This window comes from Pteronotus mesoamericanus, unplaced genomic scaffold (genome assembly GCF_021234165.1).
Source record: "Pteronotus mesoamericanus isolate MK-2021 breed Mesoamerican mustached bat unplaced genomic scaffold, CSHL_Meso_final contig_438, whole genome shotgun sequence".
NCBI classification, from domain to species: Eukaryota; Metazoa; Chordata; class Mammalia; order Chiroptera; family Mormoopidae; genus Pteronotus; species Pteronotus mesoamericanus.
Genome location: NW_026555165.1, coordinates 803,510 through 1,083,123, shown reverse-complemented (window position 1 = coordinate 1,083,123; position 279,614 = coordinate 803,510). Strand labels below are relative to the sequence as shown.

At 54.4% G+C, this 279,614-nt stretch overlaps 7 protein-coding genes and 1 non-coding gene across 10 annotated transcripts; 4 read left to right on the top strand and 4 right to left on the bottom strand.

Annotated features, from left to right (window-relative positions):
- Window positions 1-52,795: 52,795 nt before the first annotated feature.
- On the bottom strand, window positions 52,796-52,868 carry TRNAR-UCG (transfer RNA arginine (anticodon UCG)). The gene has a single exon. It is a non-coding gene; the product is annotated as a tRNA-Arg (tRNA).
- A 239-nt stretch (window positions 52,869-53,107) lies between these two features.
- On the top strand, window positions 53,108-68,537 carry POLG (DNA polymerase gamma, catalytic subunit). Its single transcript, XM_054577584.1, has 23 exons — window positions 53,108-53,276; window positions 53,956-54,734; window positions 57,467-57,662; window positions 58,472-58,636; window positions 58,735-58,881; window positions 58,999-59,078; window positions 60,313-60,495; window positions 60,598-60,752; window positions 60,866-60,992; window positions 61,729-61,965; window positions 62,457-62,568; window positions 62,754-62,840; window positions 63,139-63,246; window positions 63,679-63,839; window positions 64,431-64,484; window positions 64,576-64,693; window positions 65,009-65,144; window positions 65,258-65,504; window positions 66,032-66,154; window positions 66,276-66,444; window positions 66,565-66,773; window positions 67,651-67,811; window positions 68,319-68,537. The coding sequence occupies exons 2-23, from the start codon at window positions 54,115-54,117 to the stop codon at window positions 68,393-68,395; spliced, it is 3,672 nt and encodes a 1,223-aa protein (XP_054433559.1). The 5' UTR covers window positions 53,108-53,276; window positions 53,956-54,114; the 3' UTR covers window positions 68,396-68,537.
- A 98-nt stretch (window positions 68,538-68,635) lies between these two features.
- Window positions 68,636-106,937, bottom strand: FANCI (FA complementation group I). The gene is made up of 38 exons (XM_054577585.1): window positions 106,882-106,937; window positions 103,768-103,870; window positions 102,604-102,676; window positions 102,226-102,356; window positions 101,629-101,785; window positions 101,492-101,549; window positions 100,749-100,790; window positions 100,285-100,408; window positions 99,761-99,846; window positions 98,127-98,253; window positions 95,934-96,023; window positions 95,125-95,261; window positions 92,175-92,355; window positions 91,692-91,779; window positions 90,186-90,316; window positions 89,780-89,850; window positions 88,435-88,549; window positions 86,832-86,954; window positions 86,629-86,697; window positions 85,022-85,123; window positions 83,918-84,100; window positions 83,719-83,840; window positions 83,020-83,184; window positions 82,180-82,359; window positions 80,623-80,789; window positions 80,207-80,283; window positions 79,197-79,313; window positions 77,113-77,164; window positions 76,257-76,384; window positions 76,089-76,157; window positions 75,814-75,904; window positions 75,360-75,547; window positions 74,347-74,400; window positions 74,204-74,263; window positions 71,153-71,218; window positions 69,846-69,941; window positions 69,478-69,588; window positions 68,636-68,716 (listed from the first exon to the last, which is right to left on the bottom strand). Exons 2-38 carry the CDS (start codon window positions 103,849-103,851, stop codon window positions 68,636-68,638), a joined length of 3,996 nt encoding a protein of 1,331 aa, XP_054433560.1. The 5' UTR covers window positions 103,852-103,870; window positions 106,882-106,937.
- A 5,366-nt stretch (window positions 106,938-112,303) lies between these two features.
- RLBP1 (retinaldehyde binding protein 1) lies at window positions 112,304-117,873 on the top strand. The gene is made up of 7 exons (XM_054577561.1): window positions 112,304-112,315; window positions 112,558-112,686; window positions 113,812-114,016; window positions 115,462-115,640; window positions 116,346-116,504; window positions 117,310-117,420; window positions 117,715-117,873. The coding sequence occupies exons 1-7, from the start codon at window positions 112,304-112,306 to the stop codon at window positions 117,871-117,873; spliced, it is 954 nt and encodes a 317-aa protein (XP_054433536.1).
- Window positions 117,874-122,190: 4,317 nt separating this feature from the next.
- On the bottom strand, window positions 122,191-184,473 carry ABHD2 (abhydrolase domain containing 2, acylglycerol lipase). Its single transcript, XM_054577583.1, has 11 exons — window positions 184,373-184,473; window positions 169,823-169,923; window positions 166,547-166,746; window positions 144,607-144,782; window positions 142,969-143,136; window positions 138,413-138,596; window positions 135,762-135,854; window positions 133,134-133,244; window positions 131,072-131,141; window positions 129,899-129,983; window positions 122,191-128,020 (listed from the first exon to the last, which is right to left on the bottom strand). The coding sequence occupies exons 3-11, from the start codon at window positions 166,738-166,740 to the stop codon at window positions 127,824-127,826; spliced, it is 1,278 nt and encodes a 425-aa protein (XP_054433558.1). The 5' UTR covers window positions 166,741-166,746; window positions 169,823-169,923; window positions 184,373-184,473; the 3' UTR covers window positions 122,191-127,823.
- Window positions 184,474-212,291: 27,818 nt separating this feature from the next.
- MFGE8 (milk fat globule EGF and factor V/VIII domain containing) lies at window positions 212,292-224,389 on the top strand. The gene is made up of 10 exons (XM_054577581.1): window positions 212,292-212,472; window positions 214,095-214,242; window positions 216,765-216,890; window positions 217,247-217,378; window positions 218,959-219,140; window positions 219,530-219,685; window positions 220,316-220,460; window positions 222,274-222,458; window positions 223,428-223,583; window positions 223,702-224,389. The coding sequence occupies exons 2-10, from the start codon at window positions 214,170-214,172 to the stop codon at window positions 223,837-223,839; spliced, it is 1,293 nt and encodes a 430-aa protein (XP_054433556.1). The 5' UTR covers window positions 212,292-212,472; window positions 214,095-214,169; the 3' UTR covers window positions 223,840-224,389.
- A 5,965-nt stretch (window positions 224,390-230,354) lies between these two features.
- HAPLN3 (hyaluronan and proteoglycan link protein 3) lies at window positions 230,355-235,409 on the top strand. The gene is made up of 4 exons (XM_054577582.1): window positions 230,355-230,495; window positions 232,258-232,626; window positions 234,126-234,428; window positions 235,123-235,409. The coding sequence occupies exons 1-4, from the start codon at window positions 230,378-230,380 to the stop codon at window positions 235,407-235,409; spliced, it is 1,077 nt and encodes a 358-aa protein (XP_054433557.1). The 5' UTR covers window positions 230,355-230,377.
- Window positions 235,410-236,809: 1,400 nt separating this feature from the next.
- On the bottom strand, window positions 236,810-279,362 carry ACAN (aggrecan). 3 transcript variants are annotated; one of them, XM_054577578.1, is made up of 18 exons: window positions 279,000-279,362; window positions 260,884-260,960; window positions 258,318-258,701; window positions 257,206-257,380; window positions 256,556-256,683; window positions 255,892-256,185; window positions 254,263-254,655; window positions 253,366-253,540; window positions 252,771-252,898; window positions 251,437-251,730; window positions 250,434-250,649; window positions 246,870-249,887; window positions 245,904-246,017; window positions 239,766-239,924; window positions 239,297-239,379; window positions 238,333-238,477; window positions 237,604-237,786; window positions 236,810-237,213 (listed from the first exon to the last, which is right to left on the bottom strand). In XM_054577578.1, the coding sequence occupies exons 2-18, from the start codon at window positions 260,951-260,953 to the stop codon at window positions 237,155-237,157; spliced, it is 6,018 nt and encodes a 2,005-aa protein (XP_054433553.1). In that variant the 5' UTR covers window positions 260,954-260,960; window positions 279,000-279,362; the 3' UTR covers window positions 236,810-237,154. The 3 variants fall into 3 exon arrangements, with proteins under 3 accessions (XP_054433553.1, XP_054433552.1, XP_054433554.1); XM_054577577.1 differs by lacking the exon at window positions 245,904-246,017 and adding an exon at window positions 242,675-242,788; XM_054577579.1 differs by lacking the exon at window positions 245,904-246,017.
- Window positions 279,363-279,614: the final 252 nt, after the last annotated feature.

Genomic DNA, 279,614 nt, shown 5'->3' with positions numbered 1-279,614 from the left:
TATAGGTGCACGCGCACGCCATTCAGACGCAAATACCCCCTCCCTCCGCCACACCCACCCTTTCACAAGGACACGTTTTTTGCAGGCGCCAAGTTTGCAGACCACTCGCCGTGGACCAATACACGCAGGCCTCCCGCACTCGGCCACACATCGCAGACGCGAGCACACGCAGGCACACGACCCTTCGAAGGGGTCCCCAACACCCCAATCAGGTACAGCTCCAGTGTCCGACCGACGGCTGGGGGAGCAAGCTAAGAAGGCTGCCGCCGACGGCTAGTAAGTCTCCCCACCTGGGCCTCCTGTTTCCTGCCGGTAAAAGGAGGGCCTTGGACTAAATGTTTTAGAAACTCTTAGGAATCAGGAGGAGCCGAGGGTCGGGCGTACCCACACGCCCCGCGCAGTGCACGCCACGATCTCGAGCGTTCCCGTGACAGCGAGGCTCCGCTCCGCTCCCGCTGCAGGGGACGACGCCGTCCCGCCCCCTTCGGTAGCCGAGCGCAGCTGTGGCTCTGTCGGTCTGCCTCCTCCGGTTTAGGACAGGACGGGGGAGTCAGGTGTGGACCTGAGCCACCGAGTCCCCCACTGCGGCGTCCCAACTCCAGAGCGGCCTCTAACAGGCTCCTCCCAGGCCCAGGGCTCCCTCTGCCGGCGGATCTGGAACACGCGCCAGGGGCGTCCAGGGGAGCGACGAAGGCACGTGACCCTCAGACCTGACCCGAAGGGTCCGTGCAGCACCGCGTACACCGCGGTACTCGGCTCCGATGCAGAGGGCTCAGGGAACCGCTGGCCAGGCTGGAACAGAAGCTTATGAGAGTAAACCGGGCAGAGGCAGTGCGGGAACAGCAGGACGCGACCTCGCCGTTTCTCTTCCCTTTCCGTCCCTGGGAGCAGCCCTCTCTCCCAGCGCCCTGCAGACTGGCCAGTGGGGACGCGCGTGTGGCGCGGGCCAGCCGGCGCCAATCAGCCTCAGCGTTTCCATCTGTGAGATCTAGAACCTTCCCCACCCCACACAGAAAAGGCAGGGATCCCCGAGTCCCCAGAAGACCACCCTTGGGGCCCCTGGGTGAGCAGAGGCCACAACGTTTGTCCCTGGAGGGTGGCGCCAAGGCCAGGGCTGACAATGGGGCGGAGTCCCCAGTCGCAGGGGGCTGAGGAGAGTGCAACCACCACCCGCCAGCTTTGGGGTCCCAGACGTGCTACCTGGTGGCGAGTGTCATGGGGGCACAGCTGGGACCTGGCGGACCAAAGGCCACGGTTGTAAGAGGGGAACGCATGTGCAGATTGAGTTGTTCCATGGGTGGAGGGGTTTCCGAAGACGAGACAGGGTAGGGCAGATCCCTCCCCGCCCTCCAACGGGCCCCAGGTACCTGCAACGTGAAAACCCAGGGGCCTCTCGTGCTCCTGAGGTGGGACGGGAGAGGCGGGTCTGCTGAAGCCTACTTTCGAGGTCCCACGACAGCCTCCAGGGGCCGTCCACGCTCCCTGGTCGGCACTGCGCCCTTGTGTGGCTCCCTCCCCAGCGCCAGCCCCAGCCCTGCAGGACTCCCAGCTGCGAGCTCTCCTTTCCGGGTGAATGGAAGCTGAACCCTACAAGCTGCCCCACACTCCTGTCCTAGGGACAGAAAAACTCCTGTGGGGCCACCCATCTGGAAAAACCGAGATCAAAAGGCGGGGGCAGGGAGGAGGAGGAAGAGATCAGGGACCTAACCAGGGGCTCAAACCCTCCACTGGCAGCTCTAGCCCCCGGGCCTTGCCCAGCAAATCCCCAGCACTTCCCCGCGGGGGAGCCAACCAGCCCGGAGCTGCCGGCCCTGCTTCCTGTCTCTCTGCTCCTCTCTGGTCTTTTGGGGAAGTCAAGTTGGGACGGAACCAAGGGCGGGGCTGAGAAGAGTGGGAATAGGGACGACAGCCAGGAGGGGACCAAAGCCCTTCCTGGTGCCGCCGAGCTCCAGCGGGGCCTCAGTGGGGTCCGGGCGGCCCAGACGCTCTCTGCTCCTGTCCCTCGGGCCCCGCCACGCTCTGAGATCCACAGAGGCCTGTGGACGCACAGGCCCCTGGGCCACACAGGCATTCAACACAGACGAGAGCAGCCAATTCAACTTCCAGGATTTCCTCCAAGTCAAAGAAAGCGTCAGGAGGCGACGCTGAGCCTCTAGGGGACCCCGTGGTGGGGAGTGGGCGCCCGAGGAGAAGGGGTTTGTCGGGCACCCTGCGGGTCTGAGGGGAACACCTCTACCCGGCCTCGCTGGAGGCGCCCGGGGCCCTCCCAGCACCGCTGGGCCTGGCAACCTCGTCTCCTGGCGGCGAGGAAGGCTCCGGGCTGACTCCACTGCCACAAGGCGAACCCATGGGGGCTGGAGGTGGCCCAGGAGCCGGGACGCAGAAAGGCTTGGGTTCTCCCAGCACAGCCGCTGCATCCGAATCTGATGCGTAGCCCGAAAGGCCGGCGACGCCGAATTTCGAGCCGTCCCTAGTTGGACGCGTTTCTCCCCAAAGTCGCTCTTCCTGTTCCCGAGTCCGACCGAATGCACACGGCCCACCTCCTCAATCACTGCCCTTTAATCGCCCAGAAAACATGGGATCTTGGGTTCGTCCTAGAATATTCCCAAAAAGAGCAGTTGTGTTTGGGCGAGCTCCAGTGGGGCTTAGCTTGTTTTCTCCGGAGGGGTGGCGCTGTCGATGTCGCAGAAGGAACTCCGCGGGCCTGGCGCCAGCACGGGGCTGGGGGCGGGGTGGGGGGCGACGAGGGCAGCGGGGGTGTGTGACTGGGGACTCTGTGCCACCAGCGTTTCTGCGGAAACCCAAAGCCCGACGTTCCCACAGCCCCCCTGCAGCGGTCCCGGGTTCTCGCACTCAGACTGCACACCTCCCGAGGAGAACCCTGTCCCCCCCAACCCCGCACCAGTCCTCCTTCCCAACGGAGCCGCGCACACCCCAGCTGCCAGCATTACGGCAGGACCCCAAAGGTCCTACCCACCCAGTCGCTGGCAAAAGACTAGAGAGACTGGGTTTTCAGAGGCTGCCTGCCTTCAGTGTGAAGGGAAGAGGCTAGAAAACCCCAATATGCAGAGGTTTCCCAAACACTCCAGACTCCTGAGCCCCACACCACGACCACCGCCAGGACCCGTGCAAGGGGCAGGCGACAGAGCCGGGTTTTCGCCGTGGCTCGGGGCTGCCGTTGGTTAAGACGCAGACCGCGCTCAGGAGGGCTGCGTGAAAACAAAGCCATCGGAACGTGCGCGATCGGCGGAATCCCCACACTTAGCAAGCACTTTCATTTTCAGAACTGCCTGCGGCCCTCCCTGCGCAGGCCTGGGGAACCCACGGCATCTCCCCGGGAGCAGAGCCCTGGGATGGGCGCCCGGGTACTGCTGCTGGAAGGGATGGACGCGTGGCGGGCGCGAGCGAGCCCGCGGGGCGCCACCGGCTCGAAGCTCAGTGGCATGACCTCGTGGGTATCTGCAAATGTGCATCTCTATACCCTCCCCTTTATCCCCGTAGCTGCGTTGGGAAAGTGCCGTTCAGCCCAGTCAGGGCCCAGAGGAGCTGCTTTTTACTGCCCCAGAGGGTTTGCAAGTTGAGTTGCCCAATCCTTATACCCTTTGTCCTGCGTGCCTCTGTGTGAAGAGTCAGGCCCGGGCGAGGGGCGGGGGCGGGGAGGGGCACCCAACTGGAAGAAGAAGGTGGACCAGGACAGGGTGGGGCTGAGGTGGAGGGTGCAGCCGGGTAGGAGGGGCCCACCCCATCAAGGGTGGCAGGTGCTGGGGGCCAGCATTTCCAATACTTTGTCCCACGTTTGGGGGACCTATGGGGCTGTGTGCAAGCGTGTCCACAGGTCCCTGTGGTCGGGACACAGGACAAGGCTCCACGAAGACCGGGCACTCCACTTGCTGACTTTTCCTGCCAATGGGAGAGGCGTGGGCTATTGACCCAGCGGCCTCCTCCTCTCTGTGTATTGTCACGGTCCAATCACGCACTTACCTAAGAAAAGCGAGTCTGTTTTCGCCTGGAGGAGCCTCGCATTGCGAGTGTGCGCGTGACTAAATGGTGGGGAAAATTCTGCAGCCGTGGCTGTGCAGATGGGTTGAGGAGAGACACTTTCAGAAAAGGGCCAATTTCCCCTTCACAATGAGCGCTAAGTACCTGATAAATGCGCCTGGTGTTTATTCATGAGCAGGTACTTTGGGGATGGCGATTAGAACGGCGGCCTGCGCCGCCTCGCCAAGGTACTTAAAGCTGGGCAGGTGCAGCCCTGCGCGCAGCCCGGGCGCACAAAGCCTGTGGCGGCAGCGGCGTGGGGAGGGGCGTGAACGCGGCTGTGCCCGGCTGAGGGCGCGCGACTCCCAGGCACCGTGGCCCTTTGTTCGTCCTCTGAAGCCAAGGCCACTTCACCGAGGGGCGTCCCGGGAAAACCTCCCCTCTAATTACCGAGAATCCCCCTTGCTTCCTCCTCTCGGAGGCCAGCCGGGCAACTCTTGGGCTGGCAGGTGCCCAGGACTCAGCGTGAGACCAGGCGTTTGCGCAAAAGCTGCCTGTGGGCTTGGCTGTGAGCTCTCCGGCTGGGTAGCTAACTCCTCAACCAGGCAAGGAAGAGAAACAGAACCCGAGCCTGGGAACCGCGCGGGCCCGCGGCTCGGGGCTGCCCCCGCCGCCCAGGCGCCACCTCTGGCAGTGCGGGTAACCTCGGGCTTTCAGGTTTTGTTTCAACGCCAAGGAGAGAAAATTAGGGTCTGTCGCTTTCCACAGCTTCCTGGGGCCGAGGTCGTGGGACAAACCGAATCTCGCCCTCAGAGTGGCTCCAGAATCCCTAGGGACCCCCAGCTTTTGCCCACAATCTTCGGGGCATTGGCTGGGCACGCGGAGAGAGCTGCTGTGGAGGGAGTGCAGCTCGCCAGCTGCGGGGCCCGGGAGGGGAGGCCCGGAGGCACCCAGTGCAGGGTCCTCTGCGCCTAAGGCCGTGGAGCGGCGGAGGGTTTCCAGGGGGCCCAGCCCCGGAACCTTTGTACCAGCGTGGACACTCTGGGCCTGATTTTGGGGGCCTGCTCAGGTTGTCTGTTGCTCTTTTTCTATCATTTCAAAAAACAAGCCAAGATCATTTCAGTCTGCAGAATGAGAGAGAAGAAATCGGTATTTCAAACAAGCTGGACTCCCTTTGAGGAGACAATTCTTTGAGGATGGCAGTGAACAAGGGGCAGGGACCTGCCCTGACCCACCAGGAGGCAGGGTTTTTCTCATTTCCACCAGGAAGACCCAAGGGTCTCCTCCTCCATGCGGACTGACCAGCAAGTTGTAGGTATTTGCACTCACAGATTTCCTTGGAACCTTGGGGTTAAGGCAAATGGTGGGAATGATAATCCCGATGCTGGGGTGAGAGCGCAAACCCAACGCGGTGCCCTGGGGGGCAGAGGGAGGCGGGCAAAGCCGGTGCAGCGCCCGCGGCCCCACTGCGCCCCCGGCCATCAGCTGGGTGGGGCCCGAGGCAGGGCATGTGAGAAGAAAGTCAGCCCCTGGCATCCTCTGCCAGACCCCGAGTTAGGGTGCGGATCAAGGGTGGCATGAGCCCCCAGGTCACATAGAGTCTGAGTCCACTGCTCCAAAAAGACAGGGGCGGCTGCAGAACCATGTGGGTAGCCACCAAGGGCCCCCAGATGCCAGGTGCTGCCTTCTCCCACGCCCCCATTGTTGCCAACGCAGGGCAAACAGCCACACAGCATGACGGCCTTGGGTAAATGTCATCAGACGGTCAAAGAGCACAGGACAGGGCCTCGCCAGTCTCTGCACCCTAAATGCACAAAGTCGGGTCTGCCCGGAACTGAACTGAGTGCAGAGGGCTGGCAGCCCCACCTGGAGCGCCAGAGGTAGGCAGGAAGTGAAAGTTACTTGGGACCGGGTGGGGTAAGGGAAACTAAAGACGACACATCCCAAAGCAGTCTTTAACTCTTCCATCTCCAAGACCTTCGAGGCAGACCAGGAGAAGGACCATCGCTGCAAACGCCCACGACTGATTTTCTTGGCATTGCAAATGTAGGTGAATCATAAAAAATACCACGAATAGGATTCCCGGGGAAGCAGATAAACCCGGTGTGATCTTGGCCCTGGAGTCTTCAGGTGGGCTTCCCCAGCTCAAAGACTTACTTTCTAAGGAAGCCCTCCGGGCCAATGCATTTTGGGCCGCAGCGTGGTCATCCGTCCGGCTTCTGACTTGTGCCTCCCCGTCGGGCAGGCCAGTGGGTTTGGCTGTGAGGCACGCGGGCCGCCCGGGCACCCCGAGTCCTGCCTCAGACCCTCCCGGTGCAGCATTGCTTCACCGCTCCGGAGCCTCGTCCGATTCCGGACTGAGTTCAGGCAGAACCCTCACTGGGTTTCCGTGCCTCCAGCTAGGATATCACACGTGCCCCTGTTTCTGTGGTTTGGCGATGGAATCTCACCTCCTGGAAAAGCGTGGACTATCTGTCCCACTAACGGGGCGCCCTCGTCCTCACCAGTCCAGCGACTGTGGTAAAGTGAGTGCTACGGAAGTTCAGGTTCTGACCTCAGGGCGCTGGGCTGGGAGACAGACTCCCTGACCTGACCCGGCTTGGGCTGGCCACTCGCAGCGCCCGCGGGGAGTCCCTCGAGGACATGACAAAGACAGCCGTCCGCGCAGCCTGGCGGGCACTCTGTGAGGCCCACCCTCGCTGCCATCTATGGCGGAAGGACTGAGGCTTCTCCGACCACGACCCTTAAAGAGTCTCCCGTAAGGGAAGCAGTTCTCTACCCCAGGAGCTTGACATGTGGCCCCACGTGGCAGTAAGTGGGCTGAGCTCTGCCAGGAGACTGTGGTTCTGATGTCCACTCTGACAATGGCCTTGGGAGAAAGTCCCTGCCCACCACGTGTCCTCATCTACCACAGGACGGCTGCAAAAGAAGGCTCCGCTCTCTCTAACCTGGGGCTCCAAGGAGTGTGAGGGGGGGCAAGGCAAGGAAACCCCCGCAGGCTTCTGAGGACACGGGGCGGGGGCGGGGGAGGCGCTCGGGGCACTTGGGTCCACCCCTAGCCAAGCACGCACTTCTCTCGGAAACATCCTCTGACGAGCAGTTTGGGAGTGGGGTTGGGAGCACAGACCCTGCAGCCGGGCTGCCTGGATTCAAGCCTGACCCAGATCTGCCATGCACGAGCTCTGGGGCCTTGGGCCACTTCACTCAGTCTCTCTGTGCCTTTAGGTCATTATCTCTGAAACAGAGATTAGTAACCGCTACTCCTCTCACAGGGCCCTGGGGAGGACCCACTGAGCTAACACAGGCGCAGCCCTGGGACGAAGTCTGACACAGGCGAGCTGTTCCCAGGAGCTGCCCAGAGCGCTGGGTGCCACCTCACCCCTTCCCAGTCCCCTTGGTTCCCTCCACCAGCAGTCACCGATCCTGTCCCTGACCCACAGCCAGGATTCGGCCTCCCTTGGGTCCCCGCACCCTGGGAGCGGGGCAAGGAGGGCAGAAGGCCTGCGTCCTGCCTGCTGGATGGGCACGTTGCCTGGGGAACCTCTCGGGCTTAGTCCCTTCCCTACTTTCCAGCATGGAAGCAAGTTGAGACAGCCTCTCTCCCTCTCTCTCCCCTCAAGTTCACCCACAGACAGAGTCACCTGTGTGACAACACATGCTCTTGGTTCCAGGGATGTGACAGTGACCGAGACCCAGGTGACCCATCCTCCTTCCCAGGAGGGACCCTGTTCAAAGGCCGTGAGGGCTCTAGCGCACAGAACTATTAACTTTTTTTCCCCATTCTCTCTCCACACAAATGTCACACACAAATGTCAGCTCCCCCAGAGCAGGGGTTTTCTGTTTGTCTCCGTACTGTATCCCCCTTGCCTGGAAAAGCAACGCCTGGCACAGAACAAGCAGTTCCGTAAATATCTGTATCTCAGTAAATAACCATTAACTCGCTGAAAGGAGGAAGACGTGTCCACTCACCAGGTCGGCTTCCGCAGCAGGGCCTACTCTTTATTTTTCTCACCAGGAGGTGGTGGTCAGATTTTATAGCTAAGGGGAAAAAAAGAAAAAGAAAGAAACATGCCTCTGATTTCTCTCCTGCACAGTCTTCTGTTGAGCCTCTAAATCTCTCAATTCTCTACACAGTCCTTCTTCCAACCCCCAGCTGCACCCCACATACACCTCTAAGAGGTCAGGCTCCAGGGTGGACACAATGTGAAGAGCTTCTATTTAATTCATCGCCTTCAAAGACACTGGGGATTGAGGTTGCATCCTAGTCCTGGGGGTTTGGCTTATCTACCCACAGACCGGGGCTGCTGTTCTCCCACAATCCGGGCACCTCCCCATACGCTTGGGGAGAGAATGTGGAGACCAACTGTGTCAGTTTTTCTTTTCCGAGGGGGAGGGGTGTTGTTTTTTGAAAATGCAAAGTGACAGTAACATTGTCATTAAAGGTGGTTACTGTTAAAATAATAACAGTGGCTTTCACTCATGGATCCACGTACAATGTCGCAGGCACTGGGCCAAGCACAACATCTTATTTTATCCTCACAATGAGCCCATGAGCTTGATTTACAAGCCCATTTAACAGACGAGGGCATGGAGATGTGGCAAATGTCATGTGATGTGGAAGGGTGGGAAAACGGGGTCTGAGCACGAGACTCCAAAGGCTGGGCTCTTCACCCCGCCCCCCACCTCCTTCTGTCTCTGGGAAGCAAGAGAGACCCTGGGAAATGTGATTTGGGAGCCTTGTCAGCGACTAGCTTAGGAACAGGGGCAGAAGGCGCATACTCTAGCCAAGCACAGGGGTCTAACCCAGCTTGCCTAAGTTCAAAGCCCAAAGTGCCAAGTGACCCTGAAGGCACTTGAGTTAACCCCTCCACCCCCATTTCCACTTCTGTAAAAGGGGGCGAAAAACAAGCTCTACCTCCTTTGCTTAGGAGGGCTAAATGAGTTCATAGGTATTAATAATTCTTCCCTCTCAGGCTATCATGAAGTCGTATTTACACTGCCCTGTGCTGCCTTAAATAGCCTCGTTCTCCTCATCTAGGAGTTGGGAACCTTGGCTGTTGGGATGAAAAATAGTGGGTTGTCCAAGATATCACAATAAGCCACGGAGAATCTTCCCACAAGGGAGGGAGCATTCTTTGCAGATGGTTTTGCAGAAAGAAAAAAACAACAACACATTTCGGTTTCCCTTTTTAAAAAGGTGTAAACGTCTTCCCAGGCTCCTCTGACATCAGTGTGTCAGTGATGAATCATCCCCAGCAGCAAGGCAAGCAGTAGGTAGGTCACAGTCTCCATTTTTAGTCAACTTCCCGGTGGCCCCGCTGGGGCCCTGCGGGAGGGCCCAGGGCTTGAGGCCGCGCCTAAAAGCTCAGCCCCTCCAGGCCCTCGAAGACACCGTGGGATGAAGAAGGAGCCTTGGAGAGGCTGAGGGACTCCCTTCTGGCATTTCTTTTTAAAATTTTAAAGCCACGTGCAGACTTTTCCTTTCTTTTTAACAGAGTGCATGAAACCAGCCTTTTTCCTGCTGGTTCTTGCTTGTGAATGAGACCTTGTGTAGACTGGAACATCCCTGGGAGATGTTAGCTCAGTTGGAGCCAATGTTAAAAAAAAAAAAAAAAAAAAAAAAAGGAAAAGAGGAAAAAAAACCCTACCTCAATTCTCAATGTTTTTTAAATGTATCGGTGTAATTTTTTTTTTTATTAACTTATCTAGAACCTACTTCATTTATTATCTACTGAGCATTGGCCAGTGCAGCTGAACGTGTTATGAGAGGGAGAGAGGTGGGGGGAATCTGGGCAGACTTCCTGGAGGAGGAAACACTTGCTAAAATATGGCCACGTGGCGATGGGAAGGAGCGCGTTCTGTAAGGCAGAAACTTGATCGCTAGTGAAGCCCCAGAAATGAGAAATGTGGGGGCGAGGCAGAAAAGGAGAGGGGAAGGGACCCAGAAGGGGAGCAGGGCAGCTTCAGGGGAAAAGGCCGTCTCCCCCTTTTGCATCTGCTACTTGTAATTTGCTGTGAATTTAGAAACCAGATACCGTGGGTGTGAGAACTGTGTAGAAAGGACGAGCCGCACGAAAGACCTCCGGGTGACAGGCGGGAATGGGGGGCAAGGTCGGGGCCACTCAGGAGCCCTTTGTGCCCCGGTCGGCCTGGCGGGGTGCTTGCTGGCTGGGGAAGGGCCCAGCCAACACCGGTCCCCCCCAGAATCCAGGAGCCAGGCCCGCCGGAACTGCAAGAGGCCCTAGGCACAGAAACAAGGACCCCTTCGGGCCCCCGCCCTGCCATTAAATCACGGAGCACGCCCCTGGCCTCAGCTGCCACCCTGTGTCCCGGGACCTTCACTGCGGTGCTGGGGATGGCGGCTGGGAGGGACGCCCACAGCTCAGGCCCCGGAGCGCCGAGCCTCACACGCGCCTCCGCCTCTCTCAGCGCCCGGGGCTAGATTCTCACCTCGGGCCCCTCTGCGCAGCCCTGAGCGGAGGTGCGGAAGAGCCACAACTGACAGCGGAGAAGTGGAGACGGAGGGGCTCACCGACGGGGGCCGGGGGAGCTGGACGCCCGCGGAGAAGGCCGGCCCCGCGCGCTCCTCCCCGGGCCCGGAGCAGCAGCGCGCCCCCCGCAGGCCCGGCGCGGCCGCCGGCCTCCCGCCGCGGCGCGGCCCACCGCCCTCCGCCCCGCTCCCCGGGCGCTCCGGGCGCGGTGGGGGGCGGGGCGCGGAGCGCGCGGCGGGCCAGCACCGGGTTCTTACCTCAGCGCCAGCGTCCGTCCGGCCAAGCTCGGCTTGCTGCAGCGACTACGAGGCCGCGGAGGCTCCCACGGGCTCGGATCGCGCCGACCTCCACTCGAGCCCCCAGACCCTTCGGTGGCCCCGAGAGGGGCTCCGGGAGCAGGGACAGGCGCCGCGCGGGCGGGAGGCGGCGGCTCCTGCGAGGCGCGGTGGGGTGGGGGCGTCTGCCGGGCCCCGCCCGGAGGGGACTCAGGAGCGATTATCTCGAAGAACAAAGGCGACCGGGCAAGGCCTGGCGCCCCCCTACCCGCCCCCCCGGGCCTGGCCCTGAACTTGAACTTGTACTTGACACTTTGTCCCGAAGGTGGCGACGGAACCCCTCTGCGCTACGACAGAGCGCACCGTCCTGCGCGGGCATCCTTTGCGCGGGGAACCGGGCATCCTCAGGGACCCCCGGGGCGCCCCAGACTGCCTTGAGCTCCGAGATTCTGGGGTCCCCGCGGCCCCTCGAAGAATCGGGGCGACGTGGCCGCTGCGTCTGCGCGCTCAGCCCCCACCCCACCTTGGGCCCGGGGCTGCGCGGGGCCGGCCGGATTCTCTTCACGTCGCGTCGGCGGCTGCTATTGAGTCGCTAATTGAACGTTAATGGCAGGTGCGGATGAGGTCACCGGCGCTGGCTTTTCTCACACATTTTTCATGCAAATTTGCGAAACTCTAAACAAATTTAAATAAAAAGCTCTTTGTGCCCCTCAGCCCTCTCTCTCTCTCCGGGGTCCGGGGGCCCGAGCGCTCTGCCAGGAGGAGCGCGGCCCGCGGGGGGAGCCGGGCGCCCCGGACAGCGCCGCCTGCCGGCCGGGGGTGCAAACCCCGCCGCGCCGCCCGGGGCCAGACGCCTGGGGGCTCCCGTGGGGCGAGGGTGAGGGACCTTCCGCAGAGGTCACGGGGCAGGGGGAGGCAGAGTGGGCAGTGGCCGAGGGCCTGGCGCCTGGACAGGCCTGCCCTGACTGCACCCACCCCCCACCCCGCAGGCCTACGCTCTTCTTAGGTTAAACAGGACTAGAGCCCAGTTACGCATACGGATGCCAGAGAGTTAAACCGTGGTTTAGGACACGAACAAGAGGCCTGGCACCAGAAAGTGGTGATTATTAATCTGGCGTCCACAGGCCTCGTGAGAACCAGTGCTGTGATTTTGCACATAATGAAAAAACGCGTTGGGGCTTTCAGGAGATTTAGGACGCCCCGCATCCCGCACCGGTCACACAGGTGAGAGCTGGAGCCCAGCTCCAGGCTTCTCCGCTGTGTGGCTTTGCCAGCGGCTAGGCCTCTCTGATCCTAGGGTTCCTAGTCTGTGCAACGGGACTAGGGTTTAGGAGGTCACTGTGAGGAGTAAATGGAGGTGGCGGAGGGGTTTGGGGGCTGCCTCACAGGCCGGAACCTCCAGGGGTCCCCTCGGAGGGCAGCACGCCTGTGACTGCCGCCCTCAAGGCCAGCCAGCGACCTGCATCCCCTCACCCGAAGAACCCGCGCCCGGGTCAGGGAGGCATACGTTCCAAAGCCTTGGGGGCGTCTTCCTTGACCCTTGTGACCCAGGCCGGGGTCCCCACCACATCCACAGGCCATGAACTGTCTTTGCCGGTGGCTGAGTCCCACTTCCTTCACCCACGTCTTCCCGTGAGAACTGACCAAGGACTTGGATGGCTTTGCAAAGGAACTTTATTTGTTGGGGGCTGGGGAGAGAGAGGCAGCGGGTTCACAGGATTGGAACTTGCCCTAGCCCTCCCTCAGTGCCATCGTTTGGGAGGGGGACACACAGGCAGGATGAGGCCGCTGCTCCCCCACTTCCGCATCAGCCTGCCCTGCGCCCCATCCGTCGGGCCAGCCTGTGGGAATCCCTGGGGCAGGGGTGTCCTCACCTTCTGCCAGGCCCCTTCAGGCCAGGGGCCCCAAAGAAGGAGCAGAGTCTGCGGGGACAACGACCAGCAGCTGGGGGCCTGGGAGGCCGCAGCCCCCATTGGACCCTCGGGCCCTGCCCGCTCCCCCGCCCCCCAGGTGGAGGCCCAGGCCTGCCCCAGGACCGCCCGCTCTCCAGGGTTCACTCAGGCTTGTCTTGACCAGCTGGGCTGCAGGGCTGCATCCTTGTCTCCAGGCCACCACCCCTGGGAAGCCCGACTGGACACCCCTGCTGCCCCTAGACAACCCTGGAAGACAGGCCACACTAACCAGACAAAGGCCCCGATCAGTAAGAGGCTCCACCACCCTCCCCTACTGCCCAGCCCAGCTGGGCGCACTGCCGGCGCACATGGCATTAGGTGCGTGGAGGGTGGGGGGCCCCGGCACGGGGCTGTTTGGGGGAGCCTTGTAAAGAGGGGTTGGTGGGGAGGGGTGGCCGCTGCGGGGACCTTTAAGTGGCCAGAGCCATGCAGGACCTCTTTGGGGTTAGGAGTACAGACCCTAAAGAGACTTGGTTTTGAACTTCAGTTCTGGCCCTTGCAAGCTGTGTGGCCAGGCACCTGTAATGGAATACTTCCGGGCCTCAGTTTCCTCATCTGCAAAATGGGTGTAGCAACGGTGCCCACAGCCCATGAAGTTACAAAGCAGCCCTCGGCATGTGGTGGTTCTCAGTGCTTCCCCCTCCTCTCTCCGTAAGCCCTACAGCTGATTTGGGGTGATGACAGTGGCTCCCACCCAGGCGCCAGGAGCCCCCCACAGACATCCCAGGCCCCACCGGGTGGCTCCTGGATCCAGACGGACAGCGTGCCTCTTCCCCGACTCCTCCCAGGCCACCGGGGCCCCATGGAGAGTCCCGAGCTGCAGTCTGGCCTCCTGCCCCTTTATCTTTGGGGGTGAGGCGGCAGGGCAGACAACCCGCCCCACTGGCGCGACGCAGTCTGACGCTGTCTGTCTCTCAGGACACACGCTGCTGACGGGGGCAGGGCCTTTCCCAGTGACCGCCCGCTCCTCCCTGCCCAAGCCCACAGGCCTCAGCACAGCCACACCTCGTGCACGGGGCTGCGCGGGGTGGGGGCTCACCAACCAACGTGCAACCTGAGTGGGGCAAGGCACCCCCGAAACAGGGGCTGCTGTAGGCGGAGTTCAATGTTGACGCAATGTCTCAGTGAAACAGGGGAGCCCTCCCGGGCCCTCCCTGCTGAGCAACTCAGACAACCAAATACTATTCTTCAGCACCAGTAAAACTGGAATCCTGATGCCACCAGTCGCAAGGCCCAGGGATACCGAGCCTTTTAAAAATTAACAGCAGCCGCCATGGTGCTGAGGTGTGATTATCGGGTGGAACGGGGCCTGCGGCAGAGTTTCTGGGGTGTTTTCCCTGCGATACCCCCACTGTCCTCTCAGCGCGCCCACCCCAAGGTGGTCCGTGGGAGTCAAACCTATTAAATAGCTTCTTTAAATTTTTCTTTAAAATTTTTTTTAAACGTTCGTATTGAATGTATTAAGGTAATACTGGCTCACAAAATGATGTAGGCTTCAGGCGCACAACTCTATAATTCATCATCTGTATATTGTATTGCGGGTTCACCACCCCAAGTCAAGCCTCCTTGGTCAAGCCTCTTTAAATTTTTGTTTTTAAAGATTTTATTTATTTACTTATAAAGTGAAGGGAAGGGAGGGAGAGAGAGGGAGAGAAACGCCAATGTGTGGTTGCCTCTTGCACGCATCCCGACCGGGGACCTCTCCCGCAACCCAGGCCTGTGCCCTGACGGAGAATCGAACCAGTGACCTTTTGGTTTGCAGGCCGGCGCTCAATCCACTGAGCCACACCTGCCAGGGCTAATTTTTCAGTAAAATATTTCAGGAGCATAGAAAGAAACAGAACAACAGCCGCATTCCCCTGAGCCTTCCCGCACGTATTTCTGGAAACTCTTCAAATACAAATCTACTCAGGATGGACTTCTAAACCCACCCAAGTACGATTGCACTCTACTGCCTGCTCCGCAGCGTGTGCCATCCACCCAACAGCACACACTGGCCCGCCTCGCCCAGCAGCGTAGAGAGCGAGCCACTGCACCCCTTTGTACAGCTGCGTAGTACTCCACGGTCTGAACGGACTACGGGTTCGCGTCCGTTTCCTTCCCTTCTGGACAAGGAACGCTCTGCCGCGCATCCCTGCACCTCTGTCCTTGGCAACTTTTACGTCTATAACCAGAGAGCAAGTGCCCCGGTAGTGCAATGTGTGACCAAGTGTACGCACATTTGACATGTGCATGCTGCCACATTCCAGAAGATATTGTACAATTTACCGTCTCCAACCACCAGCGTTCGAGCGCCTTAGAAAGGACACGTGATGGCGGAGAAAGGTGCCAGGTGGTCACGCGGGTGAGACTCAGCCTCGGGAGCAGCAGGGGGTGAGGGCGCACGGGCCTGGCCTGGCCCTGAGGGCAGCACCCAGTGGCTCCCCCATCCAGGCCCTCAGCGGCTGCTGGCCCCCGGGGCCCCGGTCAGAGGGGCGCTGGGAGGCGGAGGGCTGGCCGGCCCGGCCGGCGTCCCGCCTGAATGGTTTCCTGCGGCCATTGTCTCTGCCCTGCCTGGTCTCCTTGGGGGGAGTTTGTTTAGGGGCCTTTGGAGAGGGGGTTGGGCCGGCGGAGGAGGAGGGTGTGCCGTCCTCCCCAGGGGAACTCAGGAGTGTGGAGAGAGAGAGAGAAAGAGAGAGGGAGAGAGAGAAGGCGGGGCGGGGGGACCCATCCCTGGGTGAGAGGGGACGTCAGGACCCCCTGACTAATGAATAGTGCGTTTGCCCTTGAACCTCACTGGGCTTCACCATTCTCAGGCACAGAACAAGAGCCGAGACACGCCTGGGCCCAGCTGCACGGGACTGCGGCGGTCCATCTCAGACGCTTTGACAGGCCAGGCCTTTTCCCTGCATAGCTCAGACCTGCCTCCCGGCTCCCCTGGCAACAGCGTGGCCTGGCTCCCAGGTCCAGGCTGAGAGCAGGCCAGGCGGAGGGAGGACGAGGAGCACCGAGGGAGGGCAGCTGGGGAGAGGGCGTCCTTAACTCCTCCAAGGCTGGAGCCCCGGGCGTCGGCGACCTCCAGGGCGCACCGCGGACCGTGGACCTGGAGAGACGCGTGGTGTGACAAGGGAGAAACGGTGGCCAAAGGCAAAGGCCCCCACGGGGTGGGTGGCGGCGGTTTCCCTGGGGCCCCTGCTGGGTACTGGACAGACGGGAACAGCAGCAGAGCATGCTCTGCCCTCGGCCCAGACGTGCCACCTCCGTCCCAGCCCCGGCAGTGGGAGCCACAGGGCAGCACCTCCTGCACCTCCACCCCCCTCAGCTTTCCGCCCCCTGAAGGCCTGGACTGTCCTGGGGAGGCAGGTAGGGCTCTGTACTCCCAGCCTGTGACCTTGGAAAGGAGGCTGTCCCATCACACTCAGCAGGACCAGGACGAGCTAAAGAGAGCTGGTGTGTGAACAGGAGCTTCGCCCCCTGGGGAGGAAGGTGTCCTATAAATCTCATTCAGGTATTATTAGGGCTGGAAGTAGGCGGTTCTGCTCCCTGGGGCGGGAGAGCAGAGAGCTGGGGGGCGGGGAGAGGTCGCCTGGGAACCTCCCCAGCAGAGCAGGCAGGAGGCGGGGCAACAGCCTTGGGGCTGGGGCCTGCGGAGCCTCTGGGTTCAGCTGGGACAGGGAGGTAGGGTCAGAGACCATATAGCTTCAAGTTATTTTACCCATATTGTTTCTATGCCTTACTGCACACTTAGGGGACAGATGCGCTTATCCTCTTTGTAGAAATAGGGCAACAGGGGCTCAGAGAGGTTAAGGGCCGGCCTAAGGCCACGCCAGCCACGCGAGGACCTGAGCCCATGTCCACTGCGCTGGGAGAGGGGTCGGCACTGAGAAGCAGCATTTTCCCCCAAGGGCTGCTTCTCAGGGTCTGGCGCTTGAGTCCAAAGGCCCTGGCTCCCGGGGGTGGGACCAGGCTAGTCCCGAGGACAACACTGCAAATGCCCGGGGGCCAAGAGAGCCACCAGGGCACACCCGAGCCAGGTGCGTGGTTCCAGATCAGAGGCTGGGAGCGAACTCCGCGGAGACCTGTGCTCTCCGGGCAGGTCATGTCCCAGCCTCGATGCACCTGGCAGCTCAGCAACGAGGCGTTTCCCCGTCTGCAGCCTCTGGTGGAAGGGGCCTCCCTGCCTCCCAGGGCAGCCCGGGCAAAGCTGGGCGGGCTTCCCGTGAGCTGGGGGCGGGGCTTACTGGCAGGTGTGGGGGGGTGGGGTCGGGGAGAGGGGAAGCAGGGAGAGCTTCCAGATTATAAAATGTCAGAGCTCAAAGGGACCCTAGAGGCCAGCAGCTGTCCCATCCAAGGCCCCCAGAAGGGAGGGAGGGGGCTTGGGCCGGGACGCTCATCAGGAAAGGAGCCAGAGTCCCAGCCTCTGACTTCCCGCGAGGGGGGCTGGGTCTCCTAGGCCCCTGTCGCTTTGCCAGGCCACTGTGGGCCCTCCAAGGCTGGGACTTCACCCAACAAGGCAAAGAGGGGGACCAGGCAAGAGAAGCCACATCGGCAGCACACTCTACCTGTGGAGGGCTGGCCAGGCGCCTGCGCGGGGAGCAGGGCTGCCTGCGGCCGAAGCCTCCCCGGAGGCTGGACCCCGGGCACGCTGCCCCCAGCACCGCACACAGCCTGCGCACATAGGAGCCAGGACCTGCTCTGGGCGACGAGGAAACAGAGGCGTGAGCAGGCGGGTCAGAATCCGCACCCACAACAATGCGTTCGTTCGGGGAGAGGGGACAGGATGAGGAGGGTGAGCGCCCCTGGCAGAGCGGAAGCCGCCCCAGAGGCAGCACCGCCTGCTGGCGGGCGGCAGCCAGGCCGGGCGGGCGCTGGAAAGGGCCTCCGCTCACTGCCCTGAGCTGCTGGGTCCTCTGCCAGGTGGGCGCCCCCCGCCGGGCAGGCGACAGGGCCTGCTCAGAACGCAAAGGAAACCCCGGTCCCGCGACCTGCAGCGCTGGCAGGAGCTGCCCTCGGGGGAGGGCTGTGTGCTTGCTGATGAACAGGCCCGCCATGGGGCAGACAGACACAAAGACAAATGAACGTATTTCGGCCCAGCTGTGCCCCTCTCCCAGGCTGCCATTCCGTGTGGCCGGGGCCCAGGGGTGAACGCAGTCGGCATGTCTCTGGGGTCCTTCTCCCCCAAGTCACAGCTGCACGAGCTGACTCGGGGAAGCTCAACCCCTCCACACCTGCCCGACCGGAGGAGGAGGAGGAAGAGCAGCCCCCCCATGCTTCCCGCGTGCTCGGCGCTCCCCACCGCCGTCCCGCAGGCACGGGTGGGCCTTCCCACGCACAAAGGAGGGCCCACAGCCTCCAAACACCAGGGCTTGTGCAAAGCACCGGCCTCAGCCTCCCATCTCCCTGGGCCCTCCCGGCAGGGCAGGGAGGCGAACTGCCCAGCACACTCGGGCGTTCTAGAAAAAATCCCCCCAGCGGCCAGCATTTTCCCAGCTGCAGTGGTTGGGGGTGGGGGTAGGGATACCTAAGACTCATGCCGACTTCTTTTAACTGGGACAGGGAGCCTGAGGAGTTAGGGTTGGGGCGAGGGTGTGAGCAGCTACCAAACAATGAGACCTCAGCCACCGGAAGGGGCTGCGGAGCCGCAGCCTCGGGGTCACTCTCCCCCTGAGGAACAAAGAGCCGGGGACGAGGGCCTGGCCCCATCCCCACGCTGGGCGCCACCCACGCTGAGCAGGGTCCGGCCTCAGGACGGGAGCACGCTTGGAATGCGATGCCCTGGCTTTGCGCGCTGCTCTGTCAGCGAAGTGCGACTCCCCAGGTCCCCTGTCACCGCCTAAAGCCTCTGCCGGCCCGCCCCCCAGCACCTCGCTCGGATCGCAGATTAAGGAGCTCAGGGCCACAGCTGAGCAGCCAAAGCCCCAGAGGGAGGCGTGGCCAGGGGAGAGCAGTGGGCAGCTGTCCCCCTCGCCCCTGCTGTGGGCGCCTGCTCTCTGTCCCTGCCCTGAGCTCTAACTTCAGACCCTTCTCCTCACTGAGCTCCAGACTCCCCTCCAGGTACACGGCTGGAGTGAGGCACAGCCAGGGACAGGGACAGGGTTAGGCCCCTACGTGGGAGTGGGGTGATGGAGGGAGGGGGGGGTGGCCAGGGAGGAAGGAGCCAGGTGCTGGGTGCTGTGGGGGAGGCGCTGAGGGAAGGCAGGCCCAGGGCCTCCCCGTCTGCACTGAGCATCCTGACGGTACTATCCGGGGTCCCTGGGTATCCTTCACACCAGAGATGGCGGAGGCGGACCAGGAAGGGACAAGAGAAGGAACCGGGGCATTCGGAGCTACCCTAAGGCCCCGGTGTTTCCTGAGCCAAAGGCACCTAGGACCTAAACACAGGACTCAAGCTTGCCTCCTGTCCACGCGGAGCCGCCCGACCTGTAAGAACCAGACAGGACAGGACGGATCCGCCCAGGAGAAGGACCCAATGGGGAGGGACGAAAGGTTTGGCTCAGGGCTTTGGGGCACTGAGTGTCCCCGGCTTGGCCTCTGAATTCCCCAGAAGCTGTGAGGACAGGGCCGGGGCAGTGGGGCTGAGCGGGGGAGTCCAGGGGGGCCTGGGAGCTAGACCCCCGGGGCCACGGCCACCAAACCCTGAGACCCTGGCGCCTGAACAGGAGGGGCTACGCCCCGTGCCCCTCGCACCCCTCCCCACTGCCCGGGGTTGCTGTTGGGGGGCTGTGGGGGGCCGGGAACTCTGAGGACCCAGCCAGAACGTGGTCGGGAGGCCCCTTCTGAGCACCGCCCCCCGTGCCAGGGCCTGGGGAGGGCGACCAGGGGCCGGCCAGCAGCTGCTCCCTCGCTCCGGCTTCTCCTTTGCTGCGACTGCCAAGCTCCCTTCTGCCGGGCCGGGCCTGGCTGCCGCCACCACGGGGCAGGGGCGGGGGGGCCCTCGGGTGCTGAGGGGCTTCTGTGAGGGCCTGGGAAGAGGGGCTCTGTCCTCTCTGGAAAACGGGGCCACACTCCAGTGCCAACAGAGGTGACATCCTTCCTACGACCCTGCCCGCGCCCAGACCGCCCTGGTCCTGTCCCTGTCACGGCTCAGTGGGTCCTAACACAGGTGCGCCACATCCACACCACCAGCCTTTCTGAGCGAGAAGGAACCAAGAGATTCCCGTAGTTCAACGCACTCATTTCATGGGGGGGAGACTGAGGTTCGGGCGTGGCCAGCCCGGGGTCACACGGCGAGCCCGTGGCAAGGACACGCGTTGTGTCCTGTCTCCCGGACCCTTTTCCCGGGCAGGGAGGGCCTCTGGAAGGGCCTACGAGGGGGCTTCTCTGTCAGATCCCAAACAAGATCCTGGCGGCGGGGGTCTGGGGCCGCGGGAGGCCGTAATGCGATAAGCAGACTGGCCATCTGGCTCGGGGACAGGGAGAGCCCAGACTGGCCGCTTCTGCTGCCCAGTCCCGGGGGCCCTGGGCTGAGAGACAGACGGCCAGATGGACAGGCGCTGGCCTGGGCCTGCGCAGAAACCAGGGAGTCCCCTGTCACCCGCGCTGACCAACCTGGAGACACGGCGGGGTAGGAGCAGAGGGACACAGGGAGGGAAGCCAAGCCCCCCAAAGGGCAGAGACAGGAAAGCAGGGTGGGGGCGCTGAGACTCCCTCCCAGGCTCCGAGCCAGCTCCCCAGGTAGGCCCTGCCCGGCTCACCCCAGCGCCACAAACAGGCCCCCGCCCGCGGAAAGGCAAACACACCCCCGAGCCGGCACCTTCTCAGACGTGCATGCAAAACTAATTAACACACGAGCAGCCGGCCAGCTCCACACCCTCCGGTCCACGCAGACAAGGCGAGCCCTTGTCCGGGGACGCGCACAAAGCTTTGTGGCTCATGTAGGCATCTGTCTCTGTCTGGTCTGGTCCTCCTGCCTGCGCTGGGGTTTTTCCCAGCCCCTCGGACAATGCTGGGAACAGGCCTGCCGATCCCTTATTCAAATCACACCCCGGACAATGAGCTCATTGTGCAGCCACAGAAAAGGGGATGCTGGGGGTGGGGGGGGGCGAGTAACGGGGCATCGGGAGCGGAGAAGGGTGGGGGGTGACGAAAATGGGGACCCAGGAAAGTGTTTACTAACACAGCGCTGCAGCTGCCTCGGCCCCCTCCCCCGCCCCCGGTGGCTGGGAGAAGCCCCGGACCCCGAGGTGGCTGGGACGAGCCCTGGGCAGGCAGCTTCGACTCCGGCTCAAACCTCCCTCCCGCCGCCCTCCCCCGCGGCCACCCGCCTCTCGCTGTCCCTGCATGGCCAGGGCCAGACACAGCTTTTCTAGGCTGGCCTGGGGTTCCGTTGTTCTGACCTCAGGCGCAGCAGCGCAACGTGGCGACCGCAGGGGAGACGGGGTAGGGGAGAGCGGGGTGGGCCCTGCCATCTTGGCCATTGTCTTCCAACGTTTCATTTTCTCCTCCTTCCCAGCTCATAAATTAGAGCGGAGACGGTGAGCTGCGAAGGGACAGGCTCCCCACGGACGGCGGGCGGGCGAGTCTGTGAGCTCGCCGCAGATGGGGCGCCTTCAGCTGCGGCTGCTCCCGCCACACCTGGTTAGACCCTCACGATGAACGTTGGGGGAAAAAAGCCTATATATACTATACATATATAAACATATATGTGCACACACACACAGGGGTGGGTCAGCGTAGGCTTACAGTTGTTCGTATGGAAAAGGACACAATTAATAAATAATAATACAAGACTAAACTCCGTGTTTCACGTATCCGCCACCGTAAGCCTCCGTCGGCCCACCCCTGGGTGTCCAGAAATCTCCCGAGTCCCCGAGGAGGGCGGGACAGTGGGCTCTGGCAGCCCCCGCGGCCTGGGTGCGCCTGGACAGGCGGCCGCAAACGGACACACACAGTCTGACACTGACGCGCGGACGCAAAAAGAAACGCACACCCCGAGGCAGCCCCAGCCCTACACGCACTCACACACTCACAATGGGTAATGAAAGCAGGATACGAGCCCTTCCGTCAAAGCCCCGCCGAGGGTCCCCCCCCGCCCCCCCACCCCGCACCGGCACTGGGGTGGCGGAGAGGTTGCCGAGAGGCTGCGCCCCGCTCCCCTGCCCGCCTCCCCCCAGGCTCCGACTCCCTGGTGGGAAGGGAAACGCCACCTCAGGCCTCCGGGGACACAAAAGTTGGCAACTGGTCTCAGTGTTTGCTCAGGATTGTACAAACTGCCCCCGGAGGAAGTTGTGTTTTGTTGTTGTTGTTGTTGTTATTGTTTGTTTTTCAATATGGAAAGAAAGGGCGTTTAAAAGTCATCTTAATTGTCCTGTGTTTCTGACCTGTGCTGCGGGGCTGGGCCCCCTCGCGGTGCCCTCTGCAGGTGGAGGTGGGCCTCTCCCGCAGATCAGGTAACTTTGAGGCGCATATGTGGGATGAAGAGGAACACAAGTGACTGAAATCCCAGAGACCTTTCCAAACTGTGCTTCTGCAGAGAGAGAAGGCGCCGCTGTGTCTCTGCCCAGAGCGGCACCGTATCAGGTGGAACTGCCTGAAATGACCCGCATTTGACCGCTTGGGGCCCACAGCAAAGACCTTCCACGAGGGGCCCCCTGACAGGCAGCTGGCTGGCTCCAAGAGCCACCGGTGGGTATTTTCCCTTTTTAAAATTTCTTTTTCCCCAAATGGAGTTTGGTTTTTTTTTCCTGAAGCAGAAAAACACAACAACAATCCAAGACCCCAACCTACACGACCACATCGTGCGCAGCTGGGAGCAGCGCTGGAGTGAGCTGTGACTCACACACACACTCACACAGACACGCCTGCGGCCTGGGTCACGCAGGGCCTGCCGTTCCCTGTCCCCTGACTGAAGCGTGTCCTGGAGGGGACTTCCTGGCGGGCATGGGAGGTCACACGGGTTGGAGCGCCCACTCTGTCCCGGAGGAAACACCACCGCATGGCTGGGGGACCGCGGCCTGAGCCGCCTGCCAACTGGCCTCCGAGTTTAGCCCAGGCTGGTCCCTGGGCAGGCGACATTCGTCCAGACCAACTCGAGGACAGCCACGCCCGCGAGGCCAGAGGGGCGCCAGGCCACTGGCGGAGGGGAGGCTCGCTCCCTGGGAGCATGGGGCTGTCCCTTTGACCCATTGCTCACTGTCACCAAATGCAGAGTGCCCTGCATCTTCCCGGGAGACCACTCTCCCGCCGCCGGGGGTGTCCCGCGGAAGGAGTGGAGGGGGTCCTAGGAGGAGCGCCCAGCACTGTGACCCACCCCGGCTCCTCGGGGGTCCGCAGAGGGCAGCCCCGCTCACACAGGCTCGCTTTGCCCACCCACGGCAGGCGTCTCCTTGGTGCCAAGGAGCCAGGACCCCCTTTAAATATCAGGAACCCCCTTGCGGCGGCAGGAAGGAGCTGGTTCCTCCCACATCTTTGACAGGCACTGGGGCCCCTCGAACAGCCCGGGTTTGAACTGCACACGTCTACTTCTACGCGGGTTTCCCCCCCAATAAATACGGACAGTACTACACATGTATTTTCCCCTCCTTAGGGTTTTCTGAATAACATCTTCTCTCTCGCTGGCTGCCCTGGAAGAGCACAGTGTGTAACACAGAGAACATACAAAACGTGTTTGTCGACTGCTTACGTCACCAGTAAGACTTCCAGTCAACAGCCCGCTCTTCGTAGTTTAGTTTTCAGGGAGTCAAATTTTACAGGTGGGGTTGTGGCCGCATGGTGCCCCTAATCCCCACGTTGTCTCAAGGGTCAACTGTACTTTAACTACAAACACTATGCGACTTCTAGAGTTTTGTCCTTCTAAACACACACACACACACACCCCCCGACCTCGACGGGAACACCCCCACAGTAGTAACAGTAAAAGGGACGAACCTCACATGGCCTTCCTGCTCGTACCTGAGTCCCTCCCGATGACATTTACTGCCCGACCGTGTGCGAGACGTTCCCCCCGCATCTCACACGCGTGTCTCCGTCGTTACTGCGATGCGGATTCCTGAGACCAAAGTTGCTTTTTAAAGGAAGGACGGGCAATCAGATGCCACCGTTCTGTATGAGAGCAAATGGAATGTGGGAAATTCGAGTTTTAGCCTCAGCCGGACGGCAGCTGGAGGTCGCCCTGGGCCAAGCACAACACGGCCTCTGACCCTGCTCCTTTGGGTCCAGGCCAGGGAGAGCGGCAGGGAGGCAGGAGGTCGCAGGCCGGTGAGAACTATCATAAACCAGTGGCTGCTCACCTTGCAGCCCCCTCCGCAGGCCGGCCCTCCTGTCCCTAACAGGGTGGATGAAACAACATATAGCACGAGCTTAAAGCGCTGGGCAAGGGACTGTGCTTTTCTTCTATGGCCCCAAGGCCTTACCCGGAGCCCGACACTTATTGACCAATAAGTGTCGAATGAGGAAACGAACGCAGCAACAAAAGCGCGGTCTGGTGCAGAAAGACTTCCGGTTCCTAGCTCTGTGGCTCCCTGGCTCCCTGGGGTAGGCTCCCGGCACAGCCCTGGAGGTGCGGAAGGCCAGGCCAAGGGCCGTCAGAGGTGAGAAGCACGGGGCAGCGGGGGGAGTCCCGGCCCGGCTCAGGGTGGCCTGGCAGTCCCCCGTCCCGCGTCACACCCGGCTGGCACGTGGTGACGCGGCCAGTTCCCTCAGCCTGCTGTTCTGGGCCTCTGCCGCCCAACCTGCTCCCCTGCGCCCAGAGCTCTGGCCCTGTCCCGCAGGACCCCGCCCTGCCGTTCCACCCCCGCCTCTGCGCCTCTGTTCAGGGAGCCCTGTTTGGGTGCAGGCAGCCTTCTCTGACAGGCACACTCCAAACAGTTCCCTCCTCTCTCAACTCATGATTTTGCTGGGAGCTGCTCCAGGTTCTCCTGGGTTCTCTCGGTGCCTGGGAGCTCACGCAGGACCAGGGGGCGGCACAACGTATCGCCGAGGGACTGGCGGGGAGCTGGGGCCAGTCCCTTGCTGGCCGCCTTCCCTGCGCCTTCGCAGGTTACAGATGTGCGGCCCACCCGCGAGACGGTCACCCATGGCGGGCCCCCAGCTCCCCCCTCCCCCCAACTCCAGAGCAGCAGATGGGGCCACACACGGACACGGCCTGAGTGCCACAAGGTCAGTAGTACTGTCCCCAAACCTACAGGTGAGAAAACTGGCTCAGAGGGAGAAGTGAAATAGTGGGCCCGAGGGGTCGGAACTCTGCCCTGGGTGGGCAGACCCCCCTCCACCACTGAGCAGCAGGAGAGAGCAGACTAGAAGCAACTAACGATGGCCTCCAGGAAGCTGCAGGCCCAAAGGGAAGGGCGTTGCCCCCGCAACACTCCCCAGGCAATGTCCGCCCCCCCCCCCCCAGGCACTGACTGCAGGCCTGAGCCCCCACACTGGGCGGTGAGGAGTGTCTAACATTTCCCGCTTAAGGACCATAACTGGAGAGAGGATGCAAATCCCTGACCCTCCTCCAGGGGGGACATCACACCGCAGAAGCAGGGGCCTGGCCTTGCCTGGGCGGGTGCCACCCCGTGGCTCCAAGGGCAGAGGGGCAGGCTTGGGCCAGCCCCATGTCACGGCCTGAGGCACAGGCCGGCTGTGGATCCTGCTGACGGGAGGAGAGAGCCAGGGCTGGGTGGGGTGCTTCTCGCCCCTCCCAGCACCTCGCCTCAGCCCCTCCTCCCCCCGAATCCCCCAGGCAGATCACCAGCCCAAAGCAAGAGACTGCGGAGCCGTCCCCTAGCAACCCGCCCGAGCTCCGGCTGCTCTCCGGCTGCTCTCCAAAGCCCAGGCCCACCATGGGGACAGGGCCCCCAGGGGCCTGGGCGTCCCCTACCCCAGGGCTCAGCTTCTGAGAGGCACCCCAGGTCCCACTGGCACCAGGCTGAGCAAAGGAGAGCAGACCCCAGATTACCTTCACCGCTCTTTCTGCCACACACCCCCCAGACGTGGGCCTGGAAGGAGATCAGCAGGCAAAGCCTAGCCTGGCACTTGGCACAGCCTGCGTGCCCCACACAGGGCGCCTGTCGCCATTATCCTGACTTGCTGTGGCGTCCTGGCTGCCCACCCCTCACCTCCCGGGCTCCTGTGACAGGCCTGCTTTTCACAAGCTCCAGGCTCGCTGGACGTGGTTGGCCCCAAACCCCGCCAGGCTCCCCAGGCAGGAGCGGGAGTTCCTGAGCGTGAGAGCAGGAGGAAGTCAAACCCCACCTGCGGCCAGGACCCTCCGAAGGGAGAGGGCCCCCTGCTCTCCAACAGCAGGGTGAGCCCAGCGCCTCCCCAGAAAACCTCTCTGAGGACCCAGGGCCTGGCAGGGAGCCAGGGCAGGAGGCCGCTCCAAGGCGATGCTGGCTCAGAGCCAAGGCGCATCCCAGAAGCTTCAGCTGGCAGAGAACAGCGGAGGCGGGGGCGGGGGGGCGGCGCTGCCGCGAGAAGTGCGACCAGGAGCCCTCGGGCCACAGGAAACCTGCTTCAGGCGGGTTTGGCATGAGCTGGGGTGCACAGCTGCTTCTTGGCGCCCCGTGCTTTCTGCACATCTGGGAGAGACGAAATCACCCTGGGGAGAGGGTGGTGGGGGGAACGTTCCGCCCCCCGGGGACAAGCCTCCTGTCATCTACATCTGCGCCCATACACACTCCCCGGGCCGCCGCGAAACCTCCATCCAAAGGCTCTTCTGGGCTTACCCACTGGCTCTCTCCCCACAGCCCTTGCAGCCGAAAACCAGGATGCTGCCTACAGATTCAGGCCTTTCACCTGCCTTAAGGGGCTGTACCAGGTACCCCGTAAAAACCCCGTGAGGGCTGAGCCTCCCTGGCTGGCTCTCCCACGGTCCTCTGTGCACAGAGCCCCCACAGCCAGAGGCCTCCCAGGGGTAGACTGAGCACAGGGCTTGGAAAAGGTCTGGCTTCTCTGGTCTGGACCAATGAAAATAGGAACGGCATGCACCACTTAGAATTTTTAGAAGCCACATTAAAAAGTAAGAAACAGCCCTGGCCGGGTAGCTAAGTTGGTTAGAGCTCCGTCCCCACACACCCAGGCTGTGGGTTTGATCCCCAGTCAGGGCGCACGCAAGAGTCAGCCGATGAACGCACAGATGAGTAGAACAACGAATCAATGTCTCTCTTTCTCTCTCTTAAAATCAGTTTTAAAAAGTGAGAAACAGATAAAACTAATTTTAGTAACGTACTTTATTTAACCCAATGTTATCACCGCAGCATGTCGTGCTGACCACATCTCACGAGAACAACAGCGGTCAGCAAACTGGACAGCACAGCTCTGGGCTCCGGCAACCTCCCCCATTTTCGGGTGTGGGTGTGTGGCTCCAGGACCTGAGGCGAGGGCACCAGGGTAGAAAGGGAAGCCCCAAAATCCACTCCAACAGCTGGGCCCATTAGTCTTTCCTCTCAGCCTCCCAATAAACGCTCACGGCCTACGAAAGAGATCGTCATTCCCCAATACGTCAAATGCAGGGGGCCCGCAGCATCATCCCGTTGGAAACAGGCAACCTGGAGGGGAGTAGAAATGGATATGTCTGACATCACAAGCTGGGGAACAAAGGCCACCAGAAAGGAACGGGAGGCAAGTCTGGCCGAGGACCCCCGTGCGTGCCACCCCTCTCGGGACCACCTGGCTCCCAGGGGTTACAAACACCCACACCCCAGCCCCGGGCCCGCGGACTTTTCTGCCACGTCTCCCTGGAGGAGCTACCCACAAAAGCTCCTCTCTGCTTTGGGAGGCAAGAACAAGTCGTGCATTTACCCGGTGCTCCCAGTCTCCTCACTCCGAGTCGCCATGCCAACACACAGTCATAATTACCGAGGAGCGCGCCAATAGTGGCCGCATTGACAAAGACACTATATCAGGGCCTGTGAGCTGAGCAAGGTCAGCTCCTCGCGGCCCCCCAGCTTCCTGCCCACTTCCTTTATTCCACTCGGGTCCCTCTCTTTCCCTTCATTCTTTCTGTCCCACCCAGATGGTCCCTGATTATAGTCTCTCTGCAAAGCTCGGTGTATAAAACACTTTTATAGCAATTAGGAGACAGGTTCTCCTTTGACTCCCGATTTCAACTTGTGGGAAAAGTCGCTTTAACGTCCAGGCCTCAGTTATTTTGCCGTGAGTGGGGAGAATATTCGGAACACTGGCCATTCAGCAAGTGGGCGCCTAGTGCATTCAGGGACTGAAAATGTGTCTGGTTGAGTCTAAGGTCTTCTTTATGATCAACGCCAGAGGTAGCAGGCACTCAGAGAAACAAAAGGAGGTTCAGATCAGAGAGGGAGCTGGGTCTAATACCCTGAGAACAGCGGGGCTTCTATCTTCCCCCCAAGAAGGGCGCAAATCGCAGAGAAGGGGCCGGGTGCAGCTGAATGGCGGGCTCTACCAGATTATACAAAGATGAGTGGGATGGATGAGAACTCCGGACTGAGTGACAAGCAGCCCGAGGCCCCCGGCGAGAACGAGGACATGCACCCATTTAAAAGGAGAGGTCAGCAAAGGGAGGCGGACAGCCGTCCCTGAGCCCTGCACAAGAGCACCCCGATTTCAGGACGCCCAGTGCACCAACGTCTGAACTTACAAAGGAGATAAATTGGAGGCTGATGATTAGCATCACAAAATGATTATTCCCTTTGTAAAAGGCTTCACTGCAGGACTGCTTTAAATAGTGCATTTAAACCATGATCTGATTTGCTAAATTCGATTTATACACATCCACCGCCTAAGCTGGCGTGCGGCTGAATTTACATGTCTTTCCTTGGCACGGAGGAGGGGAGAGGCCAGCCATTATTTGGGGCCTTTAATCCTTGTAGACAGTAACTAATCTGGGGAGCTGAACCCTATTTTCCCTCCACAGCTGGGGCTCTCACTGTAAACCGGCTCGGCCCTCCGCCGTGCCTGCCGGGGCCGAGCCAGCCCGAGGGTGACGGGCAGGGTTTGGCCAGGATCTGGTTGTAGGAGCCTTTCTGCCACCAGGGGCTTCTCCTCAGGAAGCCGACCTGCCCCCCACACCCAGGGCGACAGCGTTCCGCTGTCCACTGTCAGAGGACCTGGCCCGCGGCTAAATGCGTCCAGTCCCTCCAACGATCATGCTAGAAGCTCCAAGGCCACCTTTTGGGAACCAGAGGAATGTACTAACCTGTGTACGTTCGGGGCGTCTGCTGAGCCACGTTCTGCGACTTGTACTTAAGCCACGGGAACCAGACCTGGGCAGGGACGGAAAGGCGGCCTCTCCAAAGGACAAAAGAGCAGGGGTGCCAGGTGCCATGGCGACTGTGCCCGTGCCCTCAGGACACCCGCCTTCGTTCCCACAGAGGGACTCAAAGGTCTCACTCACAACGTGGTTCCTCGCGAGAGCATGAGCCCTCCCCTGAGGGCCACCGAGGGGACAGGGCAGTGAGGAGCCAGACCACGGCCAAAGGGCAGGATTCCTGGGCTCAAAGATGCCACATTCAAATCGCAGACCCGAGGTACCAAATATTTAGACACACACCGTGCGCCCAGCCCAGCCCAGCACTAGGAATAGGGGCGCAGAACAGAACAAGACGACACGTGGGTCTGAGGGGTTTTCTGAGAGGACGGAAAGGTCACTAAACACATCTCAACTGTCTCCCCACTCGTAAGAGGATGGGACTGGGGACCCCGGGTGCCTCTGGCCCTTGTTCTGCCCGCTGACGTTATGATCTGGGGGGCAGCCCGTGACCCCTCTGGGCTGGCTCCTCACCTGTGACCACACAGGTGACCTACGCAATCCCCAAGCTGTACGCCTTCATAAATCTTACGGAGGAAGAAATATTCGCGTTTCTCAAGGTCCTGATGACCTCCCTTTTTTGAACAAGGTTATAAACCGTCATATTTTCTTCTTTATCTTGGCTGCCAGGAGGCTCAGAACCACCGTACTATTAAACCCTAACATCTATTTTAGGCCAGACGTTTAGGCCAGGAGGTTGTGGGGGCAGGGGACAGGCTGTGTGGGTTTGGGGTTTGGCACTGGACAGGTACGATCACAAAGGTGTGGTGAGCCCCTGGTGTGTTCATGGGAGGAGTGTCCTGCTGGGTTAAGAAGTCAGGCTTTGGGGCCAACAGCCCTGAATCCACTACCTGCCGCAATTACAAAGAGGGACTCAGCCTCCCTGACAGACTGAGGCCCGGATGTGAAATGCTCAGCACCAGGCCAGGCACAAAGCGCGACTCAGTAAACACAAAGGCCCATTCCTGGAGTTTCTTAGTCACTCCGTACAAACGCCCGTGCGTGGGACCTGCCTCAGGGCACAGGGGGGTCCACTGGGGCGGTCAGAACAAGAGCGACTGCGCCGCAATTACTCACCCAGGTGGAAGGGGGTCGCAGAGGAGCCGCTGCTCTGACCCGGGGTCCCAGGCCTGCAGGGGTCGAGCGCCAAGAAGTCACTCCGCTCCTGTGTCAGCCCCGCCCTCTAGCTTCCTCCCCACAGACGGAGCCCAGAGCCCGGAGGCCGGGAGGGGTGAATGGAGCCTCCAGGCGCGTTCTCAGCCCTAACCACACGGGCGCTGCCAGGCCTCGGCCTGTCCTGTCGGCGGGCCCTCCGCGCCTTGGCCACTGACCACACCAACCCCGGACGGGCGTCCTCGGCTTGTTCGCCCCTCGGGCTTCGCAGTTTCATGAAAAAGCGGGCGACAGCCACGCGCCTGACAATGCTCCGACGCAACCAAAGGGCAGAAGGGCCGGTGGTTCCAAACTGCTGAGGGCGGAGGGCGCGGGATGGAGTGGCGCCCCCTTAAGGCCGCAGCGAGGCCGACTCTGTCCTTTGCGAGCCGGGCTCGGGCTTCCGTCGCCGCAGCTGCCGGCGGAGAGCGCGCGGCCTGGAGCGCACGCAGCGACCCGAGGGCGACAGCAGCCACGACGGACGGTCCGGGCGGGAAGGGGGACAACGAGCTGGCTGCGGCTTCCCGGGGTCACCAATACCTGAGGGCCCGCCGAAGCGGGCGGGCGCTCTCCGTGCGCGCTGCGCTCCTGGGGGCCGCGGGGTGCGGGTGGCGCCACCGTCCTCGCGCCCACGCAGCCATCTTGCGCCGCGTTCTCAAAATGGCTCCCGGGCCGCGGCGCGCCCTCCGGACCCGGACCCACGCGGGCACCTCGGTTCCGAGGCCGCCACAGCGGGCCGCGCCCCTGCGAGAGCGCACAGAGGCCACTGGGTATGCGGACGCTCGCGCCCCGCGGCGCCCAGACCGGGGCCGGTGACTCCGTTTCTGCAGCCCGCAGAGTGGGCGCGCGCGGCCGAACCCTTCGGGGGCCGTCTGAGCCCCGGCAGGCGGGACTCAGCGCACCACACCCGCGGGACGGGCAAGGCCACCGTGCGCGCCTCAAGCTCTGTGGAGCCTGAGTGGCCCGAGAGCCACGTCGGAGGCCGGAACCTTCAGAGGTGCCGCCTACGTGGCGCCTACTGTGTGCAACCAGCCGTGCTGCGCGCCAGTTCTGCCGAATTGAATCACAAACACAACGAACCAGTAAGTGTATTGTTAGCGCCATTTCGCAGGGAGTAGGGGGTCGGGGTGAGGGTGACATTGGATCCGAGCTAGGGGCGGACGAGGAGGTCGCCCTTCTGGTGACCCAGGGAAACAGCCTCTCCGCCGACTTGGTCCTGGAGTCTCCCAAGCGGCGGGGCGCCGGCCCGGAGCGCGCTCTCGGACACATTCGGGGTGGAGTTGTGGTGCGAGCAGACGGCTGCTGCCCGGCCACTCACCTTTCTCCGGCGTGTCCTCGGGCAAGGGAGCCAGTGCCCGCGGCGGTTCGTGCGAGTTCGTGCCCGGGAAGAGGGCGCTGAGCGCAGGAGTGGCGCGGAGGAGGGAGGCTCAGGCACGGCATTGCTGTAAAACAGAGGGAGACATCAGGCGCCCCCCACCCCCGCCCAGATCCGCTTTCCTTCTGCTCGAAGGTGGTGGTGGGGACACGCGCGTCCTCCAGGTCGCGACCACAACCAGAGACGCGGGAGGGAAGCGCAGTGGGGTTCTGGCTCGGGGCGGGGGGCGGGGTAGTCTCCTAGGCTTCGTCTTTGTACCCGCCCGTGCGCCAGGCATCCATCCCGCTGGAGGCTGCTCTCCGAGCGGACCTTTGCGCCTGAGAGCCGGGGAGCTCCGGAAATGGAGACTCGGAGGTGGGGCACCTGGATGCGCCTGGGGCCCCAGGACCCTGTTCCGCCCTCCTCCTGCGGCAGCGACGCTCGCGAGTCCTGACACTCGGAATTTGCCCGAGCAGGGACCCTAGGCCGTTTTCCGGAAGCAATAACCTAATTTTAGAAGAATCCTGAACCTCGAGCCGACCCTGGCCTCCTGGCGCTGCCCTGTTGGCTGTGCAAGTCAGTCCCTCCCCTGCTCCCTCCAAGCCTCTAAAGACACTCACACACCCTCGTCCCCACCCAGCCACGCTTGGAACTTCATGGGAGTCCCCCGCAAAGGGTGCTCCTTGGAGTCCTGGGTCAGCTCCCAGTTTGGGGATGCGATGGTATGAGCGGCACTGGCCAGTTCTTCGGGGAGACTCGGGACCCCCGCTGGTGCTTTCGCTCTCTCCCGCGAGGGGGCTTAGAAGTTCAGAGGCAGACACTCCAGTGCCCCCCGCGGCCCAGCCTGCAGAAAGAGCTGACATTTCCTCAGGCTCTGTATTTGCACACTCTTTTGATTCTCGCATGACCCTGGAGGGGCAGGTAGTATTCACCCCATTTCACAGGTAGAGAAAGAGAAGACCAGAGAGGGGGTGGGGCTCACGGAGGATACGCAGGGCGGTAATGGCCAAAGCATGGCCCCCAAAACCCAAAGCCCATCTGCCTCTTAGGCATAGGCACCCCTCTCCCTCCCCGCAGCTGCCGCCCTCCTGGAATTTGGGTTGTGGGTTTAGTAACTCAGTCCAGGATCGCGCTGGGTCTTCCACCAGTGCCTCTGTTCAGGAATTGCTACCCGTGGGGCAGAGGAGGGGACCGAGGCAGCCAGCCCTCCTGCTTCCCCCGTGGCCAGCGAGGGGGGGGTTCCTGCAGCCCCCGAACACCCCAGAGGCATCCCTGCCCCCCCCCCAGCCGGGCCCCACAACCTTGGGGAGACGTGGCCAAGCCTCACGCGGGCCCCAGATGCGGTCCTGATTCTTAAAATCCCAGGCTTCACAGTCGAAGAAGTGGGTGACCTGTATTACTCTCAGGATAATTCAAGCAGGAGAAAATGAGATGAAGGGGCAGGGAGGGCATGGTATTTTTACACACAACCCCAAGGGGCACCTGAGGGGGTTCAGGAGCTAAAACGAGGAGCATCTCCAGGAGATGCCCCTCTCCCCGGCTGAGAGAGAGAGGGAGCGAGAGGGAGAGAGAGAGATCTCATCCCAAGTGATAATTAGGCTGGAAGCCCAACTCCCCCAACCTCTAAGCCGAGAGGCGCTTTTTCTTTAAGTGACGTTAATGTGATGTTAATGTGGGTTTTTTTTTTTTCAATGAAACCTCTAGAAGAGACAACCTCCATTTAAAAAACTATGCCCATTGATTGGGCCGGAGGTGAAAGAAATAAAGGAGCAAAATGAATTTTATTAAAAATGGGCTTTTTCAGAACAGAGCCGGGGCCACTGCCCCAACCCCAGGCGGGGGGTGGGCGGGGGGGCAAGAGGAGCTGCAGGTTGAGGTGGGGGGGGTGGGGACAACAGACTGCGAGGCCCCCAGGGACGGGGACACCGAGGGGACCAGGTCTGAAGCGGCGCTTTCCCGAGGGAAGAGGGGACTGGCCTATGGTGTCCACTCACTTTCCAACTCGCAGTCCTTCTCCACCCTAGAAAGACAGAGGAGGCTCGAGTAACGTCACCCGGGGCTCCTGTAGCACACACTCAGGGTTTGACCCGAAACGGAGGAGGGCGGCTGCACTCACAGCACCCCCTCAATTCATGGGGTGCCGGCAATTAGGCTGCAAGCTCACAGTCGGGGGGGGGGGGCGGCGGTGAGGCTGACTGGCGTGGGGCCAGGGAGATGTGCGGACGGAGGCGGAAGGGAGGTTCTAATTAGCACAAAGCCGGCACCTTCCATTAATAGCTCTCCATCAGCTCCCAGGTTCCGCCAAAGGGAGGCGAGGAGGAAGGTGTGAGGCTCACCTGTCCCCCACTCATCACCAGGGACGGGGTGAGAGCAGGGCTGCCCTGGCAGAGGCCCAGCCCAAGTAGCCCCCGCGGCCAGCCAAGGGCGGGCCTGGCTTCCCGACCCCGGGAAAGTGCTGACCCAGGTAACACCCGTCCAGTGTGCCCCTCAGCCCAAACGCTCCCGACGCCAGGACGGCCGCTCGGCCCCGCCTCTGAGGACAGTGCTGCTTTCAAAAAAAAAGTCCTCGCGTACATGCCACGTGGGTGACGCTCTAGCTAGGTCAGACTCATCCACGGTGGGGGCCCTCGCAAGGAGGGCGGATCATGATTCACGGGGGCAGGAGGGAAGTTGGGGGGAGGAAATGCAGTCTCAGGTGCTGGTTCCACGGGTGTAAATGCATTCGTCAGAACCCCGGGAACTGCACACCTAGATTCTGCTTCCGTATGTAGATCAGACCTCAGGTAACACACATAGATGCTGTGGATGTGGCTGTCCATCACACACGTAGGTACTCGCGCGGAGGCCCCGGACCCTGGTGCGTGTCCCCGCGGCCTGCGCTCTCCTCGCTGTGAAGGTTCCCAGCCTGCTCCGGGGTCACCGCGCAGACGGGCCAGAGCAGATGGGGCGGTGGCGCAGCGCGCATCTCCCGAGCCCGCGGCCTGGGCTGGCCGGGCAGGAAGGAGGAAGGTCTGAATGGAATCAATTAGCTGCGGAAAACTTCAGAAAAGAAGTAAGGCCCTTCATAAAAACAAAGCCCACTCCTCAGACCCCGAAGGCAATCCTCGCCCCCATTCCCACGGCCGCTCCTCGGCAAACAAAGAAACTCCTCCTTCCACATCCACACCTCAATATTCATCACGGGCTGACATTCGAGACTGCATTCCAGCCTCGCAGCGTGCCCTCCTGCCTGGGGACCCAGGGCCGTGGCTGAGGGGCTATCCTCTCTCTCTCTCCCTCCTCTCCCTCTCTCTCGACACCTCTTCCCTTCTTCCCACAACAGCCTGTTTCTCTCCCTGTTTCTCACTCCCTCTTTCAAAGTAGCAAATAAGCAAACCCAAAACAACTGCATCAAGGCAAAGACAGCACTCACTCTACTTGGTTCATCTATTTGGACAAGTGCAGTTTAATTTTAATTATGGATGATAATACTTCCTAGTAGCCGAGTAAACGTGCTGGGGTGTATTTGGTGATATTAATGAAGTCTGCCCAGGAGGAGCCCCGACTCGGGCACCCTGTCTGGAGAGCTAGCTGCCTGCCGGAGGAGTGGGGTGAGACCACTGGTCTGTTTTGCCGTTTTTTTGTGTGTGTGAGTGGGGGCTGGGGCGGGCGTGGAGGGTGGTGAACTTAATGGGTTTGAGGATTAGCGAAGGGAAAATTAACCCGATTCTAGAGAAGAGGCAAATATGCAAGCCCATAATCATGTGTGTCGTGTGGACGGTGTGTATTTAAACACCGAGAGCGCACACTTTGTGATAAGGAGGCCCAGGCGCCGCACATGCCACATGCATATTTACACATGAATCTCAAATGTGCAGATCAGCAGAGGCCCAAAGAAAGGAGGCTTCGGGCAATTAAAAATTGAAATAAAAATGGAAAATGTGAGACACAGAGTTCTCTATCTCTTCAAAGTACCTTCCTCCTACTTATCATATGCGTCAAGTGGGCAAACACGGTGAACATTTGGGCCCAGGTCGGGGGTTTCCTTAGCTGGCGACTACTTTGGATGCCCCCTCCAACACACAGTGAACTGTGGAAAATAGGTCTCACTCCGTGCAACGTCATTTTAAATGGGACGGACTTTTTATGGCTCCCCCTCAACCCCCGCGCTGTCCTTAATGTAAACCGATCGTCACATAGGTGGCTGACTGGGTACGGAGGTCATAGAGGAACAAGAACGGGTACGTTACGTACACAAACGTGTAATCATTTGGTCCGAACACACAGGTGTCTGTACACCTGAAGATACATGCTCCAAAGCGTTGACCCTAACAGGATCTACAATCAGGGCAGCTTTAAGTTGTCACACAACGAGTCCCTATTTTTTTTTAATATAAGGAAAGACATGGCACTGTATTTTTTTTCAAAAACTACCACGCAGCTCCATGTCTCGTCTCTCCCTCGTGCGCCCGTACCCAGGGTGGTTTAGGGACAATCCAAGAGACAGACGTAGGTTCCCTTGAGACCACCTGCACGTCCCGCCTCAGGACAGAGCCCAGGGCTTTCCCAGGGTCTAAAAGCCCAGCTCTGGTCCTGCTCCCAGGGCCCGAACGACTCACTCAGCAGCAACTGCTGGTTTCTCTTACTGGGTGATTATAGCAGGAACACAGACCTCTTGACAGTGAAGATGCACCGGGGGCTTGGCGGGGGGCTTATGTCTGGGCACGGCCGCATGTGTGTGTGAGAGGTCGGTAGACCCCCCCCCCCGCCGCCGTACCCCCTGAAGTCCCTTGTAACCACCCTGCCTTCCAGCAGAGGAATGTCTTGGCCAGGGGCTGGGATCCTCAGCCAGAGGCACCTGGCTCCTGCTCCCTCGTCTGGTCCCAATTTCCTTGGGCCCTTCTCCTTAAAGCCCTGGCCTGGCCCCGGCGTGGGAAAGGCCGTTTGGAGCCTTTCACAAATCCAGTATCCCCTTGAACCAAAACCAATTAGCCTGGCCCGAGGTCCTGTCATTGAGGCCTGGGCCCTCTTTTGAAAGCCCTGCGGCTCAATTACGGTGAGGGGCCGGCCAGTGAATGCCTGGACCACTTAGAGCTGCGCTTAAGCCGGACAGGCCGGGAAGGAAGGAGCCCGCGCCGTGGGGGCGGCAGTGGCCGCTCTCAGAGCCGCTGACCAGGGTTTTGTTCCAGCCACAGCCCCCACCCTGGCTCTGCTTTTTAAAACTCTCGGGCCTCCACGTCCCCGCTGTCTGGAGGAGGGATGAAAAGCTGACCCTTGGGAGCCATGGGGCACCCAAACTTGGCCCCCCCAGGAAGAAAGGACAAGCCCCGGTTCTGGCCCCCCGCCCCCCATAGTCTTGCCCTCCCTGCTGAGAGGGAAGGAGCTTGCACGTCCACGGAGTGCCCAGTGTGCTCTCCAGGATGGGTCTGCAGGCCACCAGCCCATCGGAGGGACCAGAAAACAGGCTCCGGGAGAGGAAGGCACTTGCGGACAATCATTGCCCTTGTCTACGGCGGCGGCGAGGCAGTTTTGGGGGACGCTCTGAGGGCTCCTGGAGAGAGCTAGAAGAGGGTGGGAGAGAGACTAAGAGGGACCTTGGCTCCCAGATGGGAAAGATGGAGGGACAAGCTCAGGCCCTGACCTCACGATGCGTCCCCAGGCCTGACCCATGTGGAGCCGACCCCAGGGAGAATGGGCATGAGGTGCCACATCTTCCTCCGGCCCCCCACCCGTGAGCCCACCTCCTCTTCACACCCGCGTCCAGACGGAGTGGAGACTCGCCCTTCGTGATGGGCAGCGCTGCCAGGGCGCCGGCCGTCGCCATGGTGACGCGCATCCCACCCCAGGCCCGCGCTGATTGGTCACTCTTCCCAGGCTGACAGAGAGGGGCAAAAGTCAGGGTGGGATGGGGACAGAGACACCCTGACACAGAGGGGTGCGAGAGATGCCAAAGGGAGGATCGAGGGCAATTAAAATGGCGCCGCGGCCTCCAAGGGGCCGCGCCGTGGGCGCGCATACCCGGGTTGGAGAAATCCGAGTGGTTTTCTGGTCCGCGCCGGGTCGCCTGGGCCTCGGAGAGCGCCTCTCCATCCCTCTGGGGCTGCCCCAGGGCTCAGGGCCGACCCCTCCCTGCTCGTCCCCGAGGCGCCCCGCAGCACGTTGGGGCCAGGCGAGCGCCGCGGATTAGGAGCCCGCAGCCCCGAGGGCGCGGGGCGGGCGCGTTTGGGGCGTGAGCGCGGGGCGGGGCGGCGGCCGCGCCTCTAATCCCTGCGCTGCGTGTGGGAGCGGCCGGATCAGGGAATTAGCGCTGTAACTTCGGATTAGTAACGCTCGCTAAATGAGCGCCTAATTCCAACCCTTCATGCTTTTCAGAGTCGCCGCCGGGCCCTGGGAGGCCTCCTGGCCTCGCTCCCTGCGCGCTCTGGTCCCCTGTCTCGAAGGTCGGAGCGCGGGCGCGGACAGCTCCCCGAGCCGCCGGGACCAGGCCTCTCTGGCTGAGCCGCAGCCCGATTTTCAGCGGGCGCCCCTGGCGCCAGCTTTTCACTCGCTGGGGCGGAGACCTACGTGGCCCAACTGTCTTTCAGGGCTGGGAACCCCCAGACCAGTGAGAAGAAAGCCCGGGGTGCCTCGCTCACCGGGGGTCTGCCGTGGTCCGGCCTGCCCGTGGCTTTCTGGGCGACCTGTGGAGAGTCACTGGGCCTTCCTGAGCTCGCAATTTCTAGATGTCAGATGAAAGGAGCGAAGAACATCTTTGAGATTCCAACTAATTCTGGCCCCCAAACTGTAGCTTCAGTGGCATTGTCAGGCTCCCCCAAACCTGTCTGGATACAGGCTTGGGGAGCGGTGCAAACTTCCCACAGAAGTGAAGTCCAGACACCGCAGGGAGTGGCTAGAGGAGGTTGGGGAGAGGCCTCCCTGGGGAGCAGGAAGAAGGGCTGGGAAGACCCAGGGCCCAGCCAGGCCCTCCGACCCGCAAGCGAGAATAGGTTGATGGGACATCAACTCTGAGCTTCCATGTCCAGAGGGGATTTGAACATGGCTCCGTTCAGGGTGGTCCCTCATATCCCCAGGCCCACACTGGGCGGGCCGGCCTCTCTCCGGGGCCCTTCCTGGTGGTGTGGGGGTGACGTCCAGATGGGGAGCCCCACGTGCCCTGCCCTCGGAAGCCCACCACCCTCCTTTCCAAGCTGGGGGAGGTTGGCATCAGCCGATTTTCGTAGAAAGCGGAAAGAAAACTGCACTCTCCGCAGCTCACACTCCTCCATCCGGGACCCAGATTTAAGGACTCCTCAGATGGTGTGAGGCCCTGGTGGTTTAAAAAAAAAGAAGAAAAAGACCCCTTTGAACTGCGTAGACACAGCTGTGAGGCTTCAAAGCCATGGAGCTCCTAGTAGGACTAGTTCTTGCAAAATAGCAAAGGGAGGGAGGGGGCTGGGAAGGGAGGATGGAAGCCCTGGGCCCCGGCCAACTGGCTGGGAAGGGCGGCAGCAGCTCGAGGTGAGGGGGTGGGAAGAGCTGCTCCGGTTTCCTCCGAAATGAGGTCACGATCTGTGCACAGGCTCCCAGGTGCGCTGGGGAGGGCGGGGCAGCCCAGGGGACAATGCCCACGGCCGGCCTGGCGGACCCTGCACCTCGGCTGTCCTGAGCCTGCCCTTGGCCAGGAAGATGGGGAACGGCCCTTGAAAAATGGGGAGGAGGCGCCCCACGGGATCCAGGGAAGCCTCCTTCTACCTGGGGACTCTGTCTGGGGAGGCCAACTGGAGGCCGCCCCAAGGGCCGCTGACTTTTCCTGCCGGGCCTTTTGTTTTCTTCCCAGGGCAATTTTATTTTCGATCGCGAGCAGACTCACGTGGTTCGAAATTCAAAAGGTGATGCCGTGACAAGTGTCCCTCCGCTACCCACCGCCGCCTGGCATGGCCTGGCCCCCGGGGCAACAGATGCCCCTTCTGCGCTGTTTGAATGGGCGCCTTTTACACATATAACCTGTTTTCAAAAATGAGTGTGGTGAGCAAAGGCCAAAATGGAAAAAAAAAAAAAAAGGAAGGAATGGAAATAGAAATGGAAAAGACTCTTGTCATTACAAAGCGCTGGGCAGGTCCTGGGGAGGGACTGGGAAGGAGGGGCCCTGCCCGTGGCCGGCGGCTCTGCCCTTGGGGGTCAGGCTGCAGGAGCGGCTCCTCCAGGCCCCCGACCTGCTTCCTCATGCACCCGAGGGCAGGGGGCAGGAGACTGTGTCTGGGCGGTGGCTCAGCCCCTTCCCGCTGGCCTGCGCTAGCACCCCCACGCCTGCACACTGAGAAAGCCCCCCCCCCACGAGGTCGGGGGCGCTGAACCCACACTACATCCTTTCTTTTCTGAGGCGAGGCAGGATCCAGGGCTGAGTCTGCAGCCACCCCTGCCCGAGAGGCTAGGCCCTTCTCCGAGCTGACAGGAGCCCCGCTTGGGGACCAGCCGGGGTGTGAGGGAGGAGAGTGACCTGGAGGCAGAGGAGGACCTCGGAGGGGCCCCTGGCGCTGTGTCCGGTAGGGGGCACAGCTCCCCAAGCAGCAAGCAAGGGTGCGCCCCACTCCCCAAGCCCAGATAAGAGGGGCTGGGAGCCAGAGAGGCCGGGTGTGCTGCATTGCGTTGCCATGGAAACGGAATGCAGATTTCCCCCAATTGCTTTTTTATTTGCTAGACATTGTAATACATCTTATGTTGCGACTGGGGGGGGGGGCGAGGGGGAGGGGCTGCCGGGAGCTCGCCTGCACCTAAGCACTCGGGGAAGTTGGGGAGGCGCCGGCAGGCGGGAGCGGCCGGCAGCGGCCGGCCAGGTCTGGTGCAGAGGTGGCCGCCGGGCTGAGCTCGGTCCCTCCCGCCCACCCGCCTGCGCTTGGTTTGTATGCAGGGCAGGGCCGGCCCGTCGGGGAGGGAGTGCCCCGCCCCGGCCCCTAGCCATTGAGCTCACTCCTCGCCAGTTCTGCTCCGCTTCACGCTGCACACAGACCCCCCAACTGCACACAAAGGCAGCTGCCAGAGCCCGTGAAAAGTGATCAAATTATCAAGAACTTGACCTCACTGAGGGGCGAAGCTCCGGCAACCCCCAAGCCGTATGCTAATGACGCTCAGGGCTGACTCGTCGAATAATTCGATAAAGGCCGCATTGTTAGCGGCGGGGCAGCCCCCTGTCCACCCCTTCACTACCCCCACCCCCACCCCCTACCGGCCGCTGTCTCTCTCTCATCGCATTTGCATCCCAAAATCCCCGTCCGAGACTCCGGGAGAGGATTGTTCCAGCCTGATTTATGGGGTGAAGGCGAACGCTGGCGCCTTCCCCGCCAGCGACCCTTCTGCAACCCCACCCCCCTCCGTTCCCCCGGCCCGCTCCACTTTGGGGTTCCCGCTCCGGCGCTGGGGGGTGTGGTGGGAGCGGGGAAGGAGGAGGAGTCGGGGACAGCTGGCAAGTTCCTCCCGGGGACGGAAAGTGTCCCGGAGAGAGAGCCGAGGTCAGGTACCTGGTCCGGGCGCGGCCGATCCGCCGGGCTGGAGTCCGCTGGGCCGGCACTGGGCTCCTCGGAGCTCCTGTGGCTCGTGCGGGCCGGGGCGGCCGGCGGGGCGGGCGCTCGCACGCAGAAGTTGTGAGAGTCATTTCTACTTTCGGTTATCTAGCTTTATGACGGCTCTGTGGCACTCATACAGCTAGATAACCAAAGAGAGAAACGGGCCTCCCTTCGCCACCGCCGCTGCCGCGCCGTGGGCCCCACGTGCCGCTGCCCGCCAGGCGCGGGGACGGGAGCGGGCGCCGCTCCTGGAGCCCCGGGGGCACGCGGAGAGCCAGAGGGGACCGACAGACACACAGACACACTGACTCCCACCACCAAGGCCGGCAGCCCCCGCCCAGGTCCCTCCCTCCCTCCATCGCCCTCCCGGCGCGTTCCTCCCGGCTCCCGGGTCTGTGCGTCTGAGCACCGGCGCCGGCTGCCCGCTCCGACGGCGTCCCGGGGCGCGCGGAGGGCGCCCGCGCGTTGCGCTCCGGCAGCCTCGGGCGCCCCGGCCGCCCCCAGCGCACTGGCCCGCCAGCCCTCCTCTCGCAGGCTAATCGCCCCGCGGGGAAGTGACGTCAGTCCAGAGATCGGCCAATCACAGGCTCCCATTCAAATCCCAGCCCCCTTCCCGCGCTCCGCACCACCCAGCCTTACAATGGCCTCGGCATTCACGGCTTCCCCTCCCGGAGGGCAGGGCAGTGCCCACTCTGCCCTCGAAAGCGTTCGGGCTGCGCGCCCGGGTGCGCCCCGTCTGGCCTTTCCCCCAAACTCCTCTGCCTTCCACTGAGCCCCAGGCAGCCCAGCAGCGACCGCGGACCATCGGAGTTAGGGAGCGCCAGTGACGGGGTTTGGGGACGCTCCTGGTGGGGCGTGGTGGAGGTCTCTCCAGGGCCACCGAGTGCGCACTTGGGAGACCGAGAGCCGAGGATCGGAGCCGTTTCACCTTTACCTTCCCGTTTCCTTTCCCCACGCCCAGCACCTTGCAGTGGACCCAGCCCACGTACGGCGACTTCGAGTGGAGGGAGGACTAAAGTGCCCCAGCGTGCAGGGTCGGCGTCCCGCCCCTAGTCCTCCGCGCGCTGAGGCTCTCGAGCCTTGCTGCGCCGGAACCAGGGCCTGGCGCTCAGCACCCGACAGCTGGGTCCCCCCTTTCTCTCTGAGAGCCGGCTGTGCCTGACCTCTTGGAGGTGTTCTGGGCCCGAACTAGGCTGCTGGGTGAAATTCGCGTTCCCCGGAAAAACGACAGCACAAAGCCAAGCCTTGGCCCTCCTTCTAGGCTGTCAGCCCACACCTGGCCCGCTCACTGCAAGTGGCTCAACAGGGTAGAGGGGCTGCTGGAATGGAACCCCCCCCAGAACGACCCCACTGAGCCTGAGAGCAGCCCTGGGGGCCTCCGGGCAGCCGTCCAGAGCTGAGTGGCCAACGGGCACTCCTTCTTGGGCACCGCAGCCCTCACCCCCTTCCTCCTTGATGCTGCGGCTCCCCTCCGGCCTTGGGCGCTGGGACTCCCCCTCCCCCTCTCATCCCCCCGCCAGCCATGCTGGGGAGCGAAGGATTAAGTAGGAAAAATGCCCTATTTTTGCTCTCAGGGCAAAGAGCTGGGGGGAGATTCGGCAGTGGACAGGCAGTTGGATTCCCAGTTTCAGCGGCCAACGCATAGGTTTTCCGTGCCCAGATTTCCGCTGCTGCGGGGGCTCTAGGAGGCTGGGTGGAGGGACCCAAGAGGGTCCACTGCAGTAGGGCCTGGGGCGCTGAGCTGCCCTGGGCCGGGAAAATCCCTGCAGGGTGGGTTCCAAAGATGAGGGCTGGTTCTGCATGGATTTCATGGTGTTTCTAAATCTCCCTCTCTCCTCTAAAAACGACACCTCTCCATTTTGTTGAGGTCCCAACTTGGTCGAGGGCCTGCTGCCCCAGTGCTTGTCTCAGCTTTGTGGCCTTTCCTTCCTGACCCTAAATCCAAAGCGACCCGCATCCTGCCTCCCCCCAAACCAGCTTGTGCCAGATCAGGCCTGGCATTTACATCTCTCCCTCCAAATCCCACTTTACACACACACACATCCCTCTTTCCAGAAGGCGAACAGAGGCAAGACCCAGCGGCCGCTAGAGAAACAGGGAGAGGCCGGCAGCAGCCCCAGGGAAGGAAGCACCCGAACTTGGGCTCGAGACAGTTAATTCCACGGGATTACCATAATTGGGAGGCGCCCCTGGCTCTCCCTCCTCCTCCAGCTCTGGGAACCGGCACAGTCTCCCCTTCTTGGTGTGTGTGTGGGTGGCCTCCAGAGCCCCAGTCCTTCAGGGCCACCCTGGGTGGGGAGGGTGGGGCTGCGGAGGTGGGGAGGCATGGAGAAGCAGGGTTCACCTGTGGGTGAGGGAGGAGGGACGGGGACCGAGGGGGAAGGGAGAGCAGGAAGGAGCCCCTCGGAGTGTGATTTGAGCAGGATGCGGCACAAAATGGCTCCTCGCGAGGCTCACGGTAAAGGAGCGGCGCGGAGGCCTGCCTGGCAAGCGGAGGGCGGGTGGGGGCTCTGGGGGAAAGGACCGAAAGCCTGGTTTGGATTCAGTTCCGAGGCGGGAGGCCGCGGTCATCAGGGCCGCCTCTCTGCTGCCCTTTTTGGGAAACTGAGTCCCTCGGAGGGGAGTGGGTGAGGCTGGCTGAGGAGGCCCCCATGCCCTGCTTGCGTGGGGCTGCGCGGGAGTCGGCGACCCCTCCGTGTCGGTCACAGAACGGCTCCCGGGAAGGAGGCCACCATGAGACCCGGTCTTGAGAGTGCAGGCTGCGGGAGGGAGGCTGCTGCGCTGGGTCAGGACGGGCTGCAGGCCGGGGGCCGGGCGGCCGGCTTTGGCGCACAGCTCAGACGGAAGTGGCCCAGGTGGTGCTGGCCAGAGGCGCATTGTGTGGGTCGGGCACAGCCAGCTGAGGGTGGCAGGCTGCTGGGCCGGCTGGTTGCAGCCCTAGTCCCTGTCACCCTCTCATGTGCAGGTTGGATGGGGTCTGGCTTCTGAGAGACCTGCCCCACACCAAGCCCCTAGCCCTGGCCGACAGTCCCCGGGTCACGGGAAAGTAGGTGCTGGGCCTGGCTGAGTGCGGGCGCGGCTGAGTGCTGGGCCTGGGCGCGGGGAGCAAGGCACCAACGGTGGCAGCCAGGCCCTGGCCATGGTGCTGAGAGCCACCCGCCCGGGCCCTCTCTCCACCCCGGCTCCACCTCCCCGCCCAAGCTTCCTCCACTTCCTCCCCACAGTCCCTGACCTGAGCTCCAGGGGAGTCAGCAGCTACCAGGGCAAAGGAATGGGCGCTGAGAGAGCCCCAGGGCAGGTGTCTCCTCCAACGAAGGCTTCCTTCCCAGGCGCCTCCACTAAAGGCCAGAGACTGCATTTATCATATTCAAACCTCCGCCGAAGGACAGCCAGGCTCCTGAGCTCTTGAACCTGCATCTACAGAAACGCCTACTCCTGTGCCCTCTGCCCCTTTGGAGCCACGCACCCTCCACCTCCCCTGCCCCCCCCACACACGCTCGGCCCCAACAGCCACCCAGCAGCCGGCCCCGAGGCAGGTGGCAGCTACCGTGCCTGTGCACGCTCACGTGCAGACAAGCTCTCTTGTCCCCATTGGCAACCTCAGCTGCCAGGGTTCCAAGCTGGCTCTGGCCCAAGTTCCTTTTGTCTGCTGCTGGCTGCACAGTTCAGCGCAGGGGCCGGGGCAACCCAGGGGCCTGAGCGCTTCACCCCACTTCAGGACACAGCTGAGTCCCGGGGGGAAGTGGAAGGAGAGGGGGCCATTCCAACATGCGGCCATAGCCCCACGCAGGCGCCGGTCCTGCGGCCAGACTTGCCCTGACCCAAAGGCTCAGAGCCCGAGCTCCAGCCCCGACTGAGCACTCCGCCTGGGGCTCCTGTGCCTTCCCTGAGTCTGTGTGGGCCTTACTTCTCCCCACTGCTCCCTCCTTCCCTGGCTCCGTCCTCAGACCTGAGCTTTGATTAGGCTGATCTCTCTATTGTCTGGCGTCTAGAAGCCCAGCCCTGGACTAGCTCAGATGGCCCAGCTCCCTGCACCCAGGGCCCCCGCGACCTCCACACCCAGCGTGGTGAACCGGTGGCCAGCTGGGCCGCGATGCCCTCTCCAGCGTCCACCCCCGGCCTCCCTGTCCTGGAGCCGAGGCTCAGGCATTCAGCCTGTGGGCCCTGGGAGGCCTAGGCGGGACGGGAGCCCAGAGACGCCCGCCCTGGCATGGTCTGAGCCAAGCAGCACCCCCCACCCTATTTCCAGCAGCTGGCACAGCTACTGGGGACTCCTTCCTTGGAACCTTGAACGACGCCTCATGCCAGTGTCCGCCTAGCCTACCCTCGACTGAATGCCAGACCCTCAAACTCCATCCTTGCCCTCTCTGTCGCTGAGGTGTCCCCTCCTCCAAGACATGGGGAGGGGCTCCAAAAGGGGCTTCCTTTCAGCCCCAGCACCTCCGTTTCTCCCCAGTCACAAGGACTCCATATCTGGACGTGTGTGTGCCTCTGGATGCACACACTCCTCCCATGATCTGACCCCGAGCCTCTCTCGGCTTCGCCTGCCCCAGCCTTCTCCCTGAGAAGCCCCTCACCACAGCCCCAGCCCCCACCGGTGCCCCCTTTCTCCCTGGCTCCCTGGAGCCTGCCCTGGAGGATGTTGCAGAGACGCCCTCAAATAGACCCAAGGGGCCTGCTCTGGGGCATGACGCGCAGAGCCGGACAGGATCTCCCCACAACTTCCCATGACAGAGGCGGAAAAGCGGGCCATACATCTTGTCTAGAGTGGGTGCCGTGCGTTGCGTTATTTCCTAAATTACTTTTTTCAGGAAGCCGCTTTCTGCGTTATTTTGTTGTGGGGAAGGGCATGAGAAGAAAGGGGAGTGAGCGACAGAGGAGAGGCAGCGGGGCGGCCCGGAAACTCCCCGGAACCTCACTTGGGAAACGTGCCCTCCTTTCGGCCAAACCCGTCCGCGGCGCCACAACTTCCCTCTGGCTCCGCGCCTCTTCCCTTTCCTCACACCCAGCGTCCTCACCTCTGGGCGCTGCCCACTGCCCCACGACCCTTGACCTTGGCCTGGGCGATGTGTTGGGGGTGACGGGTCAGGCCCCAGAGGCTGAGTCCCGCCTCCCGCGCTCGGTCCGAGCGCACCCCTCACCCCGGCCGGCGGCGCGGTCGCCCGAGCATCCCGTGCAGCCCAAAGGAGCCGAGCAGGGGCGCCCCAGCCCCCCTCCCAGTCCAGACCAGCTCCCCAAGGCGGCTCCAGCCGGAGCTACAGCGCGCGCGCCCGAGCCCGACTCCCCAGCCTCTCGGAGACGCGGCTGGCAGCGGCACTTACGGACCGGGAAGGGGGCCGGGGGCCCGCGAGGCAGCGGCGGGGGTGGGGCGGCGGCGGGGACAGCTTCTCCGCGGCCCCCGATCTGGAGCGTGCCCGGGCTCGGGCCCGGCTGTGGCCGCTCTCCGGGCTCTCCAGCTCCAGCGGACGCCCAGAGGAGAGCCGCTCGAGGCGGGCGCGGCGGCGGTGGCGCGGGGGCTCCGGGCAGCGCGCGGCTTCTCGGAGCTCTGAGCGGCTCCCAGCGCCGCCTTCTCGGGCGGGCACGGCCCGCAGTGACGTCAGCGCGGCTCCCCCCGCCCCCTCCCCTTGCCACGACCGGTGCGGAATGGAGGGGGCGGAGGCGAGCTGTGGGGGAGCCCGGCCTCGCGCCCGGGCGCTTCCTTCCCCCGCCTCGCTGGCCTCCCAGCCTTTCCCGGGGAGTCACCGCGCCTTGGAGCCCTTCCTTCCCACCCGCGCCGCCAGGCTCATCCGGAGCCACCACCGCCAACCTGAGAGATGGCAGCGAGCGGTGGGTTGGCAGCCTCGCTGGCAGCTCTGAGCTCGGGGATCCGGGCCGCTTTGGGGAGAATGGAGAGGAGCTGGGGTGGGGGGGGGGGGGGCGTCGAATCTCCGGGCTGAAAGGGGGCGTTTTATCTTTGCCCTGTGCAGGTGTTGGTTGGGTTGAGGGTATTAGCGCTGGATTGGCCGATCTCGGGGCCCCCACGTGAGCTTCGAAAGGATATTTTAGCTCGGAGGAAACGTGTCCCGTTCGGAACCAGGATTGCCCTCCAGGCTGGGTCCTGCGTCTCCAAGGCTCGGTGCCACCCGCATCCCCACCCGCCCTGGGCTGTGCTCCTGAGAACTCCGCCCCGGAGCCGCTGTCCAAATGCTGAACTCGGCCTCTTGCGAGAGTGGCTCCGGATGCCCCGCTCCCCGTCGCGCCCCGGCCGGCGGGAGGGTCTGGGACTGAGAGCGCGGAGCCATGGGAAACTTTGGTGCTTCAGAAGGGTGTCGGGCAGCTCCAGGGGAAGAGGCGAGCGCTCGAGCGGAGGTGGGAGCGAGGAAGGCCTGGCAGAACCGCGCGCCTTGTCGGTCGTCTTCCCCGTGCGTCCCCGCAGCCCGCCCTGGGTCCCCGCCGCCTGTGTGTGTTTCTCCCTCCGCCACAGCAGGGGACGTCCCTCCGGCTGAACTTGTCAGCGAGTCTCAACATCCATCACGAGCCAGACAGACGGGCCAAGTTCACGAGCAACGCTGTTAACCCCTTGCAAACGGCGCGCCTCCCACAGGGGAGACTGCCCGGCAGGCGCGCTCTCCGAGTCCAGAGGCGTCGCTTCTCCACAGCAAAAGCCTCTCCTGCGCCCTTTCCCCTACTTCTGTCTTCCCTAAGCAACTTGGGGGGAAAGGGCCAGAAGAGGGAAAGAGGATTTACTTCCTCACCCCCATGCATTTTTCTGGCCACTTTGCGGGGGGGGGGGGGCGGGTGTTCATTTTTATTTGCGCTCTTGTTTGCATACCCTCTCCCGTTTCTTTCTAAATTAGTCTGACCCCAGTGTACTCGACTGCTTTTGTAAGTACCTTCCCCCTTCCCCATTTTGTGATTGTGCTCCTTGTGCGTGGACAAGTGAGAAAAGTTTAGAAAAAAAAATAAGAGAGAAAAATATGAACTGGCCCTACTTTCTACACCCAAAGGCCTGCCTTTAAAAGGAAAATCAAAGAAGAGTCTCATTAGAAGGGTCCAGATTGCTGGTTGTGTGGGGGAGAAGTGAGCAGAGAGAGTGGCGGTGGAGGGGGGGCACCCAGCCTTTCTGAACTGGTTGGGGAGAGAGAAACAAAAACCAGCTCTGGGAAGGGGGTCGGAGAGGGGGTCCAGTCCAGAGAGATCCTGCTGGAGGTGCTCGGAGAGACGCAGTGAGGTGGGGGGGCTACACACACGGGCCGAGAGAGAGAGAGAGAGAGAGAGAGAGAGAGGGCAGGGCCCAGGCCCTCCCTCCCCCTCTCCACCCCCCCCCCCCCACTCTCAGGTCCAGAGCCCAGGAGAAGCCCCCGGCAGCACAGCCCCTGAGCCTGGCCCAGAGTGGAAGCGTGGGGGTGGGGGGTGGGGGTCCCTGTACAAGGCAAACATCCTGCCCTATGGGGAACCCCAGCCACCTCCTGGAGAAGTTTCCCAGCCTCTTCCCGGCCAGGCTGACTTGGGCTGCGCCGTCCCCTCCCCCCATTTCCTATTAAATTCCTGGCGTCTGGGAGCTGGCGGCAGCTAGGGCGACCTACCAACTTTTCCCCTGGGCATTTTCTCACCCCCCAGGGCTTTCTTTTCTCTTCCCTGCGCTCTGTTTGAAAGGAGGCACCCAGGCCCAGGACGTGTTCTGCAGTTTAACGACTTCCAAATTCTTTGTTCAGGTCACCCCGGGACTCCATTGTCCACTATTGAGAGCTCGGGCGGGAGGGAGGGCGCGCGCGCGCGCGCCTCTGTCGGGCAGGCCTGAATCCATTAGGCCACCGCTCTGGCCGCTGCGGCCCATCGAGGCGCTCGCCGAACCCGGTTGTCGAGGCCCCTCCCGCCGTCCCCGCCCCTGCAGCCTGCGGAGGCCGGTGGCCTGACGTGAGGCCGCAGGGCCGCGCGGGGTTCTCTGGGCCTCACGCTATCTGGAGATACTGGGCGTGGGTGCAGGCCGAGCGTGATTCCTGAGACTCGGTGCCAGTCTGCATACTCTCGACCCAGGGTCCTGGGGACCCCCGTTGTTTTCCGCGCGGCCCCGCTAGGCAGCTTTTGAGGAGGCGGAAGCCAGATTCAGGAATGAGACGGGGGAACAACCAACATCACGCCTCCCGCCCCTTCTCCAGGGCCCCAGAGGCCGGCATTTCCCCTTCCTCTTTCTCCTCGGGGGCCCAGATCCCCGCTTCCAGTTTGCTCAGACCTCTCCTGAGTTAAGAGCGTGAAAGGAGGCTGCCCGGTTTGGGGAGGTGGGCTGTGGGAGCCAGGCCCCGGGAGCTCTGTCCTGAGCGCGGCCGGCCTTCCCAGCATGGCTCACTGGCGCGAGAGGACAAGAAGCTCCCTGACCCAAGACGTGCCTTCCAGGTTCCTAGGGAGCCAGGGCGCACGGGGCCCCACTGTGTCCTGTCCCAGGTCCCAAGGAGACAGAGGCCCCCGGGGACTCAGCTCCTCGGTGTCCCCCTGGGGATCGGCGCCAACGCTTCTGCTCCAGTGCCCGGCCTCCAGCGCCCCAGAGCGCATCCCGGAGGCTCAGTCTGGGGTGGGGAGCTGAACGCTCTCTGAGCCCGCAAGGGGCCTGGGAGAGACTGGACGCGGAGGGCCAGGGTGCGGAGACTTGGCGGAACCCAGCGCCGCCCGGGTGACGAGCGGAGGAGGTCAGACCACCGCCCCCTGGTGTCCCGGCGGGAGCTCACGCCCTGACGCGCCGCCACCCCCTTCCTACCGGGTTCCAGACCTAAAGCGGGGGGAGGCCGAAGCCTGCACCCCCTCAGACCTGGCCGGGCTGCGCCAAGGCTCCTGCAGGCCACGGGAGCTCCTGAGGGTCTCCCAAGCTCCTACCCCCACGTCCTCCTCCTTCCGTCCTATCGACGGGACCCGGGTCCTCTCTGGGACGGTCCTGACCTCGTGGATCTGCGGCCCCGGAGCGCGTTTCCCCGCGCTGTCCAACAGCACCCTCTGGCGGGAGTCCCCGGGAGGTGCAGGCGCACCCGGCCGAGGCTGCCGCGGGCGGGGCGGGAAAGACACTGGACCCGCAGGGCCTTGGTGCGGCGGTGGGGCTCTGGAAAGGAGACAGAGATGCCGTATCCGAGCGAGAGCTGGGCCCCTCTTCCTCCTCCTGGCTCTTCTCTGCCTCTCCCCCTGCGCGCGTAGCGCCCGCTCGTGCGCGAGGCCCTCCCCCCGGTTAGGAAACAGGCACGCCCAGTGCGTGAGGCCGCCAGACTCCAGGCCTGAACCGCACCTTCTCTCTGGCTGGAGCCCCCGCTACCCGGTCTCCTCCGGGAAGGTCGCGTGTAGGCCGAGGTGGATGGGGCAGGCTCAGGGCCTTCTTCCTCGGGGCTCTTGCCGCCAGGCAGCTGCGCCCCTTGTCCCCACGCACTTCGCTCTCCCCATTTCAGCAGCTTCCCTTTCAGCCCTGGTCCCTCTCCTACCTGTGGGGTCTCAGAAAATTAAGAAGTTATAATTAGGTCTGAGGATCTCTTGGTGGTGGTGGGGGGGTCCCCTTGGTCAAGCACGAAGGAGGGAGGCTCATGAAAAATGTTCATGGATTCTCAGGTTGCTGACAAATGTTGGAGGGGCAGATGGCAGCGTGACCTGAGACCTTCCGCCAGGAGCGTGGGCCGTAGCAAAGCAATCATAAGGTTGGCTCGCTGTCTCCTCGCTTGTGCTTCTTCGCCTGAGGTGTGGTTAGTGGGCTTGCAGAAGTGCCTGGTGGCTTTGGGTTCTGATCCAGGCCTCGGGCTGGGTGGCTTTTGGATCCGTGAGTCCACCTCGGGCTTGTTATTGGGGCCTTTCTTTTCTTCTCTGTAAAACGGAATCATGGTTGTACCTGTGCACCGTTAGTACCAACGGGGTTATTGAAGGGATTAAATGAGATGGTGCTCTAAAGTGTTTAGCCTGGCGGTAGGGCTTTAGGCAGGATACTTCGCTTCTCTGTGCCTCAGTTTCCTCACCAGGAGAAGGGAATGACTACAGCGCCTCTATCTTAGGGTCAGTGGGAGGGTTAATTTAGTTGACTGTAATAATCTCAGCACAAAGCACAGCATCTAAAGTGCGGGTGGTTATGATGAAGCTTCAGCCAGGCCATGAAATTCAGCATACAGTGAGACACAGGGTCAGTCTTCAGGGGAATTAACAGCAGTGGAAAGGGAGATTAAAAAAAAAAAAATCAGTGCTTGTTACAATTGAGATACATGCTTTGTAAGAAAGTTCCTAATGAACTTTGTCTGTAGCTACCTTGTAAGGAGAGGTGAAACGGGGAGCGGGGAGCAATGTATCTGCTTTCTCAGGCACAACCGGCAGGGACGGGAGTTTCCTGGAAGAACTTGGGGGAGCTCCCAGAAAACGGAGAGAAGGTGGAGCCGCTGGTCTCCGAACCCTGGAAATGGTGCAGCGGAGGCCGGAGGTCTCCCAGCAGGAACCGGTGTCAGCCGGCTTTGTCCTTGCTGAGGATTCTAATCCCAGGGGCAGAGCGCCAGCCTGGCCTGAGGTCGCCGTGTGAGAGGGCGCGCGTCTCGATGGACGTTGCCTGGCACTGGGTTGTTCTCCCCGCGGACCTCAGCAGGCCCAGCGACAGCGTCCCCCGGAAGTGACATCCAGCGAGGCCGAGGGTGCTTAGCTTCTTTGTGCCATAGACACCTTCTTGGAATAATGTCCTTAAATGCGCAAAACCCACAGGAAAGCAAAGAGAATGAAATAGTTACAGAGTAGGTAATACAATATATATTAGCATAAACAATACACGGAAAAATCTGCAACAGTTGTAACGTGCTATGAAAATCTGCACGAATGCTATTGGGTACTGCCGCTAACCTCACCATGGAAGGAAATGTTAAAAGATCGGTAGGAGACAAATAATGAAAACGGTTCCCTCACCCAGGGACTCCCCGATTTACGTCGCGAGTCTTCCCTCTGGGTATTTTGTAAAAATGTCAACGGTACATGGTTAAGTGGGGGGAATAAACTGATTATATAAAATGGTGAATTTTCCGTTAATTTCATCTGTTTGCCGAAAGAAAAGAGAAGCAAGAAAACAGTTGTGTGTTAAATGCGTCTGCGAGAGTAGGGCTCGCTCTCGGCCTCGTGGAGCGGCAAGAGGGCGGGGCCCGGGCGCGAGCCGCCCGCGGGGCGGTGGAGGGGCGCCTGTCCCTCGCTGTCCCCGCAGCCTACTCCTGGCAAACACCGAAGTTTGTGCCCCAGTCAGATCGTGGCGTCCTGGCGCGCACCCGGACCGGGAGGCGGGGCGAGGCCTAAATTTTATCCCTAATCAGTTATCTGTCGGGGTCTGGCGTTGCCTCATCCGCGCGGCTGGGTCTCCGAGCCCCCCTTATTCCCAGGGGCCGCCTCCTGCGTGGTGCTTCACAGTTTGTAAACCACTGGAGCGCGGGCAGCCCAGCTGTTGAGGCACCTGGAGCGGCAGGAGGGTTGGGTGCAGAGACCACGAAGGCTTAAAAGCGCTCCCTGGCAGGTTCCCAGTCTGGAGGGAGCAGGACGCGCTCCAGGAGGGTGGGTGGGGAGCGCCCACCGCCTCACAGTTGCCCGTGGTGAGGCGTAGGCCTCCCGGGTCCGGAGCCGGCGGGACTCCCTTCTTCAGTCGTGAACTACTGCCATTCCTTGGTATCAATTGATATTAAATCGAGATTTCCGCAAGCGGGGCGCTTCCTCTCCACTGTGCCGCCCCCCCCGCGCCGCCAACCCGGGACACGTAGGCGAGCGATTTCACAGGGCCCGGCTGCGCGCGGTGCCCGGGGGCCGTTACCTCCGCAGATCAGGGCGTTCCCTGGATGTAATGCCAGGCGGTGATTGGGCACAATGTCCGGGGCTGTCCGGACGCTTCATTCCTAGCGGGGAATAAACCGAAAAAGTATGAGCCAGCCCCTCCGACCGCGGCAGGACTCGAACCTGCAATCTTCTGATCCGAAGTCAGACGCCTTATCCATTAGGCCACGCGGCCGCCCGATGACTGGTGCTCCACGGATGAGCTAAAAAGTCTCATTACCAACCAAGGCTTGCCTGGGATCAATCCACCTGCTTCTTGAGCAGGGGAGATTGGACCCTACTTCCCGCAGTTTCGCAAGGAGGCCCACCCGGAAGTCCCCCTCGTCCCCCGCGCGCGGACCGGTCCACTTGCGGCCCTGCGATTGGTCGCTCGGGGAGTCTCCCCGCCTGCGTATCGGGTAAGTCTCTGGACCGAGCGCGGCGCAGACGGGAAGTTGCGGCTGCCAGCGGGGCGGACTGGTCGGGTTGGAGGCCACGCGCCACCCCGAGGCTGCGTAGGCCCGGCGGAGGGAGACGCCGCGTCGTTGCCCGGGGTCGGGAGCGGCAGACCCGGAGGCACTAGGCGGACCGAAGTTTCCGGCGGGTTCGGAGCCGGGGAGGCCGGGTCGTGCAGGGGCGGCGCGGCCCCTCCCTCTGCAATCTGGGATCGGGGCCCGGAGCGGGGCGGAGGCTTGTCCCAGGGCGCCTCGCGGCGCCGCCGCCGGGCACCGGCGGGCGGCCGGGCGTGGGTGGGGGCCCCGGGGGACGGCGGCCCGCTCGGCGGGTTCGAATCCGGGCACTGTCACCTCTTGGCGCTAGGCCCCCGGGCCCTGGCGGTCGCGATCGTGGCAGCCACCATTTGCCGAGGGCCAGGCCGCGCGACATAGTCTCCCTTGCCCCCCAAACAGCAGTCCTGTACTACAGAGTCCTTCACCCCACTTTACAGAGGCCTGAAGAGCTTTCCCAAGGTCACGCGGCTCCTAAGAGCCAGGACCGGGATTCAAACCCGCATCGAATCCCGCGTCGTCCTACTCCAGCGTCTGGGCTGGTAACCAGCGCGTGTGCCTTCCCCCTCCCCAAGTTCACTGATGAAACTCCGTGGACCTCGATTTACTCAGCAGGGGCTATTATGTCCCCAGGTTGTTTGAGGCTTAACTGAGAAAAATATACCCCAAAGTGCCTGGCACGTTGCCTGGGACGCAGTAAGTGCTCCAGGAATGATGGCTTCTAATATAGCAGGTGATGCGTATGTAGTAACACGTTATGTCGTCTGTCTTCTTTAGGATTGTGGGTGGAAGGCAGGCATGGTCAGGCTCGTTTCCCTGACAGGAACACAGAGACAAGACGTGTGTCTCTCCACGTCTTTCAGCCGGTAAAAGCAGCCAAGCTGGAGCCCAAAGCCAGGTGTCCTGAATCCCAGCGGGGGGCTCCCGGCACCAACCATGAGCCGCCTGCTTTGGAAGAAAGTGGCCGGCTCCGCCGCCGTCGGGCCAGGGCCGGTTCCAGCTCCGAGGCGCTGGGCCTCCAGCTCCGTCTCCGTCCCCGTCCCCAGCGACGGGCGGCCGCCGCCGCCGCCGCCGCAAGTGCCGTCCTCGGAGGGCGGGCAGCTGCGGCACAACCCATTGCACATCCAGATGCTGTCGAGAGGGCTTCACGAGCAAATCTTCGGGTTCGGCGGGGAGACGCCCGGAGAGGCCGCGGTGCGCCGCAGCATCGAGCATCTGCAGAAGCACGGGCTGTGGGGGCAGCCAGACGCGCCCTTGCCCGACGTGGAGCTGCGCCTGCCGCCCCTCTACGGGGGCGACCTGGACCAGCACTTCCGCCTCCTGGCCCAGAAGCAGAGCCTGCCCTACCTGGAGGCGGCCAACTTGCTGTTGCAGGCCCAGCTGCCCCCCAGGCCCGCGAGCTGGGCCTGGGCGGAGGGCTGGACCCGGTACGGCCCCGCGGGGGAGGCCGAACCCGTGGCCATCCCCGAGGAGCGGGCCCTGGTGTTCGACGTGGAGGTCTGCTTGGCAGAGGGAACGTGCCCCACGCTGGCGGTGGCCATATCCCCCTCGGCCTGGTAAGTGCGGGCTGGGCTCCGGGGGCTTGATCACACGTGGGGGGCCCAGCTGACTCGTCTGCTCCAGTGAACGGTTCCTGAGCTCCCACTGGTGCCCTGTGGGCGCGTTCCCAGCCACTGAGGGTCTGGTGGTTTTGTAAAAGAGGCTTGACTGCGGTGCTGCGGGGTGGGAGATCTAGGCGGTAAAGAAACAGCCAAGCCGACATCAGGCGGTGATCGGGGTTAGGGGGAGAATCACAGTGGACTGTTGTCCTGGAGACTGACCCGGGGACCCTGGCCGAGCACCTCGGTTTGGTGCTAAACAGCTTCCTGACAGGTTAGCCCAAGACGCTGGAACAGCGGTTCTATTTGGGGATGCTGTTGGGTATTTTGGGCAGGAAAAATCTCCCCTCTGGGGGACTGTCCTAGGCAAGACAGGACACTAGCATCCCTGCCGCTCCCTTAAATGCAACACACTCCCCCCGCCCAACGTGTCTACCCCCAGACCCCCAGCAGCATCCCCCTGACCACCCCCCGCTGAGATGCGGCTTCCTTCCCTCAGCCTCCCAGGCAGGCATTTTTGGTCCCCAAAAGGTATATTCAGTTTCCTCCTTTTCTTTTTAAGTAACTTTTTAAGTGCTACCCACGTTTCTGAAACCAGGATGCTGTACTGTCTCTCCCCGTTCTGAGTCTTCATTCCAGGATTAAAATACTTTTTACAGCCTTAGTGCTTTCAGGCCTGGGCAGCCAAAGAGGTGGCAGGTTGTTTTATTCCTATTGGAAGCTACGTCTTTGTAAGGAAAGCTGCGAAATGTTAAATGGGCAGTTGAAAATGGTGAAAAGGTGGCTGAATAGAGAAGGCCGGCCTTGATGGCAGAAAGAGCGATGCCAGCTGCTTCCTCTCTGACTTAGTTCCAGTCCAGGTGCCCAGGGCAGTGCTTCCCACGTTGCCCGATGGCCAGAGACACGGCAGAGCAGGCTGTGGCGGCTGGAAGACAACTAGGGAGCTCGACAAGGAAGCCTCGCTGTTTGTTCTCTTGGTCACCCCTGGACAGTGTAACTGAAGTCCCCTTTTCAGCTCCTCTCCTCACTTGTCACCTCTCTTGCCCTGTTCGGTTCATGCTCCTCTCACGCTCACTCCGTTCCAGCCAGTGGTGCTTGCGGGCACCGCCCTGTGTGCCCGGGGCAGAGGCCTGGCTCACACGGGCACCGTCCTCCCGGGAGCTGCCTGTGGGGTGGGAGGGGGTGCACATGGGGCCACCGCAGCTGCCCCCTTCTAACTGGGCACGTCCCTACCGCATGGCTGTGTCCCATCAGGCACCTGACTGGTCCTGTGTCCAGCAGGAGGAGGGAGCCTTGGGCAGCCTTTGGGGCGGCTTCCCAAAGGCCGCTGGGCAGGGCTCCGGTCTTCAGGCCAGAGGGACGTTCTGCAGGGCGTCACCATTTACCTGAGATTCGCAGGGAAAGTGTAGTATTAATGGCGTTGGTTCTGACTCACCTTGTTTACCAACGGTGTGTGTGTATTGGCTTTCTTCTTTTTTTCCTCTCTTATCACCAATACGTGTATACTCAGACGGCTCTCATGCAGAGCTGCATACCTGGATCTTGTCACCTTTGTGATCGAGGTTTCTGCCATCACTGCAGCCTCAGACAGTTGACATTCTTCAGCCTTTTCCTCCGTCGGGTTGCTAAGGGCTTTCACATGCTAAGTGGGAGGCCAGGGGGTTTCAGCCTGAGTCCCCCCGAGCGTCTCCCCTCCCTTGGAGGGCCAGCTAGATTTTACCAGGTGGAAAACTAGAGACCTCTTTTTGCTAGACAACTCCCCGCCCCCCCGCCAGCCCCACCAGAAAAAAAAAAAAACCCACAAAACTAGTTTTATGTTCATTGAAACTGGTGGCAAGTAACCAACCCCCCCGCCCCCCCAATAAGGGTGGCAGGGAGTGCCTCTGCAGCTGTGGTGGCCGCTCATGTGGCCCCGTCATTCACTGGGATGCTGCCGACCCGCCTTGACCCTGTGGCACACAGTTTCCCACAGCAGCAGTTCCCCACGCGCAGCTTGGTGGAGCGTGAGCGGGCACCAGCCTTTGCTGATCCCTGTTGGGCCCTCAGCAGGCAGCGCACCTGCCCGGTCCCGCCACCCCGGCCGGTGCAGATCTGAGGAGTTTCCTCGGCTCGGGCGCTTTCCCTGGCCTTGCTGCGTGTGGTTGCTCAGAGGCACAGACCCTCCGAGGTGTCTGATCTGCTCTTTGTCCTTTAGAATCTTTCCAGCCATCAGATGACTCATCCGCACATGAGTGCAGCATGTGTCTTTTTTTGTTTCTTTTTTTTTGCCACCTTTAATTAAAAAAAAACAATTTTCACATTGGATTCTATTATAATTGCTTCTCTCACTTACGAGCACTTGGAGCATGAAGCTGTTTGGCATTTATAGACGTGAGGGGTTGGTCATGTTTATAAAGCACCTCATGGCCAAGCACAGACCCGGTGGACACCTGGGCCGAGCCCCGGCTGAGTGCAGGGCGCCCAGTACTGGACCGCTCCGCACCATCTTTATCTGTAGAAGGAAAAGAACTACTCCTGACACATAGCCCCACCTGGCCTCCAGCTCTGTGAGGGTTAGGCGTACCCACTGGGCTCACGGAGGTCCCCAGCCGCTAGCGTGACTTGGCATGCGGTGGTCTGCAGGCAGTGGGTGCTGTGGAGCGGAAGTTTCGTGCCTCTGGGCTGAACCTCCTGTCTCTCGTCTCCCTCAGGTATTCCTGGTGCAGCCGGCGGCTGGTGGAAGAGCGCTACTCTTGGACCAGCCAGCTGTCGCCGGCTGACCTCATTCCCCTGGAGGTCCCTGCCAGTGCCAGCGGCCCCGCCCAGCGCGGCTGGCAGGAGCAGCTAGTGGTGGGGCACAATGTTTCCTTTGACCGAGCCCATATCAGGGAGCAGTACCTGATCCAGGTAAGGACGCTGGGGCCGCCTGCCGGTGCTGGTGCAGCTGGGCTGGGAGCCCTGACCTGAGTGACTAGGTAGGGGAGGCACTGCCCACCAGCCCTGCCCTTGGCCCCTGTGCCCAGCTGTTCTGTCCCCAGGGCCTGCCTGATACAGGGCCTGAGCTCTCTCAGGGCACATGGCCCTTCTCTTGGTGTGGCCTGTAGAGCTCAGCACGGGTTGCGGAGGCTCTGGGCCCCGCAGCCTGGGCCCACCTCCTGTCTCAGCCATGGAGGAGCGCTGTGAGCTCCTGTCATCCCTGAGCCTCAGTTTCCCTGTTCGTAAGGAGAGAGAGAGAGAGAAGAGCAGCGCTCCCGGGGGTTGTGCGGAGGGTCTGACCAGGGCCCACGTCAGGCACCGGGAACTGTGCCTGGTGTACAGCTGGGGCAGCTCTTCGTTTTGCGGAAAGCACTCTGTCGTGGTGGTCTCCAAGTGCCCGGGGACAGAGGCTGCCAGGCAGGCGTGGCCGCAGCCTATAGCTTGTGAATGGCAGTGCTGGGGGCCGAGCCGACAGCTCAGAAGGTCTTGTCCTGGCAACTCCAGGCCCTTCAGAGCGGTTGCTGGATGCTGGGAAGGACTTGTGTGTTGGGACCGAGCCAGGCCTGCACCACCAAGGGTGGCTAGAATTTGGGAGGGAGGGCCCCTCCCCTCCCAGGCCAAGGCACAAGCATGAGCAAGCACAGAGGTGTCCCGCCCCCCGCGTCGGAGCGGTGTGACGGGAAGGGAGGCTGTGCGCCGAGCTGAGCGGGGCTGGCCCCTGAGCGGCAGCCTCTCCGCAGGGCTCCCACATGCGCTTCCTGGACACCATGAGCATGCACATGGCCATCTCGGGGCTGAGCAGCTTCCAGCGCAGCCTGTGGATGGCGGCCAGGCAGGGCAAGCACAAGGCCCGGCCCAACAGCCAGCGAAGCCAGAAGCCCCGGAGCAAAGCCAACAGCCCAGCGGTGAGCGCACGCTGTGGGGGGCGTGGGACCCTCCCTGCGCCTGCCTGTCTGGCCCGAGGCCAAGCTGATCGGCCGGGTCCCTTGCCCCGGCCCCTCAGATCTCATCCTGGGACTGGCTGGACATCAGCAGTGTCAACAACCTAGCAGACGTGCACAGCCTCTACGTGGGGGGCCCCCCGCTAAAGAAGGAACCTCGCGAGCTGTTTGTCAAGGGCAGCATGAGGGACGTCCGGGAGAACTTCCAGGTATGGGGCTGCGGTGGCTCCGGCGGGGCCCGGCGTGGAGCCGCCAGACCTGACCCTGAGCCCGGCGGTGGTGGTGGGATGGCTGCCCGCCCAGCGCCTTCCTGTCGCCTGTGCCAGGACCTGATGCAGTACTGCGCCCAGGACGTGTGGGCCACCTACGAGGTCTTCCAGCAGCAGCTGCCGCTCTTCTTGGAGAGGTGAGGCGGGGCCGGTGTCACCGGGCGGGCCTGGGGCCTTCGCGGCGCGGGCCTTCGCCTTCCGGGGCTGGCTGAGTGGAGCCGCTCTGTGCGGCGTGGCTCCGGCGGGGAGGGCTGAGCGCTGCGCTGCGGCCTCCTGTGCCTGGTCCCAGGTCATTCAGCACCCGCTCCGTACCCAGATCCACAGCCCAGGGCTCCCCTTCCATCCTGGCCGTGTTTGCTGGGGAGTCAGACTTAGGACGTGGTCAGAGTCACAGGTGTCGGCCGGACCCGGCTCCAGTCTTGGTGGTGGTGCCCAGCTCACAGGACCTTGGGCAGGTCATTTGGTGTCCCTGAGCCTCAGTGCTCTTGCTGGTGAAGCACGGAGACACACTTGACCGCCCCCGTCCATATAAACCTCGGGATCGTTTGTTCTGGGAGGTTTTGGGAGAAGTGCCGTTGGTATCGTGAGGGGGATTGCCCTGACTCTCTGACATCTTAATGAGGTTAATTCTTCCTACCCATGAGCAGGGTATAGGCTTCTATTTATTTTTATCTTCTTTAGTTTCTTATAATTTTCTGAGAACAGGTCTTTGACCTCCTTTATTCCTATTTTTTTGTTGTTTGTTTTTAATGTGATAGTAAATGAAATTATTCCCTTAATTTCTCTTAGTTTGTTATTGGCTTCTAAAAATGCAGCCAACTTCTGAATATTTTTGTATCCTGCTACTTCACTGCATTCATTCCTCAGCTCTGAGAGTGTTTGGGTGGGCCCTTCAGGGCTCTCCGCGTACAGTGTCACGCCGCCTGCAGAGAGGCACACATTCGACCTCTTCCACTGTATCCCCACGGCACCATTTCTGTGTTTCGGCACACATGCGCCGGCCATTGTGTCGTGGCCTGCTGTCCGGGTTTGTCGCCGCGAGCAGCAGGCTGTGTCGCAGGCCTGGCGGTGTAGCAGGCTGTCCCGTCTAGGCCGTGACACTGCACCCTGGTGTTGGCACAGTGACAGACCCGTCCCTGTGGTTAAGCAGCACATGACTCGGCTCCCTTTGTGCAGCTAAAGGGATGGAGGCTCCGAGAGGTGCAGCGGCTGCCCCAGGCCCTTTGGGCAGGAGGTGGTAAACCCGGGCTAAACTGCCTGTCTGGCTGCGGAGCTGGGCCATGTGGGGGGCTGGGCTGGGGCTCGGGGAGGCGGCCCGAGCCTTGCCTCCCGCGGTCATAGATGGCAGCAGCCCTGGTGTTTGTCCCCAAGGTGTCCCCACCCAGTGACTCTGGCTGGCATGCTGGAGATGGGGGTCTCCTACCTGCCTGTCAACCAGAACTGGGAGCGTTACCTGGCAGAGGCACAGAGCACCTACGAGGAGCTGCAGCGGGAGATGAAGAAGTCGCTGATGGACCTGGCCAACGACGCCTGCCAGCTGCTGTCCGGCGAGAGGTAGCCAGGCCGCGGGCGGGCAGGATCCAGGCGGGGCCCGGCAGGCGGGGGGCCTGGCTTCTGGCTTGGCTTCAGCTATGCCCTGGTGGACTGGCTGTGCAGGTACAAAGAAGACCCCTGGCTCTGGGACCTGGAGTGGGATGTGCAAGAGTTTAAGCAGAAGAAAGCAAAGAAGGTGAAGAGGAAAGAGCCGGAGGCCGCCAGCAACTTGCCCGTTGAGGCAGCTGAGGCCCCTGGAGATCCCACGGATCAGGAAGGTGGGAGCCACGGGCGGCTGGTAGGGAGACACGGGCCCTGGGAAAGAGTCGCTCCAGCCTCAGAGATTGCGGGCGGGGCGGGCCTTTCTGATTGTCCTGACGACCCTCTGTAGACCCTGGCCCCCCCAGTGAGGAGGAGGAGTCTCAGTGGGCTGTCACGGCCCGTGCTTGCTTGGAGCAGCTGAAGGGGACCACAGAGCTCCTGCCCAAGCGGCCCCAGCACCTGCCCGGACACCCTGGGTGAGCCTGCCCCCCGACACGTTCAGAGCCTGCTTTCACCCTGCCTCTGGAGGCCCCCCACGTTGTGGGCCCCCGCACAAGGGGTGTGTGCCACCCTTCGTGCCTGCTCTCAGCCAGTGCCCTGACCCCGGCCTGCTGGGCTCTTTCTTCCTTAGTGCATTGCACCCCTACTGTGTGCCGGCCCTGTAGCCCCGGGGGGAGCAGGCGGGCAGACCAGCCATCGCTGGCGGTTCTGTCCAGGATGGTGCGGAGGAGGGATCAGTGTGGGGGCGGTGCCTGGCTCTGCCCGGGAACCTGGGGAGGCTTCCTTAAGGAGGTGGCCCTTCACTTGCGCCTCACAGTTCGGTGCCCTGGGCGCCTTGCTGGCCTCACCCTTGCGTCAGCCCATGAGGGACAGAGCTCAGAAGGCCCTGGGGTGTCGCCAGAGCCGTGGCGGCGGGGGCAGGTTGGCTCACTCCCCTGGCTGGCTCCCTGCAGGAACTGGAGCTTGAGAAGGAACCCCACCCCGGGCCCTCCTGCAGGCTGGCTGCTGACGGGTTCAGGGGGACCAGCAAGGGATCTTCTCTTTGGGATTTTTGAGTTATTCTAGGGGACTCCGTGGGGGTCTGGGCCATATTCCAGAGGGAGAGAGGGAACAATGACTGTGGACTGAAGTCGCCAGAAGAAAGCCTTGGGGCCGTGGAGGGCGGTGGAGCACGTCACCACTGTGACACTGTTCTCTCCTGGTGGGGTCCAGGTGGTACCGGAAGCTCTGTCCCCGGCTGGACGACCCTGCGTGGGCCCCAGGCCCCAGCCTCCTCAGCCTGCAGATGCGGGTCACACCGAAACTCATGGCGCTGACCTGGGACGGCTTCCCTCTTCACTTCTCCGAGCGGCACGGCTGGGGATACCTGGTGCCCGGGCGGCGGGACAACCTGCCTGAGGTGCCCGCGGACTCCGCCTCAGCATCGACTGGAGTGACCTGCCCCTACAGGTGAGGCTCAGGCTCAGGGGAGGAAGGGCCGGGCACCTACAGACCCCTTCTGGCTGGGAGGCCAAGCCCAGCGCAGGCTGCTGGGGAGAGCTTGGGTCTGAGAGCGTGGGTTCCAGTTCCTGTGCCACAGCCGCCCCTCCCTGGGGGCTGCGGAGCCCAGTCGGGGGCTCAGGGCGTGGGGCTGGGGCAGGGCGGGGCCTGACTTCCCTCTGCTCTGCTCGCAGAGCCTTTCCTGGGGTGGTGGCAGCTCTGTGGCGTAAGTGGAGCTTAGATTTGAGTCAAACCAGGCCTCGAACCCCAGCCTGCCACCAGGGCGCTGTGTCATTTTCGATTTGTTACTCGCTGTCTAAAAACCAGGAAGAGCGCTGTCCACTTCTGCCTCAGCTGGTTCTGAGGACTAAACCAGGGCACGCGTGGAAGGCGCCCAGCCAGCGGCCCGGCCCGGCGCGGGCGCCCATAACCAGAGGCTGCTGCTGCTGTTCTCTGCCCAGAGCCATCGAGTCCCTGTACAGGAAGCACTGTCTTGAGCAGGGGAAGCAGCAGCCGGAGCCACAGGAGGCGGGCCTGGCCGAGGACTTCCTGCTCGCTGAGGAGTGGCAGATGGTGAGGGCGTCCGTCAGCCTGAGCTCGGGGAGGGCGCTGGTCACTCCTGGGGAAGGGGGCGGGGCCCAGGCCGTGGGGTCCTCATCCCTGCCGGCCTGGGCTGTCTGCGTGTCGCAGGGAGGGGCTGGTGGATTCCGGTGGACCCAGCCTCCTGCTTCACACCCTTGATACCCGGGCCCATCCAGGTGGAAGAGCTGGGCTGCTTAGAGGTGGAGGCTGAGGCCAAGGTGGAGAACTCAGAAGTGGCGGCTCCGGCTCCAGCCCCAGCTCCGGTGAGCGGGGCGCACGCCGGGTTCTCTGGGTGGGTGCTGGGCGGCCGGGCCCTCCCTACGCCCAGGCAGCTGGTCTCCACCAGAGCTCCCGAGGTCCTGGGGGTTGGGGGTGCTGCCCTGCCTCTGGTGGCCCCCCATGTGTTGGACGGCCAAGGAGGAAGCCTGAGACCTGGCGGCTGTCCTGTCAGTTCCCGGCTCAGCAGCTCCGCACGTCAGGCCCCGTTCCCGCCCCCACCCTGCGGCCCTTGCTGAATGCAGGTGCCGGAGCAGGGCCTGATCTGGGTGTGTGGCCCCACAGACTGGAGCTGGTGGCTCCCGAGGCAGCCAGCCTGCCTATCACCATGGCAACGGGCCTTACCACGATGTGGACATCCCCGGCTGCTGGTTCTTCAAGCTGCCTCACAAGGTGTGTGTCCTGGTTCACGCCCTGTCCCATGGGGTCCTCGCTATGCCTGGGGCTCACAGCCAGCCTCCGAGCGCCTTTGCAGGAATGACGGTGGCAGTTGCAGGCAGAGCACGATCCCATCTCTCCGAGCCTGTGTCCGTCTAATGGAAATTGGGGGGAAGGGCACGTGGTGGAATTCAGTGACACACGGCACGGAGGTGCCAGGCACTGAATGTGCTGCGTGATAGGCTCTGTTACCTGGAGGCTGTTCCCGTGAGGGGGGCCGGGCTGGTTTGTGTCGCCCGAGGTCCTGCCTGTCCTGTGGCTGTCAGGGTGGGACTTGCCCCAGGCTGCTCCACTTGTTCTGGGCAGAGCCCAAGTGCACAGGACACCGGTTCCCCAGCCAGGGGCCTGTCACCTGGCTGCAGCCCCTGCCTCCTCTGCCCTCCCCAGGACGGCAACAGCTGCAACGTGGGCAGCCCCTTTGCCAAGGACTTCCTGCCCAAGATGGAGGACGGTACCCTGCAGGCTGGCCCAGGAGGTGCCAGCGGGCCCCGTGCCCTGGAAATCAACAAAATGATTTCTTTCTGGAGGAATGCCCACAAACGTATCAGGTGGGCCCCTGTGGGAGGGCAGAGATGTGCCTGTCTGCCTGGCCGGGTTTCTAGAAGCAACCCCAGGACTGCCGCCCGCTGCCTTGCCCCTGGGGCCCCTCTGCAGCCCGTGCTGCGGCGGCAGCCAGCCAGCTGCAGCCTGGAGGCCGGCTCCTGTGGTCCTGGTGCCTGTGGGCACAGGCAAGCCTCCCGGTCCCGCCTCAGCTTCTGTTTGTGCATCAAGGGTGCTATTGCATGTAGGACCTTGGTGGCCTCACCCCACCCTGAGAGGACCCCTTGGTGTGACTGCTGGGGTCTGGGAGCTGGGTGCTCTAGACTGGAACGGTCTGTGGGTCAGGTGGCGGCGGGGCGCTGCTGTTGGACCCTCGTGGGTGCTCTGGGATGGGGGCAGAGGCTGCCTTTGGCGCCTGGCTGGTTCCCTGGTGGCTGTGCCAGGGCGCACCCTGAGTCAGGTTGGTGGGGAGAGGATGGGGGCTGGGCAAGGAGGGGGGCACAGCAGCCCCCAGAGCTGGGCACTGAGGGCCCCAGTCGGGGAGGGGCTGGAGTCTGCCCCTGTGGCTGTGCTGAGCCTCAGCCCATCTGTCCCCATAGCTCCCAGATGGTGGTGTGGCTGCCCAGGTCGGCTCTGCCCCGTGCTGTGACCAGGTAGGACCTGCCAGGTGGTCATGGGGACAGCAGTGGGGGGTCCTAGCACCAATGCAAGCTGCTGAGGCAGGAGTCCTCTCCGTCCCCACAGGCACGCAGATTATGACGAGGAAGGCCGCTACGGGGCCATCCTGCCGCAGGTGGTGACCGCCGGCACCATCACCCGCCGGGCTGTGGAGCCCACCTGGCTCACTGCCAGCAACGCCCGGGTGCGTGTCCTCTGTACCTCTGGTTCCTGCCCTTCCTCTCTGATGTCTCTAGAAATGGGTTGCAGAGGGCATTCGGTGAGGAACATCAAAGGAACCCAAGATCTGGGTCAGGCAGGACTTGGGTTCAAACCTGGCTTCACTCGGTGGTTTTCAGCAAACACCTGCTGCTGGCGATGGGAGCCCCAGCTGCCCGGGGACAGCGTGGGGACTCTGTTACTTCTCAGCCCCGTTGCTGCTGGGCTGTCGTCCGGGGACTGGACTGGGGTAGGAGGTGTCTGGGGCTCTGGGCAGGGCCTAACCTCACTCTTTCTGCAGCCGGACCGAGTCGGCAGTGAGCTGAAGGCCATGGTGCAGGCCCCGCCCGGCTACGTCCTGGTGGGAGCTGACGTGGACTCGCAGGAGCTGTGGATCGCAGCGGTGCTCGGAGATGCCCACTTTGCCGGCATGCACGGTGAACAGGAGGCCGGGGCTGGCACAGCGGGGCAGCCCGACCCCCGGGCCCTGGGTTGGGCGGTTGGGGGCAGTGTTTCTGAGCCTCTGGTCTCTCTCTTTCCTGCCCCCCAGGCTGCACGGCCTTCGGGTGGATGACCCTGCAGGGCCGGAAGAGCAGGGGCACCGACCTGCACAGTAAGACGGCCACCACAGTGGGCATCAGCCGTGAGCACGCCAAGATCTTCAACTACGGCCGCATCTATGGGGCAGGGCAGCCCTTCGCGGAGCGCCTGCTCATGCAGTTTAACCACCGGCTGACGCGCCAGGAGGCCGCCGAGAAGGCCCAGCAGATGTACGCCGTCACCAAGGGCCTGCGCCGGTGAGGGCCCCTCCCGCCATCAGTGCCCCAGCCCCGGGACCTCAGGCCTGCTTTAAACCCTTTACTGCCCGTCTTCTCTACCTTTCCCGCTCTCTGCACCCTTACCTGGCCCCTCTCCTTGAACCCGTGTATGAGCTCCAGGGTGCTCCGTCCTTGGGTCGTGACACTTGCGTAGGGGATGGCCCTCCCCAGATGTCCTCGCAGGGCTGCCTCTGCTGCTCATTTGGCAGTTCAGTGTCTAAGACTTGAGAGAATAGTAATAGTGACAGCTTTGGAGTTGGAGTCTCTGTCCTCCGTTGGGCTGCCATGGCACGCCCCAGGGCTTGGGCTCCTGCCTGCGCTCCGCCTCTTCCTGGCTGTGGGGCCCCAGCCAGCCCGCCCCTCTGTGCCTGTCCTCCCTCTGAGGGAGAGACGGCGGGGGAGGCAGGGCCTCCGTGGTGGTTGTGGGAGTGGAGTAAGGCAATGGGGGAGCATTGGACCCAGAGGAGGCGCTCACGTGGGACTGATGGTGCTGGCACGGCCCGCAGGTACCGGCTGTCAGACGAGGGCGAGTGGTTGGTGCAGCAGTTGCGCATCCCCGTGGAGAGGACGGAGGATGGCTGCGTCTCCCTGCAGGACTTGCGCAAGATCCAGAGGGAAGCTTCGAAGAAGTGAGGCCCTTCTGTGTGTCCAGGGTGGAAGGGGGGTCCGGGCTGGCCCAGGAGAGCCAGGCGCTTTGTCCTAGCTGAGGTACTGACAGACGAAGCTTGCCGTCTGTTCCCGGGCCCCCAGGTCCCGCAGGAAGAACTGGAAGGTGGTTGCAGAACGCGCGTGGACGGGGGGCACAGAGTCAGAAATGTTCAATAAGCTGGAGAGCATCGCCACATCCGACGAGCCCCGCACCCCAGTGCTGGGCTGCCGCATCAGCCGGGCCCTGGAGCCCTCGGTGGCCCAGGGGGAGGTATCTCGCGCCCTTAGAGCGTGGGGCGGTCTCAGGGCGGGCGGGCGGGCGGGCCTACCCTCCCCCGCGGGGCTGGTGTGTGTGGCGGCCCCCCCACCTATGCCCACCGCCCCTCCCCAGTTCATGACCAGCCGGGTGAACTGGGTGGTGCAGAGCTCTGCGGTGGACTACCTGCACCTCATGCTCGTGGCCATGAGGTGGCTGTTCGAGGAGTTTGCCATTGACGGGCGCTTCTGCATCAGCATCCATGACGAGGTCCGCTACCTGGTGCAGGAGGACGACCGCTACCGCGCTGCCCTGGCCCTGCAGGTGGCCAACCTCCTGACCAGGTGGGCGGCGCCTGCAGCCTCTGGCCTGGCCACACGCTCGGCCACACGCTCGGCCGCGTGCAGGGCTTTGGACCAGGCTGAGCGTGACTTGGGCGTTTTCATCTCCCCCGATGGGACTGTTTCAGCTTTTATTTCTAGCTTAAAAAAATTGAAGTCTGCAGCTGGCCTTCGACTTTGGATAAAGGTTTCTTGGTTTGAAAGTGTCAGAGCCCCAGACTAGATCAGTGAGGCAGTAAGGAGGTACTAGATCAGGGGCCTTGTTCCAAACAGTAGCCCTCAAACTCTGCCCCCAGAAACAGGTCCCCCTTTCTGTTTGACAGGCTTTTCTCATGAAATTGAGATTTTTTTAAATCTGTAAATGTTCCCTTAAGTGCCAAAAGTTTGTTATTCTGAGTACTAATAGAACATGTTGTTAGGGAAGAAATACAAATGTGATTTTTAGAGTGATTTATACATTGGCTTATATTTTCTCAGTAAAATTTAATATATATGGTTGAGTTAACTACTACTACAGATCCATGTTGGTCTGCCACTGAGGCCAGTTTGGGAACCCTGACCTATCCTGATTAATGGGTAAATAATGAGCGTTTACAGTCGTCCATGCTGTCTGCATTGCCCTCTTCATTATATACATCCTGGGGGCTGTGCTTAACCCTAACAGGAAACCCTCCTATACTCAAGTAATCAAGAGATGATGTTTCATCCATAACATGTGCCCAGGGGGAAAGAGGTGTGTTTTGAGTCCGCACCTGCCTTTCAGCATCTCACTGGGGGCTGTGGGACGGGGGCACGGCTGGCTAAGTCCTCCCTCTTGGGGACATGGGTCCTTCCTCTTGGGCGCAGGGCCGTGGCTGAGAGGAGGCCGGGTCTCTTCCAGGTGCATGTTTGCCTACAAGCTGGGCCTGAATGACCTGCCCCAGTCGGTCGCCTTTTTCAGTGCGGTCGACGTTGATCGGTGCCTCAGGAAAGAAGTGACCATGGATTGTAAAACCCCTTCCAACCCGACCGGGATGGAAAGGCGATACAGGATTCCCCAGGGTGAGCGCCACACATCTGTGGTCCTCGGGACAGGGAGGGTGTAAGGTAACAGACAGCAAGGAGGCTGGGCAGCAGGAAGCTCGGGCACCAGAGGATAAGAAACCACTCTTAACATACAGGCGGGCTCTCCCCGTTCACAGTGTGCCCTGGGACATGTACGTGAAGTCACAAAGGGATGTGTTTCTAGAGCATGTTTATAGGAAATGAAGGAATATTTGAAGCTCTGGTTTAAAGATTTATTGCATATAAAAGTCCAAGTGTATTCTTAGGTGGAAAAAACTAGGCTTTGAATGCCAAACAACTGGAAAGCGTGGTTTCTATATAAAGTTTCTAAGGTAAACATTTTTTACAAAAAGAATATGAACCCCCCCCCCATGTAACATGGCAATTATTGTGCCCACCCCTGCTTTGGACCTCAAAGTTACGCTCCTTTCTCATTCATGAGCTCCATGAGCTCCGAGTACCACCCCTGAGAAAGCAGCGTAACCAGTCTGCACTCTCTTTCAGGGGAAGCGCTGGATATTTACCAGATAATTGAACTCACCAAAGGCTCCCTGGGAAAACGAAGCCAGCCTGGGCCGTAGCCCTGCCCGGAGGCCCCGTGTTCGCTCCCGTGGAGCTCCGTCGGCGCCGCGGGCGCCCGCACTCAGGCTCTCAGCTGTGCTTTGCTCAGCAGCAGGCCTGCCAAGAACGGCCGCCTGTGGCTGGAGGTGCAGCTGAATTCAGTGGGTTCAGCACCAAGACGCCAACCTCGGTGCAGGCTGGAGGACAAGGGGTGGTGTTGCTTGTTGAGTGAAAAGAAAGCAGAAGCCCCAAAGTTCACATTAACTCAGGCATTTCATTTCTTTCTTCCTCTTCTTCTTGGCTGGCTCTTTGCTCTGCCCCCCGTGCTCTGGCGCAGCGTCCTAGAAGGGGAGGAGCCGCGCTTTAGTGTGATCAACCTGCTCAGAGGCACTGGAAATAAACGAAATCCCTTTATCTTCTCACGGAAGCCTGTGTGCTCATTTTTCCCTCCCCATCCCCCCTCACTGAGGAAGAGGGGGGCCTCCTAGTAGAGTTAAGGGTGTGGGCGCCTTTCCTTTGGACTTCCGCGGACCTGGGGAGATTCACGGGACAAGGTGACAGAAAAGGAGCATCAAAACATTGGGGTACAGGATGCTCACCTCCAGTGGCCAGGAGGTGAAGGGAGCGGGTGGGGCCAGATGACTCTGGGCTGGAGTGTGACAGTCTGAACAGCGGATGTGCAGCGTTTTTGAGGAGCCAGAGACCAGGATGTTTTATGTAATAAGCCTCCAACATGGGGCTCTGCCTCAGAGACGCGGCAGACCCAGGGCCTGCCGTGTGACCGGCGGCGCTGAGGGAGCGACCGACGCAGGGGACAGGGAGGAGGGGAAGCAAGCTGGGCCCTGAGCCGGATGCTGGGGCTCGTCAGTCCTCCTGCCGCAGTTCACCCACACTTAGACCTTGATTCTGGACCAGTGTACCCCAGCCAGATGCTAGTTTGGGCACCTCAGTGTGGCTGGACATTTATAAACCTTAACTGGTTTTTGGTTTTGTCAGCCTGACCCTTTTAGCTCATTCTCTGCCTGCCTGCTCCCAGACCAGCTGCCGTCAACCTGCTGGGAAGGGCGCTGGGCCTGCAGCGCCGTCAGAAGTAGACACTGACCTCCTCGTCGTCATCCTCCTCTTCCTCCTCCCGGAGAAGCATGTCCAGTATGTTCCCTTTGATCTTGAAGTCCCGAGAGGTGCTGAGCTTCATGTGCTGCATCAGGTTCACCTGGGGGAGGACATAAGTGTGGGCACGGACTCCTGCCACTGCAGGCCCTGCCGCCCAGCCTCACGTTTTTGCTGCCCCTCCAACACCCCCTGAACCTGTTTCTCCATCGGTCCCCCACATGACGCTTGGACTCAGGCCATCAGATCAGAAACAGGAAAGGACTGCAGTCCTTTCCTACTGCAGTCTGGCTGCTTCCGTGTGCCGGGTCCCCTCCCACCTGGGGTACACGAAGCGGTAGAAAATCACAGTATGTTTACCTTGGACTTCTTGGAAAGGAAGATGAGAAACTTCTCATACTGTTCAATGGCAAAGATGAGGTTGGGGATTGGCTTGGTTTCCCGAAGAGCTCTGGCCTATGGGGCAAAGGAGAGAAGCCCCCCGAGTTGTCCTCTAGAGCTGTCAGAACTGCTCCCGGCTCTGTGGAAAGCTGGGCTGTCTTCCAATCCGTGCAGTTTCCCTTAGGCACCAGCAATCTAAATTTCTGGCATGTCAATCTCATCAAAATATTTAAACACCACTGAAGGCTGCACCAAATCCTTCCATTTATAATTCCTAAGTCTGTGTTGTTACCCAGAGGCTGGCTGAGGGAAAGGCATTTTGTAGAAATCTGGTTGCCTCTCTGAGTTGATAATCTTCAAACAAGGAGCCCTGCACTGGCTTCTTTCTAGCCTGCACGTGAATTTTCACTATTGAGATTACATTATCTCCCTCCAGTTTGAATTATACCTTGTAGATTCTTCCAGCCATTTCTTACGCTTACAGATACGCTTCTATGTATTTAAAAAACTCACAAACAAGGACACTTCTTGTCTTTTTTCTTTAAAAAAACACTACCTGGAGACAATTCTGTATCTGAGCATTTAGATTTGTATTTTTCCAGTCTGCATAGTATTCTACAGTTGTCTACGTGAGAGCATCCTGAAAGTGGGCTGATCGCACAGGCGTGTGTCTGGATTCCTGAGACTCAGCACTTGCTGCTGGCTGGCCCCTGGGGAGCTGTGCTCCCGAGTTCCACTTTTGAGTTCCAGAGAGCCCGCTTCTCTACACTCAGCAGCTCTTCCACATACCTGAGGGAGCACTTTCTGCACCCACTAACTTCTCGTCTAAGAGAATCCTTCCCCAATGGGTATCCCAATCTATGTCCATTTTTAAACGAAGAGCTCAAGGTTTTCTGGTGCTCCCTGAATGAAGCATTATGTTTCTTGGCTCAGAGGAAATGAGATGTCCCATCTGAACCTAAAATCCATTAGCTGAGAAGCAGTCACACACACTTGTCCAGCTTCACACACGCATTTGTGTAGCAGCTCCGTTGAGATATAATCCACATACCGTACAATTTACCCCTCTGCATTGTACAATTCTGTGTTTTTAGCATGGATATTTTAGAACATTTTCATGCCTGCAGAGAAAACCTGCACCCCTCTTAGCAAGCCCCTCCCCAGTCTCTGCAGTCGACCCCCGGTCTGGGCAGCCACCAGTCCGCGCAGTTTCTGTGACTGGCTTCTTTCCGCAGCAGGCCCCTCGCCACTCTGTCCTGTGGTGAGCGCGGGCAGTGGCAGCTTACCATGGCCGTGGTGACGGCAGCTTTTTTCTTCCCTCCCATACACTTGGGGCTCCTGCTCTTCTTGTTCTGAAAAAACAGAAACAAATTTTCTTATTTGCGAAGACACTGGCAGCCTGGCAATTACGGCCGGGTGCGGGGACCCTTGGGGGACCAAGTCTGGGGAAGGACCATCCCACAGCGGGTGCTGGAAGGCGGGAGACATCCACGATGCTTACAATCCTCTCATGTCGTCTGCTGCTGTGAGCGTCACAGTCCTACTCTCGGAGCTAGCGCAGAGCTGAGGACAGGCCCAGCCGTCACTGTGCCAGGCTGGCCCAGTGGTGGTGCGGGGCAAAGGCTGGTCGGAATGGGGATTTAGGGTGGGGGCAGGAACCAGTACTTGGGCAGCTGGCTGAGAGGGTTCCTTAAAGGAGAGGAGGCTGGCCAGGCGGTCCCCGGGGCCTGCAGGCTTCCTGCTCAGAAGCCATCGCCAGATGTGTCTTATGAGCCCTGTGGCTGGTTATGTACTTGAGATGGTTAAAGGTCACAGAACACCTCCTGTGTGGCGGACAATCCGAGAATAAAGAGCTCCTGGAGAGAGTAAGAACTGACCAAGGAAACCAGAAGTACAGGACGTGGATGAGGCGTAAGAGTCCAAAGAGCACGGAGGAAGCCACCCAAGCGACAGGCACACAAACACAGGACCCTCCACCTCCAGGGGAGGTGCAGGCTGCCCAGGACCAGGACACACCCTGCACTGTGGGGCAGGTGCCAGTGGGAAAGACGGACAGAAGTCACAGCACTGTGGTCACGTGAGTGGCGTGAGGGGTGGCAGGAGGGTAGGCGGGTCTCTGAAGGAGATGCAAGTGCAACCCTGACTTCTAAGCACGTGCCGGGACTTCACCCCATTAAGTACTTCCCACAAAGTCAGGGGAAGATGTTTGCTTGTGGATCAGCTTGCCTGTCAGTAAGGCTTTAAGTCACATCGAGGTGGGAGAGGGGAGCATGTGCAGAGAATACATAAACCAGTTTTGCTGTAACATAGAAAAAGAACAGCAGTCTAGGAGGGGCCTGCCGATTTGCAGAAGAAAACGCTTGAACAAAAGCCCCAAGCCCTCCCTGTCCGTGTCAGTGAGGACAGCGTATGACTCCAGAGCAGGGGCTGGCAGACTATAGCCAGGGGCCGAGTCCCACCCACTGCTTATTTTAGAAAATAAAGTTTCACTGGAAAACAGCCACGCTCTTTCATGTGAATACTGTTCATGACTGCTCTTATGCAATGAGCACAGACCTGGGCAGTGGTGACAGGGAGCATGTGACCTGTGAAACTTCAAACATTTACTATCTGGCCCTTTGCAGAAAAAGTCTGCCGGCCCCTGTTACAGAGGCAACCCACCTGGGCCCGCGCCGCAGCCCCCGCTCAGCTGGCTCTGTTCTCGGCGCGCGCCGCCCGTCTTCCCTCAGGACTCACACGGGGGCGACCCCTGGTCACACAGGGTGGCGAGGACGACAAGGCGATGTGCGCCAAGCATGCGGGCGGGCCAGGCAGACGTCAGCTGGTCTAACAGACCGGCAGTGGCCTTCCCGCAGCGTTTCCCAAGCTCTACTCTGTGAAACGCTCTAGTCTGCCAAACAACGCTTATCGTGAGAAAAGTTCTTGAACAGGCTTAAAACGACTACTGATCATTTTTATTATTGTCACACCTGTCAGAAACTTTAATGTGCTTAGCGAAATGAGAACAAGCACTTCCCACGGAAGCCTTTCCTCGGGAGGACCGTCTCGGTCTACACGGCACGCGTGGCGAGATGCAACCCTTTGCAGGCATTGTTAGAGCTGGAGACGGGGAACTCAAAAACTAAGTTTAAATGTGAAAATTTATGAGCATGCAAAAGCATACCTGCCAGTATTTGGGTGGGATAAAAGGAGGGACCGGAAGGAACAGCTTGATGAGAAAAGGCTTTAGACAAAATGGATGATACGTTCTTGACCCAGATCACAAAACTGATACAAAAGCAAGGGGAGAGAGATGTCACCTCTCAGCAGACTACAGAGAACGCCTTTAGCTAAGCCAGGTGATGGGCCACTTACGTCACTGGCTCTCAAGGGAGGGGAGGAGGCAGCCTCACACGTGTGGTGAGAGAGGCAGGTGAGTGCCAGAGGGTGCTGAGCCCGCCCGCCAGGCGGAGGCGGAGAGCAGGTGGGGCGGCCCTGTCAGGTCACGGCCCAGCGCTCCGACGCCTGTTCTGGAATGGTGGCTGGGCCTGACCCATTAGCAGACGTTCTCTGATTCTTCCTCAGAAATAGCCCTGCACCACTATAACTGCAGCGAGTAAGTGGCCTGGGGAGACAGACCACCTGGTCCTCTTTCAGAGCTGATTCTGTACCTTAAGGACATCTGGCAATTTCTAGAAATGTTTTGGTTACCACAGCTGGGGGCTCCTACTGGTAGAGAGGCTGTTAAATATCCTGAAGTGCACAGGACAGGCCCCACAACACAAAGTGACCTGGCCCAAACTGTTTTCTCATGCAGAGGCTGAAAAACCCTGCTCTGGGCCAACAGTAAAGGGGACTCAGGGGAGCCAAGAATCTGCTGGTATTTGACACCAGATGACATTCGAAATTCCTCCAAATCCCGAAAGAGCCCATCACGCATCTGACTCAAGGGGCCGCGGCAGCCGAGCTCCCACAGCACCGCCGCCCTCACGCCGCCCGCCCCGGCTGCGGCCCTTCTCCAGGCGCTGGCCGCTACCCGCTCTTGTTCCCCAGCACGCCTGCCCACGTGGGTCAGGGACCCCAGAAACACACCCAGTCGCTGAGTGTGCCCATCCTTCCCTGCTCTAAATGCAGGCACATCACCAAATCAGACTGACCTTTTTTTTTATGTGTGTGACTACAGACTCCTTGCTGCCAAGATGTGAAGCCTGGGCTTAGTCTCAAATGGGCACCTTTGGCTTGCGGCGAGGAGGAAGCTGTACCCACACCCAGCTCAGGGGGCCCAGTAGTGCCCTGGGAGCGTGAGAAGTCCCCTCGTACTTGAAGGTCTACTTTGGTGCTAACTCTGAATCACTCACCTGTACGTAAGAGATGAAAGAGTAGCACAGAGGGGTCAGGTGCGAGCCCGACAGCTTCACCTGCAGTGAAGGAGAAAGAGACTGATGCATCTACAGGAACGGCGTTTCCTCCCCCTTTCCTAAGAAAGGCACACTCTACTCACCAGCTTTTCCATAATTTTTGGAATTCCTCTGGAGCTCCGACACACCTGGAGATGCTAACAGAAGGTTCCTGGATTTAGTGTTGTGTCCTATATACATGTCCCACGAGACTACAGCTAATGGGGTGTGACTCATCACTCTGACTGGGGGACGACAGTCACAGAGAATCCTGGACCCAACGCTTCCTCTTCTCTCCTCAAAGCTCCTAAGCTTCGCTGATAACAGGCAAGGAATGAAGGGTTTCTGTTTTGGATTTGTTCAGCTCACTGCTTTAAAAAGCTTCCATCTAGAAAACATGACTTGCTGTTTTTCCTTTAAAAAATGCCAATAAAGGGGAGGAGGGCTCTGTATTTCCACTGCAGAAGCTGAGCCACCGCACACATAGTGGGGCCAAAGCTGCAGGTCCTCAGAGACAGCTGCGCTGCACTTGCGGGCACTGTGCAGCGGACTACAATCTTTCTTGCATTGTCTAAGCCTCAGTATTTAATACGGATCAATGCCCTCTGCAAGTCTGTCTGCGGAGGACCAAAATACCCAAGTGCAAAAAAAACAGCTTTTTGTTAAAGGATACTAAGAACCATTAACTCAAACTCAACCCAGAGTATGCATCGTATTTTTTAAAAATAAACTTCCTCCCTACCCTAGTACCTGACCTGTAAAGCATGTAACACCTACTTGTTAAAAGCAAGAAAAAAAGAATGCCTCTTCAGTGCCCAGACTGGCCAAAATACTGCAACTGTTTTGTGCAATAGGATATCAGGTTGACTTCTATAGCTACAGGTTAGATTAAGTCCTAGGAGATGCTGGAAGAGGCGCTCCTACTTAAACAGGCACCACATCCGCATAGGCCAAGGAAAATAGGGCCTTTAAAAGCAGGTTTGAAACTAAGCCACGAACAGTTGTTTCCTGGCCTGTGGAGACAGACGCCTGCCCCCTACTAACCAAACCAGGACCTGGCCCAGCCTCCCGACTGGCTGGGGACCCGTGGAGGGTCTGCCCCCTCCCAGGCACTCACATATCGGACGAGGGCCGTGAGAGTGGTGTACATCTTGCAGAGGGCCTTCAGCAAGGTGTCCACGCAGCTGCCCGAAGGCAGGGCTGTCTGCACCAGCTCGTGGAAGGAGGTCAGCAGGGTCCCCAGCTGCATGATGATGGCTTTCTCCATGGGGTGGTTTGGAAGGGCTGCCTGAGAAGAGGCTTCTTCTGAAGGGAAATGAAATTGCCATATTCAAACCCAACCGGCCTTATTTTCTAAAGTGAAGGAGATTTAGAAATCAACCCAACACTGTGAACTAGGGAGCCTGCAGGGAATGAGCCCAAGACCCGCCACACAGAACAATCGACGGCTGCGGTGATAGCCGCAGTCACAGCCGCAGCACCGTATGCTCCCTCCTCCAGCAGAGCATGGGCACGGGCCAGTCGGGGTCCTGGGTGCCTTTCTCTCAGCACGATTCCTGAACCCCACTTACCTGACAATCCTTGGCTCGCATGTCCCTTAAGCTTGGTGATTAGCCAGTCTACTTCTTCTAGAACCTTCTCAGCCTGACTCAGAACCAGCAACTGTGGAAAAAAAACAATGCCTGCCATGACTCACTGCTCCCAGCTGCTGGCACAACACAATGACCATGGCCACATGTGGTGGGGTGCAGGCCTCAGGACAGGAGCCACTGTAACCAACTCTGCCATGAAATAAAATGGAAAGAACGTCAAGGCTGTTTCCCACAGCCCCGGGACGGAGACTCACACAGACTGTAGGGGCTGCTGTCCTCAAATTCACCATTGCGAAGTGGTTTGTTTTCTCCACCTCCATATCCTGAGGGGGGAGAGAGAAACGAGCCGTGAGGGGGGCAGCCTGCTCCCGAACCCTACCCTCAGCCCGGCCGCTGCACTCACTGAAGGCTGGCCACAGTACCTCGTCTATGTCTCCAAGGTGCCCGTGGATATCCTGGGACAAGTCACGCAGCAGGGCGACTGGGCTCTTGCATGAAATATGGAGGCTGAAGAGCAGATTCATCAAGCCCTTACAAAACAAGGCATCCTCTAGAATAGGAAGGAAAGAAAACGAGGTGAGTCACAGTGCAGCCCGCACTTCAGGGCGGCGGTGCCTGACAGAACACGCAGTGTGTCCTGCCCAAGGCGCGGCGCCCCGGCGCGGCCCACTCCCACCCGGCGGCCCATTCACAAACGTGCCCTTGCCTCCATGGGCCCAGGGGAGGAAGACGTTCCCCATTACTCCTCAGCCCTGACCGACCGCTGTGGTACCAGCACCCGGAAACCCACTGCCTGACCGCCCCACCAAGGAAGCTGCTGTCCTGACCCCTAACCTCACATCTAGTTTTGTCTGATTTTGAACATTATCTACATGGAATCCCGTCGGGCTCCTCCTGGACAAACTGCGTCTGTGAGGGCCCTCCAGCTGCGTGCCGGGAAGGCACACTCACTGCCATCGCTGCACCCCGTGTACACGTCACAGTCCCCTTATGCACTCTTCTGCTGACGACTATTTGGGTTTATTAAAACACTGCTGCAGCGAGAATTGCTGGGCCACAAGGACGCATTTCAGTTTGGTGGTTAGTGCCATACAGCGTCCCAGAGTGGATGTGCCAGCTCACAGCCCCACTGGCAGGGAGTGAGCGGTCCAGCTGCTCCGTGCCCCTCCTGACACGCGCCAGTAGCGTTGTGTGGCTGTCTCATTTTGACTATGCTGCTGAATGAGTGAGTGCTCTTTGGTGATGATGACTTTAAATAAAGCCTAAAAGGAAACTCACCCCGGCTGTTTTCCTTGCAAATCTTAGATGTCCAGGATAACATCTGCAGAAACTAGAGACCAGATATTAACAAAACATGCCAAGAGACGGACCTAGAAGAGCTCTAGACCCTTCCAATTCTAACCATCCGCCAAAACACAAGTCTGGGTCTAACACAGCATCTACTAAGAGGAGCATGAAAGTCAGTCCAAAATTAGGAGCATCGCAGATCCCTTCCCTGCACTACAGCACATCGCGCAATTCTCAGACCCTGTGCCCTCAGGAGAGGCCCAATGTCCCAGGTGGGCTCTGGGTTCTTACTCCCGAGCTTCTCTCTCCGCTACAACCACGTCTGGGGCTGCAGTTCCTTTGTTCCTTCCCGCACCCCCCCAGTCTTGAGGCATCTTTAAGTAAGATATTAGGTTTGTAGAGAGGTGTAGGAGAGTAAGATCCTGGCCATAAAGATAGGAGAATTGGCTCTTAGGAGCCAAGAGGCTACAGTAGGTTAGGAGGGAGTAGGGGAAAAAAAGAAAGAGAAAAGAGGCAAAAACTCAGACAGTTCTCTCAGGTGGAAGAGGAGCCTGTGTGGCCAGACGCACAGAGCGTTCTGCTCCAGCAACTCCTTCAACAGGCCTTCAGCCACACAGGCCCCGAAACACTGTGATCCCTCAGTGCCAGGCAACCGGCAAGAATTCATTTTTGATCTCTTGGGGGACAAGTCAATTCACAGCCTAATTCTGAAAGCGCTCTGTGAACTGATATTAAAAAGTGTACAGATTCAGTGTGAAATGTCACCAGAAAGAGGTAGAGCACTCTTCTGTGTGAAGAGGGGTGGGGACGGGGAAAAGAATCCACATTCACATTTGCTTCTGCAGGACGAAAGAAACTCTGGAAGGACATGTGAACTTAAAGCTATTTACTTATTTGGGGGAGGAGCTGAACAGGTGGGTGACAGGAAGGGGATTGGAGGGAGGCCACTTACTGTGAGTCATTTTATAATCTCTGGTTTTTAAATCCTAGGACTTTATGACCTGTTCAAAATTAAATTTAAAAAAAAAAACAAACCCAAGAGACTCCTTGAAATTACTGGGGCTGGGGAGAGACGAATTTTAAAATCATTTTTCCTGTATACATTAGCCTTTCCAAATTCATTTATTTCCGCCCTCAAAGGCCCCCTGCCTGCTTCTCTGTCACTGCACTCCTTTCCTAGTCCTCTGTGCTTTGCAGCGAAAGTGGTGGGAGGACAGAATGAAGCTGAGAGCAGAGCGGGGGGTGAGCTGTCTGCCTCCAGAAGGAAGCGTGGAGCTGGCGAGAGGCCTCCCTGGGGCCGCCTGAACGCAGAGGAAGGACAATCAGGGCCGCTCTCCAGCGCTCACACACCGACACCTCGGGCACCTGCCCTCCCGGGGCAGGGGCCCACCCAGGAGGCCGCATCGCAGGGCTCCAGCGTGTCTCCTTCACAGACTAGGAAGTGAGGTGGGAGAAGCACAGGCCCCGGGTACTCAAGGGTGTTCTCTGTCGCCCCATTGGGAGATCGTTCCCGGGAGCAGCAGACCCACAGAGCGTGGCCCTCCTCGTCTCCCGGGTGTGGGCGCTCACGTGGGCACATGACTGTGCGTCTTTGTGCGCACCCTGCACCCACACACGCACAGCTTATCTCAGGAGAGCCACTGTGCTTTGGGATTGTCACCACAATCTCTGACTTATTCATCCTGTTGAATTTCTCCCAAATCAGCACCAGCTACCCTTGCTGAGAAAGGCAACTGCTGAACGTCAGCTACCACCTTAACATATTTTCAACCTAAAAAAGGCAAACGCCAAGACTGAATGAAAACACAGATTAAGAAGGCTGAAGTGCCAAAGCGAAGGCTTTGTCCTGTAGTGCTTACTGTTGACCCGACAGCAGCTGAACAAAAGCAGCGTTCTTGCCCTGCTGGCTGCGTGTGATTACGTCACGGCAGAAACAGTCTGCAGGAGAAGGTGCATCTCCTAGATCTCACAGTAACTCAGGAGCACAGTTAAATGTGAAATTTAAAATGAGCTAGACTTCAGGATATTCAGACACATTCTTTTCAGACGCAGTGTCCCTCGCCCTCGAGGCGCACCTGGGGGGAGGTGGGCTCCAGCAGCCTGGACAGGCTGCAGAGGATGCCCACGAGGAGGAGGGCCTCTCTGCTGCTGAAGTCTTCCTCCGGGCTGTTGAGCAGATTCAGCAAGGACCTCTGGGAAAGGAAAGCATGCACGTTCACGCTGGCAGATGTGTTCGCACCGGGGAGAAAAAACATCCAGCCAGGGATTCCTCAGGCTGGGATAAAAAGGATTCAAAACTACCAAAATTCCAAGAGGAAAAAAATCTGAAAACAAGCCTGACAGCTAGTTTCCTACCCTGTTTTTGAGCATCAATGTGCTTTCTTAAAAACTACGGACCCCCCGACCCCGTACATCAGGAATGACTGTGCACCCAATTCTGGGCGGGTCACAGCTCCCCAAAGTCCATCCCTTGACCTCAGGCGTACAAGTCTCTCCACCCCAGCGTTCCCTTCACGTCTTCCCTGTTTGCCTCTTCTCCATTCCTCTCTCACCACCTGAAATACTCCACACTTCGTCAATCTCTTCCCCACTACATTGTAAGTGGCAAAAGGTAGGGACTTTGTCTCTTATTCCATGGTATAATTCCCAGCACCCGGAATAGTTCATGGGACGCAGCAGGCACTTCAAAATGATCCTGGTATTATGACAATTAATCTAACGGTTAGCAACTAATAGGCCTCACTGTCTAGTCTTTATGCGAATCTGAGAACCCCAAATTATACCAGGGACACAAAGCAAAGGCACAAACTGTCCCTTTACTGGCCCCTGGCTCTGTGCCAACTCCAACAGTGGCTCCTGCAGGCAGAGCCTGCAGCAGGAAGGGCCGGCAGGACACCACCAGCCCAGCATCCCTTTAAGCGCGGAGCCTTCCATGCTAAGAGCTACCTCCTCTTGCCTGGATGATGACCCAGAAAAAATTCCTGTCCTACTTGTTCACTGTCAGCTGTTCTCACCCGCGAGCCCCGCGGGCAGTGCCCTCACTGGGACCCTCAGGCCAGGCCAGCAGCTGCCGCAGGCCGCTCACCTGAAACTGCCGGATCTGGAATGCTGCCCTCTGGGTGACGCTGGCGTCCGCCTCCTCTCCCTCATTATCCGGGACATCTAGGGAAGGAAAAGAGCTCATCTTCTTTGAAACAGGATTACGCTTTTTTAGCGTTTTAATAGCTAAAATTTTAAAAAGCCAAAAGTCCAGAGACAGATTTAAATATATTCCTAAGAGAAATCCTGCAATTTCTTCATTTTCACCATGTTCCATTTCCCAGTCACTCTCTGTGGTTAAGTGGCACCCAGTAAATGCCAATTCTGAATCCACTAAGTGGCACCTCCCAGCACCAGCAGGACTGTCCTCAGCTGACCTCTGAGAGGTTAATAAATAGAATGAAGAGGTCTGGTTAAGAAAGAGAAACCGAGCCGCAGCCAAGCGAGGAATCCGAGGCCCACCGAGCGCACGCAGGAAGAGGGGCACCCGGGGCTGGAAGAACTGCTGCACGGCGCCGAGGATCCTCTGCACGCCCTCCAGGCACAGCAGCGAGAGGCTCTTCCCTTTCTCCTTCCGCCCGGCCTCTTCCACGCACGTCGGAATGGAAGTGTACCTCCAGACCAGGACCCTGGGCGGGGAAAGGGCTTTCGTTTTTAATCGGCCTCCCCCAGGCGCAACTCACGGACAGTAAAATGCACACCCTACAGACCGACGTGCAGCTCCATGGATTTTAACAAACTTCTAAAGTGTGTAATCATCCCCACACCCAAGATACTTCCATCACCCTGAAAGTTCCCTTACGCTCCTCTGTGGTCAACTCTCTCTCAGTTTTCCAAGCGACCACTGATCTCCTCCATTCCTGTCCCTATGGTTTTACCATTGACAAAGTATCACATGAAATGGTACTTAGTGTGTAGCCTTTCGACCCTGGCTTTGTTAATTAGTGTATGCTTCTGAGATTCACCTGTCCTGCTATGTGTCAGCCGCTTGTCCCATGCCACTCAGCTGCTTGTCCTCTCACCACTTTATCCCCCCATCTGTTGGTGGACAATTTAGGTTGTTCCCAAATTTTGCTATTACAGGTAAAGCGGCTACCAACAACCCCCGATGTGGACATATGCTCTCATTTCTTTTGGATAAATACCAAAGAGCGGGACATGTAGGTCACGTGGTAGGTGTGTGCTTACCTTTTTAGGATACTGCCAAACTCTTTTTCAAAGTGGCTGTACCATTCCACAGTCCCATCACCAGTGTGTAAAAGCTCAAATTCCCCCACATCCAGGACAGCACTTGGGTCTGGTGAGTCTTTTTACTTTTAGGCATTCTAATAGACACTTTGTAACTTCATCATTGTGATTTTAATCTCTAGTGATGCATCAGTGAATTATATCCTCCTTTTCTGTCCTTATGTAACTACCATCTATATATCTTCTTTAGTAAAGTATTCAATATTTTACCCATTTTTAATTTTTTTATTAACAAGCTTGAGAGTTCTTCATGTGCTCTGGTTACCATTTTCTTCACCAGACATGACTTGCAAATATTTGCTCCTAATCTGTGGCTTGTTTTAGAATTTTGATGTTACACCTAAGAAATCTTGACCTAAAATGAGATCAAAAAGATTTTTCTCTACATTTATGTCTCTCATCCATTTCAAGTTAATGTTCTATACATGACCTGAGGGATGGATAAAGGTTTGGGGTCTTTTTTGCATATGGATGCCCACTTGTCTCAAAACCATATGTAGAAAAGACCTTCCTTTCTCCATTAAATCACCTCGGCACCCTTGCCAAATCAAATAACCATATTTGTGTTACTTCTGAACTGCCTATTCTGCTCCATTGATTCTGCTGACACCACACTACCTTAAGTCCAGCAGCTTTATGAGTAAGACCTGAAACCAGGGAGTGCCAGTCCTCTCTGTTCTTTGATTTCAAACTTGTCTCAGGCACTCTCCTTGCTCCTCCCTGCAGGGCCCGCAGCTGGCGGGCAGGCCTCAGAGGGTGAACGTGCCTTACCGAGTCATGTCGCAGAGGTTCTGAAAGATCCTGTCTGCATTTTGGCCGTCAGGGCCACTCACGCGCCCCGTCTCCTTGAGCTGCTGCGCCTTCCGCAGAGCCACACTGACCGCATAGCGCATGAACTCGGTGTTGGACCTCAACACAGACAGGCTCTCTTCATGGCTTTGGGTACTGTCCCTAGAGAGGGAGAGAGATGTTCCCCTACTGCTCCTGGGATATGGAGTTAGGCTTTCTAGGGACTGTTCAGAGCAGCAGCATCTAGCAGCTCTCCATGCTGGATCCCTGGCCAGAGTCAGTGCCGTGCCTGCCTAAATTAAGTTCCCAGACCCCACTTCCCCGTGTGTAGGGGGCAACTTTTACCCCACAACGCCAAACAACTCTCAGATACCAGCACGGTGTCCAAGGAGTCACCTCGGCTCTGACACCCCCTGCCTGGAGAGAGCGTCAGGCCCCACAGGTTCCCGGGTCAGTCCTGATGCCCCCCACTCCCACTCCCACCCCCCACTTCAGACACCAGTTGTAAGCCCAGGTAATACCTCGGTTATGTCCGAGGGGCTTTGAAAGGCTGTCCAGCCACAGATGGGAAGTTCCCCCAACTCTAAAGGCTAATTGTGAGTCCAGGTTGTTATCTGTTCATCTGTCCAACCAACTGTAAATCAGAGGATCCCATCATCTCTTCCTTGGGTTCAATTAAGTTGCTAAAATGGGTCTCATAAAACTCAGAAACACATATATACATGAAGAATTATGAATACAAACCAGATAAGAATGCCAACATGGGTGTGCTAGTGTGTCTTCACTGTGCAGCTGTCTTTAAGCCCTCTGTCTGAGCCTTACCTAAAGAGAGCAGTGAGAAGATCCGACACAAACTTCAGGGACAAAAAACTATCGTTGGTTTTGTTGGCCGTTTTGGTTTTGCCTTTACCAGCTTTTTCATTAAGGATGTCAGAGAGTTTCTTGTAACACATAAATAAGCTCAGGACGTCCTCAAACTTGTTCTTACTGCGTAAAAGGAAAAAGAGACCACCAAGGACAAGCCTCAGAATGCTGCAGTTCACTGTCACACAGTCATGAGGAAATCAGAATGTTTCCGCATTTCAGACACACACCGTGAGTGAATGACCCTTCAGTAACATGAACTCCTGTCATGCCGCTCTGTCTGGGCTATTTTTTTCTCCCTTCCTTAGACCAGTCAATACAGAGCATGAAGTCCAATACCACCCCCAATCAAATGTCTCCATGACAATGAGGAGCTCTTGAGTTCAGGGTCTGGGGGAAGTTTGAATGAATGAAAGCCCAGTGGAGGCACAGCATTCACCAGCCTGTCTGGCGTAGGCTTTAGGGTTCTCTGGCAGAAAGAACAGTGTCTCTGGTCTCAGGCTAGATGTTGATTCAAGAGACAGTGTCATGGTCTATAATCTGTTCGATACCTAGCATGTTGTTAGAATTAAAAACAAACAAACAAACAAAAAACACCCCAATCTCATAAAATGGAGTACTGGGAAAACTATAATTAGAGTCATAGCAATACCTTACCTGAAATTACTGATGGAGAAATTATATTCTATTAGAACCTCACAAATTCCCATCACAAGAGAAGCACAGATGTTATTCTTGATGCCGATACCAGTGCTCTGAGAAAAATCTGCTGATTTATCCTAAAAGACACAAAATGAAAAGCTAACAAGCTATGTAAAACCTCCACTGTTCAACAGACCTGTGACTCAGCAATTACCAGTTCCAAGTCCTCCAGTTCGCTCTTAATCATTCTGGTAGTAATAGACTCCAACATATCTTCTAACTCTTGGTAGAATCCTTCCTCCTCCTCCTCCTCCTCCTCCTCCTCTTGCTGCTGCAGAGGTATCACTCTACTCTTGTACCAGGCCAAGCAGTGCTGAATACAGCACAGCAAATGGTCCTGCAGAAGAAAATGATAATTACACATCCATGAGTGCTCAGGGCTAACCTGTGAAGCTGACGTTAATAAACAACTCTCATTTATAAGTGAAGTTATTCATTAGCACCACAAAGTAAGTCAATACAAATGAACAAAACTGGGAAAAAAAAAATCAAACATACAGAGGCATGGTCTGGCCTCTCCCAAAGGAACTGGCTCCACAAGCAGCTGGCACCTCAGACAGCACCTTCTGATGCGCTATCTCTGATCCAGCACAGACACCATGGAGCCAGGTCTCTCTGGCTTCCGAGTTCCTGAGGCTGTTCTAAAGACGGGGCTTTGTGCTGAAGGAACCTCTGGGAGACACCATAGCATGTCCTGGCAGAGAAGGTCCAAGTATGTAAGGATATGGCAGCTCTGTGACCATGAGTTCAACTCATGGGGTGGTGAAGTTTCAATTTTGTCTCCTCTTCCCTGCCCTTCTGAGGCTAGAGAGCAGCAACAGGAAACCAGCCTGTCCTAGTTCCACTGAAGGGCCAACAGGGTGCCAGTTCTAGCTCAGCCTAAGTCATATACTCCCTCCAGAGAATGAAGCTGGCCCACTGGGTTCCTCCACTCCCGGGGACCCTATTCCCATCCGGGAGTCCATTTATTTAGCGCTATAACCAAAGAGCCGTAAGTGGGAGACCAACTGCTCCTGGGGGCGGGGGGCAAGCGGGATGCCTTTACAGGAAAATGCTGACATAGAACTATCTCACCAGCAGACCCGCGGTGAGGACGGGTCAGAAGAGGAAAGCCGGGAAGACGTAAGAGTAAAAATACACAGCAGCAGGAAGAGGATTTCGGAGAGAAAGTGTCTCTTTCTAAAGATCAACCCTATCAACAGGGTCGAGACGTAATTTAACAGTAAAAATAATGGTTACAGGAGGAATAAAGTCTCACCAGTGGTTCCTGCAGAGAAATCTGATCTCCTTGGGTCAAAATACAAGCTTCCAATTTCAGAGGAGGCAGCACATCAGGCCGTGGCTCATAGAACTGCTTCAGCTGGAGACGGCAAGGGAAACAGACACCGTGTGGCTCATGACTGCTTTTCATTCACCTCTTCATCTTGTCAGGGGGATGGCTCCTTAAATGTGTAACACATTCTAGGACATATTTCCAAATATCCAAAGAATGCAGCGAACTTTGTATCGCTTTGGCTCACCCACACGCTTGCCCTTGCTTTAAGCGTCATACTAATCAAGATCTTCTTTCCTGTCCCGCGTCCACTACCTTTCCCACAAAACTCTGTACACTCTCCCACCAACTCCTGAGCGTGCTAGGCTGCCCGCATTTTCACTACAGCCTGGTAATTAGCATAGAGGCTCTAGAGTCAGAAGGGCTGAGTCCAAAACCTCAGTACTGCCACTTATTAACGCTTTCAATAAAGCCATGCCTTGGTTCCTCACCTGTGACATGAGGGTATTAATATAAACGTGTAAGGCTGCTGAAGGGTTAAACATGTCAACACGTGTGAAGTGCTTCCAACACTACTCGGCAGACAATAGAGCTCAAGGAAAACATTTTTCCTTGACACTGTTGTTCTCCTTTTTGCTTTTGGAGTCTGCAGAATTTTACTGGTCTGCATACTACCTGGGACTGGGCAGCCCTGTTCCATGCCTTCAATCACACTTTTCTATTCTTGTTAGTGTGTGAGTACAGCCAGGCTGGTCATCCAGTTGAAAGATACAACATAGCTAACAGCTTACATATAACCTTAAAAACATTATTGAGTACAAGACCACATATTATACGAGTCTGTTTATATGAAACGTCCACAATAGGCGAATCCAGAGCGACAGAAAGTAGATTAGTGGTTGCTTAGGGCTGGAAAGGTGGAAAAAGGATCAGAAAATTAGGTGACAGCTAATTTCCAAGGTGATGAAATGTTCAAAATTTGATTGTGGTAAAGGCTGCACAACTATGAACAGACTAAAGACCAATGACTTGTATACTTTAGGTGGGTGAAGTGTATGTATGGTATGTGAATTATATTTCAATAATGCTATCTTAAAAATGCAAATAAATGCTTAACGATTAAGTGTTGAGAATAAAGGTCTTATTTACACCAGATACTCTCCAGCTGAATTCTTCCCACCCTGATGGCCTCTGAAATATTTCATAATTTAAAAAACATTTTTAACTGAAAAGGACAGAAAACCACCTATCAGAATCATGTGTGCGTCGCCTAGACTTAACACATGGCACTATTTTGTTGTATTTGCTGCATGTCTCTCTCTAACCCTTGTACAAACAGTTCTTCAAAATATCCTTCTGACTTGGGAGGTCGACTGAGAAGGGAGGGGGAGACTGCCGGACGAGGGCAGTGCGGCCAGCACGCAAGTGGCAGTGGAAATAAACCATCCGGAGGACATCACATGCTGCAGGCGTGAAGTTCACAGTGTGCCGCGCACCACCTGGGAGCGTCTTTATACTGCGAACAGCCTGGAAGATGCCAGTCACCTCTCAATGCCATGTTACTTGTGTTGTTTCCACACGACCCCTTTCACCTGTGACAGCAGAGTCTGCATGATGGAATTAGCCAGCTGAGAGTTTCTTCGAAGGACATCGTAGAACCCCTAAGGGGAATCAAGCAGAATGAATAAACAAGTGTTTGTACGACACCTCTATGATCAGGAGAAACACTCTTAAAACGAGCACGGGTAGCTGGGGGGCGGCTCCGTGCCTCCCGCGCTGCTGCCCTACCCCCTACCTCGTAGAGCAGGAGCCGGACGTCTGCCTGCTGGCCGAGGCACCTCCTCAGGCTATCCATGATCTCAAGGCAGAAGGCCTCGTTGGCAGCAGCACTGTAGCGGCTGTGGACGTCCACGTGGACCTGAAAGAAATGCAGGATCCACCTCACCCAGGCAGCTTCCGCAGAGTGGGCAGGGTGAGGCTCAGGGCTTAGTCAAAGTATAAGACTGGCTCTCCCCAAAGGCCAACCCAGAGGACATTATAATCACCACTGGGCTATGAGGAGCGCAGCCAGTCTATCCTGGTTTGGAAGGAGAGAACTTTCAAGCACTTTAGCAAAACGAACTCCTCCCCAGCCCTAAGGCTTTTCTCAGCAATGTCAGCTGCTTAGGGGAGGCACCCAGGTTATCTCCTGCCTCTGGAACCTGGACATTCATAATGCACTTGATTTTACTTAAAAGGCCGAAAAGCCTTCCTTAACTGCCTTCAGTAGCTAGAAGAATCTAGCTCTTTTTGCTTCCATAGAATCCTGAAAGGGTTGGAGGTAACCAGTGTTTAGCTTGGAAATGAACCTGAAGAGTACACCTCTGTTTCATTTACACAATAAACTCTGCAATTACGGACAAATTGCTAATCCTCACCCCAGGCATTTTAGCAGGGCAGTTAGCACTGACTGAGGTCAAACTTCAGTTCCACCCTTTACAGATCACAGCACCTTGGGCAAGTCGCTTCCTCTCGCTTGGCTTCAGTTTTCTTACCAAAAAAATGAGGACGATGAGAATACACTAATGATACCCAGTGTTCCTAATATTTAAGCTACGCCTTATGCTACAGACAAAAGTTTTATAGAGTTATACTAGAGCAATAAAGGATTCCTGGGGAAACTATTACATTAATGCCTGTTGTGTACAATCGTATAGCACATAATTTAAATTATAAAGACAATTTTATTGTTCCAAAGCCCACATTACCAAATTATTGTAAAAAGTTTTGTTTTCTCAAATTATGGCATTTAATAAATGTTCATGTGCAAAGTAAATAAACTACTAAAGATGGAGTATTATAATAAACATACTTAGCCTCTGAGAATTACTGTGAAGATTAAATAATGAACGTAAAGCACTTAGCATAGTGTCTAGCATGACAAACCACAAATGCAACAAACATACATAATTTAAAATTTACTAGTGGCCACATTTAAAAGGAAACTGATGAAAATAATTTTATGATTTTATTTAATCCAATATATCGAAAATATTATCTCAACATGTATTGAAAATGAAAATTAATGAGACATTTTACATCAATTTCACATTCTGTCTTTAAAATCCAGTGTGTGTTGTACACGCACAGCACTACTCGATTTGGACAGGCTGCAGTTCAACTGTCCAGTTCAAAAGCCGCCCTGAGCTGCTGGCCCCCAAGGCGGAGGGCTGTTCAGCCGGCCGCGGATCTGCCGTCAGTCAGTGTTAACTGACACCCTCGCCATCGCCGCGATCCTGGCTCTGCTTCACGACTGTGTGCACAACCAGAACGGGAGGAAAAGGAACCCGTGTGCAGGCCACCAGCTCCTGCGTTGATGCCACATGATGGACCCGGGGGGAGTGGCGGGGGGTGCTTACCTGGCTGAGGCCGACGGGCTGGCTGCACTGGGAGGATGACAAGCTGCCCAAAACTTTAAAGTTCTGCAGGAGCAGCAGGAACCCAGCCACTGCAGACTTTCGGGCATCGAGCTGCCTGGCTCAGGATCAGACAGGGGAGCAATGAAAAAACTATTAATTTCACAGCAATAGGCTCCAGGGTGAAAAAAATTCAGTCAGTTTTACATGGAGAAGGACCATGTATCATTGTGAGGCAGAGAGCAACAAGAACTGAATTTACACACTCAAAGCAGCAAGCAGCTGTTCACAGCAACTGGCAGGACAGGAGCTCAGCCGACCTCTGCATCATCTACTTAACCTCATGGCGTGAGCCCTGCTCTCTTCCATCCCCACACAGCTACACAGGGAATGAGAACACACGTGCCGAGAGGCTGTACAAGGGGCTGATAACTCCCATGGCAGGGCTGAATCGGAGAGGAAAGTGCTGATTCTCCGTGTCGAGAGAGGTCCTTTCCTTCTTCCCAGAGGACTGCTGCGCTTGCTGTCTTATCAGTCCTGCCTTCAGAAAACTGCGGTGATTCATGCACATCATAGATGCTATGACACGCACCCTCAGCCTGTCAGACATGCCTCTGGGAAGGGAGGAGCGAACAGTGTCAGCTCTTCTCCAGGGATCACAGTAGTAGCTGCCTCCTGACTGTCCCTCTGGACATCCAGGAGTGCAACATGCTGCCAGTGTGAGGTTAATTAGGCATCTTATACTTAAAGTACCAAATGAGTTCCACCTACTTGCCTCCGCATATTCTGTAGGAGATGCTATTACCACCTATACCTTACACACTAAGAAATGAAGGAAGAGCGGTCAGGGGGCACTGACTAAGCCAAGAAACCAGAAGACCGAGACCCCTCAACAATTCATTTAGTCTTCAGTCACTAGACCACAATAATGATGTTTACTAAAATAAATTTTGCAGAATGTTTCCTTTGTAATGGAGGCATTGCCCTCTTCAGAGCTGCAGCCAGCTGGCGCCGGAAGCCTACCTCACAGGCTGCTGCAGAGCGCACAGCAGAGCACTCTGATCACAGGCTCGATTCCGGGCTCTCCCACCAGATGCCACTTGAGTTTTGGAAAGTCACTGTCTCCCCTAAGCCTAAGCTTCCCGATCTGTCAAATGGGATCGGCAGTAATTCTCCCTCCACGGGACTGCTCTGAGGACACACTGGGGGAAAGTGCCGGGCACTCGGCCCTGTCCCATGACAGCGTCCTGCGAGCCCACTGCGGTGATCAGGCTGCACACGGGAGGGCGGAGGACTCCAGTAACAGTAGCCGGCACTACATCCCCAAGGCTCACCAGACACTACATACCTGGCAAACATCGCTTTCCGAAGGACAAGTATCAGGGAGTCTCTCATCGACATGCTCACTTTGAGAAGGGGCTGAAAGAGAAGGCGGCAGGGGGTAAAACCAGAGCAAGCGTCTCTTAGTCTTAGCTCCTCTCTACCCAATCTGGTTATCGTCCAGCTTATCTAAGGCACTTTGGGTCTGTTTTATGTACGTATTTTAGTGTGCATCCCACTTAGTAATGAGGACAACAGTGTGCCTGAAATACCAAATAGGAACTGGCTGTGAATGCCTTTAAGTCTGCTGTCCTTAATACAACACAGTTTTAGAATCAGGAGAAACAGGATTCCTCAGTCATACATATTCATAAAGACACCCCAGACTCTCACTCCACCCCCGCCTGCTGTGACAAGCACCTTGGGTGACCCACCTGCACTGCCTTCAGCAGCCCCTGCACAGTCTGGGGGGGCAGGAAGGATAAGTAGTCGAAGCTTTCGGTGACTTTAGAAGAGCAACTTTGAAGAACTAAGGGTGAGTGCATGGTGATGTCTGAAAGCAGTTCTGAAAGAAAGACTCTAGAATGAGTTGCTTCAAATAACTAAAGATATTTCAAATAAAAAGAAAATTAAAACAGGGAAAGAAATGGTAAAAAGTTTGTTTCATTTCTCAAGTCAAATATACAATATAAATTTCTACTGATCCTATCTATTTTTCTATGGTAACTGTAACCAGGATACTTAACTTTCTCCGGCAATAGTGTAAGACTACAAAAATTAACCTGTCTAAAAGAAAGAAACCCATTATACTGCCAAGATAAGTAGCATACAATGTCTTTATCTTTCCAAGTTAAGTGAATAAAAACTTACGAACTTTGATTATATGTAAGCAAATGTATTACGGTCCTATAAGGAATGTACAAAAGCATAAAACATGGTTTCTCTCCCTTCAAAAATCTTCATTTAGTTGGAAGTAACTATATTTTAAATGAATGAAAGAGGTAAATAACACAACAATAGCACACATCTAATAATCCCAAACAGTTTACTGCTTAGCAAATTACAGAAAGAGAGATCACACAGGAGTTCAAAAAAAGAGATCATGAGTGGGTATGTTTTAGCAAAGCAGAGAGAAGGTGTTGAGCCAGGCTCTGAACGATGGGCCATGTTTAGCTGCTACATGTACGGGAAAAGCGGGAGTAGAGGTGCAGGAATGGGAGGTGGGCGGCGGCAGCATCCGGGGACTTGGAGGGAAGGAGCAGAACTGAAGTTAACACCGATCAAGTGCCGTGACAAAGAGCTGACAGGCTATTGCAGAAGGAATAAGGACTCCTGAGTGATGGTGTGGTGCTGTAGGCATACTCATCGGGCGGCAATACACAGATGGAATTGTTGCAGACGGCAGAGAAAGCCGGGAAGCCGGCGGGGAGCTGTGGCAGGGGTCTTAGCGCAAGGCTGTAAGATGGGAACCAGGCAGTGGGTGCGTGTGAAGGAGCCGGGATAAAAAAGAAGGACGAGGTAACAGTATGAGGGAAAGAACGGGAGGATTTAGACAGCAAGTGTATCTGAGAAGATAAAATGGAATGCCAGCGGCTGGGACTCTGAGAGCCAGGCTTCAGATAACAGAAATAGTGATGATAAACCGGGGAATCTGTTTGAAGGAAGCTGTACTGCATCTGAGATACAAGGGAAAACAAATGCTAAATGGAAATACCAGCAGGAATGAAACCACTGAGCTAAGGCAGGAGGGCCCTGACTAAGTAGTCAGGAATTGCATGTTTTACAAATTCTGGCAGCACATCAGTGTGCCGTGGGACACTGGCTGAAAAACCCACTGCACTGAACTACCGTAGTTAATTTTTCCCCCCATGACCAAAACGTTATGGCACTTAAATGAAACTACTCCTCAGAACTTTAACCGCCCTTTGAAAATTCAATACCTAAGAAATGGCTGATGGGAGAGGACGCTCTGGTAACAACCCTGTTGAGGACTTGCTCCAGAATTTCTTGTCTGATCATCTCATGGATCTAAAAAGAACAGAAGAACCTATAAAATATTCCTCGGTGATTTTCAGCTGGCAGTGCATCAGTGCCTGTTAGGCAGAATGAAGGACAGTTTGGATATGAATAAAACCCGAGTGTTTCTTTCAAAGACAGACATAAGGTGATTATCAGGTGTTAGCAGGACAAACTGCCATGTCTGTGAACCCACAAGAGAGTTCCCATGAAAGTGCTGTTCCATACAAATAAAAGATGAAGAAGTAAGTATTCCACTGGACCGGAACTGCAGTGTGTCACCTACTATCCTACTCTCTGTTCCCAGGACTCAAATGTCCACGTCCTCCAAACCCCGGGCAAGTATCATGCCTACGTGTAATGCGATGTTATAAAATGGGGCGGTAGTGGCCACACTCGTGTCTCACCTTAAAAGTTTCCAGCAGGATACTGGCTCCCAGCTGGCATGCATGCTGGTTTGGTGTTCTGGAAAGACCTGAGCTGGTTTCGATAGCTCTTCCATCCACAATCTTCTTGGGCCCATAGGAATCCATTAAAATGAAGCCAAGTTCAACCAGGCCCTGAGTCACATGATCCCAACTATGAACACTGCAAGAAAACAAAGCTGAGTCAGAAAGAAAAGCTTAGTAACATGTCCCACCCTTGTCCTCATTGCCATGTTACGCGTTTCCCAAACGCACCCTGGATAACCGACACTCTTCACCTGACCCTTTCCTTTCCATGCAGCCTCACGGCACACAGCATCCTTCTCTGCCTCCCTCTCTAAGACCCCCTGGGTCCCGCTAGGACCCGGCAGTTTACGCCGCGCAGAGAGCAACAGTGAGGCCGGCCCTGAGCTGGGATGTGTGAGTGGAGGGTCCCGAGCCCGAGGCTGCGCCGCACTTGGGGACGAGGGCAACACTCGGGGAAGAAGGCTGTGGGAGGCCCCGCGGCTGGAAGGCGAGCCCTTGGCACATCCTCGCTGCCCTCACATCAGTGACAGGCTGCGTTAGGTAGAGGCGGCGCTCTCACACTAACAGGGACCTTCAGGAACTCCAAGGAGAGAACCGATCATCACCTCCACCACCAACAAAATATAGCCTTGAAGCAGAAGCACCAAACTCAATGAGGAGAATTAATATCTGAGGGAACAGGTTAACGGAACACACAGGAGATTTTAAAAGTATAATGAATATCCTCAAAGAAATAATACCACATAGCATGAAACAAAAACAGACTATTAACAAAATAACTGTGAATTCTGGAAACGAAAAACATGGCTGCTGGAGGGAAGAACTAAGAGTGAAATGCACAGAGCTGAAGAACAAATCAATCTGAAGAAAGAGCTATGGGATTTTTACAGAACTTCACATGGAAAGATGAAAGTATGAAAAGCATGAAGGAAGAGAGATATGGCACAGAGATCAAGAAATTCCAACAGCTCATGGGTGAGAACAGAGTTTAGGAAAGACAGGAATCCCTACAGTGAAAGGGCACATCAAGTATCAAGCTGTAATAAATCAGAAATGAACTTACATACACATAAACTATTAAATTTCAGAACATCAAGGATAAAAATAAAGTCTTAGAAGTTTCCATAAAGAAAATAACATAACATACAGTGACACAAAGAATCAGGTAATCACCAGGCTTTCCGGGCTTTTTGCTAGATGCAAAAAGACAAGAGAAAGGATTATAAACTTAGATTTTATAGCTGGTCAACTACTGTTCAGGTGCGATGGCAAAATAAAGACATTTTCAGATATGGAAAGACTGAGAAAGTATACTATCCATAAACCATACCAGAAAGGAAGACTGAAAAAATTACATACCCCCAGCATATTTCCAAGAGAAAAATATGAGATTCAAGAGATTGAGGTAAACAAAGAAACCAGGAAAATGTATTATGAAGTGTTACTTAAGGTAAAGTCCTATATTTACTGTAGTAGAACTTTTATATTAAATAAGAATATGTTGAATGTTAACTAGACTTACTGTGATCATTTTGATACAAACATCAAATCATCTTATCCACCTGAAGCTAATGATATAGGTCAGTTATACCAAAATAAAAAAAATTAGATATATCTTAGAGCTCTGGTTACAAAGTGGAATATGTTTTAAGTCTGTTTGATCCTCTTTCTCCAACAGGTCCTATTATCTTGCAAACATAACAGTGTTCAGGAATATACCGCATTACAGCAGAAATGACCTAATTAACTCTAAGTATTCTACTCATTAACTCCAGTCACTAACAGGCAAATCTAAGTCTAAATACAATAAAATATCGCCAAAATGGGATAAATGGGGTCCAAAAACTCAGTCGCATAAAATGGAGGCTGCACCATTCAGAGGTTCAGCGACCGACCAGCGCAGCCACGAGCAGCTACGCAGCTGGTACTCAGGGGCTCTGGTAATGCGGCCACAGCCCCCGCCCAAGACCCGGGGGGCCGAAGGGGCCCGCCAGTCCAGCCTCGCAGCAGGTGGAGACGGTCCCGGGGCCGGGGCCGGACCGGGACTTTCAGGAGGAGGGCAGCTCTGCAGCAACTTCCTGGCTACCTGAAGTCTGTCCTTTAGCCCAGCGAGGGGAGGATGGGTTGGATGAGCACTGAGGATACAGGTGTAAACCTGAGGGAGACGAGGAGCGACCAGACACAGAGAGGGCCCGGGGCCCGTGGCGGGGCCCGTGGGGGAGCCGCTCAGAAACAACGGGTGCTGCCCTCACGTTAATTCAAGCTAAGTCAGACCTGAAAGGAGATCTACCTTAAATAATGGCTTAAATTATAAAGTTTAAAACTATATTTAATCCATGGACGAAGGAAGCATGGCACATTAAAGACTGTTACAACAGCTAATGCACATTCTAAAATTAAATTAACGGCCAGTAAGGTTATCCTTTCAAGGTGGTTTAAAATGGATTTGTCTAAAACTACTCATCAATTTCCCAAAACTGCTAACTCAACTCCATCCATTAGCCCCAAACCTCAATAGTCGAAATAAATAAAACTTTTAATGCTTTTTACTCACCTAAAAAGCCAAGAAAGAGTTGTGGTATCATGAAAGGAGTGAAGGTGCGATCTAAGGTTTGCACTCTTGCTTTCAAGGTGGCCAAGGCATCAGGCCATGGGTTCAAGGGCCTTTTGATGAGGAAAAGCTTGCTCGCCTGATCTTAAGGGACTAAACCGTGACATGTGATGTCCGCAGTCAGCAGTTTCCCCTGACAGGCCGTAGGTGCAGCACCGCACTCCACTGTCTTCCTTCTTCTTCTCTTTTTCTTACGTTACCTTTTAGCCTCCTATACCCCCTTCCCCACAACACACTGCACTTTCTAAGGCTGAATCTCTCAGGAACCGACTGGGGCACGGTTCATGAACTCACCTGTTTTTTACCACGTCCAAGATCATGGTTGAAACACAAGGTCGATCAGAGACTAGATTCTGAAGAAATTTTGAGCCTTGGAGAAGCTGCATATTCTTAAAGCTTTTAAAAACCAAAGCCTTTAAAAGGTCAAACACCTAATATAATGAAAGAAATAGAAAAATGAAGAAAAAAATGATACCCCGTGCCACAGAATCTTAACACTGTCACTGTTCCTAGTTGCTGCCATACACTCATGTCCCCATTACAACTGGTTCACTAGATGAGTATGATATAAAAATTGTGACTTTCTGTGGCAACTTATGAGTTGAAGACAGGCCTTCCTTCAGAAAGAAAAAGGGTTAAGATCAATACTAGTATTACCCACAAGTAGGGAAAATATGAGAAAAAAGGACAAAGGATTTTATCTTTTCACCCTTGCAGCTACCCTAGCCACATTAATTTCACCTCGATGGGGGACAAGTTCTTGGAAAGCTACAACATAATAAAACTGCTGGTGGACACCCAGCTAAACTTCCTGTTCTTGCTACTTGTACTGTGCAATGTTTCCGCTCTTATTCCCATTGCACCATCTGGCTTACCAGACAACAGGGAGTAGAGGAATGTACCGAGTACCTGAAGAAGTCTTCAAGCAACCCCCCAGACAACAGTGTGGGCCTACCTGTCCTACAGAAGAATCTGCTGCTGGCGGGACTGGGATGGGATTGTTTAGGAAAGGATAGTAAGAAACAAAATACAACAAAACAAATAAGCACGCTCTTATACACCTTGTCAGCCATGGAAGGAACCCAAAAGTCATTAATAAATACCTGTTCCTCAAATCTTTGTATTCTTGTCACAGAGAGCAGGAGAGCAATGCTGAAGGGGGATACAGTACTAAAATCTCCTTGCTGTCCTGCCTAGAACAGATAAACAACAACAATAAAAAAGCCGTTACTTATATCTTGAAAGGGTAACGTAGCCTATTTAAAAAAAAAAAAAAAAGCCCCTAAATGGATCAGAAACCTATTATATCAGAGCTGAAACTATAAAACTTTTGGAAGAAAACATAGCAGAAAATATTCAAGACCTTGAATTAAGCAAAGATTTTCTTACACACAATACCAAAAGCAAACTTTATAGAAGAAAAAAACTGATAAAATAGACATGATCAAAAATCAAAATTTCTTTGTGCTTCAAAAGGTACCTCTAAGAAAATGAAAAGACAAGCTACAGACTGGAAAATATTTGGTAAAAATATTTACCTGTATATTATAAAGGACTTGTACACAGAATATACAAAGAATTCTTTAAATTTAATAATAAGATATACAATCAAAAAAAGAAACGGCTGGTATCAATCCGGAATGGGACAAGAAATGTACAAGGCGAGCCCTGGACTGTTTATGCCACAAAAATGCTCAAAGACTAAAGGGGTCATGTCAGAAAAACACACAAGCAGATGTTAAGGACCGATCGGCCAAACATAGGTCACTTTAAGTAATGCATAATGAGAACAATGAATTTAAAAAGGTTCATGGGTGTATATTGATAATGGAAAAAAAAAGGTGAGGGAAAAGGCTCTTTTCACAGAAGAAAGGCAATCAATAATGCAGAAGAAATGACAGTATTGAAAATTTTAATTTTAATTCTACCATTTTGCAACTCACAGTATAATTACTGCGGTAGGCCAAGAATCATCAGTATATGGGAAGACAGACACCCATGTGTGAAAGGTTGCTGTGAGGAAAAGGTCACATGATCTCATGTTATGATCCTGTGGGTGACTTTGTAATTACCAAGGGAAACATGTATCTTCGCACATGCAGGAAAATGATGGCTGCTGCCTTAACCAAAGGGCTGACTCAGCACCACCAGCAGCACGACAGCCCCTACCAGAGCCTTCCAGCACAATGCAATGGGATAGAGGTTGGCAAACGGCAGTCTCCGGGCCAAATCCAGCCTACTTCTGCACAGTCCATGAGCTCAAACTGGTTTTTACATTTTTAAATTGTTGAGGGAGAGAAACATCCAAGGAATACTTCATGATGCATGAAAATTAAATGAAGTTCAAATTTCAGTGCCCACAGAGTCACTGCCGCACAGCCATGCTCAGGCGCGCGTGTGCCATCTCCGGCTGCTTTCTTGCTCCAGTGGCAGAGCCGAGCGGCCAGACAGAGACTGTACGGCCTGTACAGCCTAAAGTAGCACCTGGCCCTTTCCAGGAAGTTGGCTGAACCCCACATGAGAAAGCACACAACATCACTTATGATGTGGTCTTGCCAGAAATGTTTAACTTGAGTCTAAACGCAAGAAGACAAAACACAAGAAAACAAATCATGGACTATGTGAGACACAAGACAACTGGGCTGGATGCTGCACAAACTTCAAAAGACACTAATGCTTATTCTTAGGAGATGCATGCAGAGGTACTCAGGCGCTGAAAGGTCATGATTCCTCTTGTAAATGGTTCGGAAAAACATAATGTGAGAGAGAGAGAGAGATACGGTAAATGTGGAAAATCTAGGTAAAAGGTACACAGATGTTCATCCCGCTAAAGTATTTCAACTTTTCTGTGGGTTAAAAATTTCAAAACAAAATGTCAGAAGAAAATAGGTGATTAAAAGAGTTCAAAACATTTCTAGCTTTTATTTTAGTCCTTCTCAAATATTTAATGAATGACCTGACTTCCCAAAAACCTCAAAATATACCAGAAATAGGCAATATCTGCAATTCGTAAGTGGGGAAAAAGGTCAGGGCTGAAGTTCACACAACACAATAATGGAGTTAAGATTAAATTTTCAGTTAACATTTATGGCATGGATTTAAAATGGCATGGGCTTAAAAATGTGGGGACATCATATTATTTCCCACTTTCAAAGTCGAATAAGAAACCCTCGAGACCCAGGGTCATTCTGCAATACTTCTCTTCACTTCCTGTCACTAACTGGCATAAAAGAGGCTTGAGTTCAAATATCCCTGCTTCCTAGGGATCCTGGGTCACCTCAGGAGTTTGGTGCTACCTTTAAGTGTTTCAGGAGTTCTCTGCCCAGTTCACAGTCCAGTTTGATGGCAAACACGATGTGTAGAATAACAGTGCCTTCCACGTGACGAAGTTCACCTGATGGCACGGTGACAAGATCCAAGAGCCTGAACGATTCAACAGAAATGTGTGAGCAGGACAGCAGTGCAGATGCTCAGATGAACAAACAGACCAGGCAGGTCCCTCCAAGAAGACAGTGACTACAGATGCCACAGATCTCATTCTCTGCTCCCCTTCACAGCGAAACTTCCAGAAAGAAGTGTCTATAGTTCTTGTTTCCACTTCTTTACCTCTTCCCAGTTAAATCCAATTCAATAAGGCTCCTGTGCCCTTCCAGCCCTCACACTCAATGCCACTGACTATTACTGCAATGGTTACAAATAACCTCTATGCCCCATATTAATGCCTCAGCAAAATTCACACAACTGACCACTTCTTTCTTGTCATACTTTCTTCTCTTAGCTTCTGGGGCATTGTCACTGATCTCATTTCTTTTTTCTTTTGCTGGTTTATCCTCTTTTGAAACAGTGGATGCCTTTGAACTTAGTTTTGGGTTCCTCTGTCATCTTGTCACACTTTCCCTAGGTGACCCCACCTGGTCCCTTCCAGACTCTGTCTCCTGTCCTGACCTCTCCCCGTAACTCCAGACAGCCTGCTCCACACCCCCATGTGGAATGCTAATATACACCTCAGACTTAACATGGGCAAAACAGCTTATTTTCCCCTAAACCTAATTTTCTGTCAGTCTCTCCTAAATATACAAGATCACCTTCTAGTTAGTCGCTCAGTCAAACAACTGAAAGTCATTCTAGCGCAGAAGCAGTAGCCTGCAACGGGAGTAAGAATGTGTATTCTGTAGCCAAACTGCCCAGATTGAAAACCCAGCTCGACTATGCTACGGCAAAATCTTGGGAAATTCCTTAGTTTCTCAGTGCCTTGATTTCCGCATCCAAAAAATAAAGACAAAATAAGGTTGTTGTGAAGTTTAAAGAGCTTAAACAGCACCTGGCACAGATAAAGCACTTACATGCCATGCTGTCTCCTGCCTTTGAACTAACCCTTCCACTAACTTAAAATGTGCTTTCTCCCAACCTGCATGTTGTGGCTCTTATTGTTCAGGCTTTGGTTCAAACAGCACCTCCACAGCGAGGGCTCCCTGGGCCGCCAGTGCAAAGTAGCTGCACTCCCGCCCTCACAGCATCCGCCTGGTTTATCTGCAGGGCACTCCCCGCGCTAATATTTTTCTTGTTACTTATTTCTGATCTCTCCTCGCTGAAACTTCAGCTCCACAACAGCAGGGACCTTGTCTGACTGACTAGCTCCTCATTGCAGACCCAGGAACAAACTGTTCCTGGCACAGAGAAGACACTTAAAAATAAACAGTTTTACAACCGAACAACTTAGAGGACAATTATTGCTCTTTTCCTGGAAAGGTGTACATGAAAGAGTTGGGGAGGACGCACAACTCTTTCCACTTTATTACTGAGCAGCTAGGATTCCTTAAGTTCTGTGTTGGGAGGTGAAGGCAGAGACTAAGAGGCTAGATAACAAGGAAGTAACTAAAATACATGACAAGATGATTTGCAAAAATGATTTTATCTCTATATTACTCACTCATCGCCACTCTGCTCCTCTTTGTGCTGCTTATCTAGCTCATTGAAGAAAGCGATGATTCCTTCCAAAACCCTCTTTCTGCTTCCCTGAAAAAATACGTAACAGGTAAGGTCTCCCCAAAAAGGGCAAGAACAGCAAGTTGCACTTTTTCGCTTAAAAGCTTCTCAGATACGAATTTAAATAAACAAATTACAACCTAGAGTTATGATAAGAATTTACAGAACACTTGCACGTTAAAATTTAGTTTAAAATACATCTTTATGCCAGACTTTAAGGGGCCTATAGCCCACCCTTTGTGAGATCTTTATTCCTTTTACCAAACACACAAAATATGTGGTAGGGAGTACAAGACAAAATGTTATCCTTGTCGGAGCACGACCTTTTACTAGATCGAATCATCAAACGTGAAATGAAAGCAACCACACCCTAGTATGTAAATCAAGAGTACAAATAAGCTGAGTGGCCCGGACTGGTCATTTCACTGGAGTTTAAAAAAAAAAAAACAAAAGACATCTTACTTATACCTTTGAAGAGAGAACCAAAAGCTGATAGACCAAAGGCGGTATTTCTTGAAGATTCAACTTGGAGAACATCTTCAAGACTTTATCTGTCACAACTTCCGCCTCCTCTGCTGTCAGAGGCACATCCCTGTGGAGCAAAGATTCTGAAGGCCAAAGCCACTGTGCCAGAGCCTTGTCTGGGAGACAGCAGAGTGCCGTAACTGCCCCTTTCGAATTTTCTTGAACAGAGAATCTTCAAGAAAACCAATAATCCTACCCAAGCCAAGCCGTCTTTGGGGAAAAAAAAGTAAAATTATACTTTAAGTAAGCAATTAAAGTAAAAAAGAGGTGGGGGGAATGTTGTAACAGAAAAGAGGGACCAGTACTGTTCCTGGGGGGAGAGTGGGCTGTGCTCGCTGCATCTCAGTGTCCAGCAGGGAAGCTCACGGAGCAGGACAGAAGGACAAAGGGAACCGAGATGTGCTTACTTGAACATGGAGGTGAGCTGAATCACATATTGCCGATCCCATCTGGTTAAAGACAGTGACCAAGAATGTGTAAGTTTATCTCATTTTAATCTATTTACATATTGCTTTATAAAATTAGGATGAAAAAAAATTAGGGCCATTTCAAGTTTGATTTGGTACCACTAGGAAACAAGATCAAAGAAATAACACATATAATGTAGTATTTCACTAACCATGGAGTAAAATTTTTCATTTTCGAGGTATGTCTTTATATATTTCATTTTTAATGGGTACAATTTCATGTCTCTATTATTGTATGCTTAAGTTAGTCACAAATTCCTGTGTGGAATATGTTCGTGTATGAAAATTTTATGTTGGACTCTCTTCTTAGGGTAACTCCCATATTTCTGGTTTAAAGATATAAACATCATTTATATATTCCACTCCCTCAAAAAAATATAAAAGCTGCCACAAAAGAGTGATCTCCCAGCCTTGAGGACTGTAGGACTCAAATATGACAGAGACTAAACTGCTGAGTCAAGACAGACCGTCAAATAAATCAAGCTTACATATATAATCTTAGAACAAAGGACGCAGTAGGTGATCTCTCAAAAATTTGACACAGACTACATGGTTTTATACAAGTAGCACATTATAAATGAACTAAGAACTTCAGTGACACGAATTCCTAAAACAAGTGGGAATTCTTTCTTTTGACACTTGCAGTCCTGAGAAGGCTCTACACATTAACAAGAAAGACTCACCTGCCAGAACAGAGGGTGTTAATCAACTGTGTCTTACATTCTTCTCCACTCTGTTCATCTAGAAATGCAAAATACACTGAGAAATAAATTTCATTACGTGAATAGAGACAATGCCACTAAAACTGGAAGAAAATTACCTTTTCCAGAAGCCAGATTTTCCTTTTTGGTAACAAGGGCAGTGAGAACGATGGGTAGTAACTCCAAAGATTTTCCATTCATTAAGCTGCCCTTTTTGATTGCACTAACAAACTCATTGGCTAATTCAACCAATGATGGTCCTGGAAAAGTGTGGGCCTAAAATTCCATGGGATAAAGTAAAAATAGTAAGCAGAAATCTAAATGTTCACTATTTCTTTGCAAGAAATGGAGTTTTTCTTGCTTAACTAATAGAACTAGCAATGAAACCAGAACTGGTCCTATAACAGATTCAGGGTATCCTTCTGCTCTGGTACAACTTGTAATTATAAAGGATTTCAAGGGCCAGAAACCTCCACCAATTCTCCAGTGTTTCCAATACACCAGCTCTTCAAAAAGATACATGGTCCTGACACCAGAAACGTAATGGAAACATCTAGGTGGTTAATGGCCCACTCATCAACTATTTAGTCTTTTAGTAATCCTAATTCATAAATAAGATCTATGCTAGGTTTGGCATATTTGGTTTCTCTTCTTCAACAAATTACACCCCTCCCCCAAATCTACCCAAAAACAAGAGTTTTTATTTTCTGTCTCACCTCCATCATTAGCAGTCCTATGATTTCAGATGCTACTTCTTTCTGCAAATCTCCGGATTCCACCAATTGTATACAACAAATGTATATCTTCAGTCTCCTATGAGCTCCAGCTTCCTCAGAGCATGGGGAACCTTGTTTTAAAAAGGTATACAGAAACAAAAAGGAAAAAGTGTTCAAGACTGAAGGGCAAATAACCAGGACAAGTCAGATGGCTGTGTAGTTTCAAACATAAACAGAATGATGGAAATACTGACGGCTACGATGTTTAGAACAGAAAGTTTTAGAAGTTTTGAAAAAGTAATTTAGGCGGCATGTGCCAAAATTAAACAAATCTACCAACGACCCCAGGGAGATGGCAGGAGCCTCTGTCATGATTACCTCTGAAGAGGGCCCTCAGGAGCGCTCCCACAGCTCTGCCTTTCACCGCCTCATTCTGAAGGAGACTGGCCAGCTGCGATCAAAGAAGCAAAGAACTACAAGTCTCTGGCAACAACTTCTTTACCCCAATGACCTGAACTCCCAATACGAAAAACTCTCATCACTCAGGTTCACATCTTTCACAGGCTCCAGGGATTAGAAATAACTCTTTTAAATAGACCAGGGGAGATCATAACATGATGCTGGGCTGTCAAGACTGAAAGTTACTCATACCACAAACATCTATAGAATACCTAATCGCCACTAGGTATTGAGCTATGTTCCTAGGGCTATACATACACTCAACGAATATTTGGAGTGTGCTCTTTTTCCTAGGCACTAGGGATAAAAGGATGAACAAGATGAACATGGCTATCTGACTCAAAGAGTTTATAGTACAGCAGGAAGGGAAAGGGTGATAGGAAAAAATTCAGAAAAAAATATTTGTAAAGGAAACAAATCAAAGGCTCATATAGACAATAACTGAGGAAAAGGAGACAATTTCAGCCAGATTGGGTTAATCTTAAGGAGGGATTCTTCTCCATGCAGGGATCTGAATAAGCTGAGATTAATTATTATGGAAAAAGTAAATCAGAAGAGTAAGAAAATAAGAAACAATAAATAGTCTATCATATGGTAATTACTGTTCCATTTTATAATCATACAATACTTCCAGTGAAGACATGTTGGTTTTTATTAATAATTTCAAAATATTTTATTGTTTATGAATTCATCTTCTTTAGGGAAAAATGGGAGGGAGGAAGGAAGGAAAGGGAAGGAAAGAAAAAGCACCAATAGGCAAATCTAATCTCTCAATAACTTTATCCTGGATATTATCTTCAAACAGGGCTGTTCTAAGAAACATAAAGGTACACTAATTTGCTCATATACATATAGCTGCATAAATATTAAAGGTTAAATATTTGTATAAATGTACACAAATGCCCTTAAGTTGTCCATTTCTCTTCCTCAATTCTTTACACCTATGAACTGTTAGCCTATACATTCTTGTCTCCTGAGGACAGCAGGGAGTAGATGAAGTGGTAGAGTAATTGTGCCGTGTCCTTTGAATTTGTCATCATTCTTGACATTTGCTTTTAGCAGAACAGGCTTCCCAATACTCACATCATCTTCTTTCAGAGTTTGAAGAAATTCTCGCAGTCTGTCTGCTGTTTTTTCTGCTGCTAAAGACAGAATTTTCTGGTCCATTGTTACACATATCAGGACACTGAAAGACAGAAAGTCAGAGCTGATGAATCTTTCAGAAATAAACAAGATTTTTTTTCCCTTCCCTGCCTATTAAGTATTTCACAGATATTATAGACAACATATACAGTGGGTACTCAATAGGCTAAGGACTATTAAATAGCATGAATAGGTGATTTTTTTTTTATTGATTATGCTACTACAGTTGTCCTGTTTTTTTCCTCCACTTTATTCCCCTTCACCTTGCACCCCCCACCCCCACCAGCATTCCCCCACTCTTAGTTCATGTCCCTGGGTCATACATTTAAGTTCTTTGGCTTCTCCATTTCCTATAGTACTCTTAACCTCCCTGTCTATTTTGTACCATTTATGCTTCTTATGCCCTGTACCTTTCCCCCCATTCTCCCACATCCCACTCCCCTCTGACCTTCATTTCTGATTCTGTTCCTTTTCTACCTGTTTGCTTAGTTTCTTTTGTTTTTTAGGTTCAGATATTGATAGTTGTGACTCTGTTGTCATTTGACTGTTCATAGTTTTTGATTTTCTTCTTTTTCTTAGATAAGTTCCTTTAACATTTCATAAAATAAGGGCTTGGTGATGATGAACTCCCTTAACTTTACCTTATCTGGGAAGCACTTTATCTGCCTTCCATTCTAAATAATAGCTTTGCGGCACAGAGTAATCTTGGAGGTAGGTCCTTGCCTTTCATGACTTTGAAGACTTCTTTCCAGCCTTCTTGCCTGCAAGGTTTCTTCTGAGAAATCAGCGGACAGCTTTATGGGAACTCCTTTGTAGGTAACTGTCTTTTTTTCTCTAGCCACCTTTTAGATTCTCTCATCTTTAATCCTAGGTAATGTAACTATGGATGTGCCTTGGTGTGTCCTTACTTGGGGGTCCAACTTCTTTGGGACTCTCTGACTTTTCTGTACTTCCAGGAAGTCTATTTCCTTCGTGATATAGGGGAAGTTCTCCTGCATTATTTTTTCAAGTAAGTTTTTTCAATTTCTTGCTCTTCCTCTTCTCCTTCTGACACCCTTATAATTCGGATATTGGAACATTTAAAGTCATCCCACAGGTTCTAAGCCTCTCCTCATTTTTTGGAATTCTTATTTCTTCATTCTCTTCTGGTTGAATGTTTATCTCTTCCTTCTGTTCCAAACTGTTGATTTGAGTCCCAGTTTCCTTCCCTTTACTGTTGGTTCCCTGTATATTTTTCCTTATTGCACTTTGTATAGCCTTCACTTCTTCCTTCAGTTTGAGAGCGTACTCAACCATTTCTGTGAGCATCCTGATTACCAGTGTTTTGAACTGTGCATCTGATAGGTTGACTATCTCTTCATTTCTTAGTTCTATTTTTGGACTTTGATCTTTTCTTTCACTGAGCCATATTTCTTTGTCTGAGTACGCCTATTACATTGTAAGGAGCGGAACTTTAGGTATTCGCCAGGGTGGGGCAAACCAGGTTACTGGCTGGTGACACTCTATGTGGGGGAGGGGTCTGAAAGGGAACACCACCACTACCTTGGCTCTCTGTGGGCTTTCAGTCACTGCCCCCATTACCCACAAGAAAATTGGGCCCTTCTAGTGCTGATTCCCAGGTGAGTTGGTTTGTGTATGTTCTAGGACCCTGCAGGTCTCTCCAACAGACTCTCCTATGAGGCTGGGAATTTCTCCCACTGCTGCATCCCCCACAGGTTTTTACAGCCAGAGGTTTTGAGGCTTTATTTCCCTGCATTGGAACCCTGGGTTATGCAGTCTGTCTCACTTCCCAGCTGCTCATGCCTGCAAATGTGGGACCACCTTCTCCACAAGCCTTGTCCTCTCCCTCCGACCCCCGCTGGTCTCTGCCCCTCCTACCAGTCTGGAGGTATGTTTCTTTTTCAACTCCTTGGTTGCTGGGCTTCCATAAAGGTCAATTTTCTGGCGGTTCTGGTTATTTTTTGTTTTTAAATGTGTTGTCCTTCTTTTGGTTGTGTGAGGAGGCGAAGGGCATGTACCCATGCCTCCATCTTGGCCAGAAGTCCCTGCGTAGGTGATTCTTATCCAAACAAAAACATCTTCAGAACTCCCTGGAATTTCCTCATTAGAAACTTTTATTCCAATCAAATGGATTCATAATTTGCTTACACTTTTATCATCTTTTTTTAGCATCTACCCAGAACACTGCCTAGAATAAAGCTGTTATTTAACAGTATAGCAAATACGTAACACATCGTTATAAATATAGACAAGAACATGTTTTATAAACATGATAAAGTAATATTTGATAAGTGAATAAACAAACAGCACTGTAAACGCAAAGGCTAACTAAATGGTATAAAAACAAGGCTAAAGAAATAAATATGTTCAAATCGTCCCTGCGGGGGAAAGTTGGAACTGGAACTTAGAGACTAAATTTAGATAGTCAAGATAAACTGCGGTTTATTATCCACTATTGCGGAAGGAGAGTATCGTCAACAAGAGCATTCATATGGGAATCTGAAAAACATTTGGGGAAAAATGACTGCTGGAGGTAGAGGGTTCAAGGAGGGGAATGGCGAGTAGGAAGGTTAGAAACATAGGCTGGGAATAAACTGGGCACGATTTTAAATGCCAAGTTAAAAAAATTGGATTTTACTCCATAAATAATACAGAGCAATCAAAAACTTGTGGAGCCAAAGAGAACCTGACAAGCTGGAGGCAACGTTTGACGAAAACGGAATCGCCTCACTGTGAAAGGGGAGGATACTAGGAGGTCATGGGGCTATTCTGGCGGTAGCGACAGCTGCCTGAATTAGGGTTAAGGGAAATTTCTCGGGGAGGGGAGGAAGATCTGAACGCGAGAGGCGAAGTGTCACACGCCCCGCGGGAAAGGAACCGCGAAAGCCCGGGAACGCAGCGCGAGACGGCGGCGCACCGCGACACCTCCCAGGCCACAGAAACACCCGACACCACCGCGAACGGGCTCTTCCGCCCTCGCAGACCCGTCCTCCTCCCCACACGGGGCTGAATCCCGCCGCCCCGGCCGCGCGCGAAGCCTGTCTGCCCGGTTACCTTCGCCTCACCGCTGCCGCCAACTTCCAATACTCCCGCGCAACCCACGCCTCCGCACTTCCGTCACCCGAACAGCAGGCCCCGCCCCCGCGGCTCGCTTCCGCCGCCGAGAGCCAGCGGTGGGCTGTACCATTAAGGCAGAGGGGGTGGGGGAGCCGTAGGGCGTCCTCGGACATCCCCACTCACGGTCGCGGGGAGGCGCCGCCTGGGAACTCGAATGCGGGACCAAAGAGCAAGCATGCGCAGTGTGACCTGGGCGAACCCCGCGCTAGTGCCTTGTGGAGGCAGAATCAGGGTGGGGGGAGGAATCAGGTGACGGCGCCACAGGTCTTCACACTGGAAGGGCCTGGAGGGCAGAGGCCGGTGTCCCGCTCCTTGTGCCATCGCAGGTGACAGTGACTCGTTGGATATAAGCTGCATGGGGCGCGGGGCTTTTTGTTGTTCCCTATGAGAAACCCCGGCGCTCAGTGCATGGCTTGGCAAAGCAGTACATGCTCAGTAAGCATTTGGTCAATGAACGACAGCCCGGCAGTGAGTCTCTTGTCTCTTCCTCTCTTCATGAGGATCCTTTCAGATTTTTCAGTCTCCTCGGTAACTCTCAGCAGGTGACCTCAACTTTCCCACCAAATCTGTAATGTCGCCGTCATCAGCACCGATTCTTCAGCTCCCCGGAGCGATGGGACGCAGGTTCAGGTGTGCCAGCCCAGGAGCACTGGGTCCCCTCCTCCCATCTCTCAGCGAGGACCTCACTGTCACTTGACTTGCAAATACTCTGAACAAGCAGGCTGATTGATTTCCTTGTTCTGCTCCTCATCTCTTGAATCTCTGGCAACGGCCAACCCCTACCTGTCCCAGGGCAGACCCTCCCCTGTGGCACCAGCCTGCCTCCCCGAGGAACTGGAGCTTTGGTGAGAGAGGCGGCTGCCAGCCAGCTCTGCAGGTCGCCAGTACCAATCAATTTGCTCATTACCTCTGCATGATTTTAAGGGAGGTGCAAAATGTCCCTGGACCTGGGTTTTCCCTCTCTTGAAGGCCCAGGCCTTCCGCAGGGTCCTCCCTCAAAGACAGTGACCAGACTCTCGGGGACTGCTCCCAGGAAAGCAAGGTGATGTCACCTTCCCTGTGAGCCAGAGACAGGTGTGACTCCCCTGGGCAGTCCCACCTGGGTGGCTCCCACAGTGGGCAGCTGTGTGTGCTGAATGATGCGAGGGCTTTAGAGTGACTGGGTTACCAGCTGTGAGGCTTTAAGCTCAGTTCCCTGGTCTGGAAAAAGGGGATCACCCTCTCTGCCTCATATCTGGAAGGACGAGATGCGTTGACGCTGACAAGGGCCTTGACACAGCACGGAAGGCGGGCAGGCACATTTGGGCACCCTCCTTCCCTGCCTCCGGCCTGGCAGGGAGCGCCTGGGAGCCCACGGTTGTCTGCCAGCATGGCCAGCAGGAGTGTGCGGGCCAAGGAGGGCAGCGTCGCTCCTCACACAGGGGCACTATTGTGCCAGCCAGAGGAGCCAGACGTGAATGTGACTCTCGGGAGCGGGGGCAGGGCAGAGGCAGGAGAAGGGCTGTGAGCAGAAGGCAGTGCCAAAGAAAGCTCTGCTCCCTCTAAAGGGCCATGTGGCCTGTCATCACCCTGAAAAGCTCTGTGCAGCCCACTCTGGTCAGGGCAGTGCCATGACCTCAAAACTGTTCTTGGTGCCCAGGAATGTTCTTTGTGGTGGAGTCTGTCACTCAGCTTTGACAAAGCCTCTTCCGGGGCCTCCACCTTTCCCTCCCGCGGGGCAGCCTGAGCTCTCAAACTTCCGGGCCCCTTGTTATCTCTCTATGAAGTACCTGGGGAAAAAATTCTAATATTCCACCTCTATGAGTTTGCTAAAGCTGTTGTAGCCAAGTACTACAGGCTGAGGGGCTTAAACAACAGAAACTAATTTTCTCACGGTTCTGGAGACTAGAAGTCCGAGATCAAGCGTTGGTGGGGCTGCTTTCGTCTGAGGCCTGTCTCCTAGGCTTGCAGATGGCCGACTCCTTCCTGTGTCTTCACAATGTCTTCCCTCTGTGCCTCTCTGTGCATCTCCTCTTCTTATAAGGACACCCGTCGTATTGGATTAGGGCCACCCCGATGACCTAGATTAAGGTAACGTACCTTAATTACCTTTAAAGACCCTGTCTCCAAATATGGTGACATTCTGAGGTACTAGGGGCTAGGACTTTAATATATAAGCTTGGGGGAGGGGAACACAGTTAAGCCGATAACACCATTTTGCAGGTGTAGCACCTGGGGGCTGCGGGGGTCAACGGCTGTAGGCAGGGCCAGGCCTGGGATCAGGTCAGCAGACCCTCCCTCTCTGTCCTCCTGTCTCTGCTGTCCCCACCCCCGACCCAGCACCTGCTGGCCTGCCCAGAAGAGGAATAGGAGGCTGGGCAGGGGCTGTTCTCAATCTACGTCCCCACCAGTCTCCGAGCTGATGGGAAGGGGGAGGTCAGGCCCAGGCAGGAGGGGCGAGGGCCAGAGCCTCTGGGGCACAGGAATCACACACGGGCCTGTTCAACTGCAGGCGCTGACTCTGCCTGCCTGGGCAGGGCCCCATGCTCAGTGTCTCTAACCAGCTCCCTGACAGTTATGAGGTCCACGGTCTATGGGCTGCAGTTTGAGGAACAGCCAGGTTTAGAGCAGCCCTGTCCATGAGAAATAGAATGGGAGCCACTAAAATTACACTAAACGCGGAAAAATTTACATTTTCTAATAGCCCTGTCCGACCAAGCAGTAGAAAGAAACAAGTGAAATTAATGCTCATATATTTTTAACCCAATACATTCAGAATATTATCATTTCAGAACATTAAGCCATATGAAGATCATTAGTGAAAAATGTTACACTCTTATCTTTGTTCTAAGTCTTCAAAATCTAGTTAAGTAGTTTATATTTACTCTTATAGCATATCTCACTTTGGACTCTCATCAGAAATACTTGATCACAAAATTCACAGTTGAGAAAGTAGAATCACACACCTAAATTGTTCTAAACCTACTTTCCCGGTGCCTCCTGCATGTCTTACCTGGGGGTGTGACTGCCTAGAGCCCCCTGGGATGAGGGAGAGGGCAGGGGGGAGGGGATGGGGCTGGCCCAGGTCCCACCCCGCAAAGCCTGGCTTCCACTTGGCTAAGCAGGAACCCAGAGCAGCCCACACAAAGGAGCGCTTTGAGGCGGCTCCAGCCAGGCCCAGGCCGATCCCCTCTCCCCTCTGGTGCCCTGCTTGCCCCAGTCTGGGCCTCCTGGGAGCCTGATTTAACAGGAAACCTGGGCCTTGAGAAGTTCCTTGTGACACACTAATCCCGGCCTGCTGACTGGGCCACGTCCCCAGTGGAGGCGAACTCCAGGGCTACAGGAGGACACAGGCAGCAGGTGGCCCTGCGGGGGAGCGGCCCACCTGGCAGGTAAAGTTAGCACTGGGGGCCTGGCTGGGCCAGGAAGCCCAGGACTGGGGTGAAGAGTCGGGGGTAGAGGGGGGTCACGTCCCAGGCACCTGTATAACTGAAACCAACTGGCTACTTTCCAGAATGAGCCAGTCCAATCTGATGGCAGCTTTAGCAAGTAAATGTGAATTAAACATGAATGTGAATTTAAATATGAAATTTCAGATGAACAACAAATACTTTTGAAGTATAAGTATGCCCCATGTGTTATTTGGGATATACTTATATTTAAAAAGCATTCATTGTTCATCCGAAATTCACCTGTCATTGTGCATTCCGTATATTTTCTGGCAACTTCAGATAGCAGGGATCAGCCTGGACGTGGAGTGAGGGGTGGGTATGTTTTCATTGGATACAACTCATAAGTCAGGGCTTTTACAAAAAGCAACGTTAATAGACTGGGCCTATTTTAAAAAGCGTTGCTGCACTGACTGTAACTCCCTGTTCCCGGGACGTGGGATCTTGTCTTGCTGACCCGCCTGCCTGCCTGGGGCTGTCTGGCCGCTCTCCCTGCTGGCTGGGCTCCTGAGGTAGTCCTTTCAGTCTCTCCATGCCTGTTCCAGAAAAGCCAGGTGGGCGCACTGCACTACTTCCGTCTCTCTGTCTCCGTGCCGCATGCCTGAGGGTCTACCTGCCAGAGAGATGGCTTACATTTCGTACTTGTTGGCAGGTTACAGCTTTCAAAATGTCCCTGCCCTGGCTGGGGCTGCGGAGTTGAGAGAGGCAGGAAAGGGGAGACCCTCAGATATCCCCTGGGGACCCCCAAGTCCCACTGTCAAATTGGAGTAGTGCTCAGTATGATGTTAAGAAAGGGACGGGGAACTGCGTGTTAGAGCCAAGCACTGTGCCGGGCGCCTCATGGGGATCCTGTGGTCTTCATCACCACTCCGTTTGGTAGGTACGGTTACCATCCCCAAATTGCAGATGAGGAAACTGAGGCTTGGAAAGGTTAAATAACTTGCCTAAGGTCACACAGGTGGTAAATGACAACGCCTGATTCAGACCCAGGTGTCTCTGACCGTAAAGGGTTTTCTGTGATGCCAGCCCTTCCAGGGAGTCTGCCTGGGGACCTCTTGGCTCCAGGTGTCAAAGCAGTCTTGGTGTCAGACAGGTCCTACCTCTACCACTCAGCAACAGGGCCTAGGGGACAGGAATGGCCAATGGTCACAGGCAGGAGCAGGGTGGTCCCTGAAGGCCCTGAGGATGTTAACAACCCTCTGGGTGCGGATGGGAAGTCACAGCTTGGGTTGCTGATCCCTGGCTATTTCTGGCGGTGTGACCTTGGACAAGTTACTTATTCTCCTGGGCCTGTTTCCTCCTATGCGAGATGGGAATAATAACACCAGCCCAGGCTCTGAGATAATAGACTTGAAAATACTTGTGTATTGCGAAGCACAGAGTTACGTAACATAACACATGCCATGTTATGATTATGTAACTAGTCATCACCCCCCCACCCCCGCGCCTGAGATGAAAGCGCTGGGCCAGGACACCCCCCAGGATGGGGAGTGTCTGAGCCCCCTGCCCACTTGGGGCTGGAGGGGAGGCCACAGGTGGAGGATGGAGTGCCTTGTCCTACATCTTAAGAACTGCAGTTTCTGAGTTACTTCTGCATGGATTCCTTCTCAAAGGAGTGTTTCTCAAAAGCGTAAGCCGAGAATCCTCCCCCTTCTTCATAGCCCACTAGGCGGTTGCTTCAGAGCACAGCTTCCCAGGTCCAGGTTGGACCGCTACGGTCAGGTTCGCAGCGTGCACGACCCAGGCATCTGCATTTCCAACAGACGCCCCAGGTGGCTGTGCTGCCCATGAGTCTGGGACCCGTTGTTCCAAGACGGCATCAGAAGTTCCCCCATCCCGCTGTGGCCCTGACTTCCTCTCCCGGCGGGGAGGCCAGGACCGAGGAGGGGCCCGCTCTCTCTGAGGACAAGGACTCGGTCTTCTAGAGCAGCATGTCAGAGGGGGTGAGTACCCCTGTGCCCTGGGGCTGCCCTGCATCCCCCTTCCCTCTCTCCCGCTCTGGCCTGCCCCCAGCTATGGCATTCACCCCTGCCACCTCTCTGTGGCCCTGGACCCCACGCAAAAGGAGGAGGCTTAACAGCCACGCTGGGCAAAGGCACTGGCTTAGGGTCTGAGCAGACCATTTGCTTGGCTTGCTCAGGCTGATGGGAACCTGTTCCGCTTTTTCCTGCCTCCTCTCTGCCAGGCGGGTACATTCCGCGTGGTCCCTGAAGAAGAACAGGGGCTCCGCGCCCGGCTGGAGCTGCTTACCACCAAGGACCACGGGCCTGTCTTTGGCCCGTGCAGCAAGCTGCCCCCCCACACCTTGCAGAAGGTGAGATGGCCTGGGATGCAAGGTCCTCCTGAACTTAATGGACTGGCCCATGTAGGGGCCTTCTTGAGGGCCGGGGCCAGGGCAACACCTGGCTGACCAGACAGCCAGGCCAGCCCAATCTAAGACTATAACGCTGACAGGGACCTGGGGCCCCGACCAGGGACCATCCTACACTCTGATAGTAGGAACGCTGGTCTGCAAGTGGCCCTGGGGAACAGGGGTCCAAATGCTGCCCTCACAGGATAGGCAAGAGGCCTGAGTTCGAGAATGAGACCTACTTCCACCGTGCTGTGTGACCTTGAGCAAACTGCTGTCCCTCCCTGGGTCTTGCCTTCCGAACCCATAGGAAAAGGTTGTTGGACCAACTCAGAAATGATCAGACTGCACTCTGTCGAGATTGGCAGAGCTGAGCTGGGCTCTTGGTTTCCTTCCATCTCTGCTTCCCTGGGCAGCTCAAGGGACAGGTTTTCTGAGCTTCCCCAGGCCTGACCCCCCTGCTCTGCCTTCTCTCCTCATGCTGCCCAATGGGAGCGCTGCTTGAGACATGCTGGGGTCTCCAGCCCCAGCCTGCGGGAGGCGTGTGAGGCTTTGGGGCCGGGCCGGCTGCTGTATGGTGGGTATCTTTGTTTTTTCAAAAGATCAGAAGTAAGCATGGGAGGCAGCGGAGCAAAGTAATGCAAAGTCTAGCCTGAGTAGGACTGTTCATTGAGTCCCTACTCCACTCCTTTCCCTCTGGCTGACTGTGGGCAGGGTATCTTCACTCTGACCCTTGGGCTGCTCGTCCTGAGACGTGGGGAGAAGAATGCCAACCTTACCGTAATGGGCTCGGGCAAAGAAGGAAAAACACAATGTATTTAAAGGACTGGGCAGCGTGCTAACCAAGGGCTCCAGTAAGTGTAGCTGTTATGGTGAGAAATACTCAGAGCTTTGGCTATGGCCTGCAAACGAACCCAGCTGGACCTAATTTTCTCCAATACGGCGGGCCATCTGAGGTGCTGCTGCTGCTGGGGCAGATGCTGCCCTGGGGGGGGAGCAGCGATGGCCCAGCTCTGGCCCTGTGTGCCTGTGTCCTGCTCTGCGTGGCACTTACCTGTGACTCCCTGCTTCCACCTAACTCGGTTCCAGGCCAAGGACGAGCTGAACGAGAGGGAGGAGTCTAGGGAAGAGGCAGTGCGCCAGCTGCAGGAACTGGTGCGGGTGCAGGCGGCCTCGGGGCAGGAGCTGGCCCGCGCTGTGGCTGAGAAGGTACAGGACAGGGACAGCGCCTTCTTCCTACGCTTCATCCGCGCGAGGAAGTTCGACGTGGGCCGCGCCTACGAGCTGCTCAGAGGTGAGGCTGGCGCTGGGGAAGCGGCCCTGGGAAGGCTGCAGGGTGGAGGAGGAGATATGAGGATGGCGTTGACCCTCATGCAGGCAGCCTCCGAGGAGACCGCCCCCCCCCCCCCCCCTCCCTCCTGTTCTCTGTCCTGCACAAGGCTCTGAGCCTTCCTGCACTGACCCGTAAGGCGGGCCTGCGGGATCCTGCTCAGCTCTGACAATGAATGAATGAGCAGGGCTGGACCAGATTCCCAGAACACAGGCCCCTCTCTTCTCTCTCTTAGTCTTAGGGTGCAATGAGTAGAACTGAGTCACCCACACTGGGTGCCCAAGGGGGAAGAGTCCCCGCCCACCCCCCCCAAGCGGGGCTTTGGCTCTGGAGCTCTGCAGGGAAAGCGGGTTTGCGGTGCCTGGCTCCCCACAGGTGCCTGAGCCTCACGCAGAGAGCAGAGCTGAAGATGGCGCCAGCCCTGGGAAGGAGCCCGAGGCCTGGCCCTGCCAGCTGGACAAAGGGAGCCACGTCTCCTCTGGAAATCCAGCCCTTGGCACTGGCAGGGGGGCAGGGGCTGAGCAGGCCCTCTGCAGGCCCCCGAGTGGCCTTTTCTTGCTTCTTCCTTCCTTCCTTCCCCAAATGTCCACTCACTGCCCTGTGTGCCATCTGCTGTTTTAGGCCAAAGGGTGCAGCAGAGAACAAAGCAGGCATGCACTGCCTGCCCTCATGGGCCTTATATCCTAACGGTGGGAATAATACACCAGATAACATAAAAGTATATAGAGTGTTAGTTAGTAGGAGGGGATAACGAGAAAAATAAAGGAGGCGGAGGTAAAGCATTGCAGGGTTGAAGTTTTAGGTGAAGTGGAAGAAAGCCTTGGTACAAAGGGAATTTTTGAAGAGCAACCCAAAGGAAATGAGACGTTGGGGGGATGGGCAGAGCGACGGGACACAGGGGCAGCGGGGCCGAGGCGAGGTCTGGGGGGCCTGGAGCAGGGCAGGAGGCCAGCGGCATCCCCCTGGCAGGCGCTCCCAGCCGCCTCCTCGGCCTGGCCCCCCGGGGTGGTGGTGGAGACAGCTACAGAGAGGCGGGGGCCTGTCCAGGATGGCCAGGCTGGGGCGTGGAGGAGGTACACATGCTGCGCCACCCGGAAGGGCCTCTGTGTCCTGCCTGGGGTTTGGATTTCATTCCCCGCCTCCACACTCAGCTCTCACCCTGTGCCCAACAGAAAAATCTGCGCCTCTGCCCATGGGAGAGAGACAGGCAAGTAACAGTTGTCCTCAGATTCAGGATTACACTGCGCGTGTCGGCAGTTTACAAATGATGTTCCTGCCTAGAATCTTGTTTGATTACCGCGACAGCTTTCCTCGAAAGGTGGCGTCTCCTGCTCGCTCGCACACGGGCGCCTGGGTCCCCCCGCAGGATGGGCTGGCTCCCTGAGGGCCCTTCTGTCCCCCTGTGCCAGGCTACGTGCACTTCCGGCAGCAGCACCCCGAGCTCTTCGACGGCCTGTCCCTGGAGGCGGTCCGCTGCACTGTTGAGGCCGGCTACCCTGGGGTCCTCTCCAGCCGGGACAAGTATGGACGCGTGGTCATGCTGTTCAACATCGAGAACTGGGACTGTGAAGAAATCACCTTTGATGAGGTCTGTGGGAGGGGTGGCAGGCAGCCAGTGCCACCAGGCCCCTTCCGGGCAGGGGAGAATTGCTAGGGTGCGCCAGGGCAGCTGGAAGGCCCAGCGGCTTTGCAGGCAGGGCCCACTGGCCAAAGCACAGCTGCCCCTGGTGTCCTGCCGAGTGGGGGGTGACAGCTGAGGCCGCAGGCTGGGGTCAGCCCTGCCAAATGCTGAAAGCTGAGAGTGACACAGAGAACAGGGGAGACTCTGGGAAGCACAGGCTCCAACCGTCTTAGCAGCCTGACTGTCTTGCATTTATTATGCAGGCAGGGCCACCTGGCAAGCCCTTAAGAGAGCTGTCCCCCATGCGCACAGACACGCTTTTTCTCATAAAAATGGGATCACACCCTACAATAATATACCACGAATGAACATTCTCCTGTATGTTAGTCTTATATACAATTTTTTACTGCTCCACAATAGTCTAGGGCATGACTGTACCGTAATTTCACCAGTCCCTTAATTTGGGACATTATAACGTGCAAGGGGTAAACGCTCTGGCATCTAACCATGGGTGTGACGTTCAAGGGAATTTTCTTGGGTTACCTTCGCAAGGGGAAAACGCCCCGGCTCTCAGCCTGTGGCGAGTTACCTCCGGCAAGACCTGTCCGTCCTCCCCTCAGGCCCTTGATCCTTGTGGGTTGGGCCTAACAGTCTGTCCACTCTGTGCCCAAGATCTTGCAGGCCTACTGTTTCATCCTGGAGAAGCTGCTGGAGAATGAGGAGACTCAAATTAATGGCTTCTGCATCATTGAGAACTTCAAGGGCTTCACCCTGCAGCAGGCTGCTGGGCTGCGGGCTGCCGATCTCAGGAAGATGGTGGACATGCTCCAGGTGGGGCCTCAGGACCCTGCCCGGCAGGAGCCACTCACACGGTGGGACGCTGGGGGGCTGGGCCCCGGGCCCTGAGGATGTGGCCACCTGCTGCCGCAAAGAGCAACGATAGCCGCAGACACTTGCGTGGTCATCAACAGTGCGCCAATATGCACACTGATTGATCAGTTTATCCCTAGAGAGCATTCTCTCGCTGCTTCCCTGTTTCATTTTAAAAACCTAGAAACTGAGGCTCAGAGATCTGCGTGACTTCTCAGGGTCACGAAACCCTGAAGTGGCAGAGAGGCAGAGACCCGAAATCCCATTCCCTTTCCACGTTTATCACGCTGCCTCTCTCTGAATGTGAGTTTGGCCTGAGAAAGGATGTCGCTGACTCCCAATAGCGATCTCCTCTCAGGCCGGAAGTCCTCCCCGAGTGCTCTCCTTAAGTCTGTGCACCCGGGAAAGGGCGGGGGCGGCAGGGGCCACGGGATGGGGTGAGAGGCAATGAGGCACAACGGTGGTGTCCCTGTGGTCCGGAACAGTTTGCAGTCTACTCAGAAGGCAAGTGAGTTGGAAAAACTCAGTCCCCTGAAAACCAAGTGAGGCTGCCGTTTCATTTCTTCACTCCACTGAAGTGCGAGATTTTACGTGTCCACTGGGAGCAGGTCGGGCTGTGTGGCCTCCCGCAGTTTTGAGCCACAGTGAAGCCAGGGCTCCCCAGTGGGTGGCCCGGGGCTGGAACCTTCAGTGGGCCATGGGGAGAGGCAGTGGGGGAGTAGGGGGTCACTGGGGCTGCGGGGTGGGACGCTCTCTGTCACCGCAGGACTCCTTCCCAGCCCGGGTCAAAGCCATCCACTTCATGCATCAGCCGTGGTACTTCACAGCGACCTACAATGTGGTGCGGCCCTTTCTGAAGAGCAAGCTGCTCCAGAGGGTGAGTGCCAGGCGGCGCGGGGATGGTGCTCAGGGGTTGGCTGGTGACAGCGCAAGTGAGCGGGGCCCTGGCAGGAAGGGGTTCGTGAGACAGGAGGGACGAGGGTGGGGGCCGAGGGGACCGCACTGGAGCCCTCCTCAGCCTCTTACTATAGTCCCAAACTGAGTGGATCCTGCAGACAACACGACAAGGACTGTGCAGAAGGATGTCACCAGGCAGAGGGATGGCACACTGCATCTTTGTCCCCCGCCTTGATCCCTCCTGCTCAGCTCTGTCCTTCCTGCCTCCCTGCAGGTCTTTGTCCATGGAGATGACCTCTCCGGCTTCTTCCAGGAAATTGACAAGGACATCCTGCCCACCGACTTCGGGGGTACCCTGCCCAAGTATGACGGCAAGGTCGTTGCTGAGCAGCTCTTTGGCCCCCGGGCCCAAGCCGAGAACACTGCCTTCTGAGGTGGCTTCCTGCCATCTGACACGTGGTTAGTGGCCCTGGGCCTCGCCCTGGCTGTACTGGACCCAGAAGGCTGGGAAAAGGGCTGCCTGGGGTGACAGGTCCCCTGACCCTCCCGCAGCTTGAGTGGGCTGAGGAGGAGGTATCACGCCCCTCCGAAGCTTGGGGCAATAAGGCAGGGGGAATTCACTGCAACAAGAAGTGGGGGCAGTTCCATTCCTACTGACTTTAAAGCTTTGGGATACTGACTTATGTGAGGTTATTTCAAAGATTCTAATTAAGTTTCTTCTTAATGATTTCCTTCGTAATGGAGTTTTGTTACTTCGAGTCTGTGAAGACAGGCAAGGAGGGGACGTAAGTGCAAAGGACCTGGCAGGTACCGGCATCTTGGCATCTTGACATCCAGGAGGCGGGTGAGGACCTTTCCACCTGGAATTCTGGGGGTGAGGCAGGCTTGGCGCCGCCCTGTCCCGCGGCGGCCCGGTCCCCTCAGTCCGGCGCAGTCTGATGCATGTGGCAGGGCCCTGGACCTCCCTCCAGGGTGGCAGCTGTGTCCCCTCCTTCTGTCCGTGGGGTCTCTCCACCAGAAGTGCTCTCCTCAAAACCCGTGCCTCACGGGTGATTTTACGGATGGTGTCTTCTCAGCCTTCTCAGTCCTTAAGTGACACAGTGAAAGGTCTTTTTAATCTCCAGCCTCAGGCACTTTACAGTGACGGATGTCTAGTCTCCAGCTCTGCACAGGGCAACAAATACTGGGCTGGCCAAAAAATTTGTTTTGTTTTTTTCCCGTAAGATGGCTCTAGTAGTGCTTAGTTGTCTTTATTTGAAACACTTTTGTTAGAATGTATTGTGACAGCTGTCATGTTGGCATGCATTTAAAGAAACTTACCAAAATTGGTGAATTTTTGTGCAGTTATTTTAATATTGAAGATGGAAGAAAATAAGCAACACTTATAGCATATTATGCTTTATTATTTCATGAAAGGTAAAAATACAACTGAAATGCAGAAAAAGATCTGTGCAGTGTATGGAGAGGGTACTGTGACCGATCGAACATGTCAAAAGCAGCTTGCCGCGAGGTTTCGTGCCGATTTCTTGCTGGACGATGTTCCACGGTTGTCCGTGTTTGGCTAGTGGTGGAGGGTGGGAGTCGACTGGCCTGGCTGCTTCCACGAAGGTGCCCCAGTATTCATGCCAAGACTTCTCTGCTTTTGCCTGGGGGGTCACCCCACGTTTTGTGGGCATGAAGCACCCTTGGGGCTGCACCCGCCTTTCGGAGCAAGGTCTTCAGCTGTGTTTCCTGGGCCGTGGGCTCAGTTCAGTGCCTTACGTGTTCACTCCTTCAGGAATTTCTCTGGTCTGCTGAGAGTTCTCGTTTCCAGCATGGCCACAGACCTGGACACATCCATGTGGATGTGCACACATACATGCATTCATTTTTTACATTCCTCCTTTCATCTCTAGGGTCTGCGTGTACGCTCATCGCCCAAGTCACTTCCTTCTTTGTCACATTCACAGTCAACGAGCCATAGGCGTAAATGATATTTACAGAGGACTTCAGAGCTGAGAGAGGAATCAGCAAATTTTCGTGTGTGGCTGACCAGTAAGGATTTCTTCAAACTTTAAAAGTTGAGGCTCTGGTTTTCCAAATGGACTCTTACATGGAACTCTAGTATTTAAGCCTAAAAAGAGTGGAGCTATTCTGGTTGAAGGAGGCTCAATAGCCTCATCCCAAGGGATCTCCTAGAACTTCAGGAGCTAAGAAAGTCCAGGGGCTTTCTAGGCCGAAGCTATAGGGCTGGAACCCAGGGAGCGTGTGGACTGTGGGCTGGCACCGCCCTCTGCTGGCCTGGCCTTGGTACTGCCCCTTCCTGCTCAGAGACACGCTGAACAGGAAGCAGGTGGGCAGGCTGGGCCTGACCTTACGGGGGAGGAAGGTGGTGCTGACCCAAGACCGTGAATGTCCAGGTTAAATCTGACGTACTCAGCCTCACAAAATCCCAGCTGCCTACATCTTGGACTCGTACAAGCAGCCACCGTCATCACATTAATGAGAGGAAGAGGGACAATAAAATACTCTGGAAAGCCACCTAATGTGGGAAAGGGGGACAAGACTTGACTTCAATGACAAACATGTGCTGCCCAGAATAGCTCCCTTTCTGGAGACATCTGGGATGAGGCAGGAATTCCGCCGTGTCCAAGTAATGTGAACAGAACGAGAGTTGGGAGGTGGCAGTGACGCATTTCTGCAGCCCCATGCGGCCCTCCGGGGAACACTGTGTTACAGACACAGGCAGTTGGTTAGGGTGTGGGTGGCGGTCTCACTACGGAAATGGGCCACCAGGTTCAGAGCCTCTGCCTGGGCTTGGCTGCTGCTCAGAGCCCCACGGTTCCCCGAAGAGGGGCACCTAGCTCTCAGCTAGCCAGGAAGAGAGCTGAAGATGGAATTACGGGTGAGCTGGGCCATCTTTGATCCACGCCCTGTGACAGGCCTGATTGCTGACGTTGAAGATGCTCAGCAATACTGGGCCTGGAAGATCACAGGCCACCTGGGAACCTCATTGTCCCAAGTATGGTCCCAGGAGGGAGGCGTCTGCCCCACTTGGGAGCTTGCTAGTGATACAGACTCAGTACCCAGAGACAGATATTCATATTGTAATTTTTCCCATCTTACAGGTAAAACACACAAAAACTCAAGGTTAAAATGCTCAGGGTCACAGAACTAGAAAGCAGCCAGGAAGGAACCCTAACCCAGCAACTCTGACTCCAGACCCCTTCAGCTCTGTTAGACTCAGGCTCTGTCTCAATCGCTTATTTCCTTCTGGGGGAAGAGGAGGCGCAGTTAGGAAGGGAATGAGGAACACGGATGTTAGAACGCACTTCCTCCAGGTCAGTTTGGCTAACATCCTCAGATAAAGGCGAAAAATAACTCCAAGAGGAAACCAAACAGTCTTCAGTAGAGATGCCAGGGTAACTCCAAAGGAGGCAGAGTGAGAAACCAAAAGCTCCGGCACAAGTAGCCACCAGGAGAAAGGGGAGCGATTCAGCAGTTCAAGGCCTCAAGGCCTGAAGTATGTTCCCAACCACTCAGAGACAGGTAGAACCTCTGGGGGTGGGGGCGGGGAGATAGCCAAGGGAGAAGTGAGGGGGCTGTCATACCTATGGGTGGGCCATCCAGGTGGGTGTTTGGTCCTTGCCATGGGCAAGCGCTCCCTACAGGGCTACACCTGAGGGGCCTGTTAACAAAAAGTATAATAAAGTACGTATTAGTGGCATCGGGACAGTGAGTGATTGCAGGTAAGTGCCACCAAGGATGAATCCATGGAGAGGCGCAGCTGTGAGCTGACCATGTTGGCAAGCTGCTGGCATTGACTCAACACCGTGGACCCAAGGTGTCTTGCATGTGGTACTTTTTATAGGCAGTATCCTCTGCAAGTTAGTTCTCGAATCAAGAGTCTGGCTGTTTCATGAGGGATCAGAAGTGGGGGAAAGCTACCTCCCAGAGAGGGATGCACTCTGCCATTTGGTATTGGGCATTCTTAGGTCACGTTAACACACGTCGTCTGAAGCCAGCTCACCCCACCCCACCCCACCTAGCTTGTCAAAGGTTTTGCATGGCTGAGGAGGGAAGAAAACTCTTCAGTGCAGGCTCTTGGACAGGGGAGGACGGGTACCGCTCCTGGCTGGGCCAGCGCTTGGCCCTGGGAGACCCTTAGCTTGGGTTCGGACATACACCATGGAGAGGAGAACACTACCATCCCTCAACCAACCCAGTATAACCTCAACGGAGGCAGCGTTCGCCCATCTGTTCAAAGAACGCTATTAGACAAGCATCTGGCTTACCCAGGGCAACCGTCACTTATACTTCACCTTTGTTGTGTCTATGTGGTTCGCTCCGTAGATTAAAAGGTGATTATTCACTTACCTCAGGCTTTCGCTTTCTTGCCTGGAGAGATGGGCTTGTAAAGACCCCCGTGGGCTTGTCATTTCTCTGGTATTTGTTTGCAAGGCTGAGTTAAAATCAATCGTAATGAGAACTTGGTGTTTGGCCCATTTTCTTCAAGCTCATGCTTTAGTGAAGACACAGGAAGAATCCTTTTATCGATTGATTTTTTTTTTAAGAAAGAGAAACATTGTTTTTGTTGTTCCACTTATTGATGCCTCATTGGTTGTTTCTTGTATGTGCCCTGACCGCGATTGAACCGGCAACCCTGGTGTATCGAAATGACGCTCTCATCAACTGAGCTACCTGGACAGGGCCAAGAATCCTTTTAGACAGAAAATTCCCACTATACAAAAAACACACAGCCATGCCACTTTTAGTCTTTAATTTTTTTAAGTAAAGAAATCCCACTGAATCAAAGATAACAAAATTACAGTTTTTTGTTTGTAATGATCTTTGTTTACCACCACACAGAATCAAAATAGGATCAAAAGTAATACGTGAACATAAAGTGATCAAGGACATCATCGTTTAGTATAGTTTCTTAATAAAGGTAAATATCCTCATATTTAGAAAAAATTGCATTGCTAGTTGCAAATCTTAAACGCCTTGGTGCTGGAGGATCCCACATTTCTCCCCCATAATCCAGCAGCACGGAGGCTTTCAGACAAACTCAAAAAATACATTACTTTCAGGGCAGCATTTTAAGTTTCAGAAAATCCAAACAGAACAAAAATTAGGAATGTGAAAGTGATGGTTCTCAAAAATCGGTCTGGAAGCAGATCTGCCAACAGAAGGATGTGGTTGACAGGAGTCTAACCAGGGAGACGCACACTGGCTCCCCTGCCCCTTCCCCTCCCCCCGGCGTTGCTAAGGCGGCTGCAGTGGCAGAAGTCAGAAGCTCAGGTACAGTGACGGTCTTCCTGAGGCAGTGGGAGAGGCCCAGGTCACCTGCGCTGCTGGGGAGAGGTGACAGGGCTCTACATGGACTTGTGCTTTAGGGAAACTGAAGAGGCCAAACCAAACACCAAAGGAAACCTAACTCTATACCCAGGAGCTTGGCCACCCGCACGAACAGCCTGGGGCGCAGGGGTGTCAGCAGTTACTCTAGGGCACGGGGACTGCTCAGTGTGGGTGGGCTGGAAGGAGAGTGCCCACTGAGATGAAGGGTGTGTCTGCAGGCGCTATATGTGGACTGTCCCCAACTTATGGCAATAGATTTCTTGGCTTATGGGGACTGGGTGGGGGAAAAGATAGGCCATAGATTTCATTACTAATTGACAGAAGAATAGAGTTAAAAGGCTTAAGCCACCAGTTATTAATAGAAATTAATGTCTTCCTATTCATTAGAGACACCCACTTACATGCCAGGAAAAACAAACAGCTCAGAAAACAGGGAGGGGGGCCAGCGCTCCCAAAGGTCAGCTGTGTACTGTCTGGAGGTGGAGGACGGCTGGTGAGCTGGCTCTGTGTCCCGCTTCCAGGGATGCTGGGCTGCAGCGTCTGGGGCAGAGGCAGCGGCACAGGCAGGAAGAGGCAGCTTTTGTTTGGGGAGCAGCCCAGTCTCGGGCCACTTCCCGCTCCCTCCCTTAGCCTCAGATGCAGTTTGGCAAAAACACCCTTGCCCCATGAAGAGGGCGTTGCTTCCCTCTGCAAAGACAGCAGAGGAGGGAGTGAACTTTTCCCTTAATGGCTGGGCCTGTTCGTGCCACAGACAGGCCACTTCTCACAGCTTTTTGAAGCATCCAAGGAATCCAAAAGTGGCTTTGAACAACAGAGTGAGGCCAAGAAGGAAGAAAGGTGTCAGAAATGTGGCATTTGGTGGGCTCTGGGGCCCATACCTCTGAGGGGTGGGGGTGCCTAACATAACAAGGAACAGGCCACATGAAGAAATTCTGATTTCGCTTGTGGCTTCACTTCAACCCTCCTCAGCAGAAGAGTTTGAATTCCACCACCATGGTATTACGGTACCAGGGGATATTCAAGTTAAGGCTTTCTGGACAAAGAAAGTGATTCCAGATGTATCGTGAGTGGCTGCTGCAGGAAGATGCTTCTCAGTAACTCTCCTGCCCTGCCTAAGAAACACAGACCCGAGAGTTCTTTTAACGCAGCGCGATGTTTCTGTGATCTTTACTTGAACTCTGAGCCAAAATCGATGCCACAGCAAAAGAAAAGCCTCTCACATCTCAGACATCTGCTCGCCTGGCAAACACAAACAAGAACACACACATTGTCTCCCTGGAGCTGGCAAAATGATCTCAAGTCACACAGTGACAAAGAGCGCTCTCATTCAGATGCCAGGCGCATACGCTCGGCTCCCCAGAGAGTCGACGTTAATGAAGACAGCAGTTTGAGGACGGAGGCCAGGGCTGGGAGGGCTTCTGCCCCGGGAACTCTCAGTGCTCTGCCTGAGTCACACAGAAAGACGGGGTACCTGCCTCGTTCCAGGGGTGCACCTGTCCCGGTCACCGACCCGCCTTGGGATGGCACGGGCATTGAGATGATGATGGAGACTCTCAAGAGAAGCCGAAGACACAGGGCGAGGGCAAGATCAAGGGTCTTCAACAGCAAGGCCTAGTGCAGAAGCGCGCTCTGCTAGTCCCCTCAAGGTGAGCAGGAGCCTGCATGTGCCCGTTTCCACAGGCAATGGCTGTGGAAGGCGGGGCTGGATGTTTGGGGAAATGATGTACAAGTAGATGAAATGGTTTTAGAGACAGTCTAAGATAACTGGGGCTCAGAGGGGTGAAACTATCGCTCCTCCTGTCCAGTGTGAATAAGGGACCATTAGGACGAGAACCCAGGCCTCCTGGGCCTGCTTCCGTAACACCGAGCCAAGAAAGGAGCGCACCCCTTTCAGCAGGTACATCGCCACCTGCGTAGTCTGTCACAGGGACCCCTGTCCGTGTGCAACGCTGCAGAGAGCTTACAAGAATAGAGGGGCTACAAACAACTTTCTGCTCCGTTCTGCTCTGGAATCACTGGTGCAAACTCACAGCAGGAAGTTAAGAGGTTTTCTTCAAGGCTATTAAATTCCCTTCTGACATAAATGCATCAAAGAGACCCAACACCATTTTTCAGAAAAATCCTAGTTTGACTCGGATCAGTTGCTTGTCAGTGTCTTCCAAACAGTTCAGGAGGCAGGGAGCACAACCGGGAGGAGTGTGGGTGCCTTCCTCCCCCTTGGTTTTTATTGTTATTCCTGCAACAGAGCAGTCCAGGTCTATGCAGCTTATATCCTTAATCTGATTTTAAAAGAGAGTATTCAAATGCTCTTTGAAAATTCAGCTCAGTTTTAGCCCAAGTAGGACCTTATTAACAAGAACAGCGCTCACATTACCATCTGAAATGAATGACTTTAGGGGGGAAAAAAGCAAAGGAAGAGGGGGGACAAGTGGCTCTACATGTGAACTGCGCCTCCCTTGTTTATTAGGCAAGCGTGCAGCTGTAAATGCAGTGCCTCTGTGCTCGCATTCAGGGGCCAGCGAGAACTTGCCTGTGCGACAGCCACTGTCACATTCTCATTTCCATGCCTGAGGGCCTGGCGCCTGAACAAAGGGCTCCAGTGGACTCCGTGTGAGCCAAGACTGACCTGAGTGCCATTCAGAGTCGCACACTGAGGAGAGTTCAGCTGGGACACAGCCCTCGCAGTGCGCTGGGGCAAATTCCGGTTGTATGGCAACAAAGGAGATGCCCCCACCCTTGCCTCTCCCCCACGGAGCCACCAGGCCTGCAGTGCAGAGCAGGCTCCAAGTGCTTCTGTCCCCTGCACCTCGGGGTGTGACAACCCCGCTATCCTTTCCTCCTGAACGGAGCTGGGACCTGGCCACTACTTTCTCAGCATGGGTCAAGAGATGCGACCTGAGGCAAACAGAAAGGAGCCTCCTGCTTCCTGGGATGGTCATATAAACACATCAAGTTACCGCTGTGTTTACCTAATTTCAGGGAAAGTCTGAAGACATGGAGGGAGTCATAGGGAACATGACTACGAACCTTCGAGATTACCGCCAACTGTTCGACTGTTCAGTGGAGGGAAAAGTGACAAAGGGGAGGGACTAGCTTCTAAATCGAGGGTTAGATGATAAAGTGCCACTTTGTGCTAAAACAACATGAAAAGGAAAAAGCACTAAAAAAAATAACTACTTGGTGGAAAGTCACAGGATGGATTTGATGTATGTACTCGTATAAACCAAAGCAAAGCTGAGACCACAGAAATCTCGATCTTTTGAGAGAATGGTTGTTTTTCTTGCTATTCGGTAAGATGATCCAGTGATTGTCAGCAAACAGCTTCTTCAGATTACAGGTGTTACTGCCATAGTCGCTTGGGCCAGTGCCTGAACTGTATCTACCTGTGGCTGCGGGGGTCAGCATCCAAGCCCCAGGGACTCCCTCCGCCCCTTAAACATCCACGCAGACCCACTTTTTATATTCCTTTCTGTCCCAGAGCAAAGGAGATGAAGTAGGGAAAAATTTTAAAGTATCCAGGCAATTTTGCTCACAGTTCCAGACAGCCACTGCTGATTTTTCAAAGTGCAGGGTTTTAGACATTCAAGTACCACAGGACTGGAGAAAGAAGTACTTGAAACACTTGCATTTGAGAAGACACCCTTTGGAGAGACCTCTCCAACAGATCACAATAGGCTATTAAATTAAAGATCTGCCTTCAAAACAACACCTCCTTCAGCTGGAAAGATCTTTCTCCACTCAGGTCCAACTTTTGAATTGTTTGGTATCAAAAGCCAGAGTTACAGAGACCTGGGTTAAAAAATAAAGTTACAAATGATGCGTAATAAAACAAAAAGCCAAAAACTTCTTTATATGAAATGAGGAACACACACAAAAAAAAAAAGAGAAAAGAAAGGCAAATAATGACATCTACATGTAGAGACTGGGAAGACAGCTCCCAGGCTCCCCTACAGGGATGTTCTCTCAAACCTCAGCAAGGTGAGTTTGTCATTGAACTTAAGGACTGGTAGCGATCATGGCAATCTACCTGGTCCAGGTCCCCCACTTTACAGGTAAAGAAATTCACGTTCAAAGGGACCTTCCCAGGCTCACGCAGCCAGTGAGAAGCAGCGCCAGGGGCAGCCCCCGCTGCTCGCCCCTGCCCAGGCCCCACACTGTGGTCCCACAGGGGCCGCTGCGTAGGCAGGGCAGACCTTGCTCTTCTGGAGGCTCCCGGGAGCTAGGCCGCACCTCTGACTATGAATTTTAATAAAATTTTAAGACTGAAATGTTTCTAATTTAAAGGCCTTGCGGAACAGTTTCCCAAATTTGCCTGGTGATGAGAATCACCGGGGGCACTTGTCAAAAATTAAAATCCCCAGGCCCCTTCCCAGACCCATTGAATCAGCTTCTCCAGAGGGAGGGAGCTGGGAGGCTGAATTTTTAATAAGCGTCCCAGGTCACTCTCGTCACCAGCAAAGCGCAGGGGAAACTGTCTCAGGAGATAGCGAAGAAGGAACTTGGCTTGTGACTCAAGGGAATTTTTTCTGCCATGTAAGAGGCCCTGGTGCGGCCTGGGAGGCCGGGGTCCCCCAGGCTCCCGAGCTGACCTGCGTCTCCAGCCTGGGCTGAGGCTGGTGAGCTCTTTCCCAAGCTACGTAAGGACACATCCGACCACACAAAATGACAGGCATCCTTCACTGTTCTTGGGGAAAAGCCTTTTGATTGGCAAAGCAAAACGGCTGTTCCAACACATTTTTCATAGGGAAACTAGAAGTAATTGGCTTAAAAGCAATCATGATGCTGCTGAAACTGGACAGACGGTGAGAAGCCTGTCGCCTGTCACCATGGCTAACAATGTAACGGAGAAAACCAGTAACTAAGCACAAAAATAGCCTGGAGCTCCCAGGAGAGCTGCCCACCCCAAGACAGGCGTGCCTGATGGTGGCCCCCGCTGACGGTGTGAGGTCAGATCCAGGTCACGAGGGAGAGGGGAGACCTGAAGCAGCCGTGAGGGACGCGGGCTCCAGAGGAGGGCAGCTGGAGCGCGCCAGAGTCCGGGAGGCCTCACTCCGGGTCGGCCTCCACCTGCTCCGTGTCGGAGCACTGCAACTTGCTGCGCTCCCACTGGCAAATGGCGTTGGCGTACTCCACCACCAGCTTGTCCATCCACGTGAGGGGCTCAGGGAACAGCACGGAGCCCTCAAAGAAGCCCAGGTGGCCCCCGTGCAGAGGCAGCACAAACATGACGTTCTCCCGTTTCTCTGCAGGGGAAAGGCAGCTGCATGAGTCTCTGGGCTCTGCTGGGCTCCTTGGCGGGGGCGCGGAAGATGCAAGCTGGTCGGGTAGCTCTGGACTTCCCCGCAGGTGGAGGCCACCTGCAGGGCATGTGACCCCTACTCTGTCTCGTTCTTCCAAGTGGGCGGGAGATGGGTAGGGCAGGTGCGACATGGGGGTCTAACAGGTGCTGGAATAGCAGCTTGGCTTTGGAGCAGAGCAGGCACCCGCTTGCATATTTGAGAGTGTGGGGTTTGTAAAGATCCCCATGTGGCACCCAGACCAATTGTATCAGAATCTCTGCGAGGTGGGGTGAGAGGGGGACCCAGGCACTGATACTGCTAAAGCTCCCCAAGCAACTCGACTCACAGACAAGAGTTCCCCAGCATTGTGCATCCAAACCCCTGGGACAGCACCTTAAAATGCAGGTTCTGCTTTCGTAGGCCTGGGGAAGGAGCCGAGATTCTGCACTCCTGCTGAGCTCTAGGCAGTGCTGACGCTGCCCGGGGGGAGGGGTGCTGAGGAAGGGTTCACTGCCCAGCATTTACACTGTTATTTACTGGAGAACACGGGCAACTCAATGGAATCAATGGTTTTTCATGACAGACATTAATCTTGTAAGACTGAAACGTAAAGCTGCCAGGAGTGCCAAAAGGCGCCCACACTCTCGCGGCCCACGCTGAGTGGCTATCCTGGGAGTGACTGACGAGGTGCTAGACGGTACGAGTTAGGTGGCTGCACATGCTAGCAAAGGCCATTCCCTGAAAGGGCGGCCAGCACAGTATGGGTGCAGCTGTGGTCCTGGGGGAGTAACTGACAGGGGCCTTTGCTGGCTGCTCCGGGCCTGCGCGTGGCGCTCCCTGGCACACTTGTGGCTCCCAGGGCTCTCTTCTTGCCTGACCCTTTTCACTCTTCTCCTTTCAGTCGCTATTGCACGGATTTCTGTGCGATGGCAGGGGATCTATGGCTGGATGTCGGAAAGAAAGCAAACACAGCTGCCTTCTCCGTCTGCTGCCCACGGGGCTGCGTGGGTGGCTTCTGTACAGGGAGCCCGTGGTGTGACTGAGGGCGGGGGAGTGACAGGAGAGCCTCCATCCCAACACACATGCAGCATGTGCTCTGCATGGTGCACCAGAGCTCTCTGGCAGCCGGGCGTGGGTCCTCTGCCTGCTGTACCATCTATTCTTCTAGCTTGGGGTCGTGAGAGAACCAGAAGTATCCCTCTTCCCTCTGGGGAGCATGGGATATTGAGAGGAAACATCATCATAGAGGATGTGGAGGCAGGAGACGAGGTCCCGGGAATGCCCCCAGGTTTCCTCCTGCTACCCTTTGTCTCGTCTCTTCTTTGGCTCCTGGCTGGTGAGGGTGAGGCCGTGCTGGCCGGAAGCACGATACCACTCCCGTGAGCCACAGTCAGGCTTGTTGAGTTGCTTATATTTTTATCCTCAAAGCACATGGAGAGGCTGACTGTCACGAGGCAGCACAACTGGTTTCTTTCTTTTTCACTCTCTCTCTCTCTCTTTTTCTTTTTCCTTATTTTTTTTTTTTTTTTGCTTTATGGGTCAAGTCTTAAGTGTAAATATCTCTTTAAGCCAAACTCCTTAACTTAAGGGAACTAGAACCCTGAGACAACAATTTCACGGAGCACCAGAGGGCTGTGTCCTTGTCTAGGGATACAAATGACAGGCCTGTCCCCTGTACCAGGACAGAAAGCGAGAAGGCTCTGCCCAGGCCCCACCGCAGCCCCAGAACTATCAGGCCAGTCTGAGTAAGAGCACTGCCAGGAGGTGACAGTACGGTGACAGTGACAGAATAACTGTGGCAGTCGGCTGAGTGGCTGAGGGAGCAGCAGGGGAAATACTTACCTGAAAGAGATTTTGGAATGGTTAGAAGACTTTCATGTACCAGCGGGTCATCGGCTGCGTTAACCAGCATGAGAGGCACGTAAATCTGAACCAAGAAAATAAAAAGAATTAAACGATCATTTCCCTTTGGTAGACCCCGCTGAGTCCAGGCTGAAATTCACTACCAGCTGTTTCTCTGAAGCAGAGGGAAGGGGGCCACTGCTCAGCATGCCGGCCGGGTGGATGAGGGACAGCCCGGATCCCCTGGCAGGGACAGCCCTGCGGGCAGGTACTGGCGGGGGCACGCTGACACTCCTAGACCATCAGGCAGGGGTGGGGTGGGCCGCCGTGCTACGCGGGGGCCTCTGACCTCGGCTCTGGGGTGCTGTCATGGCACGAAGGAGGACACCAAAGCCTGGATGCTGAGGCTAAACTAGGAGGGGCGGCCGACACAACAGATGGCAGAACTGCAGTCCCCACGTACCTGCATTAGCTGGGGTGCGGGCCACACCAGCAGGCGGACACTGACAGGGATGAAGGAATGAAGGGGAAGTTCTGTATCTTAGCAAAACGAGCAATTGTACAAAGAGGGTGAGAGAGACTGGTTGGTGGTGGTTCAGGCAAAAAACATATGGAGGTTATGCTGGCCACAAACTTAATTTAATTCACACAAAGTTCATTATAGCTGCTAGGAACTGCATTAGTATACACCAGTCTCCTTGTCAATAGATGTGTTCCTCCTCATTGGATACAGGAATACACCTACTTTACTGCAATCACCAGATCATGGCTGGACTTTTGAATTCAGTCCTAGGCACCACACTAACAAAATACCCCAATGCCAAAGAAAGGGTCCTGGACGGTGAGAAATCTACATGGATTGCCTGTGAGGAAGCATGACAGGGGCCAGGCACGGTTACACTGTCAAGGGAAGACTAAGGGGGTAAAACAGGTGTTTCAAGGGCTTTTACGCAGACTCTGGGGCAGCTGGGTCCTGCCCTGCACTAAGGGGCAGCTCTGGGATTCACACATGGAGGGCCCAGAGGGGCAGGCTGGGATCAGTAACAAACCCAAGGGAACTGCCGGAGCGGTCGGAGCCACATGCTGGCTGCGCCGCCGGCAGGGAAGTTCAGGAGGGGTGCCGGGGGCCACGGTGGGAGGCTGAGCTCCCTGCCAGCGAGGGCTGCCACTCACCCTGTGCAGGTACCGCATGCAGCTCTCTTCTTCATAGTACTCCTTCAGGGACCTGTAGCCGTGAAACTTCCTGGGCATATGCAAAGGAAAAGGACAGAACATTACTTGTCGTGAGATCGGAGTGCTGGGTGGGTTTTATTCCTGCCGCAGCGCCTGTGCTAACCAGTCACGTTGGTGGAATGCACACCGGCGCCAGAGTTACGGTTAAGAGCACACTGCCTTTGGCATTTGGGCTCAAACCCTGACTCTGTCCCTTACTGGCTTGCATGACCTTAGGCAAAGGGTTTACAGAGTTTCTCACCTGTAAAATGGAGCTAAGGACAGGACCTTCCTTCGTGGCACTGGGAGATTTATGACATCAAAGTGTGTCCCAGCAATGTTATGCTCCCAGAGTAATTACTCATTAAGTTTTATCTATAGTAATTATTGGCAGATGTTACATCTTTCAAGAGGCTATAAAGCCAGATGTCTCTATATACACTAAAAAATTAAAATTCAAAGGCATTTACTAGAACTTTTCAAAAGACTCTGTGCTGGCAGAGTAACCCCAGCTGCTGTGAGCTGAAATGAAGCAGGTGTCAAGCAGGAGAAACGAGGGGCTCAGGTCAGTGATTCTGTCCAGCCACGGGGCAGTGGCCAGAGAGAAACGAGAGTGCACGAAACCTTTACTGCGGTCCTGCCTGAGCTCGGAGGGCCTGGAGCTCCGACACCAGCAGGCCGAGGCTCTCTGAAACCTCATTTCTTCCTGACACAGGTTAGGGCCTCTGGCTTTTCTATTCTGACTGGGGTTTTCAAGAGATCCCTCCTCCCCGGAAGCTGGGGATCTCTTCCGGCACCAGGATGTGAACACATCTCTGCCTGGGAAGGACCCAGAAAGCTCAAGCTAGACAGACTAAGGCTCCCTGCCACCAGGAGGAGGTCACGCGCTGAGATCACCTCCGGGACATCTGTCTTCCTGAAATCAGTCCCCTGCGGTCTCAGGGCCCGGAAAGCCCTCTGATCCTCCAGGCTCACTAGAGACAGCTTATGAAGAGGCTGCCCCAACGGGTGAAGGTCATTCCAAGTGCACCACCCAGCACTATGACAACAAAGAGCTTTAGAGAGAGCTGAGGAACATTCTCTTTGGGGCTTGAAAGAATTCAGAACATGAATGGGAAACTGAAATGTTTGTTGTCTTTTTTTCATTAGACACACATCCATGTCTAAAGTGAGGGTGGGTGAAATTCACTGTCGCCTTTTAACACAGCAGCCTAGTTTCTCAACAGGCGTCTTTCAAGGTTACTTGGTGTAAGAAGGTGACTAAGATCCCATAAGGAAGATGTGCATAGATCCCATACGCTCGGGCCAGTACCTGCCTAGGAAATGAATGAACATTGGCTGGCTTTGGACCAAGCCTAAAGGCATCAAATGATCATTAAATAAAAGGGTGATTTTTAAAAAAGAGAATGATGAGGTCAGAGATCACCTTGACCTTTCCCAGTTAAGGCCTCAGTCGGAAACGACTGGGACAAGGAAAGAGGTCCCTGTCAGGGTCCTGACCCTGGGGGCCTGGTGGGGCCGGGCAGGGAAAAGGTGTTGGGATGTGGGGATGGGTTTGTGAGTTACGCTCAGGGGAGCGTCTTCATGCCCCCAAAGAAAGAGGCTCTGGCCATTTTTCTAGCCACAAAAATGGCCCTCTTGGTCTCTTATTTTTTACTTTTTTGATAGAGACACGGACAGGAACAAGACATAGTTTTCCTTGAGCTCTGCTGCAAACGCAGGTTATGCAGCACCTCAGCCCTGCCCGGCATGGCACACACAGGTGGGCCGAGGTCTGTGGACACCCCAGGCCCCAGTTCGAGCTCAGTCCTGCCACGGAGAGATGCAGGACACGGGGGCACATCCTCTTTCTATTTTCCAACAGAAACTAGAATTTTCATTTTCTGCGAAATCTTTCATTGTTTTTAAACACTGTATTTAGACGTGTATTCAGAGGGAAAAAAAAGCCCGCAGCACTAAAGGGGGCAGAGAGAGGTCCTTATGCTGGGCTGCGCTGGCCTGGGCCTCCCACGCGGATACACACCTCATCACGTTGTCATCAATCTGCATGAGGGACGTGGCCGTGTAGAGGCGACTCAGGTCCGAGTCCTCCAGGCTCCGGGGCTTCTTTACATGGTCTCCAAAAAGAGCTTGTCTAGAATGAGACACAAAAGCAAACGGAGAATAAGATGCAGGTGAGAAACCAAACATGGCATGTTGTACACTTGAAATACCTTCCAATTTTGTCAATGGTACCTCAGAACAGCTGGGAAAAATGTTTCATTAAAAAAATTCTAAGGCAGACAATAAGCACAGTCGAGCCTGCTTCCCTGCCCAGAGGCAAGCTGGGCAGCCTGACAGCGCCTCCCCGGGGACCGAGGAACAGAGGCCTCGGACCTCAGAGGGCCTCCGAGGATGAGCTGGCGCCGCTGGCTTCTGAATGGCTCCAGAGGATGGATGTCAAGACCTTATTTTTCTTCTCAGGGGCGGCTGGACAAACTCAGGACTGGGGTTGAAGCAAGTGACTATTACAAAACCATCACTGCAGGGGAGGAGGTCTCAGGTGGACGGTCGCCACACAGCATGGGGGCCTCATACTCACACTGGTGGTGACGCAGTCCCTGGGGCCGAACCCCGCTCCCTTCACGAGCTGTTTCTGTTGCTTCACAAGGAAGACAGTGTTTAGGCCCCTGAGCATTTGGACAAATCAACAGCTCTGCATGCCTCACCAAAAAACCTCATATATACTCAGTAGAGTAATCATTTCTATTGAGAAAAAGCTCCATCGGGAAGAAGATGCACTTTGGACTCCCATTCCCAGCAGGGATTCAGCCCCCAGGGGGAGGAAGGCCGAGTTTGCTCTGTGGTTTGGTCCTACTGTGGAAAGATCCATATGGAACCGAAATGTTCTGGTTTCCATTCACAACCTTGCCTAAAGAAGAGGAACACATTTCTTTAGCATTTTCCCCAAAAGATTATTAGGAAAATTATATACCTATGGGATAGAATTCACAATTTGAAGTGTCCCTATCACACAGTACTATGTGTCAATTATAGCTCAATAAAACTGGAAAACATTTTAAAGAATAATGTTGATTATAAAGTATTCCTAAAATTTTAGATGTTTGGCTTTCTGTAGTAAACCATAAAACCACAAATACACTTAAAACACATCTAAAGGACGCTCCCACTTTGTTAAGAAAGTCATGGTGGACTTTCTGACTAATCAATAAGTGGCCAGACGGCCTCTGCGGCAAATCTAACGTTCCAGTGGGAGGCGTCACTCACTGTCTGTCCCAGCAGCACGGAAAGGCAGGCACAGGGCATGGACCTGGTGTTAGAGGCCTGGCTTTCCCCCTCCTGGAACCTCCACAAACCCCCAGGCCTGTCCAAACCTCAGCTGAGCTGCAACCAACTCTGGGCCCAGCACCCACTGGTGCTCGAACAGGAGCTGAGTGAGACGGTGTGCAGCCAGCACAGGACACAAGTCCCACTCCGTCCTCCACCACCCAGCGCATGGACTTTGCCGTGTGAGCTCCAACCTTGCCCAGGAGCACGTGAACCCACTCACAGGGAGCCCAATGGGGGTGTGTGGCCACGACAGGAAGCACCACATTTTTAGTAGTTGAAAAAGAGAGAGTAAGAAACTGACCATCCAGTCAGATTGCCTTTCCTAGGGTGGCGTCAAAAACCTAACAATGTATTTCTGAGAGCCCATTAAGTGCCAGGCTCTGGGGGTCAAAAGCTCAAGCCCTCCAGGGCTCTGTAGTTCAGTTCCAGGCACAGCATTCACACCTGGGGCCGGAGGAGCTGGCCTTCCGGAGGAAAGGACCTGAGATGGACCCAGAAGGCTAAGTCGGGTTTGGACAAGCCGAGGTGATAGGAAGGGCATCTTCCAAGAGCACAGTGGTAGCAGCAGCAGGAGGGCGTGGGAGCCGGAGGGGCGGGAGGAGGGGGAGAAGATATTGATGATAATCATGATGAGTCATGGCTAAGATCTGCTGGGAGCTACCGCATGCCAGGCCCTGCTCCAAGCGCTGGCCGGGGGCTGACCCACGGAGCACTCTGAGCAGGAGACAGGCGGGAGGAGCACGGTGATCCGAGGACACCGCGTTCTGCACCGGCAGCTGGACTCCGGTCACACTGCTGCCTGGGCAGAATCCCAGGATCCCCAAATACAAAGCATGGCAAAGAGAAAGGTTCCTAAACAATAGCCAGCCACCCTCAGGATGCCTGACTTTGGGAAAGAATGGTGTTGAAGTAGTTTCTCTTCTTGGATTTTACTGGGAATGATGAAAGTAGAAAACGATCTGGAAAATTTGGGAGCTTGGGACAAACTTGTTTCCTTTTCTTTTTAATTTTTACTTATTGACTTTTAGAGACAGAGAAATTGGTTTGTTGTCACTTACTGATGCATTCATTGGTTGATTATTGTACGTGCCCTGACTGGGGATCGAACCCTCCACCTTGGTCTATAGGGATGATGCTCCAACTGAGAGACCTGGCCAGGGCCAGGAACAAACTTGCTTCTAGTCACAAAGCAGTTGGAAGAGCATCTGCACCACCTCTGCCCCTTTACTTTCCTGGAGAAACAAGAGTCCTTGCTTTTAGGGACTCCGAAATAAGCTGAGAAAGGACAGTCTGTCTCCCGAGGGAGTGGGAGGCAGCATACCTGTGCGAGAGGATGATCTTCTTCATGTTGTCGGCCATGAGGAAGTTGTAAAAGCGCCGGCAATGGTCCCACTGCATGAAGGTCTCCTGGGCCCTGAAAAACCACAGGAGAGTGAAGGGCTGCCTCCTGCGGACGGCGCGGTGGGCAGCGGGCGGCTCTCGCGGCCGAGAAGGGCTCACAGGGAGAGCGCTGGCGCCCTGGGGGGACGGGGCTCAGTGGCACTCACTGCCTGTACAGAAACCTTTGGAGACACCAAAACAGTGCTGCTGAACATGAGACCCCAAGTGAGACGCCTCTCCAGGGACACGGGCTCTGTCGGTGACACTCCCAATGCCTCTCCCAATGCCTCTCCCAGCACCCTGGCCTCCTCTTAGTCACAGAAGCGGCCAGTTCCACACTCTGCTACAACGGAACCCTCTCTGCTTGACCTCATACCCTGTGAGCATGTTTTTCTGGCTCAGTAAACGGAGTGTGTAAGGTGTGAGTGGGTGTGGAGAGGTGCCTTGCAGGGAGGAACCTTAAGGAACTTCGCTCGCTGTGAGCCCACAGGACCCTAACTTCAGAGTTCTGTGCTCTGAGGACAAAGCTGCCTCTCTCTGTCCTCATGGCCAGAAGCTGACGTGACTGCAAGTGACTTCTGAGTATGAAGATCTTTGAGCCTCAAAGAGAGGTGGCGTGGACTATATCTGCAAAATGTATGGTATCTCATAGGTGTTAGTTTCCTCGCCTTTTTTTTTTTTATAAATATCCTTTAAAAAAATTTACAGTATAGGTGACATGCAATATCATATTAATTTCAGGTGTACAACAGTTATTCAACATTTATGTACCTAAGTGACTGCTGCGGTAAGTCTAGTAACCATCTGTCACCATCCAAAGTTAGTACGATTCTACTGACTGCGCTCCCTGTGCTGCGGCTTGTGTTCTATAACTGGACGTCTGTACCTCTATTCCCCCTCTCTTTTTCTGCTCACTCCCCTGCTCTCCTCCCCTCTTGCAAGTCACTGTAGTTGAGGTTCTCAGCTTCGGCAGACTTCTTGGCCTTAGTTCCAGCCCCTTAGTTTGCCAAATGCGCTGGTCACGTGCTCTCGCTAACAGCAGATGGCGCTATCGCAGCAAAAGGAAACAGGGCTGTTGTCATTTAAGATTTTGTACAATGAAAAAAAGGTCCGACACCCTCCTACTTATCAAATCCGGTGCTCTCTGAACACAGAGCCAATGTTCACAGTAATTTCACAGCACTTGGTTTAGGAAACGACTCTAGAGATTCCAATTTTACAGATGACTGAAGGCTTGTTGAAAGCTGGACCGTGTGTCGGGTGAGTGCAGGCCAAGTCCCCAGGCCAGGCCCTGCTCCCATGAGCCCTGGGCAGGCCCTCTGCTCTCCTCTCTGTCACCTAGTGACTGGCCAGGAGGGGACTTTGGTTAACTCTGGTTACATGATGACTACGAACTGGCAGCTGAATATTTCTGGTTGAGCCAGGACAAAGGAACATGTCCCTTGAGTTGCCCTCTGGAGAGCAGAGGGGAGCGAGGGGGAGGGGTACGAACAGGAGGATGAGGGGACTCACCTAGTCCTGCTGTACAAGAACTAGAGAGACCACTGAGAGGCCAAAGCCTGCTAAACGTGGCTAAGTATCAGAAGCCGCTGTGAAATGTGTCCAAATGCAAACTCCTGGCCATACGGTCCCAGACTCATGAACCAGAATCTCCAGGGGTGGGGTGCAGAAAACTGAATTTATTTTTAACACAATCCCCCAAGTAAATCTTAATGAAGTGAGGGAGTCAATCACTATAGTTCACTTGACTGGTCTCTGTGATCCACTGATCTGACCACTTCTTGTTTTCCAGTGAACAATGGTGACGATAATCAACAGTTACTGCCTCCCTTTCTCCTTGGTCACACCCATTAGTGATACTGGAGATACTGCAGTGAAGGGCGAGCGCAGGAAACAGTATGAATGCACGTGAAGAGTCTGGAGAGATGTTCATGTGGTGAGAGAGATTTGGGACAACGCCGACCTCAAAGGCGACTCAGAGCGGACTGCACCCTGTGACTCATCCTGGGGGGTTCAGGTGGCAGGAGACTAAGTGGCAAAAGAGACCTTTCCCCAGTACGTCCTCTCCCTTGTGGTGACGTCTGAGACGCCTAAGGGGGATGAGTATTTGAAAGGGAGGGCAGAGATTAAACGACTTCCACAGACCCCTTCTTGATGCCACCTGAGATCCAACTTTTCTGCAGGTGAGAGGACCCTGGGGTCACGAGGCCCTGCTGCCAGACCCGGTCTGCCCCTCCCCCGTGCGCCTTCACACGCCCGCAGATGTACAGAGTGCATGGGGCACAAATCAAGTCTTTCCACAGAGACTCCTCAGGGAAGCGGCAGCTGGAAGGGAGCACCGGCTTATTCAGCGACTGATCTGATCCCAAAATACAGCTGCATATCCCATGTTTAAGGGGTTGGAGAGAACAAAGGGACAAAGCCATCTATGACATGGAGGCAAATGACCCAGACGTTTCTGCTTGGTCTCTGCTACCTTTCCCGTGGTCTTCACGGAGCAGCGTCTGGTCCATCAGGACATCTCAACAAACAAGTGCTAACTGAACGCCCCGTGGAAGGAAGCAGTGGGAGCACGGGGTGCAGATCACTCACCTCAGCGCGCTGTACCCCTGGCACACGCTGACGCAGCACAGGACCTTCTCTTGGTTTGCTTGAGTCTCCCCCAGGTATTTACACACGATGTTACCACCCAGGCTAAAGCCCACAACGACCAGCTGGGTCAGGGGGTACGTCTTCTTGATGTAGTTTACCATGGCTCCAAATTCCCAGGTGCAGCCTGCGGGCAGAAATGTAAGGCGCGCGGCCATGTCAGGTGTGACAAAGGTGGGAGGAAACGCGAGCTGGAAGGTTACTACATGGCTGCCAAGACAGCAACAGAGAGAGATGTGTGAGTGAGTATGTCTTTGGCCACCTGGAGAGAAGTTCCCAGGTGCCCCCCAGTGTACGAGGGAACGTGGCATCCGTGGTGCCCAAGAAGGAGGGCACCAGGCGTCAAGCACACGTGTAACCCCCCCTCAAAGGGGGGCCGTGAGAAACCTGCTGGGATGCTTGTGGACATCAGCAGAGGCTCAGCGTGTGCATGGACACGTATGTTCGACCACGGATGTCAACAGCAGCGAGAGCGAAGCCCTTCGCACTCTAGCTTCTTAGGCTGTACAAGAGAATAGGCTGCTGCGCCCATGTGTACCGTGATTCGTGGTGTCAAGAAAGGTCCTGGGTGCATGTTATTTACAGGATCTTCTTGTGGGGGAGGGAAGGGAGACACGTTTCAGTCCCGAGGGATGGCCAGGATGCCCTGCAGGATTAGGAGGGTGTTCTCGGTGACCTAAGGATAGGGTGCCAAGGGAGGCAGGCCCGTTCACAAACACACAGAGGACCTGCGGACAGAGAGGGTGCGCAGGCCCGTCTGCTCCGGAGAGCTGCCCTCAGCGGCGCCCCTGGGGAAGCTGGGGAAGTCGGGTGGGGTCTCAGCGGCTCGGTTAGGAGAAGCAGGCCGGTGGCCACACATGGACGAAGGGATTCATTACATCCTGCTAAGGCCCAACCCCAGACTCAACCTAAAATAAAACCTAACAGGGAAAGTTAGGCGCTGCGGCAAGACACACAGACAAGGTAGAACAGAATGAAGAGTTTGGCTTTGTGCCTGTTTTTGAAAATATGGATCTCTAGTCCAGCAATTACACGTTTGGGAACTCTATACTGTAGATGTATGTAAAGATGTACACACGTGTCCAAGAATGTCTACTGAAGCCCTGTCTGGAGCAGCAAAGGACTGGAAATAACCTAAATTTCCACCTGTAGAGGACTAGTTACATTAATGTGAAAGAGAATGACATTGAGTCTGATCAGCTGATGTGAAATGACATGGAGCCACCTTACTGAGGGACAGAAACAAGGGGCGAAGGAGAGACTGACACCATCTCAGGTATGTACTTCGGTTTTAAAGGGACTAAATGGGCACACAGAGCTGACTGAAGCATTGCTAAGAAACTAGCAGACACAGATTTTCTGAGGAGGTGGCTTGGGGAACTCGGGTGGGATGGGGCCATAATTTTACCCTTTGCATTTGGACTTTGGCACCATTTGAATGTTTTTACTACATATATACACTACCTTTTCCAGTAAAAAATCCAGCCAGTTAAAAGATCTAGCAAAAATAAAGAAAAAGATTTAAAAAGGTGTTTGAGTCCCCCTGGATCGGCCTCACCTCTGTTGAAGACACCCCATACCTGTCTCGTGCGACAGCGGTGGTGCGTGCAGCTGGAGATGGGGACGCTACGTGCCTGCTTGAGCAGTGGCACCAAGGGACTTGTTTAAAGTCAAGTAAAATCTTTAATTGTTCACCATTTCCTTGGGATTCTTCTTAATTTTGTTCATTCTCGGCTAATTATTTATTTCTGTATGTTTAGTTCTAACACTGAACAAGCCTCTATTAAACTTCGAGCTCCATACAGCGAAGATGTTCTTGGTCCTGATCACCACTGTATCCCAGGGGCCTGGCGCGTAGTGGGCACTCAGTGGGCATTACCTAAATGCATGGACGGGAGACAGCTGCCTAGGGCCAGGCCTTGTGCTGGGGGCCGGCCCACAGAGGAGGGGGCAGATTGAAACAGATAAATGACTCGCCCAACCTCACACCGTGAGCGAGTGGGAGCACCCGCCTTTGGACCCACGACGGACCCCAACGCCTAAGTCCTTCGCCTTATATCCCAAGCTTAGGAGTAAGTATTATTACAGCAGGGGTTTATATTTTAATAAAATTCTTACTTCTTCACCATCTGCTTCCTTTTAGACCCATCTATCTTTCCTCAGGTTTGAAGTTAATTACTTGAGGCCTAGAGCAGATGTCCAGATGCCACAGGAAGGGGTAAAACTTGGGTTTGCTACACTGTAGCTGATTGTGTTGGTGCTTTGGGAGCATCGCTGTTCAAATCCAAACATGTCGGAACGGGATGAAAGGCCAGCCCTGCCTAATGCCGGGCAAGCTGCTGGGTGTCTTGCAAAGAGCTGTCATCTCTCCCTGGCAAGGGACAGGCAAGGGCATGGTGTCTGCCGGCTCCAGGACCAGCCTTCTGGTATGAGCTGGGTCTTCCGGGGATCTCCACCTGGCGTCAGCCACCAAATGCCCTCAGTGTCTGGGAGCCCCTCCCTGGTTGTTTTATGAGAGCTACAGCAATCTGTGTTTTAACACTAGGAGGATTTTGATGAGGTTCTATGTATTTAATCCTTGTGGGATTAGCACCAGTAACAAGATTTAGGTTTCTAATCTTGCTGCAACTTTTTAAAGCCAAGATGAAATAGGAGATGCTGGCCTGGCCTTAGAGAGATGAGGACTATAGGGGGTGGGGGAGTAGGGGGGTGTGCATCCTGGAAAGGCAGCTGCTGAGAACAGGAAGCCCCTTCTCCCCAAGCTCCCGCACTTCAACAAGGACAAAGCCAAGGCTGCCTTAAGGCCACTATTCCCAATGTGGCTAACATGACTAAGTACGCTCCCGTTCGGGGACCCGGAGACTTAGTGTTCCTTGTGGTTGGAGACTGTGAGTCATCACTGTCTCCCCAACACCAGGTCTGGGCCTAGCATATGGTGCCTGTGTCACCCATGTTTGTGGGGCAAGAAGAAAGTCTCAATCATGTGGAGTGAGGACGTACAAGGACCTCAGACTGTGGCTGCGTTTGGAGAAAGAGCCCTTAAAGGATGCTTAAGTTAACGCGGGGTTGTTAGGGCGGACCCGGGTCCAATAGGACTGGTGTCTTTATAAAAGGAGGCAATTGGGACACAGACACAGAGACAGTTTGGGATGCACAGTGGGACGGACGGCCGTCTACAAGCCAGAGAGAAGCACTGGAAGAAACCAGCCCTGCTGACACCTTGAACCTGGACTTCTAGCCTCCGCAACTGGGAGAAAATAAACGTCTGCATTCTAAGCCACCCAGACTGCGGCACCCCGTTGTGGCAGTCGCAGGGCACTGAAACGGTTTCCTGAGAGTCCGCGTGCTACTCACTAAAATGGCCATGGATAAAATGACAGGCTGTCTGGGACCTGTTCCAAAGTCATCTTTGAAACAGGGATGTGGGAAGGGGATGGTCTGTAGTGAAACAAGACTGGCATAAGCTAAGTAATTGTTGAGGTTGAGTGACGGGTACACAGGGGTTTATCTGGGTTCATTTTAGTATTCTCTCTAATTTTGTATAATTTAAACATTTCTATAATGAAAAGTTTTAAAAAACACCCTGGAGAGGACACAAGGTTATGTGTGAGACCTGTATGCATCGGGGCCCCCACCCCTCGGGGTAGCTAGGACCCTGGGGGACGGTCACGGACTTACACCGGCAGACTCAAGAGTTCTTTAAGGCAGAAATAAAGGAAGACTTCAAGGGAAACCACCACGTTACTGCATAAGAAAAGGAAATGCTAGAAAAATAAACTTTTCCAAGTTAATGTAAACATTACAATTCCTAATAAAAATTGGGGTGCACTGTGCTAGGGTTCACCACAATCAGCTTCTCCTCCCTGGGAAGCACGTCTCCCCTGCCCCGAGGTCAGGGGCCGATCGATGGTGAGCGGTGCGGCCCCTCTCATTTCCAGGTGGAAGCTTACAGCTCTTTCCACTCTCTGGGAGGTGACTGAGATCCAGCTGGTGGCTGCAACATTAGACCGGGTCCCTGTGTGAGGACAGTAATGACGGAGACATAGGGACCCCAAGACAACATAGGATGGATGTGTAGTGTGAGGAAGAAACATATCTTTGCTTCTAAACCACCGAGATTGGTGGGGTGTGTCTAGAGCATAATCTAGTCCATCTTGACTGACACAGAAATTCAAACTCATTCTAAAGTTCAACTGAAAGAAAAAGAGGCGGACTCTGAAGAAGCAATGGGTCAGGGTTAATGCTATCAGAAATTAAGCCACAGCACAAAGTAACAATAAGTAGAAGTTAATAATGACATTCAGTGTAGAAACAGAAGCGGATCTTCCCCTGTGAGCTTAGTTTTTGCCCCTACTAGAGGGGATGGATACAGGGCCGGGCCCCGCCACCCCTCACAGATGGGCGTACACTCTGCACTGAGAAAAGGAAGGCAGAAGTCACAGAGCACTTGCAGTGGGGATAGAAGCAGGGGACTCCACCTGGCCATGCCCCCCACTTACCGTAGGTGAACATGCGTGGCGAAGTGAGCTCGATGTTGGGCAGGGCGCCCAGGTGGTTGAGCACAGCGCACCGGTAGCCATTTTTCTGGGCATAGTCGACAAAGGTCCGGATGTACTGCTTCTCACTGTGATTGGCAATTCCAGGGCAGATGACCATGGTGACGTCATCTACAGGGTGGAGAAAGAGATCCCGGTGTGTCCAACAAACGACAACACAATGAATGGACATGTTACACTTCCCTGACTTAGAAAACAGGAGCAGGAAATTTAACATACATATTTTCCCTCAATTCTCTGGGAAAGAATATCTTTCCAATTTTTAACTTTCCGCCTCCATCCTGGAGAGAAGAGCAGCCCGATTAAATTAAATTTTGTGCTTTCATGGTAGAAGAAATATGAGTATTAGGAACGAGAAAAAACATGTAACTGGGAATGGCAGAGAAATAAATATTTGAAAGATCAGCTACAAGAGTTATAAACACAACGTGAACTCTAACCTATCTTTTATTCGTTCCTTCTGTGACTGTTTATTGGGAACCTGCCGTTCCAGCCTCTGGGGAGCCTTACACTCCAGCAGGCAGACAATAAAGAACTGTGCAGCACATTAGAGTGCGGCAGGCGCCCTCAGGAACTAGAGCAGGAAGGCATGATGGATTTATGGGGAAGGAAACACTCGTCGGGGAAGGCAGGGACTGTGCCTCTGAGGAGGTGGCATTGGAGCTGAGACCTAAATGACAATGAGGCGGCAGCCCTGGGCAAGTCTGTGGATGAACATTCCAGGCAGCGTGAATGTAGTTAAACCATCGTCTCTAGCGACTCAGCACTTCTATGATTTTGAGTAACTAAGAGTTGTAATGTGTTTACTGGAATCTTCCTGCAAATACTGACCGAGCTCCTGGAAGAAAACTAGGTGCCTTTGCATACGACAGAGCTCGGAAGACACGTTCTCTTCTGGTCAGAGCGGCATGTAAGAGGGGCTGCCATCTAGCTCCACTCCCTCCACGCCCTCACTGGGTGGCGCTCTGTGTGTCCATCATGCAGGACGGGCAGGGCGTGGGAGAGGCATTTCTCAGAAACAGGGGTCCCGGACCCCCACCTGAGAAATATGACCTCGGCGGGTCTTTCTGTCCATGGAAACCTACACAGAGGGCACCAGGCACCTTTATTATCTGCTGTTATCCAACAGACAAAACCAGTCTACATGGCATCTCTAAGCTTCGGTTCCTTCGTCAGCAGCACAGGGATAATAAGGCACCGTCCTGGTGAGGAGTAAATGAGATGACAGTATGTATAAAGCACATTGAACAGTCTGGCTTCTGTCACTGTCACCAAACCAGAGGCCTGGTCCTGGGGCGCCTGAGTTCTCCCGCATCCCCTTACACCACGCTCTGTCTTTCACAGGACGGGCTTACGACGGTATTCGACACTGCTCTTAAGCTGTCCCTGGGGCGGGCAGGCACAGGCTGGACCTAATCCTTGTCAGTCACTCCTAAGTGAGGAGTCTCAGCAGGCTCTCCCCAGGCCCTGGGCAGGACGGACAGCAGGAGTCGGCAGCACGTGTGTGTACATGGTGCCCCCTTGCTGACCGGTGCTCCCTTGCTGAGTCGGGGCCCAGTCATACCACCTCAACTCGCTCACCTCCAACACAGTGCTCAGCCAAGGGCTCGAAGAGGTCGAAGGTCGAAGTGGCTCCATCAGACATGGTGATGAACTTCCGGTGCCCATACGGGTGTGGTGACCTCACCCTTCCCATCTTCCCATACAAGGCGGTTTGGATGTGCCCACTCTTCCCCCAGATCAACGGTGGGATGTATCTAAGGAAGAAGGAGACAAGAAGTGAATTTGCTCTACATTCCATGAATAAGGCTGTAAAAAACCTTTGAGCAAAAGTCTTTAAAACTGTTTAAGATTTTTTCTGACACATTCTGTACTGAACATGAACATCCATGACACGACTTACTCCCTTTCCCCATGTATTAATATATCCTGCATCAGATTAGCTTTAGAAATCAACCAGGACATGCTCATATGGACGGGATTTCAAATTCAGGGTGGTTAAGTAATTCCACGTGGGTTACTTCCACAGCGCAGAATAAAAAGAAACTGAGTGATACATTTCAAACACATGCCACAGGACGGGGTTGGCCTCGTTATCCAACGAGCGAACGTCTGTGGAGCAGAAGCGCAGAGCCTGAGCTCACTAAAGGCTCCCTCCTCTGCCTCCCCTAACAAGACAGTCCACGGCTGCAGCGGCTACTCCATTCCCCAAACCAGCTCTGCTACACTGGGATGGGCTGCAAACTCTTCTAAGAGCCTGTGCGTGTGTGTGCCAGGCCTGGGGGGCGGGGGGCGGGGCTGTATGCCCCAGAGAATTTACTGGAAGGGCAGAGCAATGTAAATATTTGCTGCATTACTGAAGGATAAAGGCTGGTCAGTGTAAGCAAGGCATGGCGTCACCCTCACAATTGTCCCTTGTGAAAACATGGAGTGACTGCTCCTTGGTGGAAAGCACGAAAACCACAAACTAATTACTGGGGAAACAAGGTGCTCCAAGTTACAGTTAGGAAATGTTTACAGTTGACAACCACAGTACAAGAGGGTCCCATGTACCGAAACTGCTTTTGGTTTCTTTTCTGCAGCTTTAAGCCCAGCTTGATGGCTGGGCAGGGTTTATATTCGATATAAACTAGAGTCGTGGAATATAAAGCAGTAATGTCACCAATCCTCCATCTCTGTATCACTTCACAGTGGTGAGCATTGTCGTAAAATCAATAGTTCGCCTTACGCTATCGGTCAAGTCATGCCTGTCATTTCTGTCACACTAGATGATCCTAGAAGCCCTTCTTAAATTAAACCAGGTTTGCTTTTTTTTTTTTTTTTTGGTAATTCATTAAATCTACACAAACTTAAGAGATGTGAAGCTATCACCCGAAGCGAGCTAGTTCCCAGAGGAGCTTCGTCTTTGGGGATGGGGAGGAGAGGGAAGAATGTTTTAAGATGTACGGACATGGCGTCACTTGCTAACACCACACAATGGATGCAAATCTGAGTGGAAGCCATGGTGTTTGGGAAGCAGACGCAGGCATCTATAAGAATGGGTGCATTTTAACAACAAAAAGCGAGCTTCTAAAAATCATGTCAATGGGTCAACTGAATACTATACAAGATTTAGATACAGGACATATAGGTTTCAGACTACCGACCTGGATGATACATGGAGCCCAGGGGAAGACTGTAATCCAAGAAACTGAGCTGAAGGCTCCTGGGGGAAGTGCCTGGTGCACGGCTCTGTCCTGGCGCCCAGGCGGCTTGGTGAGTGTAACGACTCTTTTCGAGCGCACTCCTCTTGCCCGCTGTGGGAGCCAGGCCTAAGTACCCAATACAGTGAGCATGTGGGGAGGATGTGCTGCACCAACACAGTGCAGGCCCACTAAGTAAATCTGAAGTTACAAAGATATACTGAGGTCTGTCTGGAAAAAACCCAGCTATTGTAAATATAACGAGAATGGAATATGCGACATCGATGTAGCCTGGCAGCCAAGCAGAGCGGACTGGAATGTGCATGTGTAAACGATGACAACTTCACTGTACTAGTCAGTGGGGAGGTGGCAGTCACCACTGAGTGAGCACATGTATGGTGTGGCCATTGCATGCAAAATGACTGAGCGAGTAGAGCAACGAATCTGCGTCAAATTTTGCGTTAAGCTTGAACATTCTCCCACAGAAACTGTTTGGATGATTCAGAAGGCTGCAGCTCTGGGCAGCTGGTGATTGGCAGCTTCATCACAACAACGCGCCTGCTCATGCATCACGTCTCATGCAGAGTGTTTTGGCGGAACATCAAATCACCCAGGTGACTCAGCTCCTCTACGGCCCAGATTTGGCGCCCTGCGACTTCTGCCTTTTCCCAAAACTAAAATCACCTTTGAAAGGGAAGACACTTCAGACCATCGATGAGATTCAGGAACATACAATGGAGCAGCTGATAGCGACTGGGAGTACTGTGCGAGGCCCCAAGGTGCCTACTTTGAAGGGGACTGAGGTGTCATTGTCCTCTGTACAATGTTTCTTGTATCTTCTTCAATAAATAGCTCTACTTTTCATAGCACATGGCTGGATACTTTCTGGACAGATCTCGTATTTACAGAATAACACGCACCATAACAACAGGAATTTGGCTGTGGCACGACTGGTGTCTGGTCATGGCGTTCTTTCCAGGGCACCCAACCCTGTTCTGAGACTTGGCTGGGATGAAAGTCTCACGGTGTGTGGTGTGTGAGTAGGAGACAGCCTCAGTTCAGTGTCAGGTCAGCTGTGCATGGGGAAGTGTCACAATCTTCAATTTTACGACGATACCACCTACTGATCAAGCATTGTTTTTAATTGGCTTCGTATTAACACAACCCCAGAGTTTACACAATTGAAACTGTGGACAGAATTTTCTGTGGTGGGGTTTTTCCATGTGTTGTTTATGTAACTTAACACAGATCACACACACACACACCCCCACAAATTAAAAAACAGAAAACCAGAATATGTGCTTAGTCACTTGGTTTGGGTCAGAAAGGAAATATGGACCAAAACAATGGAAAATTTTAAAATTTATATAAGCACATAAACAGTTAAGAGATTCGTCTAAAAAAGTACATGGAGGGATATGCTTTACGTACATGCTACTGCGACTGAAAATACAGCTGCCAAGTTCCACCCACTCCTGTCCCCACAATCCATTTGCCCCATCGGGAGCTAGACGCCTCCCGCCCTGCTAGAGTGCAGGCTGGCCGGTGACTTGCTTGGGCTGGCAGACTGCAGTGGGAGGGATGCTGTCAGGCCTGCGCCTGGCCCTTCACAGCCCCGGGGCCTGGTGGCTTCTACTCCTACTTCCTGGCCCTGGCACCACGCAGCCAAGAGGCTGGGGCTTGATGATCCTGTGAGGAGAGGTCACACGGCGTGGGGGTGGGTGTAGAGGTTGTGAATGGAACGGAGAGCCATGTGCATTTCAAATCTTAGAGGACCACTAAATTGCCTCCCTCAACAGATGGACCAACTGACACTCCCACCAATTATGCATGAAAGTACCTCACCCTCACCCTCTTTAATCATCTTTAAGATTATTGTCTTCCTCACCCTCAACAATAATTGGTGATATCAATCTTTTACATTTTGGCCACCTTGACAGGCCAAAAAAAAAAAAGATATTTCATTTCAACTTGTATTTCTTAGGTTTGATAGAATCTATGGTTTAAAAAAAAGGTTTCTTATTTGCATTTCCCTGGTTTATATATTTATTAATCATTAGTATTTCTTATGTGGATTGTCTATTCATGTCCTTTGTCCATTTCTTTATTATTTTTCTTCTTAATTTGTAGATATTGGTTTATCACCTTTATATTGTCTTTATATATTATGTTGCAAAGGTTTTTGCTCAGTCTATCCTATATCTTAATTTTATCTTTTGGTATTATATAACTTTTACATATTGTGTTTAAATTTGTTAGTTTTTCTATTAAAACCTTTGTGTTTTGCATTGTTTTAAAAAGACCTATTCTAACACCCAATTACATATTGCTCAATATTTCCTTCTATTACTCCTACTGTCCTTAAAAATGTATTGCCCTTAAATCCACTTATTTTTGTAAATGATGAGAAGTAAAGATCTAATGCATTTTCTCCTAGCAGTTAGCTAATTGTCCTTCCACCATAAATGGCCCATCCTTTCCCTACTTATTTAAGCTATTACTTTAAATATATACTGAGTTTCCAATGAAATACTTAGATTTGTGTGTATACTCTCTGTTCGGGTTCATTGACCCACCTGGCTGATCTGGCGCCCAGACGACGCTGCTTTCCTCAGGACTGCGCCACGCAGCCCTCTGAGAGTTGACAGCGCAGGCCTCCCCCACTCTTGTTTTTCAATGTTTCTTGGCCGATTTTTGCCATTTCATTTTCCGGATGAACTATAGGAGCGGTCTGATCTACGAAAATCTTGCGATTTTTAATTGGAAACATACAAAGCATATTTATTTTACCTTGGGGAAAACTGACATCTGTACAACCCTGACTTGTCCCATTCAAGAGCATGGTGCATCTCTCCATTATTCAGGTATTTATGTCCTACAGTAAAACTTTATAGCTTGCTACACGTTTCAATGCTCAGTTTTTACTACACTAATTTGCATGTACTTCTACATGAATTTTTTTTTACGCTGTTCTTACAGTTAGCATCCGGGCATGTTTATTCCTGACTCCCTGAAAGCAGAGGTGATGTCGCCCAGTTTACTAACTGTACAGGGTTTTGTCCAATGCTGCACTGTGGCCAGTGGCTAGTACATGCTCGTCACTAAGCTGGACCACAACACAATATAGAGGCCAGACTGTCCTTATCCTCTGAACCTATTTATAACCAACATCTGGATACACTAACAGAACTGCCCCTGGAAAGGCCACAGGGGGAAATCTGGCCCCCTTCCGCCCCACCCCTCCATACACACACAGAGGAGTTCACATGAGCAAAGACAGATGGTTGCTATGGCTCATGCTCATCTTTGTGCTAAATCTGTGGGTGACCACTTTTGCCTATGGGACCCAGGGCACTTGGTGTGGATCAAACACTTTAAAGCTGCTGAATTCAGACTTAGCCAGGATTCCCTGGTTCTCTCGAGTACCTCTGTACCAAGTCAGCACGGGTTGGCGCACAGTAGGATGAGTGAGGAGGCTCAGCCTGAGACTGAGCGTCCCCACTCCCAGCAAGTCCTTGCCTGTGAACCAAATGCCCACCAGCAGGCGCTCCTCGGCATTTCAAGTTTGTTTCAGACAGGACGCTTTGGTTAAAGCAACAGAACCCAACCACGACTAACTTCAGAAGGGACTGCGTTAGAGGGATGCAGAGGCGGTTTTTGTTTTGCATTTTCCTAATGATTAATGATATGGAACACCCTTACTAGGCCATTTTCTTCCACTCTATCTCTGCTACCATCTCTATCTCTAATGTTAATCACAATTTAAAAAATTAATTAGTTGATAAATATGTATGATCAGTCTCTTGTTTGTTTCACAATGTCTATTAGCAGTAGAACTGAATCAGAGTAAAATTGGCAACAGTTGAAAGTGCACGCGGCATAACTTAGTATTGTGTGAAAATTAGCAGAAGAATTCAGTTTTCATAAAAGCACTTAGACTTGCAAAATTTAACCCAGAGAACTGGACTTGGTGGAAATAATGGCCACAACAGAACTTGCTACAGCAAAAGCTATAGTCAGTGATAAGAGGATAGAGGCAAAAAACTGACACCAAGCTTTGCAGTAAAATTTAAATGGAAAACAAACTGGATAAAAACTTCAGTATTGTATTAAAAACTCATCAAGGAATCACATTGGCTCAGTAGCATTTGTTGCAGAAAATGTTTTCTCAAAGGAAACTCCGTGATGGGAGCGAATCCTGAGGAGCAGGTAACGGGTCAGGGGGGAGCAGCGCGGGCCTCAGGGGGAGGCTTGCGGACATGGCGGGGCGCACCCGATCACCTCGGCGCACGATGGGCAGTGTCACGGGCTGAATGTGTACGTTCCCCCATGCTCATGTATCGACACTCCGCCCCCAATGTGATGGTGTTTGGAAGTGGGACCTTTGGGTGGTAATTAGGGCCAGATGAAGTCATGAGGGTGGAGCCCCATGATGGGGTCGGTGCCCTCGTAAGAAGAAGAGAGAGCAGAGCTCTCTCTCCCCACCCTGTGAGGACAAAGCAAGAAAGTGGGTGTCTGCAAGCTTGGAAGAGAGCCCTCAACAGGAATCAAATCTGCTGGCACCTTGATCTTGAACTTTCCAGCCTCCAGCATTGTGAAAAACAAAGAGTTGCTGTGTAAGCCACCAGTCTACAGCATTTTGTCACAGCAGCCCGAGGGAGTCGAAGATTCTCAGCGAGTGAGGACATTTCTGAGCACCCAGACTCCACATCCAGGACCGGGCCGGTCACGTCGTGCTTGTCACTTAGTCGTCCCCAGGACTCCGAGCAGTGGCATCACCCCCACTTTCCAGATGAGAAAAACAAGAGTCTTGACTTGTCTGGTGTCACAAAGCCCAGATTCAAGGAGAGGGCTCTGAGTTCTGCCCAGAACTTTTCTTCCTATGTCACACCAAGACGTCCATCAACTCCCTCAACCAGAAGCTAATCTTTGTACCTCTTTGTTTTTTTCCCTCTGCCTGATCAACTGTCAGAATGTTATATTAAATTCTGTTTCTCCACACTGATAACTAAATTTACTGGGACACCTCTTTGGTGTTGTTCACATATAATAAACACACACAAAAAAACATTTCTTTGATTTTGCATGTTTTTGCACAACTGGAAGCAACTTCTTGCTTTGAGTAACGGTTTTCTGCAGAAGGCCCTTCTGAGAGCCGTCCATGAGGACACCCACATCTGGTTATTCCTTACAACGAGGCCAGAGTGGGAACAAAGCACACTGCATGTGCCCCTGAAGACAGTGCGGCCCAGGAGAGGGGTGACAGAGAGAGCAAGGGGACAGAGGTGCTTCAGGCAAGGTGAGAGGGGTCTGACTGGAGAGCAACTTTTATCCTACTTTATCAAGTGAGCGTAAACTAATCAGGATGAGCACCAGCGGGCGGCGGGGGGGCACATGGGAGCGAAGCTCTGCGGAAGCTCCAGAAGTCAGAAGAGTGAGCTGCAGGCCTGCGTGTGTGTGTACCTGTATGTGTACATGTGTGCGTGTGCGCACACAGGGGAGGTAAGGAAGCAGGGATGGGGCAAAGCCCTTAAGACCTTAGGGGAACATTCTGTAGACACTTATGCTGGATCCTGACCTGTCAGAGCCTCCCCTCCCTGGGCCTTGAACCCTGGACTCTTGCTGCTCCCACCACAGATCCCAGGCAGCCTGACTGGCCTGACGCTGGGGGGCAGGCGCAGGCCTCTTCAGGAGCACACCACACCAGGCTCCCCCTTCTCTGCTAGGATACAGGCCCCTGTGAGCCCCTCCTTTTCAGGAGGCCAGATGCAGGGTAGACGCGGAGTGGACTCTGCACCATGTCACCCCCGCCCTGCCAGGGCGAGACTGAGGCTGGGGAATGGCTTCATCATTAACTTCGGAAACAAACATCTTGGGCCTTTTATCTCAAATGACAAGTGGCACATTCAGCTTCCCAAACACTCATTAACAGGCTCATCAGAAATAGACTGTGAACACGGCATTTCCCCACTGCAGGCGAATACATCTTCGCAGCTGTCACACATTACATTTCACTGTCGTTGCTAGATGTTCTATTCCTGAATTGCAGGCACATTATGCACAGGAAAATTCCAGGCCAGAGACTGTTTTGTTTTTGCCTGAAAAGACCAAAAGTGGCCGTATGACAGAAAGAGCAAACATCTCCTCCTGTAACTGGCTTCTAAATACTGGACAGAGGCTACGAGGGCAAGCTGGCACCTCTGTGACCCATCGTGTGAGCTATAAAGCCCAAATGTTAGAGAGAACAGGCCCACAAGTGAGTTACAATAAAACCACTTGAAAAAAAAAAAAAACCTACACTTTTTTGCTCCAAGGAAAAATAAACTCCATTTTAAAGTTCAGAGGAAACCAGTTGAGACGGCTCAGAATTACATTCACATGTTAAATGTGCCTGGTCTCATCATGTTCCTGCCCCAGAAACAGCGGCAGGGCTGGCCAGGTTCCTGGCACACAGACGGAAGCACAGCCCTCTCTGCCCGTGTGCGCCTCCACCTGGTTTTGACATGATGCGTACGGGGCTTGGAGTGTATGAGGAGGCTCCGGGGTTCCACCCAACAAATGCCATTCCCCGAGGAACTAGTTCTGCCGAGAGCCAGGCAGATGTTAGCTGCTTAACTAGGAGCAGGCCCCGCATCTGCGGGAGCCCCACGGCCGCGGCGCTCGGGCCAGGGCCCCCTCACTCTGCCTGCTGGCCCAGGCTGCCCGCAGGAGACACTGCCGCTGGCCTCTCCTTTCCCGCGGAGAAGTTACAGATTTGGAAAAACCACCAGTGATAACCAAACAGGGCATATGAGGGGGGCCCCAAAAAACTGGGATTATGTCCTGGCAGGTGGGCCCCTTGTAGGGCAGGCTGCCCCCACTAGGTCAGTGTTCTAGGAACCCATCTGGATCAGTGACCAGCTGGCATTGTGGTGAGAGGCTGCGTTTGGCTTCAGTGAATTTTTTTCTTTGAAGACCCTTCCAAAGCACTTGCCCATTTCCTGATTTCCGAGCGCATCTGCCCACACCGCACGGAGTGTTCAGCAGTTTTTGACCAGAAAATGGCATGATCCCCAAGCGCCACCCTCTCTATTCACCTGATCTTGCCCCAAGTGGTGTTTTTTTTGGTTTGTTTTGCCAGATGGAAAAAGTCCTCAAAGGGACACAGTTTGTTGATGTGGAAAAGGTAAAATAAAAAATGACAGAAGCACTGAAAAGCATCAAAATCAGAGTTCAAGAACTGTTTTAAGCAATGGAAAAAATGTCTCAAAAGGTATATTGCATTAAATGGAGAGTACTTTGAAGGTGACTGCAGCTTAAACATGTAAGGATAAATACACAATTTTTTTATACATAAATTCCATTTTTCGGGGTCCCCCGTCATACGCTAAAGCACAGCACACAGAACACCTCTGACGTGTCCTCGTCTTCCCCGCTCACTCCTCCCGAGTCTGGAGAACATGCACACAGATGTCAGTGGCCTGCCCTTCGGCCAACCCAGGGCTGCCTCTTCATCGCTTCTCAGCCCAAGGCCGCCTCAAAAGCCTGTGCTGGGCTGGGGCTGGGGAGGAGGGCAGAGAAGCACTAAAAACTCACATTGTACCTGCTACTGTTCCAGTGGGGGAGCGCCTGAGTCTCTGGCTGTGACGTTCCTGCGTTATCTACACGGAATGCCCTTTACAAACATTTTCATCAGGAGATAACTGTGAGGATTAAGATGCTGACATTCAACATGAGCACATGTCTTGCTTTTCTTTGATGTGAAGAAAAGAATTCACAAAATGGCAAGCAATGAAGTTAGAAAACAGATGGGTTCTTAAACTGTTTAATTAAAAATGTCTCTCTTTTGTCAGTCCATCTATACACAGAGAAAGCCTTACTAATGACCCACACTCAAACCCCGAGGCCACCCCGGTTCCCAGGGAGCTCACCATCACGAGAAGGAGATAAGAGAATTTTACGCTGCTCTTCAGGGCTTAAGAGACTGGGAGAAATGAACTTGTATCAGCACCTGTAAATGTATCTATAAATTACCTATACATTTAACAGCTACACAGTAAACATAACAGAATGCTATATTTGGATTTAAACAAGCAAGGTTCATATGGGAAAATGAAGCAGCTACAACAGCCAATGGAATTATGAAAACAACAGCCATGAGGGGGGACCAGCACCGCCCCGCTGTCCACAGTAGAACCTATTTAAAGAGCAACAAATACGCAAATAGTATCTACCTTCAAGGGTTATCAACAGACCAGAAAGGACTGAGATATGCATAAACACATCCTGAAATTTAGTATGAGTAAAAGATGGCATGTCAATAAATGGGGTAAGGATGGACTGTCCAATAAATGGTGTTGGACAAAGGGTGGCATCTAGAAAAATATTAAATTGGAGCCACACTTCATTCACACCAAGATAAATTTCAGAGGGATCGACGAAACACTTCAAAATAGAAAATGAAACCATACATGTGTTAGAAGAAAGTTTAGATTTCTTTTTTGTAATCCTACAATGAAGGAGGCCTTTCTAAGAAAAACAGAAATCCCAGAAGCCATACAGAAAGGATCCAAAGATTTGACTATGCAAACATTTTTAAGTCTGCATAGCAAATACCACCCCGGGCAAAGTCAAGAGAGTAACTGACAAACTGAGGACAAACATTGGCAACTCGCAGTGCAGAGGGCTGACTTCCCCCTGCACACCGAGGGCCTCCCAAATGATGGAGAGAAAGACCAACTCCATCAGGGAGACAGGCAGGGGCTACCAAAAAGGAAATGGAAATAGTTCTTAAGTGTAAAAGAGAGGAACAGTATCTTTCCTAAGAGACAGGCACACGGTGAGAAGTTTTATCTACCAGATTGGCAAATATTAAAGAGTAGGAGAACTCTTCATGTTGGCCAGGCTTCAGGGACACAGGCACTCATTTGAGGACAGCCTGAGGGCCTTGGGTAATGATACTTCCCATGCACACAACCTCTGACCCAGCAATTCTAGTTTATCCTACACTGACACATGTGCATGTGACATAAATACAAAATTATCTATTGCAGGATGAGGAAGCAAAGGATTAGAAATAAATAAAACCTCCATCTAGGAAACTGGATAAACAAATGATGGTCCATTATGTAACACTAAGCAGCCAAGACGCAAATGGAGGAAGCTCTTCCTATAATCGTATGGAAGAGTCAGTCATATCCCACGAAGAAAAGCAAGGTGCAGGAGAGTGTACAGCATGTGTACTATTATTTGTGCAATACAAGGAAAAGAACTGTGTGTGTGTGTGTGTGTGTATGTGAATAGTTGCTATTTCTGCAATCAAGAAACTGGAAACATTAGTTGAAGGGAACTGGGTGGTGACTGGGGAAGTCTTTTAATGTAAATGTATGACCTGTTTTTGAAACATAAATACAAGCTCCAGAGTTAAGGATGTTTATGATATGCATAACTACTTATAAGGATGATGCTGAAGGAGAAAACAAGGTCACAGGTTCTAATATGACCTTGACTCAGAGCTACAGGGGAAAAATACAATTAAAAAAGTTATTAAAAAAATAAGTGCTAAAAAGTATAAAAAAAGGGAGAGAGCGCGCACTAGGGGGAGGCGCAACTGCCTGAGCCGTGAACAGAAATGTAAGAGGAAGGAAATGCTGCAGCTGCCCTGAGCTCCCCGGGCTCCAAAAGGCGGGGAGAAGCTGCTGTGGATGGTGGGGTCAGCCCGGCTGCGATGGCGGCCCTCCCCCCTGGCGTGACAGCGCAGGGGGCACTTCCTCAGGTAGCCCTCAGTCCCACCCTTGTGCAAACTCCCAGCAGCTTAGGCCCCACATCTGCATTCTTGTCCACACACAAGGAAAGCATCAAGAAATCATAGAGATAAGCAGGTTCTAGAAAGTTCTGTTAAAGCAATGTCCATCTCTCTTCACACATAAAAGACAAATGCAAAAGACAGTAGCTGGTGACAGTGCTTATACTTATTATTAGCAATAAACTATATATGACTTTCAAAACTATGAAGGATGAAATGTTTTATATTCAGAGTCCTCTTTTACTTCATGTCAATTTGAAACAGCTAAACAAAACCTTATTATTTATATAATACGTTATTTCAGTTTATCCTGGGATATAGACTAATAAATCATTTCAACCTAAATGAATGTAAACTCTATTAAGGAAGTCCCAGACACTAAGCCTTTTTCAGGGGTAGTTAGTTACCATAGCTTAAGCTACCCTGTCTTGACCAATATTGTATCAACTTTTTATTCCTAAGACTGCCCTATTTTCCTCTGAGTATCAAACAATGTTTCATTTTTTAAAGTTTCATTGTTACCAAGGCTGTGAACATGATTTGGTGTTTATTATTAGTATTTATCAACTGAAGTCTTACTGATGTGCAAATAGACTTATATGAACTCGGGGCACGTTATATGTTCTATGTCATTTATACAACTATCTAGCTAATATTAATTATGATATAAAATAGCTATAATAATAGCAGTTATGCTTATTAAAGTCTTACATGTGCCCAGCATCCTATAAGTCATTTCACACACTGTCTCCTTTTATCCTCATCCTGAATATATGAAATAAGTGCTCTTATCCCTGTTTTACAAATGAGGACGTAGACTCAGCAAGGTGAAATTACCTGGCCAGCAGGGGACAGAGGTGGCCCCTGAGCCCAGGTGGCCCCCAGGTCCCCTAGGACAGCCCTCACACCTTCTCAATCTGGGGGAAACCGTCATGCAATTTGGCTTTCTCCTCTAGTTTCCTATTTCTTCTCCTTCCTTTCTCAGCTTTTGTCCCTCACTTGTTTCTCTGAGGTGACTTCCTTTTGCACCCTACCACTGAAGTCTTCCTCAAAGACCCCTGACTCTTTCTGGCCCAGCTCAAAGGTCTTTCTTTGGTCAGTCCTCCTCCTTCCTGACTTTCTGTGGTTTCTAGCCCCTTCTTTTTCAAGGCCTTCCTTCTCTGCCTTCCATGGTGCAGCGCGCCGGGCTCCTGGGCCGCCTCCTAACCTTCCTACCGCCCGTCTCTGGCTGGTCGGCTGCCCCGTGCGACCCCCTCCCCAGCCCCCCGCCGCCGTCAGTCCTCAGGTTTCTCTCCCCTGCAGCCTTCCTCCGCCCACCAGCTGCCCATCAGGAATTGGAGCAGTCCGGCCTTGAGTTCACGCGTAAGTTGTTGCCCAGTTTGTCCCTGCCCATGTACCCCTCCCACAGAGTGCCCAGGCTACACAGCTCCCCCGGGGAAGCGGCTTCCCGACTTGACCTCTCTTTCTCTCAATGCCCCTATTCTTCTCTCAACTCCTGGTAACTCTGCGTTCTCTGTGACTCAGCCCTCTCCTCCAAAGCCCAAGGCCATGCCATTATCCACCAGCACCTGCTGGTACACCTTCAACGGTCTCTGGAGTGTGCCCTGTTCTTCCCCTTCCACCTGCTCTCGTGCTCTGGGGATCAAGCCCTAGCTCCACCTTTCTGGGAATCCGCGACTCCCTGTGATCTGGCCTCCTGTTTCTCCCCAAAGACCTGCTGCAATCAGACAGCTCCTGTCACCACGTCATGGCACCGGGAGCTGGCCAGGAAGCAGCGGTGGAAACCAGGCCAGCGATGGGGCCAGGGGCTCATTCGCAAACAAAGCCCAGGGCTCAGGGAGCAAAGGGCAGAGACAGTGGCAGGTCCAAAGCTCACGCAAAGAACAGCACGGGGATGTTTGGGAACGGTGAGGGAGACGGTCCAAGTGGGGTCAAATGAAGATCCCTGGGACTGGGGGGACATGAGCAGAGTGGCTATGGGGTCAGGGCAAAGCAGCAAAGACGAGGAAATGTGCCAAATCAGTGTGGCCTCCGACATCTGGTCACCCAGGTGAGTTGGCTGAAGGCCCACAGGACAAAGCAATAAATTGTGGGTGAAAAGTGTTGGCCTGGAGAGCAAAGACAGGTGTCCCCCAGGAGCGCCTGCTGAACTGACGGCTCTCGCAGGCTCACACTCACAGCGACCTCTGCGCCCCTCATGCGGACCCACCTGTGCACGCAGACTGCCTCCCATGGTCACACAACACCTCAACATCCAAGCCGGACAGCACCATCTCCCGTTCTCCAAACTCCTTCATCGCTTGCCTTAATTACTCATTCTGACACTTAACCATAGGTTCCAACCAAACGACCTACGAACGTCAGCGGGTGCTGACTTTGTGCGAAGAAACGGCCATAGGGCTTTTGTGATCTGGCTGAAAACACCAGTTCAGGGTATTGGCAGGAAGGGAATTTGGTGCTCTGTGCCACAGGAAAGTCAGGTTGGCTGTGGCAATGGTATCAGTCCCCTGTGGAAAGATGGAAAAATACATAACCTGCTGCCTTGCACGGCCCTCTCCCTTCCTAGGAGGCCCACAGGCGGTTCTGGATGAATCACTGGCCTGCTGGTGAGGTTTCCACAAGCCCTGGATTATAGACTCTTTTGATGGCCACCTCAGAAGGTAGCCCATCTGGCTCGATGCCGTGTGCCCATGCTGACCCGGAGCCCTGAGGCTATGATTAGAAGCTGAGCCGGGGAGGGGATTTAGCATGGCTCACAAGCTGCCACCGGGGCTGACTCATTTCCAGGATCACGGTGACCTGGCATGGCAGGTGGCCACCTGGGGCAGATGAAGAGCTCTGAGGAGCACATGGCCCTGGGGAGAGGCAGCCATGTGGGTGGAAACAGGGGTGGCATCTCATCCAGTCTTCGGAGAAATCAATGCATCGAGGTTCACAGCTTTCTGTATCAGTAACAGCTTCCCTTCCTAGAATGTCGTAGAGGCGGCAGATTTCCTTACAAACCCAGGAGAATGCTTTCCTCAGCCCAGTCCCACTTGCCTGGAAGAGGCTCTCCAGGCTGCAGAAAAAGATTGTGCTTCCAAAGTTGGTCGCTTCCCGCATGGCTGCTTCCGGCGAGGACGAGGGATAAACTACAATCAGCCGTCAAGCCTCCACAGCGCTGGATGATGACGTGGCTCTGACGGTTCTGATATCAGACTCATTCACCCTCCAGAATACACTTCTGAAATCAACTCGCTGTCTTAATCAGGCTTTACCGACAGGGTGTACACTGATTCACAGTACAATGCGTACTGCCTACCGTGTGCCACGGAGCAGGTAGAGGAAAAGGGACAGTCTGAGATCAAATTTGGTAACCATGGAATTGACGGGGTCAGTAGGACATGAGAAGATGGCAAAAGCTTGCAACACACGGGCATTTTAGCCTTTCTAGAAAACACAGTCCATTCCTTGCTCCTGGATGCAGGACCAATTTTCAGTCAACTAAATATTGGTAAGGACCACAAAAGTGGACCTGCTCCCAGGACAGTCCTGGAGAGCATAGTAGGTTTCAGTAACATGACAAGTGAAGTGAAGGAGAGCTGGTGGCCCACACCGGACCCGGAGCCCACCTCAGGCAAGCCTGGGAGAGAAGGTGGCTCGGCAGCAGGGGAAGCCACTCTCCTGGTTGTATGTGCCGAGTGTGACAGCGGGTGTGACAGACTCAGTTGTAGCACATGCTTCTTTTGTTTTGTTTTGTTTTTGAAGACATAGTTTTGTTTTGTTTTGTTTTTGAAGACATAGTAGAACCCTGAAGAAAAAACTCAGTAGTGATGAATGGAGAGCAGTAGGTTGGTCCTAAGTTTTTGGAACCTGGAATCCATGGCTTCGAGGAGGGCGTGGCACATGGGAGGTGAACGTCCTTCCATCTCAGCCAAATCAAGGAGTCTTGAATATTTTGGAATCTGAATGTTCTTCAGACTTTTCAGCAACTTCTGTCTGAAGGCAGAGGGTCTCTCACGAGAAGGGATGATCTGTACTAGGTTACAGAAAGTCGGGGGATGTCCCCAGAGATTCCGCTTGGTCATCTTGTCCTGATACCAGAGGCCTCAAAGACAGTGGCACTTTCCTGTCTGGCTTGGACGGCCTCCTGGATAAGTCACCTGCCAGAGTGGAGACAGTGCTGGCGGGCAACACCGGAGAGTCAAATTAAACCTCGCTCCCACCACACACCCGCTCATAAAATCCTCGCCATCTGATGGCAAAAGGCAGTGAGCAATTGAGAAGGTAACCAAGTCATCCCTGGTTGTCTGGGACTTCCTCGGTTTACCACCGAAACGCCCTCATTCTGGGAAGCCTATCAGTCCTGGGAAAACCAGCTGGTTGGTCAGCCTAGTTACAGAGGATGGTAGCCTGGATTTAGCAACTCAATATTTTCACCTTGACAGTTTGGGTTTGGGCTATTTCATCAGAAATACAAGCTATTTGAAGATGAAGTCACTCGAAAAGGTGCTAACCACTGATGCTAACCACCAATCCTTGGTCTCAATAATGACGATTTTTGAGTCTTTCATCTTTTGAGAAACCTCTTACAATTTTGGAAGTTTCCAGGTAAACGTGCTCCGAAGGTCTGGTGCCTTTACAGCACGTGCATCAGAGCGCCACAGGCCCTCTCATCAGTCGTTGATGGCTCACCGCAGCATCTACGGAAATGTTTGCACAGTTCTTAAAGTGGGTAAAATCAGATCAATGGCATTAAGACTCTTGGCAATTACAAGTTTATCCTGCGAAAAGGACAATGCTATAGTGTTCAGCCAAGGAGGAAAAAAATCTAAATCTCATCTGGAATGTCTTTGGGAGCAAGAGGGAATTAAGAGGAATTTAAGTCCAAGATAATGAAATCCTTTTCGACTTTAACTCACTATAAGAAAGCTGTGTTGGCTCCAAATTTCTATGTAGGAGGGGCCTAGGGGCGGCGATCTGCAGAAGGGAGTACGTGAAGCTGCGTTGGCATGGCGTTTTATTTAAGACTGAGAAAACAATGACTGTCCCCAGGCAAGTCCTCGGACTCGCTTCCCCATGGGCGCTGCCACCACAGGAGGCGGCGGGAAGGGCAGGGCGGGGTGCAGAGCACACACACCTGGCCGTACAGGGCGCCATCGGAGACCCGACCCAGCGCTTTCCCGCAGAGCGCTCCCAGGGACTGACTGCATCCATGTCCTTCGTACACTCGGGCAAAAGCAGGGAGTCTTACCCACCTGTGACAAACGCAGTGTTCTCCCAGGCTTCTATTTGGGGTAGGTAAAAGCAAAGTGAGTATTTACTGTCAGGAAGTAAACACACAGGACAGCGATAGAGAAGGAACTGGTACTGTTTGAGAGGAAAACCCAAAGTCAGTTTGCTCGCTCTGCATTATCTGGAATCGTTAGGAAGCACAGTTGTGCAGAAACCAGTTTAAAAAGTGCCTTTGGAACATTGCTGCAATGAAAAAGTTTGAAAAAAACAATCCTTTTATAATACCTCCCAACAACGGAGTTTCAGAGAAGTGGACCTTCAAATGTCCGTTAACCAAGAAAAATGGGGGACTCCTAGCAGGAAACTAACCATGGGAACTAACTGTGATGAGCTCAGCATTTCGGTCGGACTCTTGCTTGGGATCTGTACTCTGGTGAGTGAAGAGAGGCACGGGGAGAACCACCGAGGATGCAGCCATTGCGACCCACGGAAAGGGCAAGGGCAAGGGCGCGGGGCTGCTGCCATTCTCCTAGGAAGGAATGCTCAGCGAGGGCACTGGGGCACAGGAGTCAACTGCTCTTCCTGGCCTGCTGTTGCCAAAGCAGCCTCCCCGCCAGGTTTCAGGCCTCTCTCCGAGGCGCGGAGAACAATCGCACCCAGTTCTTATTAAGACAGGTGGCAGCTAGTTGCCAAAGAAAGCCAGTGTACGTCTCCGGGGAAGAAAGGGCCCCCAGGCGTGGGGCTGTGGCTTGCATCACACTGCTTCCCATCTTTGGACCCCGCAGGGGCTCCCGGGTGTCTCAGTGAGGACACCCCAGCTACCCACCTCTAGGCTTGTGGGGCAGCCAAGCCCTCCACCACGCGCCTCCTAAATGCCTGTGGCTTTAGCTGCACCATTACCCACGCTGGTGGGCCTGGCTTCCCACAGGGAAGGTTTGTGTTTTACCTGAAGGCTTCCAGAAATGGGTGCCTGCTGCCTCCCTGCTTTGCATGGAAACTTCAGCTGGGATAAAGGGAAGGGCAGAGGCTGCAAACTGCTTTTATGCATCTACCTGGGGTTGTCCTGACTTAATATAAGACAAAAAGAAACCAATCCATCTTTTTTCAGAGACAGGGTAGTGACTTCCCAATAAACAAAACTCCATCAGAGCTAAAGGCACCCCGACTCCCTGGAGTGCCCAGCAGCACTGCTTGCATGGGCTGGGGACAGTGTGGTTTCCTTTACCAGGGCACACATGGCATTTGCCAAAACGGGGACTCCCTCACCTCTGTCTATGGTAAATAAGACGCAGACAGAATGGGGTTATACTTAGGATTTGGAAGCTCTAGGGATCCTCTTCTGCCTCATCAAGAGTGTGGCTCTTGCCCTGGCTGGTGTGGCTTGGTGGATTGAACACCAGCTTGCAAACAAAAGGGTCGCCAGTTTGGTTCCCAGTCAGGGCACATGCCTGGGTTACGGACCAGGTGCCCAGTAGGGCTGCGCGAGAGGCCACCACACATCGATGTTTCTCTCCCTCTCTTTCTCCCTCCCTTCCCCAAGGTCAAGGGAAGCTTCTCAGAACTCATGCTATTTAAGATTGCTTACAGGATAAGGAGTATTTTGGGGAGAGAAGGGAAGAGCAGATTTGGGGGTGGCCGGGGGCTACGGGGCTGGCACTTCATGGGCAGAGGCAGAACGCCACAGCCGGCAAGACAGGACAGCTAGGCGGGGGCGACGCTGCAGTGCCCTGGGAGCTGGACTGCTCGAGAAAGCCAGCTGAGGGGGGATGGTGGCAGGTGACTGGGTCAGAGGTGACTCAGGACACTCCTATTAAAAGCCCATGGGAACGGTAGTGACCCAGTGAATACATAGCAAAAGCCCTGAGATATACTGAAGGTCTCTGCATTTTACTACATTTACATGACAGCTCAAAAAAATGAATATGCATTACATTTTTTATGCAGAAAACAATGGAGACTCGTGTTGTCATCTATTGTCTCATAATTCTAAACTGAACTTTTAGCCTGCGAGTTTCACTGAAAGCAAACACTTCTTGAGAACAAAAAAAATGAATCACTAGGTAAATATTGGTCTGTTGCTAAGTGAGCCAAAAACATATCACCCCCACCTAAGCAGAGTTTTCCTCAAGACATTAAAAATTTCATTTCTAATACATGGTCAGACAGATTACCTTAAAACAGATTTAAAAACTGACTTGAATGCTGAAAGGGAAACACCTCCTGTTCTCCTGTTTACAGTGTTCACCTTTCAGCAGCTCCTTTTCCATCCCCTAACAGCAAGAGGAAGTGTCCTGACCCCGCATGAAAGTCATAATAACCGGCTGCTTTCGGGCACAGGGCTGCCGCGGAGCGCCGGCAGCCTGCTGTAAATCACTCAGCTGCGCGTTCTAGCCCAGTGGCTGGTGAAGGCTGCAGACAGGCTTCCTCTAGGGAAAAAACCTTCCAAGTCCCATTAGAAACACTGTTACTCATAAAAGACATGTTTCCTGCCCTCAGCTTCAGACATCCGGGAGGCTGCGACAGAAATGCAAGAACACGGACAGTGGCTTCCGACAGAAGGGTTAAAAGAGCAGCAGGGCCGTTAGGGAGCTGGGAGGCTCCTCCGGCCAGGCCAGGCCGGCTAGGCTCTCGGCTCTCGGCAGGCGGCCCCTACTGCCCTCGCCTCCACCTGGCTTCCCTCCCCCGCCCTCTGAGGACAGTCTCTGCCCGACTCCCCGCACGCACGTGAGAAGAGAACCAAGTCTAGAGTCACAAACTTGGGTTCACATTCCCTCTCCACTCCTCTCAGTATCCCCATCCTTAAAATGAAAAGAAAAATGAATCCAACTTCAAGACTGTTAAGAGGGTTAAAAGGCGTAAATGCCTATGAGGGATACTTAACCAATACAAAATGCAGTCATATGGAACACAGAATAATGTGAAGACATCTTGGTGATATGCTCCATGAACGCAGGATACCAGTATTCCTAAAATTAGCATCTCAATAAAAAAATAGGAGGTCAGTGAAAAGATGGAGGGAAAAACGCATCCTTTGCCCTTTAGTCAGTTGTCACGTTCAAGCCAGAGAGCTTGGGTGTCGGGAATGCGGCTTCTGCGCTCCTGTTTCAACCTGCTCCGAGGGGGCCGGACCGTCAGCCAAAGGGCAGGTCTTGGGAAAACACTGTTTCCGGGGAACCTGCCCCTTCACACCCACCTTACGGCTACGTAGTTGCGGCTGACCTCCCACCTCTGTCACTCAGGCCTCGCCAGGAGGGAGCAGCTGGTTGACGTCAGGGCTGGTGGAATGCTGGAAGGGGTGGGGACAGGGCCGTAAGGGCGAGGAGGCTCTGTGACGCACCCCATACCAGCACGGGGTGGGGCCACCCCTGCAGAGGGCATGTGGCACCAGGCCAGCCCCTTAGGCTCATAGGGACAGTGTGCCACGGAGGGTAAAGGCAAGGGAAACCATTAAACTTAATGTCTCTGGGTTATTTTTTTTTAAAGGAAAACAAGATTAAAAAAAAAAAACACCCTGCCATAATCAGCTTTTCCTTTCCCCTTTGAGCTATTAGTATGGAATCAGAGCTCCTGTGAAGCCAGTCCAGGACTTCCTCTAATTACTCAGGAACCAGTGCGGAGTGGGGACTTACAATCCTCTCTGTATAAACTTACAGGGTTTTTAACACCTTGCTTTCCAAAAGCTCCAAAACTGAGACGGCTGAGTTCCCAGCGGGAACTGGGGGTCCTGCTGCAGGATCCCACTCAGCCTGAAAGCGGGGGCAAATGTTACTTTCCAGACCAGAGAATTATCTCCATTAATTTTTTTTTTTCAATTTAACCTTTATTGTATTTTTTTCATTACCATTTAGTCCCCTAAGCCCCTCTCCATCCAGCACCTACAGTGTAGCTGTAATTCCAGATTGGTCCTGGGAGGAGGCTAGTGTGGCTTCCACTTACTCCTCCCGGACCTGGGCTCCTCCTCCATGAACTTCCGGGTATTCACTCGGCGTCATGTATTGAAAAAACTGCTGGACAGTTTGAAAAGCATGCAGAGTCTGTGCACCCGCTTTGGGAGGAGATCTGCCCCTACAAACACAGCTCTATGAGAACAACATGTCCGTGACTAACAGCTGGCGTGGAGCCCCTGGATCAAAACCCCTCAGGAGGGGCAGTTACCAGGCCACTATGGTGACCTTACGCTGTGATGGCACTCGAGCATCAGGCAACACGACCCAGTTTCACATCTCTCTCAACTTAAGAGTAGCTTTTAGGCCACGGCATCACTGTTACAACTTGAGGAAACTGCACCCGAACGTACAAACACCCAAAGCCCACAGTGGCTCTGTGCCCTTGGCTAACAGCGCAAAAAAATGAATCAGACAGGCAAACGAGGCGAGCAAGAACCCAAGCTCTGAGGCACGTCTGTTGCAAATTTGTCTGCTCCTAGCAGAGTCATTGACTCAGTGTCACCACCCCCAGTAGAGGAGGGGAGAGATGCTATCAGGACAGAGGGAAAAGCTTCTGCTAATACCCACGGAGTATCGGAAACTCCACTGAGCGTGGGTCACCTGCTGAGGGGGCACAGTGCGCACAGACCGCTCCCCGGGCAGCTTCCGCCTGATAGGGCACCCCTGGCAGAATGGAATAAGCTTGAAGAGGCACAGAGTGAAGCAGCAGTGAGGAGAAAGGAGGAAGTCAGACCCAGGAGAACACGGGCCGTGCCATGCATGAGGCTTGGCTGGAGCCCTGAAGGAAGACACCGTTACTCAGAAGAAGAACGTTTAACCACGCATCTCTTGAACAGTCTGTGTGACATGAAAGGCACCCCTCACAGGCAGGGTTTCCTCTCTCAGAAGCTATGCTCACCCGAAACACAGACCTTGACTTCTGCAGGGACACCTGGTTCACTGGGAATGAAGGCGATCTGTTTGAGTGGACCCTCTGAGCTAATGCCAGTCCATTTTTCAACACGAGGGATGAAGAGTACCTGACTCATAAATTTGCATTTTTGCTTTTTATTTTGGGTCAGGATAGTTTTTCTGTCCTAGCAAAAGAACTGTCAACAGAGCGTTTAATCAAGGGCTAGCATATGGACCAAGTTTTCTGTATCGACCTAAAAACAACTAGTGTTTTCTGCAAAGTCCTTGTCCTGAGTGATGATTCCAGGCAACCAAGATCGGATTCTGTCTCCTGCCCTCCAGGATTCAAACACAGACCTCTGTGTAGACTGTGGCTATTTTAACAGCCATGACGCTGTTTTACATGGTAACCTTGACAACACAACGTGAGAAGGTTCTTCTCTGAACACCACCCCAGCCAAACAGCTTGGCAGGCGGGCATACCATGGGCAAGGGCTACTCACTCTTTGGTCAGGAGCGGACAGGACTTGAGCAGAAAGCGGGAGAGCCCGGAGTCCTGGAAGTAGAGGTCAGGCGGGGCCGTGGGGCTCTTCAGATTCAAGCAGCGGACGATCACGTATAGCACGGCGGCCACCGCGGCCAGCTTCACCCCGTCAAACACAGCCGGCAGCTCGGGCGTCTCCAGCATGGCGTTCATCTTGGTCTGGGGAGCAGAGCACGGGTCTAGCTTTTAGAGCTCAGCGGGGAGGGGTGGGGCCCAGATTCTATGAGACAAAGCCAGTGATAACATGTCCTATCCAGATGTGTCCACAGGGCCCACCCAGGTGGACTGCCATCAGCACTTTACAGCCACCAATGGACTGGCAACAATCCAAATCACAAACAGTCCTGAACACTGATAAGCTGGGTAGGGTATTGCTGCTGTATTTAAAGCTAATGAAGGCTGGGGCGGGTGGCGGGTGGCGGCTGGGTGAGGCCTGGCCTGAGCGTCTCTGCTTCTCACCATGAAGGAGCTGTCGGCGCGCCGGTGACCTGGCACAGCGCTCTGCCTGGAGCTGTGTCACTGTGTTATGATGCCATCTTTCAGCAACCTGGCTACTGGCGTCCCCAGTAGGAGAGTGGGACGCCCAAGGACCCCAGCACAGATGACGGCTACGGTGGCCTTTGGTTTAAGAAAAGCCCCCCTCGGAGCCCACAGAAGGCAGGTCCCTGTGCTCGCTCCAGGGCTGGCTTTGATGGGCGCCTTTCTCATTACCACAGGCTCCTCCTGCTGGTGGGCCGTGCCAGCAAAGTGCAGCACGCCTGGCCAATCCTGGACTGGTCATCGCCACCCCGGTGTTCTTGCCAGGATTTTGGCACATGTGCATCCCCTACTCTGCCTCCCAAAGCTCCCAGGGTTACTCCTATGATGACATTCCAGCATCGATGACCAGCACCCACCTCAGCCCTGAGGAGCAGAGTAAGATGGGACTGAGCTCACCTTTGAGATACTGAGCAGGAACTATGGTGAAGGCCTAAGGAATTCTGCAGGTTGCGGATGTGTAACAAAACAATAGCCAGGTTTTACGGGTCCATCCTAAAGACCTGTACTGAGCTTACAACTAGTAATTAGGGCAAGGTCTCTTTTTCATGTCCTGGCCCTGACAAAAAGCTGACAAGTTTTTCTGCATAAACCTATTATCATGGGAGGACAGAGCAATGTTAATTGCATGGAAAAACAAGAGGTTATTCTGTAGTGGAAAGTGTTGCTGCCACCCCCTTTAAAAAAAAAATAAAGTAAATCAATAAGTAAATAAATCTAAGGAACCCTTCTAAGCTAAGCCAGTTGGAAAGTGCTGAGAGCAGGATCCTGCAGAGGACGAGGGACAGAGGTCCAGGCAGAGAGGACGAGTGGGGCTGCGGGCCACCCCTGACGTTCGTGGGCAGCCCCGGGGCCTCTCTGCGGCCCGCGCCCTCAGCAGGCACAGCAGGTGCCTGTGAAGGTCCCTGGGTGCGGCCTGGGACACAGGTGTGACATGGGGTGGCCATGGCCCCCAGGTATGGCTGTACTGCCTGCTGGCTCCTCCCCTCTATTTTTAGAGCAGGATGAGACAAAGCCACTGGTGCCACCTGCTCCTCAGGACATGGGTGTCAAGTTCGGATCCAGCCCAGGACCCAGGGACTCTTGCTCCTGGCGGTTTTGGGTAGTGTGAGCTCGGCCCATTTTTCCCCCAACTAGTCCAAAAATAGGCTAAAAGCGGACCAGGGAGTAAGGAAATTGTGTGCGCCTATCTGGCTTTTCCCAGGCTCTCCTAATATTTTATCTTTTGAGGTAGCTCTACCTCATAAATGAGACACACACACAACACACCTCCCACCACATAAAACCAAAAATCAACAGCAACAAAAGCGACAAAAATTCAGTCTCTTCCTTGCTGCTCAGCAGAAAAACAGAACATCAGCTGTCACCTTAAAAATTAGGGAAACCACAAGCTAACAAAAAAGGAGAAAATGGGACTCTCACAGCCAAGGTAGCTATGGCAACAGCTTCCCCGGGAATGGCTTCAAGTAGCCTCTGCTAAAGACAGTCAGCCCGAGAACTTGGGTGGCCAACAGCGTAGACAGACCCGGCAGGACAAAACACTCTCCCAAAGACACGTCTGGGGCACGACAGAAAGAACTCTCTTGAGACCCAGGGCAGGTCAGAGGGGATGCAGACACCCTTATCTAACTAACGTCACGGGGACTTTGGCAAACACGGGACCTAACCACACTGCGGCTGACCTCTGGCAAAGACTCCCGACTCAGTGGGGAAGCCAACCAAAGATCACAGCTCCTTAACTCACCTTCCACCGTCAGGGCAAGAAAATAATTTTTAAAAATTTATCCAACATAATTTCACATCCAAGCTAGATCTCAAAATATACGTTCAGCTACAACCACCTTTGAACATTTAAGAGCTGACTCTAATTGGTCCTTAAAACTCAACCTCCAGGGACACGTCCCCCTAAAGACTAGCTATTTATAAATCACTAAAACAAGGAATCTTAACTTGGGGTCTGTGGGTCTCCGAAAGCAGGGGTCCCCACCAACGGTCTGTGGCCTATTAAGGACCGGGCCGCACAGCAGGAGGTGAGCTTGAAGGTAATGTTCTTGAATCATCCTGAAACCATCTCCCCCAACCCCAGTCCATGGAAAAACTGTCTTCCATGAAACCGGTCCCTGGGGCCAAGTAGGTTGGGGACCGCTGCTCTAAAGGATCCTAGGGCCCAGGAATGCTATGGAAGTCTGTGTAATGCACCCTTTTCCAGAGACGGAGGGTTTGCAGAGACAATCAGTTCTCCAAGGGGTCATGGCCTAAAAAGTCCACAGCACTGCGTTCAAAGATGCTCCATGGGTTCGACCTGTGGCCCTGGCTGGCCCCTCCCCTCAGCAGAGCCCTGGCACCTGGTGCAGTCAAGCCAACGAGAAACAAACATCACAGATGACACCGTTCATTAACATGGATTTTTAAGTCTAGCAAGGGACGAGCTAAACATAAGGACTAGCAGGAGCTCCACATTTCTGTGACGTGACACTGGTGACACGGAACCGGAACAGGTGCTCTTTCCAGCCCCCGGTGCTGGGAAGAGAACACAGGACAGCAGCGGGTGGCTTTACCAATTTCCCTGTTGGACTACAGCAGACTTAGCAAATAATAATGAATAAATAAAATAGGCCCCTCCCTCCCCGCTTTCACACACTACTGAGGAACAGGAGGGAGGTGGAAGAAGTAAAATAAGCGTCTGGGCAATGCCTACCTGTGTCCTTTGTTCCTCTCTACTGGAAATATTAACTGTCCTTGAAAGGTTGTACAGCTGGGCCGGTCAGCTCAGATCTCTTATTCAGATTTACCTAAAAGCTGAAAAGATTGGTGACAAGAAAGAAGCAGTTTAATGGAAATACAAGCACAGTTTACGTTTCTCTGCATTTCAAGTCCTTAGGGAAAAAGATGATTTCCGTAACTAACATGTGAGCCACACTCATGGCCGTTTGAACCAACCTGCCGGGGGAAGCCTTTGTCAACCCACAGACGAGCGTGGTCTCTCTGATTTCCAGGACAGGTTATCTACTGTGCTCAGAACTCTGGCTACAGCAAACTCACCCTGCTTTTACCCTTTATCTTGTAATATAATCTTCAGAAACGCCCGACAGGTATTTCTCTGTGTACAACAGCACTTAATGAGGCTTTAGGTCAAGACAGCAGTTGGGTGACTCATTCTTTCTCTTACAAACATCCATCAAGGACAGGAAAAATATGAGCTGAGAAAAGTAAAAGGGCACAGACAGGCTCAAAGCACGGTGACAGAAACAGGACGGGACTGCAAGTGATGGCTGGGGAGCTGCACGGCCTGCAGCGTCCGGGTCCAGGCTGGGGCAGGAGGCTGGCTGTGGAGAGGCGCCAGGAGCTGCAAGCGCTCCCCTGAGGTGGGGAGCCAGCGCCGGACCCACTGTGCTTAAGATCCACGGCTTCCACACCAGTGGAGGAAACAAATAAGAGAATGGTTTTTATGTAACACAATCTGTGTGCCAACCTGTTCTTCATACTTTACATACAGTAATGCATCAAACCCTTACGCACCCTATGAGGTAGCTACCATTAGTATCTGCATTTTGCAGGCAAGGAAACTGAGGCATAGGAAACTTGCATAATTTGGCCAAGGTCACACAGCTAGGAGGCAGAGAAGCCAGGACTCACATCTGGCTCCAGAGACCCTCATCTTAACTCAGCTGCGCCACCTGAAAGCGGGGGGGGGGGGGGGTGGAAGGGGGGAGGGAGAGAGGAGCAAGATGGAAAATGGGTGGTGCACAAAACCCAGAAGAGATGCCAGAGGCTGCCCTACATCACGAAGCTGTGGAACAGTTAGGCTTGGGCTCCAGTCCCGCATTCTCCGAGGCCACCACCCCAGAAGGATTTAAACAGAGAATGAGAGCCAGCTGAAGGGGAGGCTCAACCTTTGGAGCAGTCTTGCTCAACTGCAACTTTTTATTATTTCTTTGTATTCTGAGACAGATGAGTCACAGGGGACCAGGGTTTGTTGAAGGGGAGACCAAAGAGCAAAGTCTCCAGCCGCATCAGAAGCCACTGGACCTCCCCAGGGCTTCACCATCGCCTGAAAAACAAGGGACGGGTCCAAAACTGGTAGCCCACGGGATGGCATTGCATTTGGCTGGCATTTTTAAAATTTAAATTTATTAGCTGTCAAGTTATAAATGCTGGAAGATTCTGGGGTGATAAAAATCTGGATTCCTGGCTTCTTTTTGGGGAAATAAAAAAGACCACAATGAATGCAGCTGAGTGCCATTCAGCGGCCCCGATTAGACAGGGCACGCTCTCTCCAGGGACCCGCGGCCCCACTGCTTGCTGTGGGGGTCCTCAACACTGACCCCTGGCCTCTAGCCACCTGTGGGATCTGAATGCTTCCTGCAGGCATCTGAACACACAATTGTGGCAGAAATCTACCTAAGGCCCCTTCTAGCCCTGGATAAGATAGAATGGATTGAGTACTCAAGACATACACTGTCAGTGTATAAATAAAAGACCAAGTTATGGAAAAGGCTCGTGGAAAGGCAGGGTGACAAATGATGTAGTACCTTCTACTCACTGAGATTTACATTGTTTGTTTACAACTAAACTCATTCCACAAATTGTTTGCGATCACTTCAACAAAACACTGCGGAGATATGCAATGAGCAGGGGAAGACTCAGAAACGTGGCAGTCTGCTGACTGCTTCCCCAAACGAAGTCTCTCCTCCTTCCTTGTAATGAAAACCTGGAACACGTGCCTTGTTGGAAAACAAAAACAAAAAAAACGACTCCGGACCCCAGCGTCCTCTGTAGGGCGGTGGGTCCTGAGTCCAGGGGACTGAACTCTGGCCACCTTGGAGGGGCTGGCCCGCCTTCTGGGGAGGCGCCCTCAGGGCAGGGAGTGAGCTGGCCTGCAGCCCGGCCGCAGCCGGGGAGGCAGACAACGGGCTGCAACTCCAACAGTCATCTTGGGCCATGCGGTGACTTTGAGGTTGCTCTCAGAGCCACATTAAAAGGACAGCAGAGCAGAAAGACAGGAGTTTGGGGTCCCTGATGGTGTCTGGAGCCACCATATCAGACCCAGACCATCAGGCTCAGGTTTCCTTTTACGTGAGATAATAAGCCCTTGCATGTTCCAGCTGCTGTTATTTCTAGACACCTTTAGTCTGCAGTTTCTAATGACACAGAAGGAAATACTATATACCCAAGTCTCTGTGGATGCTCCAACTGCTGGGTTATTAGATTATAGGCAACTTTTCCAAAATTCCTAATGACTAAAAATATTTTTGTTATTAGAAAAAAGCTTTAAAATGGCAACTAGAAAAATTTAAAAAATTAAGAAACTCTGAACAAGGAAAATACCTATGTCAACATACACAATTATCTATGCCAGTATGCCTAGAATGCCTCTGAGGTTTCGAATGGCAAGGGAAAGAGGGAAGCCCAATCAGACCCACAGTTCTCCAAAAAGGAAGGAGAGCTAACTTGCGCAGGGGATCTCAGTGAGGTGCAGTAAAGCATCTGGGAAATGCTGGACTCTCAACTCCCTGGAGCCTCGGGCGTGGCGGACTACCCAGAGCACTGGAATGCGGCCCAAAGACACACGCCATGCCCCCAGGGAGGTTAATGAATGCATAGAGTGTGATAATTGCCTGAGGTTATCTGTTAACTTAGGAGGTCACTGGTTTCACTATTAATTTTCTGTAAAAAAAGGGACCCTGTCCTGGGAGGGGTGTGGGTTCTTCACAACCCACCGGCCACCCCAGGGCAGCTGCCTCGCTCGCTCGTGGGATGGAAGTTTCTCTTATCAAAGCTCTTATGAATCTGAATGTGGCTACCTGTCAATTCTTAGGAATCGATCCTGAGTTTAGTTTCGGGGCTTTCTCCCAATGTGTGTACTGTGCTCTAGCCCCAGCAAGCATGACAGATACTCAGGAAGCAGGGCTTTTCAGCTGTGGAATACAAAAAAAATCTGTGAGACTTTATATAAGGGGACCGAGAGTGATGTGACAAGCAGGATCCTCCTACAACTTTTTTTAATAGCAAAATGCAATAGTAAGTTTACTGAACCCTTGAAAATGGCAAGTGTTTAAAACAGAATTCAATTCAGTGAAGGCAATCCTAGGAGAGGTCTGTAACTATGGTCCAAATATCCAGCCTTGATCCATGGCTTGAACCTGAAGTCCAGAGAAGCAGGGCAGTTCTACCCCATGTCTCTAAGGTCACAGCCCTTGATCTTCAGTGGGTTTAAGGAACTGACGACCTACTGTGTGCCCAGCACTAAACTAAGCATTGCATGGGACTGCAATTAGGTAGAATTCTCATTTTAACCGGGGAGAAGTTTCTGTTAAGGCAATATATGTTTGAAACTTGGGGACACAAATAATTGGTCCAGGAAACAATTAACGGCAGGAGGACTTACAGAGCAGCTAGACCTAAAACTGGGCCTTAGGATTTAGAAGTGTGTATAAGTGTGAGAATGTGTATGTGTGTCTGTCAGAGATATGTGTGTATATATATGTATTAAGTGAATAATTAACTGGCAATTTTAGAACAAAACTCTTGAAGTTAATTTTATCTTGCTGCATTTTACTTTATGTTGTTCTGTCTTTCCAAGTTCAACCTGCTGCTACATATTAATATTCTGAATTTTCTCCAGACATAAACTTAGCTTTCATTGCACTCTTTTGTATACCCTTCTCTTTTCCAGGCAGGTGAAATCCAGTGAAAATGAACATCACACAGTCAAGGTAGGGAAGTCGCCCAGAATGGCTGGAGGGCCGGGTACGCGGAAGATGGGAAGACGTACCCCCCCACCCCCACCCCCTTCCTACCCGATCCGTCCTTCCTCACACCGCAGCCCTACACCTCGCCTGCTGCCCTCCCAGTCATTTTATGACTGGGGTTTAGATGCGGTAAATCGTAGTTAAAATTCCATCTGTAGTCTCTACATTAACAAAGAAACCCAAGGTGCTGCCAAACACCCAACAGTAAAGGAGCCTTCAGTGCCGCCCTCGGCCTTGAAGACATGCTGGCCTGGCGCTTCTCCCAGCGCGAGGACCTGGGCTTCTCTTTCCAGGCCATGGGCATTTTTTAAGACGGAGGCACAGGTGCAGGGAGAGACGGCCACTGCGCTGGGACAGGCTCTCATCTAGGTGTTCTCAGACCTGGGTCTCAGCGCCGGCTGTGCTCCTTCCTAGCCAGTGACCTTGCACAAGTCACTTAACCTTTCTGGGCCCTAAAGACCTCATCTGTAAAATGAGAGGGTTAGATTAGAAGTAGATAATACCAAAGGTCTCTTTCAGCTCAAAATTTCTGAGATTCTAGGGATAGAATTGCAGTCCTTGGCAAAAGAGCACAGCAAAGACTCTAAGCTCTGTAACAGAAGACAGCCATTTCCCAGTCTACTTCGGGGACCACTGAACAGCACGACTCATAAGACCTATAACCCTCGGGGCCTTTGTTCTTCCCTCAAGTAAGTTAAACTGTGATATATTTTCAGCTGGACCATTAATGACAATAATTCCATCATCATATTCATTCCACCTGCACGGGCAAGTGATGACTGTAGCCTTGGAATAGTACTGTCCCCTGACAATCCAAAACTTACTGCGAAGAGAGACCTCAAACACAGAAAACTCATTATCTCGTGCAGTGAATACTGTCCCCCTAAAATTCATGTGCACATGGAGCCTGTGAACATGACCATACTTGGAAAGAGAGTCATTGAAGCTGTAATCAATGTAAGGTGGGTTCATGCTGATTAGAGCGGCTCTAATACCACGACCACTGTCCTTATACAGACAGGGAAATTGGACATCGGCAGAGACACACTGAGAAGGAAGATGAACGTGGCGACTGGAGTGATGCGTCTCTAAGCCAAGGAGCCATCAGAAGTTAGGAGACAGGCCCAGAGCTGACTTCCTCTCACAGCCCTCAAGAAGGAACCACCTCGATCGCGGCCCCTGGACTCCGTAGCTAGGAGAGCATGCGCCCACCTCTCATGACTCAGCAGTTTCACACCCCTGTCCTTTAGAGGCTGAGGAAACCTGCCACATCTTTTCACAAGGTCCCCTGTTACTCAGCAAGCTCCACCCAACAGAGACCATAATCAGCTAACAACACACAATGCTCCCAGGCTGCTTGTTAACACGAGTGTTCTGCGCACAAATATTTATTGGCTTGGTTCTTTTGCCTCTGTGATTCAATTGTCAAAACCATCTCTTCCTCTCCTGCCATCAGTAGGTGAGGGAGCCCAGAGATGGAGACATCTTGGGGAAGGGGGCCTCTCTTCCTTGGAACCCAAAGGACCAAACAAACTAATAGGTCGCATGGCAAATACTTCTCAAGAAAACACAAATCAAAACACAAACTCCTAAAGAATTTTTCTCTTCCCCCCTAACCAGTGTGGCTCAGTGGACTGGGAGTCGTCCCGTAAACCCAAAGGTCGCCTGTTCCGTTTTCAGTCAGGGCACATGCCTGGTTTGCGGGCTAGGCCCCCTGGTTGGGGACGTGAGGCCATGAATGGATGTTTCTCCTGCACATCGATGTTTCTCTCCCTCTCTCTAAAATAAATAAATACATAAATACATACATACATACATACTTAAAAAAATAATTTCTCTCTTCTAATTCCAACCTGCTTGAAAATGTGGGTTTTGTTTAGGTTCAGACCCTGGAGTGAGAAAGCCCAGTGTCAAATCCTGGCCTATCAGCCACAGTGCTCATCCTTGGGCAAGCTGCTTAACTCTTCTGGGCCTCGTGTGGACATGTTAGTACACAGAGTATTTTTTAAAAATCCTTGGAATACTAAGGGCCCCAGAATATGAGTGATACTATCAGCACTATTAAACTCCCCCTCATTCTGCCTTAGTAAACGCCCCAATCCAATAATTAGAAATCACGACAAAAGATACTCTTTCCTCACAGACACAGGCCTCACCAGCAACGAAATAACTAGCTGATTCACTGCCCGGGGCCTCCTCTGACGAGTGTAAAATTAATCCCAGGACACACTCTTGGTTGTTGTAACATGGGACTGTGATAGACTTAATAAATCACAGAGTAATAAGCATCTATCATCAAGTTCCATGAACAGTTTTAAGGTGTGTCCTGTGTCAGTGCTACAAAGGGTCCTGGCCATGCACAGTCCAGACCGCCCTCCTGACACCCCCCACCCCCTGCCGTCTCCTGCTCAGGGGCCCCCCTCCCCACAGAAAAGTCGCCCCCTCATCTGCACCTCCATCCTGCAGGTAACTCCACTCCTGCCCACGCCACATGCAAAGCCGGTGAGCCTCACACAGAGCCACTGGCTCACTTTACAGTAGTTCTTCCTCTCCCAGGGACACGTCCCTGAGGCAGGCGTGTGTCCTGGGAGGGGAGGTAGAGCCACCAGGGGAGATTGTTTCATCAGAAATGAGGGAAATGCGTCACCCTAATTGGGAAAGTGATAGCATTTCCCCAAGCTTGTGTAAGCTGGGAGCACTCTCATGGATAATGCAGTGGTTTATAAATGAAGAGGACAGGCCCCCCAAAAGCACGTCAATACCAGTGGGAGGGGGTGTTTTGCAAAACGAAGCTCCCTTTCTGACATTCCCCCACACTCCCTGTGGGTACCAAAGGGATCAGGTTCATTCTAAGCTCTGCTGGGGCTGTGGAAAAAGCACAATACAGGTCATCCATAAAGTAATTAGAACACAATGCAAATCCACGCATACTTAAGTGCAAGATCCTGAAGGACCACCTATAAATACTAGAGGAATTCAAACAAAGGAGGCAGAAGGAAGCAGGAGGTGGTCTCAGGAGGCTGGGGAGCCACGGGAAGACATGGAACAGAAGAGGAGCTGAGAAGGAGGGGGGCGCAGGCATCAGGTGGCCTCACGGGCTGGGCCGCGGCCCCGGAATGCTGGTCAGCTAGGAGACTGGCAGAAGGACAAGAGGGACAGGTTTGGGAGCAGTGGGAGTGACTCACTGTGGAACAAAGCTTCAGGGCTTCACTTACAAGGGGAATCCCAGAGGCCAGCCTGAGAGAGGGAGCCACAAGCGCATGTGAGCTGGGCTGGCCAGCTGCGGGGCTGACGCTGACGTGTGGCCTGGGGTGCAAGCAGGTGTCACCGGACCCATGGGATGCTGGACAGGCACTGCCCGCTTTACCACTGGAACATCACTGCCAGCCCTCGATGGCAGCCAGAGTTTTGTACAACCTGCTGCACTGTGTAGGAACCTTCATTGGGTGGCCCATCCCCTCCCAGCCCTAAAAATCATACCATCTCCCACCTTCGTATTTTGCAAAGACCCTTTGATACCCACAGAACGTGAAAGTCTCATGTCTACATAAAAGCGACGAGTCACGTCCCTTTCATCTCTGTTGGGGATTCTGGTCTATACCCGCCTAATTCCATCCTCATGTGTGAATTCTACACAAGTTTAAATTTATGGCCTTGAGCACCCAGTGGGCACTCTGAAGATATTTATCACTGGAGTCTGTGGGAGAGGCCTAACGCACCACCACGGTGACCCCCTGAGCGGAGCGCTCTCACAGGGAGGTCACTGCGCCCGGCTGAGCGGAGAGGGCCGGGCCTTCACGAGCACCTGCCGCACTGCTATAGACAGTGAGACAAGGCTCAGTGTGGCCTGGGCTGTCCGCAGCTTTGGGGTATTTTAGAGAGTATCTCAAAGCTGAGGCAAATAATAATCCAGCCAAATGAAAGCTTTCCATTCCCTATCGCTTGCAGAAACTACTGCCCAATGCCATATTTCTTTTTCCCTTTTCTTTGTTTGTTCAAAGCACCTCTTACTAGGTTCAAAGAATCATAAATCTACTTCAGCAACGGCTCACAAATAAAGAGAATTCAAAGCAAAAACAAGCTGTATGAGGTGGCAGAAGGAAGAAAAGGTCCCCAAAGTGAAAGTAGACAGGATTTACCAGTTGGCTTCTGGCATTAAGAAAAATACTGAAATGCCCTCGGCAGACTCACGCTTTCTGCTGGCCACTCCAAGACATCCCATGCAACCAAACTGTCTATGGTATATTTCCCATCTGACATGACCTTATATGATCCAGAAAATACAAATTTGATTACAACTAATCCTCGGCTAACCTAGACTGAGATGCCTGTGTTGCTATGACATAGGAATCCTTTTTAACATCCAAGGAAAATGGAGAAATTCTTTCTCAAATACCCGTGGTATCTGAAACAGGTTTGTGGAAATAGGTCAGAACAACTGGTGTCACGAAGATCCCTGCTTCACGGAGACACTTCCTGTGGGCGTGCACTGCTGCCAGGGCGTGAGGCGCTCACCACAGGGTGAATAAACTCACAGGCTTTGGGGAAGGGCAGATCTGGCCTGGACTGCAGCTCTGCCATTTACTAGTTGTGTGACTTTGGGCAAATTTAAGCTCTTTGCACTTCAGTTTCTTTACTTGCTAAGTGAAAATAATGAGTGTCCTGCTATTTTAATAAAAATTACAAACACAGACACTAGGCAGTGGTGTGCTCCCCGGGGAGCGCAAAGGAGGGGTCTGCTTCACCCAGCACAAGGCTGGAGGACCCTGGCCCGGAGCTGACAGCCGGGGTCGGCAGGCCTCCGCAGTCCCGCCCCGGACCTGCCTGTGCGAGGCTGCTGCCAGCCCAGCTGGACCTTCTTTGAGAGGGGACGAGTGGATCGCGCACATACACATTCTCGTCCCCATTCCAGACCATTAGCTTCTCTATCAAGCACCCAGAAAAAAAAATTAAGTTTGTGAACCACAGGTGCAGAGATCCATTAATGTTCTCTGGCTGATGCTAACAGGTTACTATGCTTTTTAAAATGGCAGAGCAGAACTAGATGATAGTAAAAAATTTCTATTTCTGTAACTCTACAGTTTATCAAATGTTTTGACTTAAATATATGACCTCCGCTACTCCTCAAACATATCACGAAATGCACTGGTGTGGACAGTGAAGACCAATCACAGAATTTACTGTTTACAAAGTACATCCTCAGACATTACCTCATTTGCTGCTCACCACAACTCTGTGAGTTATTATGAATGCCGGCAAGGAAATCGAGGCCGCAGAACCCTCCCTGTGCCAGGCCCCGGGGAAGGCTCCAGGAGGCCAGAGGTGAGGCACCTTCCACCGTAGGGGCCCTCACAGGGCTGACTAAACACCACATGTCAACTTCCATTAATGCAACCTTTTTATCAATGTAAGTATGTTCTGTTTAGAAGGCTGCTCTTTATTCTGGGCACTGACCTTCCCTCATTTTGGGTGTTAAAATACCATTTCTTAAACGATGGCAATAATAGCAGATAGGGCTTTCTTTTCTTATGTGAAAAAAAGATTAACATTTGGCAATTCTATGTTGGACTTCCTGATTTGTTATTTACTGCTCTCATTGACATGACTAAGTAAACAACACACAAATAGGGTTGGTACAGTGACTGGACACAAATGGGGCCATTTTTCCAAGCTTCTGTCTCTTTTATACGCCCGAGAGACTGGACCAAGTGTCACTGATAAGACTCCCACCGCCTGTAATGCTACATAACACGGTATCTGCGGTACAGCTGACTGATACCGTGGACGCCCAGCACTGGGCACAGACCAGGTGCTCACGACTCTACATTAGACCGGCTGACTAATATCTTAAAGATTCAATTTGATTTCAAGGTGACTCAATTAGACTCAAAGGTAAGTAAACGTGGATTAAGGCACATTAAAGAGAAAAAAAAGCAAGATCTGGGAGACACAGAAACCATAAGAAAATGCTGGCATCAGTACGGTCATACAAACCCTAAGTGCAGTCATAGGGAATTCAAATGTGAAGAACTCGGAACTCTCTTCTTAGAGTCATTAGTGGCGCAAGCCGAGCAAGGCCACGTCAGGTTCAGACCTAGGAAGTCGTCAAGTGATCTGGAGAACTCGGTAAACACCCCTAGGGAAAGCAACAGAAATTCTACCCCCAAAGGCCGGCTTGGGAAAGATGGTTCCCAGAAGCACAGGTGTAAGAGCCGGTTTTCCTGGAGTGGGAGGAAAGGAAGGGTGGGGCATCCACCAAGGCGTCCCGGGCAGGGAGTCCCACAGTGAAGGGCAGGCTCCAGAGGGCAAGGGCACACAGAGACCACCTGGGTGCAGGTCACAGGAAGAGGCAGAGAGAGGCTGACACGTGTGTCAGGAAGGTCGGAGCATTCTCTGGAGACCAGAGAAAACACAGCAGGCTTTCCCCGGCAATTCCAGCACAGAAGGCCAGGGGAAGGGCCCAAGGTCCAGGGTCCCCCAGTCCCCAGCGTTTCCCACTCTCCCACCACAGGGTGACCTTTAGGAGAAGCCCTCCCCACCTTCCCAGCCTCTTTCCGAGCTCAGAGCTGCAGGATGTAGAGAAGAAAAGTATTTGCCCCCAGATATCCATAAAATGCTGGAGGATCTCCATTGAAACCTGCTGCGCAAATGAGACTGGTTCTTAGCATCCTTAGGAACAATGACGACAACAACAAAAATGGGTATTTAAAAAAGGCAGCCATTATAAAAAGTGATGCAGAAGATCCTTCCATACTGCCAAGAAACATTAAGTGAAGAAAAAGCCGGGTTCCCAATAGTTAGCTACCATGTGTATAAAAGGGAAGGGGTATTCACAATGAATTTGCTAACACATGTAGGAAATGCCCTGGCTGTGTGTGGCACATCTGTAGAGGATGAGAAAATCAGTAACACTGTTGTCTCTAAGGAACAAAAAACTAGGTGGCAGGACTGGGTGGACAGAGACATAGTAACCGTCTAACCTTTTGTGCTTTTCCAATGTTTCCTTTCATGGAAATGTATTACCTATTTAAAATTTACTTTTGAATGAAAAACATTAAACATCTTTAATATGTGAAATACAAACAAAATAGTCTTTATGCAGCAAACCAAACACACTTGTCACTCTGGACAGCTGTGCTCCTGGCACACACCAGACGCTCGGTTTGCTGAACTTAATGGACCTCCACTTAGCGAGAACAAAAGAAAATTAGAAACGAGGCAAAGCCAAGGGCCTCGATGTTCCACTTCTCTAACGAGCTCTTTACCTGTGTGCTGCTTGACTGCAAGAGACCAGAGAATGGGTCCTTGTGCAGCAAGGCCTCCACCTGCCGGGGCCGGGACACAGGCTCCCAGGGCAACAACAGGTCTGGTGGCCCATCCACACCAGCCATTTTGTATACAGAAAAGGTTTAATACCAAAACACGATGCCCTGGAACCAAGACAACAAAAACAAACGTGCAGATAGGAAAATGACTGCATACTGTGCTAGAAGTCAGGATATTGTAAGCAGTAGGTTGTAGCAAGGCTCTGTCACACAGAGCTCCGTTAATACTGGAAGTCTGTCTTTGCTACGGCTTTTCAAAGAGCCAGGCTTTAAGCAGAAAATAAGACAGGCTCTGACCCTGTCTTCCATACGACCAAAGAAATGTTACGTGTTCAGGACAAGGGCAGTGGGGAGCCCTATACTCCTTGTGCGCACTGCCAGAGATACCAGGAGGAAGGTACGAGTAAAGGATTAAAAAATAACAGTAAATGAGAAGGCTTTTCAGCAGGATGTTATGAGAAAAGAGAGCGAGACAGGGAGAAGGGGACCCGTTATTAACACACAAACAATGGAAATAAAGCAACTATTCTAAGATGGCCGAGCTCTAGAAAGCCCTAACCAAAAAAAACCAAAACTCAGAATCAACTCTTAATTAAGTAGGTGCCAATCGATGAACAGTGATAATCTTTGGTTTATTCTAGAAAACATGAAAAAACAAAGGTGACTGGATCCCTGCAAGAAGGAAAGGTGATGGGCATATCTCCTAATTAAAAGGGAGTTGGCTGGCAAACAGAGTGGGCAGTTCCCAAAACTGCGGAGGTGATAAAGGAAATGAAGGTGAAAGCGAAAAGGAGAGAGAGAACTTCCCCAACTCAAACGAGAGGAAGACCGTTGTTCCATGGCGCCTGCCATCTGGTTTATTTCAAGCTCAAGAAATGAACAGGAAAAAAATGCAGAAAAAACAGTGAACAGGCTGGATCACCAGCAAGAGTCAGTCACACGCTTGTGTTTCTGCCGGGCAAGGCCGGCGCTGCTGGGGCTCCCCCGCTCGAATGACTAAGTAACCGGCTTAAATGCATTTGACACATGATCCCTGAACTTCCGAAAAGCACTTAATACAGTGGCTCATGAAATCTTAATCTAAAAATGTTCATCCATTTATAATCAAGCTGTATCACACTGACAACTGGGAAGGAGGGCCGAGCAGAGGGAAGAGATATTTGAAAGAATGCGTGGAAATTGGTATCATCCGGGACTATCACTTTGAGAGATTCCTCTACCCCACTTCTTAAAAGAGAATAAAACAGATCTGTAGTCTAAAAAGAGTGCAATTACAAGGAGAGGGCTAACAGAGAAAAATGAATGCCCTGATTCAATAAAAGACAGAAAAATAAATAAAATGGAACGTGACTTGGAGAACCCCACAGACGTCTGTGCTGCAATAAAATCTGAATATGTTTAATGAATTGTAGGGAGGCAGCCAGGGGGAAAAAATAAGCTCTGACAGAAAATATTGGGGGGTTAGATATAAAGAAAAACTGTATAAAAGGACAATAGGACATCATATTTAACAAATCTATAGAGGTTTTGTGTGCCAAACACCATTCAAGCACTTCAGAGAGAGCACCTCATGCACTCCTCAAAACCACCTGGTAAGAAGCACTATTGTTCCTCTTTTATGAGTGAGCAATCAGAGGCAGGGAGAGGTTAAATAACTTGCCCATGGTTACAGCTAGAAAGAAGCAGGGCTAGGGTTCAAATCCAGACACTATGGCACCAAAACCTATGCTCCTGACCTCTCTGGACTCCCCTAGAATTTAAACACACCAAGACTGAGATAACTAGGCCAGGAGCGAAACACAAGTCATTAACTTGATAGATCCAGGATCAACATATCATCCTTTACTCATGGCTCTGTGAGGACCAGTCAGCCCTGTGACCTCCCCAGGAGCTAGTTTCTTCTGGAATGCCACAGTCCATGCCGCATATGGACTGATCAGCTTTTGGAGTGGTTATTCAAAGGTTAATTCATCCTCAAACAGGCAGCAAGTGGTGTTTAAAGTTCCCTGCCTCTTGACCTTCAGAAGATTATTACGTCCTCTATGTTCAGGCAAATGACAGAGAGTGGTCAAGTGGTACTGCATGGTTTCTCTTTTGGACTTAATGTGGTTGTAACAAAATGGCCCTCAGAAAGCTCTGGACACAGAGCACATTTACTCTGCCAAACCTACAGCTTCCCCAGGCCCCTCTCATGAGCCCGTTCTTGGAACCCCAGCCAAATCTGGTTAACGGAATGTAGGTGAAACTGGCAGGCTGAATGAGGGGAAGTGGAAGACTAAGAGGGACAGTCCACATTTCAAAATAAGGAGTTCCCCAGTGGTTAAATAAACCTTATCTTCTTGGTATAGCCCGTTCTCTTTTCTAACACCCACTCTTGAGAGTTGAGACTACATAATCCATTATGGGTGAATGCAACATCCACTTCCAAACTAAGGTACCATAAGTATCCTCAAACTAGGCATTAAAGGTCACCCAGAATGTGCCTGTGAGTGGAGAAAGGCCTTACAGGTGGGTCATGCAGCCCTCCCCCGGGAGTCCTTTCTAAGCATCCTTGAAAGGTGGCTGTAATCTGGCCTCTGCCCAAACAAGGTCGAGGAGCTGGACAGCTCTCCTTGTGGGGAACAGGAAGGGCCTAGAACAGTGCCTGGAGCAAAGAGCTCAGTAAGTGCGCCTCCAAGTAGGTCAAAAGCTGCCTTCCTACAACTTCAACTCCTCGGTCCTGGAGCCCAGAAATGCAGAGGACCCTCGGATATGCGGGGCTATCATCAGGCCCCATGGCCCTCTTCTTCCAGGTGCGGATCCCAGACCGCCACTACCAAGCCTGGGCCAGCAGACCTCCTGCCCAGAGGTCCCAAGAGTGCGCACAGACGGAGGGATGACCGGCAGATTGGCCACAGTCCCACAGATCCCCAACCTGGGTACCTGGGGCAGGAGGGGACAAAGGACTTTCAGGAACTCGTATTCCGAACGCTGCGGTTCAGGCTGCCCCCTCCCCGCCACTTTGCAAATCAGCCCTCCGGACCCCCGACAGCACCAGGTGACAGGCCCCGAGGATCCCCGGGCGCGAGCGATGGGCCGAGCCACGATGAGGACCGAGGGGTTCAGGGGCTTGGCCCGACGGATCCGGGGCACGATCCCGGCTTAGTGGAGCTCGCTCGGCCGTGGCTTTACCTGTGCGTGGTGGACTACAGAGGCCCAGCTCACCCCGAGTCGGGTTCCCGCAGCTCCTCGGCTGCCGGCGGCGCTCATGGAAATGTAGCCGGAACCCCGGCCAGTGCAGCTCCCGCGGCTACCGGCCCCGCCTAAGCAACTGCTGCCACGCCCCTGACTACCGCTTCTGCCACGCCCCTAACCACGGGATCCCGCCTGTTCATTGGGTAGCCCGGCCGCTGCTCTTCAAGCCCCGGACGCTCGGCGCACCCAGCGGGTAACCCATTGGTCGGAGGAGCTGCTCCTCAGCGCAGAGGCGGAGCCTTAGCGAAGACAATTGGTTACTTTTGACGTCTTTGGCCCGTAGGCCAAGGCCTTATTGGATAAGGCCTGTCCGGGGGCCGGGAAAAGAAGGAGGACTAAGAGATGGGCCGAGTTTGCTGTTGTTGGGGGCGGATGCCGAGAGAGAGAAGCTATTGAGATCTCTAGCTGGTTTGAGGGGGCGGTGTAAGGTCTGGTGTCATCTGGGCTGGGAGCAAGGAGGCCCTCTGAAGCTCACCTGGGGGATCTGATGGCTGCAGGCCGAACGACCGACTCGCTGTAGCCCAGGACACCGGGGATGGAATTAGAGGTCCAGCCTGGGGAGAGAAGAGGGAGGAAAGTGAGTGACCAAACCACAAGGATAGGAAAGGATGTAGAGACAGCCCTTCCTGCTGGGAAGCTAGGAGAGTGGTGGGGACATGACAGGCACTGTGGACCTCAGCTAATCGTTCCACTGTCCTTTCAGCCTTTTAGACTTTGCTGTCAGACCTCGAATTGAGCCCTCTGTTGGCGCACACAGGCTCCATGGCCTTCAGCAAGTCACTTTAACCTTTGAGCATGCACCCTGGTTTCTTCATTTGGCAACTGGGAGTAACAATAGCAGTTAATACGATGAAATAACTCTGTAAACAATTACAGTGCCTGGCACTCAGTAGGCATTCAGTCAAGACTGGTTCCCCACCCACTCACTCACTCACTCCTGCGGGTCTATGGAACCAGGCCCAGTGCTAAAATTCTATGAGCCTTAAGCTGCTTCTGCAATGGCATGTGCTTTACCAAGAATAGAACACTTGACTGACTTGAAATGCAACCCCTTCAGGGCAGACAGGGCCACCCTACCAGAGCGCACCAGAGCTAGAAAAGATGGGAGGAGCAATTTAACCAGAGAAGGGAAGTGGTATTTGTAACAATGTTAATTTTTTTCCAACATATTTTAGAATTGAATTATGACAAAGAAAAACAGAGCTTCCTTTATCCTGTTTAGACATTCAAGTATCCAATGACTCAAGTTTCATGGAACATGACCAAATAATGCTTTGAAGGCCCATCAGCACTGGACTAGAAATATATAGGCCAGGGACTCCTGAAGCCCATTCCCCATTCTAAAGGTGCAGACGTCCTACAGGGCGAACAGACAGCCTCTGAGGCCTGAATTTAGCCCCCAACCCTTTAGGTCTGCCTTTGAGAGAATCCATATCCATGGTGCATGGCGGAGGAGAAAGAATCCCTTGCCTTTGCTCTATTTTCATTTCAGCTGTCATGTTTACCTAAAAAAAGAGTTCACCTCAGCATTTATTTATTCCATCCTGGAAAAGAAAAACCCAGGCTTCAGTAGCAAGGGATTTCAGTGAGGGGCCCCTATAGTTCCCTCTCTCGGTGTTAAAACAGTATGGGCTTCCAGAAAAGAGCTTTGGATTTGCTGCCAGTTCAAAGTGTGTATGTGCACTTGGTTCTACTCCACCATTTTCCAGTTCTTTTGTCTTTAAACATTTCTGTTTGGTGGATATACATATGTCTGCACGTATGCTAGGGAAACATGCCTTGCCCAATACAGGGCTGCCCCTGCTTGTGTTTCCTAAAGGAGAATGAGGTGTGTCATTAGTACTGAAAGTCATGAAGAGGCTCCCAAGGCAGGGGAAGATTCCGCCAGCTTGATTCAAAGCCACAGAAAGCAGCTGTGAAGAATAAATTGCAGATGGACTTACCATTGTGCAGATTGATTTTTCCCCCAGGAGAGGAACATAGGTTCAGCCACGAAGATTTCCAGAAAGGGACGTGTCCATCCAATTCACAAATTCTAAAACACAAGCGTGTCACGGGGGCTGAAAAAGAAGCACAGGATGAGCCCAAGCAGAGGGGGAAAGAGAACGTGCGCGTCTTCTCCTCTGCAGCTCGGCTGGCTTCAATAATGATCCATTACCACCTGCGACACTTCAGACTGCTTTCTTATTTGTCTCTGGTGGCTGTTTCCTCCCCTTTGGTTTGGCTTTTGCCATATTCTGTGGAATCACATTATTTCATTCTATAAAGCATTTCTGTGGGAGGCCATTTAGGAGACAGAATGGACTCATTTTTGCCTTCAAGTTTAGGGAGGCTTGGCATGGGATAACTAGTAGTTAGGATGAGGCTATGAAGTACTTTTCTGAAAGCATGTGAGTGCCTTGTTATAAAGAGAATGAAGGACTTTACCAAAGTGGAACTGGCTCTAAACTCTCCTGGGGCCTCTCAGCAGGATTTCTTCCTAACCCTTGAGAAAGTCCTTGAAGTCCCCTGGGGGAGAGCAGGCAGCAGTGGGCGCAGCAGGCAGTGTGCTCTGTTTATTTTCTTTGTGCAAAATCAGTGATTCACTTAGTTTCTGTTCATTTGTCTGTATCCTTAAGGGATGGTTGAGAGCAACTGGCTTTGGAGCCTCTGCTGTTGGGGCTTGAATCCTGGCTCTGCCCTTCCTAGCCAGGTGACCTTGGGCCAGTACCTTGCCTGTCCCGTGCCCCACTTTCTTCTGTAAAATTCCAAAGACATTAACTGTGCTTCCCTCATAGGGTGCTGTGAGGAGCAAATGAGTTCAAGTGCATCAAACAGAACCTGGCACATGCTTAGCTTTTAATAAATGTTTGCCATTGTTATTCCAGGAGCCCATTTAAGAACCTTTTTCTAAGGCGCTAACTCATATTCTAAGTTCTGTTATCAGAAGCTGTGATTACAGCATTCAAGTTTTGTTTTCATATAGACTTTCTTTTTAGAAATAGTTTTGGATTCAGAGAAAAATTGGTCACAAAGTTCCTATTCACCCATCCTCCCCAACACATGGAAGAATTTTTTTTTTTTCCACTAGCAACATCTACCACCGGGTGAGAGAAACTTTTTCCTTTGGAATGTCCTCATCAAAAGAGGTTCCAAGGATTGAGTTAAGATTTTTAAGACTAGACCTCATGCACTTAACCTCTGTGAAGGAAATGGGAAAGGACGAGACCGAGAACAGTACTAAAAGCCTCAGCCTGGAGGTTCATGAAATCCCCCCAAAGGCAAGAGATGGCGCAGGCTCTGAGAAATCCAAAACAGTCACTTTATCGCCACACCCAGCCAGTGCTGCCTGTGTGCACCTAGGCAGTGAGGACAGGATGGCTGATGACCAGGCCTCCTGGCCAGCTTCTCATTGATACTACAGATACAGTTTGGCAGCTCTAAGTCCCAGCATGCAATAGTTCTACAGGGACAAACTGATGAAATTCAAGGGTTTGTCTCCCTTTGCTATTGGAAAAGCTTTCTGCTGGCTATTCAACACAGTAATGAATAATCCCCTCAGTCTATGATTCGGGCTGCTTCTTTAAACCTATGTGTGAAGTTGTCTATAATAAAAATCATATGGTGCTTTTATGCTCAGGACAGTCTTAGTTTATGCCTATTGCCTTGGCAAGTTTTTAATAGTGCCCCCTTTTCATTCTCAAATAGTCTCAGAGTTTGGCTGATAAAATATGAGTTATATGGTAATACATACACAGGATTCAGCACTCAAAATGCTTATGAAACACACACACACACAGTTGCTAAAAAGCTGTTGTTCTAGCCTTATAATCAGATACACACAGAGTGTTAGACTGGCGTCTGGCTAAAGATGACTTCTTAGTCACTATGCATTCCTCTTCCTGACGTCATCCTTAATTACAGTAATAAAAATTGAGCTCTCCATGCTGTTAATGCAAAAGGAGTCTATAAAACTTGTGCATTAAATAGGGCATCAAATACCCTTTCCTGTATAATTTCATATTATTGGAGCTATTTTAAAGCTGTTTACATCATACCAGAGATCCCTGTATTGTTTTACCATACATTTGAATTAAATAACAGGAAGCAAGATATATAGTACTAGAGAGGTAGACAGAACCATAAAGCAAAGTTCCAGCCCTACATAGGACAAAGGAGACATGCTTTGAGAGATAACTAAAAGGACTGAACATTAAGCAATAGAGTAATCACTGATATGAACAATTATTCAGAGGCAGGAACAGCTTTTTCTGATTTAGATTCTTGGGGCTGACATGGGGGTGGGGATGGCATGACATTCCAGGTGGTGAGGACACCAGAAACACAGGTCTCTAAGTGGAAGAATACAAGCTGGTTTGTTTAGAGCAGAGTCCAAGTGCAGAGTCAGTAGGCGAGAGGGTGGAAAGGTAGACAGGGCCAGTGATGGACCGGTTAATGTCTGCATCTAAGTTAATGGCTTCCTCTTAGCTGTCTGAGTATCTGGCTATTCTAGCTCAGTGCACAGCAGGCTCCAGGCATCTGCATATCACCTGCATCATTTTGACCTTATCTTTTTACTACCTGCTTATTACAGTCATGTGCTATCTAATGATGGAGGTACATTCTTAGAAATAGGTGATATAGGCAATTTCATCACTGCAAACATCACAAGAGTGAACTTACTTCGATAGTACAGCCTACTCCACTCCTAGGCTCTCTGATACAGCCTGTTGCCCCTATGCCACAAGCCTGTACAGCATGTTACTGTACTGAATACTGTAGATAATGGTGACACATGGTAACTGTGTCTCTAAACATGTCTAAATGTTAAAAAGGTTGAGTAAAAATACAGGATAAAAAATGAACAATGGTACACCTGTACAGAGCACTTGCTATAAATGGAGGTATAACACTACCTGACTTCAAATTATACTACAGAGCTACGATAATCAAAACAGCATGGTATTGGCAATAAAACAGACACACAGGCTGATGGAACAGGATTGGGAGCCCAGAAAAAAAACATATGGGCAAATAATTTTTGACAAAGGAGCAGAAATCCACAATAGAGGGAAAAAAGCCTCTGCGATAAACGGTGCTGGGAAAAATTGGAAAGCCACATGCAAAAGAATGAAACTAGACTACCATTTGTCTCATAGACAAAAATTAACTTAAAGTGAATCAAAGACCTAAATACAAGGCCTAAAACAACAAAGTACATAAGAGAAAACATTGATATGAACTTATTCATCTTGGTTGTGGATGGACACCTACCGGCCTCTTCCTGAATGCCCTGGAATGTGGGCATCGGTGGTGCTGGCCGTGGGGCTCCAATGAGACTGAGGTGGTGTGGCCTCGTATCACAGAGAAGGGAGCCCCACTGGCCATGGAAGGGGAGCGTGATGGGAGGTGCTGGATGGAAGAGAAAATTTCCATTTGGCGTTTCCATCTCCTTGCCATGTCCCCAGAGCACAGCAACTTGGCAGAGCTATCTGAGTGCCCAATGCCTACTCTTCATGAATTTTTCATGTCAGGCAAAGAGCTCTTATCTCTCACTGGGCTGCTTCGGGAGCCTACATTCCCATCAGCTGGAGCCTGGGCAGGTGAAGAGTTGCATTAGGACAGGAATTATCTGTCCCTTGAGAGAGAAGGGCACTCTGTACTTTTGAGAGGACTGCTCCTGCCTCCAGCCCTCCTTACTGTGGACCTCTAATGGTCATATGAACACTGGGTTGCTGGTTTTACTGAAATATTGTTGAGGGCTCAGGGAGAAAGACTTCGGCCACTGTGGTCTTGCCTACAGGCAAGTCTTCCCTGGTGCCAATCACTGGACGCGAGGGGGGCCCACAGCAGAAAAGAGGACCTAGTTCTGGGAGTTCTAGTGCTCGGGCCCCTGGTGCTCAGGAAAAGGGCTGAGCTGCAGGCGAGAGTTTTAACCAGAGTTGAGTTGAGACCTGGCGAGCTTGAGTTTTAACTTATGGTACCCTGAGTCTATTTTTTTGTTGTTGTTGTTGTTGTTATTCTTCAGCTGTTAGGGCTGTCCTGCTGGAAAGTTCAGGCTGGGTTTACTGCATAGCAGAATAACAGCAATCAACGGCCATTGGTGAAGAGGGAGCAGTGCCACCCTGAGGCCAGGGTGAGAATGGCATCAGGAATCCGTAACTTCAAGGGGACCTGCCTCTGAGAGCCTGAGGCACCACACAGGCCCCCTCCCTGATTCCAACGCCCCAGCTATGTGAGTTTCTACTTTTTATTTTCTCTATGTGTGCGTGTCTATGTCCAAATTACCCCTTTTTATAAGAACACCAGTCATACTGTATTAGGGATTTGAAGGCATTTATCTCAAACAGAGCTGCTTAGGCCACTATGAAATTCTAAAACTAGCCTACCTGCTGATTTGATAGTAATTTAGTCATCGCTACCTCCTGCTAGCTGACTATTCCTTTAATATGTAATTATAAATGTATGCCAGTGGATGGTTTTGTTATTACATACAATCAAAACTAGCTTCATGATTCTCCCAGTTTAATCCCCTTCTAAACCACACCAAAACCCAGACAAAAAGACCTGGGCCTTTAGCAGGCCCAGCCCCCAGGGAGGACTTATGCCACGGACTCCTGTCTTGCTGAACCTTGATCTAGGGAAGAGTGGTGAGTCATCTATTAGTTGAATAACGTTGTGGGGTGAATCAGTTTCCATCCACTGGCCTAAAAACTTGGCCTCCCTTTATGGTATTGTTCCCATGGGAAAAAGCATTCCCAAGTCCAAACGACTGATTTGCACATGAACCTTCCGTCTGGTTAGGGGCTGCCAGAATGTGTTCTCCTGCAGCCCTGCCTTCCCACCGCTTCCCATGAGTCCAGTCCCCCGGCCCCTCCTCCCTGCCCACCACCCCCATACACACACCCAACCCTCACGTGGTACCTTTCCTGGGATGCCTCAGCCATGTCTCCTCTCTCCCTCCCTCAAACCCCCGAGTCTTTGGGCCTGGGTGACAGTGTTCACCTTCCTCTCTCTGGGTTACAGAGAACTGTGTGCAAGGGTCCTGACCTCTTATAGCATCTTAAGGCCCTTGAGGGCTAAGCTGTTTTCTTTATCTTCGTATCCTTTCAGGACGAGCATAAGGCACTTATGAAGCACCCACTATGGGCCAAGCTCTGACACTGTGCTTTCTGGCTTGCTTTCTTTTGCTCATGCCCCAATGCCTCGCCTAGGACCTGGCACACGGTAGGTGCTCAGTAGGTAACCCCAGAGTAGACAGAAAGTCCCCTGCCATGACACCTTCCTTTCCCTCAGTCTTCTCCTGGACCCATGGCTGTGATTTACGCTGCCCTTGCCTCCCTTGGGGACGAGCTCCCTGGGGAACTGTCATCTGGTGTCTGAGGGGAAGCCAGCCTTCTCTCCTCCACCTCCTACCCCAGCAGATGGAACCTAGTGAGATTGCTGAAAATGGGAACAGATTGGGTCCCCAGGACTCATAATGTGAGAACAGGTGTGCCTGGTGGAAATCTCAGTCTGCAAATTCAGGTGCACATGAGGTTTAACTTGTGCTTTGCATAAATCAACTACTCTGCCAAACTGGGGAAACAACCCCAGTTGTCATGGAAGTAGGTTGCTTACCCCCCTACCCCCACCCCATGGTTGCTTCTCAGTGCCCAAATCTTGGCTGGGCCAAGACATCCTGTTGGACAAAGGTCTCCTTGGTTACTGCTGAGTGGCCCATGATCCCTGCTTCCTGACCCTAGGCCCTGCCACTCTGCACATTTCACATAAACGAGCCCCCTACCTAGTCACACTCTTCTGCCATCCTTCCCCAGGGTCTCATGTGTGGCTTTTGACGCCTGTCAGGAAGCCAGGCCAGGTCTGCACTGCTCCTGACCCACTGACCTCTCCCGCCTCCCATGTCCAGTGTCTGAGAGGAGGAGGTACCCAGCTCCCTTCTCTTTCTCCAGGACATTCTGTTCTCCAGTGAATGTCTGAGGGAAGCTGGTCAGCCCACACTGTTTTCCCCAGCTTCTCAGCCCAGCAGACCTGCTGGGGTGCCCTGATAGCACCCCACCAACACCTGAAATCTGAGCTATCGCTCCTGGCTTCTGTCACACAGAACGTCCCAATCAGTGACTGTCCCAATCAATGAGAGGAAGAGGCAAGAGAAGGACTTAAAAGATCTCTACCAGCCCATCCTCCCACTCCCGTCTCAGTCCACTCAGGCCCTCATCCTCCAGACCAACACCACACACACACTTGTCCATGACGGCTTGGTCTTCGTGGGAGCACTCACAGTTTTTAGCTTTGTTTCTCAGATCCAAGCTTCTATGGTTTCTCCAGAGTTGATTTCATGGACAGGAGCTTGTAGCCCACGCTAGTTTGTCATCTTCTGAGGAATCAGAAGTGCTTCCAACCCCACTTCTTTCCCCGAGTCTCTATAAAGTAACAAAGGGTAGGTTAGATCAGGGTCCCACACTCACCGGCCCACTGGAGGAAACAGATAACACTAACCGAGGAGGCCTGCTAATGGTGAGGCAATAGGGAATGGCGGGGTCTGGGAGGCACTGGCATGCGCGCGTGTGTGCTCTATCTCCTGCGGGCAGTGATACCCACTGCCGGGCAGGAGTGTAGACCAGTGTCATCATGAAGCCAGGAGGGCAGATTTGATGGGAAATGTCCTCATTTATTTAAAATGTCTGAGGGTTGGATTCAGTTGGGGGTCAGTAGTTTGTCACCCTTGTTTTGTTTTTGTTTTTTTAATCCCCAAAGATCCTTTTCAGATTTAACAAGTCAGAAGTCTTAGAGTACAGTGTATTCCCCCCATGGAGCCTGCCAGGGTGCGAACTTTCTCAAAAACAGAAACGAGGCCTGTGTGGAATGGCCTATTCTTAAGCCCACGCTGGAGCCTTGTCCAGGTCACCAGCCTGTCATTCCTGGGATGAGCTTGTTCCTCTTGGAAGATCAGAAGAGTGGCCCACTCATTCTTAGAAATTCCTCAAAGATTAAAAACACTAATAGGGACTTGGAGCTTAATCAAAGGAGCCCTTGTGGACTTTAGAGGTGTTCTGGTTTTTGTTTTTTAAGTAAGCCTCACCTCATTCTCTACTCTCTTTTTGTGGTACTCTATCATTATTTTAAAAATGTTTGTCTTGACTCTAATCTTCGGCTCAGGTTTTGACCCTCCTTTTTCCATATTCCCTTCCTCAGCTTACATCAGATCAATATGTAAAGGGATCCCTTTATAACTGTGTGATTTTAGGCAAATCACCTAAACCTTCTGCACCTCCTATTCCCTTCTATGAAGTGGGGGAGGGGGACCTGGTGGTCACCAGGGTTACTTCTAGAGCCAAGCTTTTGGGTCAGGGATCCCTTTGATCACTGGTTCAAACGGTGGACCCTCATTCCAGAAAAACAATCACATGACTTATACTGGTTTACCTTGCTTTGTCTACCAAGATTACCCTTCCCCTTTCTTTTGGGGGGATATTTCTCCCTACTCCAACTATTTGGCTCTAGATGGGCTACCAATAAAAGTACCCCACTCCACTCTGCCCCGAAGACTTAGCACATCAAATCCTTCTGCTTTTTGCTTTTCTTCTTTTGAGTGGGACCAGAAGGAAGGATTTCTTTTTTTCTTTGGTAGAAAGCCAAAGGTATGGGTCCAAATCTGCCTGGAGCCCTTTTCCTGCTTTGTCCAGAAACCCCTTCCGTGTAGGCCACAGAGAAAGAAGCCCAGAGACTGGGCGGTTGGTGGGAAGGGGAGGTTCCTCCTGGTATTCCAGTACTGCATTCAGCTGTCCCTGAAGCTAGCCCATTCTTACTCTTTCTACCCTTTCAATGACCCAAAAAGCATTTTTTTTCTTGTTGTTGTTTATGTGCATTTGAACTGACTAACTGGTATTTGCAATAAACATCCTGGTTAGTACAGGCATGACCTTACCCTACTTTGTACCACTGACCTTTATATTTTAATACTGTCCCATTCCCCATTCTTATTGTCCTCACAAGATTCTAACTAAGTTCTTTCAAGGCAACTTTAAAATGCATTACACAACTCTACAAGTGCTCAGCTGGTTTTGATGGACTTAAACAGAATTTTAGTTTTCCCTTATGTACTCATATTATCACACTTCCCCCTTACCCCTGTAAGACTGTGTTTTTGGGAGACAAAGATACTGTTTTCTACTTTTTAAAAGTCCCTGGAAAGTGTTCTGCACATAGCGGGAACTCACAAAATGCAGGAGATTGCGATGATCATAATGACCACATCATGAGAGGACCCCGCTGACCTCACGTGCTGTGACATTTTTAAACACTCTGTTAATGCCACCACCACTGAGCGGCTATGAGTCACACGATGACAACATCACATGCACATGACAGGAGTCCCTTCTGCCAGAAGCCCTGGGGTCTAGCCTGGAAGTGAAGAGTACACATGACTCCCCATAGCACGCTCCCCCTCCCCCCAGGAATTTCAAGCAGCCCTGGCTAAAGAGGAGACAGCTTCTGGAACATCCCCAGTGAATGGAACACTGGGCAGTGAGAACCTCGATACTGACAGCAGTCACTACAGCCATAGTCCGTTTTGACCACAAGGGCCAGAGTGGCCTAGCGGGGCTACCAGATCCCTCTCCCAAGGCCAGAAAGCTCCTGAAAACATAGTGGAGGGCACTGGGGGCACACATGACACAAGTGCACACACCAAGGACATTGTGAGCAGACAAATAACATTCTTTACCTGCTTATGTAACTGCAATTTTTCAAAAACATTTCCTCAAGCAATGGATATTAAAAGCACATTTACTGCCCTGAGCATATGGTGAGGTGGCACTGGATGTGTGAGTGTGTGATACTGCCAGGGTCATGTTCTGACTCCAAAAAGGGTCCTTCATTTCATATCCAAAACCAGAGCTGGGGTGGCTGAGGGAAGGCGAGAAAGCAGTGGGTCCAGTCAGTCACTAGAGGGCACTGGGGAGCGGGATGTCTCAGGTTGGGACATCACATTTTCTTCACTGCATCCAAAGGCCACAGGTGGGGCCACTTTTGCAGACAGAGACCCAAGGCCCGTGGCCAGCAGTGGTTGAGTGGGAACAAAGCTGCAGTGCCCAGTATTATGCTTGGGGCATTTCACGGCTTCCGCTACCAGGAAAGACCAGGAAGTTCCTTTCACCTCTGTGGTTAAGCTTCCGCGGCCATATAAGGATGTCTTTTAGCTTCGTTGAATTTCTATATTGGGCCTCTTCATCCTAACCAGTTGGCCAGCACTTTGCTTTGTCTACCAAGACAAATCTATGTTCCTTCTGCGCACTCTGGCACCGAGGGCAGGTGCCCCAGACCACGCGGGGATTAGGAAACTATGGAGGAGAGAGAAGGCAGCCATTTCTACCTACAATGGGCTGCTTGTCTTCTCTGCAGGTAGCAGCAGACCTGTTTTAGGACAGGAGCAGCCTCAGTTTTTCCAGGTGAGTGGGTGTCCAGGAAGTGCCCACAGACTTGCCTCCTGGAGAATGACTCACTAATTAGGAAAAGGGCAAAAGAACTTACTCCCTGAAACCATGGAGATTTTTTACCCAAGAACTGGAAATGTCTTTTTTTGCACCGCTGCCCTGATGTTGTCACTGGCAAGCCTACTCACTGCAGAAGCCAAGCCAAGGATTGCCTGGCCCTTAAAAAGCCGTTTGGGCAACAGACCATGGCCCAGGATGGTCAACAGGCAGATTGTGGCCTGGACGGCTAAGCTCCCCTGAACTTAGGAGTGTCAATGGAAACTTCCCCCTCCCCTTTAAATCCTCAACCCCACGCCATCTTCTAAATCAGCAGAACCCACTGCCTTCTTTTTAAAGGAGCAGCTACAGAGCTTCTGCTGGGTCAAGAAGCATTTATTAGGTGCTCTACACATAACTCATTCTGTGGAATGAATGACTATTTCATTAAGAAAATAAAGCGTCTGGTTGAGTCCTGAATTTCACTCCCTTCTCCCTCAAACTTTTCCTTTCTATTTCCAGTCTTTCTTCCTTTTTCTCTCTTGAGTCTTCCTTCATTTTCCATGTATCATAAAATGTACCCTTTTAAAGTGTACAGTTCTGTAGCTTTTAATATATTCACAGTGTTGTGCAACAATCGGCACTAATTCCAGAATATTTTCAGCACCCTAGAAAGAAACGTGTACCTATGAGCAGTCACTCTCCACTCCTCCCTCCCCACAGCTCCTGGAAACTACTAAATCTACTTTATCTCTGTAGATTTCTTATTCTGAACATTACATATAAATGGAATCATATAATACGTGGCTGACTTCTTTCATTTAATGTAAGGTTTTCCAAGCTCATCCATGTTGTAGGACATATTACTTTATTGCTTTTTATTGCTGCATAGTGTTACATTGTGTGATATAACATTGTTCATCCATTTATCAGTTGATGAACATTTGGGTTGTTTCCACTTTTTGGCTATCATGAATAATGTTGTTATTAACATTCCTGTGAAGGTTTTTGTATGAACGTGTTTTCATTTCTCTTTGGCATACAGTAAGAGTTGATCTGTTGGGTCATATGCTTTATCTTTTGAGGAACTTCCAGACTGTTTACTAAAGTGGATGCACCGTTTTATATTCTCACCAGCAATGTATGGGAGTTCTGATTTTTCTACATCCTCACTAACACTTTTTACTGTCTGTATTTTTGGTGACAGCCATCCTAATTGGTGGGAAGTAGTCTTACATTGTGGTTTTGATTTGCATTTCTTCAATGGCTGATGCTGTTGGACATCTTTTCATGTCCTTCTTTGAAGAAATATTAAAATCCTTTGCCCAATTTTAAATTCAACTGTCTTTCTGTTGTTGAGTTGTAAGTTCTTTTTTTTAATGGATATTAGACCCTTATTAGATATGTGATTTGCAAGAATGTTTTTGCATTCTTTGGGTTGCCTCTTTTCATTTTGATAGTGCCTTGTTCTAACAATCAAGGTCAGGTGGACTCTTGTTTATTACATTCCATCGATTTCTCAAAATGAGCTTGTTTCAGATCAGAGGCTGTTTTGAGGTTAGAAGGACTGACTGAGAAGGAGCAGGAGGGAATTTTGGGGGGTGATGGAAATGCTCATCTTGAGAGTGGTGTAAATGAGTATCAGAGCTGATTGAGTGGTAGTCTTACGATGTGAGCATTTCTCCATATGCACGTTATGCCTCCATTTAAATAAATAAATAAACAGCTTGCTTCATACATGGGTCACAACTTCCTGACATAAATGTTCTGTTTTTCTTTTGAGTTTTATTGGTTCCCCCTTTTTTATTGAGGGAGAGACAAAGATCATCCTCTGTCATAAATATTATCTGTTGACAAAAGTTAAAGACAAAGAGGGAATCTTAAAAGTAGCAAGACAAAAACAGTTACCTGCAAGGGAGCACCCACAAAACTGTCAGGTGATTTCTCAACAGAAATTTTTCAGTCCAGAAAGGAATGGCAAGAAATATTCAAAGTGATGAAAAGCAAGGACCTACAACCAAGATGACTCTATCTATAGAATTAAAATGATAAAAAGCTATCATTTAGAATTGAAAAACAGATAAAAAGCTTCCCAGAAAAGAAAAAGCTAAAGGGCTTCATCACCACCAAACCAGTATTAGAATATTTTCTTCTTCTTTGAGAAGAAGAAAAAAAATAAAAAATTTGAATAATAAAATGGCAATACATATCTATTTTTACTTTAAATGATGAAATCTTGCCATCTGCAACACCGTGGATGGACCTAGAGGGTATTGTGCTGAGTGAAATAAGTCAGACAGAGGAAGACAAATGCCATACGATTTCAGTTGTCTGTGGACTCCAAAAAAAAACAAAATAAACAAGCAGAACAGAAATAGACTCATACATAAAGTATTTTGATGGTTGCCAGATGGGAGGAGGGTTGTGGGGATGGATGAAAAAGGTGGAGAGATTAAGAAGTACAAATTGGTATTTACAGAATAGTTACTGGAATGTAAAATACAGCATAGGGAATACAGTCAATATTTTAATAACTATATATGGGTACTAGATTTATTGCAGTGATCACTTAGTAAGCTATATACTGTCTTATCACTGGGTCATACACCTAAAATGAATATATTGTACATCAATTGTAATTGAAAAATAAAAAATTAAAGTTACATATATACATATAAAACATATGCACATACATGTATCATATATTGATTGGAATCCACTTTCTCCTTGAAAGTATGCTTCATGGAACTCCTTGACTTCTTACTGTAATTGAGCCACTAATTTACAGATCTGTGGACAACTACCAATCTGGGATTATCCCCCTGCCACTGTGCTCCTCACATAATTTCATTATTTCTTTTTCCTGAATTCTCTTTTCATTTTCCAAGTTTATATCCTTAAATTGTTTTTTTTCCAGAAAGGCCACATGGGAAGTCAATGTTCAAAAGTATTTTTGATTTTTTGGGTATACAATTATAGGATCAAAACAATATTCGTTGGGCACTTGAAAGGCACTGTTTCAGTATCTTGTAGAGTCCAAAATTGCTGGTGAAAGTTTGAGGCCAGCTGAATGTTTATCCTTCAGCAGGTGACTTGCTTTTCCTTCTCCAGAAACTTTTAGGGCTTTTGTAAATTACCCTCAAAGTGCTGTGATATCGTCAGACTGTGTCTAGTTTTGTTGGGTCTTTTTTCCTTTATCTTGCTTGACATTTCAGTTCTTTGAATATGAAGAGCTGTGCCTTTCTTTAATGTAGATATTTTCTAATGCTTTCACCCTCTGTCTCCTTCTCCATTTCTGAAACTTCCAGATGAATGGCCCCTCGTGTCCCTTGTTTTTCTCTTTTTTGGAATGTCTTTACCTACTAATCTTTGAAGTGTAAGAATTGCCCCAGCAGCCAGCCAGAGAACTGCTTGTCACTCACTGCTTCCTCTCTGGATGACCACGTCCACTCCTATCGTCTTACCCCTCTCCTGTATTTTGAGGGCTACCCAAACCACAATGCCTTTCTCTGTAACTCTCATGTGCTTCAGACCTAAACTTCCTTCTACCTGCTCAGTCTCTCCACACAAGTGTTTCACAGATCACTTGAATCCAGCATCTGGATTCTGTTGTGAAAAGCTCCGAACTTGGGCAATAGGGGCTCTCTTTCCAGTTCATGATAAAGTAGTCAGGGTGTTGGAAGGAGGCCAATTGTCCTCAGGGCCACTGGCATTTCCTCTTGGCACAGCCTCAGGGCACTTGCCCTCCCTGAGGTTATAGGTTCACCGTATCTGGGACTTTGATAGTTGGTATTCTGGGGATTTTTTTCCTAATAAACAGAGCACGGGGTCAGCTGGGATGACCTGGCCGCACTGTCTGAAAGTTAAGGAAGTGCTGTGGTTTCGGCTGCTGTAAACATCTGGATATAAGAGGTGGGGTGGGCAGAAACCGGCTGAGAGGGAAACCACGCTCTTCTTTGAGACAGGGCCTGATTTCTCTCTGGCTCCCCTTGTTTGGACAAAAGAGCCAGATTATCAGAATAGTAGAATTTCAGATTAAAAATAGAATTATACAAACAGAAAAGACAACATTTGAAAGGGACTCTGGAAACCATCTGGGTGCTGACGACTTAAGAAAAGAAAGCCCAGATGTGGTAACTAGCTCAAGGTGCCCCAGGGAAAACCAGGCATGCTACAGCCTGTCATCCCCGTGCCCAGCAATTACTAGGGACCGAGCGGGTTCACTCCACGAGGAAAGAATAATGAAATGGACTCATCCATAAATCCCACTCCAGGATTTCCAGGTGCCAGGCCTCCCGGTGAAGGGTCAAACAGCAGTTCAAAGGACTTCAAGAGTTGGGATTCCCTTTGTTTGGGTCTGTTGGTGGAGGAGCACCGTTAGGCCTCCCCCTGGTTTGTGACTCCAGCTTATCAAGCTTGCATCAAATCAGGCTAAGAGTTTTTCTGGACGTCCTGTGAATCATTTAGGACCTACACACTGAGCGAGCATATCAGGGCACATAACTCTTGGGGCTGCAAGTCTGACATATCTGCTGGTATCAGGACAGCAACATCGTTGATGGAAGTGAAACTCCTCAGACTTTATTTCTTCATTTCCCCAAAAGGATACTCTGAGATTCTGCCTCAGAAGGTAGATGTTTTTGTAGGTGTGAATGGGATTTACAAAATGCCAAATTAAATAAAATTCAGGTTGTGTTAACAGTAACGAAGCCAACCTTTATTGAGCCCCCACTACCTGCCAAGCAGTTTCCACTGCTCTTAATGTCTGAAAAGGAGCAAAATATGCCAGCCCCAAGTGTGCCACTCTGGTTTATTATTTTGAATTTAAGTTACTGAGAAACATGCAAGGATACTCTGAGCTAAGGGTGAGGTAAGATACCATGGGGCTTCAGGTAAGAGGAACTTCCTCCTTTATCCCGGTGAAAGCAGGAAATAAATCTCTCATGTGAAGGTGCCCTCCCTGCACTAGAAGGGTAGAAGGCATTCTTATCACCAGAGACAGAATTCAGGCAGAGAAGACTATAAACAAATCTTAACCCTTTGTTTTGTCCATTGTTCAAAAATTTATTGTTTTCTTGTCTAAAAGGTATAAAAGCTGCTGGCTTTGATCACAAAGATATGATCACTCCTCTCTTTGGGACTTCCTTATGTGGTAAATTAAATGTTTTTCTCTTGTTAATCTATTCTGTGTCAATTTCATTATCAGACCAGCCAACAACCAAGACGGGAAGAAGGGAAAATTTTTCCTAACAGAACACCTATAAGGTAGGTACTGCTATGAAAACACTGAGGAACAGAGAGAGTCAGAAATTTGTCCAGGGTCACACACCCTGGAAGCAGGAAGAGGTGGGATTTGAACCCAGGAAATCTGGCTCCAGAACCCACACACTCTTAGCCTATACCACCTTGCTTCCAGCAATGACTGTTACTACTGACAGAACACCCACCGTCAGGGGGACATTCAGCCTTAGAACTTCCTTATTTCCTTTACTCCAGAACAATCTCTTCAGGTTTGAGGCAACATTCCCAGTTAATTCATGAGAACACAGACTCCGAGAGATTGAACAACTTGTCTACAGTCTGGCACTAGCTGGTGGTGGGATTTAATTTCGACATCAGTTTGCTTCCCAAACCGCTAGTCTCCCAAGTTCTTAAATGTTGATGATTGTTAAAGGTAATGACAAAGTCAAATGCTTTATTTTACTAATTACTGCACTTGAGTGTGTTTGAAGATTGCTTTTTTAAAAAAACAAACCCAATCCCAATTATGCCCTTAGCAACTGTGCTGCCCTGAATCAGCAGGCTGCATGCTTCCTTGATTAGTGGAGTAAAGGGGAAGGTTACATGTGGGTCAGCAGAATCCCCCAAACTTTTTCAACCACAGACCCTCTTTTGTTTTCTTCAAAGCATTTTGTGAGACGGGGATTCTGAGACCTTTCTTCCTTGGGGAAGCTGCATTCCGTCTGGAAAGACAGCAGTAAATGGGAATTCTAAGAAGACAGTGAGTGAGAAGAACTGGTTTGCCAAAACACAGAGTTTAAACCTTCGTAAAGAGAACCTAGGAGGTACACCCTCAGACTCCTTCAGTACACAGTGCTCTTGAAAGGAAAGTTGAACCTGAACCGCTTGCTTTACAGCATCTCTAACCACAGCCAAATCTTTGGCTCTCAGCCTGACTCATGACAACTTTGTCAAGTTATCTGGTGTATAGAGCCAGGACTTAAAATCGGATAAACTGTACCCGAAAGATATTGGGTGGTGACTTTATCCTCACAGCAATCCAGTGAGGTACTGTTACCCTTGTGTTTTGTTTCCCTAATTCAAATTCTATTTCATCATGTATAGTAACTCTTCCAAATTTTTTTTCAAAATTTTAAAGCTCTAAACGGTACACTGTACAATGTTTCTCTCCTCCTCTGTTCCTCGGCCATTCAATTTCCCTTCCTGGAGGCCACCCAAGCAGGCCATTTATTGTTTATGGTTCCAGGAACACTTTAGGCACACATGAGCAGATGTGTGTAAATATTATGTCTCCCCTCCCATCCACTCCAAATCATGGCACACTATACATGCATTATGCTCCTTCCCTTCTTTACTTAACAATATGCTCTATTGTCATTATTGTAAACAAGAGGACCCTGAAGTTCCCAGGGACTATGGAGCCTGTATGGTGAATGCAGGTCTTTCAGAATGCAAAGCCCATGAGGCTCGGACTCCAAGAGGAAGCATCAGCTGGCCTGGGCCTCCTGGATGTGCCTATTCAGGGCCGCTCCTCAATGGGCCCTGGGCAGCTCTGATCACCACACCTCCCGGTGCCAAGAGAGCTGGGAAAGACCCAGCCAATGGCTGGCCCTGGCAGAGGGTTTGAGGGCCCAGAGAAACAAGGGTTTTGTTCTCCACCCCCGAAAGACTGGCAGAAGTTGGCCTGCGCGGCCATGCTGCCTTTCTCTTTACTCTCTGTAAGAGGAAAAAAGTGTTCTCTTCCTGCCAAGGCCTGATGGCAGCCCGGCGGGTCGTGCGGGGGCCCCTCCAAGGGCCGGCTCCCACGCCTCACTTCCTTTTGACAGCCTTGCTGGCGATGGGCAGCTGCTGTGGTCCCTGCCAAGGCCTGGGGACCTGGCCTCCCTGAGAATGTGCATCTGCTCCCATGCCTGGATCTAACTGCCACGGTGGGGAGGAGCTCTTGGTGCCGGGTCCCAGGCCACCCGGCCTTCCGGGGCGGGCGCGGGGGGAGGGGCGGGGAAGGCGGGCCAGCCTGGGCCGAGGCGCCCACGTCACCGGAAGTGGGGGGGTTTCCTCTGCCTCCCGAGGTTCGTTCGGCTAGGGTAGTACTTAAAATGGCCTGACCCCGGTCCCTACGACAAAACGACCGAGCTGAACTACCTACGTACGCGTGGGAAGCCCACATACCATGACAGGTTTAGAGACGGAGGCGGAAATGAGGCATATCCGACCTTCGGAGTTAAGGATGAGGCAAGGCGCCTTCGGGCTGCAGAGCGGAGGAAGGTCTTCGGCGGAACAAGAAGAGCACGTGTTCCGTAACGAGAAGTTTGCCTTGTTCTACACACAGGTTAAAAAAAAAAAAAAGAAAGAAAAGAAAATCTGGTGTTAAGGCTTATTATGGGCGAGACCCCAAATTTAAATTCTTTAAAGGAGAGGTGAACGTTTGAACGCCCGCGGTAGTTAAATGTGTCTTTTTGCTTCTCTCTACAGAGGGCACCATGTGCGGCCTACCTGTCACCTCCTCTCCCCCAGGACCTCTTCTCAGAAACCGCTGGGTCTGAAAGGTCCGCGGGGCGGCTGCAGGCAGCTTCCAGTGCGCTGGCTTCCCCGGGCGCCTTCTCCCAGGGCAAGCTCGCTGGCTGAGGGAGTCCAGGGAGCACGGGAGCTGCCCGCGACTGACAGCTGTGAGATTTCTTCCCAGGAGAGCCACCCTCCCAACTGTGGGAGGGTGTCAACAAAAACTCCCCCAAAGAATATTAAAAACCAGAGGTCTTAGCCTGTGAATAATTTCCCAATTGTTCAACGAGAAGACACCAACTATGGCAGAAACCGGAAGTGAGCTTGCTGAGAGGAAGGGGAGGTTGTCGCTCGTAGAGAATTTCCCGCCCAGGCCCAGGTTCCGGTTTACGTAAGGGAGGTCTTGCGCCGTAACCTTGGTTGGTCAGCATTACAAGATCTGATTGGTCGGTTTAGATACAAGTGAGACTACAGTAGTGCAGTTCTGATAGGACACTGCCTGTCGAAGTCCATTGGGCAAAAGGAAACACCAGGAACTTCCTGTACGAGTTGACGCGAAAGGCCCGAATGAGCGGACAAAGCGCGGGAAGCCGAGAGTGGAGAGATTGTTCCCGGTACACAGAATATGTGAGAAGCCCCTGTCTAGATTCTTATTATTTATAAAGTTATATTTATAAAACTGGGCCCTCAGTTGACCATGGACGAGTTTTATCCCAGTGGATAAATTCCTTCTCGAGGTTCACAGCAAATGAATGTCTTCTCCGGGTCCACAGCACACTAACGAGATCTATAGGTGAGGGTGCCCAACAGCCAAGTCTTCACGGGGAGAAATTTTGCTGGAAGAGCAGAAATAGAGGGGCCTGATGAAGGGTGGGAAGAGGCTAGGGCTTTGCGATGCTGGGGTCCGCACTCCTCCCTCGGGGGAAGTAGGCCCCTAAACCTGGCATTGGAGGGACGTGGCCCACCGCGTCTTCAGCAATAGATCTGACCTTTGGGGGAGGCAAGGAGGGGTACCCAGCGTTCTGGATGCAAGGCCTCACTTTGGTGATTGAGCAGCATGATGCATGTCAGAAGCCATTACAAGAGGGCAGCTGGTGGCAGCTTCATGGAGGTATTGCAGGAAGGAGATTTCAACAGCAGGGACAGTGGTCAGGGTGCTTGGAGTGAGCAAGAGAGAGAGACTGTCAGTTCTTGGGGGAGGGGAGTGGCGGAGGGAGGCAACCAGGAGAGTAGCTGGGAGGTTGCCCTGGAAGCAAATAGGGGACTATCACTCCAAGGGGGATGGCTTTGAGTGACCCTCTCTCCCCACATTCATCAGGGAGGTTTGGCAATAAGGGGGCCTCCACTTGCTACTTCAAGGAGAAAGTGGGTTTTCAGAGTTCTGCTGCGATCCCCGAGTAGAAAAGTATTAGAGCTTCTGCAGGAAGGCACGTGAAGAGACTCCGGGAGTGTGAGGTGTGCCGTTCCAGCCGTCGGGCCAATGGTCTATGTTAGAACCTGTTCTAGGGCCCTGTCACTGTCTGCCTAGTTTAGCCCTGGAGGAGTTTGTTTCCCTGCTGGGCTTTGAGCTCCTTCTGGTCACCTGTATGTCCCTGTCACATTGAACACTAGGCCTGGCAGATACTAAATGCTCAGTGTAAGGATAGAGAATTTAATGCATTATTTGTACTTGCCAGGGCCTCTTTGCAAATGTAGATAAATAATCTGGATCAACTATGGCTTGTAATTTGAGAGGTCTGACTTGTTTTTTTTGAATGCCTCCCGGTTTTACTTCCTTCCTTCCGTTCCCAACCTAGTAGTTAAGAGGTCTTTTAACATGATAATATAGCAAAGTCAAGCTGGGGGAGGTGGTGACAAAGATCTGCTGCCCAGCTGACTTCACCTGATGAATCTGAAAGCCTGAGCTTTTTAATACCCCCAAACCCACCCACCCTCCTCGGATGGAATGGGGAATGAGATCCCAGGTCTGCGGATCACACTGGAGAGGACGAGAAAAGGGCCACATAGTAAACCTGACAGGCTTGAGAGAGGCCAGAACAGCAGACTCTAAAACTCAGAGATTGAAATTCCTAACTGAAAGCTGCTCATGGTGGACAGTCCATCCTAGACCTATAGCTTCCTTGACAAAGATCGGTCTTTAAGTGACCCTGTCTGTTGTCTTTTTGCATGTAAGATAGCATACCTTTGAAATGTCAGAGTAATATTCTTCTCCAGACTACTCAGGGCACAACCATGCAGCAGAGCAGGAGACCACGGAACCCCTTGATACGGGGCAGAGGTCTGGCCCTGAGCGGGTCTGCTGACGGCCACCTGTAGTATGTGGATTCTTGACTTCGTGCAGGAAAGGTTTCATTCACTACACAAGTCCAGGTGACTGTGAGTGTGCATTTATGAAAGCTGGGGACAGTGAAACAAAGAAGGGCTTAGCACAGAAGAAGCAACAGGAGAGCCTAGGCTGGGCTGCCTTACCCGACTGGGAAGTCAGAGGGAAGGGGGCCTTGGGGACAGGTTCAGGGAATTGGCCTGGGACAAGTTGCCCATTGCTTTAGCGTTTAGGAGGCGCGTGCCTGTGAAGAAGGGGGGGAAGGGAAAGGGAATGGCCCGGCTGCTCCCCAGAGGGAGAGCACACACTGGGTCCTTTGTCTTGAGGCTTTTATCTCTCTCTTGCGGGTGGGACTCTTGGGGGAGGTCCCAGGGGAGGGCTTCAGCAGAATAGTCACCAGTTCTCCAGGTGTGTCCTTGCAGGGTCCTGCTCTCCACCGATTGGTCAGTGGCAGGGCAGCGGGTCTTTAGTCTTTGCAGTTGGTTCTGGCATCCCCACTTGCTTTTGCTGTTTTTCTGGGCCTGGAGCTGAAATTCAACTGAGGCCGGGATGTTATCACCTGGGAGGAAGGCCAGGAGAGAAGAGGTTACCCTGGGAGCGAGGGCCTTGTTTTTCCAGTTTTGCCCCCTGCCAGGCACTTGGGGCCTTCCACCCTGGTGACCATCTGTACCTGACATGTAGCTGTACCTGAATGGCTTGGCCATTGTATTCAGCCCTCTGTCTCAGTTTCCCCATTCAACTTGTCAAGGGATTTTCCTAGCTTCTTACTATCCTGTCTCACCCTCGCTGTTACCTTGTTCGCTGAATATCATCTCTTGTGCTATAAATGTCAGCTATCCTCCCACCAGTGTAAAAGAGGTATCTGTCTGTTTTATTTTTTATCCAGTCTCAGAGAGTTCCCTGCTTTGCTTTTTCCCATCCCCTTAATCTACCACCAATAAATTTCATGTAATTCTCCTTATGGCCCCTTCTTTGATTTTAACCTACAGGGCCCAGCAGAAGGAACGCCTGCCTGAGTGTGGTTGGTAGGGTCATAATATGGGTGTCATAATTTATAGTTTTAATTTGAACATTTCACCTAAAATGTCATATAGTGTACTTGAGTGTGATAGTGTTATGTTACAGTATTATGTGCTTACGATTTTGTATAAAAGAATTTGTAATAACAAAGGGGCATTATTTGTGCCAGACCCTGTATAAAATAAGTTGCAAAACTGCCATTCTTTGGAGCATCTTCTCAGGCCATTGAGATTTTGCATCCCGGCAATTGTCAGTTTGACTTAAATAAGCTCATAAAAATTCCCTGCAGGTTTGGATGTTTCTTTCGTCCACACCGGGCAGCTGCCAGGGTGGAGCCAGGCTGGGTGGAGAGGACCGAAAGGGGATAGCAAGGGATACCAGAGCGAAAGAGGGACACGTGGGTCTCCATCCAAGCTTGCCCTTACAGGCAAAGTAAGGTTTTCCTCCGTCCTCTGAAATTCATGATTGACTAATGCGATTTTTTTCCAGATAGGGGGTAGCATCTGTAATACCTTCCCGAGAATTATAACTGGAAGGAAAAACGTAGCTAAGATTTCATCTGTGGCAGAAAACGAGAGAAGTGAATGGTCTGATCCCTGGGGTAGGGTGTGGATTCTGGGAGTCAAGGCCCGAGGTCTCTGTGACTTGAAATAGGGCATTGAGTTAAGCTGCTGAAAGACCAGTCCTCTTTCAAAGAGGCAGGTCTCAAGTTAATCAAGAGTTTGAGAACATGAAGTTTCCTGTGACATTTGTAACAATCTTGTAGGTAAAGAAAGGATATGGAAACAAAACAGATGGTAGCTCCTCCTTGGTACTTGGCCCCGTGCAGGTCACAGATACTTCTTTTAATGTCTGCTCTTTGAGAAACACGAGAATCAGGAAAGAAAGGAGGTCGCCCCAGGCCGGCTTCATGGGTGTGAGGCTTCTGCAGTCTCACAGGCCCCCTCGCTTAGAGGGACGCCTGGTTTACTGCTCTGCTGTCATCGTCGGGAGATTCATAATAACTTTTGAGCACAGGGCCTTGCATTTTCAATTTGCACTGGCCCTGCAGCTGATGTGCATCGTAGTTGCCCCAGTACAAAAATGGGAGAGCCAGGCTCAATCCCAGGTTGGAGGCCTCAGAACTCCATGGCCTTTGCATAGCCTAATGGTTCTGTATGGCTCATAGGCACTCAGAACCTGCCAGTTTCATGGGTGGAAAAGGGGTCACGTGGCTAAACCTGACAAGTTCAGGGGAGGCTGCATGGAGGGTCTTAAAAATTTGGAGACCAAAGGTAACCCCAAAGGGTGGTCTGCAATTAGAACTTTCTAACTAAGCCCGTCATGGCGGGTAGTCCTGTCCTAGGCAGGTATCTGCCCTGACAAAGGTCAATATTTATCTTAACTGAGCCTGTCTGTCGTCTTTTTGCATCTAGATAACAGGCCTTTGAATATCAGGGAAATTCCCGCTCGCACCCGCCCCCCCCCCCCCCCCCCCCCCGCGCGTCTCTGCTCCACAGCAGAGACCACAAAACCCCTCATTGTCATTGTTGTCATGCTAATCGTTAACTCCTGTACCCACAAATGCAAAAGAAGTAGGTGTCTATTCATTTTTTGCTTTTTATCCAATCCCAGAGATTGCCACTCCCCGCCTTGTTTTCTCTCTAATCTATCTCCAGTAGATTTCATGTGACCCCTTTAGGCTTCTTCCTTTGACGGTAATATGTAAAATAAGATGCAGAACTGCCCTTCTCTGGAGCATTTCCTCAGTCCATTGAGGTTTTGCTTCCTGGCAATTGTCAGTTTGGCTCAAATAAACTCTTACACATTCTCGCAGGTTTGGCCATTTCTTAGGTTACCAGTACCCTCCTGCCCTTTGTCTTTCACAGATGGAGGGAGCCAGGCAGAGCTGGGGGAGGGCACCTTCGCAGAGCAGAGCCCCCAGGTGCCAACCCAGAGGTTGTGCCTTCTCCCTGCTCCCGCCCCCAAGGGAGTGCCCCCATTTTCACACCTGGGTGGCCCCCTAGAGTTGAGGATTTTCACACCCGTCTATCTGTATGGATCAACTTGTTCCGGAGGAGTTTTATTTCCAACTGAATGGACGGCTCACGCATTCATACATCTCATCTTTACATTCCCAAACCGAGACCGCTAGAAGAAGGCCCCCGCCCCTAGCCCCCAGCCCCAGAAAGGCGCAGGAGGGGCGGGGAGGGCCACCCTCCCAGAGCCTGCCAGTGCGCCTTTATGAGCGGTATCCTGTTCTTTGTGTGTGTGGCCAAGAGCAGCCTTTCAGGGTCTGGGGTCAGAGGGACCCTTTCCCCTTCCTGGCAGTCCCTTGGGGCTGGGGCGGGCGTGGTGTGAAGTCCTAACGCAGTATCTGAGAGGCAGCCTTGCTGGTTATAGAGCCCTGTCCTTAAGGGTTATAGGCAAAACTGTCTCTGAGAATGAATGTCTGCCCTTTGGAAATGCAGGGGTATCTGATGCAGCCACGCAGAGCTGGATTATGAGAGAAACGGAGAGGCTTTTCTCCCAGCCGCCTGGCTCATGAGACTTTGACAGGGTCTGCACTTGGTGCGCCAAAGCTCCCTGGCTGAAGGCCACCACTGTCTGGCAAAAAGCCCCCAGGGCATGAATCAGCATTCTAGATTCCAGAAAGACAAATAGGCTCTAGAATCTAAATTCTAAGAAGACAAATATTTTTGACCTGTGGAAGTGCTGGGGAAGGAGTGGATTCTGGCTGAAAGCCCACAGGCCAAGGAAGTCCTCTGCCGAGGTTAGTGGGCACTTGGAGAGGAAGGAAGGGGCATGGGGGGGGCATGGCTAGGAACTGAGACACCCCCAAGGGTCAAGGCAGGGAGCACTAGGTGAGATTAGGGGTCCTGGGCCCTGCTGAGAACTGGAGGGTAAAACAAAAATTACTTACAAACCACTGCTGGGGATGGAAAAACCGTTTCCTCTACTCTTAGGTCCTGTATCTGAGGGCCTGTGATTTAAATTTACAAAAACCAAATTAACAAGAGAAAAAAGACTTTACGTACACACGCGATGATTGCTCAATAATGAGTGACTCAAAGTAGGCGTTAGAATCAGGGGCTTACATCTCTTAGCAGGGGAAAGAGAATGGGAATAAAAAGCTTCTATGCAAAGAACAAATATGTTTTTTTAGGAGAACAAAAGCGGACTGGAGAATGTGATGACGTTTGTACCTCTAAAGGTACAAGTGGTCTTTCTGTCTCCTTCCCAGCCATAAAACTCCTCCAGAGGAGGGATTTATGGTAGGTTTACTCTTAGTCCCTTTCCTGGGAGCAGATCTACCCCGCCCCACCCCCCAAAAGAATTGATGGCGGTCCTCATTTCTCAGAAGTTTCTCTTTTATTTTACTTTATTGTTGACACTATTACAGATGTCCCGGTTTCTGCCCCTTTTGCCCGCCTCCACCCAAAAGTTTCTGTTTTTAGTCAGACAGGGAAGATTTCTTTCTGTATCTGTTGAATCTCAACTGTCTCCAGCTTAAAATACCCTTTAAACCAAGTCTGGGGTTCTGAGTGGGTCCTCACACCACACAGCTTGGCAGTTGCTCAATGAGTATTTTGGACTGACTGAATGAATGAATGAATGGTTGGAGGAACACAGTAGGGAGGGTTGCTGGATGGCATAGCATGAGGCACAGGGATTGGGGCAGGAGCAGAAGGCGAAGACCAGTGTCCCCTCTCTGCTGAGGAGGTTGCCCCCCCATAATCGGGCTGGGCTCCCTCTGGGCTCAGCGGCACATTTGGAATCTGGTGAAGGCTGAGCCAACCAACCCGTTTACCAGCAACTTTGCCAAAGTTCACCTGGCATCCACTAGGAGTCAGGAGTCGCGTTTTCAGAGGCTTCGAGGCCAGAGCTACAGAGAAGTAGGTTTGCAGCAAGAAGTCAGAAATTTTAAGTCTGCAACTCAGTTCATTGAGACAGTGACTTTTTCGTGAAGAAATGGGAAAATGAATGTCTGACAAGTTCTCCTGAGGCTGCTGGCTTGAAAAGGTGGCCAGTGACTAAGAAAGATGACAGCCGGCTCCCAAACAGGCCGGGGATCTTTGCATGGGGAAGGCTCTTGAAGAGAGTTTCTTCTGTCACCGGAAAGGGACCGGGCCGGAGCGGGTCTGCCTCGGGCTAGCCTGGGGCGTGTGGGTTCTTGACCTCATGCAGGAAAGATTTCACAGTACGGTCTCGGTGGTTTTGAGAGCACGCTTATTAAAGCCGGGGACAGGGAGACAGAAGCAGCAGCAACAGGGGAGAGCCTAGGCAGGGCTCCTCAGGTTCTGCAGAAATGTTAGAGGAAAGAAGTGAGCCCCATGGCGCGGCTTGGGCTCACTGAGAAGGAAAAGTCTCAGCGACAGAAGTGAGCCGAGCACAGGCTGCTTTTAGCTCACAGAAAAGTCAGAGGGAAGAGGGCCCTGGAAATGGGTTCACGGGGATGGCCTGGGACGGCCTGCTGCTCCATCTGCTCCCTGGCTGCAGGTGTTGCGGGGACGCTTAGACTTTAGGGGAAAGGGAGCAGGAGTCCCTGCTCGGGAAAAGGAGGGGCACAGGCGTGCCCTGAGGAGAGTGTGCCCCAGCTCCCTTTATCCTGAGGGGTTTTTTGTGATTTCTAAAGGCAGGAATTTTAGGGGAGGTCTTGGGAGGATCTCGATGGAATAGTCATCAGCTTTCTAAGTATGCCTGTCAATATGCGGATTCAGCAAAAAAAGCTTCTCAAGGGGTCAGAGTCATTCTCTGGGCAGCTTCACCATTTAAAGATTGTCCCCCGTGAAGGCCGAACCACGAAGGAGGCCAGCCTGCCCTGGCCCAATCTGGAATGTGCAAACCATTTGCTCCTAGTGCCTTTCATTAGGGGAAGATAAGATCTTGTGATTTATCATCTGGCTGTAAATTGCTTGTCCAGTTTGTTCCTCTATCTGTCTCAGCTTCCCCCTTTTGACTTGCCAAGGAATTTTCCTAGCTTCTTCTTCACCTGCCTCCCTTCCACCTGGGGAATGAGAAGGGGGAGGAATTGGAGAGGCTGCTGCTGGTGGTGGGGCCGGTGGGTTAGCCGGTGACAGGCTCTCCTGGCCTGAATCCTCCTGACCCCTCTCAACCCGCCCAGCCTGCGGCGCTTGCCCCAGGCCTTCTCATGTTCAATTTCCAAGAAGGGACTTGATGGGACTTGATGTTCTCCCGGAAGTGGCCCTGCGCTGGACTCAGGCATGAGATGGGTTGTCCAGATGTCCAGCTGGCCCGGTTAGAAAGGCTTTGAGCAGAGCCCTATAAAAATAGATCTTCTAAAGCATTTCTTTCACTTCCTTTCTATTCTGCAAACCAAACACCCAACGCAGGTGTCGGCGTGTTTTTTTTCCATAGCAGATGCAGGCTTCTTGAACCGTTCTGGACCAGTGAAGCAACTTACCTCGATGTCGTTACCCTCTCGGGAAGGACGAAAGGAGACAAACTCTGAATGCAGACAGTAAAGGTGCCTGACTAGCTGCTTGGCAGGGACCATCAGGCAGGTAAGGTGCGAAGCTGGGGCTCGAATCCAGGCGCCAGCTCCGAATGTCCCTGTGTAGCACCTTGTCTGCAGGAGAGGCGACGGGGTGAGAAGGTCTGTCCGGATGCCACTGCGCTGTGAGCAGGAGACCTGGCTGGCTCTGCGTGTCTGGCTTCAGGCATCAGAGAAAGGAAAATTAGTCAGGGCGGAGGGAGTTGCCAGAGAAATCAGGGAGGACAGGAGTTAATGACCGAAGTGAGAAAAACCACATAAAGGAACCTTAGAATTTGACCCACCTTTTTGGTTTCAGGGAGAAAACACTTCTGCGTTTGTAAACTAAAGCATATTTATTCCCCAGCGCTGGTCCCTGGCCCTTGGCTTTTGGCTTGTAAACAAAAGCGGGCTGTTTGGTCCTGGGGCAGGGATGTTTGCTCACAGATCATAATGTGCGCTCAGAGCCGTGGCTTAGGGAGAAAGGGGGTGCGTGGGGGCTGCCGAGCAGCTCTGCTCAAGCTCACGGGACGCCTGCCTTCCGAGTGCTGGGAGGCGGCGCTGGCTGGGACAGCCTCTCCTCTCCTCCTTCTGCGCATGGAGTTGGACAGTGTTGGCCGATGATTGTAAACCAGCACCTTAGAGACACCACTGAGCTTCGAGGTCACCTTTCCTCCCTGGTCCTCTCATACAGAGTCCTCTGGACACGTGTCCTTTGCGCCCCCCGTAGCCCAGCCCCCGGTGCCTATATAGCTGCAATCTTGGGACAGCACTTTCTTCTCTTGTATGCAGTTGCTTTACTGACACCTCCACACCCTGGTTCTGGGTCTGCCCAGCAGGGACAGTCATTTCATTCATTCCGCAGATATTTTAGCGATGCTTCCTTTGTGCGGGCACTGTGCCCAGCTCTGGAGATGAGGAGCTCACCCCGAGGGGAGGAGATAGGTAACTGAGAGGCCATTTGTTTCAGTGAGTTACCACCATCCACTTAGTGGTCCAGGCCGGAACCTGGGTGTGGTCCCTGAGTCCTCTACCTGCAAGTCTTGTTGGATCCCCCTCCAAAATATGCCTTTGCTTTGCAACTCCCGTGTCGTAGCTGTGATATGCTATGCTCTCTTTGTATGCGTGTCATTTCACACATGTCAGTTTCTGTGGAATGAATCCCTGCAAGTGGATTGTTAGGTCTCCTGGTTTCAGCACTTGTCACTTTGACAGGTCTTACCAGGTAGCTCCCTGGAGAAGCGGAGCTAGTTTATGCTCCCTCCGCAGCGCCTGCCGGGGCCTGTCTGGCAGCCTGGCCCTGACAGTGTGCTCATACGTTGCTCCTTGCCAATCTGATAAGTGAATCATGGTACTCGTTGCTCATTGTACTTGTAATTTTCATTACTATTATGAATAAGGTTTAGCTATTTAAGTCTAAAATAAAGGGAACAAAAAACCCCTAAAACCCAAACAACTCTGAGAGCCCTTCCCTGTCTAGCCTATTTAGAAGTGGCGATGCAGGGTGTGGCCAGGCAGGAGGTGGGAGGCGTGGACCCCTGGGTCCCTGTTCACTCGTGGAGCGCGGCCCCGCCCCGGGTCCGCCTCCTGCAGTCTGGGCGGAGCAGGCGGGCCAGTGGGAGGCGCAGCGCTGCCCGATTTATTCCTGTCCAGGAGCAGGAGTGAGAGCCCGCGGTCTGCACGGCCGGATCCCAGCCCTGTGCCTTGTCCTGCAGCCTGACCCCCAGCATGCCGGGCCCCCGCCTGCTGGCGGCGCTCTGCGGCGCGCTGCTCTGCGCCTCTGGCCTCTTCGCTGCCTCCGGTGAGTGATCGCGCCGCCCTCCACGCTCTCGCCCCTCCTCTCCGCTGGGAAGTTCGGTGCAGCGCCCTCCCTCCACCTCCCCTGTTGACAAACTCGGGCGGAGAGCCACAGCCCGGCCGGCAGGACAGAGGGCGACTTCCCGGTCTGTGCCCTGGGCCGCGGCCGGGATGCGCTCGGTCTCTCCCGTGGTCTCTGCCTCTGGGAGGTTTGGCCAGCGAGGGAGGCTAGAGCGTCGGGTGGTGGCCTGGGACAGTGGGTGACAGCCCAGGCATCCCCAAGGAGGTGGCTGACACATAACAAAGGAATCCGCTGTGTAGGGCCTCTCTTTTGCCATCTGTAAAATGAGGCCACTGAGCTGCGTGCGACTGGCGTGCGCCTTCCCACTGTAAGTTCCTAGGACTCTTGTATTGATAGCTCTTCAGCCAACTTTCTCCAGCAAGTCCCTCCCCAGCCCTGGTCGCCGGTCCGATTTCCGCCTGCGCTCCTGTCCAGTGGCCAAGGCGAGGGAGGGCTGGGGAGTGGGTGGGATGGGAGGGCTTTAGGTGGGGCCCCGGCGGGGTTGCTGAGCCTGGGGAAGGGCTTGGGAAAGGGCTGCCTCCCGCTGCTCCCAGCGTCGGCTTCTGGCTCCTTCCGGGGCCTCGGCCTGCTGCTGTATCTTCCCTGGGCCGCCTCCCCAGCCCAGGCGGCCTCCCACCACCGGCTGGGCCTCCAGCAGGCGGGGTCCAGGGGATGCCCCAGCCCCTTCACCGTGGGGCCATGCAGTCCCCCTCCAGGGCTCGGGAAGGGGGTGGATGTGTGGTCAGGACTCTTCAGGCACCCCCTCCATCCTTTTCTCAGAGAAGCAGGATTGACTGAAGCGAGGGAGGGGGTGGAGCCCAGCTGAGGCCTGACTGCCATCCAGACAGTCTGACCCCCGCCTGGAGCGGAAGCCTCGAAGGGCACTCCGCGCTCCCACGCACTTAGGAGCCGGTGGCTCTCCCAGAAACCCTGAGAGACTGCTGGGTCTTGTCCCTTTCCATTCCTCTCAGTCCTTACAGCCTAAACCCTGACAGGATGTCCCTGGGGAAATCTATGAAAGAGTAGGACCCCGAAATCCCAAATATGGTTTAGTAAGGGGGTGATCAGGCTTTCCCTGCAAAAGGGAAGCACCCAGGCTGCTGTGCACAGGTGAGTTCAGTCTAAGGCCCGCCGGGTAGGGGACACCTTTCCCTTTCCCCTTTCCTGGACCGCTGGCTTTGCCCCTGAGCAGTTTGGGACAGGGCACTTCTGGGAGGGGGAGGAGCCCAGGACTCTGGTCATTCCCAAAACTCTGTCTGTGGCCCGAGCCACCGTCAGCCAGGTCAGGGGAGGGGATTAATCTGCTATTTAAAGCCAGTGACTAATAGCTCTTTGGGAGCTGCCTAAGCTCCCGAGGCCCGTGCTGAGGTGGAGTTCTGAGGGCTCCACTGCTCAGTAACAGCATCACTTCCCTGGAGCCCAGACCCAATTTTCTGGGGCTCGGGGTTTCAGGAGGACCCTCCGCCTGGCATGGCCATACTTTGTGGGGAGGAAAGAAGATTTCTCGTGTCTTACCCCTAACAGACGTGGGGTCTGGGGCAGCCCTTGGGGATGCTAAGGTCAGACGACCCTCTTGTACCCGGCTCACCCAGTGCGCCAGCCAAGGGGCTCTGCACAAGAGTGCATGGCGGGCCCCCAGGCAGGCCCCAGCCAGAGGCTGTGATGTCCCCCAGCCCTCCTTCCACCTCCGCGGGCCTCGTCGCTGTTTCTCAGACCCGCCTGTCCTCACTCTTTCACCCCGCTCTGGCCGCCTCCTGGCTTCTCTCTCACCAGGGGGCCTGGGCGGCCTTCCTGTTGCTGTCCGGGCCTCCTACCTCCCCAGTCCTGTCACATTTCCACCCAGCAGCCAGAGGGGTCTTTGTGCCACCACAAAACGCCTCCCCACCCGAGGCGAGCGTGTCCCATCTCCACAGATGACAGTTTGCCTCTCAGAGTTGGGACCAGGTTCCGCATCCCTGCCTCAGGCATGAGAATGGTTTGTTTTTTCCCGGTGGATTGTGGTAGGGAAGATGAGAAAAGGTTGTGACCCCCTGGTCAGTGGGTTGAGAAGGCTAAACTTGTCACTCTTACGGTCCCCAGTCTGGCCCCAGCCTACCTGTTCAGCTGCGCCTTGCTGTTCTCCCAACATACCACGCGCTCTGTGCTTCTGCTTTTCTTTAGAATGCTCTTTCCTCGTTCCCCGGCTCGACACACTCCTGCTGTTCTTTTAGACCAGCTTGCAAGTCCCCTCCTCGGCAAAACCGCAGTTTCCTCGGCCGAAACCACACCTCCAGTGGCTTCTGTCCGAGCTCGTGGTGCCCGTCACCCCCGTTAACTTGTCTGCCTCTTTCCTGTGGCTTCTTGAGGCCCAGACTACGCCTGATTTCTCTGTCTTGGCGGTCCCAGCTCATATGTCCATGGGAGTTGGCCCCCCAAGGTATTGATTGCATGGACGAATTGTTCCTGAGTCAGGGCTGCCACCGCAGGTGACTTCTGTGACTCCAGTGAGTGCCTGAATGGTGGGACCTGCTTGTTGGGTGTGGACGACCGCGCCTTCTACTGCCTCTGCCCCGAAGGCTTCACGGGCGTCATCTGCAACGAGACTGAGACAGGTACCTGCCCTGGGCTGCGCCGCCACCACCCTACCTCTAGCTCCCAGTTGCAGCCCAGGCTGCTGGGTGGAGCTGGTGTGTCCTGAAGGGGGCAGGGTCCTCAGCACCGGGCCCTTGTCAGCCAGCATTGCCCTGGAAACTCCTGAGCCACTTGACAAGCTGGGCGCTTCCTTTGTTTGAGTTGATCCACCTACACATGACAGACCCTGGCGCCAGGCTGGCCCAGGCTCCACCAGGGAGAGTGGGGAGGGAGGCGGGCGGAGGGTCCTCCTGGGCCAGGCCCAGCTGCTGCTGTCTTATCTGTCCCCAGCTCCTTCCTGATCACCTGCACATCTCACCTGCCTCCTCCTCCCCAGGTCCCTGTTTCCCGAACCCCTGCCACAATGATGCCCTGTGCCAGGTGACCGATGAATCACAGCGCGGGGATGTCTTCACCGAGTACATCTGCAAGTGCCCTCAAGGCTACACAGGCATCCACTGTGAGACCGGTGAGCACCTGGGACAGCAGGCGAGTGTGGGGTCCCTGCAGGTCATGGGAGTGCCGTTTTCTGGGTCCCTGGGAACCAGACAACTAGCATGAGGGTCTTGGGATTTTTCTACCAAGAGGGGAAAACAAACATGTTTTTAATTTTGAGGGGCCCAGGATCTGACGGCTCCTGGCCCACGTTTGACCTGCGGCCCCATGGCAGGGGTCGGCGAGCAGGGGGAGGCCTGGGCTGGCGGGGCCGTCCCCTCCCAGTCAGCAGTCAGAGGCCGGGCACGTACAGAGGGGCTGACCTGCCTGGTGATCCCCCCGGCCAGGGCCTCAGAGCGGCCCAGGGAGGGTGCCCAGCTGACGCCGCCCTCAGTAGTGGCCCTCACCGTCCTCCCTCCTTGTCCAGCTGGAGTCCCTTCCACCAAACCAGGACTCTTCTGAAAAGTCCAGGGCTGGGTGCAGGCTGGGGCAGGGCTGGGCACGCTGCCAGCTGATGGGCCTGTCATTGAGCACCTCGGGGACGCCTGGCCCAGCTGGGCGGCAGCTGGGGCCCCGGGGGGAGAGCAGGTAAAGTGATGTCCTTCACCCCATGGGCATGTGCCGTGGGCCCTGGGCCGAGGCCAATGTGTCAGACATCCTGGGTGGAGGACTGTATGGGAGGGGTATGGGGGGGCTCGCCAAAGCAGACAGCCAGGCGGGCCCACTAATCGCTGTGTTGGGAGCTGAGGTAACCATGGGTGTGCCCGAGTTGGAAGCACCCACCTAGCCTCCACGTAGGTGACGCCTGGGAAAGGGGCAGGGGGCGACCCTGGAGGCAGCGCAGCCCCTTCATGCTATGTGCCGCGTGTCCTGGGAGCCATCAGGGACCCCCCCAGCCTAGAGAACGCGTGTGTGGGCCCCTCAGGGTGCAGGCACATGGGGTGTGAGGACAGGCCTGGGTTCAGATCTCTGCTGAGCCACTGGCTGGCTCCGACCTTGGGGGCGCGGCCTCACTCCGCACCTCCCTTTCCCTGCGTGAGCCTGGGGAGAGGCAGCAGGCGGCCTGACCCTGGCTTCCCTGCCTGGGGGCCAGGAGAATGGTTCACCCCCACCGCCGACCACACTGCAGGGGTGACGGTGAGGGGATGGGGCCTTGGTCAGGGGCAGCTTCGCAGTTGGCTGGGTCGGGACCAGCAGGTGGAAAGGGCAGAGGGTCCAAGAGTAAACAGAATGGACTTCACGCCCCATCCAGAAGACTCCTGCCATATGTGATTCTAGAAACCCTACACAGATTTGCTTCCTGATTTACTTATGGACTTACCGAGGCGCCCCTTCTCCCATGACCACCCAGGGAAGCCAGGGCCGGGCTGGGTGCAGTCGCCCTCCTGGCAGGAGGCCCCAGCGGCCAGTCACAGCTGCGTCATGAGTTTGGGGCTGGGTCCTGCCCACTGCTTTCTTCTTCACACCTTCTCCTGGGATCTCTCCTGGGGCCTGCTTGTCCCTTTGTGGTCCCTGCTCTGGGTCCTCTCGGCAGAGGCCACTCTGTCTTCCACTCTTGTCCTCCGGGTGCCACCTGCTTGGGTGGCCGCCTGACTGCCGCCTCCCTCCCTGCAGTCTGCGCCACGCCGCTGGGCATGGAGACCGGTGCCATCGCCAACTGGCAGATCTCCGCCTCGTCCATGCACTTCGGCTTCATGGCTGTGCAGCGCTGGGCCCCAGAGCTGGCCCGCCTGCACCGCTCGGGCATTGTCAACGCCTGGACAGCCAGCAACTACGATAAGAGACCCTGGATCCAGGTGTGGACGGGACAGTGCTGGAGTGGGTGGCGTGGCGGGTGGGGAGCAGGTGCGATGAGTGTGCCTGCATTCGGGGGCCACCATGGGAGGGTTCATAATGGGGGCCCCAATAGCAAGGCAGCAGATTCCCTCAGATGAAGTGTCCATGAGTGGAGGGCCCCTTGGGGGTCCCGGGGTGGGCCCGGGCAGTGGAGGGGCAGCTTGCACGGGGCGAGGCCTCCCGGGGAGCCTCGTCCATCCTGGTGCACTCTCCCGGCCCTGGGTCCGCAGCCCAGTGGGGCGGGATGAGAAAGCTCTTGTCACTCGTCTGCTTTATTCCTTGTGGGTGGGGGATTGGGGCGCGAGGAACAAGGGGATTTAAGTGCACTGTCTGCCCGTCCTGGGTCCAGGTGAACCTGACACGGAAGATGCGGGTGACGGGCGTGGAGACGCAGGGCGCCAGCCGCGCGGGCAGTGCTGAGTACGTGAAGACTTTCAAAGTGGCCTACAGCCTCAACGGGAGAAAGTTCCAGTTCCTGCAGACAGAAGCGGGCCTGGGAGACAAGGTGAGGCCGTATGGGCCCTGAGGAGGGGCTGTAGGCCGCACTCTGGGGCCCTGGCGCTGGTGATTGGCCAGGAGCTGGGTCTTCAGGAGCAGCTTGGTCCCCAGAAACTGGGAGACCCAGATTGTTCCGTGTTTTGTGGTTACAAGTAATAACCTCACTTTACGCATGCAGATCACGAGACTCAGAAAGGCTCAGCGGCCTGTTGAGGGGCTGGAGCGGGTGGCGGGACTGAGGGTGGTCTCAGCCGTCGGGGCTCCCGTGCACAGCGGCGTGGGTTGTGTGCAACCTGCCAGGCGTCACCAGCAACGAGCACCGTTCACAGCGTAGACATCATCGGTTGTGGGGAAACTGTTATAATGTATCTGGAGAAAGGAGTGCCTTTCCTAATTTTCACGAAGGCACCCTATGGACTTATAGGTGGCCCTGTGTGAAGGGCAGGGGTTTACGTCCAGGCACTGTGGTGACCAAGGAAGGTGTGACAAGGGGAATCGGGTTGTTGAGGCTGGTGCGGTGGCCGGGGGGAAGGGCTGAGCCCCTGCTGCCCTGCCCAGTGCCCCGCCCCGCCCCTCAGGCCGGAGGAGGAAAGTGCGGCCCACACTGACCATTTCCTCAATCGGCCTCTTCTCCTAGATATTCGTGGGTAATGTGGACAACAATGGCGTGAAGACCAACATGTTTGACTTCCCTCTAGAGGTGCAGTATGTGAGGCTGGTGCCTGTCACCTGCCACCGGGGCTGCACCCTGCGCTTTGAGCTCCTTGGCTGTGAGCTGAATGGTGAGTGCTGGGGGCTGTGTCCATCCGCGGGCATGGCTTCTCTTCTCAGCCGGGCCCAGGGACCTGGGCTCACTGCAGAGGCGCATGAGAGGGGCCCCCGGCCGTCAACGGTCCTGCCCAGGCGGCCTCTCTCTGCCAGCCCAAGGCATTCCGGTGGGTAGAGAGCAAAGGAGACACCACTTCTGTTTTCAGAGTATTTTTACTTCTTCTCATTGGCTCCTTGAGCTTCTAGACGACATAGCATTCATTCTGTTTGGCAGATGTCAGCTCTGCGAGAGCAGGGAGTTAGTTGGTATGCTTTTTATTCCTGGTGCCTGGAAAGCGCTTGGTGAATGAGTGAGGAAAGTGAGGCCTGGACACATTGTTTATCAAGGGTGCGGGGCTTGTAGGCATTAAAACTTGGTGGAGCCCCCAGGGCTTCGGACACCCACCCTTCTGGTACTTTGCCCCTCACCGCCCACCCCCAGCCTCCTGTTGTGCATTCAAGAGGAACGTGGAGCTTCTGGGGTCATAGGGCTGGAGCTGGACATGGTACTTCCTGCTGCCATGTCCAGAGACAGCCCCAGAGAGAGGAATTGGGGGCCAGAAGGGGACAGGTTTCCTCTGAGCCAGGAAAAACTCACCACAGGGGGAGGTTGGGGTGCCAGGCCTGGACTGACCAGCATTGTCTTGCCCGGCTCCACTTTCTCAGATCTAGGGAGCAGTTCCCTCTTTTTGCAGCCACAGTGCCACCTGCTGGCCATTGGCGGAACTGGAGGGCAGATTGCAGAGCTGGGGATCGCTCTGTGCCTTCTCATCTTACCAGGACCCACCCTTCGTGCCCCCTTTCCCCTCTGGGGCCCTTCTTCCTGTTCTCCCATTTCTGATCCCACTCAGTAGTTCTCAGAGTTGGGGTCTGTGTGCCTGGCTGGGCTTAGTCTTTTATTTTTTACAGTATGTGCTCCAAGGGCCAGTGCCTTTTGAGCCTAATCATTTAAATGGGGAGTTAAGGAATTGCCTTCTGGTTGAAAAGATGAAGGGATTAAAGGAAAAAAAAAAGAAGAAAAGCAAGCCGTAGGCACCGACAGCAGTATGGTGATGGGCAGAGTAAAAGGGGGTGGGGGGAGTCCTCACTTCTGACTTCCGCCTGCTAAGAGTCCCTCCTGTTCACCGATGGGCCACCATGAGGCAGACCTTTGCGGCTCTGGGTGGGTGTGTGGACAGTGGAGATGCTGTCACAGTGCAGCGTGGTGATCAGGTTTGTGCATGTGATTTGATACAGCGTTTGTCTCTCAGCCTCAGTTTTCTCATCTGTAAAATGGGGTAGCTAATCTCTTCGTTCAGGTTTCTGTATGGTAGATAAATGACTGAGGTAAGAGCACTGAATCAGCCAGAGGGCTGTTCTTCACGTCCTGGGTGATAATCCCAGGATTTAGCAGGACTGCAGGAATGGTAGAGAAAATGCCATCAGTCTAGAGGAGGGGCAAATCCTGCCCAAGGGAGGCAGTCAGGGTGGGCTTCTTGGAGGAGGTGTCTCACAAGTTGGGCCTTGAAGGTGGGTGGGAAGTGGTGGATCAGGGCCTGCCCTCTTGCTTAGGAGGCAATCAGGCGGGGAGGGGGCGCTGAGAGCTGCTGGCTGAGGGGAGCAGGGACTGGGCAGGCAGTGAGGAAGCAGGATGGTTTGGCTCTAAAAGGCAGAAGGAGCTTCTGGCTGTTGTCCAAGCGGATGCCAGGGTTGGGCAGAGCCACAGCTCTTTCTGCTGCTTTACCTTTTGCTCATGCCCCTGGGAGGCTGTGGATCTCAAATCTGAGCGACAGCCCCCCTTATCGGCAGGATGCTCCGAACCCCTGGGCCTGAAGGACAACACCATCCCCGACAAGCAGATCACGGCCTCCAGCACCTACAGGACTTGGGGCCTGGGTTCCTTCAGCTGGCATCCCTACTATGCGCGGCTGGACAAGCAGGGCAAGTTCAACGCCTGGACCGCTGAGAGAAACTCCGCCTCCGAGTGGCTGCAGGTGGGCCGGGCTGGACCCTTTGGGTGGGATGGGGCGGGGCTGCCCTGTCTCTGACCTCCTCATAGCTGCTCCCCAAGAGGGAGTTTCTGAAAAGCCTTGCTTTTTGCTTTCTTCCTGCCAAGTGCCCCACCTCCTTCCTGATTCCATAATTACAAGGGAGGGCGGGGGCTGAGTGCTGCTTTGACCGGGGCCACAGCCTAGGTGGAAAAAGGGCATGACAGAGAGAGAGAGAGAGAGAGAGAGAGAGAGAGAGTGAGTAGGGGGAGAGCACCCCCACTGGCTGGCACAGGGGACAAGCCTGAGCCCATGGACTGCAGGGCTGGGTGGAGGAGGGACACCAGCGACTTGCGCACTGGGATTCCTCTGCCGGAGCCCAGAGCACATGTCCTCTGACTCAGTGTCTGAGAACACACCAGGGGACAGCCCTGGGGTTTCACTGAAATTGGGAAACACAAGTGCATCTGCGCATGTGTTACACACGAGGAAACAGTTCTATCAGGGTGAGGATTTGCCTGGGGCTCACCTGCTTGCCGTCTTGGGGCTGCCTGTGTAGAGGCAGGTGGCTGCTGCCCAGTGTGGTCAGGGACTAGGGGCAGAAGGTCTGTCTCTGGGCCCCAGGGAGCACATGAGCCTGTAGAGCTGGGTTCCGTGCGGAGCTGCCCACCTTTGAGTCCTCGGGACCCAGGTCCAGCTGCGGACGGCCCTGCAGTGGGCCTCGGGGGCAGGTCCCGCCCCGGGGTTGGCCCGGGCCCAGGCTCTGTTGTCAGAGCTCCGCTGCAGTGAGTTGCCTCACCGTGTTGGGTCTGACAGAGTCAGTGGTATGTATAGATGAGGAAGCTGAGCTTCTGCAAGTGACGTAGCGGTCTGCAAACTGAAATTCATGTCTCAGGGTGTCTGCTTTTTTCCACTTTCCTGGGAAGGGTCCAAGCAAAGAAAATGCAGCTGATTTTTTCTTTTTCCCCCTTGTAGATCGACTTGGGCTCCCAGAAACAAGTGACCGGCATCATCACGCAGGGGGCCCGCGACTTCGGCCACATCCAGTACGTGGCAGCCTACAAGGTGGCCCACAGTGACGATGGCGTGAGCTGGACCGAGTACAGGGACGAGGGGGCCGAAGACAGCAAGGTGAGTGTCTGTCAGCTACCCGCCCCGCATCCACGCCAGGGGCGCCCTGCAAGTCGGGCCTGGGGCTCTGAGCGGAGGGGGCTGGCTTGGGGCCCCCTGACACCCTCTCTGCCCCCAGATCTTCCCAGGAAACTTCGACAATAATTCCCACAAGAAGAACGTGTTTGAGACGCCCTTCCTGGCTCGCTTTGTGCGCATCCTGCCCGTAGCCTGGCACAACCGGATCACCCTGCGTGTAGAGTTGCTGGGCTGTTAGTAGGTCTGGCTGAAGTGGCTGGGGCGCCTGCCCCTTCCCCGTCCCCTGACCTTCTGTGGGCCTGCTGCCTCTGCCACCCACCCCCCTCCTGATTGTAGCGCCGTGGTGGGGGGTTCAGTCACCTCTCCCTCCCCTGTCCTCCTCATGCCCCACTTCCCACCTGCCCCTGTCACCGGCCCTCACACCATCCCATTTTCTTGGCGCTGTGGGGGCACAGTAGGTCTGGGGCGGACAGAGAACGAGGCTGGGGGGTGGGCTGCCTGCACCGCTCCAGATCCCTGCCCCCCCCATCCTAGGCTCCCAGCCCTGCAGGAAGGCCTTGAGGCACCAGGCTGGAGATAACCGCCCCCTGCCCCCCAGCCGTGAGGCATGATGCTGCCACTCTCCATGCCGCCACCTGGCCCTCCCCCCTCATGTCCCTGGAGACCCCTCTGACCCTTGTGCTGCAGCCCAGAAAGACAGAACGGGGTGGGGCGGGTCTGTGGCGAGATGTGGGTGGGCACAGGGGTCTTGAGTGCACTGGCAGCTTCCAAAATATATTTATATCACTCCCCAGAGGGTTTGCTGTATGGTTCATCGTCACTGCACTGAAGTGCACCTTGTTTTGTGCTGGTCCCCCACCCTCCACCGGCAGTCTTCCCAGAGCCCCCGTGTTCTCAGTAGCTGCTGGACAACAGACAGCTTAACAGCTGGAGGAAGGAGGAGGCTCCTGGGGGGGCCCACAGGGGCTGGCGCTCTGCCTAGTGCGGGGCCTCCTGGCCAAGCGCACTGGTTCCTGGGAGAGACACTCCAGGGGTCCCCTCCAGCCCTCCCCCAGGCAGGGGCCACCAGGACGTGGCTACTGGGGACCGTGCAGGCCAGTGCCCTGGTGATCTGGGAAAGGAGCTCTCTGGAGGAGAGACTGACGAGCTGGAAAAGGGGTGAATGAGAGCCCCCAGCATTGGAGGCCTTGGGACAGACCGATTTTTGGGAGCCGACTTCGGGAGCCGTGCCGTGACACACCGGCGCCTCGGCGGCAGATCTGGCCACAGCTGCCGAAGGGCGGGTGTGGTGCTGCTGGAGCCCCACCAGGGCAATTTGTCTGCAGGCGGTTCCTTCCTGAGAACTGACCTTGCCAGGGCTCCTTGGCGGAGCGGGATGGAAGAAGGGGCCCAGGCGAGGCCCCCAGATGCCCTCGGGTCCCTGGGCCCTTCCTTCCTGTTTCAGAGCTCTGCATGGAGCTGCACGGGTAGGGTTTGGAGTCCATCTTTCTGGATGGCCGCTGGCCAGAGGACTCCCTCCAGGGAGCATCCCCTGCCCCCAGCCCTGCCTTGCCACCCCTGGGGACCAGCAGACAGTGGCAGAAGCATCTCTGCTCTGGGATGTTTCTAGCTCCATCCTGGATAGAACCCGGGAGTCTCACCTGTGAAGGGGAAATGGCTTCACTCCTGTCTGTCAACGTGCCCCTGTCCATGGCCTTGGAGACCTTCTGCAGGCCGTCTCACTGGGTGGCCGGCCACATGGGCTGGTGGGCTGTACTCAGAGAGACCCGTGGTGACTCTGGAGTAGCCTAAGCCACCTTTCAGGCCCTCCTCCTGCTCATGATTGCTGCCTTGGACAGAGGTCAGAGGTCCTGGGCCTGGCTCCCCTCGTTGCTGAGCCCTCCTGCCCTCCGCTCCTCTCCCTGGGCAGCCTCCTCTGCTAACAGATACCTCCATGTTTCCTTTTAATTCCTGCCTGTGGTTGCCAGAGCCAGCTCTGAGGTCCCACCTGCTGGCCAGCCCTACCGCCCGCACCTGGGGCTGTCCGCACTGGCCTGTCGGCCTGCCTCTCCCGGGAGCCTAGTCTCCTTTCTGGTCCCGGTTTAAATGCAGTGGAGTGATCGAGGGCCCGGGCCTCCAGGTGGCCAGCCTGGCTCCGGGTGGCCTTTGGCAATTTAAGTCCCTCGGCCTCAGAAATAATAGTGCCCACTCCATGGCCCTGTGATGGAGGGAAGGAACCTAGGCAAAGCCGAACCCATGAGAGGCCTCGGACACTTGGGTCATCGATGTCAGAGGAGCTTGCAAGAGTGCTCTCAGTGGTACTTGTGTTCTGTTCATCTCCCTTCCTATCCGCCTGGGGTCAGACATCTCTCCGTGGCTCCCTACCGCTGGTCAAGCCTGGCGGGTGCAGGCTGGCCATTAGTTGCTGCAGCCCTGCTCTGATGGGCTCCCTGCCCCGCCACTCCTGTTTAACATACACAGGGAAGCAGGCGTGGGCTCGGGAGCTGTCCTGGCATCTTTAGGACGCCCTGGGTTCAGTGACCCCATGGCCGTCTAGGCCTTTCTGCTGAGGGAACTGTCCAGCCCAGGACCCCTGTTGATCTGGACAGGAAAGAAAACGCCTTGTTGAAACAGGCATCCTGGGAGGTGGCTGCCCCAGTGGCTGTGCCTCCCCTGACACCAGAGCCACTCAGTCAAGCTCCACCTGTGTACCAGGGGGAGCATCTATGTGTCTGACACTGAAGAGTCCGGGTGGCACTTTGATGATGGCCAATCTCGAGGGTGGAAAGGCAGGCATACAGAACCCTTGCTCCCTTTCACCTGCAGGGGCTGGGGAGAGGCTCCCCAGCTTAGTCCCACTGTTTAAGGCAAACCAGAGCATCCTAATCGGATCCCTCCCCGACCCAAACGCTCCTCCATCCCCACTCACCTCTTTCTCCAAAATGTGACGGCCTCGGGTCCTGGGCACGTCTTCCGCACTCGGCCAGCAGCCCCGCAGTGTGGGCGTGGTCCCCGGACAGCGGAGCCTGGCGCCTGGCGCCTGGCGCAGCCCTGGCGCCTCCTCCCTTTGGGCCCGGCCCTGGGAGGGAAAGGGGCGTGTGTTCCTTTAAGGGGCAGGCCCGGCGGGAGCGCGGTGGTTTGTCCGCAGCCGTTTCCTTTCTGGCCACTCACGGACCCCAATCCGCCCGCTTCCTCAGACCCGGCTAGCCCGCGTCCCTGAATCCGAGCCCCTTGAACCCTCGGGGCCATCGAGGAGTCGCGGTGGGGGGTGAGCGGACGGTGCGTTCCTCCCTCCCGCCTTCGGGGCTCCGGCGGGAGCCGGCGAGCGGGCCGGGCGGCCCCTGGCTGTGTACACCGACGGGGGCTCCAGGCGCGAGTGAGGTGAGAGCTGCGCTGGCGGGACCCGCGTGCGCACCGCGAGGAGGCACCAATGGGGTGCGTCTTGGGCCTCGGAGACCACCGCCCGGGTCCAGCCCCTTCCTTGCTGGCGACCACCCGACTCTTTACATCCTGTCCTCTCCTGTCAGGTCCTGCAGCCGCCCCCAGACAGCGCGCCCTGCGCCAGGTCTGCCCCCGAGGCATGCGTCCGATGCTTACTTGGGGGCCACGCTGGCGACACCCCGCGGGCAGGTGGACCTGCACTCCCAGGGCGAACGCAATGGGTCCAAGTCGTGTCAGGCCTCAGTTCACTGGGGTTTCTGCCCCGGGAACAGTGACACCCGAAGGGGCATGAATGGGCGGAGGGTAGACCCTGGGTAGAAGATGGGTCGCTCTGGGAAGAATTCGGGGCTCGCATGAACGTCCAGGAAGGAAACAGCAGGGGCCTTGGACTCCCTCAGCTTTGTCGCCAGCCTGGGACCTGGTCTGGACGGCGGCGGCCAGCGCTGACCCCCGAAGCGCGCCTGCTCTCTGTCTCAGAGGACAGTGATGACTGGCCCCTCTGCACGGGTCTGCGGGCTGGGAAGACTGGTAGGAGGCACCTCCGGCGTCCACTTTCCGAGGGGGCGGGGACGGGGTGGGGGCGCTGCAGGTTTCAAAGGCGCTCCTAAGCCCTAGCTAAACAGGGGCGCCAAGTCAAATTCCTCCCTGCCGAGAGCTGCTGCAGACCCGAAGGGCAATGCTGCCCTCTGCTGGTGCCCGGGGAATTCGAACGCTGGTGGAGCTCCATCTTCCTCCCAAGTCGGGGTGCAGCTTATTCTGGTGTGTGGGGGGATCTCCTGGCGAGTAGTGCTGGGAAAAGCAAAGGCTAGGCCATCAGGAGACCTGAGTTTTCTCTCACCTCCATCTGTTTACCAAAGGTAAAGCCTTGGCCTCAGTTTCCCCAGCTGTAAAGATGGGACAATGGTGGCTGCTTTCTCTCCTGGGCAATGAGAGAGGAGAAAGTCAGTGAGATAAAGTGGAGAGTCCCCTTTGTAGACCGTTCCCATAGAAATGGAAACTGATACTAGGGAGTGCTACCGCCGCCCTCCCTGGCAGTAGTCTCAGGGCTCCGCAGACCTGCCCTTCCTTAACCTTCACAAATTTATTTCCTGGTCTGTATTGTTGTGACTCCCATTTGACCGATGAGGAAAGTGAGACTGGGTGACTTGTTAGGAAGCGGGTGGAGCCAGAGCCGTATCCAGGTGGCCAAGCAGCCTAGTATTTGTGAACCTCAGTTTTCTTGTCTGTACACTGGGAATAGTAATTGTCACGCTCTAAGGTTCCCGGGCAATGACGTCCATGAAGGTGCATCGATGAAGCAGGAAGCAGCCCGTAAATATGACAAGTCGCTGTGGGGATTGGCTGGCAAATGCACAACAAGGCCCTGCCTCCTGGCTGTGTGGCCTTGGCATGGTTCCTTGACGTCTCTGTGCCTCTGTTCCCTTGTGGGTTAAATGGGGAGAGCAAAATTCCCCTTGACTGTGGGAAGTGCTGGAGGACTCCAGTCTGTTGTGCCTCAGTGCATGTTTCTGGGCCGTGAATTACCTCACTTGTGATTGTTAGGAATGATGGGAGACCAGTGTCCGGATGACATGGAGTCACACTGGTCCACGGCCCCTTTTCCTGGCACCATAGGTAATGGAGTGACTGTAACAAGACTTCTCACAATGTAAGAGCATCAAGCCTTAGCAATGTACGAATTCCTTAAGGTAAAGGGTGACGTGGGAGTCCCGGGGATACCTTTCTTTAGTGTAACAACAGTTGTCCCTCACTCTGCGAACTCCTGCCACCCACCATCCCAAACGCAGGGAGGAAATAGATCACAGCACAGCGTCTCTTCCTCCCAAATTCTCCCAACTCAACGTCCAGACTCTCGCCACCCTGACTCAAGGACGCATAGGTGAGGGCAGGCTGCCTCCGAGGGGACAGCTGTCTAGTACGCAGAGTCATCCTTGGAGTCATGCTTTGTAGAACTCAACCTCGGAAAGTTTTCTGATAAACCTAGGAGTCGGGCCCTGGCCAGGTGGCTCAGTTGGTCAGAGGAGCGTCACCCCATACACCAGTTCAATCCCCGGTCAGGGCACATGTCTAGGTTGTAGGTTCGATCCCCAGTCAGGGCGTATGGGAGGCAACCGACTGAGGTTCTTACATTGATGTTTCTCTTTCTCCCCCCGTCCCACCATTTCCTCTCTTTAAAATCAATAAACATATCCTCAGCTGAGGATTAACACAAAAAACTGCGAGGCAGATGAAGTTGCATAGACATTTCCCCTTGTGTTAAGAAGAAGATGACTTTACCCAAGGGTTGGATTTTTAATTTTGGTAAATCTGGTCTCTCTTGGGCTCCAGTGACCCCCAGGACCCCCACCTCAAAGGAGGAAGCACTTGCCCGGCAGTGACAGCAGCAAAGGGCTGATTGACGGCATCAGGTGCCAGTGTCCATGCAGTTAATGGTGCTGTTATTTTTATTAGGATTATTCTTGGTTTATTTTAGTGCTCAGGTTACAAAGTTGCATGTTTTAAGTATTATGCCCCAATTTTATTTTCCCCCTAACCTTGTTATTTTTTTAATGCATGATTTTGCAAAAATACACATCTTGCTCCCTGGGCATACAGATATCAGCCTGCCGCAGTTCGGCCATCAACCTGTGGTTTCCACCTTTGAGACTAGACTAGGTGGGTTAGTTTGGTGGCCACCAGGTGGGGGAAAGGATACCAGGGAAAGGATATCACTAATGGTTTTAATTGCAAGACCGACATATGACTCATGCTATTTCTGCTCACTGCCATTGGTCAGCTCTGAGTCACATGGCCTCGCCAAGCTGCAAGGGAAGCTGGTAACACAGCCTTCAGTCAACTGGTCACACACCTGTCTAGAACTCTATTACTTGAGGAGAAAATAGACCATAGTGGTGAAAAATGTCTTTGGGTGAATTTTATTTTATTTTTTAAGATTTTATTTGTTTTTTAGAGAGGGGAAGGGAGGGGGAGAAACACTGATGTGCGAGAGAAATATCAATCAGTTGCTTCTCACTAGGAATCGAACTGTCAACCTTTTGGTTCACAGGCCAATACTCAACCCACTGAGCCACTCAACCCACTGAGCCCTGCATGAGTTTTATGCTCTCCATTTCATAAACAAGGAAACCTGCCCAGAATCACACAACTAATAGGACGCAGGCTCAGAGAACAGTGCCTGGCATGCAGAAGGTGCTCCACAATTACCTGTGGAGTGACTGAATGAGTAGGTGCTGGAACCCAGGGATCTCAGCCCCCTGAAGAGGGACTCCTTTAATTGGCTTGTTTTCTCTTCCTTCCTGTTTGCCAGGCCACAGCCTTGCCCAGGACACACTGGCGCTGCTGCTGTGCACGACACCATGGGCCTGCTGCTCCGGGTCCTGCTGCTCTCGCTGCCCTGTGTCTCCAGCCTGCCCTTCTACAATGGCTTCTACTACTCCCACAGTCCCCGCAGCCGGAACCTGGGCCATGGCGAAGGTGGGTGGCCGCCGGGGTCTGGCTCTTTGCTCCCAAGGGTCAGCAAGGCCTCCACTGGCTCCCGCAGTGAAATGCGGGTTTCAGGCTGGGACGAGGGCACTGGGCTTGGAACCAGCAGCCTTCTCCCCATGCGGGCCCTTGTGGGGACCAGCCTCGTTTCTAAGATGAGCAGAAGAGATGGTTTGGTGACCCTGTGCTCGCTGGCCCCTCGGAGATGGACCCCAATGCACTTAAGGATGGTTACTTCTACTTTTTCTATTTCCCCAAAGTCCTGCCAATTTGTCAAGATCCATCTTAAGAAGATGACCTCTCTTGGTCTTCCCAGTGCCAAAGGGCTTTGGGGTTAGACAGATGTGAGTCTGAATCTTAATTTTGCCACTTCCTAACTACATGGCTTTGAGCAGGTTACTTTTTTCAAAATTTTATTTTATTTTATTTTTGGAGAGAGGGGTAGGGAGGGAGAAAGAGAGGGAGAGAAACATCAGTGTGTGGTTGCTTCTTAAGCGCCTCCTACTGGGGACCTGGCCCACAACCCAGGCATATACACTGACTGGGAATTGAACTGGCGACCCTTTGGTTTGCAGGTTAGTACTCAGTCTACTGAGCCACACAAGCCAGGCCTGGGCAGGTGATTTTTTAGGTAGTGGTTTTTGCTCCATTACTATGTGTCAGGCAGGCTTCAAGGCACCTTACACACACTGTGTCATATAAGCTTCACAAAAACTGTGACACAGGCAAGGGTGAGAATAAAAATGTTGACCAGTGTAGTGCAGGCACTGGCCAGGCCAGATGGAAGCTGGCTGTCCTCACAGCCCCGGAAGCAGATACTGTGCATTATTCTACCTCGTAGAATTGCTGAGCCAGGTGTCCAGGGCACACAGATCTTAAGGAGCCACTCTGAGAATTGTTTGTGGAAGGACTGAGAAGGTAGACACCACCTAGCCTGCCTGCCCATGACATGAGCGTCCCTTGGAGGCTCTTGGGGAAAATCCATTCTTGCCTCTTTCACAGCCAACGTCCCTGGCTTGTAGCTGCCTCTCTCCAGTCTCTGTAGTCACATCTCCCTCTGCCTCCCTTGAAACAGATACTTGCGTACCCTGGCCGGGTAGCTCAGTGGATTAGAGCATCATTCTAATATGCCACAGTTGCAGGTTCAATCCCTGGTCAGGGCACATACAAGAATCAACCAATGAATGCACCAATAAGTGGAACAGCAAACTGATGTTTCTCTCTCTGTCTTCCCTAAAATCAATACATTTTTAAAAAACAAAAACAAAAAGATACTTGTGATTGCAGTTAGGGTGCATCTGGAAAATCCAGCCTAAACACACTCCTTTTCTCAAGACCCATAATTTAATCACGTCTGTAAAGTTCATTTTGCCAACATTCAGGGACGAGGACCTGGATATTCTGGGGAGCCGTATTTTAGCCCACACACCCCTTTCTCCAGAATTTATTTTGTCCAAACGCTACTTTAATGAGATTGAAGAAAATGACTGGATTATCACAAATTTAGTAGCTGACGATGACAGGCATTTACTTGGCTCATGATTCCATGGGCTGGCAGTTGGGGCTGCATCATGCCCGTGCCAGCAAAGTCACAGTGCAGAACAAAGGGGTACGGGGGGTGGTGCAGCCCTGCGGCCATTCTTGCCGCCTGTCACACCCAAGTGCGGCGGGAGCTGGGAGGAGGGTGCCGTGGCCCTTGCAGGGGTGCGGATGAGCAGCGGTGGGTCTCCTTCTGCACCCACCTCTCCCCCAGGCCCCTTCCACGGAGTGAAGCTGGTGGTGGAGACGCCCGAGGACACCCTGTTTTCCCACCAAGGGGCCAATGTGACCCTGCCCTGCCGGTACCACTACGAGCCAGCCCTGGTCTCCCCGCGGCCCGTGCGCATCAAATGGTGGAAGCTGTCGGAGAACGGGGCCCCGGAGCAGGACGTGCTGGTGGCCATCGGGCTGAGGCACCGCTCCTTCGGCGACTACCGAGGCCGCGTGCACCTGCGGCAGATTGAGGAGCGCGAAGTGTCGCTGGAGATCTGGGACCTGCAGCTGGAGGACTACGGGCGCTACCGCTGTGAGGTCATCGACGGGCTGGAGGACGAGAGTGGCCTGGTGGAGCTGGAGCTGCGGGGTGAGACCGCCAGGGGGGCTGCGTGGCGCGGGGATCTAGGGGCCGAGGGGAGGGGCCCCGAGAGAGCAGCCAGACCTTTGTGCTTGAGGAGATAAACATTTAACCCTCAAAACAACCCTATGAGGAAGCTACTATTATTATCAGCCCCATTTTACAGATGAGGAAACTGAGGCACAGAGAGTTCAGGTAACTTAACTGGAGGTCACCTAGCTCGTAAATGGCAGAGCAGGCACGTTGACCCCATTCCAAGGGAGGGAGGTGGCAGCCGGTCGCACAGCTAATTAGAGACAGAACAGGGTTGGCAGGCCACGTGGATGGATGAGGCGGCCCGGTGGGAGGTGATAGGGAGTGGTGGGGACTGGGGCACGCTGCTGAGGCTGGGCCCTCCTTTTCGATGGCCCCACAGCCTTATTTCTCACAGCTCCGTGGGCTGGAAGTCTGAGACCAGGATCCAGCACGGTCTGGACAAGGGACCCCTGCTGGGCTGCAGACTTCCGGCCGTGTCTTCTCACAGCAGAAAGGCCGGGGAGCTCTCTGAGGTCTTCGATAAGGACATGCATCTCAGCACAAGGGCCCCATCTACGTGATATAAGCACCTCCCAAAGGCTCCAGTGATCACCTTGGGGCCTAGGATTTAAACACAGGAATTTGGGGAACGCATTGAGACCCCAGTGCTGGGATTCTTGCAGCAGCCTGGGCATGAGGTATTATTTGCCTTCCCTGGTTGGGGACATTAGCTGGCTGACTGATTCATTAACTTAACCCAGCGATTCTCAACTGGTGAGCTGCAAGAATTTTTAAAACATGCAATGTCTGACAATTTAGTCAGGGGCACGGACCTTTTTTCCTTCGACTCTCAAATGAAAACAAACGATAACAGCCAACACAACAATAGCCGTCTGGTGTGACTGCCTCGTCTTTAGCCATAAACATGTATGTCATATGATAGAGTTGTATCATATTGGTCATGTCCCTTAACAAGGTTGCATCTGATGGGTTAATTCTTGGCCTCAGAAATCCTTATATACAAGCACAGGCACCTGATTTTTAAAAAATCACTTAGTGGTAATGGAAAAAATATAATACAATTTTTTTTTAAAGATGTAAAAAAGTCACTTTAGAGCAAAAAGAGTAGGTAATAGTACTATTATAATTTTTTGTAAGTCAATCAAAATTATACCTACTTTTTTGTCAGATCAGCAAAAGATGTAATGCAGTTTTTGGTCCGCCGTGGAATTTGTCATTAGCTTTTGTGCCGTGGGATGAAAACGGCTGCAAACTGCTGCTCTGACAAGCTTGCAGCCTAGTCCTTCTAGAAGGGAGGTGTAACCCAGTGTCTGCCTTGGACTTGGACAGAGACCAGGCCGTGAGGGGTTTGCTGAGCTCCGATGTATGTCAGAGTATGTGCGTGTATGTCGGGATCACCTGTCCCCGCGGAGGTGGGGGCAGTGCCCCGGGGTCTCTGGCTGCCCTGCAAACCCCCTTTCCTCCCTCCCCAGGTGTGGTATTTCCCTACCAGCCCCGCCAGGGGCGCTACCGGCTCAACTTCCAGGAGGCCCGGCGGGCCTGCGAGGACCAGGACGCGGCGGTGGCCTCCTTCGAGCAGCTGTTCCGGGCCTGGGAGGAAGGCCTGGACTGGTGTAACGCGGGCTGGCTGCAGGACGCCTCGGTGCGGTATCCCATCGCGCTGGCCCGGCAGCGCTGCGGTGGCCTGGGCCTGGCGCCCGGCGTGCGCAGCTATGGGCCGCGCCATCGCCGCCTGCACCGCTACGACGTGTTCTGCTTCTCCGCTGCCCTCAAGGGTGAGTGGGGTGGCCCACACAGCCTGTGGGGGCGGGGCGGGGAGCGCCCGGGGCCCTTCGGGGCACCTGTGTTTGCCCCGGGGCACCGCTACCTCTAGCACCGCAGACGTTGAAGCGCGTGTGGCTGAGTTTGAGGGCTTTGATGCTGCTGGTCAAGCCAATCACTCGTTTAGTCATTCATCAAACACTGCCTGAATGCCTATGACTGGCTGGGGCCTGGCCTGCGTGGGCTCTAGGCATCACTGACAAGTAAAACCCAGTCTGCCCTCAAAAGCGGCTCATTTCCTGGGAAGGTAGTCAAGTGAAAACAGGAAGTGATGCAGAGCCACACCCCAAGCATCTAGGAACCTGCGCGGCTCATCTAGGGGCTCAGGAAAGGATGGAGCCAGCCAGAGACTCTGACTGGCCCAGCCCTGGTGGGGTGCCCACCCAGGGTGCAATGACGGAAGGGTTGGGGGGGTATGGGTAGGACAGGAAGGACCCCAGCCCTGTGGCAGGTGGGAGGGAGCTCTCAGAGAGGGCGAGGACTGGGAAGGTGCCCCTCAAAACATCTAAACAGGTGCCCACAGCATGGTGGCCCCCGGGGCCCAGGACGATCTTCGGGGTCTGGGGGGGCTGACATGGCTGCAGGTGCGGCTGTCCCCTCCGGCTGTCCCTCCCACTGCCCAGCCCTCGCGCCACTCCCCCCACACAGGGCAGGTGTACTACCTGGAGCACCCCGAGAGGCTGACCCTCTCGGAGGCAAAGGAGGCCTGCCGGGAGGACGGCGCCCAGATCGCCAAGGTGGGCCAGCTCTTTGCCGCCTGGAAGTTCCGTGGCCTGGACCGCTGCGATGCCGGCTGGCTGGCCGATGGCAGCGCCCGCTACCCTGTGCTTCACCCACGTCCCAACTGCGGGCCCCTGGAGCCTGGTGTCCGAAGCTTTGGCTTCCCAGACCCTCAGAGCCGCAAGTATGGTGTCTACTGCTACCGTCCTCACTAGAGCCTGTCCCTCACAGGCTCTATTTATTGAATGGCTCATTTTCCCTATTGGTTGGGGCCGTTTTCCCATTGTTTTTATATTTCTCAACTTAAAATTTAAAAAAAAAATGACCATTTTTGTAAAACCAGCAGATCCCAAATCCTCCCTTTGCTCAGGCAGACACCCCAAGGCTCCCCCAACCAGGGATCCTCCTGCCCGTCCTCTGGGCCATTTGAGCTTCGTCAGCTCACGAGGACTCTGTCGTCACGGAGCGCAGCCCCTCTCCTCGCCCCGGGGAGGCCGATGTCCAGAGTGGGCAGTGACGAGGCGTCGCCCACCGTGGCTGCAGCCTTCGCTCTGCCTCAGCCGTTGAGGGAGAGGGCGTGCGGGGCCTCAGAGCTGGGCTCCGGGCCTTGCAGTCCCCTGCCCTCTGGGGGAGGTGGGGTCCAGGCTTCTGTGGGAGATCCCAGGGAATAGGTTGGCGGGGGATGCTCCTCCCACCATTCATGCCCTCAGTTCAGGAGTCTGTGTTTTGTTCTCAGTTTTCCCAGTTTGGTCTGGGTGCTTAATTGGACAATACACGGTGCTGTGAGCCCCCTCCTCCTTCCCAGCCCTTGTCTGTCCCGCGCGGCCCTGTGCACGTCCATGAGGGCAAAGCCGGTCGACTGTCTCACAGACACACACTCTCTTTCTCTCTCTCTCTCTTTCCATCAAACACACCTGTACCCTCGTAAAATTAAAGCACACCAGGTATGACTGTGCTGGGCTCTCTGAACAGCCAGGATTTCCACCACTTTGGGTTTATTGGATCAAAACGTCTCCACAGCCACCATTCCTAAGGGCCCCTTTAGTCGACTCTAGACCACGGTTGCCCTCTCCTTAAACAAGATCAAAAAAATAGAAATAAAAAAGAGAAGGGAAAAGAAATAGATCTCTTCCAATGTCTTTATTATAATTATCATAATCTTCAATTTTCAAAAATATAAATAGGTGCACGGAACCCTGGTGCCTGCACGGTCCCGGGGGTGGGGGTGAGGGGAGAGGAGTGGGAGGGCCTCCCACAGGGAAGGGAGGGCCCCCCCCCAGCCCTGCCGAGAGAGATGACACCTGCCAGGGTGGCAGACCGGCGAGAGGACCCGGCAGAGGGACCCTTGGAGGGAGCCCGACCCCGTGCGGCGGCGGAGGACTCCGCGATGGCGCGTGCCTGCCCGTCACCCAGGGCTGCGGAAGCGCCGCCTCCCCCCCCCCCGGCGTCTCCCCACATGGGGGCTGTGCCCGCATCCCGTACATTCAGCTGCGCTCCCCGGCTCTTCCTGCCCTGGGCCTCTGCCCTCCCAGCTCCTCCCGCCCCCTCCTCCCTCCTCCCTAGCTCTCCCTGGAGGTCAAAGAACCAACGATTGCACTGCTCTTGGATAAAGTCAGCAAACAAAAAATAATCTTCTTTATTTAACTTAACCCCTCCCTGCTCCCCCTGTCCCTGCACTGGTCCCTGGAAAGGCACAACGGGAGATTGAAGAAACGTCTCTAAACTCAGTCCACGGGGTACAATACGTTGGCTTTGCTTTGGCATTTCGGGGGAAAGTCGGATGCGTTTTTGGCAATTTGGGGGGTGGTGGGTGCATACACAACGTGGGATTTAATTTTTTCCTTCTTTAATGGAATTCCTTATATGACAGAAAGCGGCAAGAAGAGGACACCATCCGCGTGGGACGTCAGCCTGGACAGGCTCCTGGGCTCAGCATCCTGGGCGCGTCCGGGGGGCCCTCTCAGTGGGCCGTGCTGGGGCGGCTCCTCCGCTTCTGTAGTCTGCGCTTGTAGGTGGCGGCTGGGAGAAGGGACAGGGGCGGTCGTGGTGAGCCCTGGGGAGAAAGCGGGCGGCCTGCCTCTCCCTGTCTTGCCCTCTCTCCGCTGGCTCCCCTCCCTGCAGGAGCCTGGGCCAGTGAAGGCAGCCTGAGGTTTTTTCCTGCCTCCCAGTTTTGATTTTCCTCGAATCAGCTTGGGCTAAGGGGCTGTGGACAGGTGTTGAAAAGGAAAGTGGGCCGCCTGCTTTCTCCTTCCTCCTTGGGGGCGGGCGGGGGCAGTGACCAGTGGCCTTGTCTGCAGATGGTGCTGACCGTGCGGGTTTAGGGTCCCCAGGTACTCGTGGGACAGGGAGGAGAACACGTGGCGGGGCTGTAACGCTGGGCCAGCGCAGGGGGGGAGGGAGGATGCTCACGGTCCGTGCAGGTGATCCGAGGCTCCTCCCAGTGCCCGCTGGGCAGGCACCGGATGGTGGGCACGTGGCGCTGGACGAAGCCCTCCGTGCACTGGTACCGTACCAGCGAGTTGATCTCGTACCGGTCCTTCTTCTGGCCGAACATCCTGGCGTGCTCCACCACGGGGGGGTCTCCGCAGGCCACTGAGGGGCAAACACTCTTCAGAGAGGGACCTCAGGGGGTCTCTGTGATGACCCCTGCCCTGGATGAGGAGCCAGCGTGGTCCCCTCTGGCTGGGGTGAGACCACCTGGAGCCCGGGAGCCAGGACAGGGGCCTGGAGCCGGGACACCCAGCCGTGAGCCCTGGCTGCTGACCAAGGGGCGTTTTCACACCGGGCTCAGAATCTGGAAACCATCTGGGTTCCTCGCTGACTCAGAGCAGTAGGAAGGGAATAAAAGGAGGGTCTTCAGGGGGGAAGAGAAAGATGGAGGAAGGGAGGGAGAGAAAGAGGGCGAGCGCCAGGCAGACCATCTGCCTCTTATTTATGAAAACACCCTGGGTCCGGGGGAGAGTGGGGCCTCAGCCGGACGGCTGACTCCAGGAGACGCCGCCCCCAGGACAGTCCCAGGCTGCTTGGTGGTGACGGAGTGACTGACGGCAGCAGCCAGGAGACGTGGGCACGCACCCTGGTCTCATCACACAGCAGGCACTGGTTCCTCCCACTCGGGCCCTCGCAGGCCCGCCTCACCTGTGCCCTTTTTACACGTGAAGGGCAGGTGGTAATTGCAGGGCACGTCATTCCACTCGCCCTTCTCGTGCCAGATCATCACCACGCAGTCCTCTCCGCTGGCGAAGAAGTTGTCAGGCTGGTTGGGGCGCCAGTTCTCAAATTGCTGTGGGTGGGGGTAGGGAAACGGTGATGAGGGGGCAGGAGCCTCCTGGCTGGGCCTGACCCCCAACTCCCCGCCTCTAAGCTCCGCTCTCCAATCTCCTTTCTTTTCTGGCAGCGGTGCAAAGGCTGCTGGGAGTCTGGTCAGGATTGTCCTGGCTGTGGTCCTTCTCAGCCCTTCTCAAGGACAAGGTGTCACAGTCCCTGTTAATGAGCTGCTGTCACCCCCCTGTTCCACAGAGGCCAGCAGGGGACGGGCACGCAGGCTGCCTCGCTTGGGTAGGACCGGGCTGGCAGAGACCAGGCTGCCAGTCTCCTCGGCCTCCCTAGGCTCCTCCCTCTGGCCTGGCCCCGGGACAGACAGATGCCCTTTCCCATAGTGTAACCGAGCCCCTCGCCCGTGATCCTGGCCGCGTTCACCCCTCCCGGGAAGCCTCCCTGGAGGCCCTTCACAGACAGACAGCATTTACTGTGTGTGTTCTCCATCTTGGCTTCTATGGTGCTGTTGGCGCCCTTAGGTCCTCCGTTTTCGAGGAACCCCTCTCAAGCTTCCTCACGGCTCTTGCGGGCGGTGGCTTGCCCTCGCCCATTCCTTGCCGTCCGCATTCCCCTCCTTCCTTCATGGGGTCATTCACTCAGCTCGTCCAGCCCTGGGCTGGCGGCCAAAGGTGGACACGCACGAGACACCCTCTCTGTGCCGAGTGTCCGGTCCAGCAGCTGCTCAGGGAGTGTTTGCATGGGGTTTGAATGCGTCACCCTCCGGGGGCCTTTATTCCCCTCGTTGGTGTCACCAACTCTTCCTGGAGCCCCTGGCAGAACTCACCAAGGAGTGTCCATCTGACCAGCGGAAGTCCCCTTCGATGGTCCTGTCGTTCAGGCCGATCCACTGGTAGTTTTGGGCATTGTCTGAAGAGAGGACATGGGCATTGGGTGTGGCCCTGAGCACCCTGGGGATGTCGCGGACACGTGCGCTCAGAGGCAGAGGAGATGGGGGGGACATGGGTGGGCTCCGGGGAGCATGCCGCCTGCCTCTGAGGTCCTGGACGGGGTCTCGGCCCATGCACGCCGGAGCCCTTCAAACCCCCTCCCCAAGCTGGCACGGGCTAGTGACAGCCACAGGCTAGGCTGGGGCTGGCTCTGACAGACAGTGGGCTGTCCTGGGTGCTGTGGGCACCGTTGGTCCCAAAGACTTCTCTCCTCTTCTCTCAGGGAACTCAGGCTGCAGAGTCCCCTCCCTCCCGGCGCCCACCCCTGCAGCCTCACTGGGTCCCTGGAAACCCCGCCAGACTCACTGTTGACAAACTCCTGCTCCTCGGGGGTGACGATGCTACTCAGGTGTGACTGCTGCTCCCGACACCGGCTCTCCGCGTCCACCCAGCTCTCGCGGTCGGGGAAGTGGCGGTAGCAGTGGCCCTGGAACTTGGTCCAGCCCTCCTCGCACAGCTCCTGGTCTGCAACACAGGTCAGGCGCTTGATGGGAGGGGCCGGGGCCGACTGCGGATGGCGGAGGCGGCGGCCAGTCTCACAGTGCAGATTTCTGCCCTCTCCCTGCCTTCGGGGCTCCCCCTCAACGGAGGGGAACGGCCCAGCCAGATGGGAGCCCAAGCCGGAAGCCATGTCTTTCCCTGATGTTGCCTGCCCCCACCCCTACCCCCAGAGCTTTCCTCCTGTGGATGTCAGCTCTGCAGGGCTGGCAGAGTTCGGCGGGCCCAGTAAAGAGGTGGGGAGGTGGGAGGTGTGGAGCTTTGAGGCAAAACATGGCTCAAAGGCTCTGAGGATGTCTAGTTTGAGAGGGAGGTATGTGGAAGGCACTGGCAGTTGCAGCCGCAGCAGGTGGAGCTGCAGGCATGAAATGGCACGTGGGGTGGGCACAGAGGAGCGGAAGTAAGTCTGCTTTGGGTCCAAAGAGGACAAAGAGCTCCGTGGGTCCATTAGGGCTGGCTCTGGCTGAGCACACCGCGCCCGCCCCTTGGAATTCAAGGCAACCAGCTCTGGGGGTCCTGGCCTGTTCTTTTATTTCTTGGTGGCAGAAGAGGAGAGGGGAAGAAGCTCTCTGCTCCCAAAGCTACGTTGGCAGTGGAGGAGGGGCCGGTTTGGAGCTCCCAGGGTGGCCTGGGGGTGAGGCGGAGGCCCAGGCGTGCTGAAGGCGGCTTGCTCGGGCTTGGGAGAGCTACTCTGCCCCTGTCTCTCCAACTCTGCCTGCAGCAACACACAGTAGAGGCTTTTGGTGGGCCCCGTGGGACTGTTATACCTCAGACATGGGCGGAGGCCACCAGCGAGGGCTCCCCTTGGAGCCCACTGTTAACATCTGCTGGCACAGCCTTGGACAGGGAGTTCCAAGCCCCTCTCTTCCCCCTGCTCCAGGGCCCTGGGGCTGAGTGCAGGGCCACGGTCCTCCCAGGCTGCCTGGCCGCCTCCTGGAGGGTCTGGATGTTCCAGGAAGGAGGGGAAGGGGTGCCGGCGCGGCCGGTTCAGAACAGACACTCTGGGGAAGAGCGCAGGAGGCCGGCATGCTGAGAAGAAAGAGGCGGAGCAGCAGCAAGTCTGAGGAGGAGGCGCAGCGGCCAAGGCCTCCTGAGGCCGAGGTGTGGGGAGAAGGCGGAGAGGCCAGAGGCAGGTGGCCCCCCCTCGCCCCTAGGCTGGCTGTGGGGCCCATTCTTGGGCCCCATCCGCGTCCATGGGCTGAGCTGGAGGCTGGGGATGCTGCAGGGGTCGGGGGCTGGGGGCCGTGCCGTGCGGGATGGAAGCTCTGGGAGAAATAACAGCGGCCTTCCAGGAAGGCTGGGAGAAGCGGGGGACCGAAGCCAAGGTGTGAGGGCCCGTGGGGTCGTGGGGGCTCAGGACTCGAACGGAAGAAGAGATGCGGCCCTGCTTAGCTGGGTGCCCTGGACCGTCTTTCTGCAGAGCCCTGTGAGCGCCCTGCGTCCACTCCCGCAGGGCACCTCCCCTCCCAGCCTGGCGCCCGAGAGCGCCTGTGTGTGCACCGTCCAGACCCTTCGCCCCGATGACAAATATGTTGGCACCCTGGGGGAGAAAATCCTTTTCCACCCCAGCCAAGACCCTATGCACCAATTTCTTGGGGTCTTAGGGTGAAAGTGGAGGACGGGAGGCTGCAGGGAAGGAGGACTCAGGCCTTTTCTTGCAGACGCCTTAAGTGCCTCCACCAGTCTGTGACCTCGGCAACGCCTCCCAGGAACAAGCAATCCTAACCTGCCTCCCACACAGCTTAGACCACAGGGAGACCTCCCAGGAGTTTTGGCTGCTGTCTGGAAGTTTCTGGGATGTCTGACCTGAGAGTTCAGTACAAACGGTTTTAAGCCCCTGCACGCGGCCAGGTCTGTGTGAGCCATTGCTGCTAGCAACCAGGAGCCTCGCCTCCCCCACTCCCACAGTGGGGGGCCGGGGGCGCGGCCTGGCCTGGAGGCGGAGGCAGAGGAGTTGGCGCTGCCCCTGCCCCCTGCCATGAGGCTGTTCTCTCTGGCCTGCCCTTTGCCCTCCACAGGGGAGGGAGAAAGGGAGTGTGGCCGGAGTGGCACTGACCAGCAGCTGTCACGGTGGTGATGAGGAGGTGACATGCAGCAGACCCTGCACATGCATGACTGGAGCAGGCTGGTGACACGGGGAGGGGGAGCTCCCAGGCAGACAAATCACAGTTCTTGCCAGAGAAGAGGAAGGTAGCTTGGCCAGTGCGGCACAGTGGCTCCCAAAGCCATGGAGGGGCCACCAAGGTCCCAGAGACAATCAGTCAGCAGACCCACGCCCTTGACCATGCGAGGACGCTCCGTGGCCGTCATCCGGAGTGAGCACCAATTACTACTCCCACCCACAGCTTCCTTCAAGGCAAAGGCACAGACTGTGCTCTGTCCTCTCAGTCTGCTGCGTGCACCGGCCTTGGTGGTGGCGTCAGCTGGCCTGGAAGCCCTGGAGAAGGTGTTTTAAACGTCCCCCCAGAGGCCCACATTTCAAAGCACAGGCTGGCCAGGCCTGCGTGTCTCCCCTGTGGCCAAATCAGCCCCTACCCCAGAGGTGGGTTTTTGTGGGGAACAGCCAGAGAAGGAGTAGGAGTGGTGGGGCAGGCCTCTCACAGTGGCTCCCGAATTGGCCCCAGCCAGAGCCTGGAGCCTGTGGTTAGAAGGGAAGGGTGAGGGAGGAGGAGGGGCGCAGCAGTTAGTAACATTAGCTGAAGCCGAGACGGCCGTACCGATCTCACACAGGTCCCCTCGGTAGCTGGGAAGGCATAAGCATGTGAAAGAGTCGATGGCGTCCACGCAGGTGGCTCCATTCAGACAAGGGCTTGAGAGGCACTCATCAATGTCTGCAAGAAACCAAGGGCCACCATTAGGACGCCCGCCGGCAACTCCAGCCTCACAAGCACCGCAGCCTCCTTACGGGTGGCCAGCCGTGCAGCTCTCCAGAGCCCTGGGAGGGGTGGCTGGCTTTCCTAAGCCCCGTTGCTGCTGCTGCTGCTGCCACCGTCTTGGAATGCTGCACGACTGATCCACCAGGGGCTCTCGCAGATGTGTGTGGTTCTTGATGGGCACACTGAGTGCTGGAGGCCGGCTTCCCGGTGGGTAGAGATTCGGTGCTTCGAAAGCCAAGTGCCCGTTGGTGACAGTGAGCATGGGGTTCCTCCAAGACGCCTTCTCTTGTGATTATTTCAGGAAGCCACGGGGTCTGAACTGGCTCAACATGGCAGTGAGCAATGGAAGTCAAGTTCTTGGCACTTGGTTAGAATTCTTTGCTTGTCTTGCTTCCTCTGTAGTTGTGAACCAAGGGAAGAGGGCAAGGCTGTGCAGCGCTAGAATGAATACGCGGTCTGCAGAGTACAGAGCCATGACAGAATGGCAGGAGGGCGTATTTGCATGGAAACTTCGGGGTTGCAGACACCGTTCTTGTCTTTAGTAGGTAAGATTCTAGAGCATCTTGTGAGAATGAAGCCAGCATTGCTCTCTTGGGGGCAGCGACGGAAACCCAGCCTGACATTTCCCCATGCAATTTCCTTCCAGTGTAAGGGCCCAGAACATGGGCACTCCAGTGAGTCAGCACTTCTGGAGGGGCTCCATCCTGGCCGGTGGGATACCAGCGTCTGAAGCCAACAAGGTATTTAGTAAGTGGCTGCCCACCAACACCGGCCTGGGACACAACCAGGTCCCCATCAGCCTCTTCTTCCCAGACATTCTCTTCCCTTCTGTTCTTCTGGTCCAACATGTTTTTTGTGATCCAACTTCTTTGCAGGACTTAAATTGGGAGGTCATTGGCCTTCGCCTCAAATTTTCCTCCACTGGCCAAGGTAAACACTGAATCTCCTAATCTGGTCCCTCTGCACCTTTCTGAGAAGCTAGAGAACTTTGTATTTGTACTCCAAAGGCTCCTGCTGGTTTTTCTCCTGGGCTGCTTCCCCTGGGAACATGGTGTAAGGTGCTAGGAAGCTCCTCCTCCCAGGAGATCCACGGAAGTCTGCAATGAATGGGGTCCGCCGGCTCACGGGGCTCAGCCTTGGTGTGTGCATCTGTGTCCCTACAACCTGCAGGACGCGGCGTGTCTACAGGTAGTCTCTACCAGGACTAAGGTCTTGCCTCTCACAAGAACAGACTATATTGTAAAGCCATTCCTCTTGTTAGAAGGCACTTTCTTCTGGATCCTTTTCACTGGGGCCTAGTAGACACCTTCTGGACCAGAGTCGGGTCTGTGCAATGGGTAGCCTGAAACATCTCAAGTTGCCAGGAATCAATCTCTTTCTCTCCTCACAAAGTTCTTAATGTCTTCTTGGGGAGAGCACACCATGGACTAGAAACCGACAGTTCCAAGTTTGGAATGGTCCCAAGCAAAACCAAAATGCATGAGGAACTGACTGAAATCCCAGCATGCACTTGGATTCCCAGCAGCAGCAGTAGCAGCAATAGGTCAGGCTGGTGGGCCGGGCGGAAGCTGGGGGCGGCTCTCCTGCTTCGGGAAAGCTCCCCTTCTCTTTTGTCCATTAGCATCATTACGGAAGACGGGAAGCACCGGGCAAGGGGGGATTAAGCACATGTAGGCGCTAAAGCAGTTGTATAGAGCGGGGGACAGGGGCGGTCTCTGGGGAGAAGAGCCAGATGTCAACCTGGGGGCCTCTGGCCAGCCGCAGGGGACAGGGCAGGAAAGGCAGAGGCCAGAGGGAGGCCGGGCCAGGTGGCTTCCGGGTTTCCCAGCCGCTCATTTCCCGTTGCCCACCCCCAGGTGGCCCAAGGTCCAGGGGGCAGCATTGCTTTTCCTTTTGCGTTTGGCTAGGGCCCAAAATCTGAGAAGGTGGCGGTTTTGCGCAGGGCCCTGGAATCATAGACAAAGGGGAAGGGAAGGGCTGCGATCCTGCAGACCAGACAGCCTGTGGGTGCCCTGGGGGCAGTTCAGGGGGGCTGGAAGTCAGCAGCTCCAGTGGTAGGAAGGGGGCCGGGGTCCCGTGCGGGGCATTCTTCCAGACCACTATGCCCTGCATCACCACCTCTTTCTGCAAAGGGCAGTCGGGACATTGCCCATCTTCTGGGACCACGAGAGGCGTGGGGCCGGGTCCTGCTGTGAGCGAGCGCAGAGTGAGGGACCCCGACAAGGTGGCAGCATGTGGAGGACGGGACAGATGTGGGGAACAGGCAGACTGTGTGATGGGAGAGAGGGAACCAGCATCCCTCGAGAATGTCCCCTGAGCCAGATGCTACGTCTCACACACACGTTATCCCCCCGAACAGCCCTACAAGAACGGCAGATAGGTTCTAATCATCTTGTTTGGGGGGACTCCTTCAATCAGAGGATCCCCAGGGGCCATTCCTCTGGTTAGAATGTCCTATGAGCTACTTGACCCATGATGAGGGACCGGCTAAGGCCCCAGGGTGGTACGTGCTCAGGGGAAGGATGCCGCCGGGTCACCACTGACCCGCAGCTGTGAATGCTGGAGCTTAATGACAAGTGCAGTCTGTGTCATTTCCTTCAGGGCAAGAAAGGGACCCAAATGTTACCCAGCCCCAAGCATGTAGGGGACTTTCTGGAGAGATTCGCTCTCCACGATGCACAACAGCCCCCGCTCTGAGCGCCCCCACCAGGGACTGTTGGGCATGACCGGTCCCCTCCAACATTTCTTTGAAGTCTCAAGTTTTATCTTAAAAATTCAAGCACCTTTTGCTTGCTGCTTCTCAAACCACCCTTGACTTGGCAAAACACTAACTACTTCTCAGTTTCATTCCTTAGCTGAGCTTTTTTTTTCTCTTAAACCACTGGGTAGAACAGATGCCCTGGAAAGATGTGCCCCATTTTTCTGGCGGTTTCTACCCCCGCAGGTCACTGTGCACCTCTCTCCTTCACAGTCTGACAAGCCAGAGCCTCGGGGGACCTCAGTCGCCTCCTCCTGCCTGCAGCTCCTTCTGGGGCTGAAGGAGTCCCCCCCTCCCCGATGAGGGGCTTACCTATGTCGCAGTGCTTGCCAGTATGGCCAGGGGGGCACAGGCATGTGACGTGTCCCGCCGTCTCCTGGCAGGTCCCAGCGCCACAGGGATCCTCAGCACAGGACCTGGCGGGGGCTGCAACCCCCAGGGAGAGGCTGAGCGTCGAGAAGCCAGCCGCTGGGGATACAGCGCAGCCTCCGAGACCTTGCAGTTGGGGCACGAAGTCCCCCAAGCTCAGGAGGCAGAGTGTGGCTCAGCATGTTTCTGGGGACCCCCTCCTGGACACCTGGCCTTGGCATCTGGGGGCTGGGCTCCCTGACTGGGCAAGGCCTCTCAGCACACAGGGAAGTGCAAGGGAGCCCAGAGCAAAACGTGGACAAGGATCAGCGCCTGGTGCCGGTGCCGGGATGGTGAAGCTGGGACAGAGGAGTCCCCGGTACCGGGGTGAGGGTGGGGATGCAGGCACTAAAGTCAGGACTCAGCCAAAATGACACTATCATTCCTTAAAGTAGGCTGGTTTGAACTCGGCACAAAGTCAATATTTGGGCATAAACGTCGCCAGTACGTTCACTCTCGTCTCACGCTCGCTCCATGGGAAGGGTGCAGGAGCGTAGTTCCTGGCACTATGTAAATCGTCACCCTTCCCTCTCCCTGAGCCAAGTACACACAACTGCGTTCACACGTAAATGTTCTCGTAATATAACATCACTCTAATGGCAACCATCAGTAATCTTTATGAGCGTCTACTGTGAGCAAACTGCAATGCTAAGTGCTTGTTTTATATATGTTTATATGTTGTTTCACCTTCCCTGGGACTACCTCTGTTTTAAGGATGAGGATCAGAGAGGTTAAGGAACTTGCCTGAGGCTGCACAGCTAACCTCTGGGGGAGAGGTGTTCAGAACCTTCAGTCTACACAGCCTCCTGCTATGCTACCGTCTGAACTACCCAAACACATTTAGAAGGGAAAAAAAAATGCCAACAGTACCTGTAGTGGTTGCCCCCGATTCTCCCATCCCTTCTGGAGAAGTTAGGGTGGAAGGGTCTGTTAGGAAGGTGGCTGTTTCGGCTGTTTGGATCTCCTCTCCTGAGTGCAAGGGGCTGGAGGACTCGATTTCCAGGCGCGCCTCTGCAGGGCGCGGGGTCTGCGGGGTCCGTTCAAACTCAGGGATGCTGGTGCTGATGACAACATCCAGCCCTGAGGTGTGACCGGACGGGTCTCCGCTGAGTTCAGTCCTGTCGCCGGAAGCTGCAGGTGTGGCCGAAGGCCAGCCCGATGTTTCTGTGCCCACGTCATAGGTGCTGGTTGACTCGCCACTCACTCTCAACAGGGTCGAGCCCTCCGTGGGTCCTTCCTGGAAGGCCGAGGTGCTGCCACTGGCGCCCAGGCCTGAGGCTCCGCCCAGCTCAGCTTCATGGAAGGCCGAGGTGGTTTCACTCAGATCAGGGGACCCCGAAGCTGCTCCGCTGGCCTCAGGAGAAGCAGACGCTCCCACCCCAGCCTCAGGATAGGCGGATGTTTCAAGGCCGGATTCTGGGACTGATGACGCTTCTACCTCAGACCCGGGGAACCTCGGTGTAGCTCCACTCATGTCCCCTGAGGCAGAGGCTTCTCCGCTGGACTCAAAAATCTGGGGGGTGTATGTCAAAGGGGGTCTCTGGCCAAGTTCCTGGGAAACAGTTGGTTCAGTAACAGCCTCCACAAATTCAGAAGTGATTAAAGTAACTTCTGGAAGTCCTGAGGCCTCCCCACTGGTGCTCGTGGCTGCCGAAGACTCTGCACTCATATCAATGGTGCCAGAAAAGTCCCCACTAAAATACGGGGTACTCGAAGGCTCTCTGCTAGGCTCTACCAGCCCGGACTGCAGCCCACTGAGGTCCAAAACACCCGAAGGCCCTTCTCCCGCTTCTTGGGGTGTTGGAGGCTGAGTTACAGATTCCACCAAAGTTCTGTCCACAAGAGAGACAGTGGGGAAGCCTGATCCAAGTCCACTGCTGTCATACTCCCCTGAGGGCAGGTTGCTCCCAGTCTCAGCTCCAGAAGCTTCTCCACTGACCTCGGCTACTCCACTTGGTAGGCCACTGAATTCTGGAGGCTGGGGCGTCAGCCCACTGGAGTCAATGGCTCCAGAAGACTGTCCACTGACATCCATAGTCCCCGATGTGCCTGAGAGATCTGTCTCCCCAGAAGGGAGGCCGCTGAGTTCCACAGACCCTAAACCTTCTTCTTCTTTAAATGTAGTCGGGGTCACTTCGACCAAAGTGGTGTCCACAAATGTAATGCCAGAAGATTCACCGCTGCCACTCGTGGTACCAGAAACCAGGTCAGGAATTCCGGATGTGGTTCCGCTGAACTCTGGCAACCCCGATGGCTGCCCACTGAGATCAGGGACCCCGGACGGTTGTCCGCTCAGGTCGGTTATGCCAAATGGTTGGGCACTGCCAAAAAGATCTCCCGAAGCTTCTCCACTGACATCTGGTTGTCCAGAGGATAGTCCGCTAAGCTCAGGCCCTCCGGATGTTTCTCCTGGAAACCCTGATGGCTGTCCGCTGACCTCAAAAAGCCCAGACGTTCCCCCACTGATGTCAGGAAATGCTGATGGCTGCCCGCTGACACCAAAGAGTCCAGATGTTTCCCCGCTGATTTCAGGAGATCCAGATGCCTGGCCACTGAGTTCAGCTCCTGAAGGGAGTCCACTAGCTCCCCCACTAAGGTCCAGCTCGCTGAAGGGCAGCCCGGATATTTCTCCAGCGCCACTGATGCCAATGGTTCCCCTCCCTTCCAGTTCACTCGCACTGGTGGCGGTGACCACTTCCACCAGTGTGGTGTCCACTAGGGAGACAGTTGGGAACCCAGATGGAAGCCCACTGAAGTCAGGCAGGCCAGAGGATGGGCCACTTCCAACGTCCACTCCGGAGTACTCACCGCTAAATCCCGAGGGTGGGCCACTGGCTTCTGGAGCTTGCCCACTTCCTAGAGTCCTGGAGGGTATTCGGCCAAAGTCCAAGGCTCCAGAAGCGGACCCAATCAAGTCTTCTTTTCCAGAAGGCAACCCACTGAGGTCCTCTGCTCCAGAGGCGGAGGTTTCTAGACCTCTTCCCGAAGGAAGTCCACCGAGGTCCTCTGCTCCAGAGGCAGAGGTCTCTAGACTCTCTCTTCCCGAAGGAAGTCCACCGAGGTCCTCTGCTCCAGAGGCGGAGGTTTCTAGACCTCTTCCCGAAGGAAGTCCACTGAGGTCCTCTGCTCCAGAGGCGGAGGTTTCTAGACCTCTTCCCGAAGGAAGTCCACTGAGGTCCTCTGCTCCAGAGGCGGAGGTTTCTAGACCTCTTCCCGAAGGAAGTCCACTGAGGTCCTCTGCTCCAGAGGCGGAGGTTTCTAGACCTCTTCCCGAAGGAAGTTCACTGAGGTCCTCTGCTCCAGAAGCAGAGCCTTCTAGACCCTCACCCCCAGAGGGCAGCCCACCAACCTGAGAAGCGTTCGACCATGTGATTCCCTCTTCCTCCCCCGAGGCCAGCCCACTTCCCACAGGCAGGCCTGAGCCCACGGTCGAGGGGATGCCGCTGGCGTCAAGGTCTCCCGAGGGCAGTCCACTGGAGGCCAGGTGTCCGGAAGCTTCTCCGCTGCCTGTGAAGTCACCACTGACCTCGGGTACGCTGGATGCCACCCCCGACCCTGGCAGCTCCGTCCCACTGGGCGCTGGGGGTGACGGTGTGGACGGCTCCTCAGGTGTGAATGGCATCTCCGAGGGGGATGGCGTCTCCAAGGTGGATGGTGTCTCTGAGGATGATGTCGTCTCCGAGGGGGATGGCGTCTCGGAGGCGGATGGAGTCTTGAAGGCGGACGGCATCTCCGAGGGGAACGGCGTCTCCAAGGCGGATGGCGTCTCAGAGGCGGATGGCATCTCTGAGGGGGATGGCATCTCCGAGACCAAGGGCACTTCTGTGGCAGAAGGGCCATCTGTGCTCTCTGTTGCCGCGCCAGTGGGAGGCCGCGTAGGAGGGACCCCTGGCGGAAAGGAGGGAGAAAGACAGGCGTGGATTCAGTAACTCCACCCCCTTTCGAGCCCGTGCAGAGGAGCTGAGTTCCATTCCCTCCCCAGGAAAAATTTTCCCTCAAGAGCTCAGAGACTTGTGCAGGCATTTTCTAATGGAACGTTGCACAGAATCTCTGGAAAGGAAGGAGACGAGAAGGGAGGGAGGGAAGAAAGGCTGCCGAGAATCTCCCCAGCACCCGCAGCGCTGCTCTGTGAGACTGGAAGGGATGCCATCCACACACCCCACCGGATGTGAGGGGCCCCGCTATCACTGAGGGCAACAAGGTCACCCTTCAAGTTCCTACACATCATCCCCTGATTTATCGAAACCCATGGTTCTCAAAGCGTGGTCCCCGGACCCGCAGCACCAGCACCACCCAACGGCCTGGGAGAAAGGCACATCCTCAGACCCCGCTCCTCACCCCCGCGAATCAGACTGGGGCGATGCTGACGCCCGCTCGCGTGTGAGAGTCGTTCACTGAGCCCCAGCGTTCCGAGGCAGGGAAGGCCACACAGACCTGGCAGCGGGAAAGCGTCCGTGGGGGTGTAGGCTGGCGCCCATCGCGTCTGGTTTTCTGGCTCAGTGGTCAAATCTGGGATTGCCGTCGTCTCCTCCCTCGAGGGGACAGCCGCCACACCGGGTCCCACTTGGGCTGTGATCCGGTCCTCCAGGTCCGACGGTGCGGTGGGCGTGCCGCGCCCCTCTTCTCCTGCAGAGGGCGCAGCTAAGATTCCTGCAGGGGATGCAAGGGCTGAGGGTTCTTTCTTACCAGGGACCCATTCCCGCGGGCCCTTCCTGAGGGCAACTGGGGGACTCTGCGGTGGGCCAGGCCTGTGCAAGAGGCTGGCCGGGCCTCGGCCCAACTCCACCCTGCAGTCCAGTCGGGTCACTTTTGACCTCCCTAATTCATAAGAGCCATTGGCAGCAACCACCCTATCAGGATGCTCATGGCTCCCGCACTTCATCTCAGGGTGGCCTGAGGCCTCTCTTCTACAGCACTTACTATATCATAATACATGCCAAGGAGGGTTTAAAGGTATCCTGTGTGCAAAAGCATTTTATTCCATAACAGCCTTATGAGGTAGATACTATTATCTCATTTATAGATGAGGCAACTAAGGCATGAATTAGGTGACTTGCCCAAAGTCAGCGGCTTCCAAGTGGCAGATCTTTGAACCCAACTGCTATATCATGAAGCAGAGGGACTGAGAGGTTAAGTGACTCATGCAGGGCCACACAGCTGCTTTGCAACAGAATCATAACGAAAATTCAAGTCTGCCTGGTTTTAGAGACCAAGTTCTAACTCTCTTCTCTCTGCTCGTCTCTGGGAAGCCTCAGAAGGATGTATCTGCCTTCCTTCGAAGGTCATGTTAACTCCAGAGCTGGCCCTGCCCCAGAGGGACTGATCTTTTCCTTGTTCTGATGGACGGGGTGCGTGGGCAGGAGCCAGGAGGGGTCAGCCCCAGGGAGTCACCCCGCAGGGCAGGCGCGGGGACTGGAGGCGAGGTGAGGTCACATACCTCGGAAGCAGAAGGCATGGTGCCGGGACAGTGGGTCCGGGAGGCCTGTCTGGTTGGGGTAGAGGTAGATGGTCCTCACGCCAGGCTTGTCCCCACCACAGGCCGGCCGAGGGGTGACTATCGGGTAGCGGAGGCTGCCGTCGGCCAGCCAGCCGGCATAGCACTTGTCCAGGCCAAGGCTCCAGGCAGCGTAGAGCTGGCCAGTGGAGGCCAGCGTGGCGTTTTGGGATTCACAGAACTCCTGGGCTTCCTGGAAGGTAAGCTGCTCCGGGCGGGTGACGAAGAACACCTCCCCTGGGAGACAGAGGTGTAACCCGTCACGCCCACGGCCAGGGTGGCCCTCGCCCACCCAGGGGCTGGCACCCCCTGCCCATGCCCTCCCCCAAGGAGGGGCGGGACACCTGCCAGCGGCAGGCACGTGTTAAAGACCCCGCCCAGCCCAAATATGCCCCTCTTTGACCGTTCCCCTTTAGATTTCCCAGGACACTGGGAAACAGGGTGACCAAACAGAATGTCCCAGGAGTTGGGACTTTCAGCGCTAAAACCATCGAAGCGGCAGCCGCACTAAGAAGGGTCACTTACTTACGTTCCCTCCCTGGCCTTTTCTAAATTCTCCAGTCGCACCCAGACACCCCCGCGCGCTGCTGAGCTGGGAGCCCCCTGTGCACCCTGAGCCCTGTGCCCCCTCCACCTCCCCACCCCGTGCGCTCCTCGCGGGCAGCAGGCAGGCCCGGTAACCACTGCTGGGGGATGCGCCCGGCGCCCCAACAGTCCCTGGGGGGCCTGTCTGATTTGGGGGAAGGCACTTCACATTGACTAAATACCTACTCGTGCGGGGCCCTGGTCATACTCAAAAAAGCCTCTGACCAGAGGGTAAATCAGCCCTGTTTTACAGAGGAGAAAACTTAGGCCTCGAGCAGCTAAATCACTTACTCGGGTCTTGCAATAAATACGTGAGTGGCCATGCGGAAATCTTTCCAGAATACCAGCGTTTTCCCCAAACAGGGTTCAGGGGAATAGTGATTTGGGGATTTTAATTGAAGTTAAAACAAATGACACCAAAACCCAGGATCTGTGTTTGAATGAGCTTGGGCAACGTTTGGGTACGAGGTCTCTCTGCTTGTTTGTTTTTACTGCAGGGCTTCTCAGAGCCTTTGACTTGTTCGCGGCCATTGGGACGGTGCACGAGGCCGAGGGTAGGTATTAAAAAAATGGATTTACTTTTCTGCAGACAAACGTGGGAGCGGGCAAATGGCGGACTCCCCTCTCCGTTCTGTGTTTCCCCGAAAGTCCCGGCCCCCCTGAGGCCTGGAACGCCACGACAGGGCCCGTACCTTCCAGCTTGTCCACGTAGCAGTAGACGTCGTAGGTCTCCGATGGTGGGCGCATGCCGTAGGTCCTGACTCCCGGGCTGCTGTCTTTGTCGCCCACACACGGGGTCCTCGGGCTCACAATGGGGTATCTGCAAAGGAGGGAAGGAGGGCCGGGTGAGGGCCCGTTCAGGGCTGGGGGATGCAGGGTGAGGCTTGGGGCCACTTGGAGGATCAAGGAGAGTCTGCAGTTGTCCAGGGAGATTCAAACCAGGGAGAAGCCCTTCATATTGGGCGCCCCTGGGGGATTCCTGGCTTTAGAGGAGAGCCCACTGCATGCAGAAGCATTGGAAGGGACTGGGGAACTTGAGGGTGGGGTCTCCCTCTCTGTCTCTTGGGGGAAATGACCTAGGACTTAACGTCACCCACGGCCCTTCCTTACCCTCTCTGGATGTGCTATAGTTCTGGGGGAGAAATTAAGGGAGCAGCCGTGGAGCCACTGATTAATTAATTAGCCTTCAGGGCAGCAGGGGCTCACTGTGTCCTGGGGGCAGGCCCCTCGCCTGACCTATAGGGCGGGTTTGGGCCACGAGGGGCGCCCGGCCGGCGGGCCCTTCACCTGACGGTCTGGTCCTGCAGCCAGCCTGCGTCGCACTGCTCGTAGCCAGCTTCATAGGCGGCCTGGAGCTGCTCGGGCGAGGCGATGGCGGCGTTGTTCTGCCGGCAGGCCCGCTGGGCCTCCTCGAAGGTCAGGGCGTAGCGGGCGGAGCCCGGGCGGTAGTGGAACACCACCCCTGGGTGGGGGAGCAGAGGGAGAGGGGGAGAGACAGCAGGCTCAGGGCAAGGACCGGGCACCCTGGTGCCGGCGCCCACGGCGCCCGGTCCGCACGCCTCTGCAGGCGTGGAGGGAGCCTGGCTCCTTGAGGAACGACCTTCCTCTCCTACTTCCGATCCTATTCCCAGGCGATGTGGCCGTCGAAACTGGACTTTTATATACGTTTCATTATGTGTTAAAATATTCTTCTTATGACTCCCTGCACCCCAACTATTTAAAAAGGGAATATGATTTTTCGTTTCCAAGCTGTATGAAAAATAGGGGGTGAGCTCGATGTGGCCAGTGGGCTGTAGTTGGCAGGCCGTGTCATGGAGGTTCAGTGCCGTGACCTGCCCCCGCGTCCCCCAGTGTGACAGTTTTGGTGGTTCTATTCTGTGGGTGTCCCTGATGGGGCCAGGAGGGTCCTGGACAGAAGAGCCCCGGTTTTCTACTCCACTTCCCCTGAACCCCATGGGCACCTCTAACTGCCTGATACATATGCTGGTTCCCACTTGAAGGAAATGCTTTGTGGCCAAAGAGCATGCGTGTCCCTGGCCTGGCCAATCCCCTTTGTCTCACAAACGAGGAGAGCAGACTGTGAGAGGAGCGAGGCCCGCCGCGGGCCCAGGTCAGGTGAAGGTGCAGACCCCAGCCAAGTCCCTTCCACCTGCCCCCTGCAGCCCCCGAGGAGCGGGCACTTACCCCCTGGCAATCGTGGCCGCCCGGGGACCTCGGCTTCCCCCGGGGCTGCAGTCACCTGCACGACAAGGTCCTCACTGGTGAAGGGGCCCTGGCCCGGCGTGGACTCCTCGGGAAAGGCCCCGGGCCTGGTGGCCTCTCCAGTCCTGTTCTCGGCCCCAGGGAAGGCGGTGACCTCTCTGTCGGGGGCCAATGTGAACGGCTCCTCAGGCTCCAGGGCAGTGGGGGAACCGAAGATGGGCTTCGCGGTGAGGATCACGTTGCCGCGGGCTTCACCCTCCGTGATGTTCCGGGGGAGGGGCAGCTCCACGTCAGGCCAGGTCACCGTCTGGACGGTGATGTTCTCCTCCCCGCCCACGCCGAAGAAGTTCTCCGGGATGTCCACAAAGTCTTCGCCTGGGCAGGGACAAGGAGGGGCCTTCGTTAGCGGCTCAGCCTGGGCCGACGGGCGGGGGCGAGCCTGGGCTCCGCCTCCGCCACTGCTAGGGAAGAGAAGCGCCTACTGCGTGCCTGGCACCTCATCTGTGTGACAGCTCATTATAGGACACTCCACAGTTTCCAAAGGGCAAAAGAATGCGAAGTTATCGTTATGCAAGATATTGACCAATCATCTCACTGCTTATATAGCCAGTGCAGTTCCAACGTCTCTTCCTGATTGATACCTGCCATCTCTTCACCTCTCTCCTGAGCACCTTGCTGAGCAGCCAATGGGACAATGTGAATCTCTCATAAAGGGAGATGGAAAAATCTCATGAAGATGAGGGAGCTCTTGAACTTGATGAAACGTGAAAGAAGGACTCACAGGAATCGGAGGGTCTGGCAGAAATGGCCAGTTAATCATCAATAAAGAGAAAACCCACAAGGGTGCGCTGACTTCGAAAAGGGTGGTTAGACTATTGAAAGGCTGGAGAGGCTTTGGGGGAAATCCTCATTATTTTTGCAAAAACAACCCTCTTCATGTAAGATCTGGCTGCGAGAGTTAACAAGAAATCAGCAACATCACTCTGTGGTCGCCGACTGTAACGTAAAATTGATGCAACTCCGTGTCATTCATTTTTTGGTCCCTCCAAGAAGTAGCATTTAATTGTAGTTATTACTTAGATTGTGTAAAATATAAGGTAAAAAAAACCTTTTGCCTAAATTTTCAAAATAAAGCCCCTGCCAAAACTTTCCCCCATTCTTTTCAGTAACACGTTGGCCCTCCTTTTAAGTGACTCCCATTTCAAGGGCAGATAACAGGGCCCCGTGTGGGGACATGGTCTCATGTCAGGCCTCCCCATCTCCCATGTGGTGCCACTGTCTCCCTATGTGACAGATGGGGAAACTGAGGCTCAGGGCTGCGGCTTTTCTGCGGTTGCGCAGTAGCAGGTAGCAGAGCCTGAGATTCAAACCTGAGGAGACACAGACTCTACAGTTCACGCTTTTAACCTGTTCGAGGCTGATGAGACAGGGCTGGATACTCTACCTTAGCTCTTTGGAACCAGTGGAAACGGGGGTTGCTAAAACATGGGGTTCGGGTACCCAGTGGCCCCTTGAAATGATGAAAAAAAACCAGCCCCCCATTCCCAGGTCTCTTCCCCTGGGCCCCAGTTGTGCAGGCACGACCCCCCCGGGCCCCCAGCCCTGCCGCACCTGTGTAGCAGATGGCGTCGTAGCGGGACGAGGGGTCGGGGTAGCCCGTCTGGTTGGCGTGCAGGTAGACGGTCCTCACGCCCAGGAGGTTGCCCCCGCAGTTGGGCCGGGCCTTGGAGATGGGGTAGCGCACACTGCGGTCAGCCAGCCAGCCGGCGCTGCACACGTCCATGCCGCCCTGCCAGGCCAGGTACAGCTGGCCCGTGGTGGCCAGGCGGGCGCCCAGCCGCCGGCACTCGTTGGCGGCCTCCTGGAAGGTGAACTTCTCCGGTGACGTCGAGTAGAAGACCTCGCCTGGGATGGACACAGCAGGCGGGGTGAGGACCTCCCCGCCGCCCCGCCCCGTGTCGCCCAGGAAGTCCACGTGGTGCCTCCGGGTCTTGAGCACATTCTGACTTGGGACGCGGACGGCTGGGCAGAGCAGCGGGGATCCCCGCTGGGAGGGGCCGTCCCAGGTGGGGGCCCGGGGATGGGCACTTTCCAGTGGCACCTGTTTGCAGGAGCCTGGGGCCATGGAGGCCCGGAGGCCCACTCTTTCCTCCCCACCCCTCGGGGCATGGTAGAGGGGGCGCCTTGGATGAGTGCGCTGGCCCAGATCCCGAGTGGCACCAGGACAATGGGGCGCAGGACGTGGACTCCTAGGAACAGGGCAGGGTAGCCTCACCCTCCATCTCCTCCGCAAAGCAGTACACGTCATAGGTCTCGTTGGTGTCACGGATGCCATAGGTTCTCACGCCTGGAAACTCGTCCTTGTCCCCGTAGCAGCCTTCCCGAGGAACGTGGATGGGGTACCTGCCAGGAACCCATGGTGGGGGGTTTCACTAGGGGACAGAGGGCCTGTGCCCTGGGATGCTTCCCCTCTGGGGGAGGCGGCAGCGACTCACTGATGTTTGCCGGTGTCTGCCCTGGATGTGTGGACTATTTGTTTTTGCAGGTTTTCCTGCAGCTTCATTGAAATACGTATTTGTATAGCTATTGGTGATTCAAGACGCTTTACTGACTATTTATTGGATCCAAAGATGTTCTTTCAGGGGCCTGCACACCTTTTTTGGTCAAAGGCCAGAGAGTAAATATTTTAGGTTTTAGGTGAGTGATGGTGTGTATGTAATTTGCATGGACGATGCTCCTACCAGGCAAAGCTGCCGGGAGCCGCTCCCTCCACGGCAGGACACCGGGTGCCTGATGTGGACTCAGCCAGGGCATCCCTCCAGCCCCAACCTAGGCCGGCCACGGTGTCACGCTGGCACCAGCTCAGCGCTGGTCAGTGTTGCGGTGCATCGGCCACCCCACTCTGCTGGCGGCCTGGGGGCTCACCTGACAGTCTGGTCGGCCAGCCAGCCGGCGTCGCACTGGTGGAAGCCGTCCTCGTATGCGGCCTGCAGCTGCTCGGGCGTGGCGATGATGGCGCTGTTCTGCAGGCAGGCCCGCTGCGCCCTGTCAAAGTCCAGGGTGTAGCGCGTGGAGATGGCTCTGTAATGGAACACAATGCCTGCGAGCCAGGCGCGGGCCGGAGAGCAGGTCAGGCACAGCCTCCCGTCACTGCGGTCCTCGCAGAGTGACGGCAGTCGTCAAAGGGACCTCACAGTCGCCTGGTGCAGGCCACTAGCTGATGCATGAATTCCCTTTCCACATCTGCATGTGGTCTTTCTGCCTTTGCTGGAATACCTCCAGCAACGGGCGACTCACTACCTCCCAAGCATCTCTTTTAAATATCTATGATAATTCTGATAATCAGGAAGTTCTTTCAATTGAGCTAAAAGCTGCCTCCTTGTAATTTTTTTCTTGTCACCTCAGGACCCCACATTTGCTTTGCGGAGACTCTTAGAGGCCAGGCACCCTCAGCCCAGGGGCACCCTGGTGAGGCATGTGTATGGCACCCCCGGGGGTGGACCAAGGAGCTTCCCAACAGGAAGACTCTGGCGCTGACCAAAGTTCTGAAGCCAACCAAGGCCACCACCATTCTCCTCGGGCCATGGAGAGAAAGGGCACCAGGGCGTCTTTCTTTGGCTTCTGGAACCAAGAATGGGGGTGGGAGGTGGGGGAGGGCGAAGACCCCTGGCGAAAGAGCCAGGAGGCTGCCCTGACTCAGTTCCAGGACACTCCAGGCAAGTCACTCAACCTCAGACTGCTGGTCTGTTCCACAGGGGTGAGCACAAGGGCCCTGCAATCACAGGGTCGCCGCAAAGCACCAACTGTCACCTGCATGTGACCGTGGCCAGGAAGTGTTTATTCCCCGCCAAGTCCAGAAAGAATGTTATCGCCAGCTCTCTGTTACAACCGACATTGAGTAAGTTGGTTGAGGTGCACACGGGCAGGGGCGGGTTTGGGATTGGAGAGCCAGCCAGTCTGGGTCCCCCCCGGGGAAGATGCTATTTGGTTCTTTCCAGAGATGAACCAGGATCCCTGGGTCGGGGGCGGGGTCTCACCTTTCACCACGACCTCCACGGTGGCCTCGCTGTCCTCGATGCCGTGCATGACCTCGCAGCGGTAGACCCCCGAGTCGTTGGAGCGCAGGTTCTGGATTTCCAAGGTGGCGTCGCTGGGGATGGCCGGGTAGTTGGGCAGCGAGACCTTGTCCTGGTAGGCACTGTTGACCCGCACCTGTCCTTCCGTGGCCACCAGCAGAACCACCTCCTTCTCCTTGGAAATGCGGCTCCACTTGATTCTCGGGGCGAGGGGGGCGGTGGAGGGGGCGGTGGTCACAGGGTGCATGGGGTCGATGAAATAGCAGGGGATGGTGAGGGAGGTCCCCAGGAGGACCCGCAGTGGCGACGGCTCAGGGATGCTGACGCTCAGCGAGTTGTCAGGGTCTGCAGGGGAGGCAGACTTGTTAGTGCCTGGAGAGGACCACCCAGCCTCCCTGGCAGAATCCAACGAGCCTGGGTGTCTGTGTTGGGGACACTCCTGCGTCACATGGAATTCCCAGGAATCCTCGTGACACCCTTTCCAGAACAGTGTTCCTCAAGGCCCCTGGTGCCTGCACCACAAGACAGGGGCTACGGAGCCAGAGGGGGTTGCTGGGGAGGGCGGGGGAACTCCAGAGTCGCGACCACCTCTCGGGGTTCCCAAACTAAGGTGCTCTAGGGGATGCCACGCCATTGGATACACAGGCCCCATCTTCCTGGGGTGGCAGCTTGACTCACAGACTTGGGGAATAATCATTTGGGGGAAGAAAGATTATTATGGGGAAGAAAAAATATCCACAAAACTTTTAAAGCCAAGAGACAAAACTTCAGAGATGGGCCCCACGGAATGAGGTTTGCTTTGGGCTTCACCCTGGCTTTGCTGGAGGACAAGTCATTCTCTCCCGCTGTTGAGGAATTGGGGGCCTCGTTGGAGAAGCACCAGAGAAGGTCAGACCTTTAAGTCTGCAAAGAGTCAGACAGGGTGGGGGTGTGGTGTGATCAGACTCTATAAAAATTCATAGAGGGCATTCACAGGGAAGACGCGGTGGTTTACCAAATGCTGTTAGAGGTGAAGGTCTTCCTGGAATGGGGAAGAAATAGCTTTTGAAAAAAAATGGCACCTTTCACGGTGAGTCATCGGCTCAGGAGACCCTTTGTGCAGGCGAGGTTGCAGGTCGCACATAGAAATGTTTCAGGTATTTGTGGGTGGTAGGTTCGTAACAGGGCAAGGAAGGGGGAGCCAGGAATGTCTGGGGGCCAGCCCTAACCTTCTGATGTCCTGGGCAGTCGCCACCAGGCCCTTCCACAAAACCTCCCTTTGAACGCACCACAGCCCAGCATGGGCTCCCAGGTGGTCATCTTCCCGGAGGAGCTGAAGGCGGCAGCAGCGCCCAGCTCTACTGTCCTGAAAGCTCTCGACCAGCCTTCGGGGACTGGGCGAACCACCGCAGGTCACAGCCAGGGGCAGGTATTTGCGGGTCCCGGAGCAAGAGGGCAAAGGGAGGCCGTCAGATACCCTGTGCCTAAACACGTAAGGGTTATAAATCGAGCTAACAGACTGTTAAATAAAATATCTCCTCTTTTCCTATTTGACAAGGATACTTTTCAAAATGAAAAGCCAGATGCAAAGGTAGAGTTCTTGGATCCCTTAGAGTTTGGCGCCGGGATGTGGTATCCAGGTGGGGGGAGGGGACCCGGGCCCCTTCTTTTCCCACCGCTGTTCTGCCCTGGGCGGGGGCTGTGTTAATCCCGGCCTCACCTCCCAGCTCCGACTGCACCCCATACAAACAGCCACCTCTTAACCTCTCCCTCGGGTCTAGGGGTGGCTCACACCAGGGGCATGATCCCCCATAGTTGGTGGACCTAGAGAAGAGACCCGGGTGAGCCTGGAAGTGGCGCGGGTCCACTTGGGCGGGGAGTTCTGGGTGTCCTGCATGCCCAGAGCGTGGTCTAAAGGCGGGGCATTGGTCTGGATGTCCATGAACAGAGGCCTCCCTACCTGGGTCTAAGCAAGATCCTGCTCACTTTAGGGTGAGTGGAGAATTTGTTCGTTTGGCTCAGAGCTTGATGATCAGAGGTCTACCTGGTACCTGCCACGTGCAAGAGACCAGGCAGGGACATCCGAGGATGGTCTGCCAAGAATGACAAGGACCTGTGTGGTCAGCTGGGGCTTCTTCCCAACTGTTTCTCAGGCAATTTTCTCAGATGCTCCAGCCGGTCCTTCCCTGGCAGGCTTTCCTCTTTGGGCTTGTCAAGGGCCTGCCCCAACCCCAGGCTCAGTATGTGGCAGCTGTAGGTGGAATCCGTGGAGAGGACGTTGGGAAGGTGGGCGCCTGCCAGGAGCTCCTCCCTGCCTCCTACTGTCTGTCCTAGGGGCTCTGGGATGCATGCGTGTGTGCTCACCGTACAGGTGCTCGACCACCGCGGTTATGCTCGCCTTTGACAGAAAAGGGAAGGGCCAGGAAAAGGCTGGGGAAGTGACGATTCCATCCCTGGGACCAGCAGCACCAGGTTCAGCAGCTGGAACGTGGAACCCAGCCCTCAGCACCCGCTGGGCTATGGGAAACCTGCGCGGGAGTGTCCTCACCTGGAACTTCTACCGTGACGGCTGCGGCGATGACCCTCAGAGTCACAAACACCAAGAGTAAAGTGGTCATAGTTCACCTGGAAGAGGGAAGGCAGAAGTGTTACTGGGGGGTTCCCGTGCAGTGACATCGAGGAAGGTGACACATGACACCGGGTGGTAAACTTCACGCCCAAGAATATGAAATCACTTTGCGATAAGGGGGTTGCGTGTGGTTCAAGGGATGTCTTTTCCAAGAATCTTCTCTTCACAAAACCTTCACAAATTTCCTGGCTTAATGACAGGTGTGAGGCTGGCTGCCCCGTCCCCTCACCTTTTCTAAGGAACTTCCCATCTTCCAACCAACAAAGCCTCCATCCCAAAGGACCCTTGCGATGGCTGATTTTCTCAGAGCCTGCCTGAGCCAGGGGGTGCTCAGACAGTGTGTCAGATTATTCTGGGTGTGCCGGGGAGGGGCCTTTTGGGTGAGGGTAACACTGGAATTGGTAGCCTGACTAAAGCAGATTGCTCTGCTCATGTGGGTGGGCCTCGTCCAATCAGTTGAAGGCCTGACTACAACCATAAGACTGAACCTCCCCCCAAAAGGGATAATTCCTCTTGCCTGGTGACCTTCAAATTGCCTTTGGACTCAGACGGAAACATTGGCTCTTCCTGGATCTCAAGCCTGCAGACTCAAGCCAGAAGCACACCCTGCTCTCCCGGGTCTCCAGGTATTGGATGTCTTCATCATCATGCTAAACAATTCCTTAGAATACATCTCTTTCTATATATACACACGCACATCCGACTGGTTCTGTCTCTCTGGACAACCCTCAGGCCCAGAGAAGCGACATAGCCAACCTCCCTGGTGAAATCTGGACCTGCCACCAACTTCAAATCCAGGAATCTCTTGTGTTTTACAATGAAGAATGCTCCAAGGTTCCGGGCAAGATTCACGGGCCAGGCTCAGGTCAAGGGACGGGTGCCCACCGAGGGAGCTCTGGGGAGGCTGTGGATGACAGATGAGCATCCAGCTGAGAAACGAAAGCCATGGACCCCGCCTGCTGGCCCGAACACCGACTTCATGTGAATCAGACAAACTAGCCTTCCCATTGTCATCTGCTGGAAAACTGTCACATTAAGTTGACAAATCTGTGACAACCATGACGTAAAGGGCATCTGCTGCACAATGGGGACCCCGACCCCAAATGGACGGGTGCAGGTACACCCGAAAAAAGCCCAACTGAATCACAGGAGATGAAGCAGAGGGACGGTTCTCAACCGCGGCTGCATGTGCACATCCCCTGGTCCTCAGGCATTTGGAAAGCTTCCCAGAAAGCTCTAGCGGTGCAGCCGAGATGGAGCAGGCCTCCTGTAGGTCCCTGGGACTTGCACTTCTATGACATGTGCCCGATGATGTTTCCTGGTTGTTCTCTTGGATGGACTTGCATTGGCACCTCCCCCACCCTCCTCTGCAATCTTTGAGCAGTTGGTGTTGGTTAAGACATGTTTGCATCATGGTGGATCTGGAACTAAAGATGAGAATGGAGTAACCCTCCGCTGAGGCTGTGGCCCTGGCTTCCCCGACCTTGGCTCTGCCAGAGTCCTATAGCCCAGCAGGTGTCGCTGTGGGTGCAGTCACTATTAGCTGGGGCTGATGCATCCCACCCAGCCTGGGGCTCCCATCCCAGAAATGCATGGGGGAGAGGTGGGTGGGGCCCAAGACCTGCTTGGGTGACTCTTGCCTCTTGTTTTGAGAGACCTTTCCACCACAATCCTTCATTCTACATACACATGTCACCTGGGCGGTGAAAGGGCCACACGTGCAGGTGCTGCTAGGGGCACAGAGATGAGTACATGGGGTGTCTCCCTCACACGCAGGAAGTCCGGAGAACCCCAGAGGGCTGAGAAGCAAACCCCTGCTTCTCCTTGGGGACTTTCCTCCTTAGATGCTGCCTTCAAAAATAATCGGGGGCTCCAGGTCCTGGCTCTGTGAGTTGTCTTTCAGGCCCAGCATGACCACTCACAGCTGCGGGGTCGGCCCTGGAAGGCTCAGAGGGCAAAGCGTCCCTCCGCTCCGGGGAGGGGGCTAGACTTGTGGGCTCCTCTGGTCCCAGAGCCTGGGGGATTCCGTGTCCAGACACAAGGCTTGCCTGTCCTTCTTCCCTCAGAACACCCTTCCCTGGGACGTTTTGTGTATGTTTTCGGAGTTCTGTTTCTTTCCTCAGTCTCTGAACAAGCGCAACATTGTCCAGGATGCTGTGGTTCTCTGTGGGGCTTAGGTCTGCTCTGTTTTTCTCCCTGTTCTCCTCCACCAGAAATGAAAAGGGATTTGGGGTGGGGAGCGGAGTGAGCAGAAAAACTCATTTTATTTCTTCTTCTTCTTCTTTTTTTTTTTTAAAGACAAACTTCAGGATAGAAATATTGCAATAAATATGCTCTTGTGTTTGTGTGTGTTTTCTTAGCTGTAAAGAAAATAGGGAGAAATTCCATTCTGTCTGGGTTCCAAGTGTCTCCAGGACTCAGTGAGGCTTTTATGTGAGGACACGGACTTTGCCAGCCCCGTCAACAGGGAGGCCTTTCTCCACGGGAGCAGAGTCAGGTGGTGGTGAGGAGACTGTGTACCTGGGGAAGAGGGAGGCGGAAGGGGGCGCCTGAAATGAAGCGAAAGAAGGGCTGGGGAGGGTGGGCAGGAAGCGAATGCTGCTGGGTGAAGGCTGGTGTGTGCGTGCGTGACCGGGAGAGAGAGAGGGAGAGTCAGGCAGGGAAACCCTTCACCTTCCCATTAGCCAGACCCTGTCCCACAGCTGCCCGCCGGGCCCGAGCCTCGGCCTTTATTCCATCAAATTATGGGACCGAATGTGCGGCTCACCGCTTGCTTTGAATTCCTCTTCAAGCACAGTGACGACCCCCAGGCCCAGGTCCTGGTTCTGGCTCAGCCACTTAACTGCTTTAATAATACAAGTCCCACCCCTGTGGCTGGTTCAAAGCCTGGGCGAGACACGGTGCCAGTCAGAGCCCTCGTTGAGGGCGGGGACTGTGTCTCTGGCTGGGTCCCTGGCGCAGGGTCTGGCACTCAGCAGGCATCCCTCCACGCCAGTTTCCTCCCTGCTCCGAAGGTGGGGACCGGAGAGAGTTCAGCAGCTGTCGGGAGGCTCCTCGTCCTGGGATGGGGGCCGGAGGAAATGACGTCCCATAAAGAATAAAACAGCCTCTGTTTCAAAAATGACGTCGCCACACTACCGAACATTGGGGACGTAGAGAAAACCAGTCACTGTCATCCGCAATCTCAATCCAACCACTATTTGCGTTTTGATGGTTTGCCTGCTCTTTTTTTCCCACGGCGTTCACGCATGTTTCACCGAGTTGTCATCTTTTTGTGTCCTGTTTGCTTTTTCCATGTAACGCGGTGGCCCAAATGACTCCCCACCCCCCAGATCCTTCAGAACTGATGACTCTGGGGTTTTACTGTCACATCCTCCCTGCCAGGGATCCTGCCCACGCCGCTGAGGTCTTTGGCCTCTGCTCGGGGAGGAGGTGCCCCTCCTTTCCCGCGGGGGCCCAGGCCAAGGCTGGGCAGCTCTCACTGTGCTCACGGTCTTCCCAGAAGGAATCAAAACGACCTGCCCCCAATGTGCTTTTCACCCTGCACGTCTGCCCGCAGCGACCACACCACGCATGCCCGCTGCTCTTTCCTGAGACTCGTGGCAGATCTGCAGGGGCCCACTCTGCTCTCCCCTTTGCTGTTCCCCCGTGAAGACACTCCCAGTTCCTTCAGCTCTTCCAGACCTCTCCTCCCTCCCCGGGGCCACAGAGGGTCAAGCTTGGATGGACTTGAGTGAACACCACACCTGACTCCTTCCTTCTACAGGGCAAGAAACGGAGGCCCAGAGAAGTTAAGTGATTTGCTCAAGGCCACACAGGGAGTTGCAGAGGGAGCCAGGACCAGAACCGGCTCTAGGGGCCTGGCTATCACAAGCCCGTGTTTGGGAATTCTGCGGGGCAGCTACCCTCCCTGTTTTGCTCTTCACTGTCTCCCTGGCCCCCGGCACAGTGAGAGGCCTCGGGAAACACCTGCTGAGTGAATGGACAGGTGGGAAGTCTAAGCACCTCAGAAATCATTTCCTTCAACTCCAGGCCTCCGAGGGAGGAGGGGTCAGCCTGGAGGCTCACATTTGCTGAGCACCTAGGAGGTGCACAGCCCTCTGAGGTAGCCCATTGTTTTTGTTTTTGTTTTTGTTTTTTTGAGAGAGAGAGATCAATTTTGTTGTTCTACTTCCTCATGGCTTCATTGGTTGATTCCTTTAGGTGCCCTGATGGGGGCTCGACCTGCAACCTTGGTGTATCGGGATGATGCTCTAACCAACTGAGCTACGTGGCCAGGGCCTGAGGTCGCCCCTTCCTGTTCTGCACTCAGTACATCTCAGCGAGAGACAGACGTATACTGCTTGCTTGTGATGTGCATGGCTGTATTGATTCCTGCAGCATGTCGGTGTAGCAGGTGACTCCAGGAAGGATGCAGTCCACGGGCAGCCCAGCGGTGTGACAACCGAGGTCTTCCCTTCCCCGTCCCCCGGAACCAAAGCTGTGCTGGGACAGGTTTGCCCCAGCGGCTCTCTGGAGCCCGTTTTAAACATCTCTTCCCAACTGTGTGTTCAGTGATGTCACGTTGGTGGAAATTGCTGGGGGTACATGTACCATGGAAGTCAACACTGAAAACAAGGGCTTTGTTTCCCACCCTTTTTGAGAGTAGGCTTACCAGCACAGTACTGGAAGCGCTAATAGGAAATAAAGAAAAAGCACAGGGGAAGGATAACGGGTACCTCTCTTCTTCTGCCCCACAAAGCCTCACCTTCCAGTGGGTCCCAGGGGGCATCGGAGCTGACCCTGTTTGCCAGCCTCAGAGCAGGGTGGGGTGGGCTGTGCCCGCCTCCATGCCATCCTCTGGGGTCCAGCCTGACCCTGCCACGTCCCTGCAGATGCAGCCAATGGTTGCCGGGTAAGTGAACATAAGCTCTCACCCTGCCCTGACCCCACAGTCTCCTGGGTCCTCCAGGAGGCCTCAGCGGGCCCTGCCCCTTGGCTCAGCTCTCCTGTGGCCGCTTCTACAGTTTATCCTGCCCCAGGTGCATCACGCAGGCTGTGACCTCCTCAAGGCTGAAACTCAAGCCTTAAGCAAAAAAAAAAAAAAAAAAAAAGACCTCCCCCCCCAAAAAACACCCTCCTGTGTCACCTTGCACAGTGCCTGGAACAACAGAAAATGGTATTTGCCCATCTATGCATGGGATGGAGGGGCAGACCTCGGAATTCGGTGCCCTGGCTGACCAGCAAGATTTGCCAGTAACCAAATGACTTCCGCCTTTGGGGAGGGATTGGAAAGGACCAAGGTCACGCATTCCCCCAGCCATCAGCCTCCAGCACCTCACTTCTCTGCAGACCAAGCTCCTGACAGTGTCTCTTGTCCTTACGCCTGTGCAGGAAAGCCGTAGCACACGTGCCTGAGGTGGGATTTTAAACCCAGAGGAGGGAAAGGTGCGGGGATCCCAAGCCAAGGACAGCTGGCCAGAGAGACCCCAACTGCGCATGCTGATTTTCCACATATTGTAAGCAGACATGGTGGGTGGTGGGGGCGGGGGGGGGGCGGTGGAGCCAGGGAGCTGATTCCAGTTCTCCCTCTGTCCTAAGTCACAGGGATACTCACGAGCCCTCAGTTTTCCCATCTGTGAAATGGAATCATAACACAGGCTTCACCCCCAGGAACCTAGTGGTCACTTTTGTGGGTGCTAATCCTCTTTTTTGTATTTTCTTCTCTTTCTCTTCTCTCCCCCTTCCTCCTCTTTCTCATCTCCTCTCTCTTTCTCTCTGTCTTTTTTCATAGAATTGATTCTCTATTCCTATTAATTGCTCCTAGATCTCATTTAAACACTGTCCCCTGTGGACAGTCATTTGGTCTACAACAGCCAACAACAGGCACCCCCGCTCCCAGCTTAGTGACTCCTGCATTCGCCGCAGGCCTGGGCGTACACAGGACGCGGGCTCAAGTGAAATTGTGGACTGCAAGGTAAGATCCTAGAGCTACCACTGATCTCTCCAATGACACAAGGCTTGTCACTCTCAGAGCGTCTCTGTTGTCGCTGAGTGAGGACAGCCACCCCAATCTCTAGGCAACAACGAGCCTCTTACAGCCAGAGTAAATTTAGTGGTTTTAGGGACCAGGAGCAGGCAGGATGGGCAAAGCAGAGACAGCCCCAGGGACAAAACAGGACTCAGAGCCATGCTGGCACCTGAGCAAGGCTGCACTTCCAAGGCGCCGGAAGTGAGGCTGAGTCCAGAAGCGGGGGAAGGAGGGCTGGTCGGGGATGGTGCTTCCTAAGTGTGTGTGTGTGGGGGGGAGGGAGTGGCTGCAGCCATCGCTGGCCCTGAAGTTACGCCTGGACAAGGCCGGGCACAGGAGGGAAGAATTCAGCGTGACGCCACCAGGCTTTCCCCACGAATCCCCCCGCTCCCTGATCTCAACGGCAAATTCCCAGTGAAACCAGCCTGAAGTGGAAAGGTACGTGGCATGAAAACGGTGCCTGAGTCACTCACTGGGGACATTAGCTTTGCCCTGTTCTCTTTGTGGAAAAAACCCCGTTGCTTGGGACCCGCCCCTTCCTGTTCTCAGCCTTCCGTTCCAGCCCGGGCACTTGGAGGGTTTCTCGAATTAATTTCAGACGTTGTGTAAATAGCGGACCTGGGATTTTGGAAAGGAGTGCCTTTCAGCCCAAACTTTCCATCGGGCACAGCACCTTTCCTGGGGCGGGGATCTTGGGCCAAGAGCTAAGTTTCTTCTGCTCAGCGCTGACCGCCAACCTGGCAGGGCAGAGAACGCCTTCCTGCAGGAATTCGGGGAGGGGCTGCCGACGCAGCGGGCTCCTCCGTGGCCTCCCTGGGTGGGAACTGAACTCAGGCTTCAGAAATAATCGTCAGTAAAGGTTTTTGGACGCTGAGGGTCCTGGTGGAAATGACCGCTCGCCAGAAAGGGCCATCAGGTGTTTGGGGGTCCCAGCTGAATTCCTGGGCAAAGTGGTGGGCCGGGCGCCTGGACGCAACAGGGGGCGACTGGTCCAATCTCTTAACCTTTTGGGGCAGATGCCCAGGTTCTTGGAGTTTAGTCCAGGACCAAAGTAAGAGAGAAAAATGGGTTATTTGGAGTTAAACCTCATTCTTTTCACCCTCGTCTGCTTGCGCTGATTTCGGGTCTGGGAAAGATATCATAGAAAACAGCCACATAGATCCTTTTGGGTCATGTTTCTCTTGAAAACCAATGGGAGCTGGACCCAGCTTCCAGCAGGTAAATTCTAAGCTCTTATTTACCTGGGGAGCCTTGGGCCATGCTGCGTAGTCTATGCTAACAGTGTAATTTAGGGTATAGGTCTTGGGCCATGTGGTATTGACTTGACCTCGGGACGCACTGGAGACCAAGGTCACCATGTCTGGGTGGCCAGCCGCCCTTGACAATCCATGACAATGGCAAGGCGCAGGTGAACGTCCCCGGTGGGCAACACTCCGTGGGTGTCCTAACACCCGTGAGCGCCATCCGCAGGACTCCCGGGGAAGGCAGACCGGAGGCTCTGGGCTTGCTGGCTCTTGGACTCTGCCCTCCGTGCCTTTTTCCTTTGCAGATCTTGAGCTCTCTCCCTTGGCTGCTGTAAAGTGCAGCTGTGCGTGTAACAGCTCTGCTGGGTTCTGGGAATCCTATGAATTTCTGCACCAGAGGGGAGTCTCAGAAACCTCCTGAAATGGCGCTGTCCCTGCTCTGTCAGGCCGGAGTGTCCTGCCTAGGATGGTCCGGTGCTGGCTTCGTGGACAGTGGGCAAGGCCTCTTCACGCCATGGCCATCCTTCAGTGACACTGCCGTCCCTTCTCGGGCTGTGTACTCCGAGGAGCAGAGCATTCTTTTTTGGCCCTCACGGGGAAGGAATAATTGCTTCTCATCTGGAGAAGCTCCAAGCACTTCTTGCCTTTCCCTCCTCCCTCCTTTGCTCTGCCCAACTCCGACCACGTGGAAAACTCTGCAGTAGGGGCAGAGCGGGACCCTAGGCTGGCCCCGTGTGAATCCACCCCTGGGGCTCACTGCGGGGGACAGGAGGTGAGGTGTGTGAATCAATCCTGCGGTAGAAGGGGAGCCTGTCAATAAGAGTGTCCCCGAAGCTGAGAGGATGCAGAAGTTGCTCCTGTGTGGGGCACCTGGGAGAACTTTCAGGAGGAGGTGGCCTTTGATCTGAGCCTTGACAGACAGGGACATTGCAGGCACTCTCGGAAGGAGGAATCGCATGCACAAAGGCCTGGAGAAAGGAGCAGAGCCGACGGGTGTGGGATCAAATCAAGTCAGAGACTAGGCTGGGCCAGATCCGGAAGAGCCTCCGCGATCAGGCTAAGGAGACTGGCTCCATTCTCTAGGCGATGGGGAGGCTCTCAAGGCTTCGGGAAGTGATCTGAGGTGTGTGTCAGGAGGAAGCCGAATCTCCACGGCCGCTGCCCGCGGACCCCTCCTCCGGGAAGTGCCCCCATCCCCAGCGTGTGTACCCTCTGCCATCACAGCAGGATCCCCTGCAGCCTGCAGCATTCGCCTGCCTCCCCAGGGAGACTGTGCCCACCAGGGTGCCGCAGCCTGTTCAGAGACAGAATTCAAACCCAGGTCAGCGTGACTCTAAAAGCAGTCACCAGTTCGCCCTTGCTGGGGCGGGGGGTGGGGGGGTAGGTGCAGAGGGGGCGCCTGTCAGGACAATCTGTGGCGCCAGCTATAAAGCATGGGTGCGGTCGGCAGACATTGGTGGGGGGTGCACTACAGAAGGAGTCTTCACAGGGATGGGCTTAGCTTCCACGTTGGACTCAAAGCACCGAGGCACCTCGGCGCCAGAGAGCAAGGCTGAAACCCCCAAGAGCCCGGTTTCTGAGCCCCTCCCAGGTCCCTCTGGCTCCTGGCTTCTTCCAGAGCCCTGGGGAAGGGCTGCGAATATCGCACAACATGATGGTTCTCCCAGTTCTGTTTCCTCCCTTTCCACCTGTCTCTGGCCCGTCCCCAGTTCCCTGTCCGCTCTCCTGGTGGTGTGACTGTCCCCTGCAAGGCTGAGATTCTATCAGACCCCCTCCCCCGACCCCCGACTCCCTGGAGCATGGTTTGAAAAGACCCAGACTGAAGTTATTTGTATGGTCAGCAGACTTTTACTGAGCACCTACTGTGTGCTAAGCATCTTTTTGGTGTTAGAGATGGGAAATGATGAAGACACACAGGGCTCCTGGCTGATGCACCCCTTGTTTGGGCGGGACTGGGGAGGGAACAGCCGGGGCCAAGGAAACCAACCCGTCAGGCACTTTGAGAGAGTGATAAGCAGCCCCGGCTGGGAAGCTGTCAGAACGCTGTCCCAATATGTCATGATTGCAGGTTCGATCCCTGATCAGGGCACGTACAAGAGTCGGCCAATGAATGCATAGATAAGTGGAAACACAAATTGATGTTTCTCTCTCTCTCTCCTTTCCTCTCTTTGTCTCAAACCAATCAATAAACATTTTTTAAAAAGAAGGAGTGAGAAGCTACAATGAAAATGTGACAAAGGGCTGCTGTGTCGTGGGGGTGGGGGTGTTTATCTTCTGTAAATTGGGGGGTCGAGAAAGGCCTCCCTTAGGAGGTGACAGCTGGGCCTGCATGAGCAGAAGGCAGCCGTGCAAAGCCTTGTGGGAAGAGCCCCCAGGCAGGGGAGGCCCTGAGGTGGAAGCGAAGTGGCCAGTGGCTGAGGGTGGCAGGTGGGGGGAGGGTGAGGATGCTGAGGGCAGGGGAGACCCGCTTCGGAGGGCCTGTGGGCCAGTGAAGGGGACAGGGCTTTCCTGTCAGAGTCCAGGGCCACATCTCAGGCCCGCCGAGGGCCTCTGCAGTCCCAGGGGGCCGAGCAGGGCTACGCAATGACCCTCACGGGCCGCCGCATGCTCCGAGGGCTGGTCAGTCCTCCGGTACTTGCAGTGACTACGTACGGGGGACTTAGTTATCGTTTTCCAGCATCTGAACTGGTGCCAGAACCTCACCTGGGGCACGCAAGTCTTACTGGCCGTTGTGGGCAACCCCCTGGCACCCTCAGGGCACTGGGACAACAGATGGAGTCACCAGAGAGAAGGGGGGGAGGGAAGGGCTTCAGGGGGCAAGGGGACAGCCAGAGGCCAAAGCTCTAAGCCCGGGCTAGGACCTTCCTTGGCTCGCAAAGTGGCTCCCACCCCAACCTCTTCTCCCTCAGGAAGGGGTGCGGAGACAATCCAAGCATGGGGAGCTGCTCTGCTAAAACACTGAGGAAGGAAGGGACCGCAGAAGCCACTGCAGGGCGGGCTCGGGGAGGGCGTGGGAACCCCAGAATGAGGCTGCCTGAAGGAGCCTTGGTGGCCCGTGGGGAAGGATGAAGAACCCCCCGGGCTGGCTGGGTGAGCTTGGGGTGGGGGTGACGCTCATGGATGGAGTGGTGAGGACAGGGCACCTCTTTGCTCAGCTCTGGGGGCAGCCTTCGCCCCGGGGGGTGCCAGGCATGGAGGCTTCCAGGAGATTGGCACAAGGAGAGTGTGCAGGGTTAGGCCCAGGGCCCACTGCAGGGTGTGTGAGGGGGAAGCCTGTGCAGGGGGGCAGCCAGGCTTGGAGAAGGACCTTGTCCAGAGCAGGACTCAGCTGAGGAGCAACGCCCCCCTCAACCAAGTCAACCACAATGAGCACTCTGCTGCTCTTTCCGTGAAAAAAATCCAGGAAACAATGTAATGGAAATGAGCATCCAGCAGGCCAGCCTCTAAAAGGAAGGCGGCAGGTGGGAAGTGGCAAACGACAGCTTGGGCCCAGCCTTGCACAGGAGGGCAGAGGGCCTGCCGGGGCAGTGGCTGTGTTTGAGATTTGGGGTTTGAACCCCTACCTGGTGGGGTCCCCCTTTCCTCGTCGGCCCTGGTGCAGAGCCCCATTCCTGCTGCAGGATCAGGCCTGGCTGACTGCCTAGATCAGCATCTCTGTAGACTCCGGGAGTCCCTCAATCTGCTCTAGGAAAGGAGAGTTCCCGGTCAAGTTCAACGGGAAAGTCTTGCTGGAGATTCAAACATCCACCAGCAAACTGGGATGAGCTGCAGGGAAGGGACTCATCTCATTCTCTTTAACCCGTGGGGATGAGACCCTTTTGACATGCAATGTCTACAGACCACCTCTGCAAAAAAGGTTTTGTGGCACCCACTTTTGGGAACGCCGGCCTGGCTTCATCTGCCTCTCCAGAGAAATGTACTTCAGTCCAGGGTCAAGGACAACTATATTAAGGAAGCAGAGCCTCGTCTCAGGCATGACAGAGGAGACCGGGAAGCAGACTTTGACCTTCTTACTCCCTGAAAGGACAAACTAGTGGCTGTGGCTATAGTTTTGCCTGCAGAGAAAACCTGGCAAGGGACCCCCAGAGACAGGGCTAGAGGGAGGGGCTTAGAACACACTGCACCCAGAGGAATAGTTTTGGGCTTTAACTGAGGGGCTCAGAAGCTAAACTGCATTCAAAGTACCCGGGATTGATTTTGAAAAGCACAGATTCCTATCTCTGCCCCCAGTCAAGCACTCTGGGGGCGGGGCATATTAGGGCTCAGGCATCCCTGTTTTTCAAAAGCTCCTTAAATGCATCTGGTTCTGGGGACGGAAGGCTACCTCTGATGGCAAGCTCCAGGCCCCTTTTTTCAGTCTTGGAAAGCTGACAAACCCACTATATCCCTGAGTCATCCTATAATCCAGGTGTTCCCCTGAGCCATCTGGATATGAGGTCAAAGTGATGGGACTTGGTGGTGGGGGAGGGGAGCACCGGGTTGGGGAGGGGAGTGTGGGGGGAGGGTCAGGCCAAGGTCCAGGCTGTGCTGGCGAACATGCCCTTATACATGGCCCAGGGTGGAGGCAAGGACAAGCAAGCCCGGATTTTCTGTGGGAGATGGGACGCAGGCCTCCCCCTTGCCTTGGACATTTCTCTCGTGAAGGGCTTTCTCCCCCAAAGCAGACCTGAAACCAGCTCTGTGTCCCTGGAGGGACAGAGCCAGAAGGTGACCCAAGGGTGGACAACGGGTGGCCCCAGGAAAAATCTGCCCACGGTTGGGTTCTGTGGACAGGCTGTGATCTGTGGACGCGCACGGGACGGAACAGCTATCTGTGATCTGGTGCGTCCTTTTGCTGGTCTGAATGTGACCGGGGACATGGAGGGAGGAGACTTGCCCCAGTCCAAGAGCTGCCCCTCTCCTTGTCTGCCTGGGGAAGGAGGGGGGTGATTGCAGTGTCCCGAGTCCCCATTCTGCTCTTGTCCTTCATGATCTTAAGGAGGCTCGGGAAAAAGTGGCAATTTCCCAAACCCACCCCTTCGGTGAGTGGCTTTCAGTTTAGGCTTTCATTTATTGTGACTTCAACTCCGGGTGGTGGACCAATGGGCCTATTTTACAGATAGGACGGAGGTATTCCCTGATGTTCATCCAGTGAGAGACGTCTCCGAGTTCCTGATCCTGATGTGGTCTTCTTTCCAGCAGTTTGGCCTTCCTGATTTCTGAGGTCCTACCTCTACCTCTTACTCCCCAATGGATCCCGCCTTGGGGCTGCCACAACTTAATTGCTATATCTGCAGTGGCCTCTAGAGGGCGCTGTTGCCTGGCGCTGTAACCTGACTTGGGCACACAGAGGGAACCAGAGGTCCTGGCTTTTGGCTTGCCTGGGATGCAGGAGTGGCATAGTGGAGAACTGCCCATCTGGGTATTGTTGGTACTCTCCTTATCAAGAATTGAAAGGGATTTTATAGTGTGATGATCCATTCATTCGTTCATTCATTCATTCATTCGCACTGGATTACGTACTGTTCACTCTAGATACAAAAGGTTCATGCTTAGGCTTCACAGGGGCCCCCCACAAGGTATCTTCCTGGACAGTAATTCCCTGCTGGATCTTGACCTGTGAGGGCAGACCTTAGTATCTCCATGCTACAGACAAGGAGCCCACGGCTCAGAGAGGTACAGCAGCTTCCCCATGTCACACAGCAGTCAGTGCCCAGGCCATGTGGCTCCAACTCCAGAGCTCCTCCCAGGGCATACCCACTGAACAGACCCTTCCCCTCTCCTCACCCCCTGCTGGGACCCGTGTGTGGGGACGGGTGCTGACCTGCACCCCCCAAACGTATGCCATCACTATGGCAACCGGGCCCCAACCAGCAACTTCCTTTGGCCTCGCAATCATATTCTCACACCTGCTGATGCTGTAATTTTCCATCGCAGGACCTTTAGAAGCCTCACACACACAAAAAGTCACAGCTGCTATTTTCACACAGGCCTCCTTCATGCCAGGTCCTTCGTTCGCTCTGTCTTGAACCCTCTCAATCATCTGCAGCCCCATTTCACAGATGCAGAAACTGAGGGTCAGAAAAGAGCCCACAGCTGGGGTTTCGACCTAGATCTGGGCCGCCAATCCGAGTTCTTCCCACTTTACCACTGTCGTCTCAGCGTGTTTTGTTTTTTTTTGTTTTTTCTTTTCTTTTTGGGTTGTCCCCTCTTCATTGCGTGGCCGGGCCCAATGACTAAATGAAGGTCTGGAGCGGGATTTCTCAACCTTGGCCCCATTGACCTTTTGGGCCAAATAAGCCTCTCCTGTTGCAGGGAAGATGCTGTCTGGTGTATTATAATTATTTAGCAGCACCCCTGGTTTCTACCCACTAGATGCCAATAGCATCACCTCTCTCCCTTGGTGACAACAAAAATATCTCTAGACATGGCCAAACGTTCCCTGGGAGGAAAAACAGCTCTGCAGTTGAGAATCACTGCTTTGTAGAAATAAGGGGTCAGGGTCAAGTTAGTTATAGCCTGATTTCCCCATATTAGACCGGGAGCAGCTGGAGGGCAGGAAGAGGGAACCATTTCATTCACTGCTGTTGCCCACACCTAGTGCAGTGCCTGAGCGAATGATATCCATGGACATGGTATGTTTCAGATGAAGGCCTGAGGGCCTCGGTTCTGACCTAGATCCTCACCACCCTGCTCTGGGCTGGTCTGAGTCATATCGCCTCTCCTTTCTGGGCCTCGGTCCTCTCTGTGCTCTCAAATGAGGGTCATCACAGGCCCTGAGGGCCCTGGACGTTTGGGGTCTGGGGCTGGCCATGCTGCCCCTCAGAGGGCCAGAGGCCCAGAGGCCCAGAGTCCAGGGGCCAAGAAGGGGCCGCCTCCCAGGCCAGACACTGCAGATCTGCCCAGTCCTCCTGAGCTTCTCCTTGTTCTTGCCCTTCAACTCAAGTCAGTCACTGAGAGACAGTCAAGTGCTGCGCAATGCACCGCCCCCCACCCCCGCCCTGGCGAAAAGCAACCCTGTGCAGGAGGGGTGGCTTCTTTTTTTGGGTGTGTGTCTTAGAAGGAAAAACATGTAACCTCAAAGGTAACCAAATATCCCAATCGTGATGCCCAGCATCGCACACCCCAAACTCACCTATTCATGAGCTTAACAAAAAGCTTCTTTAGGACACACTGTAAGGCCATTGAGAGGGAGCAAAGTCACCTCTCGCAGGCCCAGGCCAGCCCGCAGGGCCCGCCCTCCCCACGCGCGCACACGCACACGCACACACACACACAGACACACACACACACATCCAGCTGCTCACAAGGAGGCTCTGAGTTTTTAAAAGCAAACTCCACCGTTTCCGTTCTTGCCCTGGATTCAACTTTTGAAGAAAGGAAGCGTTTTACCGTTCCCTACACATGCCCCCTCTCTCTGGTCCTCCCCTTGCCTACCCCTCCAGCAGCCCGTTCTCGCCAACTCATCTTCAGCTGTGCCCCGGGGCTCAGACCCCCTCGCAGGGACGGAGGTGTCCTGTCGTGTCTGGGGGACGGAGAGCAGCCACCCCTGGAGGAGATGCCACAGAGACAGCCCTGTCGAGCTGGGCTTCCTTAAGGAAGGAGGGTGGCAGTGAAGCTTCCATCGGGGCTCAGCATGGCCAATGGCCAAGGACAGCCCGTGACGCTCCCGTTTCCAAGATGGGTTGCACCCACTGCCCCCTTCCCCAGGGCAGCCCCTTAGCTCTGTCCCCTCCCCTGCTCCACTTGCAAGCAGGCCTGTCCGCCACACCTCGCTTCTCCCCTGATTCTGGGTCCTCTCCCTCCAACTCCCCATCACCCCTGACTGCCTTCACTCCCAAGACAGGTAAGGGTCCAGCCCAGGTGTTAGCGCAGTGCCTACCACCTGGAGCCACGAGGCAGGAATTTCTCAGAGACAGAAACATCATGAGGATCAATGTCTCTTCAACGTTCTTGACCACAACCGGCAGTAAGAAACACATTCTACAAACGGCAAATTTGTATATATGTGTGTATGCACATATGTATTAGAAACATACACACACTGACATAGGACTGCAAAATATATAACAGAGATAAGAGTTTCCAGAAACAATCCTTATCCTTACTACATGGGTGGCCCTGTGAGATTATGCTCTCCTGTGTGATAAAACCCCACTAAATTGGTTTCCCAACCTGCAAGGGACAAATCTGGAGTTAGCAGTTCCTGTGGGGGCAGAGACGGACTACAAGTGACACTTCCACCGGGGGGCCTGCCGGCTTCCCCTGGCTCAGCTGAGGTCCTCCTAATGTCCAAAAAGAAGGGCCTTGGAAGGGACCAGGTTTTAGGAGGCATCGCGAAAAAAATCTGCCCCAAATGCTGGGACACACAATCTCTTACGAAAAGAAGAGTCAAAACTGGTACCATCCTGAATTTACAATTGGTGACCCCAAGGGGGCCTAGGAACCGTTAGAAGAAAGGAATTAGAGATTTGTGGTTCCTGCTGACAAGATGCCCACATTATGTCTTTCAATCCTCGGGTTTCCTCTCCTTTTAAGAGAAGAGGAAGCTGAGTCACGGGGTAGCTAAGTAACACCACCCAACTCTTGTAGCAGGTAAGTGGCCCAGCTGGGATCCGACCCCAGATCTGACTCAACAGACAGGCTGTTTATTCTCGGGGCTCTTCCCCGCCGTCTGGGGAGGTGAGCCCTCCCTTGGAGCTCTCTCTCCGCCTGGGAGCTGGACAGGCTGTTCTGGGCATGTGAGGATGACGATTGCCCCATTTCAGCAGGCAGGTATGTGTGAGATAGCAAACAGGAGCACAGTATGGGTCAGGTGCGGCTCATGCCAGGCGCTGCAGGATCTCACCACTCAAGCCCACAGAGAGCGCAGCCAAATAAGTAATAACATTTCCATGATCCCCCCTACCCCCGTCCGCCCATATTATTTATTCCTGCCTTGGCCAGAGTGCTTTCCCATACTAAAGAATCCCAATTTAAGCATGCTTTTCCTTGAAAATTACAGGAAAAGAAAACCTTTTACATAATATTAGTAACATCGAACAGTTATTGAGTACTTGCCTGGTGGCAGCAGGTACTACATGCTGCGCGCTTTGCTTGGGTCACCGCAAGGCTACTGTTCACTGAGACCGGGCGGGGGCCAGCGCTGAGCAGAGCCGGCCACCTAGGTGGCGCTCAGTAGATACCAGAGACTGAATGAGCCTATCAGTGCCGCTCTAGAAACTGCCCATGAATGCATCTAATTTAAACACAATACTGTGTAACTGGAGGAATTCCCGACATTTCTCTGAGAGGTATTTTCTTTTGATGCTTTCTTCATCCAAAACTTTTTAAACGTGAGAGGTCTTTGGATTTGCAATTTTTTCTTTCAGGTTAGAAACATTCTCCCCCATCTCACTCCACCACGCCCAACAAGCCTTGGAGTTTCCTCCCCCATTGCCCTGCCATTCCTGGGCAGTGTCTTCCCCTGCTCAGTGATTCATAGGCCAACACTCCGACGCGCATGTTCACGGCGCCTCCGAAACCCCTTGCCGAAGGGCAGGGCCCGGCTCCTTCTCCTCAGCAACCCAGAGGGCAAGGAAGAGAGACAAGGATTGAAGCCCAGCCTTTTGCCCTCTTAAATCGGGGTTGCCCCTAAGTCACAGGGCGACGGTTAGAAAGTCATCACACGTTTCTGGGTTCCCTTTCCCTCATCATGAGATGAGATGGGTGTGTGTCCAAGGTCCAGGGTCTCTGACACTGTCGGACACCCACCCACTACAGCGTCCAGGATCAGAAACCCCACACTAAACCAATTCAGCTTTCCACCTTCCTTCTCTTCCTCCTGGTAGCCACCCCCATAGAACGGGAATTTACGCATCAACCCAAACGCAGGGACCTGAGATCCTTATGGGCCAAACCCTGGAAGAATCCCACCAGAATCCCGCTCACGACTGCAAGGAAGAGGACGATGGAAAAGTTTGGGTTGGATCCGATCTCCCAACAGGAGACAATCCCACCGCCAGAGTTTGTTCTGGCCTGGGATGTGGGTGTGTTGACATATTGACAGCCACCCACTCAACGCTAGGGTTCCCGCTCTGCCATCACTGGCTTCCTCCGCAGAAGAACCCAGGGATGGAAAAACTGCCCTGGGCCTCGTGTCCTCATCTCTCCTGCTCTTCCCTGAGAAATGCACCTTCTTGGTGGCAGATTCAGAGCACTGCTCAGGTCTCCTTGCGGGCAGCTCTGCCGGTTCCTTCCAGCTTTCCAGGTGCCCCGTGGCTCCCTGGACTAGGCCAAATGGCCAAGGAAGTGGGTCCCGAAGGGTTCTCGGTGCCTCTCTCAGGCACCTGCTGTATACCTGACGCACCGCCCCGGTCCCTTAGTACATTTCCCAGCCTGGCGGCCTAGGCGCCCCCTCCCCACGGACAGCGCGCACCCAACGCTGAAGACGAAACAGCGCCTCCCGCTCGCCAGTAGCACCGCGAGAGTTGAGCCCCCATTTCCCGCACTCGGAAGCCGCGGCTCTGCCCGCTATGGCTCCTCTCAGGGACCCCGGGACTCCACACACCGGACTAGGCATACAAGCTCCTTGTTCTCTATCCTTTAATGCTGGGAGTCAGGGGACCAGAGACTCTCCTCGCCTGTTCCTTCTGCGCTCCCTTCGCTGCGAGTCTGCAGCAGCCAGAAAGTTTGCTCGACTCCACAGCTGTGAGTTCGCGGCCCCCGGCACACCCCTCCCCGTGGGGAGACTGAGGCAGCGCCGCGACCAGCGCAGAGGGGCGCCCTGGGCAAGCCTCCCTCGGAGGGAAGGAGACAGTTACCTTGAAGAGTTGCGCTCCCTGCTCCAAGAACTTCCGTCGGTACACCTAGCGAGGCGGCGGGGGCTCCTGGGCCCGGGAGGCCCGTTCTCGCGGCGCCGCGGGGAGACGCTCTGCGCGGGCGCCGCGCACCGTGCTCCTGCCCGCGTCCTGCCCGCAGGTCCCTTCAGGCGGTGGCCGCAGCGGCGGAGGCTGGCTGGCGGCGTCCCGGCTGACTGAGAGAAGAAGGGACACTGAAAGGTGCCCGGAGTCCCCTGGCACCCGCGTCAGAAGCCGGCCGGCGAGGTGCGGAGAGAGACCTTGAGCAGCGCGGCGCGTCCTCAGCTCTGCGAGCCCCTCAGGAGCGGCGGGGAGGTAGGTAGGTGGGCGGGCGAGCGGGCATGGCGCGCGGTGACACATATACACGGGGCGGGCGGGGAGGGGGCGCGCGCCGAGGGAAACCCCACCCCCGGGGGACCCGACAAGGGAGGGGCGGGCGGAGGCGTCTGGCGCTCTCTGGACCCCGGCTCCGGGCCGGCGGGCGCGTCGCGGGGGAAGCCGCCGGGCGCGCAGGGCGCGGGAGGAGCGCTCCCGCCGCGGCGCCGACCCGCAGCTCCGGGCCCGCGGGAGGCGGGCGGC

Coding starts and splice junctions, on each gene's coding strand:
- RLBP1 (XM_054577561.1), top strand. Junction 115,641..116,345: donor AAGAAATCACCTTTGATGAG/GTCTGTGGGAGG, acceptor TCTGTGCCCAAG/ATCTTGCAGGCCTACTGTTT. Junction 116,505..117,309: donor AGATGGTGGACATGCTCCAG/GTGGGGCCTCAG, acceptor CTGTCACCGCAG/GACTCCTTCCCAGCCCGGGT.
- FANCI (XM_054577585.1), bottom strand. CDS start 103,851: ATGGACCAGAAAATTCTGTCTTTAGCAGCAGAAAAAACAGCAGACAGA. Junction 102,677..103,767: donor AAACTCTGAAAGAAGATGAT/GTGAGTATTGGG, acceptor CTTTGATCGCAG/CTGGCCAGTCTCCTTCAGAA. Junction 75,905..76,088: donor CAGCAGCCCCTACAGTCTGT/GTGAGTCTCCGT, acceptor TTTTTTCCACAG/TTGCTGGTTCTGAGTCAGGC.
- ABHD2 (XM_054577583.1), bottom strand. CDS start 166,740: ATGAACGCCATGCTGGAGACGCCCGAGCTGCCGGCTGTGTTTGACGGG. Junction 143,137..144,606: donor GGCTGAGCACTGTGTTGGAG/GTGAGCGAGTTG, acceptor TCCACCCTGTAG/ATGACGTCACCATGGTCATC. Junction 129,984..131,071: donor GCATGCGGTACCTGCACAGG/GTGAGTGGCAGC, acceptor TTCTTGGTTCAG/ATTTACGTGCCTCTCATGCT.
- ACAN (XM_054577578.1), bottom strand. CDS start 260,953: ATGACCACTTTACTCTTGGTGTTTGTGACTCTGAGGGTCATCGCCGCA. Junction 257,381..258,317: donor CGTGGAGGTCGTGGTGAAAG/GTGAGACCCCGC, acceptor CCTGGCTCGCAG/GCATTGTGTTCCATTACAGA. Junction 249,888..250,433: donor GGACGCTTTCCCGCTGCCAG/GTCTGTGTGGCC, acceptor CCTTTCCGCCAG/GGGTCCCTCCTACGCGGCCT.
- POLG (XM_054577584.1), top strand. CDS start 54,115: ATGAGCCGCCTGCTTTGGAAGAAAGTGGCCGGCTCCGCCGCCGTCGGG. Junction 62,569..62,753: donor TCGCTGAGGAGTGGCAGATG/GTGAGGGCGTCC, acceptor GGGCCCATCCAG/GTGGAAGAGCTGGGCTGCTT. Junction 63,840..64,430: donor AATGCCCACAAACGTATCAG/GTGGGCCCCTGT, acceptor CTGTCCCCATAG/CTCCCAGATGGTGGTGTGGC.
- MFGE8 (XM_054577581.1), top strand. CDS start 214,170: ATGCCGGGCCCCCGCCTGCTGGCGGCGCTCTGCGGCGCGCTGCTCTGC. Junction 216,891..217,246: donor CTGCAACGAGACTGAGACAG/GTACCTGCCCTG, acceptor CCTCCTCCCCAG/GTCCCTGTTTCCCGAACCCC. Junction 217,379..218,958: donor AGGCATCCACTGTGAGACCG/GTGAGCACCTGG, acceptor CCCTCCCTGCAG/TCTGCGCCACGCCGCTGGGC.
- HAPLN3 (XM_054577582.1), top strand. CDS start 230,378: ATGGGCCTGCTGCTCCGGGTCCTGCTGCTCTCGCTGCCCTGTGTCTCC. Junction 230,496..232,257: donor GAACCTGGGCCATGGCGAAG/GTGGGTGGCCGC, acceptor CCTCTCCCCCAG/GCCCCTTCCACGGAGTGAAG. Junction 232,627..234,125: donor GGTGGAGCTGGAGCTGCGGG/GTGAGACCGCCA, acceptor CTCCCTCCCCAG/GTGTGGTATTTCCCTACCAG.